Source organism: Camelina sativa, chromosome 4 (genome assembly GCF_030686135.1).
Source record: "Camelina sativa cultivar CO46 ecotype springtype chromosome 4, ASM3068613v1".
Lineage (NCBI taxonomy): Eukaryota > Viridiplantae > Streptophyta > Magnoliopsida > Brassicales > Brassicaceae > Camelina > Camelina sativa.
The window spans coordinates 7,226,050-7,471,021 of NC_141883.1; the positions used below are offsets into that span (position 1 = coordinate 7,226,050).

General features: G+C 37.3%; 14 protein-coding genes, 2 long non-coding RNA genes, 4 other non-coding genes and 11 pseudogenes across 28 annotated transcripts; 21 read left to right on the top strand and 10 right to left on the bottom strand.

Moving 5' to 3' along the window:
* Positions 1 to 7,139: 7,139 nt before the first annotated feature.
* LOC147945539 (uncharacterized) lies at positions 7,140 to 7,932 on the bottom strand. The gene is made up of 2 exons (XM_087509290.1): positions 7,740 to 7,932; positions 7,140 to 7,672 (listed from the first exon to the last, which is right to left on the bottom strand). Exons 1-2 carry the CDS (start codon positions 7,930 to 7,932, stop codon positions 7,140 to 7,142), a joined length of 726 nt encoding a protein of 241 aa, XP_087365416.1.
* Positions 7,933 to 12,975: 5,043 nt separating this feature from the next.
* Positions 12,976 to 15,328, top strand: LOC104780056 (WAT1-related protein At3g28100-like; annotated as a pseudogene). The gene is made up of 7 exons (XR_015596627.1): positions 12,976 to 13,263; positions 13,365 to 13,430; positions 13,558 to 13,671; positions 14,039 to 14,285; positions 14,502 to 14,663; positions 14,749 to 14,897; positions 14,979 to 15,328. The product of XR_015596627.1 is annotated as a WAT1-related protein At3g28100-like (transcript).
* Positions 15,329 to 24,555: 9,227 nt separating this feature from the next.
* On the bottom strand, positions 24,556 to 27,969 carry LOC147945540 (uncharacterized; annotated as a pseudogene).
* A 2,648-nt stretch (positions 27,970 to 30,617) lies between these two features.
* On the bottom strand, positions 30,618 to 32,437 carry LOC104780058 (xyloglucan O-acetyltransferase 2). Of its 3 annotated transcripts, none has more exons than XM_087510041.1 (3): positions 32,170 to 32,437; positions 31,537 to 31,817; positions 30,618 to 31,455 (listed from the first exon to the last, which is right to left on the bottom strand). In XM_087510041.1, exons 2-3 carry the CDS (start codon positions 31,618 to 31,620, stop codon positions 30,691 to 30,693), a joined length of 849 nt encoding a protein of 282 aa, XP_087366167.1. In that variant the 5' UTR covers positions 31,621 to 31,817; positions 32,170 to 32,437; the 3' UTR covers positions 30,618 to 30,690. The 3 variants fall into 3 exon arrangements, with proteins under 3 accessions (XP_087366167.1, XP_087366165.1, XP_087366166.1); XM_087510039.1 differs by having other exon boundaries at positions 32,175 to 32,435; XM_087510040.1 differs by having other exon boundaries at positions 31,537 to 31,794; positions 32,170 to 32,419.
* A 10,088-nt stretch (positions 32,438 to 42,525) lies between these two features.
* LOC147945541 (uncharacterized protein At4g02000-like) lies at positions 42,526 to 43,239 on the top strand. Its single transcript, XM_087509291.1, has one exon. The coding sequence runs from the start codon at positions 42,526 to 42,528 to the stop codon at positions 43,237 to 43,239; it is 714 nt and encodes a 237-aa protein (XP_087365417.1).
* An 11,451-nt stretch (positions 43,240 to 54,690) lies between these two features.
* Positions 54,691 to 54,797, top strand: LOC147945542 (small nucleolar RNA R71). The gene has a single exon (XR_015597831.1). It is a non-coding gene; the product is annotated as a small nucleolar RNA R71 (small nucleolar RNA).
* Positions 54,798 to 70,856: 16,059 nt separating this feature from the next.
* On the top strand, positions 70,857 to 71,597 carry LOC147945543 (uncharacterized protein At4g02000-like). The gene has a single exon (XM_087509292.1). The coding sequence runs from the start codon at positions 70,857 to 70,859 to the stop codon at positions 71,595 to 71,597; it is 741 nt and encodes a 246-aa protein (XP_087365418.1).
* A 996-nt stretch (positions 71,598 to 72,593) lies between these two features.
* LOC147945544 (uncharacterized) lies at positions 72,594 to 73,400 on the top strand. The gene has a single exon (XM_087509293.1). The coding sequence runs from the start codon at positions 72,594 to 72,596 to the stop codon at positions 73,398 to 73,400; it is 807 nt and encodes a 268-aa protein (XP_087365419.1).
* A 23,931-nt stretch (positions 73,401 to 97,331) lies between these two features.
* On the top strand, positions 97,332 to 98,319 carry LOC147945545 (uncharacterized; annotated as a pseudogene).
* Positions 98,320 to 103,908: 5,589 nt separating this feature from the next.
* LOC104780060 (xyloglucan glycosyltransferase 4) lies at positions 103,909 to 107,515 on the top strand. Its single transcript, XM_010504517.3, has 4 exons — positions 103,909 to 105,009; positions 105,098 to 105,406; positions 106,184 to 106,588; positions 106,675 to 107,515. The coding sequence occupies exons 1-4, from the start codon at positions 104,374 to 104,376 to the stop codon at positions 107,344 to 107,346; spliced, it is 2,022 nt and encodes a 673-aa protein (XP_010502819.1). The 5' UTR covers positions 103,909 to 104,373; the 3' UTR covers positions 107,347 to 107,515.
* A 655-nt stretch (positions 107,516 to 108,170) lies between these two features.
* Positions 108,171 to 109,002, top strand: LOC104783654 (uncharacterized). The gene is made up of 6 exons (XM_010508784.1): positions 108,171 to 108,234; positions 108,347 to 108,378; positions 108,467 to 108,499; positions 108,596 to 108,628; positions 108,716 to 108,811; positions 108,907 to 109,002. Exons 1-6 carry the CDS (start codon positions 108,171 to 108,173, stop codon positions 109,000 to 109,002), a joined length of 354 nt encoding a protein of 117 aa, XP_010507086.1.
* A 5,899-nt stretch (positions 109,003 to 114,901) lies between these two features.
* Positions 114,902 to 116,327, top strand: LOC104780061 (peroxidase 31). The gene has a single exon (XM_010504518.3). The coding sequence runs from the start codon at positions 115,200 to 115,202 to the stop codon at positions 116,157 to 116,159; it is 960 nt and encodes a 319-aa protein (XP_010502820.1). The 5' UTR covers positions 114,902 to 115,199; the 3' UTR covers positions 116,160 to 116,327.
* A 7,745-nt stretch (positions 116,328 to 124,072) lies between these two features.
* On the top strand, positions 124,073 to 124,573 carry LOC147945546 (uncharacterized). The gene has a single exon (XM_087509294.1). It carries the CDS (start codon positions 124,073 to 124,075, stop codon positions 124,571 to 124,573), a length of 501 nt encoding a protein of 166 aa, XP_087365420.1.
* Positions 124,574 to 124,576: 3 nt separating this feature from the next.
* LOC147945547 (uncharacterized) lies at positions 124,577 to 125,110 on the top strand. Its single transcript, XM_087509295.1, has one exon. The coding sequence runs from the start codon at positions 124,577 to 124,579 to the stop codon at positions 125,108 to 125,110; it is 534 nt and encodes a 177-aa protein (XP_087365421.1).
* Positions 125,111 to 129,621: 4,511 nt separating this feature from the next.
* On the bottom strand, positions 129,622 to 131,195 carry LOC104783655 (putative F-box protein At3g28280 pseudogene; annotated as a pseudogene). The gene has a single exon (XR_015596122.1). The product of XR_015596122.1 is annotated as a putative F-box protein At3g28280 pseudogene (transcript).
* An 8,986-nt stretch (positions 131,196 to 140,181) lies between these two features.
* On the top strand, positions 140,182 to 141,149 carry LOC104780062 (zinc finger AN1 domain-containing stress-associated protein 12). The gene is made up of 2 exons (XM_010504520.3): positions 140,182 to 140,429; positions 140,509 to 141,149. Exons 1-2 carry the CDS (start codon positions 140,322 to 140,324, stop codon positions 140,959 to 140,961), a joined length of 561 nt encoding a protein of 186 aa, XP_010502822.1. The 5' UTR covers positions 140,182 to 140,321; the 3' UTR covers positions 140,962 to 141,149.
* A 2,368-nt stretch (positions 141,150 to 143,517) lies between these two features.
* On the bottom strand, positions 143,518 to 144,647 carry LOC104783657 (cytosolic sulfotransferase 7 pseudogene; annotated as a pseudogene).
* Positions 144,648 to 151,568: 6,921 nt separating this feature from the next.
* LOC104783658 (zinc finger AN1 domain-containing stress-associated protein 12 pseudogene) lies at positions 151,569 to 152,305 on the top strand (annotated as a pseudogene).
* A 1,932-nt stretch (positions 152,306 to 154,237) lies between these two features.
* On the top strand, positions 154,238 to 157,788 carry LOC104780064 (uncharacterized). 4 transcript variants are annotated; one of them, XR_015596629.1, is made up of 7 exons: positions 154,338 to 154,796; positions 154,895 to 155,067; positions 155,284 to 155,566; positions 155,663 to 155,820; positions 155,919 to 156,184; positions 157,351 to 157,422; positions 157,518 to 157,788. XR_015596629.1 is itself a non-coding variant. In XM_010504521.3 (5 exons), the coding sequence occupies exons 1-5, from the start codon at positions 154,447 to 154,449 to the stop codon at positions 156,098 to 156,100; spliced, it is 1,146 nt and encodes a 381-aa protein (XP_010502823.1). In that variant the 5' UTR covers positions 154,238 to 154,446; the 3' UTR covers positions 156,101 to 156,364. The 4 variants fall into 4 exon arrangements, 1 of the variants encoding a protein (XP_010502823.1); XR_015596630.1 differs by having other exon boundaries at positions 154,388 to 154,796; positions 155,674 to 155,820; XR_015596628.1 differs by lacking the exon at positions 157,518 to 157,788 and having other exon boundaries at positions 157,351 to 157,509.
* On the top strand, positions 157,238 to 159,154 carry LOC104780063 (uncharacterized; annotated as a pseudogene). The gene is made up of 5 exons (XR_015596631.1): positions 157,238 to 157,703; positions 157,776 to 157,948; positions 158,184 to 158,467; positions 158,550 to 158,707; positions 158,810 to 159,154. The product of XR_015596631.1 is annotated as an uncharacterized LOC104780063 (transcript).
* Positions 159,155 to 163,422: 4,268 nt separating this feature from the next.
* Positions 163,423 to 164,313, top strand: LOC147945548 (uncharacterized). Its single transcript, XM_087509296.1, has one exon. The coding sequence runs from the start codon at positions 163,423 to 163,425 to the stop codon at positions 164,311 to 164,313; it is 891 nt and encodes a 296-aa protein (XP_087365422.1).
* Positions 164,314 to 170,602: 6,289 nt separating this feature from the next.
* Positions 170,603 to 179,082, top strand: LOC104783660 (uncharacterized; annotated as a pseudogene).
* Positions 179,083 to 180,326: 1,244 nt separating this feature from the next.
* On the bottom strand, positions 180,327 to 201,825 carry LOC109132461 (F-box protein At3g28330-like; annotated as a pseudogene).
* On the bottom strand, positions 191,145 to 191,251 carry LOC147945549 (small nucleolar RNA R71). Its single transcript, XR_015597886.1, has one exon. It is a non-coding gene; the product is annotated as a small nucleolar RNA R71 (small nucleolar RNA).
* A 2,992-nt stretch (positions 201,826 to 204,817) lies between the features above and the next one.
* LOC147945550 (uncharacterized) lies at positions 204,818 to 205,274 on the top strand. Its single transcript, XR_015596123.1, has 2 exons — positions 204,818 to 204,898; positions 205,003 to 205,274. It is a non-coding gene; the product is annotated as an uncharacterized LOC147945550 (long non-coding RNA).
* A 168-nt stretch (positions 205,275 to 205,442) lies between these two features.
* Positions 205,443 to 206,478, bottom strand: LOC104783661 (putative F-box protein At3g28280 pseudogene; annotated as a pseudogene).
* A 16,182-nt stretch (positions 206,479 to 222,660) lies between these two features.
* On the top strand, positions 222,661 to 222,767 carry LOC147945551 (small nucleolar RNA R71). The gene has a single exon (XR_015597859.1). It is a non-coding gene; the product is annotated as a small nucleolar RNA R71 (small nucleolar RNA).
* A 2,034-nt stretch (positions 222,768 to 224,801) lies between these two features.
* On the top strand, positions 224,802 to 224,908 carry LOC147945552 (small nucleolar RNA R71). Its single transcript, XR_015597884.1, has one exon. It is a non-coding gene; the product is annotated as a small nucleolar RNA R71 (small nucleolar RNA).
* A 6,033-nt stretch (positions 224,909 to 230,941) lies between these two features.
* Positions 230,942 to 231,948, bottom strand: LOC104783663 (putative F-box protein At3g28280 pseudogene; annotated as a pseudogene).
* Positions 231,949 to 233,232: 1,284 nt separating this feature from the next.
* LOC147945553 (uncharacterized) lies at positions 233,233 to 234,368 on the top strand. The gene is made up of 4 exons (XM_087509057.1): positions 233,233 to 233,416; positions 233,521 to 233,570; positions 233,899 to 233,967; positions 234,042 to 234,368. Exons 1-4 carry the CDS (start codon positions 233,359 to 233,361, stop codon positions 234,192 to 234,194), a joined length of 330 nt encoding a protein of 109 aa, XP_087365183.1. The 5' UTR covers positions 233,233 to 233,358; the 3' UTR covers positions 234,195 to 234,368.
* A 1,138-nt stretch (positions 234,369 to 235,506) lies between these two features.
* On the bottom strand, positions 235,507 to 236,153 carry LOC147945554 (uncharacterized). Its single transcript, XR_015596227.1, has 3 exons — positions 236,020 to 236,153; positions 235,890 to 235,946; positions 235,507 to 235,693 (listed from the first exon to the last, which is right to left on the bottom strand). It is a non-coding gene; the product is annotated as an uncharacterized LOC147945554 (long non-coding RNA).
* Between the last annotated feature and the right edge of the window lie 8,819 nt (positions 236,154 to 244,972).

Genomic DNA, 244,972 nt, shown 5'->3' on the forward strand with positions numbered 1-244,972 from the left:
CTATTCACAACCTCACATTAAAAATTCAAAATTAAATTATCACAAAAATCATTATTTATAGGGGATTGACTTTTAGATACCATTAGTATAATATTTTACGGGTGACATAATCTTACATAAAATGAACTTGAATTAATAAAATAAAGAAATTTTAGTTATATATTTTGTTTTTACATAAATGAATTTTAGATCTCGGAAAATAATTTTATTCATAGCTTTAGTTTATTTGCATAGATTTATCCCGCACTATTTACGGGTTGTTACCTAGTTTTATATTAAAGCCAAGTGCTTCCACAAGTTAATCATGAATCTCTGAGACCTATTTTTTTTGCTTGTCGTTGACAACAATGACATCGACCAGCGATAGCATTTGTTGTTTGTTTGCTTGTCGATGCAAGTTGACATGTTGATATATTGTTGTTAGTGATTATTCTTTATTTTTTTGTTAAAAATTTGAATCCTTTAAAGTCTTTAAAGTTTCTGTTTATAAATTTTGAAATTTATAATATCAACATATCAATTAAAAAATATATTTAAAATATATAAAGAATCTACTATGAAATATCTAATTAAAAAAAATACAATTAATTAAATGTAAAATTTTTTTAAATCTGAGTTGATGGTCGCTACTTTTAGTTGCCCAATTAGCAACACTTAAATGAGCATGGTTTACTCGCTATTTCTGATCATTGTCGCCTGCGACACCCAAACAAACATGGCCTGAATCTAAACCGTGGAAGCTAAGAAGTGCAACGCACGTGAACCGAGTCTGGTTTTAGAGGTTGGTGTCGAACGGTGGGTTTATGAAATGAACAGTTAGTTTATGATTTAATCAAGTGTTTGTATTGTGGTTTGACATAAACGGTTAATGGTAAGGTTGGAGTGTCGAGCGATACAAAGGTGGTGTCGGTAGACACCAACATGTTGTTATGTGTTTGGGCCGTAAGAGAACGGCTCGAATTAGGTTTGTACGAGGAAAGTTTGACGTAGGTGATGCCAATATAAGAAGTACATTTTTTGTGTTGTTAACATTTTTATATTTAAAAGATGGGATCGAATGAACCAATCCGAGAAAAACAATACTCCTTTCCGATTGACTCTTTGAGCTGATTAATATATTTGTTGACAAAAATAATTTTAACCAATTTGAGGAAAAACCCTTTAACAAAAAGGGCTAATTTGCCTACTAACCAAATTCTGGTATATAATTAAGAATATAGCATAATAATTCAAAAAATTAAGTAAATAACATAAGGGATAGAAATAATTATCAAGTGGGGTTTTGATGGTGGTGGAGGAAGGTGGCCAGAAGTGGTGGAGGTAGGTGGCCGAGAGGTGGTGGAGGAAGGTGACCGGAGGTGGCTAGAGGTGGTGGAGGTAGGTGGCCGGCCGGTGACCAGAGGTGGTGGCCGGTGGTGGTCGGAGGTGGCTAGAGGTGGTGGAGGTAGGTGGCCGGCGGGTGACCGGAGGTGGTGGCCGGCCGGTGACCGGTGGTGGTGGCCGGCCGGTGACCGGAGGTGGTGGATGGCGGGTGACCGGAGGTGGTGGCCGGCAGGTGATCGGAGGTGGTGGCCGGCCGGTGGCCGGAGTTGGTGGTGCGCGGTGGCCGGAGGTGGTGGTGCACGGTGGCCGGAAATAGTGAACGGTGGTCGAAGGTGGTGGTGGTAGGAGATGGTGATAAATGGTGGTGATGGTAGGGGTAATTTTGTGATTAATATAGAAAATATAGAGTATATAACAGTTTTATGGTTAGAATAGTTATCAAATGAATTAAAGATTTTTTTGTTGGTTATACAGTCAAATTTCTCTTACAAAAATTAATAAAATATTAACCAATCCGAGGAAATACCAAATTGTAGTGTGTTGTATTTGATAATTTAGCTGAGGATTGTTAGTAGTTAGGTAAATGCATTTTAATTATTCTTATGGCATTCTAACAATACATACATTTTATTCACGTTCAATTGATATGAAACAAGCTTGTTACCATCGCACAGTATCTTGTGGTCCAAATCTAACAAGGACGTTTGCATGAATATAATAAACGTGTAGTAATTGGTGTTTCTCTAGTCATATCTTATGGAATGAAACGTAAACACATTAGATGTCAATTTGTGAATAAAGGATGGAAAAGGTATCATTCAAAGAAAGGAGTAGTGTAGCCAAAGTGATGGGGACGATACTATCATTAACAGGCGCACTTGTAGTGATCTTCTACCACGGTCCACATGTTTTTGTCGCATCTTCTCTGCCGTATGTAAACTTCCGTATTTCTCCATCATTGTCATCTTCAAACTCTGATTGGCTCATCCGAGGAGCCCTTTTTACAATACAAGGCATCTTCGTTTCTGTTTCCTTCATTCTACAGGTACCATTTTTGTTGTTCAGTCGTTAATTAATATCTTAATATATTAAACTCATTCCAATGTTTATTTATAATTAAATTGATTTTCGGACAGGCGCATATAATGAGTCAATATCCAGCAGCATTCACAGTCTCCTTTCTGTACACTCTATGTGTTTCATTCGTGACTACGACGATTGGACTAGTAGTCGAAAAGAACAATCCAAGCGTTTGGATCATTCATTTCGATATTACTTTGATAACAATTGTAACTATGGTATGTTATATACATTTTAGAATTTTTTCTTACATCAAAATACACCTTTATTTCTTTTCTTTTAACATAGTTTCCTTTATAAAATATTTCAGGCAATAATAACATCAGTATACTATGTGATTCATTCATGGACAGTGCGACACGAAGGACCAGTGTACTTAGCAATATTTAAGCCTTTGTCTATTTTAATAGCAGTGGTTATGGGCTCCATCTTTCTCAACGATTCTCTCTATCTTGGATGGTACATGAATCAATATAGTTTTCATACGTACATGTACATATCTATAAACAAAAAAAAAAAAAACTACTCATCTTCGATTTTGTGCTTCATTTTGCAGTTTGATTGGAGGGATTTTGATTACGTTAGGTTTTTACGCTGTGATGTGGGGCAAAGCAAACGAAGAAAAGAATCAGTTGTTATCATTTTCAGAGAAAACCCCTCTTCTATTGAACCGCAAGAACGACCAATTTTATAAATAAAATAAAAAATAGACTACTATTAGTTAACAAAGATTCGATTAAGGAATAAGATCTGGGTAGATTTTCGGTATACATGGACAACAGGAACAATAAAGAACAAGTAAACTGGACTTTTTATTGATATTCTTTTTTTATGCTCCTTTTAATTACCTTCTTTTTCTTTACAAAAGCCGAATATTTAAACTCAATCATGAATCCGACTCCTCCTAAATCTCCTCCTGTAATCTCGCTTGCGATCTTGACCTCGACCTCCCGACCTCATCTCCGGGTTGACTTCGCCCTTCGGCTCGAGCTTTCTTCCTGGGCCCATGCGGGCCCATTTGCTGGGTTGACGTTTACTTCTTAGTGGGCTATTCCATTGGGCCTCTAACCAGCGAAACCCAACACCAACAATTGCCCTCCAGCCTTTTAACCTAATCTCGAAAAGTTGAAAGACGAATATCCAAATAATCTCTTTCGTCGTTTTGGTTTCGCGATCCTCCTCGGGGAAGACACAACGAATCTCTTCTTCCGAGATCTCCGTGATGATTACCTCCTCTCTCCTAAAATCCAACGGTGGAGGCGAAAGGTTTGAACGGCTCAGATTAAGGGAGTGAGATTCGTGGGATTACGAAAACCAACGCCATTATGACTTATAAGTCATGAATCACACATCTCGTCATAATCGCGCACTCGTCCACTACTTCATGGTAATTTTCTTTTTTTCCTCTTCTCTTCTTCGCTTAATAATTTATGAGATCTACTCTCTGCTCGTTAGTTCCCTTATCTCATCCTTCTTGCTAAGTTTATCTTTTTCCGCCTTGTCTAGTTGATTTTGCCTTTTGTTTGCGTTATTATGGCTCCTCCTGAACTCTGGGGAAATCACATCCCGCCGATTACGTCAGTCAAACACTTAACCGACCTCCGCCAAATACATGAAGTACCCCCGAACGTGTAGATGATACTACGTTCCAGGGATCCGTTCACCCCGGAGACTGTCCCCCCGGACTATTGCTGCGCATACACCACGTACTTCAAACGATGCAGGCTCGTGTTCCCCATCCCGAAGATTATTTTACAGATCCTTCAACGCCTTCGGATGGCGTTTTCCCAGATGTGTCCAAACTTCGTGCGACACGTCATGGGAATATACGTTAGAGGCTGTGAAATCGGACTCGAGGTCGGGGTGGACGACGTCCTCCGGTTATACCAGATCAAGCACAATTCTGGCTTTCCCGGGACGTTCTATACATGTCGCCGCCGTGGCTCGGAGATAATCCAGGCGCTTCCCAGAAAAGACGGGCGATGGAGAGAGAAGTATTTCTACTTCCGCGTCACTCCAGCGTCGGTGGGAGACTTCAATTTTGCTCATCTTCCAACCCAATGGGCCGTTTGCGTTGGTCAGAATGACCTCTTGGCCACTTGTAGTCCTCCGTCGTTGCTGTGACTGTAATATTCATGCTATCGCACTAATATTTCTTCTATTTTCCGCATGACAGATTCCGGAGAGCCCCCAAACACTTCGGCGACCCGAGTACTAACAGAGAGGTTGCGAGGAGGAGAAGTTAGGTGGAGTTCGTTTACGCGAACCCGCATCATAGCAGCTCTCAATGCCCCGCTGGTTCGAGCCGTTCCTGCTCCGGTCCCAACTGTTCCCGTTGTACATCCGAACCCGCCGCCCCTTGCTGAACAAGCTAGGAGTGAATGTGCGGATAATTCTCCCGTTCGTAGAGGTAACGATCCTTCCTTTACTAGTTACGATTCCCCATAGCCATAAGATTCCAAAAGAAGAGAATAGCTTAACCCCCCCCCCCCCCCCTTGTTTTTTTACGTGATCAGATATTTTGAGTTTGTCTTCGACTTCCACCCCCAACGCGCCATGGTCAGGAAGCCGTCACTTCGCGAGCTTAGAGAGCAGTCGCAGCCATCTCGGAGGGTCCACGCCGGTGATGTCGTTGCAGCGTTAGCCTCTGCCCTTCGCGCCGTTCAGCCTACCCCATCTCGGGTAGGTAGTGAGGACGTCAATCAAACCCCCGCGACCCTGGCTGGTCCTTCTGTGCCGACCAAGGAGATAATGCTTGTCAGCTTGCAGTCAACTCATGGTGAGCCGTCCCTGCTGTCGAAAAGGGCTCGCACAGACAACCCCCGGGTCCCTGAGGTGAGGAGCCGTGAAAGCCGAGGAAGTCACCCCACAGGAGGTAACCCCGAAGCCCCCGCTGGAGATCCAGTTGCCTCCGGGAACGGCTCATCATCCAGCCGCCCTTTCCATTGGAGGTTTGCCCACTCTCGAGATTCCCCCGTGGTGGAAGACCATCTTGGGATGGCCACCCTCTTCCGGCACTTGAAGACCGCCAACTGTCAAGTCCTGCTGGTGAAGGACCTCACCGAGAGGGAGGCTTACATCGAAGCGATGGCGGCTCACGCAAAAGTAAGCTAAATTGAGGAACCGCTGTTCAGGCCTAGTTCTGCTTTCTTTTATCCATCTTTCCTTTTGACACAAGTACCATGTTTATTTTTTTTGTTTTCTTTTGGTTTGCTTGCAGTCTGTGGCCGCTGACAACAAGCTGGTGGCGCTCTATGAGCGGAGGCTGAAGGACACCCCGCAGGCTGCTGAGCTAGAGAATACGACGAGGGTGGTTCACGAGCTTACGACGGCACTCAACGCTGGCAAGAAAGGGAGGTAGCTGCAAACAACAAGGTCGCGTCCCTGGAGAGTGAGATAATTTCCTTGAGGAGCGTTCGAGACAAGCTGCTCACCGCTGAAGCCGACCTCTCCTCCGCCAGGGATGCTCAAGCCAAAGCGACAAGAGACCGGGACCTCCTGCTAAAAGAGAACTGATGGCTGAAGGAAAAGGTGGCACGGGCTGATCAGTGGCACGCGGAGGCAACCCGTTAGGCGGTTCGTGATGCCAAGGAAATGATGTCCCAAGACTATCGGGCAGTTTTGGACTCGGTGAAGAGCAAATGGCAAAGGAAGAAAGAGCAGACCGCGGTTGAGAGCGACCTTGCAGAGATCGAGTCCAACCTTCTCATGATCAAATAGATCGACGAGGGGAGGACGTCGATCGCGGAGGAATTGCAGGTCATCGAAACTCAGCGGGCGGTCCTTGCGGTTAGGTCCGATTCCTTGGTGGTTTTGGACTTATCGGTGAGCAAGCTTGATCTTCCACAGATTTCAAGCTCGATGCTAGAAAGGGGGTCCCGCTTGGTCTGAACGAGCATGGGAGAAATGCAAGCGCCGCAGTGGATCCGGAGGTTGGAACGGGGGGGGGGAAGACGTCTGATTGCTGTTCTCAATAACTTTGTTTCGTTTTATCTTTAAACTCTGATTTGTTTGCCCGCAGTGGATCCCTTTTTTTTTGTTTAATTTTGTCTTTCATGTTTACTTAGAATGCGTAAGTTTTATCATCACTTTTTATTTTCTTCGTTCGCCTGATCAACATGAGTTTATCGCGGGCTATCGCAGGCGGACGTGCGAGTGGTAGGTTCCGGGGAACCTTTACCGGGGATCCGTTGTGTCAGCTTTGAAAAGCTCACAATCGAGCGCGTCGCTCGAGCATGGAGACGTTTGTTGAATTCTGAGGTTTTTCGAGTTGGGTAGCGGGATAGTCTTTATTTCCGCGTGAGGTTGTGGAACAGCTGGGCGCTGTTTGTTTTAGTGAAGTTCCGTTAGATCCGTTACTATCGAAGAGGTGTTCGGGGGATTCGAAGTGACCTAAGTTGGGTAGCGAGGTTATTTGAAACTCGCATGTGATGCCCAAGGGCGTTCTTGTTGTTTGTCTGTTTTGGTTTTGAACTGTCTTACTTAATCTTGTGATTGGCAAGAGTTATTGGACATTGAAGTAATGTAATGCTTATGAGCGAATCTGGTCGCGGCGAAAAGCTTGCATTCTATTTGGGTGGAGTGGTTATAAACATGGAGAGAGTTATATTGGAGAGGTGGCTGCGCTCGAGGGATCGAGCTGCCTACGTACCCCGTAAAGGGATCAAGCCAAATCGTAGTTCAGTTATTATCAATACTTACTAGAAGTACGTCTTGAGATTCATGACGTTCCAAGGCTAGAGCTCGGCTTTTCTGCTGCTCTCGTCCTCGAGGCGATATACGCCATTGCGAACGACTTCGGTGATACGGAAGGGTCCTTCCCACTTGATCCCCATTATCCTAGCGTTCTTCTCCTTTCTGTGATCGAACACTTTACGGAGCACTTGATCTCCGACGACAAAACTTTGAGGCCGGATCTTTGAGTTGTAGAAGCGGGCTATGGCGATTTGGTAGTTTTGAACTCGCACGTAGGCTCGCTCTCTTTTCTCTTTAATGATGGTGAGGTTATCACGTAGTGCTTCGTTGTTCGCCTCCTCGTTCTCGGGGGAAACAACTGGGCGGATACTGCCCACGGAGATTTCTGCCGGTATTACAGCTTCGATCCTGTAGGATAGGGAGAAAGCGGTTTCACCCGTGCTACCACGTGGCGTTGTCCGGGTGGCCCAAAGGACCCCGGGGAGCTGAGCATCCCAACAGGACTTTGCAAAGGTCAAACGGCGCTTGAGACTGTGCAAGATCAGTTTATTGGCGGCCTCGGCCTGTCCATTTCCTTGGGGATACCGGGAAGTATGTGGGGTTACAAAACTTTTGAACCGCGGAGGACACCAGGTTCGTACCGTTATCGGTTACGATTTCGTAGGGGATTCCGTGCCGGCATAACACGTTTTTCCAAAGGAAATCCTTCACGTGTTCCCCCTTAATAGACTGGTAGGACTCGGCCTCGATCCATTTAGTAAAGTAATGGGTTACAACCAACAGGTTAGTCACACGTCGTTTTCCCGACTGCTCGAGAGGTCCAATGGCATCCATTGACCATCACATGAAGGGTAAGGAGCGGAGACCGAGCTCATCATCTCAGCGGGCTGGTTAATCATGGGTGCATGACGTTGGCAAGGGTCGCATTTTTTGGCGTGTTCGTTGTAGTCCGCGAGCATGGTTGGCCAGAAATATTCCTGCCGTTTTATTGTGAGGGCCAGCGAGCATCCTCTAGAATGATTTCCGCAGGGACCCTCATGAGCCTCTTTCATGATGATTCGGGTTTCATTCCCGTATACGCATTTAAGGTAAGGTCCGGAGATGCATCGCTTGTACAGCTCTTCGCCGATAATGCAGAACCTCGCGCTTTATGCCTTGAGCTTCCGCGCTTGCCATCAATCTTTGGGTGTAGTTCCGTTTTCGATATAATCGCGAATTAGGACCTGCCAATCTGTTTCCAATTCTATTTCGTGCTCGTTTCCGGAGATACAATCATCCAGGAGCTCGTCATCCTGGTCGGGCGTCCACTCGGGTTCCTCCCCATCGAGGCCGGTGGCGGCCTCGACCTGGTGGACGCTTTGGGCTTTGACAGGGATGGAGATACTAGGCTCATTTATGCCTTCGACGGGTTTGACTCATTTGACTGAGGGATCGGAGGTGGAAGCCAGCGCGGCGAGGGCATCAGCGGCTGAGTTCTCTCCCTGGGGAATTTTGGTGAGTTCGAACGACGCAAACTGCTCTGCCAGTGACCGGACTACTCGGAGGTAAGCATCCATCCTTTCACAGTTCGTGTCATAGTTTCCGTGGTACTAGCTGGTGACGAGTTGTGAGTCGCTGAAAGCGGTGAGCTCCTTAGCTCCTACACCTAATGCTTGCCGGAGTTCGGCTATCAAGGCTTCGTACTCGGCTTCGTTATTTGAGATCGCGAACCCGAGCCTGAAGGACTGTTTCATGATTTCGTTGGTCGGGGATACGAGTCGAATTCCGATCCCGCATCCCTACCTAGATGATGCTCCATCAGCGTATAACAATAACCCCTTAGAGTGGTTCTCGGTGTCCTTTTTGGCCGCTGCGAGTTCGATTACGAAATCAGCGAGGACTTGTGCTTTGGCGCAAGTCCTTGGTCGGTACTCGATATTGTACTCGCTAAGTTCTATAGCCTATTTGGCTAGTCTGCCGGATTGGCTTGGACTATGAATAATAATCTGGATAGCTTGGTAATGTAGAGGAAGAGGTGTTCCCCATCCGCTGGCTTCGAAAGGACGGGAGGCTCCGTGAGATACTTTTTCAATTCTTGGAATGCTTCCTCACACTTGTCATCCCACTCAAATTTTCGGTTACCTTTCAACAACTGATAAAATGGGAGGCAACGATCCGTAGATCACACGATGAATCGGGCAAGGTTGCTATCTATTTTGGATTCGCTTCGATTCCGCGTTCCATGACCAGATATCCTAGGAATTTGCCGGATGCGACGCCGAACGTGCATTTGGTCGGGTTGAGTTTCACCCCGTACTGGTTCAGTATTTTGAAACATTCTTTGAGCTGGTAGACGTGATCTTGCTCGCGCATTGACTTGACGAGCATGTCGTCGATATAAACCTCCATGGTTTTTCCAAGGTGTTTGGCGAACATCTTGTTGACTAGCCTCTGGTAGGTTGCTCCAGCATTTTTAAGTCCGAAAGGTATTACTTTGTAGCAGTAAGTGCCTCGATCGATAATGAAAGCTGTTTTTTCTTGATCGGCGGGGTCCATCTGAATCTGATTATACTCCGAGAAAGTGTCCATGAAGGACAAAATCTCGTGACCGACGGTTGCTTCGACCAATCGGTCGATATGGGGAAGAGGATCCGCCATTTCCCATATTTCTTTTTGACCACTACAGGGTTGGCCAACCATTCGGCGTACTGGACTTCGCGGATAGATCCTATTTTCAGCAGCCGGTCCACCTCGTCATTCACTGCTTTCGCCCTTTCGGAACCGAGCTTGCGACGCTTTTGTTTTATCGGTTTGTAGGTTGGGTCAATGTTAAGCTGATGAGACGTAACGCTAATGTCGATTCCGTTCATGTTCGACGGGGACCAAGTGAATGTATTGCAGTTCTGACCCAAGAATTGGATCAGGTCGTTTCTGGTATTGGCGTTCAGGTCGGTCCCGATCCCAAAACATCGCTCTAGATGTCCTTCCACAATTGGAACTTGGTCGACCTTGGTCATTATGGGTCCGCGCGCAATGGGGTCTTTGCGGCTAGCGAGCTGACGAGCTTCGAGTTTGTCAGCGATCATTAATTGCTATTTAGCGGAATTCTTCATTAAGTCGTAGCCGCCTCTATAACACTGTCTTGAGGTGCGTTGACTACCATAGATGGTTGTGATCCCGCCCCGAGATGGGAACTTAACGCACTAGTGGTACGTTGATGGAACCGCTTTCATCTCGTACAACCATGGTTTGCCGAGGATGGCATTGAAGGGCATAGGACGATCGACGACCACAAAGTCGACCAGACGCTGTACCCCCCTGGCTTCTACTATGAGCTGAACGGTGCCCTTGGCCAAGGTTGTATCACCGGCGAACCCGGTGAGTGGGGTTTTGGCCCCTTTTAGTTCGGAGTCGGGGTAGCCCATTCTTTTAAAAGCGTCGTAAAACAAGAGATCGACTAAGCTCCCCGTATCAATTATTATTCGAGAAAGCTCGCATCCTCCGACATCTAATCTCACGATTAGAGCGTAGTCGTGTGGTTTATCCAGGTCAGCGGTCTCGCTTTCCCAGAAGGTGATCTCGTAATCTGGATCAGAGCGGGGTTTCCTCTCTCGGTGATAACTCTCGACCCTGCGTTGATACGCTTTGATCGAGTTAACTGAGTTGCGGCATAAAGAATATCCTCCCGTGATGTAGTTGACCCTATGGATCGGGGCAGGGTCTACGAAACATCAGGAGATGTTTGGGAGGAAACTTGCGAGCTTCCGAGGAGCCGGAGGTGGGGTAAAGACCGACATGGGAGAGGTGCGAAAAAGGGTGAGCCCTTTGAAAACTAGGTCAATACGTTTCTTCGGGGTTGGAGGGGGTGAAGACCCCTCTACCTCATCGACTCTTTCGCGTTTCGCGACGGTTTCCTTGGTTTTCACATTGGCTTCCCTTGCCTTCCCTCCCTCTTTTTTGAGGTCGATTTCGCCGAACTCTCCTGTTTCGTGCTTTCGCGCGAGGATGCGCCCCACAGTTCTGCGCTCTCGGAATCAACCATGAAGACGTGAGGACCAAACTCGAATAGTTCTTTCCTGAAAGTCTTTTTGGAAGGGTTGAATGATGCCTTTGCCGACTTATGGAGCTCGGCCATAGCGGCTCGCTCCTCTTCGGCTCTGCCAAAGTTAATTGACCTGTAGAGCGCGTCGTCGAGCGACGGTGGCTGTCGGACAGTGAGCTCTTCTCGGAATTTTGAACTATACCATAGGCCATGCCGGAGGGCCGCTAGGGCGACCTCGTCGTTCAAGTATTCGATCTTCTTCCAAGCTAAGGTGACCGAATCAGATCTTTGGCTTCTAGTCCAGGGAAAAGACGAGCCACTCCGCCGGATTCGTTCTTGTCGAGGAGTTCTCAGGAGCACCGGGGGTACCGATGATATGCTCGGCTGATCCGACGTATCCGATCAAGGGGTGCTCGTCAGGTCGTGAGCTCGTGTTGCCCTTTAGGGCTGACGAGCTCGGAGCTCCGTTGTTTTCCGAGGGCATGAATATGGGTAGCGTTCTGATCCCGGGTGGAGTGACGTGGACCGCCTCGAAGTCAAGACGTGTCCGAAGCAGCGCTCTTTCCATGGGATCAGTTGAAACTATCCCCGAAGGGTACGTGGCGCCCCGATTGAGGTCGAGATTTGCGTGAGACGCGAGTTCTTGCTCGTGTCGTTCGATCCTGCTCATGAGGGCCCGATTTGTCGCGTCATGGCTTTGAGTCTTGTCGATCAAGACGGCAAGCATTCCTCGTATCTCAGAAAGATCGTTTCGGCCGGGAATCCCTGAGGAGGACAACGACGTTAGGTGCTTCACGGGTCGGTTCGATCTGTTATTCTCAGAACGAGTCCACACCCGGGACTAGTTTTTGTTTCCCATTAGGGTCATAGGGACCGTGGGAATAATCCTGACAGAGCCTCCTGGGATTGAGCTATCGGGATCTCGGGATGGGACGGATCCATGACGGGTGAGATCCGCGCCCCTGAGGAACCCGTCACAGGTCTGATTGGATTCGAGATGTCATGATCAGACTGGGCTGGTATTTTTGCACCCTGAGAAGGGGCATTGTTGGGGATGAATCCATGGTGTGCTACTGGTGACACAGTTTCCGGGATGGTTGTGTTTGCTGCGCATGGATCCATTTCGCCTAGATTTCTTCAGAATAATCGATTTTTGAGAATAGAAAGACCTAAGTCCCCACAGGCGGCGCCATATTGTTGGATACCAAATACAACAACTAGAAAGATTTGATTAAGGAATAAGATCAGGGCAGACTTTCGGTATAAATCGACATGAACAATGAAGAACAAGCGAACTGGACTTTTTATTGATTTCTTTTTGTGTGCTCATTTTAATTACCTTCTTTTTCTTTACAAAAGACGAATATTTAAACTCAACCATGAACCCGACTCCTCCTGTAATCTCGCTCGCGATCTTAACCTCGACCTCCCGACCTCATCTTCAGTTTGACTTCGCCCTTCGGCTCGAGCTTTCTTCCTGGGCCTGACATGAACCAATTTGCTGGGTTGACGTTTAGTTTTTAGTGGGCTTTTCCATTAGGCCTCTAACCAGCGAAACCCAACACCAACAAATACCATATTTATAAAATGGTTTTAAGTCTCTATGAACCTAGTAGTTGGAAAAACAAATACTATGTATCTTTTAGATTATTTTTTTCCGTGTACTCCAACATTCAAAAATAAGTTATTAGATTAAACGAGTTAACATATTTTACTTAAGTTTGGCTCCTTTTCTGTAATTGTTTTTTGTCAACTTTGAGACAAGTCTCAAATATATGATATGAATTTGCATATTGCAAATAGTCTCTAGTGGTCCAAGAAACGTATAATAATTATTAAACCCAACATCACTTCGTTATATAATTATTTGTAACATCAAGAAAGCAACAAGAGGGATAACAAATTGAAGACTCACAAACCACACCAAACTTTCTATTATTTCCAATAATGGCAGAAACAGTAAGTCTCTGGCAGAGAGAGGCCGTGTTCTTGACGGCAATGATGGCAGTCGAAACTGGCGTGGTCGGAATAAGTACTCTGTTCAAAGTAGCAACTTCAAAGGGACTTAACCTTTATGCTTTCCTCGGCTATTCTTATCTTCTAGCTTCTCTCCTTCTTCTGCCTTCTTTTATCTTCTCCAACAGGTTTCTAATAACTTTATTCTTTAAAACCGTTTCACACCCAATTTTTTTTCTATTGACTTCATTGAAGTTGTTTGTTTCTGTTTTTTTTTTTTTTAAAACAGATTAAGATCACTTCCTCCACTAAGTTTCTCAATACTTTGTAAAATAGGACTTCTTGGATTACTAGGGTAATATTCAAATAACACTATCTTTTTTTCAAATTTTAAAATTATGGAATTATTTTCCTTCAAGTGTTGCTAATATTCGATTTTTTGGGGGCAATATAATTTATGATTTGTGGCATGTAAAAAACAGATCTATGTATGTGATCACAGGATACATAGGCATCAAATACAGCAACCCAACCTTAGCCTCCGCCATTAGCAATATCACTCCTGCTCTTACCTTTATCCTTGCCATTATCTTCAGGTTTGATTTTATTAACTTTTTCCTAATATTTGCATATTTTATATTAGATTTAGAACGGAGTCACAGACTATAGTTACATTTCTTTACTATAGTCTATAAAATGTTTACGTGTCGATATGTAGTAACTATCAAAAAAAAACTTGGATCATATTAGGTTTTACTTCACCATATTCAATAATATATTTTCCTAACCAAAACTTTTTACTAACAGAAATATTCTAAAATAGCATTAAAATAAGTTTTATGCACAATTAGCATAAACTCCATTATTTTTCAAAAACAGCACCATATTCAACTTCCTTTGATTCTTTCACATGGCTTTCTTTTTCTTTTGGATTAATGTAACACAATTTTTTAAAAATAAAAGGATGGAAAAAGTATCATTCAAAGAAAGGAGCAGTTTAGCGAAAGTGATGGGGACTATATTGTCACTAATAGGCGCACTTGTGGTGGTTCTTTACCATGGTCCACGTGTCTTTGTCGCATCTTCTCTGCCGTATCTAAACTTCCGTCAGTTTTATCCATCGTTGTCATCTTCAAAATCTGATTGGCTCATCGGTGGTGCTCTTCTAACCATAAGAGACATCTTCGTTTCAGTTTCTTTCATTCTCCAGGTACCACTTTTTCTTGACTCTTATTTAATAATCTCAAAACCTGATGTTTAAGTGGAGAACAACTTACAAGTACATATGAACCTTGGTTTACATGGTTGGAGACTTTAATAATATTAAATCAAATTCTCTTAGATTGTTCTATTTCAATAAAAGCTGGAATTAGATATAGTTGCAGTTTTCTTCCAATAATTAATTCTACATAATGATGTTGGACAGGCACAAATAATGAGTAAATATCCAGCTGCATTGACAGTCTCCTTCCTCTACACTGTATGTGTTTCAATCGTGACCACGGCAATTGGATTAGTAGTTGAAAAGAACAATTCAAGCGTTTGGATCATTCATTTCAATATTACTTTGATAACAATTGTAACTATGGTAGGTTATATATTAAAAAAAAAAAAAAAATTTACCAAAATTCTTTCGTTGTGATCTTAATATAATCTTTTATAAATTATTTCAGGCTATAATTACTTCAGTATACTATGTGATTCATTCGTGGACAGTACGTCACAAAGGACCGTTGTACTTGGCGATATTTAAGCCATTGTCAATCTTAATAGCAGTGGTTATGAGCGCGGTTTTTCTCAACGATTCTCTCTATCTCGGATGGTATGTGAATCAATAGTCTTCAATATTCATCGACAAATTTACAAACAAAACCATTTTTCGATTTCTTGCTTCATTTTGCAGTTTGATCGGAGGAATTTTGATAACGTTGGGGTTTTACGCTGTAATGTGGGCAAAGCAAACGAAGAGAAGGATCGGTTGTTGTTACTTTCGGAAAAAGAGAAAACCCCTCTTCTAGTAAACGGCTACAATGACCCAATTTAAATTAAAAATAAATTAGAACCGAAGAGGAATTTACATACTCGTAGTTGCACTTTTGGGTAATTTGTACATATATATACATACAGTGCCGGTCCGTTAATTACAAGTGCCCTACGCAAAACTTAAAGCATGGGCTTTTATATATTACCAAAAAAATATAACCAATTGTAAATAAGACTTTATGTTAATGTTTTGAATTTTATTAACACAAACCAAAGCTAACGCATTAGATTTGATGAAAGAATTTATCTTATAGTTTAATAAAGCAAACAACTAAACTCAAAAGGAAAAAAAAAAATCAAAATCAAAACCAAAACTAACAATTAACCTCAAAAACTATGATTTTCACTTATATTAAAGCCTACATATTTGTAAAAGCCTTTAGGCATATATAAAAGTTTTATAAATATTTTTAAAAAATGTCCCTAAATTTTTTGATGTCCTAATCAATTGCTTCAGTTGATTGCTCTATGGGCCGGACCTGTATACACGAATACTATTACTGTATTACATTACATATTGCTTTGTATATAAATCTGAAAACTTAGTATCTAATTGTTTGAATCATGGACTAAGACTCTCTTGATTTATCGGTGGTTAGTAAATATTTATAAATATGACCTCCTAAATTTTTATATAGAATTTGATGCCGTAGGCGAACATTTTTTTTTTCTTGCATAGGCACAACATGTATATATGTACCGATGTACGCAATAACTGCATGTGTTGGTCAGTTTAAAGTAGTATTCAAAAGATTTGTACATTAGGTGATAAATTTTAGTAGTATATACTATTCAAACAGATTCATATAATTACATCAGAACAATATTGCGTGTTCGACAACTTGGCCATTTGGATTTTGATCCGGGTGCTTTATCCATGGTGTATTTCCAAGCGTTACAAAAAAAAAAAAATTATGGTTTAATTATGGAAAGCAAAAGTGATAAAGTCTTCGTAGTTAACTGCATAGCTTCCTCCTTGAAGACATAGCGCGGTCGGATTTAGTTTGAGAAGGTCCGATCCATGAGCATAGGAAAATTTAAATAATCCAAATTATCGTAACTCTTATTTATTATCACTTGTAACATCTTTTCATCATAGTTTTTGTATAACGCATCTTCACTTATATATAACCATATAGTATTAGGCTATTAGCATTTATAAGTATCTACCAGATGGACCATTGTATAAGATTGAAATTACGAACTTCTGAACGGAACGTCACCACCACATGAACTCGTCGGACTTTAGTTATTAATTTTTTTTTTTTACCAAACGTTGATAGCTCAATTGATAAACTTTCTCGCAAAGTTTAGAAGTCGTTGGTCGAAGGACGGTATTTGAGAGAGGAACCTAGGCCCGGAACTTCTTAGTAATTCAACAAAAAAAATATTTCTCAAAGTTGGGATATCTAAAATATTTTTACCTTACTTGACTGGACATTTGCTTGTAGAAATCGGGTTAAAGTAAGAATACGCGCGATCACGTACGTTAGGGAAAAAAAAGAAATGCTTGCAAAACAAACGCCATTAACAAAGAAATAATCTCTGATCTTTCACGAGCAAACTCTTCAAAGCCGACACAACTTAAGAAGAAGATCCATGTTATTGTACTAAGGACATGATTCTCAGAAAAGAACAGCCTTTTAGTTCAGCTGTTCGAGTATCTTGTAACTTGTAATATATTAACCGAGTTTAGCTGCTATATAGTAACCGAGTTTTACTTTTAACATCTAAACAAAAACAAAAGTAAATTAAAAAAAAAAAAACGGAGTTGCATTGTATCACAAGTTTTAAAAAAACAGCAAAGAGGAGCTTTGGAGAAGCCAAGTGTCATATCCCTCACCCCTAACAACGCCACTGCAATAATTTGATTGCACAAGGGATAATATATCATAAAAATAATAACGAAATCTCTCCCCTTTAGCACATAAGATCAAATCAAAAATTCTAAACACAAAAAAAAATATTAAAAGAAAAAACAATTTGCGGGCGGATTTGAGTTTGTGCATCACTATCGTCCATCGATGTCATGTGTCGAGAAGAGCGTCTGCTAGAGTGTTTTTTTTTTAATACTCTTGTTTGGTGAACAAAATTGGGCCTTAATTTTACTTGAGGCCTGCTCGTAGCCTATGTAGTCATAACCTTCGCGATACTTGTTAAATTATGGTTATATGATTTTAATTTAAATATTTAGGTTCATGATATTGTTACTCAATTTATTAGGTTTCGGTTGTTATGATTAAAAAAAGGTATTTTTTAAAACGCTCTTATTAATTCTAATTCTAGAATAATGAGTTAGGGATCGGATTTGTTCGATCCAGGATTTTGCAGGGCTTAGGGGGAAAAAGTACCATGCTTGGGAAGGCCCAATAAGCATGGGCAGATATAAATGATTCAAATTATCATTTCACGTACAAGTACAACATGGAGAGACCAAATGATAGGAGGAAGGTCCACCAAAATTTTACACGAGAGATCTCTCCAAGCCTGTGATACGGATGAAGCAAAGTGTCATATCCCTCAACCCTAACAACTATGTCTAGGACTTCAGTTATTTCGGTGAATTTGGTTCGGTTATTTCAGTTTTTCGGTTTTTTTGAGTTTTGAAAATTTTACCGAATTGAACCGAAATATATTTCGATTCGGTTATTTCGGTTTCTCGGTTAATTCGGTTTTAAAATTTTAAAACCGAAATTAACCGAAATTTGATTAAAAACATGAAAAAATTGGATTTTTCGGTTATTTAGAGATAATTTCGGGTTTTTCTGTTTTATTTCAAATATTTTGGTTTTTTCGGTTTCGGTTATTTTGGTTATTTAGGGTAAATATCGGTTTTATTAGTTTTTTTCCTAAAAAAATTAAAAAAAAAAAAATAACAAAATTAAAAAAAAAAAAAAAAATCGGTTAACAGAAATATTTCGGTTTTTTCAAAAAAAAATTGTACCAATCGGTTCAGCCGCCATAACTGAAACCGAACCGAACACCAAAAATATCGGTTCGGTTCGGTTCGGTTATTTCGGTTTGGTTTAAAATCCCAGGGCTACTAACAACGCCAGCGCAATAATTTAATTGCACGAGAGATTATATATATCATAAACATAATAACGAAATCTCTCTCTCCCCCGGCCAACTAAACACCGGAATTGAATGTTTGTGTTGTTGTACATATGACCTCTGTTTGTTTATAGATGTCATTATGTGATGACAATAGTTCACATAGTTAACAGGACTTTTATATTGTTTGTGTGTGTGGTCATGTATTGGCATATACTTCAAGTAGCTGACAATCATTTTTCCCTTTTTTAAAATACAAACATTTTTTAATATATAAATTCTACTTTTTACGATAGGTTTAGAGCTTTTCTATTTTTTATTTAAAAATATTTAGAAAATTAAAAATTGACACATGACAATATCTTATCAATATAATTGACAAGTCTCACGATCTTGTTGATGACTAATTTTGAAAACCAACTTTTATATAATAAGATCTACTTTTGGACAAATGTTATGAAAAAATGTTTTTAAATAATATGAACATGTAAAAAAGTTACTAAAAATATTTCAGAGCTATAAACTTATATCTATTAAAAAAAATTGCATGTAAATGTTATTGCTTATATTACTTTTATAGATCCTCCTCATATTCAAAACTAAATGGACATATGAATATTGATATATATGAAAATAAAAACTTATTTACCTTGTAATCAAAGTCCAAAATTACCTGAAAAAACTATCCAAAACTTCACAAAAGTATTTGAATTATTCGAAAAATTTATGCAAAATAAAAAGACCCAAATTACCTAAAAGTATCTGAATTGACAAAAAAATATTGAAAAGAAAACTAATCAAACTCTTTAAAATACTCAAAAATCCACGAAATACCACGAAACTAAAAATCGTTCTGGCTTCTTCGGATGACCAAAATTTCAACCTCTAAAAATTGTCAAAAAATTTTAAAATCTAGATTCGAGTTCAGATCTCTAAACTTATACTATCTATTAAAAAAATTTGCATTAAATTTTATTGCTTATAATACTTTTACAGATCCTCTTCATATTCAAAACTAAATGAACATATGATTATTGATATATATATATATATATATATATATATATATATATATATATATATATATGAAAATAAAACTAATTACCTTGTAATCAAAGGTCCAAAATTACCCGAAAAAGGAACTATCCAAAAGTTCATAAAAGTATTCAAATTATTGAAAAATTTCTGTAAAAAAAAAAAAAGACCCAAACTACCCAAAATATCAGAATTGACAAGAAATATCGAAAATAGAACTACTCAACCTATTTAACATATTCAAAAATCAACTAAGAGGGGGTATTGAATTTGACATTCTAAAGGATTTTAGAGTTTTCTTAAAATCCTTTGTTATTCAATTGAAGATTTTTAAAATCTTATGAAATCCTATATTATTCAACTTAAAATTTATGTAAAATCCTTTAAAATAATTCAGAATCTCTTGTTATTCAATCAATAATTTTTAAAACTTACTTGAAATCTCTTGTTATTCAATATAGGGAGGTTTACTAAACTAAATCGTTGTTTATTACTAGAATGGGGGTAGGTAGGTTTGCTTATAAATGCCAGAACAGCCCTTGGCGGAATGTGTTCGGAAAAAGGAAATTACGTTACATGCCATCGTTGAGAGTGTTAAAAGAGAGCTGTTTTTGGAGGAAAAAGATCTCGCCAAACCATAAGTCTACTGTAGAAGTGACGGTAGATTTAGTTAAAATGGGTAGAGTTATATAATAGTTTAATCGGTTTACTTAGATTTATTCGGTAGATTGAAGTATAATGGCGGGAGAGATATAGTTAAGCGATAGAGTTACATTTGTAGTAGAGTTATGCGACAGAGATATAAATAGTTATGGTAGACTTAGTAAATTCAATAGAGTTATTTAGTAGATTAAGTCAAAGCCGTAGATTTATAATTAGTGGTGGTAGAGTAAGTTATAAAAAGATTGTTAGAGTTATGCGTGAAATAGAGATTGATGAAAGACTTACACGAAGTGATGGTAGAGTAATAATATGGAATTGAGTTATGTGGCAGACTAATAAGAAGTGATAGTAGAGTTAGTGGTGTTGATTGAGTTAAAGCTGATAATAGAGTTTATAAAGGATGTTATGATAGAGTTACTGCTGACTAAATTAGCATAAGAACCATAGACTTTGTGTTTGGTGTGGTGGTAGAGATATTGAATTGTAACAATTTTTTGTAGGTTAAAAGGGAGTTCCCTACTAAATGAAAAGACAATTTTGCCCTGAAGATGTGTTCCTTAGCCGAACACATCCCGAACCCATCCATTCCATTACTTTAAGAAATTTGCTCGAAAAATGGTGGAGATCCCTTTGTTATGTGGGAAGTGGATATTTTCAAGCAACCGTTGGGTGTTTAGGGTGGATGCAAGAAGAGGTTTTAGAGTGATAGGACTGACAAGACGAATTGGTTATGAGGAGTTTGTTGAAATGGTGTATGAGGATTTCGGGTTAGATAGAAGAGTTTGTGAGGTGAAGTTATCATACAAATTAGGAACGAAGACTTCGTCGTTTTCATTACCAGAGGACACCCCGCCAGTGTTTGTTTGTAATGGGAGACAGTTTCAAGGACTCATCCGACAAAGTCAAACAGAAGGAGTGAGTCGGCTTTGTGTTGAAATCGTCCATTCAAGGGAGGAGGAGGAGATCTCTAAAGCCGGAAATACGATAAATTGGAGAGGGCTACCAGTCACGATTACTATGAAGTGAAGGTGGCAGGGAAAAGACAAGTGGGAGAAGACGAGGAAGAAGGGGAAGAAAACGATGAAGACAACGAATTGAGGTTTGATTGTTTTGATGACCCAGATGGAGCACGTTCAGGGGATGAAGAGTATAGTGTGCTTAATGATAATGAAGTTGAGCAAATTAAGGATGACGAAGAGGCAATTATGGAAACAACAAAAGCAAAAACATGTTTTTCGTTTCCTAAAAGTAATTGTAGTTTTTGCAGTCTGTTTGAGGAATTAGATATCATGAAATTGATATAGCAGTTGGGGAAACATATGAGTCAAGAAAAGCTTTGTGTGTTAGATTGAAGATATTAAGTGTCGTCCAAAAGTTTGACTTCTATGTGCCTCAATCAAGGCCTACTTTGTATGTTGTGAAATGTTGGGTTTGTGGCTGTCGGTGGAGGGTGAGAGCTTCAACGATTGGTGATTCTCCAATTTTCCATATTTGGATTTATGAAAGGCAACACAGTTGTTCCGTGACCGAACGGAATAGGCGTGCAAGAAAAGCAACACCAGATATTTTGGCAGAACACTACAAGGAATTCGTTGGGGGTTTAGGGTCTGGTGTTGTGCCAAACCATGTTGCAGCTGGTCTTAATCTACGGTATGGAATAAAGGTAAGTGTATGGAACATTACACTTGATTGTTATATGGCATTAAGTTCATGTTTGATCTTATACATTTTCTTATTCCTAATTTGTTGTAGATGGGTATTGGAAAGGTCATCGTATTCTCAAGTGTGCTCGTGAATTAGTTAGGGGTAGTTATGAAAGTGGATATTCAGAACTACCTTCGTACTTATATATGATTAGAAGAGCAAATCCCGGAACTCTGACTAGGTTAGAAGTGGATGGGGAAGATAGATTCAAATCCGTTTTCATAGCATTTGGGGCTAGCATAGATGGATTTCCATTCATGAGGAAATTCATAGTGGTTGATGGTACCTTTTTGAAAGGCAAATATCTAGGAACGTTGCTATTGGCGACGACACAAGATGGGAACTATAACATATTCCCTCTAGCTTTTGCTGTGGTCGATACTGAAAATGATGAGTCATGGGAATGGTTTTTTAGACAACTCAGTCGTGTTATTGAAGATGATGAAGGGCTTGCCATTATATCGGATAGACATAAGTCCATCGGGAAAGCAATAGGAAAAGTTTATCCTCTTGCTAGTCGTGGGATTTGTACTTACCATCTACACAAAAATATTCTGGTTAGATTTAAAGGCTCTGAGACGTTTGGTTTGGTGAAGAAGGCTGCAACTGCATATAGGCTCCAAGAGTTCAATGAATTGTTTCAGCAACTGCAACAGGTGAACCCAGACCTACACGCCTATTTGGTGCGGGCTGATGTAAGTAAGTGGAGTCGGGTCCATTTTCCAGGTGATAGGTATAATTTTACCACCACCAACATAGCGGAGTCTCTCAACAATGTCTTAAAAGCAGCTAGACAGTATCCCATAGTTAGTCTGCTAGAGGAGATACGGATGATGTTGACTAGATGGTTTGCTGCGAGACGGAAACAGGCTGCTCTTATGACAACTGTTCTGACTACTCAAGTTGAGACGCTTCTCCAGGTAAGATAACATATGTTTATTTGTCAAGCAGATGAGCTTCTTCACGTTTTACATCTACTAAATATGTAGTGCCCTCTGCTTTACAGGCCAGAGTTGCTCGAGCAAGTTTGCTAACTGTCCAAGAGATTGATCCAAACCAATATGAAGTTAGAAGTGGGGCATCCATGAATGTGGTCAACCTATTACAAAAGAAGTGTTCTTGCCGTGTGTTTGATGTTGACAAACTACCGTGTATCCACGCAATTGCTGCCTTGGAGACCGCAAATATTTCAAGAATTTCTATGTGCCATCCCTACTTTTGAACAGATTATCTAAGACATGGTTATGCTAAATCAGTTATGCCGAAGGATGAAACCTGCCCATTACCAGACAATGTCATTGAGAAGAAAGTTAAAAAACCACATGTGAGGACTCAATATAGAAGACCGAGGCTGAGTAGAGCTAAAGGCCCAGTCGAGATTGCCATGGATATGCAAAAGACCCAGGAAATCCCATTGTTGTGGAAACTGTGGACATGTCGGCCACAATCGTCAAACATGCAATGTTTAATATATTAAGTGACAATATCTGTTTGTTTTTTGAAACTGTGGTAAATGACTTGGTTGTGGCCAAAATTTAACTCTGGAACAACACCCTTCTATTATGTGACCTCTTTCCTTTAAAACTCTCACTTTAAACCTCTATCACATCACCAAGTTAGGTGTGTGTTAAATGGAACATTTAACCCACATTAATGATTCTTCCCAACCGTGAATTGTAAAATTACTTTACGTCCATTATAGAGTAAAAATATGATTTTTTCCAAATGTCATTATAAAAGATGCATATAAATGTGTTGGCCTAACACGCTTAACCCTAACACAAAGAGAAACTCAACATGGCTTACATTCCAACGCCCGTGGTCACTGATATAATCCGTCGTGTGGGGAAGCAAAGGTTTAGGCACCTTGGTCCATTTATCGCTGCGGGACTGGAGTACAGAGAGCTTGTATACTCCAACGAAGTCTTGTGTGAGGTAGATTTGGATGAATTTATATTCAATGGGCAACTTGCTAATGTTTCTTCCTCCTATAGGCCCTTCTTGATGAAATGTTTTGAGATAGGACATCCCACAGCAAAATACGTTGAATCTCTCAGGATATTGACTCAAGTTAGTCCTTCACAAGCGGTGTTGGATACGCTTGGTGAATCCGCAACTGATAGCATATATGCACACTTCGCATTTGCTATCATGCTCATCTGCTGTGGAGCTTTGGAAGACGGTATACTTTTGTCGAAAGCTTTTTTCAGAAAGGTCCCACACATACACGACGCTATCATGAATGCTGATCAAGTTGAGACACAAATCAGGGAAATGGGTCTTTTTGGATATTGTATTTTCGACGGGTATTATCATTTCGAAATTGCTCCTCTGTGTTAGTTAGAGCATCACGGCGGACTTGACAAATGTGAACATTGTTTCGCATTCACCTACGCTTGTAAGTTTTGAGAAATGTGTTGAAAGGTATGTGTTGCAAGGTAAAATCTACTATGTTTCATATTATTGTATCGTTTTGCTAATGTCGGGATGTATTAGCCAGTTCGTTTATGGTTTTTTCCGATTGTGTAATATTGTAAGTTGTATTAGGTGTGTGTAATATTGTAAGTTATATTAGGTGGGTATTATCCATGTTTTAATTAGGGTAAGGAATATGTAATATGATTGTGTAATATGATTGTGTAATATGAATGTCGATTACTAGGACAATCCTTCCATAGACTTTATAGTTGTTTTGTATATACAAAATAACCAACAACATTATTGATGTAGACTAACCATTCATTACATGCAACTTTCAACTTTTACACCGCCATATGTGTCCCAAAATACATACCCCATGTTTACAAAATACGACCCCAAGATCATAACAAAATTGCATGTTCTATACTTTGTATCTAAGAACATGCAACGTTGTAATGTATATAAAATGAATCTTGGACATCACAGTCGAAGTTCAAAAGATATTGGTTAGCAACTTAGAGTACATAAAATAAAAGAGTTCCAATCGAGAAACTCGCTGATTATATGAAGGCTGCTCGCTGTGACACAAACTCAACGCCACCATTATCGGAACCACGAGGATTTGGGTCAGTCATTTGGATGAAGAAATCAGTGTCTGGAACCTCATCAAATATCTCAGCAGCAAGTTTTAGTCGGATGGCGGGCATTGCAGCATCAGATAAACCTTCGTATGAAATGTCAATAGCTAAACACTCGATGTATTTAACTGCAAAAATTCCACAATCCCCTTGCTGAAAGTTTTGGGGACACGTTTTAGACCTATAAAACGTGAAAGCCCTTGCACTCATCTTTTTTTTGTTCTCAGGAGTGGAGACAGTATGCATCAACGCTGGAGCCATACGCATATATGGCTTGCAAGACTTCATAACCTCATCCTCTGTGTACAAGCTGCATATACTGTCATAAACTTTAACTCTTCTGCCCACTAAGTCCACTTCTACAGATACCCAATGGTCATTGTTGATGTTGTGTGCAAAGTACAGAACATCAACATCATCAACCCACCTCATCTTCGTGACTCTGTAATTAGGGTAGAGACCATTGTATACTTTGAAATAAATATCAGTGAACAACCAATTCTTCTGACTGTCAAACTGCTTGTAGTCTTGCATCCATTGATTGACAAACCATGGATCCAAGAAGGCAATCCTATCGGTTAAGAAGGGGGACACCGCCTGCATAGATGTTTTCCTAAGCATATGCATCACTGGACACAAGTGCTGCAAGGTTCGAAATAAAACATTAGTATCTGATTGTTTCTATAATATTCATTCATATAAACTATAAATGTGTCATAAACGAACCGCATCCTGCAACCAATCGTAAGTCGGATCTTTCTTAGGCCACAACTCCTTTGGTGTCATTATCCTTAAGTAAAAATTAGCTGATGAGTCGCAGGTGTCGAGACCATTTTCCCTGCAACACAAAATTAAACAATTATTCACACAATAATTACAAAGTATACAATAAATTGACATCATGAAATTTGGGAGACTAACAGTTCATTGTCTATGAACCCCATTAACTTGTCAACCTTACCTGCAGACACTTTCTCGAAAGGATCATAATGCCCTGGTGAAAGTACCTTCCCCTTAAGAATGTGCCTAACCACTGAACTCCCAATGTATGAGTCAAGCTGTGTTGCTGCAAGGGTTCTATCCCTTTTATGTAGACTACTCTCTCCATCATACTTACACAACAAATACAACTTGTCTAGCGCCAATTCAATATTTTTCCTAGCCGCATTTTCAATAGGGTCTGAAAAACCTGAATCTGAATCTGGCGATGCGGGTTGCTTTTCCTGTGTACAACCAACCTCTCCAGCTTTTTGTTGGTCACATATAGTCCCACCTAAAGCCAATGGTGTTACACATTGTTTCTTGGGTGTTGTAAATTCCTGACTTGTATCTCGAAGGGAAACAACAACAGGTTGCTTTGTAATAGGTGTCGAAGAGCTTCTCCTTCCATGTAAGGCCTTCCTTTCTTACATTTTTAGCATTCTTCGCTTGCAACCTGGTTTTCTTAGTAGGGTTTCTCACCGCACATGAAAATGGAAAATCTTCCTGCGATGTTTGCTTCATCTTTATTGCCCATGACTAAAACGGGAGACATTAATAGAAACACATAACATGGATGCATAAATTTATTAAGAAACTAAAATACTAATTTTAAATCAACAATTCAAGTCTTGTGTGAGTACACAACCAATTAAACGTTAAAAAGGAGAATCGGAAAATGGAAAAGAAGATTATACAGGGCTAAGAAAGAAACTAAAGCTTCAAAACGTTTCAATGCCCACCAACTATTCTATTGTCTGCACAGACAAACCACTGCTCTTTGTAAAACATTTCACATTGTAATTTTTAAAAAATATTTTATTTAAAACCCATCATACCTCATCTTTCTCGGCAGAACTACCAGCCTCCCCTGTTTTTGATTCTTCATCGTGGGCAGCAAGAACTTCTTCTCCAACTCTATTCTCTTCCAAAGCTGCCTTATCAGGTAATCCAGAATTTCCTTTCTTCAACTCGACCACATCATTCTCAAGGACTGAAACCTTTTTTTCTATCTCTTTCACTTGTTCACCAATACTTTTCAACTTCCCTCCCAAGTTTTCATTCATTTCATCCATTTTCCAATCAAGAGTACTCAAAACCTTTAGTACTCTTTCTAGTGCCCCTTTATCCCTGCCCTCCAGCTCAACATCATCGACACCTTCATCATTTAAATCTTTAAGCTTCACCGGACCTTTTACTCTCTTGTGCGCGGAGGAGCAGGAAGACGGCTTAAACTTCTTTAGAGGAGCTGGGTCCTCGAAGACACCCTCCTCTCCATCATCAGGCCACTATTTTTCATCTACACATCCGAGGAAAAAATCATGTAGCAGATTATCCAACAACTTATTTCCACCAACTCCTTCTCCAAATATTGCATTTTACCCTGGCCACATTGGATATATAGCCTCTTCACGTCTGAAAACCAAATGCTTAACGTCAACCTACACGTCAAAGACACACAAATAAAAATAGAAACATCAATAGGGTTTGTCAACATATAAAATTTCACAGGTTTACTAAGTTTATTCTGGATATTTACCCTACCTTTTTCTTTAACTTCTTCTCTGCAGCTAAGGTTGCTTCAACTGAAATCCTTGGTCGGCTTCCACCCCAGGAAAGAAGCGGCACAACAACTTCGACATCATCATCATCAATGATCCGTTTCCTACCTTATTTTTTCCCAAAGTTAACCAAACTTTCCAATGCCCATACCATTAGAACATGTACACATCCATGTATAGCATATGTGTCGTTCTCAAAGGACACAACTTTAATTGACTGAATCAACTCCTTAAATCCAACACGACCCCAAGGAAATTTCTCAAACGCCTCAATATCCAGCACTCATTTCGCATACTCTAATGGAATCCTGCTGGACCGAGATAGTCCCAATATACCAACATGAAGGACAAACAACAGTCCAATCCTCTTTCTAATTTGAGGAAGCGAGGTCCGATGATTCTTCATCGCTTCATCCAACTCAAACCAGTTTGGACCAACCCCTACATCAACCTTTAACTCAGCCCATAATTGAGTGTGATCAACATCCACTTTATCCTCATTATCTATCATATCACACTTCAGGCCTGTTATGTCTTCATACTCATAAAGAGAAAACCTGATAGGACTCCCTTCAATCAATGCCCAAATCTCATAGCTCCTCTCTATTGCCAGCTGTCGAGTTAATACGTGGTGCACCAACTTTTCCCACCATACATAGTCACTATCCACAAGTTCTAAGATAACTCCTACTTGCGATTTCTCTTTGATTTTCGTGTACACATGTTCCCCAATGCACCCATTCATAAATCCAAAACTGCTTAATGTGCAATTATTATGCATGCTCCGTCTCTGCAAAGGCTATTTCCCTTCAGTATACAACCTTGGAGGGTACCTCTTCTCTGCACTTGATCCTTTAACTGCAAAAGGCAACACAATACTATATTAGATTCTATTTCCTGATTTGCGGAAACTACAAATCTTCTTAATTCTAGGTTTTTCTACACTCTAAACACCACACTCTCAAACTCTATCACAACACTCACTAAAACTCTATCACAACACTCACGAAAACTCTATCAAAACCCTCACACAACTCTTTCACAACCATCTATCATACTCTATCACAACACTCACTAAACTATCTATCACACAACACTCACGAAAACTCTATCCCAACACTCACTAAAACTCTATCACAACCCTCACTAAAACTCTATCACAACACTCACGAAAACTCTATCACAACACTCACACACATCTTTCACAACTATCTATCAAACTCTATCACAACACTCACTAAAACTCTATCACAGCACTCACTACAACTCTATCACAACACTCTACATCCAACGCTAAATACACCACGAAACAACAATACAAAACATCTCCTAACCGTTTCCTCGTATACCCTCCCATATCCCTCCTTAACTCCTTTATCAAACCCAATCCCAAACACCCAATTTCAAAATTATACATCTCTCTCAAATCACACACTTACCTTTGGATTTTTTCATCACTAACCCAGATTCTTTCGACTCAACCTTCTTCGTTAGCGCCCCGCCGCTCACCGGTTTCTTCTCACCGAATCTAACCGAACCACACCCTCCATTAGATATTTCAACAAGATTTAACAAACTGCGTTAATCATATATACTCGCCCCTTACTCAATTTCGTCACAACGCGGCTGATTTCCCCTTCAAGATAATCTCCCAACGAAACCCAACCCAAATTTGTAGTGAAATCTATTATGTATTTAACCACCCACCGAGATCTCCCTCCGAATCCCCGGCGATATCGCCTCCGCAATCGCTTCGCCAAGTCGACACCACACAATAGAACACAATTAAACTCTCCCTAGGGTTTCACGATTACATAAGGGTTTCACGATTTCAATTTTTTTGATAGAATCTGATTTTTTTAATCAAAATGGCATACCCGCAATTAAACAGATAACCAAATGGTTAAGTGACTTTTACCAACTAATTAGTACTACTTTAGTAAGAAGAAAAAAACTGACCTAATCTAGTAATAAACCACGATTTATGTACTAGTCTAGTAATTCATACTTCAATATATTACAACTTTTTTAAAACTTGCTACTTTGAATGATTTTAGGAGACTTTCTTTTGTTTTTAAGTTGAAAAGTATGACAATCAAAATCATACCTATGTAGATGGAATTTTAAAAAATTTCAGAGAAAAAGAAAGACCGAAGATCTTGAAGCCAACCCCCCGCCCCCAATCACCAGCCACCTTCTCCATTGGTCTCAGCCTGAGCCGTCGAGTTTTCTGGGTTTGCCGCAGCATCACCAGAGGCAGAGTAAAAAGATAATGAATTCTATTGGTTTGGCTGGGTATAAGTAATCATCACCACACTAAACTACTTGAATCCAATCTTCTCCAGCAAAGCAGCTCCCCAGCCGATGAGCAATTGTGACTGTGAAGACAATTGCTGCAATTGTGACTGTTTTTTTTTACGGTGGAGGCGGCCATTGCCGAGGAGGTTCAGCAGCGAAAGGTGAAACAGAGCAACATGAAGCATAACCTCTGGTAGATGACAACGGTTCACGTTAGGAACTATGAGTTCGTTAGCCTTTTTCGGTTGTACTTTAACTTTTCTGGTTGAGGCTCTCTCTCTCCCTTGAGCTCATGGAGAGTTTGATCAGATTATTATTGGACGCAAAAAAAAAACATCACCATCATGAACTGAGGATATAATTCCAACTATTGATCTGATTTTCTTTTGGTATTGTGTTGTAAAATATTTTAAAATCACCCAAAGTATAATAGTCAAATCTCATAGAATCACATTTCATTTAAAAAAAAAAATAGAAAAACTCTAAAACCAATCAAATCTCTTAAAACTTACTAAAAACTTTCAAAATTCTAAAATATTAAAATCATACCAAATCGTTAAACTTGGATACTAAATGAGTGTTTTGAATCGGGTTCAGTTAGAATATTCTGAACCGGGTATTTTGCCCAAGTAAAAAGGAATTACAGTACTTTGAAAATTTTGCCCATTCCCCCTTCGTCTTCTTCTTTCCCCACAAATCTCTCTTCCTAGGTTTCTGTCTTTCTAAATCTCTCTCTTCCTAGCAAATATTTTTGTAATAGATTTGATCTTGATGATCTAGGTGTTGATGGAAAAGGAGTAGAAGCAGCGTACATTAGCTACTAGGTTTGTTTTGAATTGTTCTGCAATAACTTCTCCATATGTTAGGTTGTTGTTTATGTTAATGCAGTTTGCGGCATACTTCTCGCTACCCAAATCCTTAAATATTCTGCAGTGTAGAGTTAAGATCGACCAGATTTATGTTATTGATTGGGAATTCTTCATTTGTGTTACATGTTGTTGTTTGCTCGAAGCCATTTTTATATGTTTCTGTACGAAGTACTCGGTGAATACATGGAACCAGTCTGTCTGAAGACTGGGAGCAACCATATGAGGTAAATGAAAGTTTTGTGTAATTTTGAATATTGTGTATCTCTCTCTATGTATCTTTGATAAAAATCATATTAGTATTATGCTTATTGAGAATAAAGGTAAAAGAATGTTTATATATTCACAAATCATCATCTTAACTGTCTAATGATCGCCATCAGAAACTCGCTCCACGCATCGATTGGACCAGGCAAACACCAATGGACACAATCATTATAACCTTTCATCCATTTATTTCCCCAGTAACCATTCGGATGCCCATCGGGTCTCATCAGCATAACCCTCGTCACATCCAAAACCGAAAACTTCTTGGCTTTGTTGTCTCGTTTTGTTATACCTTCAAGCTGTTCAATTTGAGATTTCCTGATCTTCATCTCATTGCTCTGCACGTCAATTTGGTTTTCTCCGAAAGGACTCCTCCTGCTGCAAGCTCCTCCGGTATCCCAAGTCCCATTCTCGAAATGGGCTGGTGAAATAGTCCTCAGTATTGTCACCAAATCATCCTTACACTTCTCACACTCGTCGATGTGCTTAAGGACAGCTGAGTATACAAGCTTAAACCCTTCTTCCGGGCTAATCTGAGTCATGTTTGGTAAGTTACAGTAAATGCAACCAAGTGTCTCATCTCCTCTGTGTATAAATATCGGTCTGAAAAACCAGTGAGCAGCGGAAACAATAGCAATGTCTGTATTTGGCAAACCCTTAAACCACCCTTCATCGATCTCGCCAATATCAAGATCAAACAATCCAGTTCCCGTATTGTTACCATCTCTCCTCTCCCGTTCTGCCACAAGAAACTTAGTCCAAGAGGTGGAAAGAGTGAAATCGTGATTTGGAAAGTACCAAATCCTGTTTCTGTCGTCTCCATCCTTGTAGATGTCCTTAGGAGTTTCTTCCTGTACAATCAATCAAACACACAAAAAGCTTAAGCAATAGCAATTTATTCTTCCTTGTAAACAAAGCAACACGTAAATTACCATTGACAACAAGCAAAGAAGTGATTCCATATGGTTCCTAGCTACAGAATCACCAACAAAACTCATCTTCTTCCCTCGAACCATACTGAGAAACGCCTTCGGATTAAACCTCGGAAGATCGCAACCATCGGGTTTCCATCTCCAGAACAAAAACTCTCTGTCTGGTCTCCCTTGTTTTATGCAGTTCTTTGAGTCAGGAATCGTAGAACAAGTTGAGTTCGTGTACAAAGCTCCTCTTTTGTCAGGAATCCAATGTCCCTTGAACAAATCACATTCAGGATCTAATCAACCAAAACCACAACAACAACAACAACAACAACAAAAGACAAACAAATCAATACAATTTTCAGACAATCTCTCACGAACACACAAAAAAGAAGGGAATAGTTAAACATAATAATGTAAGTTTTCTAAGTTTACATAATTAATACATAAAACCCCAACATGAAATTTTTGGAGAAAAAGAAATTGTCAATCATATTGTGATGATTACATTTTACAAAATCTCAAGAACAGAAAAATAAAATTAAAATTACACAAAAAAAAGTATAGTTTGTAAACATAGTAATCCCACAAAATCACGAAAATGCAAGATTTTGAAGATTATAGAATTATGTTATCTTTGGTTTTTACCTTACCGATTTGAGGTAGAAGAGAAAGAACATTTTGATCGGAGATGGGTTGAAAAGGATTCTGATAAACGAAAAAACCGGTGAAGAAGAGAGTTATACAAAACGAAGACAAGAACAATGGTGTTAATCGACCAATGTTCATCATCATCCATCTGTCTGATTTCATCGTTGCATGTCGTTCATCCCTAGAAACATACCCACGAATAAGCTTTTATATACCCAAAACACATACGCGTAGAGACTTTATTTTTTATTTTTATTCCGTTTCCTAGAACTTTAAATTTGGATAGTTATAATTAATGGCGATTTTTTTTTTTGTATATTTTGTTTGTTTTGCCAATGATGATGTAACGGTAGCCGTCAGATGAATATACGTGGCGTGAGAAGAGATGGTGTGAGTTTGCATGTGAATTCTGGAATGGTAAGTCTATTTTATGTTTTTGGTAAATCGAAACCACACTTCACGGCGTAATCTCTTTATTTCCTCTTTGTGGAAATTTTGTTGCCACTTTTTGTGTATTTTCTTAATTCAATGTGTAACGCGTCGTTTACCATAATCTTTCTTAATTCTTCTTTTTCACAGAATGATTTTATCGGTTTTCTAAGCTTGAATAGTAAAAAAATTCCAAAAAACAAAAAGGAAAGAAAATAAAAAAAGGCTTTTAATTTAGGGATGTCAATCGGATTGGTCCAGTCTGGCCCGGTCCAAAACCCATTAAACTTGCATATGTTCGAGTCCGATTCGGCTCGGTCCAAAATATTTCCGAATCTATATTTCAAAGCCTGAACTCGGTCCTAACAAGATTACAAGGTTTTTCGGGCTTTTTCGGGCCTATCTTACAGATCAATAATTCAAACTTATAAGTCTTGAAAAAACGGTGTTTAAAGATGCATTGTAAAACAAATTAATCAAAATTTTAATAACGCATTTATATTCACTCCAACCAATTTATTTTTTTTTTAAAAAAGTTTAAAACTAAATAAAATTTTATACTTTAAATAAAATAATATATAATTCATATAAAATATCATAGATAAAAAGTATGAAGCAATGTTATTAAGTAGATATAAAAACTAGGATTAGATAAATAATTCATTAATGAAATATTGCAATCAACTAAAAATGTTAACAAAAAGTACAAATATATTTGTAAAGGCTTTTCGGGCTGGCCCGAATCCGGTCGGGCTAAGTCCGAAAAACCCTGCAGTCTAAATGAACTGAGACCAAAAAACCCGATTTTTTGTAAATCTGAGTCCGGTATTTTTCAAAGTTAGATCGGGTCAGTCTGCGGGCTTTGATCCTAATTGACATGCCTACCTTTAATAGTCTATTTAAATTTGAAAATGAGTACATAATTCCAAGAGCATTTTTATAACAATAGCCAAATTGTATAAGGTAATTTTCAGAACAGCCTTACCTTCTTTTTTTTTGCAAAATGATATTTAATGGATTTTTATTCTTTACTGGTATGGATATTGAATAGATTGTACTATAGAACAAAATTTTAACAAATTTATTTGTTTTATCTGATAAATACATTTTTAAAAGGATTTTTTTTGTTACAACAAATTTTTTTAAATTTTAGTTCCACATACCACAACAGCTGTTTATCTAATTAAATTTAGTATTAAGCCCTTAAATATCATGATGAAACAAAATCAATTGTTGATAATTGTCTTCTACTCCGTCTGTTTTTTATTAGTTATCGTTTAAGGTTGTTCTACACAGATAAAGAAAACCATTAATTTTATTGTTTTATTATTTTTAAATATATTTTCTAATTTTTTGATCGGTTAAAAAATTAAAACAGTTGGATAAAATTGGAATATTTATCAAACATTTGTATTGGAAATCTAAAATGACAAGTATTATGACACAAAATTTTAACTAGAGAACAACAATTAATAAAAAACGGAGGGAGTATTTCATTGTGATATCTTGGTATATAACCGTTTTTCAATTGCTTAATCCTTCGTTAGTCATCCAGTAATCATTTCATAATTGTTTACAACGATCGTCACATGCTTTACAGATACATATTATTTATTTGTTACAATTTCAATTTATTGGTTTAAGTTAATTCCATTAATCGATTTATAAAGTATCTACCACATGCTTAAGTGTCTGGCACGTTTTAATTACTATGTGGTCAAACGTTTGTTTAACGGTGTTATTGCTCTTTGTTTATTGGTAAGATTTAAGCATGCGTATTATATTTTTTATTGTTACGTTTTCAATGTTTTAGCAAAATGCCGAAAGTTTTTTATGAGTCTTTTAGGTTCGGATTGAAAGATACTTTAAAGATTTTAAAATTAATTTAAAGTTTTAAAAACTAAAATTTTACCAATCACATTTTCATTATTTTATTATTTTTAAAAGCTTTAAAAGTCTAATGCTTTCACAAAATAATTATTCACTGAGAGGTGAGGACGATGATAATGACGATTGGATCTAGGTTTTGAATGAAAGACTCCGGCGAGGATGGGAGACGGAGAGAGGGTCTCTTGCGGTCTCCGTTGGGTGAGAATTTTCGGGTTCAGACCGGAAGTCTGTCTCTGAATTACATAAGGCTATTTCCTTTGGTAATAGATCCCGACCTTAACAGAGGGATTCTGTTGCAATCGGATCTTTATGATTTGATCTGGCTTGATATGAGGTTTCATATAGAGGTAACGACTCAGAACTCCCTAAAATAATTTGACAAATCTCCTATCTCCCTCTCTATTCTTCATACCCTCACCTTTTCTAATAAGAGGTGGTGAGACGATTTTAGCCTTACAATTTAATTGATTTAGATTAAATTTTTTAAATAAAAAAACGAACCCAGCTCTCTTTCGACCTGAGAGAAACCCGACCTGTAAGTTCCTCTCATCCCAGCCGCCGGCGATTCTTCCGACGTCGGAGCTCCTACTGCTGTCGTTATTAACCAACTCGAGTTGAATCAAGTTGTTCGTCGGAGCTCTCTTTCAGCCCGAGAAACCCGACCTGGTTACTCACCTCTCAACCCAGCCGCCAGCGATTCTTCCGTCGTCGGAGCTCCTACTGCTGTCGTTCTTCACCAACTCGACTTGAATCAAGTTGTTCTTCAAAATGCAGGTGCGTTACTTCTCATTAGAGTAGCTTTTTGTTAAATTTGTTTTTGATTTGTAAATTCAGAAATTCAATTGGATTTAGATCGAAAAAAGCTTAGCACATTGGGTGTTTTACAAAGGTTTATAGGTCGATTGAGCTATCTATTAGATAAGAAATGGATTTGGCTTTCGATTTCAGTGAATTAAGGAGATTAGAACTCGTTTACCATTCGAGTCGATTTTGATAGGAGAGAGAGAATGTGGTGAATTTGGTAATACTGGTATATTTAGTAAAACTAGTAAAACTAGTAGTAGTACTAATTATGATTTTTTTATATTGGTTGGTTTGGCAGGATACAATATGCGAGAACGTCAGCCTACATTTTTAATTTGAAGAACGCATGTATAGTATAATGTTCAAGAGGAATATAATATTGTTGATGTTAAACGCAAGGATACAAAGGAAGATTGGGTTTGTTGAAAGTAACGTTCAGTTGCAGCTAAGCTACAAGCCACTACTGGTAGAAACAGTTGAGCATTGTGAGCTTAATGATGATGAGGATGTTAATGTTTATCTAGACTCTGTTAATTATGAGAAGCGAAGATGTATGTTGTTTGTGAATGTCATCCCTTCTGAGCCTCAGCCTGAGCAAGTTCCCATAGCGCCCACAGTGCCCACAATGCCCATAGTGGACCAAAGTTCTGTCGGTATGAACTTTGTAAACCAACATGCGAAGGATGGTGAAATCAGACCTAACGCCATTGTTGTCTACGTAGGCAAAGAAAAGGCAATAGAGGGTGATTCTAATAAAGAGGGTGAAGCTGAATCACGTGATGAAGGTGATGAATATACTGAGCCACGCTCTGTTGTAGAACCGTGTAAGTATATTGAACCATGGGATGACGGTTTGGATCTGACTAAACTTCAAGAATTTCCAAACAAGAAGGCATTGCAAGATGTGGTGGATAGAGCTTCATTCGCTAACTGTTTTAGTTTTGAAATAGTAAAGTCGGACAAGGTGCGTTATGTGGTCAAATGTCCTAAAGAAGGATGTAACTGGGGTTTACGAGGTGGTAGGATTCGAGATACAGATATTTTCTCGATTAGAAGGCACAACAAGATGCATACATGCTCTCGGGCTAGTCAAAGTTCAAGCAACAGTAAGAGACAAGGCACTCCAAAATTAGTTGCTTCTCTTTTACATGGTGATTATCAAGGGCAAATGGAAACTCCACCTCCGAAAATTATCATGGATCTTGTCAAGACAAAATTAGGTGTTGATATATCATATTCCACGGAGTTGAGAGGGAAAAATCAAGCTGTTACTGATTTGAAAGGTAGCCCAGAAGAAAGCTACAAGATGCTGCGATGTTATCTGCACATGTTAGAGAAGGTTAATCATGGTACAAGATCATATGTGCATTGCAATGAGAATAATAAATTCATGTACTTGTTCATAGCTTTGGGAGCTAGCATTGAAGGATTTAAAGTCATGAGGAAAGTTATAACTATGGATGCAACTTTTCTAAAGAACGGATATAAGGGTGTTCTTGTTTTTGCGTCGGCTTAAGATCCTAACCGTCACCATTATCCCTTGGCGTTTGGTGTTCTTGATGGTGAGAATGATGCAAGTTGGAATTGGTTTTTGGAGATGTTGAAAACCGTTGTTGGGGATTCTTCTGAAATCGTATTTATGACTGACAGAAATATAAGTCTCATTACAGCCATAGCTAATGTGTATCCTCTAGCTCATCATGGTTTTTGTATATGGCATTTATCCCAAAATGTGAAAGGTTATGCTCGAAACATCAACAAAGACGTTGTTGCATGGAGATTCATGGAGTGTAGTAGGTTTTACACAGTGGCTGAGTTCAACATTGCTTACGCTTCTTTTACGACAAGATATCCTTCTGCTGCCAAGTATCTTGAAGAATCTACCCAGAAAGAAAGATGGGCAAGATGTGTTTTTCCAGGAAATAGATACAACCTAGACACAAGCAACTGTGTTGAATCGTTGAACAGCGTATTTAAAGATGCAAGGAGGTACTCCTTGATACCCATGCTTGATGCAATACTTAAATTGCAGGACAATTTATTTAGTACCTGATAAGTCTCGATGGGATGTCCTAGATGAAGTCCAAGATATGCAGATCATGCCTCCGAATCGGAAAATAAAAGGGGGAAGAAAGAAAACAAAAAGGTACGCATCTGCTGGGGAAAAACGACCAAAGACTCGACCTAGGACGCAGAATAAAAGGCGCCGGAGACAAGGACTCCAATGGTTGTTATTTGGAGATAATGTTCATGTTTGATTCACCTCTTCATGTATCAATTGTGTTTTGTTTGAAACTTAATGTAAAAATTGGATTGAAACTTAATTTGAAACTTAATTTGAAGTCTATTAATGTTTTCTTCTTTCAAAATGTGTATATAAGAGAGTAGAATTGGCACAACTAAGATAAAACTGGTAAAAATAATAAAATTGGTACTACCTAAAACCAATACATATTGTATAATACATGTGTTTCGAAAATCTTCATTTTTAATTTATTCTACTATAGGTGAATAATTTTCGAAAATCTACTAATTTTAAATTATTTATGAAAGAATCTCAACAAATGTTTCGAAACACTTTTAATGTCACTTTGTAAATAATTACCATGTAAGCATGAAAAAGTTATAGAATTAAAAGTTTTAACTTATGAAGTTGCAAAAAGCTTGTAATTGTATGTTAGTTAAGTTTAATCAACTGTAAAACTAAAAAAAGTAATGCTAAGGTTTAGTATAACTAATTAAACTGAGAAACCTCTAAAGTACAACTATTTGCAAGTTTAGTGCAACTGCATTAATCGGTAAAACTGTGTGTGAACACGCAGTGTGAACGTACACATCTTTTACACGTGGCCAGAATTTCGTTTTTTCTTTCTTTCTTCACCACACACCACAGCCTCGAAGATTTATCTTCCTCATATCCATTCATTCATTTTCTTCGAAACCTAAAGTACACCTTCTCTCCTTATCTCATCTTCAAAGTCGAATTCTAGATCTATTTCTCTCCTTCTCAAACTATGGAACAATTTGAGGCCGACCCATACTATGCTGATCAGAAGAGGGCGAGGTAGTTAGAAGCATGGCGACAAGCCATAGCCGATGGAGATTTGGGCATGCCTCGAATTTGCCCATGTGGCGAACGAATCGTCAATGAGATCTCTCCAACAGAAAAAGAGATGGTTTAGTTGCGTTAAGTATAAGGTAAATTAAATTAAATCAAATACAATTGAGAGACCTGAGTATGATGTCTGTTCGTTGATATATTTTGCAGGATGATGGATTGAACAGGTGGAAAAATTGGGCTGATGCAATTGAAGAAGAAACCCAAACCTTAAGGAAGGATGTTGATAACCATTGGGAGAGATTGAAGGAATTTGAACCCCATCATACTCAGATCTATAATTTGCAGATGCAGCTTAAGGAGAAGAGTGACGAGATTGCCAAACTAAGGGAGGAGGTGGCGTTGCTTACCACTCGAGTCAATCTCCTGGATAGGTTGTGTTTCGATTGATATTATATGAGTTGATCTCATTCTACGTTGGTTTAAAACTTGTTTAATCAGTTTCTGTTTCTTATCTTTTCCTTGAATTCTCTTGTTGAATCAGTTTCTTATCTTTCATGTGACTTCTCTTGTTGAATCATGATGTTCTATCTCTCTTTTATGTGACTTCTAGGATTATGCCTCCTTCTTGAATTGAATCATGTTCTATATTTTTCTTATATGAATTATCTAGTTTTGTTTAGTTTTACGTAGTTTTACCAAAAATACGAACGGCAAATCCAAGAAAATAACGTAGTTTTACATAGTTTTACTAGTAATACCAGTACCAATCGCAAAACCAAGAAAATAATTAAGTTTTACATAGAAAATAACATAGTTTTACTACTTCTTAGACCTTTTTCTCTTCGTCCCTCTCCCTCCTTCTTGCGAAGTACTCAGTTGCTCATCATCTACATGCGACTGACATGAAACCAAATTTTGTTAACACCTTCTAGTATTACCAAGTATTACTATAGTATTACCAAGTATTACTATAGTATTACGAAGTATTACCTTTGATTTCTCTTGCTCTTTCACATATACTTCCAACGGTTCGATCCTTTTTTCAAGACCATCAATCTTCGCCGAAATGTTATCGAACTGAGTTTTCATATCCTGCTTCATGGTCCTTAGAAGATCCACTAACTCAATAGTATCTTCTCTCGGTTGTTCATTGGCGTCTATTTCCTCATTGGCATCATTTTGTCCTGAACGAGTAGCCACATCGGCTGTGTACATCTCCTCCAAAAGTACAGGTAGTCCTCTACGAAGGCGCCACATCCAACTGGCAACTACGACATCATGGGTATCGTCTTCCTCAGCTTCTTCCATGATTAAATCGAGAAGAGGAATTTCTTCATCAATATGAGGGATCACACTAGCAATTGCCTGTGTAAACGACCTACTTTAGATACATTACAAACCAATTTATTCAAATGATTAATAATTTCAATTGTTAGGATGACTAACCTTTGTTGTACCAAGTGTATCACCTATATTCTTTAGAGGAAAACCTTTCTGACCGGTACTCTTAAATTTCTTCTTGCACATCCTAGGACAACTTGCATCCGCCTCAGAAATTTGGTCAATGTAAGTGTTCGCCAAAATTGGAACTGCCTCAAATAGTAAAAACTACACAACACAAAAAAAAAAAAAAAAAAAAAAATCAGCTTCACTTATAAGAAATATCAACAATGAGAAAAATTCAAATGTTAAACTAACTAACCTCCAATGGAATACAGAAACCTGGAACAGGCCATATCACATTCTCTTTATGCACGACCCCATTAAAATGCCTCATTGTATGGGAAATCTCTTCTAGCATATTCTCGAATGATAATCTACCCCAAGGAAAAGACACACAAAAACCTAGATCATTCACTGCTCTTACAACAAAATCATCGATACCCGCAGCATCTTTCCCCTAGTCTTTTGTATAGCCTACAATGATGCTTCCTAAAAAGTAGGGAACCGCCATCTTCAACCTATCACGAGTACGATCTGGTTGCATTACCATTCGCTTTCCCCTCACATCTTGAAGTGTAATCTTTTTTTTTCGTAAAAAAATACTTCCTTCGAAACTCGATACCGCCGGCTTCCTTGTAATTAAGTGGATAGCACCGACAATCTAATCCAGACATCAACGCAAGTTCTCTAAGACCATACCGGATTGGAACACCATTCACAACAAACCATGCTTCCTCCTTTTTTTCGATTTTAGCCATTCGAAGTAAGAGCAACCACATTCCCATAAGCTTGTGGTTTGGTTCCCTTGGCATGTGGAAAATGTGCTTGAATTGTGGATGTTTCTCAAACCAATCCCTCTCAGAACTAGTCAGTGGATGCTCTAATTTATCCAGCGTTTCCACAATTTCAAAAATATGACACCTTGTCGATAGCTTAATTTTCTTGTTGTACTGACTAGGCTCAAAGTGCATTCCTAAAGGTTGCATCGCTTCTATTTCATCCTCTGATTCCTGCAACAATATCAGTTTTACATGAGTTATACCAGTTATACAACAACTAGTTGTACCAGTTCTACTAGTTCTACACCAACTAGTTGTACCAGTTCTACTAGTTCTACACCCATTAGTTGCACTAGTTCTACCAGTTCTACTATATCGATTTCAAATTCCAATTCAATTCTGAAAGAATGACACAGACTTGTTGTACTTACACTTGCATCGTTGTGCTCCCCGTGCTCCCTCTCACTTTCGCTTGTACTCCTTCTCGAGTTACCTGCCGAGTTCGAACTTCCCTCCTTATCTTCTTCTTCTTCTTCTCCTTCATCGTCTTTTTCTTCTAATTTTTCTCCTTCATCATTTTCTTCTTCCCCTTCATCGTCTTTTTCTTCCCCATCTTCACCTTCTTCTCCTTCATCGTTTTCTTCTTCCACTTCATCGTTTTCTTCTTCCCCTTCATCGTTTCCTTCTTCTCCTTCATCGTCTTTTTCTTCCGATTCTTCTCCTTCATCGTTTTCTTCTTCCCCTTCATCGTCTTTTTCTTCCCCTTCTTCACCTTCTTCTCCTTCATCGTTTTCTTCTTCCACTTCATCGTTTTCTTCTTCTTCTCCATCGCTTGATTCCACAGAAGTAGATCTCTCGTTATCTCCTCCTTCTTCATCATCTTCTACTTGATTACTTGATTCCAGAGTACCGGATTTTGCTTTCTCTCCTTCGTTCGAATTTTCTCTTCCGACCACCGGATTGGGTTCCTCCGAAACTCGACTTTCACTTTCTTTTGCCACCATACTCAAAGCTCTCTCTCCTCCTACTGTCGCCAGACTCAAACCCGACACACCTACTTCCGGCGAATCGAATTTTGCTTTAAAACCACCATCTCCTTGTGAGATCTTCTTCTCTTTCAAACGCTCACTCCTCCTCACACGACCCCCCCTTGTTTTCACCATCTTCTTACTCGATTTTTGGTTGATTGAAAGAAAACGAGAAAACCCTAGTTCTACAGTTTCACCCAAATCGATTCGAGTTTCCCGAAGAAAGACGAGAGAGAGCGGTTTTAAACATAAATTTTACAGTTTTTTTAAAAGATACCGATTCAGTTTTTCGGGTCTTAGATACGATTTCTTTTGGTTGGGTAGATACTACCCAGGTATTCTATGTAATTATCTTAGTTTTCTTTGGACAATAATGTAAAAGACTCATTTCTTGATTTAAAAAAAAAATCAAAAAATAGACCAAAAAAGAGAGGGATTTTTGAGATTGTCAGAAATGTTTTAGGGAGTTCTGAGACAAGAACTCGTTTCGTATATGGGGTAATGATTGGTTCGATTCGATCTCAGGTCTGCGAGATTGATTTTGGGATCTGATTGGGATTTGATGGTATTTATGTTGGTGATTTTGATTGTGGCGAGTATTAAGGCATTGATTCGAAGCTTCTCTCGCTACGGAAGATGCTGCTTCCATATCTCGTGGTTCACGAGATTTGGGTTTGATAGGGAATTGAATTTTGGGTGTATTTTTGGAATCCTGGTGATTGACATATCTCACCTGTTGCGTCGAAGCAGTACGAGGGGTATCAGGGTATTTAGTTGGAGTCTTGGTTTCATTTGGTTCATTCACCCTTCATTCGTTTCATTCGTTGTATTCCTCCGTTTTCTGTTTTGCTCTGGTTGTTGCGGTTTGTGGCGTATTGTCGTGGAACGAGATCGGTTGTTGTGTTTTGTGATTTCCTTCATGGCTCAGTCTGCGTTTCTTAAGGGTAAGGCTCCTCTGGTGCATACGGAAACTGTGAAAATTTCCAACTCAGTTTTGGCTCAGAGGATTCAGCAGTTTTCTCTCACCCTTATAGGGAGGCTGATGAATCCTTCGATTCAACGGATGGAGTCTTTGGTAACCACTTTGCCTAAGATTTGGAAGCTTGAAGACAAAGTGGTGGGAGCTGAATTAGGTCAAGGTACTTTCCAGTTCAACTTCGCAGAAGAGATCGACCGGCAAGGAGTATTACAAAATGGTCCTTACCATTTTGATGGTTGGATGATCTCTCTGGTTAAGTGGGAGCCAATTATATCTTCAACCTATCCTTCAGCCATAAATTTCTGGGTGAAAGTTGCTGGTATCACGATGCATCTTTGGGAGATTGCTACTTTGGAGGCTATTGGTAAAAAGCTTGGCACCATTCGAGAAATTGATGAGGAGACAGGTAGTGTTTGTGTTACTATCAACGGTTTCAATCCCCTTTTCTTCAAGATGGCGGTGCTATTTGATTCTGGCGATGAAGTGGTAGTTACTCTTGAGTATGAGAAACAAAATGGTTATTGTGATAACTGCTATCGGCTCACCCATGAGGAGAGAGAATGTCCAGAACTCAACAAGGCTATTGGGAGTCAGGGTGTTGGGTTTCAGGCAGATAAACGAGGGGTTCAGCGACATCAAGGTATGGTAAAATAGGGGGTGTTCCACAATGATGGTGGCTGGGAGAAGCCTAGAAAATTTGTTAATAGAGCCTTGGATTTTCAAGCTCATGAGCCTTGTACTAGGGTGGGTAGCTCCGGTTCCTATCATCAGGAGAGACACCATGGTTCAGTCTGGGGACAAAAACGATCGTATGGTGCGGTTGCGATGGGTTTGGGAGCTAAACGCGGGTCTCAGTCTATTCTTTGGGAGCATATGGGGCAGACTCCTTCCTTTCCACGTTCTGGGTCAGTTTGGCCTAAGCCGTTATAAAAGGCTAAATCTGGTCAGAAGGATAAGCGGATGCCAGAAGGTTCTGGTGATGGATCTGTCACTATAGCATTGGATGTTTCTCAACGAGATACAGTGATGGAGAGTTCTCCTCAACACGGGGCTGACAAGGCTTTGGTGGGATCAGATTTTGATGAAGCAACTGATGATCTATTATTTGAGGGTGATGCTTCGGATGGTAATCTCCACGAGGAGGGTGAGGTTGCGTTAGGGCAGGGATTTGAGTTTGAGGAGGGTATGGGATCAGGTTGTATTTCTTCAACCGAGGATGATCTGAAAGGTATTCCTACAGACTCTCTTCCGATTGTTTTGGATGTGAGTGTTGTAAGTTCTGCTCTGCGAGATGTTACTTTAGGTCGAAAATCGGACTATGCTTTACGGTTATCTAGTTCTCAGGCTAAGAAATTAGTTAAAAAACCTGTTTTGTCTTTAGCATCTCCCGGCAAATGTTTGCTTGCTAAAGCTCTATCTAAACCTGCAGGTGATGGTTATAGGCTGAAAGTGTTGGGGAAACAAGGCATTGGATGGCAAACCTGCTGGTGGTGGTCGACCAGTTAAGAAGGGGATGGTGGCTCTCCCAAAACCACCGGTTTGAACGTGAAAATCATGAGTTGGAACTGTCAGGGCACTGGGGCAGACCTGACAGAGGAATACTTGGGAGACTTGTGGAAGATGCATCATCGAGATATTTTATTTTTATCACAAACAAAAAATGTTATTCTTAGTTACAACAGTTTTAAATTAAGTTTGGTTATGAAAAGTTGTAAATTGTTGACCCCTGCGGTTCCTGTGGTGGTTTGGCGGTTTTTTATTTGGATGAAATAAATCTTTCTATTATATATGATAGTAATCGTTTAATTGATGCTCAAGCCTATTTTGGACAACAATTGGTTTTTCTATCCTTTGTTTATGGGGATCTCGTTCCTCAACTTAGACATGAGTTCTGGGATAAGTTAATTGATATTGGTTCATTCTGAATTAATCCATGGTTTATGATCGGTGATTTTAATGACCTTGTTGGGAACCATGAGAAATCAGGTGGGGTTATGAGACCATTCTCTTCTTTTGTACCCTTTACTTCTATGATCCGACATTGAGGTATGTTAGAATTTCCTTGATATGGTGAGCAACTCTCGTGGCGAGGTAATAGACGAAATAATCATGTGGTTCGATGTCGTTTAGATCGAGCTTTAGGCAATGAGGATTGGCATTGTCTCTTTCCACATTCAAAGGTTGACTATTTAGAAATGATTGGTTCTGATCATTACCCCATTTTGGCAACTTGCTTTAAATCGTACTTAAGGAGGCAACGACAGTTTCTTTTTGATAAGCGGTGGTTAGGGAGAGACGGTTTGTCTGGAGCGGTGGAGTCTGGGTGGAATCGCACTAAGAACTTTCGAATACCAATTTTTGTGGATAAATTAAAGAATTGTCGAAATTCAATTTCATGGTGGTGGAAAAAAAATGTTTTTACTGGGCCTACGGTTATTTCCTCCTTAAAGGCGGCTTTGCAGGAGGCAAAGATGGATGACTTGATTTCGCAGGAGGAGATTTGTAGTATAGAGCGTAAACTGAAGGAAGCTTATCGGGATGAGGAAGTATATTGGCAGCAGAAAAGTAGGAAGTTTTGGTTACGGGTTGGCGACAAAAATACAAAGTTCTTTCATGCTTCCACGAAACAGCGGAGGGTACGAAATAGTATTACTGGTTTATATGGACCCGATGACATCTGGACCGAGTCGGAGTCGGGTATGAAGGATATTGCATCACACTATTTTGCAGATCTTTTTAAATGGTCTGAAGTTCGGGGTGTCTCACAGATGCTTCAGGAATTTCCTTCTGTAATCACAAACAACATGAATAGGAATCTAACCAGGGAGATCACAGAATCAGAGGTTCGCAAAGCTCTGTTTTTTATGCATCCCGAGAAGACACCAGGACCTGATGGGATGACGGCAATGTTTTTCCAGAGGTTATGGTTCAACCTTAAAGGAGACTTGGTGGCTTTGGTGGAGGAGTTTTTCTGCACTGACCGGTTTGATCCCCAGTTAATCGAAACGAATATATATCTCATTCCTAAAAAGGAAAGGGCTCAACGGATGTCGGAATTTAGGCCAATTAGCCTTTGTAATGTGTGTTATAAGATTATCTCTAAAGTCATGTGTTTCCAGCTTAAGCGGTTTCGCCCATCCCTTGTTTCAGAAACCCAATCGGCTTTTGTTTTTGGACGTTTAATTACAGATAATATTCTGGTGGCTCAGGAGATGTTTCATGGCTTAAATACAAATCCACGCTGTAAATCCGAGTTTTTGGCTTTCAAGACGGATATGAGCAAGGCATATGACCGTGTTGAATGGGAGTTTTTGGAAGCGGTTATGGTTAAACTGGGTTTTGATAGAAAATGGATTTCATGGATTATGTGGTGTGTTTCTTCCGTCTTGTATCAAGTCCTTCTAAATGGTCAACCTAGAGGTTATATCAAGCCACAAAGGGGTCTACGTCAGGGGATTCTTTATCTCCTTATTTGTTTATTTTATGTACAGAGGTCTTAATTGCCAATATTAAGAGGGCTGAAAGAGAGCACAGGATATCGGGTATCAAGCTAGCTCGGAATTGTCTCACCGTTTCTCATTTGTTGTTCGATGATGATAGTTTGTTTTTCTGTAAGGTAGAGGCTGCTGAATGTATTACGGTAATGGATATTATAGGAGATTACAGGAAAGCGTCATGGGACAGGAGGTTAATTTGGAGAAATCATCCATCATGTTTGGCAAAAAGGTTTCCTCTGAAGTAAGGACTCAATTAAAATCTGTAATAGGTATCTCCAAATAAGGTGGTATGGGCTCGTATTTGGGTATTCTGGAGAATCTCCAGGGTTCACGAACTAAGGTTTTTTGATACGTTAAGGACCGTTTGGATGATCATGTGAACGGTTGGTCTGCAAAGTATTTATCGAAAGGTGGAAAGGAAGTTATGATTAAATCGGTAGCGCTGGCTCTCCCAACCCATGTTATGTCTTGTTACAATCTGCCAATGGAGTTAACGTCTAACTTAACGAGTGCTATCTCAAAATTTTGGTGGAAGTCTAATGATAAGGCACGAGGCTTGGACTGGGTCGCTTGGGATAGTGAAACGAGTTCCTTTCTTGTGTGTGTGTGAAATGGAATGTGAATGAATGATGTGATGATGATGATGAACAATGGTGAAAGAAGGGTGTTTCAATTCCCCTTATGCAATTGTTGTATAAGAGGTATTAATCCTAAATGAGTGAATGCAAGCAATCAAGGTGTGCAATACTTGTCTAAGTTAAGCCAATTATAGAGGGTGTTTGTCACTAACAACCTATTGCAGAATGTAAAATGCAGAATTTAAAAGCTGAATGGACAAGATACTAAATGTAATGGAACAAAATGATTATGGCAATAATGAAACTAGAACAGAGATCAAACTATAGTAATGCAGGTAATGAACTAATGCAAGGAAAGTAATGAACATGAAACAAAATAAATGCAACAAAAATGCAACTAGAATGAAATAAGAAACAAGACAGGACAAACACAATTCATAAACAAGAGTTCTAGGAATGAACTCGAGCAAGCACTCGATCGAGTGTAGATCGAGTGCAGGGTCGAGCTGGACAAAAACGTAAAACAGAGCAATGCATACAAAATAGAGCAAGACAAAACTAAATCAAACAACGATCAAACAACATGATTTAGACTAGGAAATCAATAGACAAGGAAGGTCTTAGGGATGGATTCATGGGCTGAACTTAGATTGTGGTTATCTTACTTGATCAACAAACCTCAATCAACATGAGCTAATCTCTAGACAATAATCTCTAAGAACATGTTAATCCACTCTCATGGCAAAAACAATCAAGCTAATATATTTCTAGACTTGTTCTCACAAAGTAAAGAATCTATACAATCAAGCATTAATCAATATGTCAAGAATCAAACAAGACTTCTAATCTCTTAGCAAGCCTAATGACAATCTCTAGATCTAGCCTTATCTATGCACCTTAGACATTAGTGTGATGCTAAGAAGCTTGAGATCAAACCCTACCCTCTCAGTTATAGGATCAGCATTAAGAACATCTAGCCTAGAAGAGATCTACAACAATCAAGCTTGACCAAATCAAATAACCACAACATCCATCCAGCCTAAACCATCCCTAAGAGCTATGGAAACTACTCACAATCACACATGATGAACAGCAAAGTCATAAACCCAGAAAAACACGAAACTTGCATGATTAGAAAGATAAAACAGAGATCTACAATATTGGATAAGGAATCAAACTCGAATTCTTGATACTTTGAAAGTTATGAAATAAACAAGTATGAAGAATCTTGTGTATTTCCTTCAAAAGAGGTACAAGATCTAATAAAATAAAAGTGCAAAAAGCATAAATTCCCAAAAGGGTAAAATACTAGGTTTGAGAATATCTAAAAAGCTGCTCTATTGTGGCTGCAGGGTACAAGGTCCTTAAATAGGAAAAAGGAGGGGAAGCCCTAAAAATGCTAAAAGACAAAATAGCCAGGCGGCTCGACCAACTCGACCCGGTGCTCGGTCGAGTGACCGTTCGAGTTGGGTTTTCTTGTGCTCCTTCCACTCGGTCGAGTCTCTCTCAGCACACGGTCGAGTGTCTGGTCGAGTGGGCAGTCGAGTGGGACTCCGGACCTTGGTTCTCTAGCCTTAACTCCTTTGCTTTCTCCTCACATAAGAAGGTAGGTGAGGGTTGAAAGTGGGATCTCAGCTCCTAAAGCTTGCAAATAAACCAGCTAGAATCAATGTCCAAGTTACTAGTACTATGATGCAAGTTGAATGAGCTGTACTTAAAGATTTTAGACAAACCTATCACAACCTTTACTGATTTGAGCCTTAGATGTCCACATGCATTCAAATCAACCATTTCCTTTAACATTCATTAATCAAGAATATGAATCAATCTTATGCAATGCTTAAACTCATTTGGCTTGGTAATAAAGGTTGAGAGACAATGATGATCTCTTTTTAGAGTGGGGCTTATCAATATCAAGGTTCTCTCATAAAAATTGGATTGAGCTTTAGAAGAATGCTAAAAGTAAAATCATTTAGACACATACAAGAATAAAACCTTGTCTACCCAAAGGTACCCAAAGTGTTTATCCTATCAATCTAATCCCAAATGATCCTAGTTCTACCCTTTATCTTCTTCTCTTCTCAAATACCCTTTTCTCTTTTGTTTTCAAGCCTTAGGAGAGGTTTCTTATTTGAATCAACTAGTGGAATGGGGCTTTTCTTTCTTATTGCTATGGTTCCCTTTTCTTCTTATTTCTTAAGACATAAAAGTATTTTGCTATACTCCTCTTTTCTTTCTTTCTTTTCTTTGACTAGAACCATTTTTTTCACAAATCTTATACTTCCCATTCTTTCACTAGAACTTTACCTAAACACATTCCCTCCTAAAGACTTTAACTTTTTCTTTCTTTCTTTCCTTTTTTTTTTCTCTTCTTTTCTTTTTCACAACAGCCAAGTCCCAAACCCAACAATTAAACCACCTAGTCCTATCTAGTTTGAAAATTGCAAACTAGAACTACACAAGGCAATATTCTTGTCAGTTCCAACCTAACACTTTCTACCAAGCTCAATCCCAAAATAGGCCTTACACACTCAAGAATAAACATGGCTTGAAAGAAGGGTTGGTTAAGGGTATTGGAAACTGATTTTAATAATTCAATCAGCTACTTGGATCAACAAGAGTGGTAAAAAGGAGAAAGATGATCCAAATATGTATATGGTATCTATGAGTTTAAAGCAATGCACAAACTGATAATTACAAGTCAATATTAGGTTCATATAAATAGGAAATGGCATCAAATCACAACATGCTTCAATTTAGACCAAATGCAATGCAGGAATTCAAGGCTTGGCTCAATCTTATGCTTCTAACTACTCAACTAGCATCAAAGTACTATTAACTTGGGCATTGATCCTAGTTTAGTGAATTAAACAAGCTAACAAGCAAAACTCATCATAGATCCCTAATGCAAATAATTAACAGTACTACATGAAACATGCTAAACAAGATGCTATTATGCAATGCAAACTACATGAACACTCTTTTTATAAAGATTTTTGCAAAAATTTTCAAATTTTTAAGGTTTTTCTATGCCTTAGATGCTATGCAAATACTAACATGATAATGCTAAAAATTTGAAATAAGAAAACAAAACACAACATCAAATGCTATCTCAAACCCTCCCCCAAACTTAAATCACACAGTCCTCTGTGTGAAAGAAATTTGTTAGAGGATTCAGGACTTAAAACAAAACACAACATCAAATGCAATGGTATTTACAAGGAAGGTGATAGTGGTACCTCATGGATTCTGGAAGAAGCTGTCCACATCCTCATTCATGCTCTCATAAGTGTAGTTGAGGTCTGGTTGGTGACTTTGAGGGGGAGATGAAGGCAACTCGACGATGGCAATCGACTGGCACTCGGTCGAGTGCATGGTCGAGTGGGGGGGTCGAGTTGGACTGCGAGTCCCAAAATGTTGACCTTGCTGCTGGTAGAACTGCTGCAGGAGTGCTGGATCCATGAAGTACTGAGGTGGGATGGGTGGGTAACTTGGATAGCCTGGAAATGCTACTGGAACTGGGAAGCCATGAGAAGTTCTAGGTTGGGACTCGGTCGAGTGCATCTGGGGTGCTCGGTCGAGTGGGTGCTCGAGTGAACCGGTCGAGTGCCTCGCAAATGGTTGTTCTCGGCTACTTGCACTTCTCTTCCTCTGAATTGGCTCGTACATTGAAGCTCTAGCTGGTTCCACAGGGTTCTCAGCTCTCGAAAGTGCTCTAGTTGAGCTACGCCTCCTCAAAGGGCTAGATGGTGTTGGTGAAGAATTCCCACTCTTCAACTCAGCAATCTCCTTCTTTAAACCCTTGATTGACTTGGCCATATTGCCCACCTTCTTCTTTAGCTTCTCAAATTTCTTCCCATGCCATTTGTTCCACTTTTGTAGGAGTGTCAACCTCTTGCTAGTTTCTCTCACTCCTCTATTATCTCTTGGGTTAGGTTCATAATCCTCAAAGTAAAACTGCTCCTCCCCATCAGTCATTTGTACATCTCCAGCTTCATCAACTCTAACTTGAGCTGTCCCATCAAAGAAGTGCTCCTCAGCTGGCCAAAAGTCAATGTTTGCTCCTTCTTGTATGGTGGTGAGCTGTTGATTGGGTAGGACAAGTTGTCTTTTCCCAATTGTTGGAAGCTCAAAGTTGAAAATTTGATTTCCTTGATGCATCTCCTTAGCTAGTATGAGAGTGGAGGTGAGGTAGTTTGTATCTATCCATCTTGGCAAGACCTTCTCTCCTCTAAGTGGGAACTTAGCAGCTTGTAGTATTGGAGTAATGATGCCTCCAATGGTTAGGGCCCCTCTTGAACCTTTTTTTTGTAGCTTGCCTACCCAACTTCTCAAGTAGATCATGTGATCAATGAGCACCATTGCAAGATCAGTGCCTTCTTTGCTCCCAAGGATGATGCTTCCATCCCTTACTTTAAGAATGATGCTATTAAGTGCCACATCAATCATCTTCAGCTCACCTTAATTCAAGTTTCCAGTTTCCTTCCTATCAAAGAAGGTGTTTGCTAAGGCCTTGTGGAAGTACCTTAGGATTGGGCTCCTTATCTTGGAACTCTTGGTCTTTGAAGATGATTAAGTGACATTGTCACCAATGGTTTCCCAAATGGCATAGAGCTCTTCTCTTAGTATCTCCATGCTCCTCTCACTACCAACTTCAAAGCCCAAGATGTTAGCTATCTTCTTCAATGAAAGCTCATACTTCTTCCCCTTGATAGTGAAAGCAACATGACCAGGTCCAAACTCATTGTCCTTCCTTGAATAGCAATGCATCTTGACTGTGTCTAGAAACTCACAACTTTCTTCTTTATACCCCTCCATGCAAAGCCCCATAAACTTGGTTAGGCTGCACTTCTCAAAGAGATATTCTACATCTTCATTAATGCCTAGCTTTTCCATGGTTTCCTTGTGAGGGTATCTAGTCCCCAAGAACTGCATCCTCAAGAAGGCTTCATAAAGCTGCCTCTTAGTCAAACCACAAGATTCTGCTTCACCATCATCTTCTCCCTCTTCTTCTTCATCTTCTTCTTCACTCTCACTTTCAACCTCCTCTTGTTCAACTGCTGGCCTCTTCCCCTTCGCCTTGTGTCACCTTATGTGCTCCCTAAGAGGTAAATCCATCTCTTCTTCACTCTCAGTTCGCTCAGGGTCCTCCTCAGCTGACTGGTTTCTGACATTCGGTGCTTCACTCGACCGCCTACTCGGACCACCACTCGGTCGAGTGCATGCTCGAGTGGTTGGTCGAGTGGTTCTTCCAGCTTCTCCTCTTGAAACAAGGCGAGCATCACAACGATCCAGGGAGCTTTCAGCCGCTTGTTGAGACTTCCTAGTAATTTTTGAAGATATTTTCGAATAGAACTGAAAGGAATAGACTCAAAGCTTAAAGTTAATAGGTTAGTGACCCAAAAACTAAAAGAGCTAATCTTGAGCAAAAAGATGAACTTTGAGAGAGATTTTAAACTTGATTTTAACTTGTTTTAAGCAATGAGAGAGTGTGAGAGATACATGATCAAATCAAGCTCTATTTAAAGAAGCTAAGGGGACAATGAGACAAGGGTGGGGCGTCCATACCATTCAAATTTGAAATGGGAATCTTTAACCTGCTTTTTGCTGCCACTCGACCCCACACTCGACTGCAAGTGGTCGAACTCTTTGACTAAATTTTGAAATTTCAAAAATTTTCTTCTTTTTCTCCCTCCACTCGATCATTAAAGAGAAATGAGAACTGAGTGGGCCATGGTTGCTTGTCAGCTCGGTCAAGTACCTCTCGTGGGCTGGTCGAGTGGGCTTGCAAGCCTACTTCCCCAAGTCCAAATCTCTCCATACCCATCTACACTTTCTTTGAAAAGCCTGCCCAACACAAACATAAAAGAAAACAAATCAAAATTACAAGGAAAATAAAGCATATGTACAATGATACCTTAGGGACTTCCTCCCTAGTGAGCTTGTTTAGAGTCACTAAGCTTGACTTTTGATGCCTTTTCAGGCTTGATTTAGATACCAAGGAGGTGATGAAATCCTCCCTGGCACCTCTTGATCACTGAGAAGTTGATTTTTGATCACTTCACCCTTAACACACAAACCATATTTCTTCTTAATTTTGAGCCTTGGTCTTGCCTTCCTCAAAGACCTCTTGTTTAGCTTGACTTGGAGATCCTTCACCAATTCAGTCAGCTTTTGAACTGAACCCTTAAGCTTTTCCATTGATTCCTCTTGTAAAGAGAGCTTAGCCCTTGGGGTTGCCACTTCACTTAAAACTTCATGACCTTCTTTGTCCTTGATAGTGAAAGGTTGATCATCAATGGTGGGTAGGTTGGTTGGGTTATAGATGTTAAACTTCATGGTTATCCCCTCAACAATGTTCAAGGTCACAAGAACTTCCTTAACATCTATAACAGCTCCAACAGTGGCTAAGAATGGCCTCCCTAGAATGATAGGATCTTCAAGCTCCTTATCCATCTCTAGAACCACAAAATCTGTATGAATTCTTGCCTTTCCTATCTTGACTGGAATGTTTTCCAGCTTACCAACTACATCCTTGTTTGACCCATCAGCTAGGCATATGTGAAGGTTGGTGGACTTGAAGTCAGTGTGCCCAAGCTTTTGTGCTATAGAGTAGGGCATCACACTGATAGATGCTCCCAAGTCATATAAACACTGGTTGTAGTGAAGATAGCTAAGTGAGCAAGGAAGATAGAATAGACCTGGATCCTCAAGTTTAATTGGGATGATAACCCCTCCAAGGTCCTCAAGATCCTTCTCATCCTGAGCATGAGCCTTCTTCTTTGACAATTCAAGCAAAAAATCCTTATAGAGAGGATATGGATCATATTGTTCCAAGGCAGGTCCTCTCTCTTCTTCTTGGTAAGCAATGATAACCTCTTTTATGGCCATCACTTCCTTTTTCTCAATCACAACTTCTTCCTTCAAAGCTTTCACTTCCTCTTGTTGCAAAGCCATCATTTCTTTTTTCTCAATGATCTCCCTTAGTTCCTTAAGCTTCTGTGCCTTGAAACGCCCTGGAAATGGTAGTGGAGGCTTGTAAAGAGGAGGAATGAACTTAATGGGCTTATCAGCTTCAAAGACTTCAGCTCGATCAGTCACTCGATCGTGTGTGTGTTCGAGTGGTGGGTCAAGTTCACTGCCGGAGTTTGCTTTACAAAAAACTTCACTCTGGGCTTCAACAAATGATGAATCCTCCCCAGCTTGGACTTCACTGTCCTCAGTGACAGTTTCCTCATAAACTTGAATGGCTTTGGCTGTGAACTCCCTTGGATTTTGAACAGCTTTTCCAGGGAGTTGTTGGGTTTTGGACCTGAAGTAGATGCTATATTGCTCTCCATATACTTCACTCTTGAGTTCAGACCTTCAAACTTCATATTGAGATCATTATACTGTGATGTTAACCTTTGATTCAACTCAGAAAATTGTTTAGCCTCCTCAAGCTTTCCATTGGCTTGCCCAACCAACAATTGTTGCATCATAGCTCTTAAGTCTTGTTTCTGGCCTTGGTTAGTCTGAAACCCTGGTGTGGGACACAATTGGGGCTGGAACACCTGTTGTTGCTGCTTGGATATATAGTTTTGTTGCTGTTGAGGCTGTTGAGGAGGGTAGAATTGATCTTGTGGGTTAGCCACATTGTTATTCCTATAAGAGAGATTTTTATTCTTGAATCCTCCTTGGTTGTAACCTTTGAATCCTCCCTGGTTTTGCATGTAGCACAACTCAGCAAACTCCCTATCTCCTTCTTGGACTGGAGCGTCTTCTTCACCAATGAAGTGAATGGTCTTTGATTGGCTTAAGAGAATCTTGTCAAGCTTCTCATTGACCATCTTTAAATCCTTCTGGTATTTGTCCTCTTGATCAGTGGAGGTGATCCTTATGGTTCTATCGATAGAGCAAGATTCTCTACCAACTCCCAGCCTTCTTCCACATTCTTGTGGAGAAAGTTTCCATTGGAGGCTGTATCAAGTAGCATTATAATCTTGGGTAGAACTCCTCTGTACAAAGTGCTGAGCAAAGACTCCTTGTTGAATCCATGGTGGGGACACTGAGTTTGGAATCCTTTAAATCTCTCCCATGCCTCACAAAAGCTTTCATTATTTCTCTGTGCAAAACTTGAGATTTCATTCCTCAACCTAGCAGTCCTTGCATTGGAGAAGAACTTGGGCAGAAAAGCTTTTTTGCAAGCATCCCATGTGGTTATTGCTCCAGTAGGAAGAGTCTTCTCCCAGAGATGAGCTTTGTCTCCAAGGAAAAATGGGAATAGCCTTAACTTGAAGCAATCTTCACTCACTCCATTGATTTTTGTGAGTCCACGTATCCTGTCAAACTCATCAAAGTGATCTAGAGGATCCTCCATTGGCAACCCATGAAATTTGTTGGCTTGTATCATAGAGATCAATCCACTCTTGATTTCATAATTATTATCGGCCACAGCAGGAGGCACAATACCAGCTCTTTGGTTGTGTGTGTTAGGTGCATCCCCAGCACCAATGTGTCTAGGTCTTTGATCATGGTTATCTTGTTGCTCCATGATTACTTGATCCTCTTGTTCTTGTACTACTCTTCTTCTCTGATGTCTCAAACCCCTTGGTGGCCTGTTGATGTTGTCAAGAAGTCCTTGGAGATTGTGATTACCCTTTGACCTTGTTTGCATCAACAACCAGATTGGCAACTCGGACAGGCACTCGGTCGAGCACAGGCTCGATTGGACGTTCGAGCTGACTGAAAGGAGACGTGCAAATATACTCGGGACGTGGCTCGATCACTCACTCGATCAGCACTCGGTCGGGTGTGAGCTCGAGTTGATGGTCGAGTGGTACCTGAAATGCAACACATACAAGCAGAGGAAAAATTCGAGATTAGTAATGAACAAGTGATTCAAAGAACTTAATCTTAGTCTAATATTGATCCTAATGGTCACAAATAAACATTCCAATGGGCAACGGCGCCAAATTGAAACGAGTCCCTTTCTTGTGTGTGTGCGAAATGGAATGTGAATGAATGATGTGATGATGATGATGAACAATGGTGAAAGCAGGGTGTTTCAATTCCCCTTATGCAATTGTAGTATAAGAGGTATCAATCTTAAATGAGTGAATGCAAGCAATCAAGGTGTGCAATACTTGTCTAAGTTAAGCCAATTATAGAGGGTGTTTGTCACTAACAACCTATTGCAGAATGTAAAATGCAGAATGTAAAAGCTGAATGGACAAGATACTAAATGTAATGGAATAGAATGATTATGGCAATAATGAAACTAGAACAGAGATCAAACTATAGTAATGCAGGTAATGAACTAGTGCAAGGAAAGTAATGAACATGAAACTAAATGAATGCAATAGAAATGCAACTAGAATGAGATAAGAAACAAGACAGGACAGACACAAATCATAAACAAGAGTTCTGGGAATGAACTCGAGCAATCACTCGATCGAGTGTAGATCGAGTGCAGGGTCGAGCTAGACAAAAACGTAAAACAAAGCAATGCATACAAAACAGAGCAAGACAAAAGTAAATCAAACAACGATCAAACAACAGGATTTAGACTAGGAAATCAATAGACAAGGAAGATCTTAGGGATAGATTCATGGGCTGAACTTAGATTGTGGTTATCTAACTTGATCAACAAACCTCAATCAACATGAGCTAATCTCTAGACAATAATCTCTAAGAACATGTTAATCCACTTTCATGGCAAAAACAATCAAGCTAATATATTTCTAGACTTGTTCTCACAAAGTAAAGAATCTATACAAGCAAGCATTAAGCAATATGTCAAGAATCAAACAAGACTTCTAATCTCTTAGCAAGCCTAATGATAATCTCTAGATCTAGCCTTATCTATGCACCTTAAACATTGGTGTGATGCTAAGAAGCTTGAGATCAAACCCTACCCTCTCAGTTATAGGATCAACATTAAGAACATCTAGCCTAGAAGAGATCTACAACAATCAAGCTTGACCAAATCAAATAACCACAACATCCATCCAGCCTAAACCATCCCTAAGAGCTAAGGAAACTACTCACAATCACACATGATGAACAGCAAAGTCATAAACCCAGAAAAACACGAAACTTGCATGATTAGAAAGATAAAACAGAGATCTACAATATTGGAGAAGGAATCAAACTCGAATTCTTGATACTTTGAAAGTTATGAAACAAACAAGTATGAAGAATCTTGTGTTTTTTCCTTCAAAAGAGGTACAAGATCTAAGAAAATAAAAGTGCAAAAAGCATAAATTCCCAAAAGGGTAAAATACTAGGTTTGAGAATATCTAAAAAGCTGCTCTATTGTGGCTGCAGGGTACAAGGTCCTTAAATAGGAAAAAGGAGGGGAAGCCCTAAAAATGCTAAAAGACAAAATAGCCAAGCGGCTCGGCCAACTCGACCCGGTGCTCGGTCGAGTGACCGGTCGAGTTGGGTTTTCTTGTGCTCCTTCCACTCGGTCGAGTCTCTCTCAGCACGCGGTCGAGTGTCTGGTCGAGTGGGCAGTCGACTGGGACTCTGGACCTTGGTTCTCCAGCTTTAACTCCTTTGCTTTCTCCTCATGATTGCTTCACTTCTCCTTAGCATTACTTCCATGCTCCTTAGGCTCCAAAATCACCTGTTTATGCAAGAAAAGATGCAAATGCAATGCAACTACACTATAATGCAAGAACAATCCTAAAACTATGCAATAATGGTCAAAAAGGATAGCAAAGGATGAAAAAGATGTGAATATATTAAGGGAAAACAGGGTAAAATATATGAACATCAGATAGGTTGTGTAAGGACAAATGTGAAGGTGGTTTGGGCTTTCGCGCTTTGGAACAGTTCAATGATGCAATGTTGGCCAAGCTGTATTGGCGGTTAATTCACTATCCAACGTCTCTGATGGCTCGAGTCTTGCGAGGTAGATATTTTCCGAATAAACATCCTCTATAGGCTAAGAAGCCTTATTCCCCTTCGTTTGCTTGGCAGAGTATGTTCTCAACTAAAGGCTTGGTGGAACATTGATCTCGGTGGGCGATAGGTTCAGGCTGTAACGTTTCGGTATAGCGAGATATGTGGATTCCAGATATCAAGCCGAGACCAGCATTTGGTCGATGTCGGCAATTACATCCAAATATAATGGTCAACCATTTGATTAATCCTAATACGAAGGAGTGGCATATGCCAATCCTAAAGGAGTTTATGGATCCAGCAGATATACAAATCATTTTATCTATGGAGATTAGTAAATCCTTTAAACCAAATAGATTGATCTGGCATTTTACTAAATCACGTAAGTATTCGGTTAAATCTGGTTACCGACTAGCGCGTGAATTAATAAAAGAGGTCGAATATGGACCGACATGACGACTCTTAAGGCTCAGGCTTGAAAACTTAAGGTACCCCTAAAGATCCAGCATTTTCCTGGCAGATTGCCTCAGGTTCCCTCCATATGTTGGAACGCTTAGCTCAACGAGGTGTCCGGTGTGACCCTCTATGTACACGTTGTGGCTCGGCGGTGGAGACTATCAATCATGCACTTTATGAGTGTCCCCGATCGCATCGGATTTGGGATTTGTCCCCGCTGGATATATACCTTGATGGCTTCCCCTATGGTTCTATTTTTTCAAATCTAGATTTCATATATTGGCGGGCATCGTCCCAGTCAGACGCCTCGGATATAAGTTTTCGTCTACCATGGCTTGTTTGGTCTATCTGGAAAGATAGGAATAAAAAAAGTGTTTCAGGGTATTGAGGCAGAACCAGGTGATGTTCTTAAACAGGCGGCTACTGATAAGTTGTTATGGGAGGAGGCCAGGTTCTTCATTTCGGTCCCTTTCGATCCTTTACCTTTGGAGTCTCGGATCCCTGCTTCGCGGTGCCAGGTCGGTGGAGCTTGGAAAGCATCTAATCCCTTGGAAGGGTTAGGCTGGTAGCTGTGCAATAGTGAGGATGTGACGATATTATTGGGAGCACAAAGTCAGCGATGCGGTCCTTCACCTCTTCACTCGGAGCTTCAGGCGTTGATTTGGGTGATGCAATCCATTTTAGCATCTGGTGTGGACTGTCAGAGTTTTGAAACGGATTATGTTGAACGATTGGCGATGGTGCAGTCCTCTGAAGATTGGCCCGTTTTCTCCAATCTGTTGGATGAGTTCAGTTTACTTCGCTCATCTTTTCCATCATTCTTGCTTTCGAGGATCCTTCGAGTGTCCAATGTACGGGCTGATTGTCTGGCTCGTTCTTCGAGATTGTTAATTTCTGCAACTACTTTGGTAAACTCTTTTCCTTCGGTTTGGGCAACCAATCTTGAAGTTATTTTTTAAATTAATGTTTGGTTGACAAAAAAAAAAAAAAAAGTCTAACTACCCATTTTTTTAGTTTGTACGTACAAATTTTTAAAACTACAAATTTAAGACTTTTTTGGCTGTTAAAAAATAAATAAAAAAAAACTGTAGTTATTTTATCTCTTTCTTATTTTCCATAATAATTATAATAGTAAAACTCTCCAAAAGTTTATATATATATATATATATTTTACATATTTTATTTTTATAAAATAATTATTCTTATTTTTTCATCTTTTTTTTAAAATCCATTTCAATAATAATTATTTTTATTTTTATTATTATCATTAATATCATCATTTCAATATTTTTAATAATAAAACTCCTGTCATATCTAGAAAAAGTTAGTTGGGCGTAAATGCTGAAATGCACAAAATTTATAATAAAAACTTGGTGATGCAAGTATAGAGACCTAGAGGGAAGTCCAACAAGCAGAAAAACCGAAGTTAAAATATTCCTTACCAAACAACAGCAGACCAAAATAGTTTAACATAATAACCCCACAAAATCACGAATATGCAAAATTTTGATGATCATAAAAATTATTTTATCTTTTGTTTGAACTTACCGATTTGAGGGTGGAGAGAAACACTACAAAGAAATAGTGATATTGCACTTTAGGAAAGGTTAGTTTCCTCCTATTTTTAAACTGAAAATACCTAAATCCAAATTATGGAAAATAATTTACAAGTGAAAATTTTCAGAAAGCTCTTTTCTTTTTTTACACGACGGATTTACAAAAAAACATGTATTTGTTACAGATGGCTTACCCTCATCACTCGGTGAAACGTAGTTGGCCGTTGAGGAGTTCTCGCATATCTCAAGGTTGCATATAAACACTAGTAAGTCTGATTTATTTGTGGGGGGACTAGATCAACAGCCGCTAACAGCTTCAGCCACATACATGGAGCTTCAAGTTGATCACCTCCCATCAATTACCTTGGAATTTCCAATTACAACAAAGGCTATGACTATGGTCCCCTATCGACAAGGTACATACATACTAGATTAGTAGCATGGTCATTCGTAGTTAATCTCATCTGTAATCACTAGTAATTCCAGCTTTTGGTGCTCTGTCCTCGTTGTTTTGATGAGATTGAAAGACTATGTGGTGTTTTTCTATGGTCAAGTAATCGAAATACTACTACAGCTGCAAACGTCTCGTGGGTGGACGTTTGTACATCATATTCTGATCCTTTAGAAAATCTAACAAGTTTTGTGCTGGTTGACTTGATTGTAGAAGACAGCTATTCAAATTTAGCAGGCCCACGTGTTTACCACTTGCGTTTCTATTAACCTTAATTTTATTCGCTTTTGACATTCTGGTAAATGATGCTTTTGTGATTAGGAGTGTATCATATAATACTTCCTATATTGACCGGTTTTAAAATAGCGGCTGATCTTAAACGTGTATCATATAATACTTCCTATGTTTCAAATTACATGATATTTTATACTAAGTGGACGCAAATTAAGAAGAATTTAATTTTTAAATTAATCAATTATGAAAATGAAATTGACTACAAATTACAAATAATCATAACATACAAAAATATATATTGTATTTTCAAATATTACAGTATTTATATCACTTTCTATATGTTTTGGTGTAATCAATTAATCATATGCCTATATGTTATTATGAAAATATACTTAATGTAAATCTAGAAAATCTTGAGTACTTTCTCTTATTAATTTTACTATGAAATATTATTTATTTATATTCTGATAGTAGTTGCGTTTATATAATAAAAATAATAATCACTATACAGTTTTTACAAAACAAATCCAAAATATTTCCTTTCAAAGTTCAAAATTGTAGATATAATGATATAAATTAATTTGAAAAGGATCAATTTAATTTATTTTCATTCCAAAATATTTTTCAACATAATTTTCGTTAAACTCTGAATATTATTACCAATAAAATACTTCATAGCCTAATATATATTATTTTCAATATTCATTTATGTTATGTCATTTTAGTTTATATTATATTAAATTAATATGTGTCAATTGAAATTTTTATAAATAGATTTTAATGTAAAAAAGGTTTGCTTTTTTTTTCACTGAAGGATTATATTAATTGATAGGAAGATAGGGTTTTACAAAAAGAATCAAGGGCAATCAGCCCAGCTAACAAGCTAAATCTAAACTAAGATTCTAGCCATATCATCTACAAAAATCTTTTGACGCCAACACGATACCCAGTTGCTACATAAGATTGATGGCGATCTTCTCTTGTTACACTCTTTGCTATAAGATGAGCACCAAGATTTGAGTTCTTGTCTTTCAAAAAATTTTTACAATCCAGAACAATACCCAAGGCTGCTTCCAAGGATCTGGAATACAACAAAAAAGAAGGCCAAGCTTTTGGCCGCCGAAGAGTTCCAACTAACTTTATGTCTTCTGAGGCAAATATGATCTTCCTAAGATTGCGACTAATCATACTCTCAATAGACCAAAACCAGCTTTGAAGGCAAGCATCCATTTTAGAATTTATCATAGCAAAGGACTTTCTGCTATGCAATAAAACTTCACCGGTTTCATTTCTCTAAACCCATGCTACTCCACTAACATTGAACTCTTTATCCCAAGATGATGCAAAGTTACATTTTAGCCATCCAAGGGCGAGAGGAGACCCGTGCTTTTTAACATGGGTGAGGTTTTGGCTTCCAGCTTCTGTCTCTCGTTCCTTCAAGGATTGAGCATGAAACCATTCCTGGACATGCTCTAAATATTTTGCCTTCAATACAGAACAAGTTTCTGTTTTTCCATATTTTCCATAAAATCCAAGGGAAAGCTTTCCTTATCTCAACCTGCAGTTTGCTATCTTTGTTCACAAAGATCAAGTAATACAAATTCTGATACAAAGATTCAGAATCAAACCCATTAAGCGGAGTCGGATAGTCATATAGTGCCCAGATTTGTCTAGCAACCGAACATGTAAATAGGAAATGGTTTGCTGATTCACCTTCCATCCCACAGCTTTGACATCTTGAATCGGTTTTCAAACCTCAGGCAATCATTATATCAGCTACACGAATACCTAACTTGGGTGTCAAGTGTGGTCAAGTGGTCTTGATGCACTTATAGCCTTTTTCCACCTTGGCAGCGACTGCAAGGTGAAGTGGCGTGGAGGCCAATATATAGTCAAGGTCTAGACGAGTCGGGTCTTGTTTGTCCTTGCTTGATTGATTGTGTGTGTTGTTTGCTTGCTAAGCTTCCGCATTGCATGCTTTGATTGTGGGAGAGTTGGATGTGTTGAGATAGCATGTTACAGGGGGATAGCATAATAGAGGGTTGCCCAACTCACTGAGTGATCTTAGATTGCTCACCCCCCTCCTCAATTGTTTTTCTTGCAGGGAAATGTTTTAAGGGGGTTGTACCGAGTTTAATGGATCAGATAGGATGTTTCCGTGCTGTGTTGCAAAGTCCTTGCTTCTTTTTGTTATTTTTGATTCTTGTTTTCTTTGTTAAGTTGGATCCAACGCTTTTATTTTGTGTTGTTATTGATTTTGTAAACTCTATTTTATATATAATTCGGACAAGTGGAGCTGGTACGGATTAGTCCGGGCCAGCATAACGCCGCGTATGTACCGAGAGTTGCAAAGCCTAAGGAATGTACGTAGCGGATAAATAGCTGTCGGTGAACTGGCCGAGGAACCTAATTCGTTGGTGGAATCTTGGTCGGATTGCTAGCAGTTGTCTGATTGTGACGACCTTCGGGACGGCCTGCGGTTAGTCCGGCCGTGTGGACGGAACGGGGGCGTAACAGGCCCACTGAGAGGTCGACGATCGAAGCGTTACACTAATAGTGGCTATTATCAATTTAGCGACTAATTTGGTTTATTAGCACCTGGAAGAAAAATGGCTATCACTAGTTTCTTGTAGTGTGCAACACATATTTTCCCTCTCTGTTTTTGTGTCCCACCAAAATCGAGTCAGTGCAGATTATATTTGCTTACACAAGTTATTGGGGATCATGAAGCAGGACATTGTGTAGTTGGGCATGGCTGCTAAAACCGACCTGAACATAGTGAGTTTACCAGCCGAGGACAGGAAGCATAAAGACCAGTTAAGAGCTCTTTGCTTGATTCTGTCGACAATCATGTTAAAAAAAACTTTCTTTTTCCTTCCAAATAGTTCTGGTAAGCCTAGATATTTGCCATTTCCACCCTCCTTTTGAATTCCCATTATACTCTTTGCTTGCTCTTTTTGTTCTTCTAAGGTTTTTGCTCAAAAGGTACTAGAGGATTTGGCTTGGTTTATCTGTTGGTCTGATGCTTGCTAATACTGCTGTAGGATACTCTTTAACTTGAAGCGGATTTTAGGGTCCGAATGGCAAAAGAACATGGTGTCATTTGCGAACAAAAGATGGTTTATATGTTGGCTTCCCTTGGAGACTCTGAGACCTAGAAGACTGTTTTGGATTTAAGCTTTTGAACAGAGTCCTGAGAGGACTTCAATGCATATGATGAAATTGTATTGGGACAGGGAGTCGCCTTGTCCTATTCCTCTTTCATGTAAGATTGAGCCTCTAGCTTGCCTATTGAGTAAATTTGAATATAAGACTGTACTAACACACTGCATAATCCATTGGACCCATTGGTGGTGGAAACTCATTCTCTCAAAAGCTGCTTTTATAAAATCTCATTCAAGTCTATCATAAGCTTTACTCATGTAAGTTTTCACAGCCATAAAAAAAATTTACTCCAGAATTCTTAAGATAGTGGAGAGACTCATGAGTGATCAACACATTATTGGAGATTTCTCGTTGGGGAACAAAAGCTGATTGGTTCTCTGAAATGCAGGTTTGTAAAACCGGTTGTAGCGTCTTTGATAGAATCTTTGAATTATCTTGTAATAGACAAAGCATGGGGCGATTGGTCTCTAGTCAGAGACTTTTTGCAGGTTTGGGATTTTTGGAAAGACTTCAGCGATTATTTTGGCCCCCACCATTTCCCAATTAGATTAAAAGAAACTTGCTGAGAAGTCGTCTGGTCCTGGGGCCTTGTCAGCATGGATTGAGAAGCAAACACTTTTGATTTTGATGGTTGAAGGCAGCTTGATGAGTTTCTCATTCATTTTCTTGGTGATACATGGTAAAATTCCGGGTTCTACAATAGCTAATCTATTACTAGGTTGGGATGTGAATATATGTTGGAAATACTCGAAGTGGAACCAACAATTTCTTTGTCTTCATAAACTGGATTGCCACCTTTAGATTCAATAATAGGAATGGTATTGATGGTCCTTCTCCCTTTTGTTATAGTACGGAAGAAGCCAGTATTTTTATCCCCCAAAGCTAGCAATAGATTGCGACTCTATTGTTTCCAGAAAGCCTCTTCCCTTTGGTAAGCCAAAATCAGGCTTTTATTTAAGTGATCAATAAATTCTTGGGTGGCTGTATCATTAGTTATTGTTTTTTCCAATTGGTCTTTTAAAGTGAGAATTTCAGCTTGACTATTCTACTCTTGATCTTTGTTCCCTAAAATTATGGTGTCTCTGCACGCCTTTGTTCTTTGATCAACAATTGCCTCCAGGTTTGAATTCAAAATATCAAACAATAGTGTTTATCTCTTGATTATCTTTGAGTCTCCTATCATATCTGAAAATTCTCTGCCTTCTTTTCTTTATTGGATCAAAGGAGGTGACCAGGGGCGACGATTAGAACCTTCAAATGTTAAATACTTACTACACCCTGAGGGGTACGTAATAATCCATTCATTGTTAGCCATCACATGATCAAGTCTGCATCGGACTAGGTGAGTATGTCTTTTACCTCTATAGGATAGGCAATTATCGGTATGTTTTAAATCATAGAGATCACAAGTAGATATAAACGTTCTCAAATCCGAGAATTCTGGTCTTGGAGGACTTCCCACTTTCTCAGAATTGTGAGTAATAACGTTGAAATCACCAGTTATCCATGGAGCTGATATGGAGTTGTATTGATTTTGAGGGTGGTCCATGCTTCCAGGCGCTTTGATCTGTCATGTTCACCATATAGGAAGGTAGGAAAGAAAGATTTACCTTTTAACTTAATTTTTGTGTCAATGTAATGGTTACATCAACTAATAATCTTCACCTCTATATTTTTTTCCAGAAAATGGCTAAGCCACGCCCCTGGAGAAGAGGGGGGGGGGAACCAAGTGGTGAGAAGGGTAGTCAAGCCATTGGAGTGTTTGGAAGACACATTACAATAAAAAAGGTAGCTTGCATCGATTCATTTGTGTCAAAAAAATAAGTGATTTAAATTTGAGTTACTTATTATAATTGATGTTAAATTTTAGTTTTTGTATCAGTTACTGAAAATTGATGCAGTTAGTAATTGATTTACATCAATTAAGTAAAATTGATACAAATCTATATTAATTTACATCACTTCTAGGATATTGATACAAAATATAAATTTACATTACTTAAACAATTGATGTAGTTAGTAATTTATACTAACATCACTTAAGAAATTGATACAAGTTTACCTCGACAAAAAAGTGATGTAAATTATGTGATTTTACATCAATTTTTATAATTGACATAATTGTTAACTCAATTTTTAGGAGTTACGTTATAACTTGCAAAGAAACACATTAATATTATTAAAAGAATTTCTATATGAAGAAAAAAAGGTGAATTGATGAGGTGGAAAAACAATTTAATAATCTATATTATGAATTGGGGAGTACAAAAACAGAAAAAAAAAAAAAAAAAAAAACTAAAAAATTCCATTAAATGCCACCCACAACAAAAAAAAAAGAAAACAAAGAAAAAAAATTAAAGGACAAAAAGGTAATTAAGAGTCTGAAAAGACGTGGACCCTATCTGTTTGGCTACAATCTTATTCGGATCTCAACTATCCTATATGTGTATCCAAACACTGTCGTCCTCTTCCCAAAGTCAAAAATCAGTTATGATCATATGCCTAATAATCGTATAATCATCAGCGAATATTAAATACCTACCATATAAATTTATGGTGATAAAACATCAGCGACCTTAAAACTAACATCATATTCAATACCTACCATATAATTTCATTCCGTAATTTAAATAGCTAAAATCAGCGAATATAAACAAAACCGTTATAGAAAACTTACCCTTCGTAATAAGAGGTACCATATTGGATAATTGCCATTTCTGTTGCTCATTTATTCTGATAAAGATCAGAGAAAATCAGTATGGAAGGTCCTATCAAATCGTAAAAAAAAAAAAAAAAAAAAAAATCGAATGATGACTCAAATCTATTATTAAATAGCATAAGAAATTAGAATACTCGAATTTATGACAGAACTAGCATTATGTCTCATGCTATGCACGGACGGAATACTTGCTAACTTGTTTTTGATAGAAACGAAAATATTTGCATAGAAGATGGGAATGGGAAAGTGGTGTATTCAAGCTAGGTAATAGGGGTGGCATCTTGTATAGTATATGCAAAACAAAGAGAGAGACTGAGACCCAGTATAGTATATGCAAAACAAACCTTAAATTGGATACCTTAAATATATATGTGGCGCTAGTGTTTGATTTTAAAAACCAGAACCACTCTTGTTCATTGCTGTCTACAATCCTCCCTATCCTCGTATTTTCAGAATCACTTTGTTCTGTTTCTCTTCTTCACCCGTAACCAATGAGTAAACTTTGTTGTCGACAAAAAAATCAGATCGCAGTAAGAATTCCTAAACTAATAAATTTCATCTTCTATGCAAACTAATTCGCAACTGCAGTCATGGAGATCGTGGGGGAAGGCACTGAGTAAGCGAGAAATATTTTAGGGCTGCAATATTAAAATTTAATATTGTGTGAAAATAATTATTTGTACAGCTGTTAAATAAAGTTTTAAAAAATGTGAGTTTGCCACATTCTTTTGCTATAAGTTTTTAATAGTTTTTTTTTCTTTTTTTGTTCCACAATCTTTTTTATATATATTTTAAATTAATTTAATTTGGCTGACATGTCAAGTTTTTATTGGTACATTGACTTGTGCTTTATAGAATAAAAATATTTCTAAAACAGAAACTAAATATCTGTTACTTGAAAGATTGTATATCGATTTATACTTATTTAACCTAAATTACGCTGGCTTTTGTATATAAATATAGCATCCGAATTCTACCATTTTAAATAACCTAAAGTTCTAATCTCTTTCTTTCAAAAACATCGATCGCCACAAAAAATATATATATATGTAGTAGATAGATTGATGGATTCACATACCTCACATTAACCCCTTGAAAACAAGTTAGCAAATCCAAGCCATCCAGACCAAAATCCTCCTCCAATCATGGAAGCAAACCATAAAGCATTTTGGATAAACTGTACGTCTCTGTAAGTATAGTATATTATAGATGAGCTTCTAATATTTGTTTTTCATGTGTTTTATGTCAATAAGTTTTCTAATTTGCAGTCCTAACAATTTTGCAGCTGAAAATCAAAATACAAAACCATTCTGAGCAATTGATAAGTTTGTGAATCAGAATTCTCAACTCCAGGATCTTCAAACAATCAACAAGTGGTAACTATTTATTTATATCTTCGTATAGGTCACTCTAATTTTGTTTAAAATAAATAATGTTAAGAAAGATTTAATTATTTTCAAAATTTTAGGACATGTATAGGACATGTCAATGTAAGAAACAATCTATACCAGATTTTTCTTTTGTTCAATGTTGTTTTTTTTTGTATGGTTCAAACTGATTTATGAATAAGCCAAGGTAAACGTAGATAACTAACTTCGTATCCTGGTTTTTGCAGCTTATGGTGAAATAACAGTTCGCCTAAATAAGCAACCATAAGGCACTCGAAACACTAAACACTTGAAAAACTCACCTTGTGGTACGACATCATCCACCCCCATACTTGATAGACTCAATGTACTGATGAGCTACTGCAATTAGAAGTCAAAACTAATTAATTGCAGAAAATATTTTCCTTTTTATGTTATTAAATGTTTTATCTAACTCTAATTATCTGTATTACCATTTCTTCATACTTTTGTAGCTAATCAAAGTGGAATTGACTTATGACTATGGAAAAGAAAATGGACTGTTAGATTCAGAAAAGTGTGACTACACAGACTCCTATTCTCTTCAGATGCATATAAGCTTAATTCAAGCTATAGTGCTATACAATTATTTGTTGTGCTTATATTTTAACAAAATAGTTGGCAAATCCTACTATCGTTATCCGTTTTCCCTTATATGAAATTATGTACTAAGAGTTGTTGCCTTTTTCTAAATAACTAGATTTTAACCAGCGGTATACCGTGGGATAATTTTTTAACTAAAATAAAATAAAATTTAGTTGTATTATTTTGTTAATATGGTTCATTTTGTTTAGCATTTAAAATTGTACAATTGTACTTTGATTGTCTAAGATTTAAGTTACAGATACTGCAGAACAATATGTTTTTTACATAATCGTAATTTAATCAACTTTTAGATATATCAAATATTCTAATGTTGATTGTGTTAACAAAATAATGAAATGATTATTTATTCGTGTTGTAACATTAAGTTAATAATATTTTAAATTATGTAAATATCGATTCAAACCCGTCCCGCTATATGACTAAGAATCAAATAAAAAATTATATATATATAAAAGCTAGGTTTAGAAAAATATAACAAAGTTGTAACAAAATTGTTGTGTTATGGAGGAGATATATATAGGTACTGCCAAGTTTCATATGTGTGTAAATAAGCTACTATGGTAGGTATATTCATATTTCTATTAACAGCATATAAATTAGAAAATAAACTACAAATCTTGATAGTAGCCTACATATTATAAAATAATAGTGCAAAATTAATATATATATATTTGTTTTTTTTCATTTTTGAGGTCAATAACTATATCTATTTTTCCAGAAGATCTTAAATTAATTTATAAATTATTTCCAGTAATAGTTTACTTGTCAAGAAGTTAAGAAAGAAAGTCTATTAACCTACATCTTCTTATACCAGTATTAAGGTTAATTGTTTAACTTGCTCAAAAATTAACTACTTTGAGGAACGGCTTGTTAGAAGCCTACTTCACCATAGTTCAAGTGTTATTTTAGAGATTAAATAGTAAGTTATATTTGATTTCTGCATTACACATGGTGAATAATATAAAACTTAAAGTCCTAAGATTGATCGAGACCCCAACGGTGACTTAGAAGGTTAGTTTATATAATCATATTCTAAATTTAGGATGTTAATAATGACATTGAATTAAATTCATTAGCATAAAGGCGACAAATATTCTGAAATTATTTTATTGAATTATTTGAAAAACCAAATAGAGTTACAACAAAACCATACGTCTTACTTTTATTTTAATCCAAATAACTATTAAATGATAAACTTGGAAAGTTTGAGAAATGAAATAAAACAAATGCAAAAAATAATCAAACTTCATTCTTCTTAATCTTGAAGATAAGGTCTTAAGTTCATGTAGTATTCACATCATCCTTCTCCTCACCATCTTTGATTTAGGAGCTTCAAAAGTTTAAAATAGCAGTCGTCAATCATATTTCTTCTTCAGTTTTCTTCAAGTCCATTATTTGAATACACATTAGTTAAACATCACACAAGAAAATAAAAGCCATGTTGATAAATAGATAGACGTAGTATATTAACTTACCTTTCACACTTCATTTAGGGGGCTTGTTGTTTGCTTCAAGAATCTCCATCTCCAAAAAGAGACACTTGACCAAGCACATCTAGAAAAACAAAACAATTTAGCCGATAGTATAATTTGCTTGTAATATATATTAACAGCCATATGGTTTCTTAAAAAAGTACTTACCAATCAAATATATGTAGAGATTTAGATCACCACTCAGAAATTTTTGAAATTAAATTTAACCAATGGGGTCATTAAATTTACCACATTTTAGTTTAGAAAACCCAACTTGTAGACACTTGCATCACCAACAGGGAGGTGAATGACGCACCAAAATCCTTTTTCGATCTTAAAACCCTAAAGTAAAAAAGAATAACCAAACAATATTAGAAACAACAAAATGTAAAAAGAAGAAATAATAATAACAATGAAATGAGGAAAAAAAGTAGCAAATAATATTTTCATCGGCCAAAACTAATTTTTGTAATTAAAACTTTTTTTTTGCTTGTGGTATATATAGAGGGAGAGTTTATCGTGTTTGATGAGATGCAAATGAGAAGTATTTATACTATTTTGGCAAGAAAGTAGGGTTTTGGGTGAATATATACAAAATATCTTGCTGGGCAAGTGTACATTATCTTGAGCATATCACAATTCCGAAAATCTTGACTAAAATTTAGAAATTAGTTATGCAATAAAAAATTCTTCAAATAAGCTGCCTACACGCGGGTTTTCTCTCAGGCACTTTTCCCGAGGGAGCAAAAAGAAGTAAACAAAGTTCAAAAAAACAGATCTCACCCACTTTTTACTTCCTTTTCTAGTAATTTCTCCAATTTTCAGACACCTTTCGCCGGATTTTGGTTGCGACCGGTGCCCTTCCGGAGTGAGTCTGGCGCAGGAGACGCCCCTCACGTCTGGCCGTCTGCTTTTGTAACCAAGGAACCAACTCTCCCATCACCTATACTCAAGCATTAACCCTCGCCTGCCATGGTTGGTAAGAAATCTGAACAGAGTACTCCAAACCCCACTATGGTAACCTCTCGACTCTCTATCATTTAAGACTTCCCTTAAATATCTTGAACTCCCTCACCTCAGTGTGAAGAACTGTATTTCCACCTGCATTTATTACTACTCGCAAGTTAACTCTCAGCTTTTAAAGCAAGAAACCTCAGCTTTAACGGCAAGAAAACTCTCACCTTAGTGTGAAGAACCCTAACTCCAAACAAGGAGACCACGAGCTTCTTTCGACTCTCTTCAATATGGAGAAAAGAATCCCCTACCACCTAAAAGGCAAAGAAAAGCAAGATGAGTTTGCTCCACCTGTCCGCAGAAGAGTCAGAGCACCAGATCTTGACAACATGGACCTTATAGAGGAAAACGCTCTCACACTGATAGGACGACTCACCAATCCTGCTCAACAGAGACTATGGTCACTCATACCTTTCCTATCTAACAGATGGAATCTCCGGGTTAAAGCTACTAGATCTGACTTAGGAAATGGCTGTTTCCAGTTTCTCTTCGAATATGAAGAAGATATGCTCAAGGTCCTAGTCAACAGACCTTACCATTTCGATAGATGGATGGTCATACTCCAGAAGTGGGAGCCTATCATCTCCCCATCCTTTCCATCCAAAATTCCATTTTGGATTGACATCAAAGGGCTACCAAAACATTACTGGAAACCCGAAATGATTGAATCCATTGGGGAGGGAGTTGGCGAGCTTCTAGACCAGGAAATCACCTCCACCATGATTAAAATGCGCATTCTGATAGATTGTCTCCAACCTCTCATTAAGGAGACAATAGTGGAGTTCCATGATGCCAGCGAAGCCCTCATCTCCCTGGAATACAAGGGACTGAAAAATCACTGCTCTCAATACAGTAGACTGTCGCATGAAAAGAAAGATTGCCCAGGACTAGTTAAAACAACCAGAGAAAGATCGAGGGAAATTACAACAAACCAGCCCCCATCTCAAAGAATAAGCTCACCCTCCTCATGACACAATGCCTCCTCTCATCATCCCGTCCAAAACCACTACCCCTGCCAAACGGGTTCATCAGGACCACCCCAATCTTAAGGAAGATACCCGGAGGATAGACTTCTAAGTCTCAGAGCTTACTCAGCGCCAAGAGCGAGACACCAACCCCCAGTACTCCCTGCAAGATTGGATAGACAACCACAAAGTTACTCTAGAGAGAATCCCTCCAGACATCACCCGAGACAGCTGTTCCCTGAACGTCGGCCTCAGTACTGGAAATGGAGGGAAAAAACACAGTGTAAAGAAAGAAGTACAAACATGCCTATGGACTTCTCTGAAACCTCACGCCCCTGACGCCCCCCTCTTGAACGAGATACTGAACCAGAGGTCACACCTCCCCGGAATACACTTCCCCCTCCCCCCCCCTGTGGTACCTTCACGAGAAGAAGTAATGGGAGAGCTCTGTGATGTTACCATCCAATATGTAAGTGTTCCTGACCCTACGGAACAAGCCGCCAGAAAACAAAGAGTCATCCAAGGGGAGGCTCGAAATCTAATGGCGGAGACAGCCTCCCAAATTATTACAAATGCTACAATCGCAAACAGAGAGTTTGAAGAGAGTCAACCTGATATGAGCCATGATCTCCCGCGACATCCGGCTCTAAATGTTGAGGGTAGAGAGGGGACAGAAAAGACAAAACGAGGCCGCCCTCCAATCAATAAAGCTGCAAGCAAAGGACCAACACATTTGTTAGGTGCCAAATCTAGCAAGAGAACCAAGGTGCTCATTCAAAATTCACCAAAGCGAAGAACCAATCCTGAGAACCATACATCCTATGGCGGAGAGAACACTGTGAACAACGGCACTGGGGGACAGAATAGACAAAGTCACCAAAATTTGTCAAGACAAGCTACCATCACACCAGCCATTGTAAAGACCAAGGAGGGTTTTCGTGATCCTCCACAACCTCTTCCTTAAGAACTCTGAGCTGGAACTGTTGTGGTTTGGGGAATCCCATGACAGTTCGCAGACTTCAGGAGATACACAAACGTTTCTCCCCAGAAATAATCTTCCTCATGGAGACAAAGAATGCTGATGACTTTGTTCTCACTAAACTCCAATGTCTAAATTATTCAGAAATTAAACTCGTCTCACCTCATGGCCAGGGAGGTGGGGGTCTTGCTCTACTCTGGAAAAATCATATCAAACTCGAGGTACTGCAGGAAAGCTCAAACTTCATAGATACATCCATGAAAGCAGAGGGAAAAAGCTTCTTCGCAACCTTCATCTATGGCGAACCTGAGAAGGCAAAGAGAAAATTAGTGTGGGATCAGATAACTGATATAGGCAAAATGCAAAGTGATCTATGGATATTAACAGGTGATTTCAATGACATGATAGACTTATCTGAGAAACAAGAGGGCCCAGCCAGACCAGAGGGATCTTTCATTGACTTGCGCACAATGATGTCAGAACTTGATCTTTTCGATCTGCAACACTCCGGGAACTTCTTATCCTGGCGAGGTCAACGTTATAATCACTTAGTGCAGTGCAGATTAGACAGGACAATGTCGAATACCTGTTGGGCTGAGGCCTATCCTTCAGGTTGTTCCCAGTATCTCGAATTTGAAGGCTCTGATCACCGACCTCTCATGACTTTCTTTGATCTACACCACAAAAAGAAAAAGGGAATGTTTAGATATGACAAAAGACTAAAACGCAACAAGGAAATCACGCATCTCATTAAGGCAAACTGGAGGCCAGAGGAAGAAGAGCAAGTTGAACAGAAAATTAACAGATGCAGAACTGCCCTTATCCGGTAGACAAAGCAACATCATTTCAATAGTCAAAAGAGAATAGAGGAGGCTCGCCAAAAACTAGACATCGCAATGTCAACTTCTTCAGCTAACACCCTGCTGATAGCGGCAATAAATGATGAGTTAAAACAAGCTTACAGTGATGAAGAGGCATTCTGGAAGCAGAGAAGTCGACAACTGTGGCTGACTCTAGGGGACAAAAATACTGGGTATTTTCATGCTATCACCAAGGGAAGGAAAATAATCAATAAACTTTCTGTGTTAGAAGACGATAATGGACAAGCTTGGTACAAAGAGAACAAGATCCTGGAAGTCATAACAGACTACTACAATAACCTTTTTCAATCCGTAGGTTTGTATGACTCCACAACGGTGCAGGAGGCTCTGTCTTCATGCATTTCCGAGGATACAAACCGAAAGCTGATCTCTCTACCATCACAAGAAGAAATCAAAGCGGCTTGCTTCTCCATTCATGCTGACAAAGCCCCGGGGCCAGATGGTTTCTCAGCCTGTTTCTTTCAATCGAACTGGCAAACTGTGGGAACTCAGATCATCACTAAAGTCCAGAGCTTCTTCTCCACCGGTATCCTACCAAATAATATCAACAAGACCTATGTCCGTTTGATCCCTAAAATCACAAATCCAAAGAAAATGTCAGACTATAGGCCCATTGCCCTGTGCACCGTGTATTATAAAATCATTTCAAAAATCCTTACCAGAAGGCTGCAACCCATCCTACACATGATTGTGTCAGAGAACCAATCCGCATTTGTACGGGAGAGAGCCATCTCAGATAATGTGCTCATAACGCATGAAGTTCTCCATTACCTGCATGCCTCCACAGCAAAACAAAGATGTTATATGGCAGTTAAAACTGACATGAGCAAGGCATATGACAGGATTGAATGGGATTTTTTATTCAAGGTACTGGAACGACTAGGATTTCACCTTACCTGGACAAGCTGGATCATGCAATGTGTGACCACCGTGAGCTACACCAATCTCCTAAATGAATCAGCACAAGGACTGGTAACCCCCAAGCGCGGTATCAGACAGGGAGACCCGCTCTCCCCCTATCTATTTATCCTGTGCAGTGAAGTGCTGACAGGCCTATGCAAGAAAGCTCAGGATGAGAAAAAGCTTACAGGAATCAATGTTGGAAAACATAGTCCAAGACTCAACCACTTACTCTTCGCAGACGACACCATGTTCTTTTGCAAGACGGATCAACAAAACTGCAACACACTGCAACAAATCCTTCACGAGTATGGAAGAGCCTCAGGACAAATGATAAACGCAGCCAAGTCTGCAATCACATTCTCTGCTAAAACGCCCCCTGGAACAAAAGACAGAATCAAATCTCATCTGGGGATCCAAAAGGAGGGGGGACTTGGTAAATATTTGGGGCTTCCTGAGCTGTTTGGCAGGAAAAAGAAGGACCTCTTTACAACAATAGTGGATAGAATCCACCAGAGAGCTTGCAGTTGGTCCTCTCGACACCTCACTGTTGCGGGGAAAATGACAATGCTAAAATCGGTAATAGCTGCAATGCCAACTTACTCCATGTCCTGCTTTAAGCTCCCTGCTCCCTGTACAAGCGTATACAATCAGTTCTAACTCGTTTCTGGTGGGACTCGAGTATGGAGAAAAAGAAAATGTGTTGGTTGCCTAGGAGAAACTAACAAGAGCAAAATGGGAAGGAGGCCTAGGTTTCCGCGACTTACAATGCTTCAATGATGCACTCCTGGCCAAAATAAGCTGGAGAATCTTGACAAAACCCAACTGCTTGTTAGCTAGAGTCCTCCTCGGTAAATACTGCTACAAAACCCCTTTTCTAGAAAGCAAGCCCCCGACCTCGACCTCCCATGTCTGGAGAGGCATCCTTATTGGTAAAGAGCTCCTGAAAACAGAGTTGGGAAGGATAATTATGCTTGGCTATCCACAACCTCGGGAACCTACTCCACAAAGTCTGGCTACTATGAGAGCATTGTTCAACACCCAACACCTACCCTGTTGCAGGATACGGTCAAAGACTTCAAGTGTAAAGAGCATATTTGGAATATAAAAACATCCCCGAAGATCAAATTCTTTTTATGGAAATTAATGCGGGAAGCTTTACCTGTGGGAGAGAACCTCAAGGCACGAAAGGTCAATTTGACGGTTTGCTGCCCTTTCTGTGCCGACGAAGAAATCTAAACCCACCTATTCTTCACCTGCCCCAACACAAAACAGGTTTGGGAACAGACCCCAGTACAACATCAAATCAAATCAAACCTCTTCACCACAAATATAGAGTTGTTTGAAGCTCTCTAAAAGAGTATATGCTTACTGCCAACCGGGTTTGGACAAGGCCCCCTCTACCCCTAGATCCTTTGGAAAATCTGGACTGCCCGCAATCATCAGATTTTTGAGAAAAGCCATGACCCTCCAATCGAGACAGTACGAGTGGCAGTCACCTTAGCTCGGGAATGGCAAGAGGCTCAATTACCAGAGGAAGATCGGAAAGTCAAGCAAAGAAACCAGAGACAACCACCTCCACCACCAGATGTAACACTTGGTTTCTCCGACGCTGCCTGGGATCGAACATCGAGATCTACGGGACTGGCATGGCACTTCTCGAATCGAGCCACGAACTCTCAACGCTATGACGCCCTCAGGATGACTCATGTTGGTTCACCGCTTCTGGCAGAAGGACTTGCCTTACTCAAAGCCTTGACACAGGCATCGGATCTAGGTTGTTCAAAACTCTCTTTAGCTTCGGAGTCGACTCAATTGATCGAAGCCATCAAATCAGAGACTCCTCACAAAGAGCTCCATGGGATTCTACATGATATCCGCACTATCTCTTCTACTTTTCTAGAGCTTTCTTTTCGATACATTCCCAGAGAGCAAAATAAGAAAGCTGATGCTTTAGCAAAAGCGATCTTAAACGACCCTCTATTTGTACGAGACCCCTTTAATTAATTAATGAAAATGAATCGGTTTTGCCAAAAAAAAAAGTTATGCAATATATTAGTTATGGAATATGCTAGTAATTATGAGTGTGAATGTATATTATGTACAATTTCCATTTGTGTACATCGAAGAAAATTTGCTTGACTCCATATTATTAGCACTGCAGATTTTTACGAACAATCTTTAATATTGTTTGCCTTTTTTGCATGATTTACTGGGCAACAAATATTTTTTATCTGATATGATTCGATTTGCAATTTTATTACTATATTTTAATTCTTATTACTTTGTAACAAATTTAGGGCCCAAACTAAATATTATGTTGTCTAAACATAATATTGCCTTGAATCCGGAAAATCTAGTTTTTATACATGTTTTGGTCTTTACACCAACTATAGCGCATATGTTATCTTCGTCATAATTGTAATTGAGAATGTAATCTTTTGTTTCTTAAAGTCTCTCGATTTACATTCAACTATCATAAAGATGTAGTATTAAAATAAGTTTTGAGCATTTAATTTCAATCTCTTAAATGATGGTGTCCTGTTGTGTATGGCAATAAGCATAATTAAATTTGATCGATTAATATAGTTCAATTAATTAGAATGTTATTTTAGGAAAATCTGTAGGGGTTAATTAAGTAGAAATATTATTTTAGAAAAATCTGTAGAGATTAATGTTACAAAAAACAAATTAAATAAGATAAACTTCAAGGGCATAAACCAAAATGTACTTCAAAAATATTAATATAGATTAATTTACAAAATATTAAAGTTAATCGAATATTGAACAGCTAGAAAATGCCCCATTCCAAAGTCAATTACAATTGACAGCTAGAAAATGTAAGTGGTAATTTCAAGAGTCAAGACTATTAACGTGAATAATCAAAGATTAGAGAGTATTACAGGGGCAAAAAATGCAGAATAGTAAAATAAGCAAAACTACAATAACTTTCAATTCTGTCAAAACTACAATAATAGTCAGAATAGTCTTTTAAAGAACAGTCCAACTCTGATAATGATAAAGTAAGCGAAGCAGGATGAGATAATCAGTTAATCAAAGATTCGACTAAGCAATTGAACTCTTACAATTCAATTCAAAGTGAGAGCAACGACGAAGATAAGAGGTGAAAGAAGCATAATCTGGAAAAAAAACTTACCTTCTCCAAATGGAAACTCTCTCTTAAAATTTTACTGAAATCAATGACGAGGATGAAAGTTGAAAGAAGCATAAACTGAGTTACTGAAATCACTTACCCTTCACCAAATTTAGGAAAAATTGAATTCTACCTCGACAACAGTAACTACAATAACTTTTTAAAAATTGAATTTGGGGAAAATAATTGTAAGGGCCCCCTACAATAGTGGGGTTAACATGTATGTCATTTCCCTTTCTCAAATGGCATAACAACCTTTTTTGTATATTTGAAACAACAAGGCGTTATATTCGTTTTAGTAAAACATTTTACATTTTTAATTAAAATTGAAATATTATAAAGCATTAGGATATTCTTTTTAGACGGGTGGTTACATTATCTTAAATATATTCCACTAATCAAAATTGTAACTGAATAAACTAAAATATACTTTTAGAACGTATTCTAAATAATTATTATATATAGCCATATTATTCTATTTTGAGCTAATTTATCTATTTATTTTGAGAATAAGGATTAAAGATAGAAAAAAAAATGACTATACGATGTTTTTATATATAACATGTTTTTTAAAAAGACATTAAAGTGTGTTTTACAATATTAAAATTTTTAAAACAAAAAAACGTAATGTAATATAGATGAACCATACATAAAATAATAAGAATAAATAAGTTAATTAATTTTGTAATATTATTTTATTATATGAATATACGATGAACTATATTTGTGTTTGTTCCAAATAGTATTTTGTTAATTTTGTATTCGTTCCATCCCATTTCCAATCGGGAATACATTTATTTTTGTCTAATATTGGAAATGTCATATATGGAGAATGCATTCTCTACACAACTAGAATTCAGGTACAATACGAAACGTGAATTACATCCACTCTGAAATATTTGTATCAAATATTTTTTAATTATTTCTGTATTTTTTACATGCACTCTTTTGTCTTTATCTTTTTATAACAAAAGTTATAGTATATATGCTATATGAAGTTATTATTTTTTGGGTACTCGATAGTTTGTGTACTAATCGGGTTTTCAAATTTCTAATCTAAAACGATCTGAAATCGATAGTACTCAAACTAAACCGAACCCATATATCGAAAAATATCTAATAGGTTCTATTTTTCTAAACCTGTTTAGCCAAATCTGATCGGGTAATACCCCAACCCAAACGGGTTACCCGAAAGTCCAATCCTACTTAAAAATAGGTTTGCAAAACTAATTCGTATATTTATTATATATTGCAAATCTGATTACAAATTTATTTTTTGAAATTAACTCCGCACGTATGTGCGGGTTCTAACCTAGTAAAAAATAATAGAACCTCTTTGTTTCTTCTTCCTCTACTCTCTCCTGCTCTTCGTATCTTCCTCCAGTTTTTCCTCTCTTTCTAATTAGAAACTTAAACTACTAATCAAAAACCAGATCGATCTAGCTAGTATAAAGTTTGGAACAAGAAATTGTTGAATTGGAAGGTTGGAGAATTAAATCACTCTTTTTTCTCCAAGTATGGTTCGGTAAAAGATAGCTTAGGTACGACATCGATGGTGAGACAAGTGTGTACAAAGGTCCAAGGAGCGAAGTTCGTATATCCACGAGAAGAAATGGAGACTGAAAAATCGGAGCTCGTAAAAAATGCTTAGCAGAGATGTTGATACAAGGGAAGGCTTCATGTCGTCCAAAAGGTGTTCGACAATATGTCACATAGAAAAAAGTTTTTTTTTCTTCTCTTCTGGTGTCATCGAATAATTTTCTGAAGAGGATGAGCACAAAGCATGAACAATATTGACGGATAAAGCATATATAAAGAAGAATATTGAAGGTCATGATTTTTCTACTCTAATTTTTTCTGTTTCTTGCTTCAATCTCAATATCTTAAAATCTTTTTTCTTAAAATCTTATTTCTGAATTAATTCCTTTTGTAATATTTAACAAAAATATAAAGGAAACTTTTATTAAAATAAGAATTAAAATTTTCTCAATAAATCTTTTGCTAATCCCGCTAATTTTATAGTTTCAGCGGGAATTAGATTTTTTTTTTAGAAACAGAATATTTCATATAAGTTAACACAACTTTATTCTTTGGAATTATTTCCTGAGTGTAAACGGAGAGCTTCTCAGAAAATCAGATTCAGAAATCCTCGACGTGTAAGGTAACCTGATTTCAATCCCTTGTTTATGTGGGGTGTTATTTGACAATCGCTTGCTTTGACTTTGTGTGATGTGAATCAAATTGAGATCAATTAGTTAGTTTATCCCTGGTTTGTATAGGTTGTTAAAACTTGAACGACTAATCACTTGTTTCTATTGTTCTGTTTTGAGGTTTAATATTTGCTTTGTGTCTCTTTTCTCTTATATTTCATTCAAAATATTAAAATGTTGGCGTTGTGAAGCTTTTGATTCAACCAAATTTTCTGTTAGATCTGTGTAAAGTCAATTTGATTAAACTCTTATGTGGAACAAAATTTAGTGGACTTGAAAACATTTGCTTTCTTGATTTTTTGAAAACTATACACTACTTCAATGTAGTGTATATTGTTTTCACTCAATCGTTGTTGTACGTCAATTACTATTCAAATATGTGTACTTATGTTTTAGGTTATTATGGATAAGTCATGGATAAACAAACCATGTTTACCTATGGATTACCAAATAGGCGTGAAAAGATTTCTCTATTTTGCATTTGGTAAATCAAATGCAGATATGATGAAATGTCCTTGTAACCGTTGTTCACTAGCCAAAACCAAGTCTAGGGAAGATATTGAAGGTGATTTGATGTTTTCTGGCTTTTTAAGTTCTTACACTAATTGGGTTCTACACAGAGAGAATATTAGTGTAACTAGTAATACAATAGAAAGACCTTCTGAGAGTAACATTGCTCAAGTAGAAAGAGATCCAAAAATGAATCTCTTGGATGATCTTTTCCCCAATATGGATACATATGAAGGATCTGGATCGTCACAACAACCTATGAACATTGAAATACCATCAACTTCAAGTGGAAATTATGAAAAAGGAGAAGGTTTTAATGAATTGCTAGATGATTTTGATCAAGAGTTTTATACAGGGTGTACGGGGTTCACGAAGCTATCATTTATGTTGAAGTTGTATCATATCAAATGTATGTGTCGGATCAGCGACAAAGGGATTTCCATGGTTCTTGATTTGCTTAAAGAAGCATTCACACATGCTAAGTTGCCAGATTCATTCAATGAGATGAAGAAAGTTATTCGTAAGCTAGGTTTAAGCTATGAATCGATTCATGCATGTCCAAATGATTGTATGCTATACTGGGAAGCAGATGAAGATAGAGAAACTTGCAAAATTTGTGAAGCTTCTCGATGGAAATCGATACTACGGTAGAGAGTACGACGTTGGAAAAAACGAAAAAATAAAAACAAGTTCCTGCAAAGGTTCTTCGTTATTTTCCTTTGAAGCCATGTTTGCAGCGTCTACATATGTCATCGAAAATGGCTAAAGACATGAGATGGCATGCAAGTGCAGATAATAGTGATGGTAAACTTCGACATCCAAGAGACGGAGCAGTTTGGAAGGCATTTGATCAAAAATATCCTGACTTCGCATCTGATCCAAGAAATGTTAGACTAGGCTTAGCTACAAATACTTTTAATCCATTTGGTACATTGAGTACGAGTTATAGCATCTGGCCGGTGATCTTATTTCCTTATAATTTACCTCCATGGATGTCAATGATCCTTTCTATGGTTATTCCAGGGAAGCAAATGCCTGGTAATGATATTGATGTGTATTTACAGCCACTTATCAAAGAATTGAAGGGGTTATGGTATGATGAGATCACGATAGTTGATGTACATTGTCAGAACAATTTTTTGTTTCTATGAGGAACAACAGGGCAGGAAAAATATTCTTTCTCAATTCTTTGATTCTTTGGAATGTCATGGGGTTCCACAACCTACAACGATTCCAACTCACCATTCTTAAAGAAGAAGGGTTCGCGGATTCCGAAAATTTTCTTTCATCCTTTTGCTTGGAGGAATTAGAGAAATTCTTGGTGGTCCAAACGGAGCTAGATAGTGTCAGGAGTTTCTATATTGACTTTGTCCTCGTGGTTGTTCCAGGTTTTGAGTTTCAGCACTGGAAGTTTGATTACTAGCCGCTACTGGAATCTTGGAAGCTTTTTTTATGGTTTGTCGTGGAGGATCCAGGTTTGTCACTTACAAGAGTGGCAATGGGTTTCCTTGGGGAACCTTGCGCAAAATTGCTCTTTTTGATTTGGCCTCTAATAATTTGTGCGCTTGTTTATGGGCTTGTTTACGTGTAGGAGGTCTTCCCCTTCCTATTTTACTGGGTCCCCCCAAATCTTTTACGAGCAGTGAGACATCATCAGATGGGGAAGGAATCAATTGTCCTTCTTCTCGGTTCTCTTTTACTGGAGGGTTGAGAATGGAGATTGCCGCTAAGTTAGCTGCCAGGATGCGGTTTGCTGTGTTTTCCATCAGGTTTTCAGATTCACTTTGCATGACTCTCATACGTCTTGCAACACTCTTAGCGGGACCAGGGCAAAAGATATATTGGATAGTAACCTCTCTCAGGTCTTCCATAATCTAATCTCTTTCTAGTATTGGTAGAGGTTGGGGGATCAGGGCTTAGCATGTTTCTTTCCAGAGGTGGGTGTCGTGCTCTTGAGGAAATTGAGGATTTATCCTTTATACTTGCTGAAATTTGTGGTTTCTCTATCCATTGAAGGTTACGGGCAGGGGGAGCATGAGAACGAGGATCCTTGGTTCTTCCCCACTGGTGGGATGAGCTCATATAACGGTTATAGGATGCTCTTCATGGCTTATGGAGTCTATCCCTGAGATATCTCTGGTTTCGGGGGAGAAATCTTGACTCAGAGTAAGAACTGATCTAACCTCCATGTTATTCGAGTTTCTCTGCCTTGGAGTAGTTTATTTCGGAAGCTTGAGATTGATTTCTTGGCGGTAGAAAATTATCTTAGGGGTTCTAGTAATTCCTCGAGACTGACTTTTGAGCATGCAATGGTGGAGGTTGGTTTAAAGGAGGCAAGGATACCTCTTCAGGGGCTTTTAAACCTGGGCAGTTGGTTTTCTCGTGAAAGAGTTTTAAGCAATGTAAGAAATGATTCTTCCCATTAAGAAGCACTTTCATTTGGATAGAGGAGGATGAGATTTCCCAGTCCAAAATCTCTCCTAAAGATTCACCTATGGATTGCAACATTTCTAGCTTCCAAAACTCATCTGGCCGAATGTACCAAAAAAATAAATCCATCCGGCCATTTCTAGAACTCATCCGGCCGAATGTACCAAAATAATAAATCAAGTGATTAAATTTAACAATTTCATATGAAGAATTCTGGAACCCGTACGCTTTTATTGCACACAATAGATTTGGGGTTAGCAAATGTCAAACTCTTGATGGTACGAATTGCGAAACTATTTTAAAACTAGCTTTCTTTTGCATTTTGTGTTTTTTTCCCTAAAAAACTATAAACCGCTTTAGAACCATAAAAAATGTATAACACTTGAAGTCTTATTAAAAAAAACTTATAAAAACACATTAAAAATAAAATATGATGGTATCATCGTATCGTGTTTTTGTTTTGCGTTTACTAAGTATTCAATGTTTACTAGCTGTTTGCTTATTATATATAAAGTATATAATCTACTCAATGCATATCATATAACATGGAGAATTTATATTTTAAATCCAAAAGACAAGAAAAGCAACATGAAATCTTGAACTTCAAAAATTGGATCACTAGCTCAGATGATATGACATCTAAGTGAATGTTATGAATTATGAACGTGGATAGTCAAAAAAATTCCATCGCCTCTAAAATATGAATTTGGATGGATTGATGGGGGATAGAAAAAAAATTTATAGTTTTTCCTGCAAATCCGTACTTATTATCCGGATTTTGTTTAAAATAAACATAATATTATATATATTAGGTTCTATAGATGACCACTTCCAAACACGTAAATTGTAAGTACTACATCGTCAAATCTCAATTTCTGTTGACCTTTTTTTGTTCTGATCTACGGTAATACTCATTTGAAGTTAGTGAACTAGTTTATTTTGGTCAGAAAAATAGTTTTGCACCCTTGACGTCTATATACAATTTGTTTGTCTTGAGATACGTGAGGAGACGATATGAAAATTCAATAATTTCTAATTACAATTTATCAGAAAAATACGAAAGATAAGTGTATGCTTTTTATTAATTATGTAGGCTCTATATAAATTGGACCAAATTTTATTAATCGTAACCGTGTCAAATCCTGTTTCCTTTTTGGGATTAATAAGTATTCAATGTATGCTAACTAGAATACTGTTTGCTTATCTAATATAATATAGTAAGCTTATACTTTTTAAATAAACTTTATTTATCTGCCACATAGCACTTTTAAATCGTTTGTTTTTCTTCATTTAACTCATGTCTAAACCAATTGTTAATGATCTGAAAATGGTTAATGGACCACAGAAATATCTCGACTTCCCAAAAAGAAACTGACGAAATCTCAGAGTTCTGTCTTCTATTCTCCCTCGCCTATCTCTCTTCCCCACCCCTCTCACCTTATCCTTTCAACTCTGCTAGATTTCGAATGAGCCGAGCTGAAGTGAATCTCGCCATCTCAATTCCACAGCATACAATTTTGTCTTCTCCTCTTCCTAGCCTCTCTCTCTTCACCACCCCTCCCCCTTATTAGTTCAACTCCGCGAGATTTCGAATCAGCCGAGTCGAAGTGACTCTCGGCGTCTCCATTCCATAGGATAGAGAAAATTGAGGTAAAATTCTCTGATCTTGGGTCGACGAGAGCGATATTTTCATAGGAATAAGTACCAAGTGTTAACTTAAAGGACCCATTTTATTACCTGGAAACGAAGATCTCCTAGACCGAGAATGCTGATAACATCATTATTTTACCCAGTTTAGCTATAGTTTTAGTATGCATTTAGAAAGAGTTTAGTATGATTTCAAGGCTTTAATGTCTATTATCAAGTATTTTAGGTTTCAAGAAGGTTTTACAGGTTTTATAGCAAAAAGGACCAAAAGTCAAGGAAAATACGTTTTAGGAAAGATTCAGAGCTTTACAGTACGGGCAACTTTTGAAGAACTTCCAGAACTCATATTTCAACGTACTTGGTGCCTATGGAAAGCTGAGAGAGTTATCTTTTCCTCGAAGTGGATTCAAGTCAATCCATTCACTTTGCAGGAAGTTATGTCCGATTTACCAGGACGTGTTATATACCGACATAAGGAGAACCATCAAGCCAATGGGCTTTTATGGAAGGCCTGACCAGCGACCACCACGGCGGCCCAGTCCAAGTCTTCACCACGTTCTAGAACATTCCTACATCGCCCCTTTTCCTGCACTCAAGAAGAAAAGACGTTTCTACCCTTACAAAACCCTAAACCTAGACAACTCCCTATAAATACTCTTCTAAGCCCTAGGATTTAGGGTGTGCATTCATTGGAGCAGCCTAGAGACACGACCAGAGGAGCAGCCGACGACCTGAAGCCCTCTCTTGTCCCTCTCCTTGAAGCTTTGAGATCCACCAACTCTTTTCTATTCTATTTGTGTTTCTAAAGGAAGAAGATCCTACAACATTGTTTGAAAACCATTGAAGTAATATCTAAATCTCTTTTCTCTATTTATTCTTTTATGTTTATGAGTTTATTAAACCTTGCTTTGATGATTCCCTTAAACATACTAGAGTAGTTTTCTAGTTGGGTTTAAAGGGATAATCAAAGGGGGGAGATGATCTTAGTTTAGGTGGCAATTTTTAGAGTTTGTTAGATTTATATCTTGTTTATTCTATACTTTAATTCTAAGTCTTTGCTTAATGCTTAAAGTTAGCCTCATGAACTAACTATGATCTAAAGTGTGTTTGTTTTGCCAAAAGCTTGCATGTGTGCTTGACCTAGCTTAGATGTGTGAGGAGTCATAGGAAGCACATACCCATGAACTATGAAATTTCATGGATTAGAATCGAACCTATTTTAAATGCGTTGATCTATGCGTCGTTGCATGCGACAGTTGAGTAACGGAGTGTAGAGATCTTAGACAGCTAGCTTGTGAACTATAAGTTAACGGTTCATTCGTGTTTTGTAGTCCGAATTTTAGATAAACAAAATAATCCTAAACTTTCCTAGATAGATAGATCACTGAACCCCTGCGATTCCCCTTGATGCCCAACGCTTGTTTTATTATTTTTACTTGCTTTTATTTTTGTTTATTTGCTTACTACAATCGTGACACTAAAACTCCCATTTTTATTGAGTCCTAGCCTTACATCTCTTCCGACGGATTCTCTAAACAATAACTCTCTCTATGTGGGATCGATCCTTAAATACTACTACCGATTAAGTGTGCACTTTCAGCTGTCGTGTGGTCTTTTAACGTAAAAAATTTTGGATTGAAAAACCACCACATCAAAGCTTTTTGGCGTCGTCGCCGGGGAGAGATTGTTGTTTACAAGAGCCTAGGAACTAGAGTAACGTCTAGGACACCTTGCTTTTAAATTTTTCTTTTTGTTTTTCATTGTTTCAGGAGACCTTGAGGATGAACCTCGACGCTCTCCCAGGAGATTTTGAGAATCTCACAATCGTACAGCTCATGTCACAATACCAAGCCACGGACGGAGACCCATCCGGTCCGCAAGGCCACTCGCTGCACGGTTAACGCATTGGTCACTCTCGACCAACCGTTGTACCATCACTTAGGCGACCTTGTTGCAGTTCTTTCACTCGACCACCTCAAGGCCGAGCACTCACGGGACCAGCTTACTGCCCAGCTGACCACTCTTACACGCCGTACCACACGGACGTACCATGCTTTGCAATGGACCAACACCTTGATCCGCAAGAAGTCATGAATGTCGATGTCAATGAAAACTTTTTCTATGACACTCGAAAACCAATCATTTCAAGGAGCTCTTACACTGAAGAAAAGCTTATGAAGATGATGGATGAACTTATATCAAGTCAAGAGGAGGCTGATAAAGTTCTAAATGCTAAATTGGATAAGATGAGCATTGAGTTTGGAGCTAAACTCGAGATTATCACCAAGGACGTTACACGCTTGGAGGAACAAATAAATGCTGTCAAAAATCAAGTCTTAAACAACATGGAGTATATTGATGATGATAGGACGAAGATAATCAACTTAGGCTACATCATTGACACCATTGAGAGCCGCCTAGAGTGGAAAGTAGAAGCCATGTTCAACAACCCGGATGAACGCAACAATTGGAGCTATGATCAAATATTTCAACCTACTGATGCTGAAGAAGAATATGGAGCCTCACTTGAGTATCCAACCGATCCTAACAAGTCCAAGGAGTGTACTAGAGAAAAAGATTACCCAACCGATGAGGAAGAAGCTTATTTTGAGGAAAGAGCTATAGAATATGAAGATTTGCCAAGAGAGAATGATGAGTCTTATGATCTATCACCTACTAAAGAAGATGGAGAAGAAGAACTCAAAGACTTCTACTGTTGCATGACATATCAGATCCATAATGAAGAAGGTACCAAAAATCATAATTTTCGATAATTTCAAGACCAAGAGGAAGCTTTCTACCGAGGTAATCCAAGAACCCGACCATCTCCATCACCATATAATTTTTATGAAGATTGGGAACCTGTCCCAAGTCACCGCCCAAGCCGTTTTCAAAGGCCTTACCCAAGAAGGGCCGACACCAACTTAAACCGCCCCTATCCACGCCGAGAGCCTGATTGTATTCGATTCCCTCACCAAGTCTTTGAAGACAATTTTCGTGAGTCTACACAACAAAGAGCTGAAGAAGAGAAGATGCTGAACCTAATAAGTCAGTTAGCTGATCTTCAAGATGAGACTATGAAGATGTTACATGAGAAGCTTGATAAAATCGATTTTGATCTTTCAAGGAAGATGGACGACATTGCTGTTAGAGTTAAAAGCATAGAAGAGCAAAGGTCTAAAGATGTTGAAGCCATGGAGAGAAGGTTCCATAAGCTTGAAGAAGAACAAGAGAGACATCTCAAGAGTGCTCAAGACAATGCAATCAACATTAGAGACTTGGGCAATGAAGTTTCCGATTTAACAAAAGACCATGAGTACAAGTATGGAGTTTTAATCAACAAGTATTTAGACACAAGGAGACGTGTGGGGAATCTTGAAAACCGAGCATATGAAGCTGAGAGGAAGATGTTTGGTCTTGATTTTGAACAAAAACAATTTGGAGAAGTATTATCCGAAAAGTTTGCATTCACAAAGGAGAGCCACAAGCTGCCTAAGGAGATTGAAGCTGAAATAAAAGAGAAGAACCAAGATCTTGCTGCTAAGATTGAGAATCTTACCTCACGTTTTGCTGGACAGAAGGAAGAAGAAGCTCAACCCGACGAGGGAGAAGAAGAGGAAAAGGAAATCCTACTCGACAAAGGAAAAAATTCTAGTTTCCTTTTAGAAAAAAGAGATTTTTCTTTTACAAGACCACAAGGTAACCCTACTCATCCTCCATCAAATCTCAACAAAGGAGAAGCAATCTTAGAAGCCAAAGAACTCGAAGAAGAAGACGTGGGAGACAAGCTACATGTTTCCATGGAAACCGAAAGTTTCAACCCCAACTCACTCAAGCACTCTCGAGAAGAAGAAGGAGTAAACCTTACAAAGGATTGTTCTGCTATTACCTCACTCTATGCTCCACCACCACGAGACCTAGAAGGTCTAGGAAAGGGAGAAGTGGAGCTGCCAACCGCAAACTGTATTACCGAACCAAGAGGAGAAGATTATGCAAGAGAGCCACCTGATGCCTACAATGGAGAAAGATTCAAGAGAGCTTGTCTAAGGACAACCGACTCTCCTCATCCTGCTTGAGAAAGAAAGTTTACATCGAGCCAACGACGTTAAACAAGAGCGCTTCTTGGGAGGCAACCCATGTCTAGTAAGTTTTTATTTTTAGGATTTATTTTCTTTTACTTTTAATACTTTGCATTTTAGTTTTAGGTTTATAAAAAAAACAAAAAAAAATAGAAAATATAAAAGCCAAAAAGAAGGAAGAAGAAGGACCATGGATTGGCAATGCACACTATGTCTAGTGGCAAGCACCACCTACTGAGCGGCCATGTTCACCGTGACCAAAGCCAGCCATACCAACCGTAGCCAATACCATGTACGACGTACCATGTACCATGTACGACGTACCACGTACCAAGTACCATGTCCTATGTCCCGCGTACCATGTACCATGTCCTGCGTACTACGTACCACGCCCCACCGTACCTGCTGCTGTCGTGACCGTTCATCCGTGTACAGCGAGACAAATCTGAACCACCATCATCCCACCACCTACCATCACCATTCTTTTACTTAGGTATGTTTTTATTATTTTTATTTTATCATTATTATTGATGGTTTTAGGTTTTTGTCTCAAGGAGGATGGATTTAGAGATATATCAAACACAATTTGATTGGACTTAGCCTAGTTCAAACTCGATGTCAAGCAACCAAAGGAAGTATAAACGGTTAGTCACCACAATTTCATTACCACAACCGAATTCTAGACAATTTTAGAATCGACACAACATCGTTCCATCAAGGTGACATTGTTCTTAAACCCTACACTTTTCCTTATGATTTTTAATCCTCAACTCTTTCTTTTTTCCCACCAAGGACGGTGTGATTTAAGTCTGGGGGGAAGGATGTTCCATCCTATGCTAATGCTACTTTCTATTTTGTTGACTTGAGACATTTTTCCACTTTTTACATCAATAATTTTGACTTTTTTATCGAGTCACATTTTCTTTATTGAGTCAAAACTAGTAGGGGATTATGATCTTATTCTAACGGTTTATTTGATTTGGATTAACACTCTTATGACTCTTGATTATGCTTGACAACAGAACCAAAGTTTGGAAAGACTGTGAGCCGACTCAACAATCCCCCAAGTCCCTATTCGATGGATATTCAGATGATCTATCGTTGTCTCTAAATTTTATAGGACCTAAACCAGACTTATTATCAAGCCGAGGGAATTGGTATACATTGGAATAGATCTCTACATTAAAGCAACACAAGACATTGCACTTTTTCAAAAGTATGTTCCCCTCTCTCTTCCCCTAAAAAAAAAAGAAGAAAAAAGAAAAAAAAATAAAAATAAAAAAAGAGAGAATAAAAGATGAGATGATTTTGAACAGTTTAGAGGGGTAGGTAAATTACTTGTGACCTCATTATTCTACTCTTGAGTCAAATGATCACACAAAGCTTGGAAGCGAGGGTAGGTAAATTACCGATGACCCCAGTATTCGCCTACACCTTTGATTTGAAAAAAAAACAAAAAAGGGAAGAAGTGAGAAAAGGGAGAGGAAAGGGATTATATGAAGAAAGTCTTGGCTTGAAGAGAGTCTGCAAGCCATTGATCGATTTTCCCTTGATAAGATTTCACTTTTTATTATTGCTTTAATTAATGTAAAGAGATGACAATGGAAATTCTGGAGACTCTAAAGAATTGTGGGATCAAGGACCGTTGATGATTCTCATGGTGGATTACAAATGTAAGTTCCTAATGTCAAGGCGAAGAAGAGTGCAAAGAAAATATCCCCAAAGATAAGTGAATTCCCAATATTTTCAAAACCTCTTTTCCATGATTTATTCTGATTATTTGCTTGAGGACAAGCAAAGTCTAAGTCTGGGGGAGTTGATAACATCATTATTTTACCCATCTTAGCTATAGTTTTAGTATACATTTAGGAAGAGTTTAGTATGATTTCAAGGCTTTAATGTCTATTATCAAGTATTTTAGGTTTCAAGAAGGTTTTACAGGTTTTATAGCAAAAAGGACCAAAAGACAAGGAAAATACGTTTTAGGAAAGATTCAGAGCTTTACAGTACGGACAACTTTTGAAGAACTTCCATAACTCACATTTCGACGTACTTGCTGTTTATGGAAATATGAGAGAGTCATCTTTCTCCTCGAAGTGGAATCATGTCAATCCATTCACTTTGCAGGAAGTTATGCCCGATTTACCGAGATGTGATAAACCGACGTAAGGAGAACCATCAAACCAATGGGCTTTTACTGAAGGCCTGACCAGTGACCACCAGGGCGGCCCAGTCCAAGTATTCACCACGTTCTAGAACATTCCTACGCCGCTCCTTGTCCTGCACTCAAGAAAAAAAGATGTTTCTACCCTTTACAAAACCCTAAACCTAGACAAAACCCTATAAATATTCTTCTAAGCCCTAGGGTTTAGGGTGTGCATTCATTGGAGCAGCCTAGAGACACGACCAGAGGAGCAGCCGACGACCTGAAGCCCTCTCTCGTCCCTCTCCTTGAAGCTTTGAGATCCACCATCTCTTTTCTATTCTATTTGCTTTGTTCTTTGTTTCTAAAGGAAGAAGATCCTTACAACTTTGTTTGACAACCATTGAAATAATATCTAAATATCTTGTCTCTATTTCTTTTTTTATGTTTATGAGTTTATTAAACCTTGCTTTGATGATTCCCTTAAACATGCTAGAGTAGTTTTCTAGTTGGGTTTTAAGGGATAATCAAAGGGGGGAGATGATCTTAGTTTAAGTGGCAATTTTTAGGGTTTGTTAGATTTATATCTTGTTTATTCTATATTTTAATTCTAATTCTTTGCTTAATGCTTTAAGTTAGCCTCATGAACTAACTATGATCTAAAGTATGTGTGCTTTTCCAAAAGCTTGCATGTGTGCTTGACCTAGCTTAGATGTGTGAGGAGTCATAGGAAGCACATACCCCTTACCTATGAAATTTCATGGATTAGAATCGAACCTATTTTAAATGCTTTGATCTATGCGTCGTTGCCTGCGACAGTTGAGTAACGGAGTGTAGAGATCTTAGATGGTTAGCTTGTGAACTATAAGTTAACGGTTCATTCGTGTTTCACAGCCCGAGTTTTAGATAAACAAACTAATCCTAAACTTTCCTTGATGCCCAACGCTTGTTTTATTATTTTTACTTCTTTTACTTTCGTTTATTTGCTTACTACAACCGTGACACTAAAAATCCCATTTTGATTGAGTCCTAGCCTTACATCTCTACCGACGGATTTTCTAAACAACAACTCTCTCTCTCTGTGGGATCGATCTTTAAGTATTACTACCGATTAGCTGTGTACTTTCAGTCGTCGTGTGGTCTTTTAAGGTAAAAGATTTTGGAGTGAAAAACCACATACATCAAATCGATCACCATCAATAACAAGGATAACTTGGATGTTTCTCTGGGGTCATATTTAACTCACACTTTAATATTAAAACTGAAATAAATAAAAATTTGCATTAAATATATTTTTACACTCAATTTTATTCAACACACAAATAAATTATAATTAACTCCCACATTTTTTAGTTTATAAACTGTAACTCTCGGCACTTCTAATCCTATAAATACTCATACTTACAGGTCCTTTGTCCATATTTCAAAATCCACATATTACCACTTAATGAACCCATATTATAAATAACTCGTGTATATATATCTAGCCTAGATTTTAAAATTTAATTTTTTTCTCTAACAACATTTATTGCTTAACTGAAGCTTTATCTTTCTCCTATCTTCAAACTAAATTACCAAAGATTTCCATAAAAAAATAGTAAGATTTAAACTCTCCTACAACATGAGCAACACATCCAGTTCTAAATCTCAATAGTTCAAGAATTGACGCTCTAGGTGATTAGTCACATATTTAACATAAATATATTTTTATATATGTAAGTTATATCTTTTATATTATATTATAATCAGCACTTCCATCAGCTAATCTCTATTTTTGGTTCTAAAATATCACAAGAAAATTAAACAAACCAAAAAATCGAAGAAAATGATACAAAGTTTGGTGAGTAGCCTGATCGTGCCCTGGAAGATGATGTACCTAGCACTCTCGTTGAAAATTGAAACGAGCCGATCCGCTGTTTTTTTTAATAAATAAATGTCTAGAGCGTCAAAGTAGAAGAACTCATCAATGGTTGTTTCAGTTTAGATGATTATTACTTGGCTTGTGTTGTAAGCCAAGTGACTGCATTGTGACAGTTACTTACTCGTAGGAGTTGACATGTGGCATCTCTCTTTTTGATATGTCTTCTAAATAATAAATAAGTGTTATTTTTTAACTGAATTTATTTATATCACCATACTTAAGAAAATAAATCAAATTGCATAATAGTTAAAAAAATCAGTAAGATTTAAAGTTTTGGTTATTTATTCATTATTTAAAATTTAATACAATTTAAAATTCAATTAAAAAACATCAATAATATAATAATATTATACTATTGAAAGAGTTTTTTTAATTGTTCATAATTTAGAAAAGGATAAGTTGATCATTTAAAATTAACTATATAGTTAATGAATACAAATAGAACAATTCCAAAACTGTCATGATTTTTAATAAAAATAAACAAAGTCTCTCGAAAAAATACTTTGTTGGTATGGTCTTCAGATTGTAATGAAAAAAATTGAAAAAAAAAATAACCAAATTTTAATAACTTTTAACCAAAAAACTAAATTAATATAACAATCTCTTGCAAGGACGACGAGACTCAACCTAGTTATATATACAATAATTTACTCGATGCATATCATATGAGTATGACACATGGCAAAACAATATTTTAAATCCGGTTCGCAATAAAAAGAAAACAAAAATCTTGAACGTCAAAAATTTATCACTAGCTCAAATTGTTTTCCCTGACAAATGTTGCGAATTATAAATGTGGAGAGTCAAAAGCTTCCATCGTCTCTCAGAGAGTATTACATGACTAGTTTTAGGTTATGAAGTCCTGTTTGTAAACTAGTTTTAAGAAAATCTTTTCTTTATCAGAACTTTGTATTGCAAGTAGCATGGCTCTAAATTTGGATGGATTGACATTTATACGTTTTTCTGCGAATTCAAAATCTTTCCGAACCTATTATAATCTTATAAAAAAATAGAATGATTTAAGTTATTTAACTATTGGTATCAATCCAGTAATTCATCCAACATATCTTTTCGGAGTTTTATACCAATAAAATTAAATAAAAATCATAAATATGTCACTATCATCTTCTTCACATTCATTTGTTTCTGTAGCTGAAAAATTGGATTTTTTAGATTTTTTTTTCCAGTTTGGACCAAATAACTTTGGAGGTCCTGTATTTTGATTACGACGTGGTTTATTAATTTCATTACAAACAAAATAACAATTTAAGGTGTGATTTTCGTGGTTGCAATTGCAAATAGTCTGTCGGTTCTCAATTTGCGTATTTTTTGTGATATAGTTTCGAAGTACCATATTGAAATCTACTGTCACCTTTCGTCAATGGTTATACAATAAGAGTTACCTAATAAGACTTGAGTTTGATCAAAGATAACAAGATTTTTATTTTTCATTTGTTACTGTTGACCGTTTACTAATAAACCCTCTTTGATTTAGCAAGAAATTTACTCAATATCAAACATTGATTAAGTAGATAATTATATTGCAAATCTGACCATAAATGCAGATCCAGTTATTATGATATATATGGTATAATAGCTAGATTATGAGAACCCTGGGGATTTTATTATGAAATCTATAGGCCCAATTATCAGAATCATATAAGGAGAAGAAAAAAAAACTCTACTAGATGATTCGAAATCTATTTTTTTTAATGTATGTACACATTATAATTATACAATCATGGCCAGAGAGGCCATACCACATGTGTATAGTACAATCTCACATGTGTCAGTGCCCAAAAAAATCCACAAAAACTAAAAACATTGGCTTAAGAGTTGAAGACATGTCCCATGTTCACTTTGGCTTATCTCTTCAATATCTCCTAAAAATTGCATTTGCTTGGTTGCTAGGACACACTCACATACAGCTACGTGAATTCCCAATGACCCATATGTTTTTTTTGCTCCAAAATTACTAGTCACTTCTGTTATTTTGCCAGTTTTTTATTTTCCATTTACGGAATCGTGACAGATAAATATAATAAAAACCGATTTTGATATTCATATATAAGAGACTATTTTTATTAACGTCGATCGAAATTGATATAAATGTTGTCTAAATATAGAACCCAAAACGTGAGTTATTACATAATAAGTTCACCTATTTATCTGGCGTGGTATCATATGATTCATATATACAACTCTCAAGTCCCAATTAAAAGGGACATACTGGCTCTTAAGTCTCTTGTTTTTGGATGCCACTACCTTTTTTAAAAACTTTATCACATTACGAATTTTCGAAGATAACTTACTCAAAGATAAATATGTCCATAGGGTTCATAGAGATGTTCAAGACTTTCCATGTGTGTGTACTTTTGTGTATATAAATGGCAGTAATAATTATATAAAAAAAAAAGATAAAAGACTATCATTTGACTTCTAAGCAGTTAAAATATTAATGTCATATGACTCATATTGATTGATATTGACCAATCAAGCATAAACAAAATTGTTTTTACGATGAAGAATAATGAATTCAATGAGTTAAATACAAAACCTCACCGATTGCATCTGAAAAATCTTAGTAGAGTCACTGTATATTGTTTATTGAATTATTGACAAATATATTTATTATATAAGCGATATATTTATTTAAAATCAATATACGACTGTGAGCAAAAAGATACAAACTTGGCCGTCTCATGTGGTAGACCTTACTTCAGTGAGACTGTGCTGATGAAAAAGCATGTGCCTCTATTAATGACATACATATAAAATATGCATATGGTTTTGCTAACTATATACTATAACATAACACAGATACAATTCAAAATTTTGTTTGTTGGCCACGCAATTAAGAAATTAAAACCTAACAAATGCTAAGTGGAAGGATTCCCGATCAGCAAGAAAACTCATAATCATTGTCAAGAAAAAAAAAAAAAAAAAGAGACTCTTCATAAAATTTGTTTGCTAAAACCATATACAATTGAGTAGCTTTAGTAATGCTATAAATGGGTAACTCTTAATCTTGTAATGTTATAAATGGTGCCTTCCAAAGTACAAATATGAAACTAACCTTAAAATATGTAAAAAATTACATTCAATTGTCATTAGAAAATTTTAATTAAGCTTATTTAACTAATTTTAAATAAATATAATTAATTAAAAAATAAAAAAACACTCACAGATCAAATATTAAAAAATCTAAAATAATAAAAATAATAATATTTTTTCTCTCTAATAAATTATGGACGAATTAGTAAATATTTTTTTAAAAAAAATATAAACCAATTAGAATTTTAAAAACTAAGATTTTATATCCAAGTATACAATAATTATTTTTAATAACTAAATTCTAAGATTTTGTTAAGATTTCAAATTATGATTCTCCTATCATCTTTATTTTATTTTATAATATGTCAAAAATAAAATACTATAATATTCTAAAATAGTTAGTATTCAAATAGACTAATAGATTTACAGAATAATTAAAAATAAATATTATCCCAAACAAAATATTTTTAAAAAAATATAAACAATAAATTTTATTATTATATTATAATTTTTTTTTTAAAGTTGACCCGTGCTTAAAGCACGGGATATCTCCTAATTCGTATTAAATATTCAAAATCACAATTTTAATCGGTAACCTCATATCACTTTGCTACGGGGTGTACCACGTTGATAATTATCAATCACAAAACAATATAAAAAAAGTTACTAAATGTTATAAATCACTTAGGATGGATCTCCATAACCGGCCCATCAACGTCTAAGACCAAGAGGCCCATGGATTTGTCTATTTCATATTCCTAGTCGGTTTTGTACTAAGGGTTTATCTACCCCTATATATATGTATTATTTCGATTGAATGATTAATAACATAAGAGAATACTACCTTCGAGTTTCTCTACTTTCACAACACGTTATCAGCACGAGTTTGCCCTAAACTCCAACTGAGAAAGTCCCTAAAACCCTAAAGCCGTCGCACATCACCTTTTGTTCGTCCAAGCTCTCAACCGGATCAAGTTCGTGATTACTCAAGCTCGGTGATCGGTTCTAGTTCGTGATCAATCCGTGTTCGTGGTCAGCTTCTGTTCGTGATCAACTTTTGTTCGTGACTAGTCCGAGGTTCGTGATCAAACTCAAGGTATATCCGAGGTCTTTAGCTCCCGGGTCAATTCCAGTCAACCCCCAAACGGTGTTAAGGTATATAACTTGAACCCATTGGACAATGATACGTATCGAACCTAATATTAACCTATTAGAACCCTAAAAATATGTGATTACACAATCAACAAATCAAAAACCCTAAGTTTTGAAACCCTAAACCCTAAAACTTTAAAATCCAATTCCTTGAGGTTAAGGATTGCTTAGGTTAGATTGTTTGCAATTAAACTGATTGTGCTATGTTTAAAATTCGGTTGTTATTGATTGCTTGTTTGAAAATCGATTGCATGAAACCTTAAAACTAAAAGGACCTAAAATCGAAAAGAGAAAAATATTAAATTGTTTGTTCTATGTTTGAAATCTGATTGTTATTGTTTGTTTGTTTATCAAAACCCTAAAATCAAACCTTAAAATCGGAACTCTAAGAGAAAAACATATTTGCCTATTTCCTAAATCCTAAATCCTATTCAGGAAAGGAAAACTTAATAAAAGGGAAAAACCCCTAAAATAGAAAATTGCTTGCATGTTTCTCTTGTTCATACTAGATCATAAATTTATCTAGGATTGTTTTCATGCATAGAATTAACCACGAAATTATGTATAAGGACACGGCATGTTTCAGTCTCAAATACCGCATGGCCTAAGACTAAAACAATTACATGGTTCGGTCAAATACTGCATGATAATAATCGGGTGCTTGTTTTTCTATTTTATAGATGGCAAAGATCAACAATCTCCAATATGCTGCACTTAATGTTTCTGGAGACAACTATTTTCAATGGGCATTGGACACCAAGATTAACCTGAAATCAAAGGACCTATGTGAATGCATTGAGGATGATATTGATTGCACTGAAAAGAGTAGGTATAAGGCGATCTTGCTAATACGCCACCACTTTGCTGAGAGTCTCAAGATCCAGTACCTTACCATAGAGAATCCTCTTGACCACAGAGTTGAAAAACAGATATGGACACCAAAAGGCGGTGCTCCTACCAAAGGCTCAATTCGATTGGAAAAACCTAAGGATCCAGGATTTTAAATCTGTGGATGAGTATAATTCAGAGCTATTTAAGATAGTATCGATCTTGAAACTATGTGGTAAGGAGGTTATTGAGGAAGACTTGCTAGAGAAAACATTCTCAACCTTTCACACCAATAACATACTGCTTCAGCAACATTATCGTGAAAAGGGTTTTAAGACATATGTAAGTCTCATCTCTTGTTTGCTACTAGCTGAGGAAAACAATGAGCTATTAATGATGAGCAGTGCAATGAGACCTCCTGGTTCTACCCCATTACCAGAAGCCCACAAAACTGAAGTGAACCAAAAAGAGCCTAAAGAGACTAAAGAGTCTAACTACGTCTAGAGAGGCAAGTATCACGGTCGTGGCCGTGGTGGTAGAGGACGTGGTAGACGTGGCAATTACCAAGGAAACCACTATGATGGTTATGGTCGTGGGAACCGATCCGACTTCGGTTGTGGTCGAGGTAGAGGCCGCGGAATTTTCAAACCGCAACACAAGACTAAGTCGGTTTGCCACCGATGTGGTATGGGGAATCATTGGGCTAAGACGTGCAGGACACCCAATCATCTTATTGATATCTATCAAGAGAGTTTGAAAAAGAATCCAGAAGCTAACTTGGTTCATCTCGATGATGAAGGAGATTTCGACCATGAGAATGATGACCAATTGGATTATTAGACTTTAGATTGTTTAAGAGAGGATAATTAAACTCAAATATTGTCTTGATTTAATTTCTATGTTTTATGCTTTGAATTTTATTGGATTATAATTTTGATTATAATTCTGGTTTAAATTCAATTATTTTATTTTCTTCAATATATATTTGTTTGTTTTATTACTTTATGATTAAAACATAAATTCTTGTCTATTTTAGAAATGGCTGAGGACAAGAACATACTTGTGATCAAGCCACACAATTTTGAAGGACAAGAGATTTGTAAATCTCATTTTGAAAAATGCCAATATTAGCACAATAGCGGGTATAGCAAGCCTAATTGAAGGCTACGTCCAGGCCCATATTCTTTTACCTAATGGCACACATCTTGAAATAAGTGATGTTTTATATTCACCCAGCTCAAAGAGGAGCTTATTGAGTTTCAAAGATATTCGTTTGAATGGTTTCCATGTTGAAACTTAGGGTGAAGGAAACCAAGAGTTCCTACATATTACTGAAATCACCCAAGGCCATAAGAAAGTCCTAGAGACTATAGCCGCATTATCTACTGGTCTTTACCATGCTAAAACTGATATGATAGAAGCTAATATGCAAATGAATAACATGTTCAATGAACAATTCACTTTATGGCATGACCGGCTTGGCCACCCCGGTTCTAACATGATGCGTAAGCTAATTTTGAATTCAAATGGACACACTCTTAAAGAGAGACGAGTTATCCCTAAAAATCTCACGTGTGTAGCATGTGCACAAGGGAACCTCATTATAAGGCCATCACCAGTAAAAGTCACTAAAGAGACTTTAAATTTTCTGGAAAGGATACAAGGAGATATATGTGGACCAATACACCCACCTTGTGGGACGTTTAGATATTTTATGGTCCTTATTGATGCATCGACCAGATGGTCGCATGTTTTCCTATTATCCACCAAAAATCTAGCATTTTCTAGATTGTTAGCCCACATAAGACTGAGAGCTAACTTTCCAGATTTTCCACTTAAGACTATACGTCTAGACAATAATGGTGAATTTACATCCCAAGCGTTTAATGATTATTGTATGTCCATGGGGTAAGTGTGGAACATCCCGTGGCACATGTACATACACAGAATGGATTAGCTGAATCCTTCACTAAACGAATTCAATTGATTGCTCGACCATTAATCATGAGGTCGAAGCTTCCTGTGTCGGCTTGAGGACACGCAGTATTACATGCATCAGAACTTATACGCATCAGGCCATCTAGTGAGCATAAATATTTGCCATCCCAATTACTAACGGGTCATGAGCCAGACATATCCCATCTAAAAATATTCGGGTGTGCCGTTTATGTACCTATTGCTCCACCACAGAGAACAAAGATGGGACCTCAAAAGAGGATGGGAATATATGTTGGATATGATTCTCCCACCATTATTAAGTATCTAGAGCCAATCACAGGTGATTTTTTTAAGGCTAGATACGCGGATTGTCAGTTTGCTGAATCCAATTTTCCTACATTAGGTGGAGAGATAAACAAGTTGGTCAAAGAATTATCATGGAATCAAACATCCTTAAATTGGCAAGATCCTCGGACTCTAGCATGTGAGGCAGAGGTCCAAAAGATTATACATTTACAAAAGCAAGCTAATCAATTGCCAGATTCCTTTGCTGACCCAAAGAAAGTTATGAAATCGTACATACCAGCTTGTAATGCACCAGTACGTATTGATGTTCAAAAGGAACACAATCAAGTTGCTACATAGTCTAAGGCACGTTTAAAACGTGGTAGACCAATAGGTTCCAAAGATAAGAACCCTCGGAAATCTAAGAAATGTTAAAATCAAACCAAGGTTAAGGAAACCATAGACATGGCCGCGGCAGACCCTAAGGAACCAATTAATGAGGTTAGGGACGCTGAACCTCAAAGTCCTGAAGGTATTGATAATAATGAGATCTCAATAAATTATATCATGTTTGGAATTCAATGGAACCAAAATGATGTCGACATTGATGAAATATTTGCATACAAGATAGCACTTGAAATAAATGAGGATCATGAACCCACATCCATATTAGAGTGCACTCAAAGACGAGATTGGTTAAAATGGAAAGAAGCCATTGACGTGGAGTTGAATTTATTAAAAAAAAGGAATGTGTTTGATCCGATCTTAATGACACAATTTGATAAAAAGCCAGTGGGACACAAATGGGTCTTTGTAAGGAAGAGAACTGAGAATAATGAAATCGTGAGATATAAGGCACGACTTGTAGCACAAGGATTCTCACAAAGACCAGGAATAGTTATGAGGAGACATACTCCCCTGTGATGGATGCAACGACTTTTAGAATTTTAATAAGTCTGGCTATAAGAGAAAAACTTGACTTGCGGCTAATGGATGTAGTGACCGCATGTTTATATGGTCCACTGGATAATGAGATTTATATGAGATTACCAGAGGGTATTGAGCTCAAAGATAAGAGTGGTTCTCGAGAACAATACTGCATAAGGCTAAACAAATCCCTTTATGGACTGAAACAAAGTGGACATATGTGGTACAATAGATTGAGTGAGTACCTAGCCAAAGAGGGCTATAAGAATGATCCCATCAGTCCATGTATTTTTATAAAGAAGTTTGCAAACAAAGGTTTTGTAATCATAGCAGTATATGTGGATGATTTGAATATCCTAGGAACCTCTAAGGAAATCGCCCAAACAGTTGAATATCTTAAGAAAGAGTTTGAAATGAAAGATCTAGATAAAACTAAGTTCTGTTTGAGATTGCAACTTGAGTACATAAATGATGGAATCCTTGTGCATCAAATGGCATATACTGAAAAGGTACTCAAGAGATTTAATATGGACCAGGCTCACCCATTGCCTAGCCCAATGGTTGTGAGAAGCCTAAATTTGGACAGTGATCCATTCAGTCCAAAGAAGGACGATGAAGTAATTCTCGGTCCGGAAGTGGCATACCTCAGTGCTATAGGAGCTTTAATGTTCTTGGCTAGCCACACTAGACCAGACATTTGTTTTGTCGTGAACCTCCTAGAAAGATTTAGTTCTTTTCCGACTCAAAGGCACTGGAACGGTATCAAACACATATTGCGTTACCTACAAGGAACGTTGGATTTGGGTTTATTTTATACTAACTATAACAAAGAATGTTTATTTGGTTTTGCTGATGCAGGTTATTTATCGGATCCGCATAATGCAAGGTCTTAAACCGGCTATGTGTTTACACATGGTGGTACATCAATTTCATGGCGTTCAATGAAACAGACCATTGCAGCCACTTCATCTAATCATGCAGAAATCTTAGCTATGCAGGAAGCCAGCCGAGAGTCTGTGTGGTTGAGGTCGATGACTCAACATATCAGGTCAGACTGTGGCATGGCCGATGACAAGGAACCAACCGCTATATATAAGGACAACACCGCCTGCATCGCACAGCTCAAGGAAGGATATATCAAGGGAGATCGAACGAAGCACAGTTTACCTAAGTTCTTCTTCACACATGAACTACAAAAGGCCGGAGAAGTTCAAGTGGTGCAAGTTCCATCTTGCGACAATTCAGCCGATCTCTTCACCAAGTCATTACTGACATCAACATTCAAGAAGCTCACGCACCATATTGGAATGCAGAGACTCAAGAACTTCTAGTGATGCTTAGAACAGGGAGAGTAATATGTGTTGTACTCTTTTTCATTCACCATGATTTTGTCCCACTGGGTTTTCCTAATAAGGTTTTAATAAGGCAGCATCCCCAAGCGTATTATGGTGATCTCTTAGCATCTGCACGGTTATGTCATCCAAGGAGGAATGTTATAAATCACTTAGGATGGATCTCCATAACCGGCTCATACACGTCCAAGACCACGAGGCCCATGAAATTGTCTATTTCATATTCATAATCAGTTTTGTACTAAGAGTTTATCTATCCCTATATATGTACTGTTTCGATTAAATGATTAATAAAATAAGAGAATACTACCTTCGAATTTCTCTACTTTCACGACACTAAAAACATTATTCTCAGATTGTTTATATAACTTTCGTGTCTCTTCTTTTTATAATGTTGTATTTTTTGTAACAGATTTAGCATTTTAGTTTACAGCTAAAAACCAAAAAAAAAAATCTAGTCTATGAATTACCCATTCATCAGCTCAAACACGTTTTCGATGATCAACTGCTAATTAAAACTGGTCAAATATAACACCTAATTACAAAAGCATCATAAAGTTATGTCAAAAGCGAATAAAAACGCAAGTGGTAAAAAACACTTGGGCCTGATCATTTGTATAGCTGTCCTGTACAGTGTAATCATATGTTATGTATATTCTCTTCTTAAGTCAAACCAGTTAAATTCAACATTAATCCACCGTTTTATTTCAAATTATTAATAGCTGCCTTCAAAAAACAAAAATTAAAGTATAATATAAATAATCTTGTAATATAAGATATTATAGAATATGTAAAGAAAATATAATAATATTTACATTCGTAAAACAGAAACTTCCCATGTGTTTCTCTTCTCTCACCGCCGGTTACGGTTACTGTCTTTTTCTTAGTGTTCTACTTTCAAATGATTTTGGTTGTTTTAGAATTTTAATACACAGCTTGTGTTCATATGTTTTGGGTTTCAATAGTTAATCGTATACTTAATACATAGATCGGGTTCATAGTTGACTTACCCCTTTTACACGTTGTTACACAGTCGACGAATTATATATATATATATATATATATATATATATATTTATCTTGAAATCATGTTTTCACTATTTTAGGTTAAAAAAAATAATATCTTCTCATATACATATGTGAACTGTCCCGGTCAATGGGTTACAGTAAGTGGATAATACATGTAACACTTTGAATTAGAAAACAAGATGCAATGCGTTACAGTAAGTGGATAATACTTGTAACACTTTGAAATTAGGAAACAAGATGAAATAAAAAGTTGTTTAGACAGTGAAGCGACAACATAGTCCATTACTTTGAGTTAAAGTAATACTATAATTTAGGAAAAAGTTGATCTCTAATTACATTTTAAATAAGTTTATTTTGGTCTTCGCTGGACCAAGTTGTCATCCTCCCAATTCCTTTACCAATCATTCAAATTGATTCTTGGCCTTTTCTTGGAATCATCTTTTTATTTTTTTTCTTTAATTCACACACATGCATGTATATACACAGTTTTATGACTGGACATATTAAGATCATTTTTTTCTTTAACTTTTTTTAGTAAAGTATTTCGATTTTTATGAAAAAGTTAGGATTTATGGTCAAAACAATCGGTTACTATTTTTTAAAATTTATTTTGGAGGCTGGTTCATAATTTGTTGCCCAAAAAAAAAAGTAAATAAAATTAATTAATATTTTGTAGTTGGTGGAGAAACATTTTTATCAAATTTTTCTACTTTCCCCAATTCAATTCGAAATCCTTCTAAATTAACTATATTTTAATCATAATAAATTAGTCATTTGTAAAAGTTAATCCCGGAGCAAAATACATACAAGACGTATTCATTGATTTTATTGTAGGTTTGCAAATTAGTTATTTACTCGAATCATTTGTTATATAACAATCTTAAATAAATATTGTATTGATCCGCGAATATTATATTTCCAAGTAAAATCATGTAATTAGTAAAGTAAGAAATAAATATTTTCTTTATTTGGTTATACACGCTGGCAAATAGATCCACTAATAAAAATTAGACTTTTCAAACAAGAAACTAAATTTTTTTAAAATCCAACCTTTTCCATTTTTAAAAAGCCAAAATATAGGAAAATTCAAAGAAACGAGGACTCTCTTCTTCTTCTTCTTCTCCTCTTTATTTACTAGTTGTTCACTTCTGCACATGATCCTCGTCTCTCTCCCTCTCTCTCAATCACAAGTTTCAGTTACACAGCTAAACTAACGTATCTGATTTGATCAGATCACTGTTTTGTCTGTGTAACAAAACACAAACGATCCAGTTTTTATGGAAAATTTAATGAAACAGTGACGACTCTGTTTTTTATTCTTCTCCCTCCCTTCTCTCTCTCTCTGTTCTTCTCTTCTTCATTCATGGCTCCAAATTCAGTAGCAGTGACAATGGAGAAGCCAGACAACTTCTCTTTACTAGAGATCAACGGCTCAGATCCATCCTCATTCCCGGACAAGCGTAAATCAATCAGCCCTAAGCAATTCTCATGGTTCCTCCTCCTCAAAGCTCACAGAGTCATCTCGTGTCTCTCGTGGCTCGTCGCTTCCGTCAAGAAACGTATCGCCTTTTCAGCCAAGAACGTAAACGAAGAAGAAGATCCAAAAAGCAGAGGGAAACAGATGTACAGATTCATCAAAGCTTGCCTTGTTATCTCCATAGTTGCCTTGTCCATAGAAATCGTCGCTCACTACAAGAAATGGAATCTTGATCTCATTAACCGACCGTCTTGGGAGGTTTACGGACTCGTCGAATGGTCTTACATGGCTTGGCTCTCGTTTCGATCCGATTACATCGCTCCCCTTGTCATCACTCTATCAAGATTCTGCACTGTCCTCTTCTTGATCCAGTCTCTTGATCGGTTAGTCCTCTGTCTCGGTTGCTTCTGGATCAAATTTAAAAAGATCGAACCTATGCTCAAAGACGAAGCTATCGATTTAGAAGACCCATCCAGTTTCCCAATGGTTCTTATTCAGATCCCAATGTGCAACGAACGAGAGGTAAACTACAAATACTCTGTTTTTGCTCTGTTTTTGTCACTCTGTTTTGAGTTTTGTTAAGTGATTATTCTTGTGTTGTTATTGTTAGGTGTATGAACAATCAATAGGAGCAGCTTCACAACTTGACTGGCCAAAGGATAGGATCTTAATTCAAGTTCTAGACGATTCGGATGACCCGAATTTACAGCTTTTGATCAAGGAGGAAGTAGCGGTATGGGCCGAGAAAGGCGTAAACATAATTTACAGGCATAGGTTGATCAGAACTGGTTACAAAGCTGGGAATTTGAAATCAGCCATGACTTGTGACTACGTTAAAGATTACGAGTTTGTGACAATCTTTGACGCAGATTTCACACCTAATCCTGATTTCCTCAAGAGGACTGTTCCTCATTTCCAGGTAACAAAACACAATGTATCTAAAAAAGGAAACTTTTTTCTTCATGTTTCGTAATTTACGATGATGTTTTAGAGAAAATTCAGTGAAAAAGATTTGTTCTTTTAAACACTTTATTTTTTAGTTAGAAAATATTTTTTCAATATACTCATCACCGACAGTTGTCTTTTTTTTTCTTTTCCTTTTTTCATCAAGTGGGTCATGTTCTAAGTAACCGACAAATTTCTATATTGTTTAGGTAAATCTTTTTTTTTTTTTTTTGGTTTTATGTTATAAACATCCAAGTTGTTACATATATCATGTATGAAATCAAAGTAACCGACAAATATAAAATTACAAAATCATGACTTTCTCTAGTTGATTTCTTTTTCCAGCACAGCAAAGTCTTCAGAGTAAATCTAGTTATATAGCTAACCTTGAATTAGGTTTGATAGTGTTTTGATTGTTCCTCTGTATAAATAATTGCATATCTTAATTTTTTTAATGAGTTATTTCTATTGTGAAAAATCACAAAATTTAAATTATTTTTGTTTATTTTCCATACCCTACCTAAATAGCATATCGTATTTTTTCATGTGGGTTGTTGGAGTGGATTTCCAAGTGATAGAGACGCCGATTTTGAGTAGTCATTAGCTCTTGAAATTTTATTTTATTTTATATTGTTATCTTTTATGCGAAACGTTTTTGAAATAATCAAGATTCTGTTTTTGTCTGAAAATTCAATATTTGATTAGAAGAAGAGGATTTCTAAAAGAGAATGTTGTGTTGTTTGTTTTGCAGGGTAATCCAGAGCTAGGACTAGTCCAAGCAAGGTGGTCATTTGTAAACAAAGACGAGAATCTCCTCACAAGGCTGCAAAACATAAACTTATGTTTCCACTTTGAAGTAGAACAGCAAGTGAACGGTGTGTTTCTCAACTTCTTCGGTTTCAACGGAACCGCAGGAGTTTGGAGAATCAAGGCATTGGAAGAATCTGGTGGATGGCTCGAGAGAACGACCGTGGAAGATATGGATATCGCGGTTAGAGCGCATCTTAACGGATGGAAGTTCATTTACCTCAATGACGTTGAAGTCACTTGCGAGTTGCCTGAGTCTTATGAAGCTTACAAGAAGCAACAACATCGTTGGCATTCTGGTCCTATGCAGCTGTTCCGGTTATGCCTTCCTTCAATTATCAAATCAAAGGTAAAATTTGATTTCTACAACTAGTGATTAGTAGTTTATAAGCAGTCAAAACATCAGTACATATACTCAATTGTTTGTTTTTGCAGATATCGGTTTGGAAGAAGGCGAATTTGATCTTCCTTTTCTTTCTCCTAAGGAAGCTGATTCTACCGTTTTACTCATTCACTCTCTTTTGCATCATCCTTCCATTGACCATGTTCATCCCTGAAGCCGAGCTTCCCTTGTGGATCATCTGTTACGTTCCTATCTTCATTTCACTTCTCAACATTCTCCCGTCGCCTAAATCTTTCCCTTTCTTAGTCCCTTACCTCCTTTTCGAAAACACAATGTCTATAACCAAGTTCAACGCCATGATCTCTGGGCTGTTCCAGTTCGGATCGGCTTACGAGTGGGTTGTGACAAAGAAAACCGGGAGATCATCAGAATCCGACTTGCTAGCGTTTGCTGAAAAGGAAGAGAAGTTGCATAGGAGAAACTCAGAGTCCGGTTTGGAGCTTCTGAGCAAACTTAAGGAACAAGAGACCAATCTTGCAGGGCAAGGAACCGCAAAGAAGGGTCTTGGAGGGCTAATGAGGCCGAAGAACAAGAGGAAGACGAACATGGTGTTCAAGAAAGAGCTGGGGCTTGCGTTCTTGCTGCTAACCGCAGCTGCAAGGAGTTTTCTATCGGCACACGGTCTTCACTTCTACTTCTTGCTGTTTCAGGGTCTGTCTTTCTTGGTTGTAGGGTTGGATTTGATCGGAGAACAGATCAGCTAGACTCACACTAAATCAAGACAGAGAAGAAGGAAACAAATACCGTTTATATTGGCTATTTTTTGTTTGTTTTTTTATTCTTTTCCCTTTCTTATATGTGGGTTTTTTATACATAATTTTCAAGAACTTATAATGTCCAGTTTCAGATAAATGAATTGAAACGAATTTGTTATATGATTTTGGCATAACTGTTGTGAAAATCATAGCTCTTAGATGATATTATTGTATTAAGAGTCGTTTGGATTCTTCTAATTTCAAAAAGAAGAGTCAGCCAGATTTAGTAAACTTTTTTTAGATTGTGTTCAAAAGGTTTCAAGGTTTTGTTCTGCTCCTACGTTAATTGTAGAGTATGGGATTACATGTTTTTGTTTTACCGTCTGTTTCTACACAGCGCCAAGTTAATGCGATCCCCTTTTTTTTTTTTTTTGGCAATATCTTAAAAATTTGGGAATTTAATTTATTAATCAGAGAGCTTGATACTCTTTTGCTAATTTTTAAAGTTTGCTAATTTTTTATTTTGCCATTTCCCCCCCCCCCCCCCCCCCCCCCCTTTGTTGTCTTATTTTTTGCTTGCTCTGGAAGGCAAAAACCCTAGTATTGTATGTGTAATATATTAAGCCGTTTTCCCATGGAAAACAAGATTAGAAACATTATTGCTTGTGTTCTCAAAATCGAAACCGAAGAAAAATCATTAATCTCGCACAGGGATTTCTAGGTCTGCTCAGTTTTTGTCTACACTGTCAATGCAGTTACTCTGTTTGTTTTAGATCTCTCTGTCCAAGGCTTTATGTTCGATTTTGTTTTTAGGTCAGTGTATCACGAACATCATGGGAATCTGGAACTGTATGGGGAAAACATCACTATTCATATTTGGTCTTGGATTCTACACACGTAAGTCGCTGTAAAGGTTCTTGAGGATCATCGTTTAGTTTATAATTGTAGGCTGATTTTGCTTGTTGAGAAAGTAAGCCTGATGTATGTGTTATTTTTGTCTTTCCTTCAGATGCTGCTTTATTCTCTAAGTCAGATCATCAGGTAAGCGCATCTATCCCAAATCCCAATAAAGCTCTTTAGCTTTTGTAAAGACGCGATAATTATTGATTGAATTTCTCATGTATTTCAGACGCTTAAGACTCAGTTGGAATCCTTGAAAGAGGTAAAAGGCAATAAACGTTTTTATGATTTTGAAAGGATTCAATGTATATTTGATTTTCTCTTTTTAATGTGTCTACTTGAATATCTCATGTTTCAGACAGTTAAGGTTCAGATGGAGTCCTTTAAAGAGGTAAAAGCAAGAAATGCCTTATGATGATTAGTTTTGAAAAGACATCAAATAGTTATGATGTTTCTGTAATGTCTTGTCATGTTTCAGCCTTCTAATGCTCAAATGGCTAAGTATCGAGAAATCGAACAAAAATTGGAGGCTAAGTATAGAGAGATGGAAAAGAAGTTGGACCATCTTGTGAAGGTAAAATCAAGTAACTAGTGCATCTAACATTTGTTTGTTTGATTTTGAAAGGACAATAGATTTGGTTTGATCCACAATGTCTTCTTATGTTTCAGTTGTCTACAACTCAAATCTTCGAGTTGAAAGTAACTAAAGAGAAGTGTTGCAGTGATTTGTGGAAAGCAAGGACACAATCAGAAGAAACCATCTGACTAAATTATTAGGCCTTTGATGAGTTTTTTAGAGTTGTTATGAATGATCAATGAATTGAGTGATTTCCTATTCCCCAAGATGAGTATAAAGGGATTTGATACATAAATGGGACAATGGTATTACATGCATGTTTCTTCATCAAGTAACATCTATCATATTGTACTCAAATACAAATCATTGAGAAGTCCGACATTTTGTATATATGCTACCACAATATATTTTTTTTAATGCGCAAGAGATCCTAAATTATTTTGTTTATGAGAAATTTAATGAGTGAGTGGGTGTCAGATAAACAAAATAATTTAGAGGATTTAATTAATGGTTACTATATATGTATCATTGCGTAAAACCGTAAAAGTTTTTTAAAAGACAATTATCCAAAAAAAAAAACTTGAAGCAAAACATTACTTTTGTTTCAGAATCTCTAAAAGGTTGTCAAATTTCTAGAACGAAACCAAATTTGCGTCCAACCCTTGAACTTGGAGGTTTATTGTTTTGTTGTGTACGGACTAGCCGATCAATGAGCTTTAACAAGCTTCTGCGGAGGCATCGAGGTGTCACCATGCCTTCAACAGTTCAGTTCATGGCAAATAGAATAAGCTGAAGCATAAAAAGGTATACCTAAGCATGAATCTGGTAAAAAGTTTGTAAGTTGACCTGGAGATCAGCAAGAGGAGATCATAATATGAAGTTATTAACCATTAAATCGTTAAAATAGGGGAATTTTGCATATACACCAACTTTTCTACAAAGTAATATAACTTACATCCACTTCCAGTTATTGTTATACTTTTTATATGTCTATTGACTACACTACCTTCTAACTTAAACTTTATTAACAACAATACATTTAAACTACTATCTTACGATTTTTATATCTTTCTCTATTATCTCCATCTCTCTAATATTTTCTCTCTCTTTCGCTCACTATCAAAACACCAATAGCTAGATTCACACTTTCCTCTCTCTAAAATGTAACTTCTTCTCCTTCCATGGCTTCTCTGATTGTCTCTATCTATTTCTCTCCAAACTCAACCCTTTCTTCTCGATCCTATTGTCTCTCTTTTATCTCACACACTTTCATTTTTCTATTTTCTTATCATCCTCTCTTTATCTCTCATCTTCAAACTATAATTAGATTGATGTTTGATTTGAACAATAAGTGAATGATGCTTTTCAGATGTAGAAAGGTTTAATTTGGGATTTTAGGTTGTTGATTCAGTTATGATTTGTGAAATTATTCTTTTAAAAGGGGAATACTTTCCTCAGGTTAGACTATCAAACTTTGCTCAATTGCTTCTCATAACTATCCGACACTTGGGTCTAGTCTTCTCCAAGAGTTTCCTTTTGTGTTTTGTCATGTATAAAATCAATGCAAACAGATTGTGATGTCATTCAATTCAGTAAATCAAAAATTAACAAGGGATTTGTTAAAACAATGAAAATTCTTGGGAAAATTGAAATATCATCTATATTACTAGCAAGAATGACCTGCTCATGGCCATAAAATCATAATAAAAATTTTAGAGCAAAAAGCAGTACCATAATCATTCTAACTAATTCTTACGGCTTCTCAGGTGTTCATTTTCAGAAGAATGGCAAGGTTCTTCAATGTGGAAAGCACAACAAAACCACCTACGCATCTTTTCCAAAATTTTCTTGCACAAACACATATTTGGTGTCCACGCAGTAATGACCATATGGATAGATTCTTGTGGCATCAACATATTTGGTATCCACGCAGTAATGACCACACCATGAACACACCAACATATTTGGTATCCACGCAGTAATGACCATATGTCAGATTCTTGTGGCATCAACACAATGTCTTGAACACTAGAACACAAACACAAACACAAACACAAGTTAATGTGTCCACAAAACTCTATCCATTAAACTACGAGAAGAATCTAAAGAATGTTTCTATGCGAGAAGAAGTTGAACACACCAACATAATAACAATCGAACTGGTTTCACAACACGAAGACTATCATTTTTTTGTATCCATAAAAGTTTGTCCAAGATAAACTATCCATTTAGATGTCTTTTAGCCAAAACGTTTTTGTCTTATGTTTCCAACTAGAATCGGAAATGTTAGAAGTGTCACAAGCCTACAGCGAAATTAACAAAACAAAAATAACAAAATCAAACTAGTGGTGACCTCTGATTTTATTCATCATGATTCACAAAATCATTCACATTATGGTATATTTCCAAAAATTACAAATGAATTTTGTAAAGGTAGATAATTTTGTAATTGAACAAAGAAAGTGTAATGGAATCGACACAACCTCCTAGTAAGAAAGTGTATCGAACAAGGAAAGTGGAACTAATTCGATCGTAGAGATGACCGCATCTGGTGGAGGCCTTTCAACAGTAGATGATGATTGTTGTTGACTCCCCATCAGAGTTTGATGATACGATTTGAGATTAGTAAAATGACGACGGAGAATAAAAAAGTAAACATAATTGAGATGACAGTGGGGAAGAATTAGGAATCTTGTGGTTCAATAATAGATGATATGGGCTTCTTGCGGTGGGTGAATGACGGTGGTGGAGAATTAGGGAACTCGTAGTCAATAACGGTGGGGAAAAATTAACACTTAAATGTCGTACAAGTCCATAGATCTAAAAAAAAAGGCAATGAACTCGTAGCCACCCCATAAAAAGCAAATGAGTCGTATTGCTTATTGACACAAACACACAAACTCCCACAACCGTAGGATTATAATTATCTACCTTAAATCCAACGGTCAAGCAACAATACAATTTCATATGTTTAGTGCATACATGGCAAGAGTATATATAATTGTCTGAAAATGAGTTTCTGCGTACAAAAATCTTCAGAAAAGTGAACCTTACACCCAAAGTAGGTCTATTTGCAAACTTAAACTCCCAATAAACTCCCAAAGTAGGTGTAAGTGCTATTCGATCTCCCTTAAAATATTCATGAAGCTGGATCGTTGAAAACTCTGTTTGAAAATTGATAAAACCAATCTCCGTAGGCTTTAACTATACTACACAACATAATGAAACAGCGGACTTGTAGTCATCAGTGATTGATTAATACTAAACGTAAACGATGATATAGAATTTTATGTTAACACTTAACACTCATTAAAACTCGACCAATATGAAAGTAGGTTTTAATGATTTATACTTTAAAAGAAAATATTTATCTTCTTTTAAATGGGGTTTGTAGTCAACTCTTTTTTCAATTTTGACGGCATAGTTCAATACGATGTACTACACAATGCGGGTCCACTAAATCACATGCTTCACAAGAATCACAACTGTGTCTACCTATTATCACAAATTGTTCTTATCTATCCTTCAATTTATTTTTCTTCTAAATAACGTGTTTTCTTATAATCAAACAAACTACAAGTCTACAACCAACGGATTAAGTCTGCAACAGCTTAGAATGTATCTAGCATCGTTTCATCATTAATTCATTATATCATCTCCATACATTCATAACCATGATGATTTCACACGATCTCATCATCTAACACCATATTCGTATATCTTCATCACATCACTTATATATAATATATCAATCCATCATCATCACCACATTACCATAATTATCAAGTTAACAACATAACCATTTTTTTAAATGACAATGAATGCTATACTAATATATATCTGAAGAAATAAATGTAGTATCAGAGATAATATTAATCCAAATATCTAATTTCTTATAACTAGTACCAGAGATAATATTAATCCAAATATCTAATTTCTTATCACTAATAAAGTACCTGGGTTTTGTACGTATAAATGTTTTTAGCAACAGTATGTATAAATTATATTGCCAATAATCAGAATCATTTTGTATTTTTAATATGAATTTTATAGTTTCAAACTAATATTCTTTTATGCTTTCAATTATGACACCCAAAAAATAGAGTTAAAATAACATATGTATGTGAAAAAGAGGAATATATAATCACATATTTCTAAAATATATTTTTTGGTGAGGAACTGTTGGGTCAGAACTCAGTTGTACTCCACCTTAGTTGTTGCCGTCTCTGCAAACCTAGGTTCGAATCTTGTGTTGTGTCTCTCTCTTTAAGGAGAAGTAGATGGCCACTGGACCAATAAAGAAACTATTTTGAAATATACTCAAATTTATATATTCATACAACAAAGTAAAAGTAGATATTTCATTTCATATTCCAAATTTATATGTTATACAACAAATAAACAAAACGTGGTTGGTATAACTTTATCAACACAATAATATCTTCAATATTTAGCTTAAACAAATTATTTCGTTATTTTCAAAGTGTATTTTCTCATTTTTATATATATATTTGTATAAATTAGATGGACAAAAGAAAAGACACAAACATATTTGGATTTTCTTGACTGTCGATATCATAGGATATTTTGGACCATTCCAGTTGTATTTTGCTGTTATCTCTTCTTCCGTTTGGGCATTACAGACACAAAATAACAATTGTTAACCAAACCCCAAGACACCTATTTATTATCATTCAGCACCGACATTAAAACAAAATTATAGAATCACAAATACATTTAAAAAATGTTAATGCGGTGATTATTATATAAAATCATCACATAGATATTTGGACTACCATTACACAACCCAAACAAGGTTTCTTGAACTCAGTGCTGTTTAAGTATGATTTAGGGGACCATTCCGTTATCATAATTTTTGCATTGGTAAAGTAATCATATTCTTTATTTCAACTAACGGTACAAATTACATAATCAAGCAAAATACTTTAAGTAAAACGTCTTTTTTTGGTTTACAACACAAATTGTCCCGAATGATTTAAAACTCGAAAGTAATACTATCTTAATTGAGTATTATTATTATGTACCAAAACTTATAATAGTTCTGAATTTTCTGTGAACATTAAACACGTAATGCGTGTCCCACTATTATTTTTGACAACATAGTATGCCACTTGATTATTACTATTAGATTTTGTTTTTTTTTGTTTTTTGTTAAAGGGTTGTTTTATTAGATTATAACTAAGTGAGACCTTCCTCTTTGGTTTTGAATATTTTGATGATGGAAAAGGGTTTTGAAAGAGGTTTTCCAAAGTGTCATACATACTTGTAAACTTAAATTTAAACCATAAAAGAATAAACCCATCCATATCATATATGCTGTATTACCGAATCGCCACGTAAAAATTAAGTAATCGAATAAAATCCATGAGAGACTTTGTAGATATTGCTGCTTCACTGTCTTTTCCGCGTGGATGAGAGAGCAGATAACACATACAAGAAAATAGTTTAGCTGCATGTGAACTACGTAATGTCCGTCAATTTCTCTGTTTCGCCAATTTTTCTCTAATAATTTAATTTATCAACACGAATAATTGAACAAAACACATGCATCATCAATTCATAAATGTAACTGTCTTACACATTAGCAATTTCTGTTTTTCGTAACTTCTTTTCCGAACCTATTATTATGTTATCTTTTACCTCAATCATGTGAAATCTCCACCTTTCATTACTCATAAATAATGACATTGACCTCTCTCTCCTTTTTAGTTTTTTCTTAAGTATACAACATGTTAGATGATCATCATCAACTCATACTAACATATTCAAAATAACATAGCATTTTACGTGATATTACGATATGTTAAACAATTTTTATAAATGCCCCTTCAATTTTTTATTTTTTAGCATTTCGCATCATTGTCATAATTTCTCTTTAATTAAAGAGAATGTGACTAAAATTTTTGTTCTCCACCTTACCAAAAAAAAAGAGAGAATTTGTTAAACATATACCTCTTTTGGAATTTATAAACAATGGTAATTTCTGCTAAATCAAATCTAACATAGACTGGATATAGAAAATAATCAATTTGAGTTTTTCATTTTCTAGTTATTCAACCATTTTGAAAATCCTTTTGTAAAATAAATTAAAATAAAACTATAAAAATTATTTACTGGAAATCAAAAGCTCTTCCAGCTTTCCAAACCACAACAAATAAACAAACCAACACTGTTTTATTGCCAAGTTAAAAGTTACGCAAGTTAAACCAAATCCTCCACACACCTTCACCCCAAGTTTTGACTTTACACACATCCCCGTGATTGGTGTGGACCGTACATCGGCGCGTCACCTCCACCCTCCCTCCCATTCTCTCCATTATAACCTCATCTTCCTCTCTCTCTCTCTCTCTCTTCTGCTACAACAATGGCTTCAACACTCAAATCACTCTTCCTCCTCCTCCTCTTCCTCTTCTTCTTCACAGCTCAATCTCGCTTAACCGCAAACTTCTACTCGAAAACATGCCCAAGATTCCTCGACATAGTCCGAGACACAATCACAAACAAACAGATCACAACACCAACCACCGCAGCCGCCGTGATCCGCCTCTTCTTCCACGACTGTTTCCCTAACGGCTGCGACGCCTCAGTCCTAATCTCCTCAACGCCATTCAACACAGCTGAACGTGACTCATCCATCAACCTCTCGCTCCCCGGAGACGGCTTCGACGTCATTGTCCGAGCCAAAACAGCTCTCGAACTCGCTTGTCCCAACACTGTTTCTTGTTCCGACATCATCTCCGTCGCGACACGTGACCTTTTAATAACCGTCGGTGGTCCTTACTACGACGTTTACCTTGGCCGTCGTGATTCAAGAACCTCTAAATCTTCTCTTTTAAACGATCTTCTTCCTCTTCCTTCTTCGCCAATCTCTAAACTCATTCACCAGTTTGAATCCAAAGGCTTCAGTGTTCAAGAAATGGTTGCTCTGAGTGGTGCTCATTCAATTGGGTTTTCACATTGTAAAGAGTTTGCGGGTCGGGTGGGTCTTAATAACACCGGGTATAACCCGAGATTCGCGGTGGCTTTGAAGAAAGCTTGTGCTAATTACCCTAAAGATCCGACTATTTCAGTGTTTAATGATATTATGACTCCTAATAAGTTTGATAATATGTATTATCAGAATATACCAAAGGGTCTTGGGTTACTTGAATCGGATCATGGGTTATATTCTGACCCGAGAACCCGACCTTTTGTTGATCTTTATGCTAAGGATCAAGATCGGTTTTTCAAAGATTTTGCTAGAGCTATGCAGAAGTTGAGTCTTTTTGGTGTCAAGACTGGTCGAAGAGGAGAGATCCGAAGAAGGTGCGATGCCATTAATTGAGTTTATGTTTATTTTTGTATTTTTATTTTTTTCGGATTATATTTGGGACCAAAAAAAAATGTGAGACTTGAGGGATTGTGAATCTTCTGAGTAATTTGCTCACATGTTTTTTTTTTCTTCCTGTAATGTAAACACATATAATCTTTATGAATGATTGTTCTAATCAAAGATGGCTCTTGGTACAAAAACTAATAACCTTTGTGAAGATCACGCGGTTCAGTGAGAGTAAACAAAGCAGATGTAGTAGTTAGTTTGAGTTTGGTAATGATTCATTAGTGGCTGATTGATAATTAATATGTTAGTTGAGATCGGTGTTGTTATTTAATGGTCACCCAAAAGAGAAGTGTTTTAAGTTGATCAACTCTATTCTTACTCTAGTATGAGATCATGTCCATTGGGGGTTTCTCACCCAAATTCTGGTTAATATTAAAAACAAAAATAATAAAAAGTTGAGAGATGACGGAGAAGAGATTTTCATATGAGAAGCCATGAGAAACTTGGTGAAAGACTTATGTCATACACATCATTTTATTGGTTTTGATTTATCTTTTATTTTTATTTTTAATTTAAAACAAAAATTAATTTATATGAAATAGATTAAAATAATATATTTGAGAAACTTTTACTTTTTTTTGTCAACAACTTTTATTAATTAATTTAAAACAGCCAATGTGAAGGAACATCGTTTACAAATAAACTTAAGAGCGGTTTGACCCGTATCTTACGAGCCAAATTATCTGCTTTAGTATTAGCTTGACGAGAAACTAAAATTAAAAAAAAAATAAGAAAACTCCTCTTATCATTCTGGATCTCTTCTAGGTAGGTTGAAAAGGCGGGCCACTCTCGTGGAAAAGACACCATCTTCACCAAGGCCATGATTGGCATAAGACTTTTAAGATTTTTAAAAAATAAAAGACTTAACAGTCAATAATTTGCCAATCAGACTTTTATGACTTTTATTTTTAAAGTTAAAGTCTTTACAGCCATAAATTACAGCCGTTACCAATCAGGGCCTACGTCTGAGAAACTTTTACTTGTTCTACCAATGCACATGCTCTGAAAAGGTTTTTGCCAGAAACTTCTTCGTAATATAAAAAAAAAGAAATGTGTTCAAGACTGAGGAGTATACATTTTTCTTTTTTGTTATGTCTGAATTTATTATCTTATTATATAAAGTATGGTTTCAAAAGTTACTAACTCATAAGATACACATGTCAATTAAAAAAATTACTAACTCATAACATCGTAACAAATGTCAATTTTATATAAATTTTTATTTTTAAAAAAGGAATCTTTAAAAATATCAAGATAGAAAAAAAATTACTAATCATAAAATAAATTATAAAAATAATCTTACAATAAAGATACATGTAGTTCCTAAAGAAAATACTTGTACAATAATTATATTTATACAAAACAATCCTATGTTATATTGAATTCTTGGCTTGATTCTAAAAGAAAAACAAATCTTATTATATAAAGAGAAATAGTCTCTAATATATTTGTCATATATACAGAGGGAAGAAGAGGTCATTCTAATATATCCAACTCAATTAGAATTTTCAAACATGAACTCTAGAGATGGAAACCAAAACTGTAAAAACAAAGAAAAGTCAGCCAACAAAAAGAATAAAACTGTTATGAACTAATGATCATATTGTTATGACGGATAAGACGCTTAGAGATTAACCTCATATGTGACTGAAACTAGCTACATTAGAGACATGGGTCAACAAACTAAATTAATGCGTAAGTATAAAACTCATATTCAGCTTCACATACATATTTTCCATCATTGACTAATATTACTTTACAAAAATATAGAAATCCCAACTTACAACTATGCGGCTAAGAAAATGGTAACAAATTCAATATATATATATATATATATATATATATTTAAATTTTCCAAAAGAAGTTATAACTAGCAAACATTCAAACCCATCAAATTTAACCACATATATTTTTGAAGGAAATCTTACAGGAAAAAAAAGAAAAATTGACGATAGTTTTTTATGCCAATCCATCTACTAGAGGATGTATTGATAACAATCAAGATAATAATACTCTAAACCAAAAATGAAGATATCTCCGAAATAAAATGTCAAACAAGTGTGGTAATAATTATATCCTATGAAATTCAATATTCTTTACTATAATAATTATACAATTAAATAAAATTGCATAAAATAATATGCAATAATATTGTTTTATAAAAGTGTATTGTTCTTTATTCAGGAAACAATAAAAGAGAAGACAATGACTAAGTAACATGTAACTATTGTGAAGCTTTGGTGTGGAAATCTGAAAGTCTTAAACAAAGTGGAAAAGAGTTGAAATTTTTGCTTTATTGTCAACAAGGACGAGTTGTGCTGCAACCATCTCGACAACCTCCAATTTATTTAGATGACTTATTATCACAGTCAACATCGTTTCAGAACAATATACAAGCATATAATTCCATGTTTGCTTTTACATCATTGGGTGGAAAAATTAATTACAATTTAAATTCAGGAAATGGTCCTTTCAATGTTCGTATGCATGGCTAGAATTACCACAAAATTGGATCTCTACTACCAGTCGAAGGAGATCTACCGTGTTTTGTGCAGCTATACGTATATGATACCGCTCATGAACTACAAAATCGTCTTAATGCAGTTGCCAAAAGAAAAAAAATAATGAGCTGAATGAAAGTATTCTCAGCGGATTGATTGAAATGCTTGACGAATACAACAAGTTAGCTAAAGTGTTCAGAATTTCTAGAGATAGAAACGAATCCGAAACAATTGAATAATACTTAATCAGATTAATCAAAAATTAAGAACGTGGTAGACAATTTGACCTTCCAGAAGGAGGCGAGATAGCTGGACTTATTGTCTATTCCAAATTGTGAGAGAGTTATAATATTGCATCAAAAAATGGACAAACCACAAAAAATCAGCTTTTTATGGATATAAAAAGTTGGTGAACAAGGTTATATTGTTTCCATAAATAAGTTTATATGGAAAGAACATTTCCATTTAGAGAAGAATATACTACGAAGAGAAGAGATCATGTGTTACAATGCGAGAGTATTATGCATACCAAATACATTCAAGATTGACATCTCCAGGAACAATAATTTGTTCAGGCCATCTTTTCCATCAATATGTGGTTGATGCATAAAATGCTATTGAGCAAGAACGTATGAACTTTTATTTGTATAACCATAAAAAAAAACTTAGAGTAGATTTGTACAATAATGTATGTGATGCAGTTGAACAAGGGGATTGAGATTCAAAAAAACTAGGCCAATAAATAATTTTACCATCTTCGTTCACAGGCGGACCGCGATACATGATAGAGAATTATCGAGATGTAATGGTAATATGTAGACAGTATGGAAATCCGGACCTTTTCACTACTAGAACAACAAATCCAAAATGGGAAGAAATAAATGAACATGTAAAAAAGGCGGAAAATGAGAATGCAAATGACAAACCTGATATTGAATGTCGTGTATTTAAAATGAAATTGGAAGAGCTCCTTAAAGACCTACAAGATGAAGTCTTTTTTGGCCCTATTGCATTAGATACAAATATAATTTATTACAAGATATTTGTTATATTTGATAAAGATGCAGAAAAATCACCGGAACAACTGCAGAAATCGTAAGAGCTACAAATTATAAAAAATTGTTTTATTGTATGAATTAATATATTTAGACTTGAAATTCAATTAACTGTTATTATGTTGTTCATATAGATACAAAGTAATTTGGACGGAAAAGAATTAGAAAACGTTTTCACATGTGTGCATTCAATTGTTGGAAATACTTATTTGTTAGAGATTCAAATTAAAAAGCTTGATTTTGATGCATCATATCAAACTTTTACGTTCTCAGAGATTATAAACCAAATAAAGGTAAATATCATATATATTACAATGTGTTATGTGTGTTAAATACAAAATATTATATCACTTAACATATTAAAGGTTTGTCTTTATGTGTTTAGACAGGTTCCGACGATGTCAATTATGGAACCAAACGCGAAATCCGTAACGAACGTCAAGAACCAATTGATGATCAATGGAAGAAACCAAGAATTGAGAAATGAATTTAGTTTTTTTTTTATAAGTGTATGCATAAAGTTAGGTTTCTATATAGTTATTTTAATTTGGTTTTAACTCGTCCTTAAGATGTTTTATTTTTATAATACAAAATAAAATAAGTGATACAAAAGTTTGGATTTCATGAATGTTAGGTTAATAATAATTTTAGAAATATATTATTCAATAATTATGATAAAAATTAACTGATAATATATTAATAGTAATAGTAACGAATATGTATTTTAAAAATAAGCATACATAAACAGTGCACATATTACTAAAAATATGAAAATGGATGACCTCTAATAAACATATACATATATATCTATACTAGATAAGGGCCTGCACGATGTGCGGGTATTGAAATTGTTGAAGAGAATAAATCTTAAATCCTAAACAATTTTTTTTAAATATAAAAGAAATTTTTATTTTCTGAAGTAAATATATAAATAATTTTAGTTAGAGAAAAAATCATATTTGTACTTACTTTCATACACTTATTTATATATTATAACAATTATTACAATAATCTAAAGCTAAAGTATACCCCACCAAAATCAGATTTGTATTTACCTTCATATACTTATTTATATTTTTAATATATTATAACAATTATTACAATAATCTAAAGTTAAATTATATCCCCACCAAAACTTTTGCCAAATACTCATCATTAAAAATATTATTACTGTCAAATTTCAAAAACGTTTCACAACTTATTACAAAATATTTTACATGCAAAAGAATCATCAAAGCAACATATAATGTAGTAGCCACATACAATTTTATTGTATGTTTCACCATTAAAAATATACTCTTAAATCCTAAAATATTTTATTGTTAAAATATGTTCTTTATCACCACCTATAAAATGTCTTTTAAACAAATTAAACAAATTTTATATTGCTTGGCATAATTATAGTTCTTATAATTACTAAAACTGTATTGCAACATAATTTCTTTAACCATTAATTTTTTTTTACTCCAAAGATATTTTGGATAAACAACTGTTGAAAATTATCTACTATATTACAATGATTTTATGACCAATCCAATTAAAGTTGAAAAATTGAAAGAAAGTTAATATCAAAAAATAAAAATAAAAATTTGAATATTATAATCATGATGGTATATAAAGCTTTAGATAATTCAAACATGCAAAATAGAAACTTTATAAACAATCCAAAACATGATATATGTCATAATCACATTAAGGATCGATGTCTTATTTACTCCTCAGAAGTATTGCATTGTACCAAAACTACTTAGAACTATGACCTCATCTCAAATATTCACGAATCGAAAGTTCTCAAACTATTTCTATCCAAATCAAAAGTTCTCATATATTTCTCTATATACCTGGATTTAAACGGTTTACGAACCAAATTTGATAGAAACCCACATAAATCAGGTTTGAAACCAATTTTAAAACGGTTTATCGTTCCAAATTCCCAAATTACAAAATCGCTACCAAATACATCAACCACCGACTAATCTTTAAAACTTATAACACTACTAACTGTAGAATTACTTTTGGAACCTCCATCAGTGGCTCTATCCTCGATTAATTTAGCGGGCTTTATATACTTTGATTTCATTTCATTGCATCTGATAGCTTCCATTGAAGAACCCGCACGAATCAAAGACCCAAAATAGATCGGCAAAATTATATCAGAAAAAGTGTCAAATTTTAAAGCATTTGATATAAACATGTAAATTTTATGTAGATATAATGTTATTTTCTTAATTAGTTGTTCCTATTATATTTCAAAAATAATTATTCTTTTGACATAACTGATGTTATTTTTTAAAGATTTTATTATTCACTATATCTTGATTAATAATAATATACATGCTTAATGGATTTTTTTTTTGTTTATACATGTCAAAATATAATTGAGAAAACACATATAATGTAATGAGCGTAAGATATCTGTTAGATTCGCTTGCAAGATATATGTGGTTAAATTTGATGGGTTTCAGTCGCATATGAGGTTCATAGGTAAGAGTCTTCTCCCTCATAACAATCTTATCATCAATCTGATCATTATTCATAATGGTTCTATTCTTTTTCTTGGCTGACTTTTCGTTATTTCCACAGTTTTGGTTTCCATCTGTAGTGCTCATGTTTGAAAATTCTAATCGAGTTTGATACATTGGAAAGACGTCTTCCTCTCTATATATATGACAAAGATCTGAGAGAATACATATCTTTATACTTAAATTTTTTTCTTTTAAGATTAGGCCAAGGAATTAAATATAACATAGGATTGTTTTGTATAAGTTTAATTATTGTAAAATTTTTAGGACGATTGATTTTTCTTTAAAATTACAAAATTTTATAATTAATACAATTTATAATTATTATTTTAATAATCTACAAAATAATAAGATTTTGACACATGTCGCGATCTTATGAATTAGTAACTATTGAAACCATATTTTATATAATAAGATATAGAGGGGTGTATTAAAAATTATTTTCTTTTTAGGATGAACAATTTTTTTTTAATATAATAAGATTACAATTATCGTATTTTTCGTTTTACCTAGCTTGAAAATTGTGATTTCTGACCGTTAAAATTGACATATGTCACGATCTGATGAGTTACTAACTTTAATATTTAATCTTTAAAATTGATATGTGTCACGATCTGGTGAGTTTTTAACTTTGATCTCTGATCGTTAAAACTAACACGTGTCACGATCTGAATTGATATTTAATAGTTAAAATTGACATGTGTCACGATCTGGTGACTTTTTAACTTAAATTGACACGTGTCACGATCTGGTGAGTTACTAACTTTGAGAATTAAGGTTTATATAATAAGATTGTACAATTATATATAATATACTGTTTAAAAATTAAACAAAACCCGTGCGTAAGTTTATTATAAATTTCAAAAATTAGATGACTTAGGAATTCAGTCTACACTAAGTAGTAGTCACAAAAACAAGTCCAGCTATGCCTTCTACATCTCGGCCCAAATACAAGTCCAAGATTTTTGCACCAGATGCAAAATCAAAACTAAAATAAAAAACTAAATCACTATTATGAAATATAATTGTGATTAATCCATCACAAGACACATGTCATGACACTTGTTCATGTAGTATTACACTAACTCAACACTTGTCATTACCAAGTATATAAGTGTGTGACTCATGTCTTTTGTTTCTCACTATAAATAAGGAGTTGTTGTAAGAAGAGTAATATATAGAAGTTGTCTTTGATCAAAGAAAGTGTTTCCACTCTCTCTCTCGTGGCTGCTTCTCTCTCTCTCTCATTTCTTGTTCTCTTTACAAAGTATTACAAAACACATATAAGTATATTCTAGTTATAATTCACAACACGTTATCAGCACGAACGACTCTCGATCCGTTACAAGTTTAAGCATAAGCAATTTGCGATCCGTCATAAGTTTGAGATAAGATTTAAGTTATGTTAAATTTGTTTAAATTTAATTTAATTTAATTAGTTTGTATGCACATTACTATATGTATTACTTATAGAGTAAAAGATTATATATATATATATATATACTTCTTGATCATAATGGTAGACTCTGCCTCCTTGATCATTTAGATCTACATTCTTGATCATTATGGTAGGCTCTGCCTCCTTGATCATATGTTCAGATCTATATATTTTAAATCATATGGAAGGCTATGCCTCCTAAAATGATTGTTTTTATTTATGAATATATTATATAGCTTATCATTTTTTTCATAGTTTATATTTATTGCTAAAACAAGATTTTATATAATTATTTCATAAAATTTTATATTTAACAAATTGTTATACTATTTTTATAGTAATCATGTCAAACTTGGCAAAGCTTAAATTCGCCGCCCTTGATGTCTCTAGGAAAAATTATATGACATGGGGATTAGATGTAAAATTCTATCTGAAAGGGAATGGGCTTCTCAAAACCCTTGATCCGTCAGAAATGGGGTTAGAAGAAGAAAAAGCAAGAACCATGATGTTCTTGCGTCACCATCTCCACGATGGTTTAAAAAATGAATACATCACGAGAGAAAATCCTGCAGATCTCTGGATCGCGCTCAAGGATAGGTTTTATCACCAAAAGTATGTGATCTTACCAAAAGCCAAACATGAATGGCTAAACCTAAGGTTTCAGGATTACAAAAGTGTAAGTGAGTACAATTCCGCTTTGTTCGGAATCACTTCAAGGATGGCTCTCTTCGGAGTAGAAGTTTCCGATTATGATATGATCGAGAAAACATTCCAAACTTTCCATCCTTCAAATGTACTTCTGCAGCAACAATATCGAGAAAGAGGGTATACTCGATATTCTTAATTAATGCAAGTTCTCCATGTTGCTAAACAAACTAATGAGCTCGTGATGATAAATCATCAAACCCGTCCAACTGGATCAGCTCCACTTTCAGAAGTGAATGTTGCTACATCCAGCTATAATAATTGGCAAGGACGAGGATGTGGACGCGGATGCGGTCGAGGCCGTGGTCATGGTCGTGGAGGAGGTCGTGGAGAAGGTCGTGGACGAGGAAAAGGAAGAGGTTTCTCTCCTAATGACTTCAACGCAAGAAAAACCAACAAGCATCTTCAAATCAATAATGTTGGTCACGTTATAAAGAAACAAGGTGAAAGTACTTGTTACAGATGCGGCGTGAAAGGAAATTGGTATCAGACCTGTCGTATTCCAAAACATTTGGCCAATCTGTACCAAGCATCCCAAAAGGCAAAAGAAAGGGATGTTAAGACCAACCTCATCTATGATAAAGTTGGACCTTCTTTCCATGGCCTAAACGATGAACCCCATCTTAATATAGCAGATTTTCTCGTTGATAATGAAAACCGAAAATCATGCGAATAAGGCCGATATGCCATAATATGCTTTGTCATAGTTTGATATGTACTTTATGTTTATAAAATGTCTTTTTGGATAATAGTTTTATTGTAATATATAATAAGTTTTTTTTTGTAAGCCTTTTTGTTATTTCATTAATGTTTATTTTATTAATATTTTATCTCAGAAAAATGTCAAGTTTTGAGATTGAGGATGGAGATATGTGTCTAGCAGACAGTGCTACAACACACTCAATACTTAAAGAGAAAAAATATTTCTCCTCTCTCAAAATAGAAGACTCCGCTAGAAGCGTGAGCACTTTATGTGGTAATGCAAAGATTATTATAGGCTCTGGAAAAGCCAATTTTTCAATGTCAAAGGGAACAAAATTTGAAATTGATGCATTATATTGCCCTAAGTCTCATAGAAAATTGATTAGTTTCAGAGATATCCGAAGAAATGGATATCATATAGAGACTCTAAATAAGAATGGCATTATCTTTGCATAACATCTGAGGGGAAACATATATTGGAAGAATTGCCAATGTTATCCTCTGGATTGTATTGCACAAGAATAAATAATTTTGCATCTTATGTTACAGTAAACTCTAAGTTTACTAGTACATTTAAGATATGACATGAAAGACTTGGACATCCTGGTTCAGTCATGATGCGAAAAATTGTGCAAAATTCTAATGGCCATCCATTAAAGAACCAAAAGATTTTTAGATCTGATGAGTTTTCATGTGATGCATGTTCTCAAGGAAAACTCATAATTCGGCCATCGCCAACCAAAATTGGGAATGAATCACCATTTTTCTTAGAGAGAATACATGGTGATATATGTGGACCTATCCACCCTTCATGTGGGCCGTTTCGTTATTTTATGGTAATGATTGACGCATCTAGTAGATGGTCAAATGTGTGTCTATTGACAACACGAAACACGGCCTTCACAAAATTCATTGCCCAAATAATCAGGTTGAAAGTTCAATTCCCTGATTATGCCATAAAGAAAGTCAGGCTTGATAACGCTGGTGAATTCACTTCACAAGCTTTCAATGACTATTGTATGTCAATAGGAATCGATGTGGAGCATCCGGTTCCTCATGTTCATACACAAAATGGCATGGCTGAATCTTTGATTAAACGGCTACAACTCATTGCCAGACCGTTAATATTGAGAACAAAGCTCCCAATTTCTATATGGGTCATGCTATATTGCATGCTGCGGCATTGGTCCAAATACGACCAAGCGCATACAATAACTATTCCCTTTTACAATTAGCATCTGGCCAAGAGCCAAACATATCCTATCTCCGTATTTTTGGATGTGCGGTTTATGTTCCTATAGCCCCACCGCAAAGACCAAAAATGGGACCACAAAGGAGATTGGGTATATATGTCGGTTATGCATCACCGAGTATAATTCGATATCTTGAACCGCAAACTGGTGATATGTTTACGGTACGTTTTGCCGATTGCCATTTTAATGAAGATGAATTTCCAGCGTTAGGGGAAGGAATTAAACAAGTACCAAAATATATTACATGGTATACACCATCTTTGATATATCTTGATCCCCCTACAAATCAGCGTGAACTGGAAGTTCAGAAAATTGTATATTTACAAAATTTGGCAAATCAATTACCAAATGCGTTCATAGATCCAAAAAGGGTGACAAAGTCATATATCCCCGCTGCAAATGCACCATTAAGAGTTGAAATTCCTAGAGAGGAACTTGATGGAAGCAAAGCTAATGAACCTAAGGTTCAACTGAAATGGGGGAGGCCAATGGGCTCTAAAGATAAAAATCCCCGAAAGAAAAAGAAAATGGGAGATGAAGAGGTTCAAGAAGAACCAAATAAAGAGAAAAGTCCTTAGGATGATACAGAAAAATATGATGATTCTATTAATTATGCCCAAAATGGAATGTTATGGTATAGAGATGAAATTCATGATGATAATGGAATATTCTCTTTTTATGTATCTAAAGAGATTGATCATGAAAAAGACGATCCAGATCCAAGGTCCGTATCAGAATGCCAACATAGGCCTGATTGGAAGAAATGGAAAAAGGCTATGCAACTTGAGTTTCTCTCCCTCAATAAAAGAAATGTCTTTAGACCTCTTGTCACTGCATCTAAAGATGTAAAACCTGTTGGTTGCAAGTGGGTATTTGTGCGAAAAAGAAATGAGAAAGATGAAATCACATGATATAAAGCCCAACTTGTTGCACAAGGTTTTTCTCAAAGACCTGGAGTTGATTATGAAGAAACATATTCTCCAGTCATGGATGCAATTACATTCAGGTACTTAATGAGTCTAACAACTTCTAAGAATTTAGAAATGTACTTTATGGATGTAGTGACAGCATATTTATATGGATCATTGGATAATGATATATACATGAAAATCCCAGAAGGATTTAAGAATCCTGAGGCATTAGACTCTAAGTCTAATGAAATTTGTGCGATCAAATTACAACGATCACTTTACGGATTAAAACAATCCGGGTGTATGTGGTATAATCGCTTAAGCGAATACTTATTGAAGAAAGGATATGTTAATAATGAAATATGCCATGCGTCTTTATAAAGAAATCTCCATCGGGATTTGTGATCATTTCTGTATATGTTGATGATCTAAATATAATTGGAACTCAAAAGAAGATTGATGATGCAAGAACTCATATGAAAGAAGATTTCGAAATGAAAGATCTTGGAAAGACTAAATTTTGTCTTGGGCTCCAAATAGAACATTTCCAAGATGGAATATTTGTGCATCAATCAGATTATACGAAAAAGATTTTAAAGCGCTTTAATATGGACAAAGCGACTCTTTTGAGTACTCCAATGGTCTGTAGATCTCTGAATGTCAATAGTGATCCATTCAGACCTTGTGAAAATAACGAGAAAATACTTGGTCCCGAAGTACCTTATATGAGTGCTATTGGTGGACTCATGTATCTTGCAAATTGCACTAGACCAGATAGTGCATTCGCTACAAATATACTTGCAAGATACAACTCATCCCCTACCCTCAAGCATTGTAATGGGATAAAACATATTCTTTGTTATCTTCAAGGTACGATTGACTTGGGATTATTCTATCCTAGAAACTCTTCGGTTGGTCTTGTTGGTTTTGCAGATGTAGGATATTTATCAGATCCACATAAATCCCGATCCCAAACTGGATATGTTTTCACAATTGGAGGAACTGCAATCTCATGGCGCTCACAGAGACAGACTTTGGTCGCCACTTCTTCAAATCATGCAGAAATAATTTCTCTTCATGAAGCATCGAGGGAATGTGTATGGCTCAGATCAATGACTAACCATATACAAGAATCGAGTGGAATATTCATCAGCAAAGAGCCAACAACATTATTTGAAGACAATGCTGCTTGTGTCGCCCTAATCAAATAAGGTTACATCAAAAGCGACAGAATAAAGCATATACCTCCAAGATTTTTCTCCTACACTCAAGAACTTGAGCAAAAGAAAGAAGTTGATATTCAACATATCCGCTCAAGTGACAATGCAGCAGATCTATTCACAAAGGCGTTTCCGACTACCACATTCAGAAAGCATATTTACAGTATTGGAATGCGTCGTCTACGAGATTTGTGAAGAAAGATTATACATATCTTTTCGAGGGGGAGATTACGTTACTATGCTCTTTTTCCCTTGTCATGGTTTTTATATCAATGGGTTTTTCCGTGACAAAGTTTTTAATGAGGTAGTACGTAACTCGTCAATGGTGATGGATAATAAAGGAGGAGTATTATGAAATATAATTGTGATTAATCCATCACAAGACACATGTCATGACACTTGTTCATGTAGTATTACACTAACTCAACACTTGTCATTACCAAGTGTATAAGTGTGTGACTCATGTTTTTTAGTTCTCACTATAAATAAGGAGTTGTTGTAAGAAGATTAATATATAGAAGTTGTCTTTGATCAAAGAAAGTGTTTCCACTCTCTCTCGTGGCTGCTTCTCTCTTTCATTTCTTGTTCTCTTTACAAAGTATTACAAAACACATAAGTGTATTCTAGTTATAATTCACAACAATTACAATATTGGTAGAGATTTTTTTTTTTCTTCCTAGTTCGTAAAACGTTGATGCATGTTTTTTTGTTTTTTTGTTTTTTTGTTTTTTTTTCTGAAAAGTTGGAGGTTTAGAAATTTCAAAAACTCTTGTTATCTTAAATCAAACTATCTTATATTGATTATTGATAAGAGTAATATTTTAATCATCCGGACACTTTTTCTGTCTTTGTATTTTACCGCTACTTTGAATCATGTGTACATGGAAGCCTCATTGCTAAACTATCAGGATGGTTGAAACTAAAAGAACAGCTGATAAGAACATTAGTGATATATATGATTTCTTGCAGCTGAACTTGGTATTGAGATTAATGTTGAAGCAATCTTAATCTTGAACTCGCTACCTGTTAGATATGACGTCCAGCTGAAACACACACTCAAGTCTGGCATGTAAGATGTGGTGTCTTATATAGGCAAAGTCATTAGAGAGAGAATTAGCTGAACGAGAGGAGTCTGAGAAAAATTTATTTATACAAGAGAGAGGTAGACCACCTTAGAGAACTCAACAAAAAGCAGGAAAAGGTAGAAGCAGATATATATGAAATTCATGATATCAATTAACATAAAACTAAAGCAGAGTTTTCAAGTGGTGGACTACCTCGTCATCCATTCATTCATCTTTGTTTAAATTTTGACATCTTTTTTTCAGTTCTCACTCTTAAACTTGTAACTTTTTTTGGAGCTGCCCAGTGAGTTTTGCGGTTGAGATTGTTCTGGAGCTGTTTGAAGTTTGAAGGAAAGAGACTGGTGGTGATGCTTTCTTTGAGAACACTTCTCACTGGAATCCGATGCAGCCATCGTGGCAAAAAGTACAAGGGAAAGTGTGATCCTTCGATGGTGTGTGGCAAAGCTCTCTTGCATTCAACGGAACTCAGAGTGCAACCATCTCCGCTATGTTCCAACTCACTGTGGATCACAAACCTCCCATTGCATAAGTTAATAGATAACAACCTGTTTTTGTCCTTGTTGCTCCAAAAGTATACTTTCTTATCATCAAAAGGATTTATTCCCAACGGGAAATACTCGAAACCGGTCTCAATAAAAGTAGGGGTGATTTCAGATACTAGTTGCCATTCTCCGCTCGTTAGCCTCCATACACATAGCTTATCCTCTACTACACTTCCATCAACTTTGGAAACAGAGACTATGTTCATATACATGAGAGATCCTTGACAAGTTGAGAGAGATCTAATGAATCTTGGATGTTTTCCTGAATCAGGGAAAGGCGTAACACGGCATTGAATTGAACCTGTGGCGTAAAGATCCATGGTTACAACACCTTCTTCCTGGTCACTGATGCCAGCGAGCCAGTGAATGTTTTCATGCAAGCTGATGGCCGTATTATAGCGCCAAGGGAAATGTTCATGGACCGTTTTGTGACTCCACAAGCCTGTCTCAGACGAAAATATCGACAAACTATAAGGTTTAGCTGGGAAGTCGACCACAACAATTTTGTAACCCAAGAAGATGCCGTTCTTAGTTTGTGTGGCCATCCCCAAGGGCCGTGAATATTCGTTGAGATGAGCATGAGAAGGGATTCGTACGCATTCCTGTGAAATAGGATTAGCTACGTACAAGGATCGGTTCTTGGCGCAGAAATAGTTTTCACTGATCAAAATCAACCCAACGTCGTCCGTGTAAACCCATGCTTTGTACCTGCCGTTTTGAGTCTTGAACTTGTTAGTTAGGAAAGAAGAGATGTAGAAGCCTAGAGAACGTGGAAGACCCCAAGTATCACATCCGTAATGAGCCACGATTTCTCTCGTTGAACAACTAAACATGAGCGACCATGAAGAACAATGCGAGTTTTTGTGAAGAGACAAGAACAGGTCACGGAAATATGGAGACTCCACGATCGATTTCCATTGCTTGCAAACCAATTTTGAAGATTTGATCACCTTTATTGGTAATCGTGCTAGTATTATTTCCCATAGATCTTCTGTCAAGGGATTCATTTTTGTTAGGGTTAGGCTTTTTTTTTCTTTTTTTTTTTCGTATGTGCGTGTGTTCGGATTAGGGTTCTACTCTTTTATAGAAGAACGAATCAGGTTCTTGGGTCAAGATAAGTTAATTAGTTTTTAGATTGGGCTAAAACAAATATAGCCCAAGAAGTCTCTTAATTCATTCTTTTTTTTTTTTCCCTCCACGAGTCTCTTCGATAGTTATCGAAGTCGTAGATTTTGTTAGATTTGGTTTAGTTTAATGATGATGGTTGTAGAAAATATGAAATTACATGTCTCATAGGTGAAGTGAAGCAAACCTAGGTTCAGTGCCGGTGTAGAAATTGTTGTAGTTCCTGTTCAATTTTCAAAAAATAGGCTTTAATTACATAGAAAAAAAATTTGTAAATTTTTTTGGGCCTTAGAATATATTATTTTTTATACTAATTAAACATGGTCCAGTGAAAAATGCACATCTTGCACCATGCTATCGTCGGTCCTGTCTAGGTTGCATGGAAACAGAAACGAATACACAGAAACGAAATATTTTGGAAACGAGAAACAATTTTTTCTAAAATTAATAAATAGAAACGTTTTAGAAACATATGTTTATATACATACTGTAACATACATATATGTATACACATAATAAACACCAAACATAAAAACTATATCAAAAGAATATTTGAAACTTGCTGAGAGATACCATCGCCACTTATGTGAATCACTGGTATGTGAGATTTGCAAAGGAGGGGAGGAAACGATCATTTATATCTTACGTGACTGTCCAAAAATGTCTGGTCTGTGGAAGTGTCTTGTGCCAGCTAAGAAGCAACAAAGTTTTTTCTCGGCAACTTTGTTAGCATGGTTTTTTACTAATTTAGTTGCGGCGAAAAAATTCAGGGAACATAAGTTGGTCTACATTGTTCAGTGTTGCGGCTTGGTGGGATTGGAAGTGGAGGTGTGGTAATGTGTTTGGAGAAAGGGGTAAGTGTCAGGATCAAGTGAAATTTCTCAAGGATCTGGTTATGGAGATAGGGTCAGCTCACCATGCCAAGCAGAAATTATTACGGGTTCCAGAGAGGGAGGAGCGGTTAATAAGTTGGTCTTGTCCTAGGAGGGGGTGGTGGAAGATGAACACGGATGGCGCTTCGAAAGGTAATCCGGGGATGGCGGCTGCGGGTGGTGTGCTGCAGGATGAGTTAGGAGGATGGCAAGTGGGTTTCTCTTTACAAATCTGTGTTTGTTCAACTCCAATGGCAGAATTGTGGGGTGTTTACTATGGCATGTGTGTTTCATGGGATAGAAGAGTTGCACATTTGGAATTGGAGGTTCATAGTGAGATGGTGGTAGGTTTTTTACGGACAGGAGATTAGGGAGACTCATCTATTGTCGTTCCTGGTGCAGTTGTGCCATGACTTCAAATCAAGAGACTGGATAGTCCGTATTTCGCATGTGCATAGGGAGCCTAATCGGCTTGTTAACGGTTTTGTAAAGTATATATGAATGGATGATTCTTATTGAGTATTACGATTAGTATTTATACAGGGTATACTCGTGCTAGAGTAAATGTACAGCAATAAATACAATATAGTAGTTAACATAACTGGAGATACGTATCTTATATTCCTAGGAGGTAATTGATCTAATGGAGATACTGATTGATCTAATCATGAATATGATTGATCTTCTATACGCCTCCTCAAGATGGAGGGTCTTGGGGAGACTCCAATCTTGAAAGTCAAGTCCTTGAATGCAGTAGGAGAGAGAGGTTTGGTAAGTAAGTCCGCCAATTGATCACGAGTAAAAACATGAACAACACGCAAAGCTCGATCTTGAACCATAGTCCGAATGAAATGGTAATCAATTGCAATATGCTTCATCCTAAAATGGAAAACAAGGTTAGCACACAAATAAGTAGCTCCCATGTTATCAAAATAGACCGTTGGCATTGATGGTAATGAGAGACCAAGCTCCGTAAGGAGTGAACAGATCACCGGAGTTCTGAAGCCGTATTAGCCACTGACCGATATTCAGCCTCCGTTGATGACCGTAAACCCCCTTTCTGCTTCTTGGAGGACCAGGAGACAGGATTATGACCAAGATAAGTCACATATGCATTAGTAGAGACGTAATCATCGACATCGCCTGCCCAATCCGCATCAGAATAAGCGTGTAAAGACAGAGGATTATGCCGTTTTAACAAAATACCATGAGTAGCCATGCCCTTGAGGTACCGAAGAACACGATTCGCAGATTGCCAATGTTGATCCGTTGGTGAATGCATGTACTGAGACAATCTATTGACTACATAAGAAATATCTGGTCTTGTAAAGGTTAGATATTAAAAACTGCCCACAATATTTCGATATTCACTTGGATTCGCAAGCTTGTTGCCCGATTTTCGTGACAACTTCGGAATAGTGGCCATCGGAGTAAGAGCTGGTTTTGCAAGTAACATGTTTGTTCGAGCCAGTAAATCAAGTATGTACTTATGTTGATTAAGATGAAGACCAATAGGATTGCGAGTAGCTTCAACCCAGAAAGTAATGCAAATTTTCATGGTTCTTGACGGAGAACCTTGTAGCCAGTCCATCAAGCGTCGCATTGAGAAGAGTCTGATCGTTTCCTGTAACTAAGATATCATCGACATAAACCAACATATAGACAATAGCAGGACCAACTCTCAGGATAAATAACGAGGTGACAACAACCGAGTTAACAAATCCAGTAGCAACAAGATAATTCCGGAGTTCCATATACCAGGCGCGTGGAGCTTGCTTCAGACCGTATATAACTTTACGTAACCTGCACACGTGATGTGGTCGATCAGCATCAACAAATCCCGGAGGCTGAGACATGTATACCTCCTCTGTAAGAGTTCCTTGAAGAAAGGCATTGTTGACGTCAAGTTGAAGGATTGGCCAATCGAGATCAACGATAACGCCAAGAACGATGCAAATGGTTGTGGTCTTGATTACCGGACTGAAGGTTTCCGCATAATCCAAGCCTTGTTGTTAATTGTAACCAAAGGAGATAGAGGTGGTACCAGATCACATGTATGCATTCAAATTTGAGCATTGATTTCAGCAGTCACCGCTGGACGCCACCGTTCATCTTGGAGATCTTGGTGAGCAGTACGCGGTTGATAGTCGTGTGAGGAAGCAACCATGGCAGAGAGAACATACCGTGGGTTTGGTTTAACAATTCCCTGTTTGGCTCGAGTTTGCATTGGATGGTTGTTTTCAAGATGTGCAGGAGTGGGTGGAGAGTGAATAGAGGCTGTGGAATTGGAGGATGGCGAGGTCTGGGGTTGATTTGAAGCAAGAGAATTGTGGCGAGCGGAGGACGATGAAGAATGATTGGTATTGGTGGTCGGAGTTTCGGGTTGGGAAGGAGACGAAGACGATGGAGAGGAGTTAATGGGCGTTGATCGACTCGTATTTGGTAATGGGCTTTGTGGCTAAGAGTGATGCTGGACCATGGGTTGCGGCCCATTTTCTGAAGGAGCAGTGGGCTCAGTAAGAAAAGAGGAGGAAGAAGATGAAGTCGAGTTTCGAGAACTTACCTGAGAGGAGGAAGAACCAGAAGTGGATGACGGCAGAAAGTGAAGGTCCAAGCACGGGGGAGATATCATAGGCGCATAAGGCAAAACCGAAGTTGATAATGGAGTTATGAGTGGCGAAGAGGAAGTAGAAGTCGAATCAGACGTCATCGAGACCACCGGTGGAGGAGAGGCACAGGGGAACCGAGATTCATCAAAAACTACATGTTGTGAGACATATAAACGATTTGATGGTAGGTGAAGACAGTAATACACACTTTGGGATAGTGAGTAGCCGAGAAAAACACAGGATAAAGATCGATTGTCCAACTTGTGAGAAGCATACGGACGTAACCATGGGTAACATTGGCAGCCAAAAAGTCGCAGCTTCTCATAATGTGGTCGAGTTCCAAAAATCTTCTCAAATGGCGATGACATAGCAAGGACTGGTGTAGGAAGACGATTAATCAAGTACACTGCTGTAGCAAAAGCATATGGCCAAAAGCTTTCAGGAACCGAGGCTTGAGACAGTAGGGTGAGACCAGTTTCCACAATATGTCTTTGTTTCCTTTCTGATAGACCATTATGTTCACGAGTGTGGGGAGGAGTTATAAGGTGAGAAATGACATGAGCAGCCAAAAAAGGACGAAGTGCGATAAACTCACAACCATTGTTTGAATAAAGTGTGCCAATGCGGGTTTGAAAATTATTTTCGACAAGGGTTTTAAAAGCTATGAAAGTGTTTCTGACCTGGGATTTGAGTTGAAGAGAATATAGCCAGGTGTATCTGGTAAAGTGATCCACAAGAACAAGATAATATTTGTAGTTATCATGAGAAGTGATTGGAGAGGTCCAAACTTCAGTAAATATGTATTCGAGTGGTTTAGTTGAAACGATGGTAGAGTGAGTAAAGGGAATCTTATGAGATTTATTCAATAAGCAGTCAGAACATGGCTGTGAAAAAGACATTGAAGAAGAAAGAGGAAGAGAAAATTGAGACACAACTTTGTTCAAAACAGAGGATGACGGATGTCCCAACCGTGAGTGCTAGGAGGAAAGAGGAGCTTCAGAGGTAGTAAACACAGACATTGCAGTGGCTTGTGAAGCAGGGACCGGTCACTCATATAACTCATTCTTGGTTTTGCCTTGGAGCAATAGGACCACCGTGTTGAGATCCTTCACCTGAAAAAGGGCAGGAAACAGGTGCACAGAGACTTGAACATATAAAAATAAGATTACAGAGACGATAGGCAGAAATAAGATTTTTCAGTATGTGAGGAATATATAAAACTTTATGAATCTCTAAAGCACGATGAGAAGATGGAAGGGAAGTGGAACCCGTATGAGTTACCGGAAGAGTAGACCCATCAACAATCATAACATCATCACCACCGTTGTAAGCTTGATGGGAGGAGAGGTTGTGAAGATCCGACGTGATGTGATGCGTTGCACCACTATCTAGAATCAAATTACTTGCCGTGTAAGGAGCACCTACGGCCATGTTTGCACGAGGTTGCCATGGGGTGTTGGAAGTGTGAGAAGAAATAGCCTGAAAGGTGGACAGCTGAGGACAGCGGAGCAAACTAAGCTTTCTCTTTTTCCTTAGGTTTTCATTTCTGTGAGTCTTGTCTGTTTTGTGTTGTGGAGCTTGTGTCGCAAGATGTCGGTGGGTATGCAATACCACAGCGTATTTGTATTTAGGTTCAGTTTCTATTACTAAAACAGGGGAGTAGACTACAGGGAGTGTCTACTCCCTCTGTTCTACAAAAAAAAATATTATTTGAAAGAACACAAATTCAAAACATAAATACTAAATAGTTAAATAAAAACACTAATAATATTATATATTTGTATGTATCATGAATATATATTTCTAAATTATTTATTTATTAATTTTCTAAACTAGAAAAAGTTTCCAGTGTATTTCTAAAAAGGAAACAGAGTTTCCATTGTGTTTTTAAACAAAGATTTAGAGAAATCGTGTTTCCGTGTCTTGTTTCCGTGTTTCCAGAAGTTTCCGTTTTGGAAACAGAAGACAGACATTAAAAAGAAACCGTTGGAGAGCTTCCAAATAGATCAACCTAACAACAGAATTTGAGCGTAAGAGTTAAGCGCCTTGACAAATATCAAAAAACAAGGTTTCGTTTACGATATTAGGAAAAACCCTTTGAGAGGCAAACTCTCTCACCTCTCTCCTAAAACAGAAAACCCTAGCCGCCTAAGTAGATCTGAGGGGGTTGAATTCTCCGTTTGCCGTACGGCGACGTGATTGTTCTTCTCCCTCCGCCAAGCAGTTTAGTTCCTATGGTCTTCACGTAAAGCGGCCAAGATAGATCCATCGGAGTTTCAGGAGTGAGCAGGATTTGTTTTGCCATCAGCGGTGGTGGGTTCTCCCTCATTGGACATAGTCGTGGATCCGGATCTGGCGGAGGAGAAGCTCCGTAGTCGAGACCTGATTTGAAGACGCGGGAGAGTAGCATCGGAGTTTCTCGTGGTTCACTCGTCAAGAAGGACTGTGTGGCTATGGCGGAAGTCGTTGAAGGAGAGGTGATGGTAGCGTTGTTCGTCTTGTCGGTTAATGGTAGGTTTTCTTGATCTTAGATGGTTGTTGCGGGTTATGGTTGCAGAGGGTTGAAGTGAGCCGTCGGCCTCTGTAACTGCTGTGATTTGTGTCTATCGGACCGGTTTGAACAGATCCTGCTCATGGGAGTTCGGAGGCGCCAGATCTGAGAGAAAGGGGATAGATCCTATGTTTTCAGATTGCTAAGTTAGGATCTGTCAACGCAGAGCCGGGCTGTCGGAGAGTTGGGCATTCCAGGAGGTTGTAGTGGGTTGGTGGCTCGTCGGAGAGGGACCTTTGACGGAAACCGGAATCTTCTGTCTTTGGTTTCTGATCCTTCGATGTCGCCGCAAAACTGTGAACCTTGATTCCACCGGAACTAGTGCTCTGACTCTTTGCCTCCCGATCACATCTTTAGATTTTGAGCTTCATAGTTTCAGCAGGTTCTGAGCTTTTTTCACTTTTCCGGCATGTTTTCCGTTCTCCTCGTTTTGTAACTGGATCTTCGATGTATTGTTTCTTGGCTAGTCCACTATGGGATGAATAAAAAATTTATTTTTTTTAAAAAAAGAAAAAAATATCAAAAAACAAACCCGCAATAGCTCCAGATGACCAGATGAGAAGTTACCTCAATTATCTTCTTCATATTAGTTGAGAAGTGTTTTTGGTAAATTATGCTAATGTGTAGTGTTCACAATAATTTCACAAACTAATTGGTCCCCACTGACTATATAGACCCTTTTCCTTATTCTTTTGGGAATCTCCCATTAGCTAACCATATATGTATAAAACAATGATAAGAAAAATATTCATAATCACTAGATTATCTCACTCAATTAAAGAAACAAAGAATCAAACACCCAAAACACAAAAATATATAATCCCATATATAATAAAACGGATTTACACAACCTTTTTTTTTTTATCAACCATTGGGCCATAACTGGCCGGCCCATTAGCCAAATTCCTACATTCGTAGGAGCCGAGGCTTGATCCCGAGTGTAATGGTGCCTTCTACAAATGGACTTACCTCCTGCCACTACACAACCTTCTTTTGTAGACTATCTAATTTTTATAAGTTGGTTACAAAATGTGTTATAGATTAAATATAGGTTGATTACAAAAAAAAAATTATAGATTAATTGGTCAATCTGTAGACTATGTGAATACAGTTAAGGAAAAAATCATCTTAAAGAGAATATTCCAATGATTTATATAATTTCAAAAATAAAATCTTTAGTATTCCATGTATTGTTACAAAATATATACTGTTAGACATAAAAATATACTGTTAGGCGTAAAAAGAAATAAATTCTTGGCAATTTATCACACTTAATCGTGATTTCCGAAATATTATTGTGCTGTTGAAAATAAAATCTTACCTAAGCACGAGTCATATCATAAAACTTTCACCAAACATGTTCAAAAATTAAAATAAAAATAAACAACAAAAAACATAATCATTTTTCATAAATGAAATTACAAAATTAACAATATAAAACTTACAAAATATGTGTTTTTTTCAAGCCATCATATTTAACATATGATTTTATTGCAAGATGTTTTATCTAAAACAAACTTTTAAAAACAATCATATAAATTATATTTTATTTTAAAATTATAATATAAATAAAAATAATTTCAACCCGTGTTATAGTACGGTCTTAATCTAGTAATATATGAATACAAAAACCAACGATTGCAATATGTTACCAATTATTCAACGAAAGATATAATAATTTAGTGCATCAGAAAGAAGATGAGAAAGCCTAGCTATACCTGTAACTTTGGAGATCGAGTATGTTTTGTTTGATAAAGCCAAAACCAACGATTTTGTCAAAAAGCGTTGACTAAAATATATGACTTTGACAAAGATGATTTTATAGAAGGTGAGATAAGCGTTGAATAAACGAAAGAAGATTATGCAATATTTTTTTAGAAAGTTTAAAAGAATTTATGAGAGATCTTACAAGATAAGAAAAAACAAATCAGCAAAATTTTAAAAAATTTTCTAAATAATATCTTAGAATCCTTTATTCTATACTTTCTATGATTTTATTTAAAGTCATTAAAATTCTGTTTAAATTCCAAACCAATACCCCTAATACAACTTTATCTCAATAACATATTTGGTTAGAACATTATTAAAAGTATTCTTATTTTTTCGTAAATACATAGTCTTTTTTTTTTTTTGACAACATACATAGTCAAACTAACACTTTATTATATATATATATATACACATTTAATTGAAGTATCATTTTAATTTAATAAAAAAATTTAAACTAAAAGATATGATTTTCTATGACGATTTTTATTACAAATTTTCCAAACCAATATGATGTGAAGCAAGATAGTTTTTTTTTTCTACAATCCAACCATAGCTTTATATATTTTAATGGAATGGATTCATATTTCGTATATCCAGTAATAATCCAGATTTGAACATAAAAATAAATATTTCTACAATCCAACCACAGCTTCATAAAATTTATTTTAAAATAAAATATATATTTAACTGAAACTCTAATTCCATAGAATTAACCACACAACACCATCCATATTATAAAATATGTTTTACTTAAGTGCTATAGTTTATGTACCAAATATAAATTTATCTCAAAACTCACGAAATATTTGTTTTCTCCATTTTTAAATGGTATCAATTTAGCACCATTGGCATGGAAATGAATGTCCGTTTTTTTATATTTTATAAAAAAATTATTTCAAAAAATAATAACTGGAAACAAAAGAAAATTCCTGATCGAATACTATTGGCCTAGAAACCGGTTTTAGAACTACAATATGCTGTTATTTTATTTGTAAAGGATTCAAGAAAAAGTTTCAAAATGCGTCTAGAAAGTTCTAAAACCGCGTTTCGTGTAAACAAATTATTTTTTTCCACTCCAAATATAAAAAACGGAAAATCCAAATAAAGAAAACTTAAAATTGACAACCGAAGGAAGAATCCAACTTGGACGCTGGCTTCGTCTTCAAGTCAGACCTCTCTCTCTCTATTTATACATAATCAAGAACACAAGCAATTGAAGAACAAGAAAAAGAACATACGAAGAAGCTATGGCAGGAGGAGGAACAGAAGCGTTTCCTGATCTTGGAGAGCATTGCCAAAACCCTGATTGCAAATTACTCGATTTCCTCCCTTTTACTTGCGACGGCTGCAAATTGGTAAACATTTTTTTCTCAGAATCTTTCAATCTTTTCTCACAGTTGAATGTTTTTTGATTCAAAATCTTTGTGTGTGAAGGTGTTTTGTTTGGACCATAGATCATACAAGTCACATAACTGTCCTAAATCCGATCACGGGAGCAGAACAGTTTCCATCTGTGAAACGTGTTCTATCGCTATTGAAACAACTGGTTTTGACGAAGAAGGGATCAAATCTTTGCTTGAGAAACACGAAAGATCCGGAGATTGTGATCCGAACAAGAAAAAGAAACAAACGTGTCCTGTAAAACGTTGCAGAGAGGTTCTGACTTTCGCGAACAACCTTACTTGTAAAGATTGTGGAGTCAAGTTCTGTTTGAAACACCGGTTTCCGACAGATCATGTTTGTAACAAGAAGACCATTACTAATTCAGGGAAAAGCTCGAGATGGAACGAGAGGTTTATGGAAGCTTTGAGTTTGAGAAACGAGAAAGGTTGTGGAAGAGGAAGTTCTGTTTCATCGAGATCTCCACCATCAGTTAGATCCTTTTAGTTTCTTCTATTATAACAATTTGCTCCAACTAGTCCAAATCTTTCTATATGTTCTCATGTATCTCTTCGCAATGAACAAGGACGTCTTTTGTTTCCAACTTCTTCATCATTGATATGAAATTTGTATCTCAGAAAGGACGTCTTTTGTTTCCAACTTCTTCGCAATGAACAAGGACGTCTTTTGTCTTACACACGGGCAGCAATTTTAATCTCCAGAGCAAAACACTTATACGATCTGGGCCTTAATCACATAATAGGCCCATTCACCTCACGACCACCTCGTCTTCTCAACCACGTCTTCTTATTCCTTGTACACTCTGCTTCTTCTTCTTCTTCTCATCTTTCCATTTGGTTTCTGTAGGTTTCAATTTAGGAATTCAACCTTCAACAACTTAATTTATTCATACTAATTTAGATATTGATAATAACGTCTAATTAGAAACTCTCATAATGTTCACGAAGAAAATGGAGATGTTGTGAGTATGAGTAATAATTGCGCTTATTTAAAGCGCATTAATATATAAATTGCCAATATATATATATATATATATATATATATATATATATATATCTTATTATATAAACTTTAGTTTTTAAAGTTAGTAATTCACCGTATCGTGACACGTGTTAGTTTTAACGATCAGAGATCAAAATTAAAAATTCACCAGATCGTGACACGGGTCAATTTTAACGATTAAATATCAAAGTTAGTAACTCATCAGATCGTGACACGTGTCAATTTTAACGATCAGAAATTACAGTTTTCAAATTTGGTAAAACAAAGCATAAGATAATTGTAATCTTATTATATTTAGAAAAACAACTAAGATAAATATATTATATGCCATCCATATCAAAATTACACTGTAGACGACAAAAAAATTAAAGTTTCATTGTTACAAAGATTTTCAACCACTGCATGGTAAAATAAATATACTATGTGCCATCCATATTTGGTCGTATAATTATACTATATACATTATAGTATATAACCTAACACATTAAATTTTATGTCTTTGTTTGCACAAAAAAGAATTTTTTTTTTTTATATATCTATGGTTAGCCAATTTCAGACACTAAATACTGCAACAAGATTTGTGAAGGCACATGCAAACGGAGATCATGAATAACCGATTGGCAGTCTTAGGAAAAAACGTGAATTGAAGTCTAATCTTTTGTATGTGGTTACTTATTAGATGTTGCTTTGATGAATTTGTTGCATATAAAATATTTTGTGAATAAGTTGTGAAACGTTTTTGAAATTTGAAAATAATAATATTTGTAATGATGAGTATATTTGGCAAAAAACTTAGTGTGATATAATTTAGCTTTAGAATATTGTAATAATTGTTATAAATATATTAAAAATATATAAATATAAATAAATGTATGAAGTTAAATACAAATATTCTTTAACTTAAAATTATTTATATAATTACTTTAGGAAATATATTTTTTTATATATTTTTTACAATTATTTAAGGTTTAGAATTTATTTTCTTCAACAATTTTTAAACCCTCTAGTATATATATACAGGGCCGGCACAGTAGGTTCTCATGCCTAAAGCAATTTTTTTTTTGAACCCTCTAAAACCAAAAGTAAAATGAAAACACAAAAATGAATCAACTGTGGTTCGAACTCAAAACACTTAAAACTTCCAAACAGGTGTTAACCACTACACCACAGCAGAATTTTGAAAATAGATGCCCTTAAACTTATATATTTTCGTGATGTTTAAAGCACCAGTTTCACGAACTTTAGCCACAGGCCGAACCTGTATATATATATAAATATATTGACCTGGGAGCGAAAATCTTTAACTTTTCATTATTACAGAACAAACTGAAAATTTTATTATAAATATATAACTATACATAATTATTTATCTAAAACTCATAAGAAATTGTATGTTTGGAAACTACAACGATGGTCAATAAGAAAATGAGGACGTATCTATGAAGATTATTGTTAGAATGTGACAACCAGATTTGTGTATAATATAGTGTATTCATATGAAAATTGAACAGAACTTGTATGAGAAATGACAGTCCAAAAAGTTGACTGCTGGCGACTGAAAAAGTCTTGGAAATGACCAAACCAAACCAAACTAATCTTAAAATTCTTCTTTTACCAACCGAAGTAAACCCAATTTTAATTAGAAATAAAACCAACGTTCTTTTAAAGCCAACTAAACCGAGATATATTCTGTATCTTGATAGTTGATTCTTGAGGCGGTAATCTTAATATTAACAAGACGTTAAACACATTTTTTGCTACTAGTAGACTCGAACAGTTTACATCAACCAAATCCTTCTCTACGTTCTCATCAGTCATCATGAGAATCTCATGTATTTGGCTTCTGCAAGTAAGTCAGCCACTATGATCCCAACATAAATTTCTAGATCAAACCGAACCAGTTTTTGGTTATTTCTGTACCGGTTTTTATCATATGATTTAATTAATAAAACGCCCTAGAAATGCACACAATATCCAAAAGGCCGTATGTTCAACTGCAAACGGCGGCCGTATGTCATAATGATTCATAAATCATAAATATTGTAGTAGGAAACATAATTATCTTAGTCAATGAAACAAATAGTAGACATCATGAATCATAAAGAAGGACACATACATAACAACAAACATCAAAGAAAGCACAATCCACACATACCCAGAATGAATCATAAATCAAGGATACATAACAACGAACATCACAGAAAGCACAAACAACATATATAAAACTCAGAATATAAAATCCAAACCTCGATTAATTGCGGTGATCATGTCCATTCTCTTCTCCATTTCAGGAGTAAGATAATTCTTGTAGTCACCGACTTCTCCTTTACGGAAAAAGTTCTTGTGATCGATTCCTCCAAATTCTTCAAGTTAAGAAGTGAGCAAATGTCTAAGATATCTTCGACAGATCCGCCCTCTTCTTCTTCCGCCGTAAAAGGGCAATCCAAGAACTCGGCAATAATCTTAAGCTGCACACGAGGTTCTGTTTTCAAATCCTCGTACCTCAAGAAAAGCACATTCTTCGAGTCCTCCAAGCTTCCTTTCCAATAGGCCAAGACATGTTCCCAGAATGGTCCATAAAATCTAACTCTGGTGCAAAACGATTCGAACATCGACTCCAACGTGCTTCTCTTTGCTTCTATCTTTAGGTTTGCAGACTTGAAATACCAATAAGACACCAGCACGTCTTTCACGTTCCTCCACACGTACAAGATCTTACAAGGAGAGTTCTTGAGGCCCTCACGCAGCGTATGGAGCGGCACATGAGTCGAGAATAGCCTCGGAGATGATGAAAATTTTGCCATATCTGGTTTCGAGCTCTTGGTGTACAGATCGCGCTCGAAGAATGGTACTAAAGGATGAGGATTATCATGTAGAAGAGGATGATCACCAGAAGAGTGTTTGGATCTCTCGAGAAGAGCTACTGTGAGTGCTTTGAGCCATGTAGTGCCAGAATTGGGGTATGAAGCAATCATTATATCTGTATCTTGTGGCTCGAAACCCCGTTGGAAATTGAGGATTGCTTGCACCATTTTGCTGTCGTACCACCATCCTTGGTACTTGAACAGCTCTTCGCCATGACAATCTATCTCTGAAGGAAGTGAAGGGATCAGACATACGTCGTCTCTCTGGAGGTTCTCTGGTATCTCCTTCTCATCCATTTTCTTATCTTTTTTTTTTTTTCTTTTTCTTAGGCTTACGTTGATATGCATCACAAAGATCATTATTTATTCTTTGGGAATTTTGCACCCACACCCACTTTCTCCAAAACTATTCACCACTACACCTACTTTCTACTATTCATATACTTTTTTCAAGTTTAATTACATATTACCCCTCACTCCTTCTAACCCTTTCTATATACTTTTCTCTCTCATTACTTTTTCGATCCTCCACCTCTTTTGTGTATATTTTTATATTTGATTTTTTTAAAAAATCAAACAAACATATTTTCTTCTTTATTGTTTCTCTCTGTCCCTCTTTCTCCTCATTCAATTTATCTGATTTTGGCAAGAGAAGATATTAAAAGTTAATATTTAGATTCAAAGAAAAAGGTAAAATAAAAAATAATTCAAACCTTAGATCTCCAATTCTTCAATCATCAAATTCTCAATTCTTCCATCCGTCGTCGAAGTCGTAGATCCCCAATTATGTTTCCTTGTTTCTTCTCCTTCATCGTTGTTCATCAAATCCGATGAAAACTCGAATCTCTCATTACAAATCCAAAATTTGTATTTTTCTCTCAATTTGGCATATTCATACAAATCCAAAAAATTTGTATTTTTCTCTCAATTGGGCAAATTCATACAAATTCAAAATCATTGAGAGATCAAAAGAAGAAACTTTAGAACAAAACATTACTATACAAATAGAATATGTATGAACAATTGGTATCCATGCTACCTTTTACATATGGTTATAATTTGTAGCAACCAAACTAAACTAAATAATATCAAAGCGGAATAAAGCATGTGCTCGTTCTAAATGTATGAAAGCAGAAGAAAGCAATTGTAACTGCTGAGAAAAAACGTATTAGGTTGCTTGAATTGTTTGTAACTGACGAGAAGAAAGCATGTGCTTTTATCCAACAAGCATATGTCGACAGATTAGGGTTAATTACGATGTGGTCAAAGGTTAGTAGATGGGCTTGGATGGAAATCATGAATCTTAATGTATGAATATGTTTTGTATTCAAACGCAGTGAGTATGGGTTTCTATTGGTATCCACATGACCATGAATATATGGATTTGATGTTGTTGAACCCTAAACCTTAAATCTCTAGAACCCGCAAATTCGGTTTGTATCCACATGACTACATATATATGGATTTGATGTGTTGCTAGTACTATATTTATGGTCATTTGTTATGGATTTGATAACAAAGTTTGATGTGTTACTAATACCCACATTTATGGTAATGTGTTACTAGTACCCACAAATTCTATTGGTATCCACATGCCCATGAATATATGGATTTGATGTTGTAGTTGTATCCTAAACCCTAAATCTCTAGAATCCACAAATTTTATGGGGTATCCACATGACCATGAATATATGGATTTGATATTGTCGTTGTATCTTAAACCATAAATCTCTAGAACCCAAAAATTCTATTGGTATCCACATGACCACGAATATATGGATTTGATATTGTCGTCGTATCTTAACCCTGAATCTCTAGAACTCACAAATTCTATCGGTATCCACATAACCATGAACATATGGATTTGATGTTGTCGTTGTATCCTAAACCCTAAATCAACATAAGTCATAAATCCTAAACTCTAAAACCTAAAACATCACCATGTTTAGGGTTTACTTTAAAGTCCATCCACCCTCTCTAACACTAAAATTTGGTTAGGTATATCCCTAGCTCGTAACCATAACACTACGTAGACATTGAATCCATATAAGCCCAAAAACCTAAACCCTATACCCTAAACCTTAAATCCTAAACCCTAAACCCTAAATCCTAAACCATGAGCTAAAAATATAGACACATCATCCATATACCTAAACCCTAAACTTTTAACCTTAACCCCTAAATCATACACCTTGAACTTTAGACCACACAACCTGAACTGAAAACATAGATAATGAATCTATATAACCTCTAAAGTCTAAACCCTAAACTATGGTGATGTTTGAACATGCAATAAACTTGTCAATAAATTTCATCATTGATCTTCAATAATTATATTATTTTTTGAAATTTAGTTATTCATAACTAATTTACTAAGCCACAAACTTTTTAATTAATTAGGTTTTCATATGTTTTTTAAATGTTCAAACATAAGTAAGTATCAATAAACAACACCATAATTTACCATCCACTTATGAACAAATGTTCAGCTCAAAATGGATAATATATAATTTATTCACCTAAAATATAACAAAATGCATCTTAAAATATAGAAAAAATGTAATCATAATCTATTGTACAAAAAGATTTATATAATTTATTGATAATAACTACACAAATGACAAGAAAGAAAGAAAGAGAGAAAAAAAAGAGAAAGAGAGAGAAAGGGGGGGGGAGGAGACGATCGACCAAAATCTAGTACTTTCTCCAACAAATCTAACTTACTCAACATTAGTTAGAGGGCAGTTTGGTCATAAAAAAGACACATAAGCAAAAAAAGACGAGAAAGTATAGTAAGTATTAAAAGTAGATGTAAATGAAAGAAGTTTGATATAAAGTAGGTTTAAGTGAAATTCACCCTTATTTTTTTGTTGCTTTTGTCAAAACGTTTTACGGAAACCAAAAAAAAATAATAATAATAATCTATGAGCTGATTGGTTATGGCCATAACTTTCAGTTTGTGGTTGTACATGTTTTGGTTATTACTGTTGGATTTTATTTTGAATTATTTTTTTAAAACATAATTGATAAATATTAGTTGTATTTATAAGAATTGTCCTGTATATATTGTAGCTTTGTCTATTTACTAGCTAAGACTCCGTGTCATGCACATATAATTTTATTGTATTTTTATTTATATATAATTTGTAAATTTTATATTATTTAATTTTGTCGATAACTAATTATAATATTTTTTATATGAGGTTTTGTAGGCGAGAATCGACCACGTAGTTTTTAGGTCATGACATACGGCCTCTTCAAGCATTTAATTACATGGAAAATTAAATGTTCTCCTAAGTTAAGTCATTTTATTTGGCAAGTTGGTACATGCAGTGTTGTATATGTTTGTTTCATATAAGCATATTTGGTAACCACAAACTGGGTTTATATTAGTGTGTAGTTTATATAGGATTTGAGTTGTGTAGTATGCAAGGTAAACCGATAGCTATAAGGTTTCACTATATAAGGGAAACTAGGGTTGAAAAAGGGACACAACAAACTGAAGAGCATGCACAAAAGATTGTTTAAGCAAAAGTAATCGATTCGTTTAGAAACTACCGAAAACAAGAAAGAGATGTTGAATCATCGTATTGATCAAAGTATCGAGTTCAAAACAAGAATTCAATGCACAACGAATCAATTTAGAACCCTAGCTGTATTTTTGAATTGAGTCGTGTCGCTTTTGCTTTAGGTATCTTGTTTTCCTCTTGATTTTGTCTCGTATTCTGTAGAGGTAGCTCTTTTTTATAGAGATATATCTTAAACCCTAATCCTCATTGGAATTGGATTCGAATAACCGCTTTTTCATGAGATAATGTCGTTCCGAATAATCTCTTCGCGAGATTGAGTCAAATATATTCTTGATAATGTCGTAACAAATCAGAGTTGGTCCCAAAGCCTCGTTACGGCCCGTTTTGGCTTGATATTTGTCGTTACGGTCCTTATTGGCTCAATATTTGTCATTACAGTCCGTATTGGGTTGACATTTATTGGTACAGCCCGTATTAGCTATACACTTGTCGTTACAACCAAGATCGATGTAATCTTCTAAAAAATATATAATTACTCATATATAGAATTATCATATTTACATTGGAAGTTATCTATTATAATTTATATGATTAAAATTATGTCCAATAGTTTTCTCCCCACTCTCCATTTTCTTAGTAATAATTTAGAGAGTAGTATAGACAAATGGTATCATTTTAATAAATCATAAATAGAAAAGCTAAATATTTGTATAAGCACTCAATTCCTATAGCTGCAGTATTTGTCAACGTATTAAATAGACTTCAATTTTCCATAGGTGCGTATCGAGGTTTGTAATGTTTTGAAATGACATCATAGTTACTTGAAGTAATTCTTGAAGCCAATTCTTTGAGAAGGCTATGTAAATGCTCCTTATTGGCTTTGCTATGACAATGTAGCCATAACCAATTCACTGAATGGAATATGCATTGGTTCCGCATTGGTTCTTCATTGACGGTTCAATGCTATGCTGCATCACTTAGCCAATTTGGTAATTGGCTTCACATCGGCTCTAAAACAATAAATCTGTCATAACTAAATTATTAAATTGGCTACAACTTGACTTCACGTTGGTTCCAATTTCTTTCAAACAGATACATGTTTGACTCCGTGTTGGTCTATGTCGACATTTGGCCATATCCAATTTATTGAATTGGCCACACAGTTACCCTGCATTGGCTCTAAAACGACAATGTCGCTCTAACCAATTTCTTGAATTGGCTACACATCGACTCTGTATTGGATCTAAAAAGACAAGGTGCCAATATCCAATTTCTTGAATTTGCTACACATAACTCTAAAATGACAATGCAGCCATAACCAATTTATTGAATTGGCTACACACTGACTCTGCCTTGGCTCTAAAACGACAATGTGGCCATAACAAATTTCTTGAATTGGCTACACATTGACGATTGTCACAACCAAATTATTGATGCCATGCTCTTGACATGATTCAGGTTCGTTACCCAATTATCGTGTCATTCTAACGAGTTCAATTTTCAAGCTTTTCACAACAAATTTCTTGTTAGCAAGTGTTTTGCTGTCAAGTTCATATATCTTTTACCCAACCAACAGGTGGATGCAAATTCGTTAAATTGACTTAGCGACGTCTCGCTAATAAGCAAGTGCAGCGAGTGTTTCACCTTTAGGTGATTACCCAATTTTTGTAGCGAGCTTGTCGTTCACGTATTTGTGTATCAATGGCCTCACTACTATATACGATGAACAACTTCAGGACCATGTCCTGCGTTGTAAGACATGTTTATCTTGTATCGTGACAAAATGACCAACTTCACGAACATTCCTCATCATTACTTATGCTCCTAGTGTTTTCACTTCGATGTCTTTTGTAAGCTTTATCATCTCTAGTCGATCTTTCAATTCTCACTACGCGAGAGTCAAAATGTGATGAATGTCGATGTCGGTACGGTGTAGTTTCTTCCCATTTTATTTGTGTCCATGCCAGCGAGAGCACATCTTCCATGGTTCTGCATTGATACTTGGTAAGTTCTTTGTACAAGTCACCATCATGAAGTAAACCTCTTTTGAATGCCGAGATGGTAGTTGACATGTGAAATTTTGGTATTGATACCTTCTCCTCGTTAAAGCGTCCCACATAGGCACGCAACAACTCACCTTTTTTTTGGTCGTATTTCGTAAAGATCATTTAGCAGTTTTCTTTAGATTCATGCTACTTGCGAGTTGCTCCACAGAAAGATCTGTCAATGATGCAAACGAATTTATTGAGCCGTTTGGCAAGTTGATAAACCATTGAAGTGCAGCCTTCGTAAGGCTTGAGCAGAATCCTTTGCACATGGTAGCTTGTCGTTATTCCCTTTGAATCGCCGTCGTGAACATTCGTTGTTTGTATTATGCTATGTGGTTATCCGGATCAGAGGTTCCATCATACATCTTCATGGTTGGAAACATTAATTTCCTTGGCATCTTAGTGAGGGAGATTTCTTCAAAGAAAGGAGTGTCAACATATGAGTGTAAGTTACTCGTTTGGATTGGTTGAGCTACACCAGGTAGTCGTTCGATCATTTTTTCCATCTCTTTAAAACGTTTGTTAAAAATTGCTTCCAAGTGAGCGAATTGTCCATGCTCGATTCCCCTTAAGTATGGTGTGTTGAAAACTCCTTGTAACCTTGTTCATCCAAATTTTCTTTGTCGATATGGTTTTCACGCGCCTGCATTGTGTTAGGGTTTCCTCTATTCTCTTCATGAAGACGAGTTTCCAGCCGTATGTCTTCCATCGTGGGTGTTCAGACATTGGTTCTAAGCGTCGACTTAAGATCTTGCATCCGATTCACTTGCACACCACGAAATCTAGACCTTGCTTTGGTAAAAACTCTCCCTGCTGAGACCAGGGAAGCATTTTCCTCTCGTAGCTTAGTGTTATCTGCTTCGATTTGTATAAGTTTCTGCACATCATCGTGCAGGTTAGTAGTCAAAGCTTCAAGCTGAGCAGCAACATTCACAACAACATATCAGCTTCGTTTCTCGCCATCTCACGTAGCTTACTCTAGGCCCCTCCTTCTAACGTCAATTGTTTGGAAAAAAGTAATCTTTTCGTTTAGAGACTACGAAAAACAAGAAATAGATATTGAATAGTCGTTTTTATTGATCAAAGTATCGAGCTCAAATACAAGAATTCAAGGCACAATGAATCAATTTAGAACCATAGCTATATTTTGAATTGAGTCGTGTGACTTTTTCTTTAGGTCTCTTAATTGCTCTAGATTTCGTCCCGTATTGTGTAGAGGTAGCTCTCTTTTTATAGAGATATCTCTTAAACCCTAATCCTCTTGGGATTTGGATTCAAACACCGCTTTTTTATGAGATAAGGTCGTTCCGAATATTCTCTTCAAGAGATTGAGTAAAATATATTCTTGATAATGTCAAAAGAAATCAGAGTCGGTCCCAAAACCCCGTTACGGACCGTTTTGGCTCGATATTTGTCGTTAAAGACCTTTGGCCCGTATTAGCTCGACACTTGTCGTTACGACCTATATTGGCTTGACACTTGTCGTTACAACCCATATTAGCTCGACACTTGTCGTTACGACCCAAATCGATGTAGTCTTCTAAAAAATATTTAGTTATTCATGTATATAGAATTATCATATTTGTAATATAATTTATTTGTTATAATTTATATGGTTAAATTTATGCCCAACAAAGAGACTTAGTTGTATGCTGGTGACAGCTGCAGGGCACAGCACGTCGGGCAACTTGGGTTCAAAAAACGGTCACCTCATAACTGTCCTAAATCACCTCATAACTGTCCTAAACGGTCAACTTGGATTTTGTTTGGACCCTACATCACCTCATAACTGTCCTAAATCCAATCACGGGAGCATAACAATTTCCATCTGTGAAACATGTTCAATCGCTATTGAAACACTGATTTGGACGTAAAAGCGATCAAATCTTTGCTTGAGAAACACAAAATATCCGAAGATTGTGATCCGAACAAGAAAAAGAAATAGACCTGTCATGTAAACGTTGAGGTTTTGAGTATTGCAGAAAACCTTACTTGTGAAGATTGTGGAGTCAAGTTTTGTTTGAAATACCGCCGGTTTCTGACAGATCATGTATGTAACAAGCAGGTCCGGCTCATTAATTTAATGGGATTTGTACAATTTTGTAAATAATCTTTGTAATGATATTAATATATGACAATATTTTTGAGAAAAACTTAAAATATAATTTTTTTTTTCTGAAAAAAACCCTTTAATTATAACAAAATTTTGCCAAGAAATAGTGGTCCTAGTGCAAATGCACATGTTTAACTTGTCTTACACCGGCCCTGGTGGTGGAACAAGAGGTTTATGTAAGCTTTGAGTTTGAGAAACGAGAAAGGTTGTGGAAGAGGACGCTCTGTTTCGTCAAAATCTCCACCATCGGTTAGATCTTTTTCGTTTCTTTAATTGTAACAATCTGCTTCAACCAAATCCTTCTATATGTTCTCATGTATCTCTACGCAATGAACTACGATTTCGAAGTCTTTTGTTTCCAACTTCTTCATCATTGACATGGCATTGGTATTTCAGAAAGTACATTTTATACAATGATTTTCCAATAAAAGAGACAAAGTGACACATTTGTCTTTCAATCGAGCATCTATTTAATCTTCACAGCAAAACAACCTCCTCTTCTGTTGGGATTTCCCAACACAAAAGCATTTATACGATCTGGGCCTAAATCATATTCTTCGTTGTGTAGGTTTCAATCAAGGACTTAGTGACACCCTGGTTTGCGAAGAGGTTTAAAAGAATTAATTTGGTCATCTATGTCACAAAAGTACACTTATCGTTTTGGTCAATTAAGTGTGCTTATGCTGGAGTAGTCTCAGAATGGGTGACGTTTCGTGAAGTGAAAGTCGGAACTGTGTGAGTGAGGACAAAACACCGGAAAAGATCTTGTGGTGATTATTAGGGATGGTAAAAAAGTCTTTAAAGCCTCCCGGACGTAGCAAATCAATTGTTGAATATGGATGGGCTCATGGTCCTAGTGAGAAGACATGAGGCCATTAAAGAACGTAGGCCCATGTAATGGGAGTGGACATGAGGCCCACTGAGAGGTGATGGTCGGGACGTTACAAGTTGTAGTAGAGCCGAACCCAGACGAGTATTGAGTCGAGTGGGCATACACCGTTGGGGATGACTGTCTTGGTGCGCAACGAGGACGTTGCGATTTGTTAGTGGGTGTGAATTATGATACGCCAATTTGCGGAGAGGTTTAAAATAATTAATTTGGCCACCTATGTCACCAAAGTGCACTTATCTTTTCAGTCAAAGGTCTTGAGAGAACTACACAGTTATGTGTGCTTATGCTGGAGTAGTCTCAGGATGGGTGACCTTCCGGGAAGTGAATGTCGGAACTGTGCGAGTGAAAAAAAATACAGGGAAAGATTATATGCTGTTTTGTTGAGATAATAAACAAGTATTTAAAGCCTCTCGGACATAGCAAACCGATTGTCAGATATAGATGGATCCACCTAGAGGTGGCGGTCGGGACGTTATATATATATATATATATAATTACATGTTGATGGGCTATTAAAGAGAATAATATATTAACTGTTAAAAAAAAATATATATATCTACGCGTGTCGAGTGAAAATCTTTAATTTTTCATCGGTGTTGAACAAATTATAATTTTCTCAACAAATATACAACTATAAATTATCATTTATCTAAACTCATTGCAGTGACATTTCGGGTAACATTTTTAACAAGTTATTTTGACAGAACAACCGGATTTACGAGAGCAATGAACTCATTGCAGTGAGCACTATAACATAGTGTATTCATATGTCAAAATTATACTACATTTGGATGAGAAATGATAGTCCAAAGTTGACAGCTGACAGGAAAAAAATGTCTCAATGGAAATGACCAAACCAAAGTAACCAAAAAAAACCTACTGAAGTAAACCGGATTTCAATTACAAATAAAGCCAATGTTCTTCTAAAGTCAACTAAAGCTAGATATATATTGTATCTTAATAGTTGATTCATGAGGCGGCAATCTAATCTTAACAATAAGTTAAACTTAAAACACATTTTTGCTATTTGTAGACTCGAACGTTTGCTCTCTTGCGAAAACTTGACTTACATTATGAATTGTATATGCTTAATTATGATTAATTAATTTTAAGGGTATGATCGACTTATTATAGTCTTCAGCGGTTGGGTCCATTTCTTGTTGTTTGGTAGCTAAAAGTTACGGTCCTTCTCGTTAATTCGTCTTCATGCTAAATTAGGTACTACTCCTATAGTTTATTTACATTTTGTTTAAACACGTGTTGAGAAATCTGGTCCAGAGTTCATAAAATCTTATCTAGTAGCAATCCAACTTATACCGACATGAAAGATCTCAAGACATGTTTATTGATAATTTTCGCAACTATCCAAATAAACCCATATCACAATTTGTACGTACATTTCTCCTCCACAACATTTCCTTTTTTGTATGTATAAAAAATATGTCGAACTAACGCCATTCCTTATTCCAATCGGTTGATTATAAATGACTACAGTCACACTTACACACTTACTTAACTAAAAATGTTTGAGAAGGGTTTGATAAAAAAAGAAGAAAACATGTTTCAAGAGGAGAAGAGAAAAACAAACTATGGAGCAATATTCTTGGTTTGCTTCTTTTGTTGTTTCTTTGCGTTCCAATTCATGAAAGTTGTAACAACAAAACCTTCAACAACAACAACAACAACATCATCCATTTCCGTTATCAATAATAGCCCAGTTACCTCCGGTAAACTCTATGACAGGAGAGAATTGTGGAGAGTTAGTCCACCGTCTACGTATTGTCTCAAAATCGAATCTTTCACAAAACTCGCCACTTCTCCAAATGCCGAGAAGTATGAATCTCGTCCTTTTCAATCCGGTGGATACAACTGGTAAGTCTTCTTTCCTTTTACCGCTTACCGCATTTGCTTGCATTCAAGTTGCAAAGACACATTTGATAGTAAGAGTATATATATTCATTTTCGAACAGGACATTTATTGTCTATCCTAAAGGAAACGTTAAGGATGGTGCTCCAGCTGGTTATGTTTCGATGTACGTCCAAATAGACAATTCAACACTCCTTAACTCTCCCAAAGAAGTTTACGCAGAAGTCAAATTCTTCATTTATAACCGAAAACAGGACAAGTACTTCACATATCAAGGTATATCACATATAACATTTGCGTATTAATCAAAATTTCAGTGCATCCTGTAGATTTAATACACAAACGGTCATTTTACTACTAAAATGAGTTTACATATTCTTTTTTACAAAATTTATAACTTCTAAAAATTAAAACAATCGTTGATGATTTTTACATAATTCCAAATGCCTTTCATTTAAAACACACAATCTCAAACTTATGTCTGGTACACAGAGACGGATGCAAAGCGCTTTTTTCTATTCAACCCATCTTGGGGATACGGTAATGTTAGACCCTACGTTGACGTGGCCAATCCCGCTGCTGGTTGGCTTTTTGACGGTGACAGTGTTGTATTCGGTGTCGACGTATTTGTCACTGAAGTTTTTGACAAATGGGAAGTGTTCTCCTTCACTAACAATTTGCATAACCGCCTTCTTGAATGGACGATACCTAACTTCTACTCACTAAGGAAATATCTCTATGTATCTGACTTTTTCATTATCGGAGAAAGAAGCTGGTGAGTTCGTCATAAGTTATAATTAAGTGATCTAAGTAAATATGATTTAGTAACAAATTTATAACTATTTAGTATGTTCCTATGTATAACTCTTAGGGCTTTGACAGTGTATCCAAGTGGCGATGGGGAAGGACAGGGTAACTCATTGTCGTTATATGTTTATGCGGTTGGTGTTAAGCGGTATGAAAAGATTTACCTAAAAGCTAAGCTACGAATTATAGATCAGAAAGATTCAAAAGATGTGGAGAAGAAAGGTAAATTAATTAGAGACAGTAGTGTGACTAATGCTACTTATTCTGTTAATATTGTCCATTAGAATTTAACCACCCATTTGTAACTATCTTATCGACAGTTGAAAGCTGGTCGGATCAAGAAAACAGTTGGGGATTCCAGAAGTTTGTACCGTTTGCTGATCTTAAGAATACTTCTAAAGGTCTTCTAGTGAATGATACATTGAAGATAGAGGTTGAATTTGAAGAGTTCTCTAACACCAACTACTTCCCAAGTTATGGTCTGCCTTGTGCAACCGATTAGCCGAGCCGGATAGCCTCAAACAAGACAAGATAACCGGATAGGCACACCCTTTGCGTTAATAATTGGAGGATTGGTCTTCCTAAGGTAGGAGCCTATCTACCACTTTCCCCTCATGCTCTTTGTGTACTTGTTTCCTATTTAAATAAATGAAAACCAAGAGTAAAAGCAGTATTTATCTACCTACGAAGCTAGTAAAAGCAATTCTTCATAAGTTTGCGTATAATAGTAATGTGAAATAATAAAAAGTTTCTCATCAAAGATAAACATCATGTTCTTATTTTTCATAAGTTCTTCTTTGTTATTTGCTCTCTTCTCTGTTTTTCACTCTATTATTTCCATGGTTATGTAGAGAGTATGTGATACATAGAGATCTACCAAGCTAGTTTTATACAGTTTATGTAAATTAAGTTACCTAACAAATTCATACTCTTCTTTCGGTGTATCTTTGAAAATTATTTTTACATCTTTAAAAATCTGTTTTTGCGTTTATGCTAATTTTTTTGAAAAAAAAAAACTTTGGTGATATTTTTTAAAATACATTAATTGTGATATTTTAGAATGTGCTATTTCAAAGAATTACTCCAAATATAATGCATGATATAATTATAGCCAACTTTTATATTTGTATTTTTTTCTTATAAATTTCGTAAACAATATTGATAGAATTATCTTTAGGGGGTATTCGATGTTTTTACGGCCCCGTGAAAAGAATATGACATAGTCTTCAGCTGTTGGATCCATCTTCTTGTTTTGAAGCTAAAAGCTACTGTCTAGTGTGTGGCGTATAGGGTCTATGGTGCTTCTCATTAATTCTTCTATATGCTAAATTAGGTACTACTACAGTACTACTTCTATAGTTTACTATTAATTCAAACACGTGTTGCGAATATCGTATCTGGTAGTTTTTTTTTTTCTTTTCTTTTTGGACAAATCTGGTAGATAATTTAGAAATCTTATCTAGGCGCAATCCAAGTTATTGCAATATGAAAAGTCTCAAGACACGTACGTACATATGTATGGTTGAAGTAACTTTTTGCGATTTAGGAAGTCTTTACACCAGATATAAAAAGCCAAAAACCAAAAGAAATGTGGCTACAATATATATGATCCATATATATCTAACTCACCCCTTTTGTGTTTATAATTAAAATATGTCTAACTAACGCCATTACTTATATCAATCTTTTGATTTAATTATAAATAACTACCGTCACACTTATCAACTCACTGGATTAAACATGTTTGAAAAGGGTCTGATAAAGAAAGAAGAAAACATGTTTCAAGAGGAGAAGAGAAAGACAAACTATGGAGCACTTTGCTTGGTTTGCTTCTTTTGTTGTTTCTTTGCATTCCAATTCATAAAACTTGTAACAACACAACCTTCAACATAAACATCTTCCATTTCCGTTGTTGATAGCCCAATCTCCGCCAATAAGCTCTCTGACAGGAGAGAATTGTGGAGAGTTAGTCAACCGTCTACGTATTGTCTCAAAATCGAATACTTCACAAAACTCGCCACTTCACCGAACGTCGAGAAGTACAAATCCCGTCCTTTTCAATCCGGTGGATACAACTGGAACATATTCTTTTACTTTACGGTTTTGTGCATTTCCTTGCATCTCAAGTTACAAAGACACATTTGATAGTGAGAGTATATATATTCATTTGCAAACAGGACATTTATTGTCTATCCTAAAGGAAACGTTAAGGATGGTGCTCCAGCTGATTGGGTTTCAATGTACGTCCAAACAGACAATTCAGCACTACTTAACTCTCCTAAAGAAGTTTACGCAGAAGTAAAATTCTTTATTTATAACCGGAAAGAGGACAAGTACTTCACATATCAAGGTACATCCTTACGCCCTTTTCGTACCTTTTTCTCCTATAATCTCTAGTGAATTTATCAAAATTTCATTGCAAGCTGTACACAAAATCACAAGGGCGGCCATCACAATCGCTTAAAATAGTTTATGGTAAAATTAATATGGTAAAATTAATATTGGCGATGATGGTTTTACCTAATTTCAAATGCCAAAATTTTCATTTTAAAATACACAACCTCAAACTTTTGTCTGGTACACAGAGACGGATGCAAAACGCTTTTTTCTGTCCAAACCATACTGGGGATACGGTAACGTTAGATCCTACGGCGATGTAGCCAATCCAGATGCTGGTTGGCTTTTCGATGGTGACAGTGTTTTATTCGGTGTCGACGTATTTGTCACTGAAGTTTTTAACAAAAATGGAAGTGTTCTCCTTCACTAAGAGTTTGCATAACCACCATCTCAAATGGACGATACCCAACTTCTCCTCACTAGAGCAAAAAGTCTATCTATCTAACATGTCCGTGATCGGAGGAAGAAGCTAGTGAGTTCCTTCATAAGTCATAACTGGTCTAAGTAATATGATTTAATAAAAATTTAACTATTTTCCTATGTATAACTCTTAGGGCTCTGAAAATGTATCCAAGAGGCGATGGAGAAGGACAGGGTAACTCGTTGTCAGTATATGTTATTGCGCCTGATATTAAGCCTTATGAAAGAGTTTACCTAAAAGCTAAAGTACGAATTATAAATCAGAAGGACTCTAAAGATATGGAGACGAAAGGTAAATATAATATAAAGCTACGAATTATAGTGTGACAAATGTTACTTTGATAATATTGTTTCTTCAGATTTAACCATTCTTTTGTCACTATCTTATCGACAGTCGAAAGCTGGTCGGATCAAGCAAGTAGTTGGGGATTCCAGAGGTTTGTATCGTTTGCTGATCTGCAGGATACTTCTAAAGGTCTTCTCGTGAATGATACATTGAAGTTAGAGGTCGAATTTGAAGACTTATCTAACACTAAATACTTCCAAGTTAAGTTTTTGCCTTATGCGAACTACCAGTCGAACTGGAGAGCTTTGAACACGACCAGAGAACCATACCGAAGCTTCTTGGATTAGTCAACCAAATTCACATATTTATGTTTTTAATTTAAGTGTGTTTTCTGTTAATAATTGGAGGATTGGTCTTCCTAAGGTATCAACCACTATTCCCAATCATCCATGCTTTTTGTGTGCTTGTTTCCTAATTAAATAAATGAAAACCAAGAATAAAGGCAGTCTTCATCTACTTACCATTGAAAAACTCTTGATCTTACTTAAACTAACATAAGATTCAACAATGACTGTAAAACAAAACTTCTAAAATCAACTTGGAAATAAGTTTGCCTATCATAGTAATTTGAAATACTAAAAAGTTTATCACCAAAATGAACTTCATGTTCCTAGAAGTACACAACCTATTTTTGTATACTATATAATTTTTATAGGTTGGTTACAAAATAGGTTGTAGATTAAATATAGGTTGGTTACAAAAAAAGTTATAGATTAACTGGTCAATCCGTCGGCTATATGAATACACTTAAAAATATCTCAACTCATTTTAAAGAAAATATTTTAATGATTTATACAATTTCCAAAATAAAATATTTAGTATTCCATTTATTGTTACAAAATGTATACTGTTAGACGTAAATAAAAATAAAATCTTGGCAATTTATCACACTTAATCGTGATTTCCGAAATCTTATCGTGTAGTTTAAAATAAATCTTACCTAAGTACGGCTCATATTAAAAAACTTTTGCCAAACATGTTCAAAAATTAAAATAAAAACAAATAACAAACATAACCATTTCTCATACATAAAATTGCAAAATTAACAATATAAAACTTACAAAATAAGTGTTTTTTCAAGTCATCATATTTAGCATATGAGATTTTATTGCATAATGTTTTATCCAAAAAACTTTTAAAAACAATTATATAAATTATATTTTATTCTAAAATTATAATATAAATAAAATGAATTTCAATCCGTGCTCTAGCACGTGCGTTAATCTAATTCTATTATTTATATGGTTATTTATTCTATGATACATAGAGATCTACCAAGCTAGTTGTACAGTTTATGTAATTAAGTTAGGTAACGAATCCATACTCTTCTTTCATTGCAGCGTTAACGATCATCAATAAGCAAATCAAATTACCAATATGGCAATATCTAATACAACAAGGAAATAAATAAGAAGTAAAAGGAAACGTCTCCCCAACTTTGCTCATGATGGTGAGAAAGGGATCCGATGCAGCCAACGCGGGAGAACAAACGGGATAAAGAATCTGTCATAGACGGCTTGAAATGGGTTCAAGTCTCCAGCGAAGCTCAAAATGTTACCATGGCTACTATGTTCCAAGTTGTTGTGAATCCAAAGCTTTCCTTCGTTGAAGTTAGCAGATACCAAACAGTTATGCATCCTGCTCCACAGGTATATAGTACTGACATCAAATGGGTTTGTAGCCACCGGGAAGTATTTGCTACCGTCCTTATTGCAATCCATGGAGATTTCAGATACTAGTTGCCATTCACCGCTCTCTAACCTCTACAGACATAAATTATTCGCTGGGGTTTTATAGACGATGTTCATATACATTAGAGATCCTTGAGAAGTTGTGCAAACTCGGTGTTCGTTCAAGCTAACGGTGTCACACAAACCAACACCGGGCTACGGATAATGAGGATGTTAGAGTGATGGAACTCCAAGAGCCCATCTCAGATGAATATATATGCAACTTTGGATCATCTACGTCACTTTTATCCATGTAAACAACTTTGTACCCCAAAAGGATACCGTTTTCGATTCTTGTGATCCAAAGTCTCTGAATAGTTCTTCTGTATGAGGATGAGAATGAGACTGAGGAGGGATCTCAACATATTTTCGTGAATTCGGGTCGGATTAGCCACATATAGTAGCTTACATTATGAAAATACCCTAAACTAGCACTAAATCAAGTTTTATCGACAACTATAGCATACATTCCATAAATTTCCAAAGTAACACTATTTAACATATTAAAATATTTAAAACTAATTTTTAGATTTTTTTTTTTTTTTTTTTTTTTTTTTTTTTTTTTTTATGTTGGGTTCTCAATTTCACATTTAGGTTATAGTTTGGAGGGGTAGAGTTTAGTATTTTGAATTTAATTCCAAATGCCTTACATTTAAAACACACAATCTTAAACTTATGTCTGGTACAAAGAGACGGATGCAAAGCGCTTTTTTCTGTTCAACCCATCTTGGGGATATGGTAATGTTAGACCCTACTGATATGCTCAAGTTTAACCCTGAGCTACTCTCTCAAATTAAGAGATCAATTGTAGTACTTAGGGATCAAATCCACAAAGATTTTAGATTCACACAATAGATTTAATAATTTTTTAATTATGCTAAACCAAAATATTGTAATTAAATTGCAAGATGAAACAGAAATAAAGAGTTGTAAAATTCAGAAAGAATAAACGCTAGACCTAGGGAAATTCTGAGGAAATCATGGAAAATCAGATCAATTAATTAAGCAAGCAGGATTCAACAATTAAGCACCGTTCTTTAACTCTAAACACAATTGTAAAATAAATCAGTTCTCACTACAAATATTATCTAAGTTTTAAAACCCGGAAATCCAAATCTCTTTGCAAAATTCAAGTTAAAAACCAGCAATAAAATCAAGTTTAGATAAGTTCACAAAATTACTAAATCAAATTTCTTTGCAAGAAGTAATTTTGCTCACCAAAGGTTTTTGTCAGAAAAATCAATTATATTCTCATATCAATCAATAATCCTAAGATCTAAATCCAGATGACTAATCAAAGATCTAGCATTAAGAACAACCTATGGTGAAGAACAAGAAAGATAATGAATCCAAACAATTAATCAATCTAACAATCCATGAAATCTCTAATGAGAAACCCTAAACCTAACAAGCACATCTACTCAAACATAATTGTAAAAACACAAATCATGAATAAAATAGATTGCATTAAGAGATTAAAGGAAAAAGAAAAGGAGTTCTGAATCTTCTCCGAAGGATTCTTGATTCTTCAGGATTCTTGATTCTTCTCTCCAAAAGCTCTCTAAAATTCTCTCCTGGTTTTCTCTCAAAAAGTTTGCAGGAAAAATAAAGCTTAGGTCTAAACAATGACTATAAAAATCCTATTTATATTCATAAAACACGTCCATAGACTAATGATGCAAATATGAAAAACTTTGGGGCATTTCTGTAAATCTTCAAAACTTGTGAGAAAACTTCCAATTTCGTCTTTGGCTCTGTGTCGATCGATGCCGTCAGTTGCATCGATCGATGCTTACTTCTGAATTCGTCTCTCAACTTCATAGCTCAGCCTCAATGCTTAATTAAGCTCCAAATCTTCCTATTTAGCTCCATTATGCTCTCATCCATGCTAAATCTTATAAAGATTCAAAAGACTCTAAAAATACCAAAAAGACTCTATAAATAAGACTTATATCATAGCTAAAAAAAACTAAAAACCATGATATGTCACCTACTATTACGATAGATGGTTCAAACCGGTTATCCCAGTAAACCAAGATTAATTCTGGTTTATTGTTTAGTATAAATACTTGAGGATCAACATTAATTGGTTTTAACGTCTTGTAACAAACTTTCTAATCAGATTAATTGGTTTACCGTTTCTTCTTGTTATCACGATTTGTGATTTGTGTTTTCGGATCTTGTTTCTGATTCTGATTCTTTTGATTTCTCTTTGATTGACCTTTGGGTGAACGGATCTTGTTCCAGTTTTAGCTCCGATTTCTTTTTTTTTCATTGAAATTTCTTTAATCATCTCATATAATGAGTTCATCAGCTCCTACGCCGCTTTCTCCAAACAATCGACCACCACCGCCGCCTATTACGACTAAGCAATCACGTTGTGCAACATATCAATATGCTAATATCTATTCTTTGCAGATTACTGATCATGCCGGCTTGGTTCTTGTTTCAGATCGTTCATCTACGGCTTCGGATTTTCATTCTTGGCGTCGCTCGATGTGGATGAGTTTAAATATTAGGAACAAGCTGGGTTTTATCAACGGTACGATTACTAGACCTCCGGAAAATCAGAGAGATTATGATGCTTGGACTAAATGCAATGATTTAGTGTCCACTTGATTGATGAATTCGGTTGATAAGAAGATAGGTCAGAGCTTGCTTTTTATACCTACTGCTGAAGGTATTTGGAATAATTTGGTCTCTCGTTTCAAGCAAGATGATGCACCATGGGTATTTGCTATTGAACAGAGACTTAGCAAGATTGAGCAGGGTTCAAATGATGTTTCCACCTACTATACTGATTTACTTACGTTGTGGGAATAACACAAAAATTATATTGATCTGCCAGTCTGCACTTGTGGAAGATGTGAGTGTGATGCTGCAGTTAAATGGGAGCGTTTACAGCAGCGTAGTAAAGTGACAAAGTTTCTTATGGGTCTAAATGAGAGTTATGATCAGACCAGGCGTCACATATTGATGTTAAAACCTATACCTACGATTGAGGAAGCTTTTAACATGGTAACTCAGGATGAGCGCCATAATCATGTCAAGGCTCTTACTAGGGTGGATAATGTTGCTTTTCAGACTGTTTCTCAAGCAGATGGTGATATGGAAAGTGCGTATGTTGCAGCTTATAATACGATGAAGTCTTATCCGAAGCCTGTTTGCACACATTGTGGAAAGACAAGACATACCATACATAAGTGTTTCAAGCTACATGGCTTTCCTCCAGGATATAAAGCTAATTCTATGGGTTACAACTATAAGGGAAATGGTCAGAATCAGTTTCAACCGCATATGCCAGTCTCTCAATTTCAACCTCGCATGATGCAGACAAAGCCTCAGATGCCAATGGCTCCCTATGATGCAATACAGAAGGCTAATGCTATTGCTAATGTCTATTCAGAGAATATTGGTTACTCGGATTATGGTTTACCTTCCAATGATGCTACTGCTAATGCAGCTTATATGCCTTCACAAGGAGTTTCTTATGGAGTGAGTGATGGTAATACTCTGAAGGTTCAAGATTTCACACCACAACAGATACAACAGCTTATATCTCACCTTAAGAGTCATGCACAACTTTCAAAGACTGTGACTACGTCTAGTATGCCTCATACTGCGGCTGCAACTATCTCTGAATTTGGTTTAATGACTCAGAATTCGTGTTCTGGTACCGTTTCTTTTCCTTCTACTAGTCTTAAATATAGAGATAATACTCTAATCTTTCAAGAACACACCCTTTCATCTCTTCAGAAAGTTCTTCCTCATGATGCTTGGATAATGGATAGTGGGGTTCTAGTCATGTTTGTTCGGACCTAGCAATGTTTAGTGAGTTAACTCCTGTGTCTAATACTATGGTTACACTACCGAATGGTGCTAGGGTTGCTATCACTCATATAGGTAGAATATGCATTACATCAACATTGATATTGCACAATGTCTTACATGTTCCTGATTTTAAGTTCAATTTAATTAGTGTTAGTTGTTTAGTGCAAACATTGTTGTGTTATGCTCATTTCTTTCCTGCCTGTTGTTTCATTCAGGAACTTTCTCAGAGCTTGATGATTGGGAGGGGTAAATTGTTTAACAACTTATACATTCTGGAAACAGAGCAACTATCCCTCTCACCATCTTCTCCTGCGGTTTGTTCTTTTGATGGTTCTGTCTTGGAAGATGGAGTTCTTTGGCACCAACATTTGGGGCATCCATCTCTATCTGCTTTACATAAATTTGTTAGTCATATTCCTTCTTTGAAATAAAAAATCATTAGATGTTCTGCAATGTAAAATCCGTCCTTTAGCAAAACAAAAGAGATTAGCGTTTATTTCACATAATAATCTAGCTGAAAAACCTTTTGATCTTGTTCATCTTGACATTTGGGGTTTTTTTAGTGTTGAGTCTGTTGAAGGTTTTAGATATTTTTTAACCTTGGTTGATTATTGTACTAGAGTCACTTGGGTTTATATTGCCAGAAATAAGAATGATGTTTCTACTATTTTCCAGCTTTTATTAAACTCATTTCTACTCAATATGATTCAAATATTAAATTTATACGTTCTGACAATGCCCTGAGTTAGCTTTCAATGACATCGTTAAAGAAAATGGAATAGTGCATTATTTCTCGTGTGACTACACACCACAACAGAATTCAGTAGTTGAACGTAAACATCAACACTTGTTAAATGTAGCTCGCTCTTTACTTTTTCAGTCTAATATTCCATTACAACATTGGAGTGATTGTGTTTTAACAGCTGTGTTCTGAATCAATAGGATACCATATCCTTTACTTGATAATAAATCTCTTTTTGAGCTTCTTCTTAAGAAATTACCTGATTATAGTCTATTAAAGTCTTTTGGTTGTTTGTGTTATGTATCAACTTACTCAAAGGATAGACATAAGTTTTCTCCTAGAGCTAAGCCATGTGTTTTCTCTTGGTTATCTTGCTGGTTTCAAAGGGTATAAAGTCCTTGATTTAGAGTCCAATTCCATTTCCATTTCCAGAAATGTTGTTTTTCAAGAAAACCAATTTCCTTTTAAAACAAGTGAACATCTTTCCTCCTCTGTTGATATGTTTCCTAATTATATTTTGTCTTTACCACCACCTCTACATTTTATTGATTCTGAGTGTGCTAGTGATTTTGAAAGCTCTTTGATTGATCATTCATCTGCATCAACATCTACTACATCTAATACGCATTTGAATTCGGGCACCATCGATACTGCAACTGAGCATAACACTGGGAGTGGTTCTCTGATAGTTACTAGGCCTAAACGAACTACTAAGCCCCCTAGTTATCTGTCTGAGTATCACTGTTCTTTAGTACCTTTTCCAAAGTCGTTTACTGAGGCTATGAAATTGAAGAAATGGAATGATGCAGCTAATAACGAGTTACATGCTCTTGAACTGAATAAGACTTTTGAGGTTCAAACACTACCTGCGGGTAAGAATGTTGTCGGTTGCAAATGGATCTTTACCATAAAATACAATTCTAATGGCAGTGTGGAGAGATACAAGGCTCGCTTGGTGGCACAAGGTTTTACTCAACAGGTGGGTGTAGATTACTTGGATACCTTCTCACCTGTGGCTAAGTTGACTAGTGTGAAGTTTATACATGGTCTTGCTGCTAGACAGGGTTGGAGTCTCACGCAAATGGATGTTTCGAATGCCTTCCTCCATGGAGGTCATGAAGAGGAGATTTACATGCATTTGCCTCCTGGTTATACACCTCCACTGAACACTACATTGCCTCCAAATCCAATTTGCCGTCTCCGTAAGTCCTTATATGGCCTTAAACAAGCCTCTCGCCAATGGTACAAACGACTCTCCTCTGTCTTACTTGGTGCGAATTATCTCCAGTCCCCAGCTGATAATACACTGTTTGTCAAAGAGGGAACTGGTGTTTTTGTTGTTGTGCTTGTCTATGTAGATAACATCATGATAGCAAGTGATAATAATAAGGCAGTGGAGAACTTAAAGGATCTATTAAAGTCTGAATTCAAGATTAAATACTTAGGTCTTGCTAGGTTCTTTTTAGGCTTGGAGATAGCTCGATTTGATACGGGAATCTCTATTTATCAGAGAAAGTATGCCCAAAATTTGTTGTCTGATGCTGGATTCCTCGATTGCAAGCCAAGCTCGGTTCTTATGGATCCTAATGTGCATCTCACTAAAGACATGGGTACACTTCTTCCAAGTCCGAAAGCTTACAGAGAACTAATAGGTCGATTGTTAGTTAACAATCACAAGACCTAATATTACCTTTGCAGTAAACCAATTAAGTCAGTTCATATCAGCTCCTTCCGATGTCCATTTGCAGGCTGCACATAAGGTTATACGCTATATCAAGGCTAATCTTGGACAGGGTTTGATGTATTATGCAGATACAGAGTTGTGCTTAAATGGTTTTGCAGATGCTGACTGGGGTACTTGCAAGGACACTAGACGATCAATTACAGGCTATTGCATTTATCTTGGTACTTCTCTTATATCTTCGAAGTCGAAGAAACAAGCCGTCACAAGTCGGAGCAGTACAGAGTCAGAATATCGAGCTATGGCACATGCGACTTGCGCAATCATCTGGTTACAACAACTTCTCAAAGACCTCCACGTCAAAGTTACATGTCCTTCGAAGTTGTTCTGCGATAACAAGTCTGCCCTTCATATTGCTATGAACCCGGTGTTCCATGAACGCACCAAACATATAGAGATTGATTGCCACACTGTTCGTGACCAGGTCAAAGCAGGTACATTGCGGACATTACATGTTCCAACCGAGAACCAAGATGCTGATATACTAACGAAGCCTCTCCAACCCGGTCCTTTCCATCATCTACTCAAGCTCATGTCACTATCAAGTCTTTATCTTCCAAACCAGACAGTTCGAAGCTAAACACTTGGGGGGGGAGATGTATTAGGATAGATGGTTCAAACTGGTTATCTCAATAAACCAAGATTAATTCTGGTTTACTGTTTAGTATAAATACTTGAGGATCAACATTAATTGGTTTTAACTTCTTGTAACAAACTTTCTAATCAGATTAATGAAACGGTGTTTCTCTCCTCCGATCGTTCTTCATCTTTTCCGGTTAATCGGAATTTAATACCTACGTTGACGTGGCCAATCCCGCTACTGGTTGGCTTTTTGACGGTGACAGTGTTATATTCGGTGTCGACGTATTTGTCACTGAAGTTTTTAACAAATGGGAAGTGTTCTCCTTCACTAACAATTTGCATAACCGCCTTCTTGAATGGACGATACCCAACTTCTCCTCTATGTATCTGACGTGTTCATGATCGGACGAAGAAGCTGGTGAGTTCCTCATAAGTTATAATTAAGTGATCTAAGTAAATATGATTTAATGAAAAATTTATAACTATTTACTATGTTCCTATGTATAACTCTTAGGGCTTTGACAGTGTATCCAAGTGGCGATGGGGAAGGACAGGGTAACTCATTGTCGTTATATGTTTATGCGGTTGGTGTTAAGCCGTATGAAAAGATTTACCTAAAAGCTAAGCTACGAATTATAGATCAGAAAGATTCAAAAGACGTGGAGAAGAAAGGTATATTATATGAGAAGGTTTTTTCTCAACTTTTTTTAATAACATGACATCTCTGACCTCATTCTTACTTTAATTCAAAACTATGGGTTAAAAAACTTAAATAGATTCATCTCAATTCCCTAGCAAACACCACATAAATTCATTTCAATTTTAATTCAAAACTATGGAGCAAAAAAGCCAAAAAAAATAGGCCGTTTTCTAGCCAACATGACTAATTAAAAAAGTTAAATATATTTTCTTTTCCATGTCTCTCTGCTTCTACGAATTTAGCATCATTTCGAAGCATCAACTACATAATCTGAGAAGGTATTAAAGTTTTACCTATGGTTGGTTGTCCCTCATTTCTTACATCATCACCAATTTTGTCACCGGCTTTATTCCTCTTTGATGACCTAAATGGTTAAAAACCACATTATTTATTATATAGAAGTACTCAGATTTATCTTCTTCTACCAAATCTTTAATTATTTTTGGTTTTTTAATTTAGTATTATTTCATAGCAAAAATCTTTATAGTTTACTTTTGTTAAAGAAAAAGTAATCTATTTTACAAAAATAGATTTAATCTATTTTGTTTTTACGATTTATAAAATTTTCACTTATTTTTTATCGCAACTGGAACTTTATTACTTAACTATTTTTTCGGTTTCACATGTCAATATTTACTATATATTAAAATATAATAAAGTAGAGTTGTGAGAAATTGTCATTTGGCACCCTCTATTTTTAAAACATGTGTCATTTTTTTCAATTTTAATGAAATAAAAAGACACATTATTGCTAATCTAAAACTAAATTTTCTACACACATTTTTTAAATTTGGGACATTTTATTTATTCAGTTTATCTAGATTTACATTTACTTCTTTCAACCAATTACCTTTATGACTTTATGTGTGGACATTTTCTTTTGTTCAAACTGTTCATGTTGCAATAATGCATATGACCAAATTAATTACAATTAATATGCTTTATAACTGTATTTATTGCCATGAATGTGATTACTCAGAATAATGTGTCAATGAAATTTCTTACAAACTTCAAACAATGTTTAGCTATATGTCTCTCTTTTCCCATCATTTCCCATGGTATTTTTTCTTAATATTATTTCTTATGAAGTTTTTTTTAAAAAACATGATGTCTTGCATTATGATGATTAACAGATTAATTTCTCTAGGACTATTTGATGAAATCGTTTACAAAGCCATGTTAATGTTTTTTTTTTTGGGTATCAGAGTCTTGTCAATATTTATTAGCCTCTTTCAAAGGATTATGTTTTATGATAGTGATTTAAAGTTTTTGCATTGTTTTGTAATATGATTTTTGTAACTTTCAAACTATAGTTGGAAGTCTTAAGTGATGAAGATGAGCCTAATGCTTGACTCCTAAAGCACAATCTCTTTGGCTTTGAACATTCACTCATAATATTATAGTTGTAAGTCCCTTAGATTTCTCCTCTTAAGTCCTCTGATCTTCAACTACAATATATTCCCAAGTTTATGTTTTCTAAATTTGCTTTGTTTTTCATTTTTAAAAGTTCTTTATTCCCATTACAAAAAAAATATTTTACTTTGCATATTGATAAAAAGATTGAGCCTAATTTAACCGTGTAATGCATATATAAATGGTCAAAAGATCACATATTTCTTTATGCCTCTTTGGAATAACTTCCCAAACTTTACAACATCCTTTTGCATTACACGGAAAAATATTACAGAGACCTATTGTAATATATACACATATTGTAACCTCGATACTTTCATCAAAGACATATGTCAATTAAAAGTAGTCTAAATTATAGTAGATTAACATGTACAAAAACAAAACTACTTTTCTATCGCATTGGTATTGTTTGAGTTGCCAAACATAACTCATGTCTATTTTCCTGTAACCCTTACTCCATCCGTCATTATGCCAAAAAAATCTTATACAATTTCCTATGGTTATCTATATTTTTATATTTTACATTTAGGATATAATTTTGAAGAGATATGGTTTAGTATTTAGATTATAAGATTAAAAGCATGATGCTATTTTAGTATTTTTAGAATTTAGAAATGATTTACTAAATTTAAAACCAAAACTTATTTTTAACACACTTCATAGTTATAAACTTATAAATGTATGTTTTTAAATTCTTTTCAAGGCATATATAAATAATATTATGAACATTTCATATATAATTTACAATGAAATTTTATTTTACATATAAAATATTTGATTTTATAACCCACACATCGCGTGGGTAACTTTCTAGTAGATATATATAGTTGTGTGACTAACAGTTGAAAGCTGGTCGGATCAACCAAACAGTTGGGGATTCCAGAAGTTTGTACCGTTTGCTGATCTTAAGAATACTTCTAAAGGTCTTCTCGTGAATGATACATTGAAGATAGAGGTTGAATTTAAAGAGTTCTCTAACGTCGAGAAGTACAACTGGTACAAATTCTTTTATTTGACCGTTTTGTGCATTTCCTTGCATCTCAAGTTACAAAGACACATTTGATAGTAAGAGTATATATATTCATTTGCAAACAGGACATTTATTGTCTATCCAAAAGGAAACGTTAGGGATGGTGCTCCAGCTGATTGGGTTTCAATGTACGTCCAAATAGACACTTCAGCACTACTTAACTCTCCTAAAGAAGTTTACGCAGAAGTCAAATTCTTCATTTATAACCCGAAAGAGGACAAGTATTTTACATATCAAGGTACATCCTTATGCCCTTTTCCTACCTCTTTCTCCTGTAACATCTGCTTTCTTATATCTCTAGTGAATTTATCAAAATTTTATTGCAAGTTGTAGACAAAAAACACAAGGGCCATTGCCTAAAATAGTTAATGGTGAAATGAAAATTGGTTTTACTATATTGCTTTAAACAAAACAAAACAAAAAGCTATTAAAAATTTTAAAACTAAAACAACTGAGACGATGATGGTTTTACATAATTTCAAATGCCAAAATTTTCAATTAAAATACATAATCTCCAACTTATGTCTGGTACACAGAGACGGATGCAAAACGCTTTTTTCTGTCCAACCCATACTGGTGATACGGTAACGTTAGATCCTACGGCGAAGTAGCCAATCCAAATGCTGGTTGGCTTTTCGACGGTGACAGTGTTTTATTCGGTGTTGACATATTTGTCACTGAAGTTTTTAACAAAATGGAAGTGTTCTCCTTCACAAAGAGTTTGCATAACCGCCTTCTCAAATGGACGATACCCAACTTCTCCTCACTAGAACAAAAAGTCTATCTATGATCTAACATGTCCTATGTATAACGTCTCCTCACTAGAAGCTGGTGAGTTCCTCATAAGTCATAACTTTTCTAATTAGTATGATTTAATAAATATTTTAACTATTTTCCTATCTATAACTCTTAGGGCTCTAAAAGTGTATCCAAGAGGCGATGGGGAAGGACAGGGTAACTCATTGTCGTTAAATGTTATTGCGCCTGATATTAAGCCTTATGAAAAAGTTTACCTAAAAGCTAAAGTACGAATTATAAATCAGAAGGACTCTAAAGATATGGAGACGAAAGGTAAATCTTATATAAAGCTACGAATAATAGTGTGACTAATGTTACTTTGATAATATTGTTCTTTCAGATTTAACCATTCTTTTGTCACTCTCTTATCGACAGTCGAAAGCTTGTCGGATCAATCAAGCAGTTGGGGATTCCAGAGATTTGTATCGTTTGCTGATCTTAAGGACACTTCTAAAGGTCTTCTCGTGAATGATACATTGAAGTTAGAGGTCGAATTTGAAGACTTATCTAACACTAAATACTTTCCAAGTTAAGTTTTGCCTTGTGCGATCGACCAGTCGAACCAGGGAGCTTTGAACAAAACCAGAGAGCTTTGAACAAAACCAGAGAACCATACCGAAGCTACTTGGATTAGTCAACCAAATTCACATATTTTTTCTGTTTTTTTATTAAAGTGTGTATGTGTTAATAATTGGAGGATTGGTCTTCCTAAGGTAGGAGCCTATCTACCACTATTCCCAATTCTCCATGCTTTTTTGTGTGCTTATTTCCTAATTAAATAAATGAAAACCAAGAATAAAGGCAGTCTTCATCTTACTTAACATAAGATCCAACAATGACTGTAAAACAAAACTTCTAAAATCAACTTGGAAATAAGTTTGCGTATTATAGTAATTTGAAATACTAAAAATTTTCTCACCAAAATGAACTTCATGTTCCTAGGTTTCATGAGTTACCGTCCTTATTGCATTCCATAGAAAATTTCAGATACTAGTTTCCATTCACCGCTCTCTAACCTCCATATATATACTGTACATAGCTTATTCGCGGGGGGTTTTATAGACGATGTTCATATACATAAGAGATCCTTAAGAAGTGGTGCAAACTCTTCTAAATAATATATATCCACCTACGTCAGGGAATAATATAACAACTGCTTTCTTTGTTTAAGTTGTAGACGACCCAGTAAAGGTGTTCGTTCAAGCTAACGGTGACACACAAACCAACACCGGGCAACGTAAAATGAGGATGTTAGCCGGTCACAGATGAATAAATATGCAACTTTGTACCCCAAAATGACACCGTTTTCGATTCGTGTGACTAGTGCAAAGTCTCTGAATAGTTCTTCTGTAGGAGGATGCGATTGAGGATGAGGAGGGATCTTAACATAGTTTCGTGAATTCGGATTAGCCACCTATAGTAGGTTATATTATTAGAGATCGTATTAGCCAAACTCTGATGAGAATAAATCCTACATCGGTGTAAGCCTCGAACGTTTCTGTTATGAGAGAAGACATGTAAGAACCTGGAGATCGTGGAAGTCCCCAAATCTTGCATCCAAGTAAGCCATTACTTATTTCGGAGAGTCCCTGCACGATGAATGCTAGTTTTTGTGATGGTATGACAGGAAATGCTCTCGGAAATATTAACTTAGTTAGACCAAAATACTCAAAAGTAAAAACAAAACTAAGCCAAAAAGGTAAAACCATCCTACACCTCATTCCTCTTAGGAAATAAAAATAGATAGAAAAATTAATAAGAAGCAAGGAAACTCCTCTCACAATTCTCTTGTAGGGATAGGGTGCAGCGAACGTGGGAGAACAAACTTGGAAGAGAATGAGTCAAAAAGGTCTTCAAACGGATTCCAGTCTCTAGCAAATCTCAAAACGTGACCATCGCTGCTACATTCCAAGTTCTTGTGACGCCCAAGCTTGTCTTTGAACAAGTTGAAGAAACAGAGTATCTATAGGAGTTACACACTGTCACGGGATGTACCTGAAGGACTTCAAACGAAGCGGGAAGACAGTGCGATACATCGATCGTGGAGTTGTTGACCATGGGCGAAAAAGGTGTCAGGCTAAAAAGGTGTTCGTTGGAAGCTACAAGCAAGTGGAGTGTTGAAGTCAACATAATGATGGGGTTTCTCCTATGACTCATTGGACAAAGAGAGGTTCTTGAAAGACATGGTGCATAAGAGGATTTGCTGGATAAAGAAGAGTATGTGAAGATTGTTGCTGCATATAAAAGAGAAGCAGCTCACATCCTTATTCGGTTACCACTTTTATAGAGAGAAAAGTGTGTGCTTGTCTATGTAGATAACATCATGATAGCAAGTGATAATAATAAGGCAGTGGAGAACTTAAAGGATCTATTAAAGTCTGAATTCAAGATTAAATACTTAGGTCCTGCTAGGTTCTTTTTAGGCTTGGAGATAGCTCGATTTGATACGGGAATCTCTATTTATCAGAGAAAGTATGCCCAAAATTTGTTGTCTGATGCTGGATTCCTCGATTGCAAGCCAAGCTCGGTTCTTATGGATCCTAATGTGCATCTCACTAAAGACATGGGTACACTTCTTCCAAGTCCGAAAGCTTACAGAGAACTAATAGGTCGATTGTTAGTTAACAATCACAAGACCTAATATTACCTTTGCAGTAAACCAATTAAGTCAGTTCATATCAGCTCCTTCCGATGTCCATTTGCAGGCTGCACATAAGGTTATACGCTATATCAAGGCTAATCTTGGACAGGGTTTGATGTATTATGCAGATACAGAGTTGTGCTTAAATGGTTTTGCAGATGCTGACTGGGGTACTTGCAAGGACACTAGACGATCAATTACAGGCTATTGCATTTATCTTGGTACTTCTCTTATATCTTCGAAGTCGAAGAAACAAGCCGTCACAAGTCGGAGCAGTACAGAGTCAGAATATCGAGCTATGGCACATGCGACTTGCGCAATCATCTGGTTACAACAACTTCTCAAAGACCTCCACGTCAAAGTTACATGTCCTTCGAAGTTGTTCTGCGATAACAAGTCTGCCCTTCATATTGCTATGAACCCGGTGTTCCATGAACGCACCAAACATATAGAGATTGATTGCCACACTGTTCGTGACCAGGTCAAAGCAGGTACATTGCGGACATTACATGTTCCAACCGAGAACCAAGATGCTGATATACTAACGAAGCCTCTCCAACCCGGTCCTTTCCATCATCTACTCAAGCTCATGTCACTATCAAGTCTTTATCTTCCAAACCAGACAGTTCGAAGCTAAACACTTGGGGGGGGAGATGTATTAGGATAGATGGTTCAAACTGGTTATCTCAATAAACCAAGATTAATTCTGGTTTACTGTTTAGTATAAATACTTGAGGATCAACATTAATTGGTTTTAACTTCTTGTAACAAACTTTCTAATCAGATTAATGAAACGGTGTTTCTCTCCTCCGATCGTTCTTCATCTTTTCCGGTTAATCGGAATTTAATACCTACGTTGACGTGGCCAATCCCGCTACTGGTTGGCTTTTTGACGGTGACAGTGTTATATTCGGTGTCGACGTATTTGTCACTGAAGTTTTTAACAAATGGGAAGTGTTCTCCTTCACTAACAATTTGCATAACCGCCTTCTTGAATGGACGATACCCAACTTCTCCTCTATGTATCTGACGTGTTCATGATCGGACGAAGAAGCTGGTGAGTTCCTCATAAGTTATAATTAAGTGATCTAAGTAAATATGATTTAATGAAAAATTTATAACTATTTACTATGTTCCTATGTATAACTCTTAGGGCTTTGACAGTGTATCCAAGTGGCGATGGGGAAGGACAGGGTAACTCATTGTCGTTATATGTTTATGCGGTTGGTGTTAAGCCGTATGAAAAGATTTACCTAAAAGCTAAGCTACGAATTATAGATCAGAAAGATTCAAAAGACGTGGAGAAGAAAGGTATATTATATGAGAAGGTTTTTTCTCAACTTTTTTTAATAACATGACATCTCTGACCTCATTCTTACTTTAATTCAAAACTATGGGTTAAAAAACTTAAATAGATTCATCTCAATTCCCTAGCAAACACCACATAAATTCATTTCAATTTTAATTCAAAACTATGGAGCAAAAAAGCCAAAAAAAATAGGCCGTTTTCTAGCCAACATGACTAATTAAAAAAGTTAAATATATTTTCTTTTCCATGTCTCTCTGCTTCTACGAATTTAGCATCATTTCGAAGCATCAACTACATAATCTGAGAAGGTATTAAAGTTTTACCTATGGTTGGTTGTCCCTCATTTCTTACATCATCACCAATTTTGTCACCGGCTTTATTCCTCTTTGATGACCTAAATGGTTAAAAACCACATTATTTATTATATAGAAGTACTCAGATTTATCTTCTTCTACCAAATCTTTAATTATTTTTGGTTTTTTAATTTAGTATTATTTCATAGCAAAAATCTTTATAGTTTACTTTTGTTAAAGAAAAAGTAATCTATTTTACAAAAATAGATTTAATCTATTTTGTTTTTACGATTTATAAAATTTTCACTTATTTTTTATCGCAACTGGAACTTTATTACTTAACTATTTTTTCGGTTTCACATGTCAATATTTACTATATATTAAAATATAATAAAGTAGAGTTGTGAGAAATTGTCATTTGGCACCCTCTATTTTTAAAACATGTGTCATTTTTTTCAATTTTAATGAAATAAAAAGACACATTATTGCTAATCTAAAACTAAATTTTCTACACACATTTTTTAAATTTGGGACATTTTATTTATTCAGTTTATCTAGATTTACATTTACTTCTTTCAACCAATTACCTTTATGACTTTATGTGTGGACATTTTCTTTTGTTCAAACTGTTCATGTTGCAATAATGCATATGACCAAATTAATTACAATTAATATGCTTTATAACTGTATTTATTGCCATGAATGTGATTACTCAGAATAATGTGTCAATGAAATTTCTTACAAACTTCAAACAATGTTTAGCTATATGTCTCTCTTTTCCCATCATTTCCCATGGTATTTTTTCTTAATATTATTTCTTATGAAGTTTTTTTTAAAAAACATGATGTCTTGCATTATGATGATTAACAGATTAATTTCTCTAGGACTATTTGATGAAATCGTTTACAAAGCCATGTTAATGTTTTTTTTTTTGGGTATCAGAGTCTTGTCAATATTTATTAGCCTCTTTCAAAGGATTATGTTTTATGATAGTGATTTAAAGTTTTTGCATTGTTTTGTAATATGATTTTTGTAACTTTCAAACTATAGTTGGAAGTCTTAAGTGATGAAGATGAGCCTAATGCTTGACTCCTAAAGCACAATCTCTTTGGCTTTGAACATTCACTCATAATATTATAGTTGTAAGTCCCTTAGATTTCTCCTCTTAAGTCCTCTGATCTTCAACTACAATATATTCCCAAGTTTATGTTTTCTAAATTTGCTTTGTTTTTCATTTTTAAAAGTTCTTTATTCCCATTACAAAAAAAATATTTTACTTTGCATATTGATAAAAAGATTGAGCCTAATTTAACCGTGTAATGCATATATAAATGGTCAAAAGATCACATATTTCTTTATGCCTCTTTGGAATAACTTCCCAAACTTTACAACATCCTTTTGCATTACACGGAAAAATATTACAGAGACCTATTGTAATATATACACATATTGTAACCTCGATACTTTCATCAAAGACATATGTCAATTAAAAGTAGTCTAAATTATAGTAGATTAACATGTACAAAAACAAAACTACTTTTCTATCGCATTGGTATTGTTTGAGTTGCCAAACATAACTCATGTCTATTTTCCTGTAACCCTTACTCCATCCGTCATTATGCCAAAAAAATCTTATACAATTTCCTATGGTTATCTATATTTTTATATTTTACATTTAGGATATAATTTTGAAGAGATATGGTTTAGTATTTAGATTATAAGATTAAAAGCATGATGCTATTTTAGTATTTTTAGAATTTAGAAATGATTTACTAAATTTAAAACCAAAACTTATTTTTAACACACTTCATAGTTATAAACTTATAAATGTATGTTTTTAAATTCTTTTCAAGGCATATATAAATAATATTATGAACATTTCATATATAATTTACAATGAAATTTTATTTTACATATAAAATATTTGATTTTATAACCCACACATCGCGTGGGTAACTTTCTAGTAGATATATATAGTTGTGTGACTAACAGTTGAAAGCTGGTCGGATCAACCAAACAGTTGGGGATTCCAGAAGTTTGTACCGTTTGCTGATCTTAAGAATACTTCTAAAGGTCTTCTCGTGAATGATACATTGAAGATAGAGGTTGAATTTAAAGAGTTCTCTAACGTCGAGAAGTACAACTGGTACAAATTCTTTTATTTGACCGTTTTGTGCATTTCCTTGCATCTCAAGTTACAAAGACACATTTGATAGTAAGAGTATATATATTCATTTGCAAACAGGACATTTATTGTCTATCCAAAAGGAAACGTTAGGGATGGTGCTCCAGCTGATTGGGTTTCAATGTACGTCCAAATAGACACTTCAGCACTACTTAACTCTCCTAAAGAAGTTTACGCAGAAGTCAAATTCTTCATTTATAACCCGAAAGAGGACAAGTATTTTACATATCAAGGTACATCCTTATGCCCTTTTCCTACCTCTTTCTCCTGTAACATCTGCTTTCTTATATCTCTAGTGAATTTATCAAAATTTTATTGCAAGTTGTAGACAAAAAACACAAGGGCCATTGCCTAAAATAGTTAATGGTGAAATGAAAATTGGTTTTACTATATTGCTTTAAACAAAACAAAACAAAAAGCTATTAAAAATTTTAAAACTAAAACAACTGAGACGATGATGGTTTTACATAATTTCAAATGCCAAAATTTTCAATTAAAATACATAATCTCCAACTTATGTCTGGTACACAGAGACGGATGCAAAACGCTTTTTTCTGTCCAACCCATACTGGTGATACGGTAACGTTAGATCCTACGGCGAAGTAGCCAATCCAAATGCTGGTTGGCTTTTCGACGGTGACAGTGTTTTATTCGGTGTTGACATATTTGTCACTGAAGTTTTTAACAAAATGGAAGTGTTCTCCTTCACAAAGAGTTTGCATAACCGCCTTCTCAAATGGACGATACCCAACTTCTCCTCACTAGAACAAAAAGTCTATCTATGATCTAACATGTCCTATGTATAACGTCTCCTCACTAGAAGCTGGTGAGTTCCTCATAAGTCATAACTTTTCTAATTAGTATGATTTAATAAATATTTTAACTATTTTCCTATCTATAACTCTTAGGGCTCTAAAAGTGTATCCAAGAGGCGATGGGGAAGGACAGGGTAACTCATTGTCGTTAAATGTTATTGCGCCTGATATTAAGCCTTATGAAAAAGTTTACCTAAAAGCTAAAGTACGAATTATAAATCAGAAGGACTCTAAAGATATGGAGACGAAAGGTAAATCTTATATAAAGCTACGAATAATAGTGTGACTAATGTTACTTTGATAATATTGTTCTTTCAGATTTAACCATTCTTTTGTCACTCTCTTATCGACAGTCGAAAGCTTGTCGGATCAATCAAGCAGTTGGGGATTCCAGAGATTTGTATCGTTTGCTGATCTTAAGGACACTTCTAAAGGTCTTCTCGTGAATGATACATTGAAGTTAGAGGTCGAATTTGAAGACTTATCTAACACTAAATACTTTCCAAGTTAAGTTTTGCCTTGTGCGATCGACCAGTCGAACCAGGGAGCTTTGAACAAAACCAGAGAGCTTTGAACAAAACCAGAGAACCATACCGAAGCTACTTGGATTAGTCAACCAAATTCACATATTTTTTCTGTTTTTTTATTAAAGTGTGTATGTGTTAATAATTGGAGGATTGGTCTTCCTAAGGTAGGAGCCTATCTACCACTATTCCCAATTCTCCATGCTTTTTTGTGTGCTTATTTCCTAATTAAATAAATGAAAACCAAGAATAAAGGCAGTCTTCATCTTACTTAACATAAGATCCAACAATGACTGTAAAACAAAACTTCTAAAATCAACTTGGAAATAAGTTTGCGTATTATAGTAATTTGAAATACTAAAAATTTTCTCACCAAAATGAACTTCATGTTCCTAGGTTTCATGAGTTACCGTCCTTATTGCATTCCATAGAAAATTTCAGATACTAGTTTCCATTCACCGCTCTCTAACCTCCATATATATACTGTACATAGCTTATTCGCGGGGGGTTTTATAGACGATGTTCATATACATAAGAGATCCTTAAGAAGTGGTGCAAACTCTTCTAAATAATATATATCCACCTACGTCAGGGAATAATATAACAACTGCTTTCTTTGTTTAAGTTGTAGACGACCCAGTAAAGGTGTTCGTTCAAGCTAACGGTGACACACAAACCAACACCGGGCAACGTAAAATGAGGATGTTAGCCGGTCACAGATGAATAAATATGCAACTTTGTACCCCAAAATGACACCGTTTTCGATTCGTGTGACTAGTGCAAAGTCTCTGAATAGTTCTTCTGTAGGAGGATGCGATTGAGGATGAGGAGGGATCTTAACATAGTTTCGTGAATTCGGATTAGCCACCTATAGTAGGTTATATTATTAGAGATCGTATTAGCCAAACTCTGATGAGAATAAATCCTACATCGGTGTAAGCCTCGAACGTTTCTGTTATGAGAGAAGACATGTAAGAACCTGGAGATCGTGGAAGTCCCCAAATCTTGCATCCAAGTAAGCCATTACTTATTTCGGAGAGTCCCTGCACGATGAATGCTAGTTTTTGTGATGGTATGACAGGAAATGCTCTCGGAAATATTAACTTAGTTAGACCAAAATACTCAAAAGTAAAAACAAAACTAAGCCAAAAAGGTAAAACCATCCTACACCTCATTCCTCTTAGGAAATAAAAATAGATAGAAAAATTAATAAGAAGCAAGGAAACTCCTCTCACAATTCTCTTGTAGGGATAGGGTGCAGCGAACGTGGGAGAACAAACTTGGAAGAGAATGAGTCAAAAAGGTCTTCAAACGGATTCCAGTCTCTAGCAAATCTCAAAACGTGACCATCGCTGCTACATTCCAAGTTCTTGTGACGCCCAAGCTTGTCTTTGAACAAGTTGAAGAAACAGAGTATCTATAGGAGTTACACACTGTCACGGGATGTACCTGAAGGACTTCAAACGAAGCGGGAAGACAGTGCGATACATCGATCGTGGAGTTGTTGACCATGGGCGAAAAAGGTGTCAGGCTAAAAAGGTGTTCGTTGGAAGCTACAAGCAAGTGGAGTGTTGAAGTCAACATAATGATGGGGTTTCTCCTATGACTCATTGGACAAAGAGAGGTTCTTGAAAGACATGGTGCATAAGAGGATTTGCTGGATAAAGAAGAGTATGTGAAGATTGTTGCTGCATATAAAAGAGAAGCAGCTCACATCCTTATTCGGTTACCACTTTTATAGAGAGAAAAGTGTGTGTGTTTAGATCTTAGCAAGAAGAACAATATTGCTTGAGGGTTTCATTGGTGAGTGAATAAAGAGAGAGCATAGCTGTTGCTGTGCAGGTAAGGTTGGGTAGATTAGGATTGTTTCAGTGGCAATCCAGCTGTTTTGGTGTTGCATAAAACTGATCAAACAAGCTTGTAAGAAAGTTGTTTGAGAAATTCTTAATAAAGCTCAATTTACTGGTATCTTGGTGTTCTTGTAGTAGTATTCAAGGTTCTAGTTATTTCAATTGGTATCAGAGCGGGAAACCGATCTGAGACTGTCGTCTCTACACAGGTTAGATCCTAAGTTATGGAACCAAATACTGATGGTACGGGTACAAGTAAGAACATCATGCTGGATACTAAGAGATATGGGTATTGGAAAGTTCGAATGACACAACTCATCAGAGGCCAAGGAGAAGATGCATGGACAGCCGTAGAAGAAGGATGGGAACCTCCGTTTGATACAACAAAAGAGGGAGTTAAAGCCAGATGGACAATTGATGAGAAGAATCTGTCAAAATTCAATGCAAGAGCCATGAATGCCATTTTCTCTGGTGTGGATGAAGATGAGTTCAAACTCATTCAAGGATGCAAGTCTGCAAAACAAGCCTAGGATATTCTCCAACAATCTCATGAAGGAACGTCAAGTGTTAAGAGAACGAGACTTGATATGTTAGCTACTTAGTTTGAGTGTCTGAAGATGGCTCCAGATGAAACAATAGTGAAGTTTAGCTCAAAGCTCAGTGCCATAGCGAATGAAGCTGAAGTTCTTGGAAAGATCTACAAGGATCAAAAACTGGTGAAAAAACTGTTGAGATGTCTTCCAGCCAAATTTGCTGCTCACAAGGCTGTAATGAGGGTAGCTGGGAACACTGAGTCAATGACTTTTCCTGAATTGGTCGAGTTACTAAAATCTGAAGAAATGGAAGGTGATGAAGACAAAGTCAAACCATCTAAAAGCGTTGCGTTTCAGGCCGATGAAAAACCTGATCAGTTTCAAGAAATCAAAGATAACATGTCCTTGTTGGCCATAAATTTTGGTAAAGCTTTAAAAAGGGTTGAGAGAAACAACAACAGAGACACACGACGTTGGAGTAATACAAAAGGAGACAAACCAGGTGGTAGATCATCAAAACCAGATGCTGACTACTCTGGTAAGAGAAAGGAGATTCAGTGCTATGAATGTGGAGGGTATGGTCATATCAAACCTGAATGTCCCGTAACCAAACAGAATGAGTTAAAGTGTCTTGAGTGCAAAGGCATGGGACACACAAAGTTTGAATGTCCTAACAAAACCAAGTCAAAAGAGAAATCCCTGTTGAGCTTCAGTGACTCTGAGTCTGATGAGGAAGGGGAAGAACTGCTCAACTTTGTTGTTTTTACAGTCAGTGGAGATAATGTTCAGATAGGTGCTGAGTCTAATTCAGAGAGTGACGAAGAAATCAATCCTAAGGAGGAATACAGAATTCTGTATGACAGTTGGGTACAACTAAGCAAGGATAAGCTTAAGCTTATTCAAGAAAAGCTTACTTTGGAATCTAAACTTGAAACAGCCTATGAAGATGCAACGGAAAAGGTTAAACATACTCCACTCAAGGCTAATGATCAAACAACTGAAGGACTTCTTCAGAAGCTAAGCAACCTTCAAGAAGAGTATTACAAAGAAAAGGGAAGAGCCACAGTACTTGAAAAGGAGTTGAATGAGAAACACAAGCAGATCAAGATGCTGAACAGTGGGACTAAGGATCTAGACAAGATTTTGTCCATGGGAAGAATATATGCCACACACAGAGGTCTAGGGTATCAAGGAAATACTGGAACCTCAAGTGATATGACAGTTCAACCTGTGAATTTCGTGAGTGCCAATCACTTAGAAAAGGAAGAAGGTATATCTACTAACTTGAAGAAAGAAATTTCGGTGATAAAGAAATCAGAGGAAAGGCATAACCATCCGTTGAAGGACCATCATAGGAGGGTCATAAGGAGAAGAACCTATGGGTGTGATCACTGTGGTGGCAATCATCAAAGAAAACACTGTTACAGTTTCAGGAAGAAGATCAATCTGTTGTGGAATCTCAAAGAAAGATTTGTATAGTGATCTGCTTATACAAAGATCAAACTTCAACCTAATGAAAATGTATGAAGAAGATGATGAGATCTACATAAGTTGCAATCTAAAGGCTTTCACTGCTGTTTCTGGAGAAGACACAACCGAGAATATCAGCTTAAGATGTAATCTAAGCTTGATACAACTTGGAGAGGATGACGAAGAAGCCAATGTAGCCTACACATCTACAGGCTCATCGGAAGTCAACTCTTGGTACTTTGATAGTGGATGCTCAAGACATATAACAGGAGATCAATCAGCATTAGACGAATTTACACCCTAGGTGGAAAAGTCACTTTTGGTGATGGAAGAAAAGGTCAAATCAAAGGAAAAGGGGTGATTGACAGATCTAACCAACCTCAACTGGCCAGTTGATGGACTTCGTGTAAATCTAATTAGCATAAGCCAGTTATGTGATGATGGACTTAAAGTCACATTCACAAAAACGGAATGCGGTGCATATGATGAAAACGGAAACAAAGTTCTAGCTGGAGTTCGTTCAGGAAACAACTGTTATATGTGGAAAGAGTCAGAGATGTGTCTATCCGCTACAGTCTCTAAACTTGATCGATGGCATCGACGGCTTGGTCACATCAACACTCAGAGTTTAGTCAAGATAGTAAAGGCTAACATTGTCAGAGGAATACCAAAGCTTGATGGAAAATCTGATGCAGTCTGCGATGCCTGCAGTAAAGGAAAACAAATCAAGGTACAACACAAGAAAGTCGCTGATATTGGTTCAAAACGAATTCTGGAGTTGATACACATGGATCTTATGGGGCCAGTACAAACCGAGAGCTTGAATGGAAAAAGGTACACCTTTGTACTTGTTGATGATTTTTCTAGATTCACTTGGGTCAGATTTTTTTAAGAGAAAAATTAGAAGCTGTTGAGAGCTTCAAGATACTGGCTCTACAACTTCAGACTGAAAATGGACCCATAGTTCAAATCAGAAGTGACCACGGTGGTGAGTTCCAGAATGAAGAATTTGAGCAATTCTTCAACTCTCAAGGGATACGACATAATACTCTGCACCAAGGACACCACAACAAAATGGGATTGTTGAAAGGAAAAACAAAACTCTTCAAGAAATGGCAAGAGCCATGATTCACGGCAACAATGTGTCACCAAGGTTTTGGGCTGAAGCAATAAACACTGCTTGTTACATCATCAATCATGTCTATGTGAAACCAAACACCAACACCACTCCTTACGAAATTTGGAAAGGGAAAACTCCGAATCTGTGCTACTTCCACACGTTTGGGTGTATCTGTTACATTTTGAATGATAAAGATCACTTGGGTAAGTTTGACTCAAGGAGTGATGAAGGTATTTTTCTGGGATATGCTACAAATAGTATGGCTTACAGGGTATACAACAAACGTCTCAAGAGAGTTGAAGAATCTGTTAATGTTGTATTTGATGATATATCACCTACTCAAGAATTCCCTGTAGCTCAGGATGATGAAGATCTGCCAACTCTTGATCTAGAGAAAGTTGAAAAGGATCAGGAAGAAGAAACAAGGGTTACTCAAAGACAAGTTGTGGACTCAAGGTTAACATCTTTGCAAGTTCCTAAGAATCACTTAGAATCATATGTGATTGGCAACCTCGAAGGTCACAGACAAACAAGAGGAGTTCAGATTAACTTTCGAGAAATGTTACAACATTCTTGTTTTGTCTCAACACTGGAACCATCTGACATCTTTGCAGCCTTAGAAGATGAGATTTGGTTTGCTGCGTGTCATGAAGAGATTAATCAGTTCGTTAGGCATGATGTGTGGGATCTTGTTCCAAGACCTCCGCAAGTAAATGTTGTTGGTACTAAGTGGATCTTCAAGAACAAGATTGATGAGGATGAAAATATTACACAAAATCAAGCCAGACTAGTTGCTCAAGGTTACTCTCAAGTTGAAGGAGTTGACTTTGATGAAACCTTTGCTCCTGTAGTACGTCTTGAATCCATTCGTTTATTTCTGGGGATGGCCTGTCTTCTGAACATTAAGATGTTTCAAATGGATGTGAAGAGTGCATTTCTATATGGGATTATCCAAGAAGAAGTTTATGTCACTCAGCCAAAGGGGTTTGAAGACCCAAAATTTCCGAATCATGTGTACAAACTCAAGAAGGCTCTGTATAGATTGAAGCAAGCACCACGAGCATGGTATGAGTGTCTCACTGTGTTCCTTCTTGAAAATGGGTTTAAAAGAGGCAGTGTAGACAAGACTTTGTTTATCTATGAAGAAGGTTCAAATATCCTCATTGTTCAGATCTGTGGGGATGATATTGTGTTTGGAAGCACTAATCCAAAACTTGTGAAGACCTTTGTCAAAGGAATGACTAAGGAATTTGAGATGAGCATGGTTGGTGAGATGAACTACTTTCTGGGATTACAAATCAAACAAAGTGATAGTTGGATTCACATCTCTCAATCAACATATGCAAAGAGCTTAATTCAAAGATTCGGAATGCAAACGAGCAAGTCAGCCAGGACCCCTATGAGCTCAACAACAAAGCTGTCGAAGGACTCAACTGGTCAAAAGGTTGATGAAAAGCTCTACAGAGCTATGATTGGCAGTCTTCTCTATCTCACTGCTACTCGGCCCGATTTGTGCTTCAGTGTTGGTGTATGTGCTCGGTATCAGGCTGATCCAAAGATGTCTCATCTGAATGTTGTCAAAAGGATCATCAAATATGTCAAGGGAACAACTGATCGAGGTCTGTTTTACTCTAAGCAAACTAACTCGAATCTTGTAGGTTTCTGTGATTCTGATTGGGCAGGAAGTCTTGATGATCGACGAAGCAGATCTGGAGGTTGTTTCTTCCTTGGGAATAATCTCATCGCCTGGCACAACAAGAAGCAAAGTTGTGTGACTATGTCTACAACAGAGGCTGAATACATTGCCATGGGGAGTTGTTGTACTCAGCTCATGTAGATGAAACAAATGCTGTTTGATTATGGTATTGTATCCTCAACCTTCTTAGTTTACTGTGATAATGAAAGTGAAATCAATATCTCTAAGAACCCTGTTCAAAACTCTCGCACTAAGCACATAGACATTAGGCATCACTTTATCCGTGAAATGGTTGAAAACAAGGTAATTGAGATCTCTCATGTGTCCTCAGATAAAGACTTGCTGATATCTTTACCAAACCTTTGGATTTGAACACCTTCGCACATCTTCAAACTTCAATTGGGTTGTGTGATCACTAATGTGTTTATATGTCTGAGCCTCATGCTGTAGGTTCCCGGTACAGGATTGCACAGCTCTTTGTTTTGCTTTTTATCTATGTATAATGAAAACCTCTGTTTTGGCAAGTCTTTTCAGAAAAACAGCTGCACATCTCCTTTTCTCGCTCCTAAAACCTTCCTCACATTCAGATCTCTTCACTCGTTGATCATGGACCATGACAACCCACCTTCTTCAAATTTTGGTGTTGAGAACTCCACTCCTGCTGCTAAATAATCTTCCGCTGCTCCTGTTCTTTTTTCAGCAGACCCTCCACTTGTCCTAAAGACCAAACCTGGAGTCTCTCAACCTAAGAAGACCAAGCGTAAGCCTCCTCCTCTTCCTCCTAGCAAACGTTCTTATGTTCGTGCATCTGGATCCAAAGGAAAGTCTAAGCCATCGCCCGCTCCAACTCGTCGCATGCCTCGTCGTAGCTCTACTCGCTCGTCCACTCACGATGACCTTGGAGATGTCACTGACACTTCACTTCCAAAGCCCGATCTCACTGCAGAGGATGTTGCAGAAGTTCCTCCACCGACGTACCTCTCTCGCTATGTTGCAAATCGCTGTCTCACAGCTGCTCGTGATTTGAACTACCCTGAACTGAAGCTTCCGTCCTCCGATCCCTACTCACCTCAGTTATTCGCCAAACTCACCATGCGTCGTTTTCAGACTATCTCAGATCGCCCCTTCAATGAGATGGGCTTCCTTGCTCCTGATAACCCTCACGGTGGTGATGCATACAAAATCCTGTCGGATTTTGGTCTTCTGCCTACAGTTACTGAAGTTGATTCGTTTGTTGGGGCTGTTGTCAAAGAGTTCTATGCCAACCTGGCTGAAGCTGAAACAGATGGGATCGACACACTCAAAGTTTATGTTCGTGGATCCATGTATGAGTTCTCTCCATCTCTCATCAAGGCCATGTATCAGCTTCCCAATGAGCTGTACCCTTTGAATGCGACTCAGATCCAAATTCTTGACAGTCTTGATGAGATTGTCACTCTCCTCACTGATGGTCGGATTCGTACTTGGGAGCTTCGCAACAAAAAGGAGATGGGCGATACGGTGGCGATGCTTCAGAAGATCTGTTGTCAGAACTGGATGCCCACAATGAACCCCAGCTCTATGTCTGCTGAGCGGTCTATACTCCTCTTTATGATTCTCAAAGGTCATCGCTTTAATTTTGAGAAATTGGTCTTTAATGAATCTGTGCCTGCAGCTCTGTGGTCGCGAATGCTTCCTCCAATGTTCGTCTCATTCTTCCCAATCTCATTGATCAGCTCCTACGTTTCCAACGCATTGTTCCTGCTCTCTCCGGTGATGTTACCTCTGCTGCACCTGTTAAGTTCAAGATTGAGCCGAAGGAGCTTCTGTCCTCTCAGACTCCACACACTCTTCTGTCGGATATTTGCCACTTGCATGAATTCACCAAACTCATGACGGAACGTCTTGCAGGTAAGTCTCTCTCCTGTTCCACTTTCTCTGATCATTTCTCTCTAGTTTTTATATGAGTCTGTGCACTCAAGCAGGGGGAGATTACCTTGATATCGTTTATTCTGAGGGTGAGGGTGATCCTGAAGATGAGAAAGACGGTGATGAAACCAAGAGTGGCTGAACAAATTCGTATATGCTCGCATGTAGTGGTTGTTTTTAGTCAGAAACTCTCTAACGGTTATGTACTGCATTTACAATTGCAGAACTCTGATTTTTTTTAGTTCTACTCGGCTATATGTTGAACCTTTGAACTTTATGCTGCTCTGAAGTATTTCAGTTATCTTAATGCCTTGTGGTTCAGTTTTGGGTTTTCTGTTCGGTTTGCATCACTAACTTGTTACAGGAAGGCTTGAGGCACACACTTAGATAAAAAGGGGGAGATTGAAGAAACAGAGTATCTGTAGGAGTTATACACTGTCACGGGATGTACCTGAAGGACTTCAGACAAAGCGGGAAGTGTCAAGTTGATCTGCCAGCACAACACCTTGAAGACAGTGCGATACATCGAGCGTGGAGTTGTTGAGCATGGGCGAAAAAGGTGTCAGGCTAAAAAGGTGTTCGTTGGAAGCTACAAGCAAGTGGAGTGTTGAAGTCAACATAATGATGGGGTTTCTCCTATGACTCATTGGACAAAAAGAGGTTCTTGAAAGACATGGTGCATAGGAGGATTTGCTGGATAAAGAAGAGTATGTGAAGATTGTTGCTGCATATAAAAGAGAAGCAGCTCACATCCTTGTTCGGTTACCACTTTTATAGAGAGAAAAGTGTGTGTGTTTAGATCTTAGCAAGAAGAACAATATTGCTTGAGGGTTTCATTGGTGAGTGAATAAAGAGAGAGCATAGTTGTTGCTGTGCAGGTAAGGTTGGGTAGATTAGGATTGTTTCAGTGGCAAACCAGCTGTTTTGGTGTTGCATAAAACTGATCAAACAAGCTTGTAAGAAAGTTGTTTGAGAAATTCTTAATAAAGCTCAGTTTACTGGTATCTTGGTGTTCTTGTATTAGTATTCAAGGTTCTAGTTGTTTCACAAGTTAGTGGTAGATACAAAACACTTGTGCATCTCACTCCACAAATACATTTAATTAGCATCAAAAGGGTTTATTGCCAACGGATGGTAATTTAAACCCCTCTTCATATAAGCCGGAGATATTTCAGATACTATTTGCCATTCCTCTCTATGTAATCTCCACACACATAACTTATTCACTACACTTCCATCATCTTTTTCTTCTTTGATGATGTTCATATACATTAAAGATCCTTGAGATTTTGTTCAAGCTCTTATGAAACTCACATTGTTTTTTGCATTGATAATAATCCAAACCAGTAGCATATAAATTATGGGATAAAATAACGTTATGATCAACTCTCCCGTAATTGCAGCCAAGCCAGTAAAGGTTTCCGTTCAAGCTAACAGGATTGAACCAAGTAACACACCTAAAAGCATTAGGAGTATGGAGAGTGTTGAAACGCCATAAACTTGTCTTAGATGAATATGTGAGTAAGCTTATTGTGCCTGTATCTTCGCTTTTTTTGTCCATCATAACAATTTTGTAATCTAAAACGACACCGTTTTCAGTTCGTGTGGTGAGTGCAGATGGTCTGAATACTTCAACGTTTCGAGGAGAAGAAAGAGGAGGTAATTTAATTTCAACACATTGTAGTGTAATTGGATTAGCCACATAGTAGTTAGGTTTCAAACTAACCAGAATCAACCCGACATCAGTGTATGCATCAACAGTAACTTTTTCCTCCTGGAATTTAAATTTGTGAGTTAGGAAAGAGGAGATGTAGGAGCCTAGAGAACGTGGAAGTCCCCAAGTCTCACATCTGTAGTGAGCCATGTAAGGGTATAGAGAAGCAAAACACACTGATTCACACTTGGAACGCGCCAAGCCAAAGCTTTAATATTTATTCTTATCAAACTCTTAACCGGTTACGAGAATAAATCTAAGCACTCTTCTCTTCTCTATCTAACATAACACCCTGTGTAGATCTAAGAGAGTAGAACCAACTTTCTCTCTTTTTATCTACAAGCGAAGAAAACCAACCCTCTCTCTTTTCTATCTAAAATCTCACCAGTATAGATCTAAGAGAAAGAAAAACTATTCTCTGCGCACTTAATCACAACCCTGATTAACGTCACAGAGAACTGGGAACACCCCTTCTAAGACTTATCTTTGTGGCTTCGAAGTTTACAACTGTATCAATATTCTAGGGTGCTCAAATTGGCTCGTGGCGTACTCGTAGAATATATATACACGACTTGAGAATCCCTAGAAGGTGAATCTCCAAGTATCACGGGAAAAGGAAACTGTTTGCTCTCCAACTTATCTTTTCCTTATTTGCTGTAGAGAATATTTATTTGCATTTCTTTCACTTACTCGACTACTTACCCGATCAGGTACACAATAACCTGTATCGAGTAATACCTCGAGCTGTTCATATCTCACTTGCATACTCGATCACCCCACACGATCATGTACTCGATTGCTTTCATCGAGTGCTTAGGTCGTGTGGTTTACTTGTTTATGTTCTTTTACTTTGTTTATTTTAGGAATCGTTAGAACCAAAACCCTAATTGCTTGGCTTGACTTGCATTGTTCTGATCATATCCTTCCTACTAGCAATACACAACCATTTGGATTGATAACCCTTTGTACTACAAGTGCATAGGGGATTGATACCTTGGGTGAAAACTTGTCTATCAATTTGGTGCTGTTGCCATTTGGTTGTTTTACTTTTGCTACGTTTCGGATTTCAGCGCTTGCTAGATCAAGTTCGTTTGTTTATATTTGGTTTGGATACTGACTTGTTTGCATTCACATTGTTTGTTTTGCATCTCAGGTATAACCTGAGCACCCACCCGACCCTTTACTCGATCACCTGGATCGAGTTGATCCTCTTGTACACACTCAGACACATACCTGTGCATGCAAACACGATCCAGAGGTAGCCAGAACCTGAGTCCTTTCATCGACAGCATCGACAGACCTCGGCTACTCAGACAACAACAAGTTCAACAAGAACCATCAATCATTGAGGAGACGATGAATAATCAGAACGGTCCACCAGCTCCTCAAGCAAGGACCGATATAGGAGCAGGAGATGCTCCATCTACTCACACTCAATGGAATGGCATTGTGCCACCAGCTGTGCAGAACAATAATTTTTAGATCAAGAGTAGTCTCATCCAGATGATACAGAGCAACAAGTTTCATGGATTGCCAATGGAGGACCCATTGGATCATTTGGATGAATTTGATAGGCTCTGTAGCCTCACTAAGATCAATGGAGTCAGTGAAGATGGATTCAAGCTCCGGCTTTTCCCATTCTCTTTGGGAGACAAAGCACGAATCTGGGAGAAATCGCTCCCTAAGGAGTCCAACACCACTTGGGAAGCGTGCAAGAAGGCATTCCTGGACAAATTCTTCTCCAACTCCAGAACCGCAAGGCTGCGAAATGACATTTTCGGCTTTGTTCAGAGGAACAACGAAACGATCAGTGAAGCTTGGGAACGTTTCAAGGGATACACTACTCGATGTCCACATCACGGCTTCAGTAATGCTTCATTGCTGAGCACACTTTACCGAGGCGTGGTCCCCAAGATACGGATGTTGCTGGACACCGCAAGCCATGGTAACTTCCTCAACACATATGTTGATGAAGGTTGGGACCTAGTTGAGAACTTGGCTCAATCTGATGGCAACTACAATGAGGAATATGATCGCTTTGTGCGATCTACATGAGAGGAAGATGCCAAGTACAAGAGGGACATGAAAGCCCTCAATGACAAGCTCGATCAGCTCTTCAACCAGCAGAAGCATGTTCATGCTATATCAGAGGAAGAGCAGTTTCAACAACAAGATGGGGAGACTATGCAACTAGAGGATGTTAACTACATCAACAACCAAGGAGGGTACAACAGAGGGTACAACAACTTCAAGCCGAATCCGAATCTGTCTTATCGGAACCCGAATGTTGCGAATCCTCAGGACCAAACTTACCCATCTGCAGTTCAAGGGAACCAGATCCAACAGAAGCCTTTTGTCCAATACAACCAAGGTTATGCACCTAAGCAGCAGTATTTAGGAACCTACAACCAACCACCTGGATTCCAACAACACCAAGGTCCACCAAACCAATCACAAGAAGCTGAGTTACGCGGTCTCATTCAGAAAATGATTCAGAATCAGGTTATCGCTTCTATGGACATCGCGAAACGGTTCGTAGAGATGAGCAACAAGATCGACTCAGGGTACAATGATCTCAATGCCAAGTACGAATCACTTAACACAAAGGTTCGATACCTGGAAGACCATCACAACAACCAACCAGCCCCAAAGATCAACCAACACCCAGGTAAAGCTGTTCAAAACCCCAAGGATTATGCAACTGCTCAAGCCATCTTCCTTGATGATGACTATGAGGACTACCTCACTGGGGACAGTGATGATCAAGATGGGGAGGAGGTGGAACACCCAATGCGAAATGAGGCCAAATACTACATATCCGAGTATGAACCCGAGTCTTCACCCGAAGAGACTAATCGAGTTGATGATCGAGCACTGGTTCGAGAATCGCAAAACAAAGAACAACCGAAGTGGAACCCGATGACCTACACGATGGTGTTGATCAGATGATGCATCGAGTAGATGTTGAAAAGATAGATCAGCCTCAACCACCTGCACTAGTAGAAGGGGAGTTAGAAGAAAGGTTCAATTCTGCACTTGACATCCAGCTGGAGGCGCTTGCATAGCGAATGGCTAAGCGTAAAGCTCCACCACCTAAGTTTTTGCTCCCACACGAGCTTCATCAGGAAGCTGCCAAGGAAGCAGCTCGATTGGAGGATGAGGTCAAGGAAGCTGTCAAGGAGATTGGTTTTGAAATTCTAAGAAGTGGAGTTTGCTTGGATCCTGAGCTGCGAATTGAGGAAAAACTTGAAGATCCTGGCTCTTTCACCTTGCCGTGTTCGATAGGACTTCGGATCTTCAAGAACTGTTTGTGCGACCTTGGAGCTTCAGTTAGCATTATGCCGCTTTCAGTTGCCAACAAGCTAGGATTCACTGATTTTAAACCAAGTAAATTGTATTTGATTCTGGCCGACAGAACAGTGAGGCATCCGATTGGTATCTTGGAGAACCTGCCTCTCACGATTGGAGGATTGGAAGTGCCTGCCGACTTCATGATCCTCGATATGGACAAGGAACCAGATGATCCGCTGATTCTAGGAAGACTATTCTTGGCAACAGTTGGTGCTGTGATCGAGGTGAAGCAAGGCAAGATCAGAATAGAACATGGTGAGCATTGCAAGATGGAGTTTGATGTGAAGAAGGGGATTAAGAGGTCAACCATTGATGGTCAAGCTTTCTTTACAAAGACCAAGCAAAGGAAGGTGCAACATCTTGAAGAGGTCAACACCACATTTGCCTTAGAACCTGGACAAAACCTGGAAAATCTGTTGAACCAGCCTACTACAGTGGAGAGGATTCTAGAACCTTTTCCACATGGACCCCATGCTTAAGGAGCATGAAGAGTCAAGCTTAGTGACTTTAAACAAGCTCACTTGGGAGGAAGTCCCAAAGGTATCTTTTAATTTTAGCTTATTTGTTTTACTTACTTTTATTTACTTTTTCTCTTTTTGCAATTTTATAAAAAATAAAAAAATGGAAAATTAAGAAGAGGAAAATTGAGAAACCCGAGGGTCAACCCGACACCGTACTCGACGCGCCTGATCGTGTCCCTGCTCGGGTGGCGAGTGGAGTCTGAATCCCACAAGGAAGTCCACTCTCAGTGAACCCCACCAACCAAAACCTAGCCTATTTAAGGGGTTTCGACATTCTCTCCCCTTCCATCACCGATAAGTATCTCTCAACCCTAGAGTTTTTGCTTTCCAAAGTTTCTATTATATTCTCTCTCAAACTCGAGCTTTATTCGATTTCTTTGGGACTAACCCTATTAACCTCGAGACTTAGCCTTTTTCTTCTCAAGGAATCAAACATGGAGCCAATCACTAAAATCTACCAAAGGAAGGGAAGAAGATCAACCTCCGCTGCTGCTACAACCGGAGGTGATGCCGTCGAAGTTCGAGAGTCTCAAGGAAGAGGAAACGTTCCACATTCCCAACCGTTGGGTGGACGTTTAGCCTCCCCAACCCGATGCACAACCCGATCCACCACCCGACCTGATTCTCGAGTAACCAATCGAGTAGACCCCCGAGTTCGCTCACCGAGTCCAATGGCGAGTGCTGTCCGCCGTTCTCCTCGACGTAGGGACCTGTCTACGTCCGAAAAGACCCTTACCGACCTTATGGAGGTCGATTCTGATGCCGGAGGAGAAGAGCAAGGGGAGATCTACACCTCTCGATCAAGGAGAAGAGCTGCGGTTGCAAGGGGGAAGAGAACGGCTTCGGAGAAGGCTGAGAAGGTGGTTGAGAGAGCAGTTGAGGAAGAGGATCAACACGCTGAAGAGGAGGACCGAGAGAGAGAACAGGAGCAGAGAGAGAGGACCCGCCAAGCCTCTCGGAGGCTAAAGCAGAAGGAGGTGGATACTCCGGCAAGACTCTTCAAGTTTTTCCGGAAGATGAGCTTTGTTGGTACCCGCTACCCTCACCGAGAAACAATGAAGCAATTGGGCATCGCTAGAGACGTCGAGTACCTGTTCGATATGTGCCACCTGGGCCAATTGATGCGAGCCCACCTTGAAGCATATGAGGAGGAGACGGTCCACTTCCTTTCAACCTTGAAGCTGCACTATTTCGAGGACCACCCGACCCTACTACCTGATGGGGGGGATCAGGTTCATCACCTTCTCCGTGAGGAACAAGGACTACCGACTCAGTTTCAAAGAGATGGAGAAGCTTTATAGCTTCAAATCTGGTAGTGGGGAACGTATGGAGGTAGGCAAAGAAGAAATGAGGTCCCTATGGCTGACAATAGGAGACAAGAACCCCTACAAGTCCACAAGCTCCAAATCCGCTCAAATAAGGAGCTGCTCAAATGGTTCTACCTAATGTCATATGCACCAAGGTTCGGCTGGGCGACAACATTGACTTCGCACCACCGTTGGAGGATCTGTATAACCCGGAGGAGGAGTCCGAAGCTGAGAAGAGAGAGGAGACCGGGCATAGACAGAGAGATAGCTCGGAGGAGTTCGATTTTGAGGAGTATGTATGCTCTCAAAAGCAACCGGTTGGAGTGAGGGAAGCTCACAAGAGGATCGGCTGGCTGAAGAGGATGAACAAGTTCTTGGCGAAGAAAGTTAAAGATCTTACCGGTTCGGTGAAGACAATGGGAGGTCAAATCAAGGAGTTGCAAGATAAGGCAAGCTGTGCCTCAGCTCCTACCTCGGCACAAACACCAACTTGGATGGGGAGAAGCGGACCGCTAAGAGGAACTCGAGGACTGCCACCTCCAGAACCTTACAGAGCATCATCATACGAGCCCCAAGCCGAGGAGAACATCACCCGACCTGAGCCATTGCGGAGAAGCCATTCTGATGCTTACCCGACGCCCAACCCGATGGGATACACGATGAACTATTCGATGCACCCATCGAGCACCCAATCGGGTGAGTACACAAGTATCTTCCCTCCACTTTACCAGATGCCATTCACGACGCCATACACGATGCACCCTGCGAGTGGAAACACGGGTGATCATTCTGGACCTTTTCCGCCATTTCCGTCGTACTACCCGATGCCTTACCCAATGAACTACGCGATCCCACCCTCGATCAACACCTCGGATGCTGGTCCGAGTAAGTCGTCCGTGCACATTTCTGAGCTCTCTGACGAGCAAACACCGGTACCTGCTGAAGCCGGAGATGACCCAGGCTACACGTTGGCGAGTATGGAGGCTGTTGCAACCTCCTTCTTCACCAACCCATGAGGTACCACTTTCATCCGATCTTTGTATATAACATTGCATTTAGTTTAATTCATTTTGTGTGATTCTTGGATTCTTTTTCAAACTTTTATTTACACAGGGACTGTGTAATTTAAGTTTGGGAGAGGGTCCTAGAATGTATTTAACATTGTGTTTTATTTTCTTATTTTTATTATTTCAAATTTTTGCATGCTAGTTTTATTCATTTGAGTCTGCATTGCATCTATGTGCATTAAAAACCCAAAAAAAAAAAAAATTTGAAAAATTTTAAGAAAAAGAAAATAAAAGAGTGTTCATGTAGTTGCATTTGCATATTAGGATTGAGCTAGTTTGTTTCATATAGGATTGTCGCATATGCATCTTAGAGGACAATGATTAAAACCACCTTGTTTAAAATCAAACCTTAGGATTGAAGCTATAGCCCTTAGTCACAGTTCATTGTTGCTAGATCAGTCTTTGGAAAAAAATGAAAAATCTTTGCTTAGTCCCTTTCTGTCGATTGAATGCTTCCTCCACTTGCTTGAACATTAGAACATCTCTATATTATTGGATTTAATTTGAACTTTAATTGTCTTGCTTATGGAATTTGAATACTTGCTCATGGTAACTCCAAACTCGGGTTAGCACTCCACTTTTTACCAATCTTTTCGTTTAACCCGATTTGTTTGTCCTACCCATGAACCCAAACCTTCCTTTCAAACCTTGTTGTGAATTGTTGAGTGAGGCCTCTTTCATTGTGCTATAGGTTGTGAAACCTTGAGAGTATTGAGAACGACAAAGAACTGCCTCTTGATTTAGCTAAGTTAGAATTGGAACTAGCTAATAGATTCGGTTTTGAAGGTTAGGTGGTTAGAATGTTTATTTGGGGTTGGGTTGTGGAATAAAAAAAAAAGGAAGAAGAAAAAGTCCCTAAGGTTAGAATCAATTAGCTCTAAGTCTCTAAGTAAACAAAAAAAAAGAGAAGGAAGAATTCTTGCTATAGTCTCCTAGAAAGAAAGAGAAGAATATATCTACATTAGGAGTTTAGCAAAGAAAAGAAAAAAAAAAGAGAGAGAGCTAGAAGTTTAAAGTTTAAAAGTCTAAACCTTAGGGAGTAAAAAAAAAAAGAGTTAAAATCAAGGATGTGGGTAGTTTAAATTCTAGGGGGTTTAAATAAATAAAAAAATGAAAATGAGAGTGAATGAGAAAAGGGTAGATCATCTAGAGTTAAGCTTTGTATGCCCAAATTGTTCTCAGTCTTAGATAGTTTTCACAACTGTCTAGCATTCCATCTTTCGAGAGAAAACCACCCAAAGAATTTGTTTGAAACCACCTTACTAAAAAGCCTTACCCTTGAAACCGATTGAGCTTGATTCACCTTCCATTTGCAAGAATTCGCCAAACACTTAATTGAATGTGAAAGAGATGTTCCTTATCTTTAGTTGGAGGTTGAGCTAGATCGATACATGGTAATAAGCATAGAAGAATATTTGTAAGTATGTTGATTGATCTTAGCACCATTAAACTATCTTTAAGGACTATAGCTTGAATCTTTCGGTTAGCATCTTAAGGTTATGAGTCCCCACTTTCAAACCGTACCCTCTTACTTCCTTGCTAGAGGACTAGCAAGATTTAAGTTTGAAGATCTGATAACTCTCTAATTTACATGTTTTTAGCATCCTTTTTTGTCCATATTTTGCGTTGTTCATACCTCTAACTTAGCATTTTTAGGTCATTTACTGTAGGAATTCACTTTTAGAGCATTTAGGGTGTTGCATTTCTGCATTTGCATATTTTGGATGAAAACATGTGCTAAAGAACAAAAATGGGGAAAAACAACGACAACTCGAGCATGTACCCGAAGGAGCCATCGAGCTGCAAGAACAAGTCCGAACCCCAACCCGATCGAGGAGGATCCAAGAGAATGAAGAGCAACCCGAAGATCCACCCGAGGAGTAATCCGACTTCACCCTCTTGTACCCCATCGAGTAGATCATCGGGCAGGTCTGGGAAGCTAGGTCAAATGGGTTTCCATATATAAACCCCCTCTTCCCCTAGCTTACAAAGGAGCACGCCGCAGACCCTCAAACCAGAGAGCAAGAGCTTCTATGAGAGAACTGAGCGACTCAACATTTTTCTTCTTGTTTTGCATTTTTATTTTGTAGTTTTCATAGATTTCTATCCTTTACTTTCTCTACTCTACTCTATCTTTTAATACAATGTCATTTTCATTCATTTTGATTGCTTTGTTATTCGCTTCTATGTCCGAGTAGTGTAGTAAAGTTTCTAGGGATGGGATAGATGATTTTGTGTTCTTGATCGGTTAGGATGCTTTAGTTGATTGTAAATGATTGATAGATTTCCTTCTAGATTGGTGCTCTTAATGCTGTCAACAGACCGAAAGGTTGAGATTAGATCTAGGGCATTTACAAATGCTACAGGCCGAAAGGAGTAGATAAAATGCTTGATTTAGCCAATGCTAGAGGTTTACTTAACTCTGAGTAACAAAATTAGATGAGTTTAAGTCTACTGACAATAATGAATCGTTCTTAATGCATGCTTGTTCATATTGCTAGTGGGACAGTGTGGTAATGTGTTCAAGGTTGATTGGTGCTAGTGCGAAAGTGTGGTGACAAGGTCTTAGAGGTTCATTGTCTAGGAAATAATTGCTTGAGACATGTAAGACATACGTACTGGTCTAGAACACTTAGAATTCGATTACCCCCATCCTTAGGAACTTTCGTATTTTATTTATTTGCATTTCTTTCACTTACTCGACTACTTACCCGATCAGGTACACGATAACCTGTATCGAGTAATACCTCGAGCTGTTCATATCTCACTTGCATACTCGATCACCCCACTCGATCCTGTACTCGATTGCTTGCATCGAGTGCTTAGGTCGTGTGGTTTACTTGTTTATATTATTTTACTTTGTTTATTTTAGGAATCGTTAGAACCAAAACCCTAATTACTTGGCTTGACGTGCATTGTTCTGATCATATCCTTCCTGCTATCAATACACAACCATTTGGATTGACAACCCTTTGTACTACAACTGCATAGGGGATTGATACCCTGGGTGAAAACTTGTCTATCACTGGTCTCAAATGTTTGATCCTCATCAGGTGATTGAAAAAGGTTTCCAAGGCATTAACCTCAGATTCAACAATTGAACGAGGTACCTTAACAAGCTTCTGAGCGCAGCAGATGATCAGCTTTGTTCCCAGAAGACAATAGCCACCAGATCCTTCACGGTGATTCAGAGAGCGATATCTCTTCAAGTTTCTGCTAGCTCCTTTCATCAATATTAACCCTATGTTGCATGTGCCTTTGAAATTTGCAAATCCTTTCAGCAGCTTGCATGTGTGATACTTTACAATTGTCACTAAGACACTCACATCTTGCAAGTACATAACAAATGTCTGATTTGTTGGTACAACACATCTTCAGACGAGTGGTCAGCCCACCGTACCAGTTACCATTCAAAGATGTCTGATTTGTTGGTACAACACATCTTCAGACGAGTGGTCAGCCCACCATACCAGTTACCATTCAAACATTTCCAACTCTCATAGGTGTGGCTTCATCTTCACTTCTTTGTTACTCACATGCACTGAGCAAACATTTGGCATACTCACATTGGTATATGAAAACCTCAAAACCTTACTGTTGCTGCAAGTAAACAGTATTCTGAAAGAAGCCATTCCTAGCAATCCCGCTAACATCCATCTGATACAACATGAAAATATGCACACAGACAATCCGTATCAGGTTACCAATCGTGCCTTGTTCTCCACAATTTGTCCAACTTGTCCAACTTTTGTTTTCCACAATCGTGACACATACATGCAACACCACTAACTGCATCCGAAAAACTCTGTGTAATAGCATCACAAACAACAACTTTACCCTCCTGGATCCTTCCAGCAGCTTCTTGATGGAAGTGATTCCCACAGTTTCCTGAGTGCTACAGCTTACACTTGATAACAGCTAGTTAATACACTCCTTCTCAGATTGTTCACAACAATCATCTGTTTAGTCTTCTGCAGGTTGAACTCAGACCCTCGTTTGACAGCACCACCTGTGTTGCAGCACTATTGACCCATTCACTGCACTTGTGTCACCACTTGAGTTTCCTCCATGGTTCTTCATACCACAGTTTGCAATCATAGTACCCTTGACCAGTCGCTTGTCCAGATCTTTTGCTCCTTTACTCAGCCTCTTGTTAATCTTTAGTTATCCCTCAAGACGCTGTCTCAACAGAGACGTAATAACTTTATTCTCAGACAACAATTTCTCAAGAGTGAATACTCTATCAAGCAGCTCTTCCTTCTCAGACAGAGCGATGACTTGTTTCTCAACAGTTAAGCCAGCCACATCAGTCTTAGGCTTCAAAATAGACTTATGATTCTCATTATCTTCTTTAGCTGAATCAATATCACTCCATGTCAGACAAGATTTCGTATGAACACAGCCTTGATGGTTGTAACACTTCAGCATGCTTCTTCTTTCAAGTGTAGAACATTCTGAACCCTTCAGCCTTCTGAACTGTTTCTTGATCAGTACTTCCTCATTACCTTGAACAGATGTCTGAGTTTCTACAGTCTTCAAAGTGAATGATTCCTCAGCCTTCTGATTGTTCTTTCTCATCTGCAGTTCATCTGTTCGAAGGTTCATCAGAACTTTCATGTGAGAAAGATATCCATGTGATAAGCTTCTGAGAGATTCCTTAACAAACCTCTTATCCTTTTATACCTTCTTCAGCACTACAACTTCCTGAAAAGGGGAGCTTAGTTGACTGTTGAAATGACAGGATGGTGATACATCAGATTTTTCCTTCTTCACCCTTCTGGTTTCCTCAAAGAAGGCTTCCAAAATATCCCAAGCTTCTTTCGCCGACATACACTCTTGTACCATCGCGAACAGATCCATCGACAAGCAGCTGAAAATAGTAGATAACGCTTCGGTGTTCTGTTTTCCCTTTAACTTTCATCAGTCGTCCACAACTTACATGACTTTATTACACAGTTTCTCCTCTCATGTTTGTACTTATTGGAAGTGACCATCCATCTTCAACAGCGAACCAGGCTTCCATATCACAACTCTGAATCATCTTAATGCTCAACATCAATCATAAGAGGATTGTTCTCATCCATACCTCGTCTCAAGATCTTACCTGTTGAAAGAATAAACAATTCTTTTATCAGGTGTTTGCTCTGATACCAATTGTAAGGGTATAGAGAAGCACAACACACTGATTCACAGTTGGAACGCGTCAAGCCAACGCATTAATATTTATTTTTATCAAACTCTTAACCGGTTACAAGAATAAATCTAAGCACTCTTCTCTTCTCTATCTAACACAACACCCGGTGTAGATCTAAGAGAGTAAAACCAACCTTCTTTCTTTTTATCTAAGAGAAGAAAAACAAGCCTCTCTCTTTTCTATCTAAACTCTCACCAGTGTAGATCTAAGAGAAAGAAAAACTATTCTCTGCGCACTTAATCACAACCCTGATTAACGTCACAGAGAACTGGGAACACCCCTTCTAAGCCTTATCTTTGTGGCTTCGAAGTTTACAACTGTATCAATATTCTAGAGTGCTCAAATTGGCTTGTGGCCTACTCCTAGAATATATATACTCGACTTGAGAACCCCTAGAAGGTGAATCTCCAAGTATTACGGGATAAGGAAACTGTTTGCTCTCAACCTTATCTTTTCCTTATTTGCTGTAGAGAATATTCTTCATATCTCAAAGGATAAGGAAACTGCTTACTGCTCAAGTTTATCCTTTCCTTAATTTGCTGTGGAGAATATTCTCCATATCTCCAAGAACAATCATGTCTCTATATTCAATGCCAAGTCATCACCTTTCCTCGACACATCATCACATCCACTCACGTCTTGCCACGTCAGCTCACACATCTATGTCAGCAACTCGAGCGTCTGTGATCTAATGCAACTTCCTGATTGATACAACGCTCTGTTCGGCACAACGAATTGTTTCTCACAGCGAATTGTTTTAGAACCTGCATTTACAAGCCACGACTTCTTTATGAGTGTCGCTGCACATGAGTGACCACGACGTATGCGAGTTTTGATGATGTGACATGAAAAGGTCGTGTAGATATTGGGATTCGAAATCCATTCCTTGCAAACCACTGCGAAAGATGTGATGCACTTAAGTGGTAATCTGGACAATATATTTAACATGAGATCTTCTGTGTAGTAAGCCATCTTATTCTTCGTCGTTCCTGACTCCATTGATTTAGTTTTGATATCGGTTTAGGGTTTACTCTGTTTCAAAGACTAACCCTAAAAATTAGATATTATTTATTATATATAAGGTATAAATAACCACTAGTATATTGGGCTTCTGGACCTAATTAATGAATCTGATCATGTGTTACATATGAGCCACGTTTGTGTTTCAAGTCGGCAAAGGTTTCTTGTTACACAAGGAAAACGGCACAGACGAACAATAACCTAATCTAGGATACCTCAGAGGCTCATTTACTGAGGCTCAAACCTTACACATAATGTAGAAGTATTAATCAACTTTTGGTCAACCACTTGTGTAAAAGTAATCGTTATTTTAATGATATTATTTATAAAATGTTTTTAAATTAACATAGGGAAATAATCCTAACCAAAAAAAATTTAGGCCAACAAATTAATGGAAAAACAAAAAATTGCAATAACAGCTGATGGTGAAACTCTCACTACCTACACCCTTTAACCAACTGAGCTGAAGAAAACTTTTTAAGAATTTAGGACCAAAGTAGTACTTATCCCACAAACGGCCGCAAGCACATGCTTGGCTTACTTGGGCCTCAAGGCCGGCTCTGGCCTTATATATCCAATTATAATAGAGAAACCTTAAAGAAAAAATGGATACAAAACAAGCTAAATATAAATTTGAGATTAGTAATCGTGAGAAGTGTTTTAGTGGACATTTGAATGACTATAGTGGTTTCGGAGGAAATTTTGAGATAAATGGCACAATGGATTAACGTAAAGACTTAGACAAGTCAAACGTACTGAATCGACGACTTGACGCAAGACTTGCTATAAGTCACAGCTCCACTAAGGGTTTTCTACTTTCTCTTCTTCTTTTTAAAGAGAACTAGTGAAGCACAGATTTACTCATTAATTACACTAGTGAACTAGTGAAGCACACTCTAGCTTCTCCTTCGCTCCATTTTTGCCGCCAAGACCAGAGGGACGATCGTTTGAAATTCAGAGACGAGTTTCCAATTTACGAGTCTAAACCAAATTCGTGGAATAAGAGCAACGATTGTTGTTTTTGGAAGGGTGTCACATGCGACAATAAATCGGCCAGGTGATATCACTCAACCTTCGTACCACCTTTCTAAACAGCTCTTTAAAAACTAACATGCAGTACCCTTTTTAGACTCCAAAATCTTCGTATCCTAGACCTTTCAGGTTGTAATCTCCAAGGAGAGATTCCTTCTTCACTAGGAAACCTTTCTCGAGTCACATATCTTGAACTTTCTTCTAATAGATTGGTAGGTAAGATTCAGACTTCAATAGGCAATCTAAAGCATCTAAGAAACCTTAGCCTTAGGTATAACGATCTCACAGGAGAGATCCCTTCTTCACTAGGAAACCTTTCTAATCTTGTAGATCTTGGACTTTTTCATAATCATTTGGTAGGTGAAGTTCCAGGTTGGTTGTGGAGACTGTCGTCGGTGATGCTTTCTCACAATTCTTTCAGCAGTTTTGAAGTATCTTCAAAAGAAACAATGATCCAAGTGTTTGGATCTGAGTTCGAATTTATTCCGAGGACCATTTCCCTTTTGGATATGCAAGCTTGAATTGTTAAACTTTCTAGACTTGTCCAACAATCTCTTCACTAGCTCGATTCCTTCATGTTTAAGGCATTTCGATCTTACTGAGTTAAGTCTGAGGAACAACAACTTCAATGGAACTCTCCGGACATATTTGCCAATACTACCAACTTACAATCACTAGACATAAGTGGCAACCAGCTGGAGGGGAAGTTTCCGAAGTCTTTGATCAATTGCAAAGCTTGACGTTTTGTTAATGTTGAAAGCAACAAAATCAAAGATACATTTCCGTCTTGGTTGGGATCTTTACCATCTTTACATGTACTTATCCACAGATCGAATGAGTTTTATGGGCTCTTGTGTCATCATAACTAACATGTCCTTTGGATTTCAGAGTTTAAGAATCAAATGGCTTCACTGGACACTCACCTCACTTTTTTTCCAATTGGCGTCAAATGATAAATCATGTTGTAGAAGATGATGAATACGTGGAAGATATTCAGAATTTTTCTCTTGTCTATAGGTCAATGAGTTTTGAGCGGATCCGACAAGACTTTAGAGCCATTAATTTTTCTGCACACAAAATATTTGGCAAAATACCATTGGCTCTTTGGTGGAACTGCAGTCTGCATCTTCTAAACTTGTCAGGTAACACATTCACAGGCGACATCCCACGATTCCTGGCAAACTTGACTAATCTCGAGGCATTAGACCTATCATGCATGTAACAAGTTTTCAGGTCAAATGATAGTTGTTTACGATTAGGGGTAAACCCAACAAATTTTCGGACTGGAATAAGAATATGATAATCATAAAAAACAATTATAAAAAGGAGAGAAACCCTTGGAAGCAATGCAATCTGAGGAAATGTTGAAACTTCAAGCAGCTCCAAATGGGAAAACTTGGAAGCAATGAAGTCATTGGTTCTACTGTTTCAAAGTCTGATAAAGTTCAAAAACTATCTAATAATTTTTTTTTTTTTTTTTTTTTTTTTAAAATTTTTTTTTTTCATCATCGATCCTTTTTGAAGATTGTGATGTATCAATAATTTTTCTATATCGGATCTAACTAACCAGGAAGCTAAAGGCATTCGATGATTTTACGGAAGAAGTGAAACAGAAACAAGAAGCTAAACGAGCTGCCAAAGCAGGTAGTAATAATAATAACAATACATTACATTAACATTTTCTAATTCACAAATATTGAATATACAGTTTCTCTCAATGGCACGTTTTGTGTTGCTTCAGGAAACCACATTTGATCCCATCATGGCCAGAACGCGTGGATGGAAAACGACTGATTCCAAATCAGGTTAGAATGTTCAAAAGCACACAACAAACGTAATTTTTTTTTTTTTTTTTTTTTTTTTTTTTTTGATAATTTGTTACTCTACCTTGCACCATATAGTTTAACGTTCCTTACCATTTGTTTTTTTTTAAATCTCCACCAAAACCTAGATCCCTAGCAGCAGAGGATTAACCCGGCAACGCAACAAGTACCTTAAAACCCCCAGAACGAAGTACCGGGTAAACAATCTTGGATTGCCAGTTTCTGCAACATTTGTTTCTTTATGACCTATTTCTTTGCCTCAAACTCAGATGTTTTGGGATCTTGAATTTTTATTTTGCAGAACAAGCACATGAACAAATTCATTAGACATAGAGGACTGGTCAGAGGTATCAGGACACAAATGGGTCCATATGCAGGAGAAACTCGCGGTATCAATCCCAACACAAGCCGGAGCATCCGAGTCAAGAACTAACCTCGTACTTTTCATTTGTCTTGCAATATTTGATGGTGTTTGTATCACTCGAAATTAAACAGAAATCAGATTCCAATTAGTATCCCAAACATTTCTTATTTCTCGCTATAGTCTCTTAATATATTTTACTTGTTTGCCAAGGAAGCATCTCGTTTCACAAAGTATTGTTAATTGCTCTGTATATTCTTCGTAACTCAACATGCAAATTTAGATTTGCTGATGAGCTTGCATATAAGTTAGACACAAAGATTCAATACTTTATATAACCTTCAAAATGCCATAACATTTTTTTTTTTTCTGTTCTTCTCTCTTATTAAAGACCAAACACGATACTACACACCTCATTCCTCTTGCGTAAGGGAACTAAGAGTATTACAAAAAAAAAATTAAAAAACTATTCTCTCACCGTCTTGGGAATTTTATGCAGCCATTGTGGGAGGACGAACGAGGAAAAGTATGATCCTGTTAGGTCGTGTCTATGTTTCAACTTTCTCTCGATCACAAACTTTTCATTGCGTACGTTAGAAGATAGCAAACTTCGGTCCTCCTTTCTCCAAAAGTATATTGTATTAGCATCATCTTCATTACGCTTGATGGCGATCCAGTGAATACTCCCGTGCAAGCTAATGGGCGTTTGGTTATGACCAAACAGAGACAAATGGACAGTGTCGAAAGTCCACAAACCTGTCTCAGATGAATATATCAGCAAGCTCCACAGATTAGAGAAATCAAACAGAACAACTTTGTAATCCAAAAGAACGCCATTCTCAATTCGTGTGGCTATTCCGAAAGGACACGAATCTCCCTTATGATGAGGAGGGATCTTTACGCATTCCTGTGAAACTGGATTAGCAACGTACAAGGTTCGGTTATTCACATGCTTAGGGACTTCACTGATCAATATTAAACCAGCATCAGTATTGTAAGCCCAGACTCTGTAGTTGTTTCTCCGACTCTCAAACTTCTTGGTTAGGAATGACGAGATGTAAGAGCCTAGAGACCGTTCGAGTCCCCAAGTGTTTAATCTGTACTGAGCTATGACTTCTTTCTTTTTCATTACCATAATGCATGAGCGACCATGATAAAGAATCTGAGTTTTGGTCCATAGACCGAAACAAGTCACGGAAATATGGAGACTCCACGATCGATTTCCATTGCTTGCAAACAAATTTCAAAGCTGTGAAAATCTTTATTGGTAATTTCGAGAGTGTAATTGCCAATAGATCCTCTCGAAATGAATTCATATCTTCCTATCTCTCTCTGTCAATTAGATTAGGCTTTTTTGTTGAAGCGTGTGTGTGTGCTGGGATTAGGGTTTATACGAGAATGTATCTAGTGCTCGGGTGCCACACACAAAATTAGCAATAAAATTTCTCTGATATTTTATCATATAAGGTTTGAATTTTAGTTCTATAATATATACAAATATTTTATTAAGAAAATCTTATTATATAAAGCTTGGTTTCAACTTTCAAAATTATTCATTAACAAGATCATGACACGTTTCAATTCTATTGATAAGATGTAGATAAGTTTATTCTAAATTTATTAAAATATTAAATATAATTTTTTTTAAAGTTCTAAATCTGAAAGGAAATCTATACATAAGTAGTATATAAAAGCTTGGTTTCAAAGTTATTCATTAACAAGATAGTGACATGTTTCAATTATATTGATAAGATTTGGACAAGTTTTAATTCTAAATTAATTAAAAAATGAAATATAATTTTTTTCTAAAAGTTCTAAATCTATTATTAAAAAGAAATCTATACATAAGTAATATATAAAAGCTTGGTTTCAAAGTTACTCATTAACAAGATCGTGACACGTTTTGAAACGATCCGACCCGTTTTTTATTTTTTAATAATATATAGTAAATATAATAATAATAAATACTTTATACTAGTGGTCCCATACCCACTAGCCACCTATCGACAATCAAACCAAACAACGGAAAATATTCAATACCAATGAACCATCAAATAACCAATATTCCATAACCAGTATTAATCCATAACATTTAAACCAATAAACCAAAAGACATAGAACAAGGAACCAGCAACCTAGCAATGTTCTATTAACCCAACTCTAGCAACCTAACATAAGCCCGACAACAACCAATAGAGCCACTAGAACATCCTCCTCTTCATTGCCTTGATTCCACGATCACACTTTTCTTTTACCTGCACCACAAACACAAATTGAGAGGCATGAGTATTTTATAAACACTCAGTGAAACAATCCTCCCATCAATTAGGCTATACACACAAGCAAGAAGATCTCTACATGCCACAAAAAACAATCAATAAGACAAACCATGCATTATACGAAACATTGCTTCATCCGTCGCAACTGAAGAAGGGTGTCGACCGACACCAGATTCCACATGATGTCGATCGGCACTCCCCAAAGTTATCGAATAGTCCTCGCGTTGGTGTCGACCGACACCGATGCCGAGCATCGATTTCCTTCTATCAGGAGCAACAAGCCTTAAACGTTAATAAATGATATGCTCAAATTTAAACCCTAGAGCTACTCTCTCAAATTAGGAGATCACTGCAGTAATTAGGGGTCGAATTCCACAAGGACTTAAGTCTACACAATAAATTATAGAGTTTTATAATTAAGGGACTTCAGGGACTTGTCTTGCAATTATGGAAAATTTTGGGGCAGATTTGTAAAACTTCCAAAACTTGGGTCTTCTTGCGGCTAACTGGGGTGTCGACCGACACCATCTCACTGAATCGATTCCAAGTTGATTTCCTCCGGATTAATTCTCCAAAACGATCCAAATTGCTCCATTTTGCTCCATCCATGCCAAAATCCTAGAAAACCTGTCAAGACTCAGAAACATCCTAGAAAACAAATGAAAAGACTCAAAAAGCACACTTATATGATGGTTAAAAACCGTAAAAACCATGTTAAATCAACTCCCTCAGACTTTGCCTTTGCTTGCCCTCAAGCAAAACAAAAACTTAGACCTGTGAAAGAGGTTTGAAAACGGAGAAACTCATATTCTCTCTAAGGTAATGCCATGATCATTCAAACCATAATCCATATGCTTAGCAAATAAATTCAAATTGAACCACCATGTACTTCTCCGTTGACATTCATAGCATCCCAAATTCAAACCAAATTCCATTACTTCCTCCATTAAGCCTTCATCGGTGGGGCTCATCAATTTGATCAATGTCAAGAGCCTTATAGACTCATTCCCGTACTATACCATAACAAGCAAGATATAATTTTTACAACTTGTGGTACACTTTCTCTCCCCCAGACTTATTCTATTCTTATCTTCCTTTGAGCTTTGCTGATTTATTTTTCTTTGATTCAAAGGTGTAGGCGAATAATGGGATCATCAATAATTTACCTACCCCTCGCTTCGAGACTTTGTGTGATCATTTGACTCAAGAATAGAATAATGAGGTCACAGGTAATTTATCTCCCTCTCTAAACTGATCAAAATCATCTCATCTTTTTTTTTTTTTAAACTAAGCTCTCAGGAGTAATCTTTTCAACTTAAATAAGGGAGAGGAGTAACATTTTCTTTTGAAATTTTACTTGTTAGGTATGAACAAGGAGTCAAGCTCTATGAACATCAATCTCCTTGATGAGGTAAAAGAAAAATGCATAAATTACCTCTTTTACCTTAGACTTTTATGGATTATGTTGGGAATTTGGATGTCTCTGATTTACTGGTCAGCCATTGGATTTTTCATTAGTCAGATTAGTGGATTCAATCTGCAGCATTAATCAATCAAGGCATTCCACTAAAAAGAAAAATCATAGTTCCCAACAAAATTTTTGAAAATTTTGACTCAATAAAAACAAAAATATGGTTTTAACACACTTAAAACAAAAACTACGTTAGTAGTTAGTACTAACCTCCCCCACACTTAAACGACACTGTCCCCAGTGTTTTCAAGCAAGAGGAAAGCAAAAAGAAACAAAAATGTATGGAAATTGTAACAAAAAGATGAACTGATTCTTGGCTTACCCAGGGGTGTCGAACGATGCTGTTGTGGTGTCGGTCGATGCTGTTCACATGATCAGACTCCTTGTTAGTTGCAGTTAGTTGTGTTGATGAGTTGTTTGATCAATCCTTGGATGTTAATGCTGTTAAGAATCACTCAAACACAAGAAAAATGTCAAACAAAATTCAAAGAAAAAGTGACTCAATGCAAAAAGAAAAATGACTCAAAAGGAAAAGAAAAACCTAGAAGTGGGTTGCCTCCCACTAAGCGCTTGTTTTCAGTCATTAGCTTGACTGTGTTGAAGCTCAGGCATCGGGTGGATTGGAAATTGGCAAGGAATGCTGCCGAGAGGAATGTCTCATCATCCAAGGTGGTGTATAAGCAGTAGAAGAGTGAGGTCTACCAAGGACATGAGGAACAGGACTTGGGCGATAAACTCGTGGTTTGGTTAACTGCAAAACAGTTTTTGTATCTTTGAAGGTCTTATTGATGATAAGAGGAGATTTGGGTGAAGAAGATGCATACCTTGACCTTACCTGAGGACTATGAAGTGCGGAATGGGGAGGTTTTTGTTTGGGAACAGTTTTCTGATTTGAAGCATAGAGGATGTCCTGGGAGCTCTCAGTTCTGGTCAAGTGTGGGCTCGGTCGTGGAGGGATGTCGACCGACACTGATGGTGTGTCGATCAACACTGAGTCTGATGCTCGTGTTGTAGAAACCTTCTCAACAGAAAAATCTGTCCATCAATAGTAGGAGCTCTCCTTAGCTTATCCATCTCAAAGTTCATACTTAAACCCTCCACATTCAGTGCTATGTTTCCCTTCTGCACATCTATAATGGCACCAACTGAAGCTAAGAAAGATCTTCCTAAGATGAGAGGGTATTTAGGCTCTTTATCATACTTTAACACCACAAAGTCAGTGGGAATCATGAAATATCCAATTTTAATTGGAATATCCTCTAAAACACCTTCAGGAATCCTCTGTGGTCTATCAGCTAAGATAAGAGATATCTTATTTGGCTTGAATTCTGTCATCCTAAGTCTCATAGCAACAGAATGTGGCATCAAATTAATACTATAACCTAGATCACAAAGTGAGTGAGGAAACCTTCCTGCTGAGATAGAACAATCTAACACAAAACTTCCAAGATCAGGTAGCTTTTATGGAATTCTACTTTGGATCACTGCACTCACATTCTCAGAAACAGCCACCTTCTCTTTCCTCTCTTTCTTTCTTTGAACAGGTTGGTTCAATAGAATTGCACTGACATCTTTTGTATGTAGTGCTCCTTCCTCAGGGCTCAAACCATTTGATACCATTCTCTACACATACCGCTTAAGTCTAAGAGAAAACTTGAATGCATCAACCAAAGGCATCTCTATCATCACCTTATCCATCATTACCTTGCATCTAGCTTCCTCGACTCCTGTTTGGACCTTCTTGGCTTAGGAAAAGAAATTGTTGGTTAGTACACCCTCTCAGAACATGGAATCGGAGATTTTGTAGTGTCGGGTTCTGTCTGAGATGAGTGTCGAGCGACACCCAGGTGGTGTCGATCGACACCATCATCTGAAACCTAGAAACAGCTCGATTTCTCTCCCTGTTCTGCAGAAGCAGGCTTGGGGTTTGACTGAGTTCTTCCAGGAAGAAAACCCTCTTGTCGTTTGACAGACCCATCAGTCTGTGCAACTTGACTCTCCAGCTTTTTAACATGTATATTCAATGCATCAATCCTTCTAGTAAGCTCATTATAGACATTATAAATCTTCCCATTGAAAGTCACAGTTAACTGCTCCTGACCCTGAAGAATCTGCTCAAGCATGGCCTCCATTCTACTCTCTGACCCTGATTTCTGAATCTCTTACCCTGATTTCCTTAGAAAAAGTTGACATCTGCTTCTTCATTCCTTGTCTCAGGTCATGGCTCAAATGTCTCAACTTCAGCAGCAAAGTGAACCGATTTCTTACCCACAAGAAGATTGTGCATCGAATCCAGCTTGGCATTAACAGAAGCTAGCTGGTTTGCATCAAATCCTCCATGTAATCTCTTCCTCTCAGCATCTGCTCTCTTAGTGCTATTGATGGAGGCTAGATTCTCAATCAAATCCTCAGTTTTATCTGGATATCTGATAACAGGATTTTCACCCAGGGTATCAATTCCCTATGATGTTGTAGTACAAAGGGTTATCAATCCAAATGGTTTTATGCTAGCAGATGAGATATGATCAGAACTATGCAAATCAAGCCAAGCAATAAAAGGGTTTGATCTAACAATCCTAAAATAAAATAAAGTAAATAAATAAGAACCACACGACCTAAGCACTCGATGCAAGCATTCAAGTACAAGATCGGGTGGGGTGATCGAGTAAACAAAGAAAGTAAGAAAAACTCGAGGGGGTACACGAAGCTGGTGATCGAGTACAAGTTCGGGTATGGGATCGAGTGATGAATAAAAATGTAAACAATCAAGACGTGAAAGCTCCTAAGTATGGGGTAATCGACTACTAAGTGTTCCTGACCAGTATGGAAGTCCTACATGCCTCAAGCAAATATTCCTTAGACAATGAATCTCTAAAATCTTGTTAAAACACTCTCGTGATAGAAACAATCAACATTGATCACTTCCCTATCCAACTCTCGTTGGAGAAACATGACCAATCAGGCAATACAAAACGATTCAATATTGTCAATAAACTCCTTACACATCTAATCTCTTAGGCTAAGTGAGTAAATCACTAGCATTGATTGATTCAAGCATTTCATCTAAACCTCTCGGTGGTAAAACACCTTAGATTTAATTTCAACCTCTCGGTCTGTTGATAGAATTAAGAACACCAATCTAGAAAGGAATTTATAAAACTTAAACAACCAAGCTAAGACATCCTAACCGATCAAGAACACATAATTGTCTATCCCATCCCTAGAAACTTTGTTTCACTACTCAGATCTCATTGCAGAAAACATAAAATCATAGATAAACGAAAATTGCATTGTATATAAATATAAAAATAGAAGTGAAGAGTACAGAGTAGAAATCTAAAAGGATAGCAAGAAGAAGTAAAATAAATCCTAAAAACATGGAAAAAGAGTTTGAGTCGCTCAGGATCTCTCTCAGAAGCTCTCGCTCTCTGGTTTGAGGGTCTGCGGCATGCTAGGGCGACAGGAAGAAGAGGGGGGGTTTATATATGGAAACCCATTAACCCTAGCTTCTCAGTCCTGCCCGAGGGTCTGCTCGATGAGGTGCTTGAGATTGAGCTCGGGTTTCTCTTCGGATTGGTATTCGGATTGTTCTTCCTGCTCTTGGACCCTCTTCGATTGGGTTGGTGTTCGGACTGTTCTTCCTGCTCAATAGCTCCTTTGGGTACGTGCTCGGATTTCACCTTGTTTCTCCCCATTTCAGGTTCTAAAGCACCTGTTTCCATCCAAAATTTGCAAATGCAAGAATGCAACACCCTAAATTGACCTAAAAATGCTAAGGTTAAGATATGAATAATGCAGAATATGGACAAAAAAAAATGCTTAAAACATGTAAATTAGAGAGTTATTAGACCCCCAAACTTAAATCTTGCTAGTCCTCTAACAAGGAAGTAGGAGGAAGAGGTTAAAAATGGGACACATATTTGTAAGTAGCTTGAAGCAAAGGTTTCAAGCTATAGTCCTTAAAGATAGTTTAATGATGCTAGGATCAATCAACATACTTACAAATATTTTTCTATGGTTATCATCATGCATCGATTTAGTTCAACCTCCAACTAACTGCAAGGACTTGCAATTCCAAAAAATATCCCTTTCACATTCATTAATGTGTTTGGCGAATTCTTGCAAATGAAAGATGAATCAAGCTCAATTTGTTTCAAGGGTAAGGCTTTTTGGTAGGGTGGTTTCAAACAATAACTTTGGGTGGTTTCCTCTCAAAAGAAGGAATGCTAGACAGTTGTGAAAACTATTTAAGATTGAGAACAATTAGGGCATACAAAGCTTAACTCTTGATAATCTACCCTTTTCTCACTCACTCTTTTTTTATCAAACCCCCTAGAGTAGAACTACCCACATCTTTGATTTTAACTCCCCCTTTTTTTATAATCCCTAAGGTCTAAACTTTAAACATCTAGCTCTTCTATTTTTTTTTCCTTGCTAGACTCCTAATAATATTCCTACATGTTTTTTTTTTCTTTTCTAGGAGACTATAGCAAGATATATATATATTTTTTTTTTTACTTAGAGACTTAGAGCTAATTGAATCGAACCTTAGGGACTTTCTTCTTTAATTTCTCTTTTATTCCTCAACCCAACCTGATATGATCATGCTAACCACCTATCTTTCAAAACCGATCCTAATAGCTAGTTAAAATGATTCTAACTTAGCTAAATCAAGAGCCAGTTCTTTGTCGTTCTCAATACTCTCAAGGTTTCACAACCTATATCACAATGAAAATGCCGCACACAAAAATTCAATACAGGGTACGAAAGAAAGGTTTGGGTTCAAGGGTAGGGAAAAACGAATTGGGTTAAACGAAAAGATTGGTAAAAATGGAGTGTTAACCCGATTTTAGAGTTATCATGAGCATGTATTCAAATTCCATATGCAAGACAATTTAAGTTCAGGTTAAGTCCAATAATATAGAGATGATTCAATATTCAAGCAAGTGGAGGAAGCTTTCAAAAGACACAAGGTTTTAGACAAAGATTTTCATTTTTTTCCAAAGATTGATCTAGCAACAATGAACTGTGATTAATAGTTATAGCTTCAATCCTAAGGTTTGGCTTTAAACAAGGTAGTTTTAATCATTGTCCCCTAAAATGCATATGCAACAATCCTATATGAAGCAATATAGACTCAATCCTAATATGGAAATGCAACTACATGAACACTCTTGTTTTTTTTTTAGTTTAAATTTTTCAAATTTTTTTGGGTGTTTTTAATTGCAAATAGATGCAGACTCAAATGAATAAAACTTAGCATGCAAAAATTTGAAATAAGAAAATAAAACACAATGTTATATACATTCTCAGACACTCCCCCAAACTTAAATTACACAGTCCCTTGTGTAAATAAAAGTATGAAAAAGAAATCTAAGAATCACACAAAATGAAATAAAACAAAATAGAATGCAATGGTATAAACAATGGTTTGGATGAAAGTGATACCTCATGGGTTGGTGAAGAAGGAGGTTGTGGCAGCCTCCATGCTCGCCAAGGTGTAGCCAGGGTCGTCACCGGCTTCAGCAGGCACCAGGATTTGCTCATCAGAGAGCTCGGTTATTCGCACAGACGATCTGCTCGGACCATCATCTGAGGGATTGATCGGGTAAGCGTCGCGTAGGTCATCGGGTAGGGCATTGGGTAATACGACGAGTATGGTTGGTGAGGTCCGGAATGATCACCTGTATAACCGCTTGCAGGGTGCATCGAGTAGGGCATCTGATATGGCATCTGGTAAGGCATAGGGAAGGTACCTGAGTGGTCACCCGATTGGGTGTTCGGCTGCGGCATCGGATAAGGCATCGTGTATTCCATCGGGTTAGGTGTCGGATAGGCATCCGAGTGGCTTCTTCGCGATCTATCGGGTCTGGTGACATCCCCCTCTGCTTGGGGCTTGTAGGAGGATGCCTTGTGGGGCTCCGGAGGTGCTAATCCTCGGATTCCTCCCAATGGTCCGCTCCTCCCCATCCATTTGGGTGCATAAGCCAGAGTGGGAGCTGAGGCACAACTTGCCTTGTCTTGCAGCTCCTTGATCTGTCCTCCCATCACCTTCACTGAGCCAGTGAGGTCTTTTACCTTCCTTGCTAAAAACTTGTTCATCCTCTTCAACCACCCGATTCTTTTGTGGGCTTCCCTCCCCCCAAAGGGTTGCTTTTGAGAACATACATACTCCTGAAAATCATAGTCTTCCAAGTTATCTCCCTGTCCTTGCTCTCCCTTAGATTCAGATTCTTCTTCAGGGTTGTACAGGTCCTCCAGTGGTGGTGTGAAGTCTATGTTGTCTCTGAGCCAGATTTTGGTGCACACGACGTTGGGCAGGATCATCTGAATGGCTCCGACTTCCAAATGAATAAACTTGAAGAGAAACATGTCGTTTGGCCTCTCATAGGCCAGGAATTTTGCCAAAGTGAGGTAGTCGATGTCCAGCCATCTCGGCTCATGAACCACTCCCTTTAGGGGCACATCGCAAGCCACCAAAATTGGTGTGACTACAACCTCCTATGGAGATCTCTCCAGCTCTCTCTCTCCTCTCGGTTTTTATTTCCCAAGACTTTAGGTAAAAGGAACTGATCGAACAGCACAAAGATCATGCTAGTATCCGCAACATCCCCTATCAGCGGTTTGCAATCCCTAGCATTATCTAATATGCCACACAAGGCAATGTCTAGCAGCTATAGGTCATGATCGTTCACATTCCCAGTCTCCTTCCTAGCGAATAAGGTATAAGCTAGAGACTTGTGAAAATACCTCAAAACAGGGCTCCTTATTTGAGCAGATTTGGATCTTGTAGACTTGTAGGGAAGATTTTCTCCTATTGTCAGCCATAGGGGCTTCATCTCCTACTTGCTCACCTCCATGTTCTCTCCACTCGCAGCCTTAAAACCATACAGCTTCTCCATCTCCTTGTAGGTGAGTCGGTATTCCTTGTTGCGCATGGAGAAGGTCATGAACCTGATCCCCCCCATCGGGTAGGAGGGTCGGGTGGTCTTCAAAATACTGTAACCGCAATGTGGAAAGGAAGTGAATCGTCTCCTCCTCATAAGCTTCGAGGTTAGTTTGCATCATCTTGCTGATACTAGGATTTTTGTGCGTCCTAGCAGGTTCAATTAACCTTATGCAATTGTAATACTTAAGGTGTCAATCTAGTTGGGAAACTTTACTAACAATTAAGATGCAACCAAGAAATCACAAGTCAAGCCGATTCAAAGAGGGTGTTTGTCTAACAGTCCTAGAATGATGACAATACAAAACGAAAGTGAGTCATAGAATTAGAAACGAGAATGCATGACAAGAAGCGAAAATGAATAAAAACATAAACGAGTCTAAGCATGAACTAAAAAGGCAAGTAATGAAACAGTCTCAGGAATGCAATAAAATTCAGAAAGAAAGAAGTCCTAAGGATGGGAGTAAATGATGTAGGTGGAGTATCCAAGTCTATAGAGTATTTAACATGCCACAAGCAAACCATCCCTAAACAATGAACATCACTTCTTAGCTAATCCAATATCTTGACAGAAGGTACTCAAACTCAACCACTTCCTAACCTAGCCCTCGCTAGAGAAACATGATCAAGCATGGCATGAAAAACAAGTTCATTCACATCAACAAACATCCTAGACAACTAATCTCTTAGGCTAGGAACGTAAGTCTCTGGCACTAGTTGATCAGACATTTCATCGAACATCTTTTGGATGCGGAAATGTCTAAAACCCAGTTCCAATTGATCAGAGAGAAACTAGTATTTCTAACTCTATTCCAGAAGGGAATCATACAATCAAAGCTTAAACACTATACATCCTAAGATCCTCCACCTAATCTATCCCATCCTCAAGAACAACCACACTACTCAGATCCGAAAATCATTATCAAGGATGCAAACACAAAAAACATTGAAACAAACATTCTTAGATAGGTAAAAATGAGATGAACAAGTTTGTAGAAGAAATAAAATGCAAATACTCAATGTATTAAAAGATATCTGGATACAAAGTCTGAGAACAGTTTTAGAGGCTAGGTAAACCTTCAGAACAAAATGCGATAAAAGATAAGATGTCTGAGTAAAAACTTAACAAAACTTATTTATAGTAAAACATGGGAATCTCTAAAACATAAAATGACAATATAGAACGTCGGTTCGGGAACCCTTCTCGGACGTGTCTTCAGGACAAAACCAGGACGTTGGTTTAAGAGCATCGATCGAGTAACATCGTGAGAGAGTCGATCGAGTCGCATCGTGAGAGTGTCGATCGATTCGGATACTAGGAAGTTAGATCGAATGGTGGCTTGAGAACGTCGATCGAGTGGAAGCTTGAGAACGTCGATCGAGTGGCAGCTTGAGAACGTCGATCGAGTGGCAGCTTGAAAGGTGTCGTCTGAGAGCGGCTGATCGAGTCGCGTTTTCAGGGTGCTCAGGAGAGCTGCTGATCGAGTCGCGTCTTGAGGCTGCTCAGGAGCCCTCCTCAGACGTCTTGGTCGAGTCTCTGCTAACATCCGTTCGAGTGGGAGCTCTCCTTTGCGTGCAGGTCGAGTCGGAATTCCGAACGTACATGCATCCACTAAAACGGTGATAACTCATGAACCACGACTCCGATTGGCTTGAAATAAATGGCATTGGAAATATGACCAAATTACCTACAACTTTGATGAAGACATAGAAAGCTGAATCCCAATTTAATATCTTCAGTCGACTCGATCAAAAACGTGGAAGGTTGGGTCGCTGGGTAGTGTTGGTCGAGTCGCTGGACTGCTTTCCTTCTCCCTGTTTGCTTTTGATTGTTTGGACATCCCCTAAAACACCTGAAACAACTCCAATATGCGAGATGCATGCAAGACCAATGCAAAGACTACCTAGATATGCATGTTATGCAAAAGAGACCTAAAACAATGCAAAACAATGAATTAAGATAACAAAATGAATGACAAATGCATGATGAAAGAGTGTAAAATATATGCATATCAACTCTCCCAAACTTATTCTTTGCTTGCCCTCAAGCAAACAGCCAAGAACAAAGTATGGAAGAGAGGTTTGAAGATGGGGTCTCAGAACCTAAAACATGCTATGATGCATGGTGAAGGAACTCTATTTAAAAACTTTAGACAAGCTCATCACAACCTGAAACGATTCCGAACCTTAGTCTACACATGCCATCATTTCTATCATTCCCTTTAACATTCATTAACAAAGAACCATGAATCAAGCTATGCAATGTCATCAAACTCATTTGGCTGGGGTGAAGGGGTAGAGACAAAAATGGTCTCCTTTGCAAGTGGTTTTAACAATATAGAACAGGGATCTCTCGGGAAAATGAGTTGAGCTTAAGAGAAGGCTAAAGGTTGACACCAACTGATACATACAAGAGCAGTGCCCCGTCTACCCAAAGGTCCCAAGGAAACTTAGCTCTAACTTACTAACCGAGAAGTTGGTCCTATCTCTACCCTTCATCAATATATATTTTTTTTTAAAACCCATTCTCTTATTCTTTTCACTTAGCCTTAGGAGGAGGTTACTTCATATCAATCTAGCGGATGGAAAACGTTTTTTTATCACTATGGTTCTCTTTCATTTCTTCTTAGAACTCTAGACTTCTTAAGTGTTTTGCTTTCTCTTCCTTGTCTAAGTTTTTCTTTATATGCCCAGAACCAATAACTCTTTTACATTGCACAACCCACATCCTTTACTAGACTTGTAAACCTTGAAAACACATTCCCCCTCCTAAAGACTCTTAAACCCTTTTTTTCTTTCTCTTTTCAGTACAAATCCAATCCCAAAACCTAAAATCGAGTCTCACCTAGTCCTACTAGTCCGGATAGCGCAAACTAGAACTACACAGGATCCTACTCTTGTCGGCTAGAACCTAACACTTTCTAACAAGCTCAACTCGGAAAAGGCCTCACACTCAAGAATACAATTGGCTTGAAAGAACGTTTGGTTAAGGGTGCGGGAAACTGTTCCAAAGATGGGGAAAAAGGATAAAGATAATCCAAGTATTTGTGCTATCCATGAGTTCAACTTTAATGCATAACATGATAATTGCATGTCAGGATTATGTTCACATAGATAGGGAATGATGTCAATTCAAAGCATGCTTCAATCAAGACTAGAATGCAATTTTGAGAATTCAAAACCTGGTTCAGTTTTACATTTCAAGTTCAATCAACATGCATCAAAGAACTAATAACGAGGGTCTTGATCCTATCCTATTTAATTCAACATGTTAACAAAGTTACAATCATCATCAACCCTTATGCTAAATGCAACATTTCTAAATGAACAACACTAGACTCAATCCTTATATGCAAATGCAAATTACATGAACACTCTGTTTTTGTGGAAATTTTCAAAATTTTTCATTTTTTTTTTGTTTGTTTTTTTTTTTTGGTCTTTCTATGCAAATAGATGGATGCAAACTCAAACATGATATGATGCAAGAATTTAAAATAAGAATCACAAGACACAACATCAAATACATCATCTCAAACCCTCCCCCAAACTTAAATTACACAGTCTCCTGTGTAAGAAAAATTTGAAGTAGGATTTGAAAATCATAAGAGAAACAAATGCAAGGATGAGATGGTATATACAAAGGGAAACTTGGAGTACCTCAATAGTAGAAGAAGGAGTCGGTGCTCGGGACGGTGGATCGAGTCAGGTGAGAAATTCAGTTTTCGCGAAGGTGAGCTACCCCGTCCCACTAAGACGTTGGGTCGAGTCGGAGCTTCGTCGGGATGAGGATGCTCCAGGTAGCAGCTCCGTGAGATGTCGATCAAGTGGAGTGATGGTTGGTTCCGGGAGCTGCTCTGGTTCGTCGTCGATCGAGTGGAGTGATGGTTGGTTCCGGGAGCAGCTCCGGTTCGTCGTCGATCGAGAGGGAGTCTTCAACACCGGATCGAGTAAGAACTTCGTCGAGTCGCAGCTTGGTCGAGTCGTCGGCAAGAGCTTCACGAGAGCTCCTCTTCCATTGCTTCATTCTATGTCTGCAAAACCCAACACTCTGCTATTTGTATTTTTTTATTTTTTCACTTTAGTTGGCCATACTCCCTTCTGTGGATTCCTGAACAGCAAAAAAACAAAAAACAAAAATTAAAAACACAAGATCCTAAATTGTATTTACAGAGATACCTTTGGGACTTCCTCCCAAGTGAGCTTGTTTAAAGTCTTTGAGCTTGACTTTGCATACTCCTTATGCTTTGGGAGGTTCATAGAGAGGTGATGAGCTCCCCTCTGGTATGTCTTGTCTAGCCAAATACTCTTTAATATTCTGTCCAGGTTCAACAACAAATGAACTGCTATTCTTCATTATCTCAAACCTCTGCCTTAATTTCCTTGGAGGAGAACTTCTCATTCTACCTTGGAGCTTCTTGATTTGCCCACTCATCTCCTTCACCATAGCTGCTAACTCTCTCACTGAATCCCCTAGAATCTTGGTAGTTTGGAGTTCAAACAAACTGTCAAGCGCATGAGGACTTGTCTCTTGCGGTTGATGAAGTTTAGGAAGCAGGTCATGATGCCTAGGGAGAGCAACAACTGCACTCGAGTTGGAACACAGTCGAGTTCCCCTTCGAGTTTTTTCTTTAGTTACCCAAACTTCTGTTTCTGCCTCATTCACACCCTCAAAGATGTCAAACCCAGCTTTCTGATCTTTCTCTTCAATCACGAAGGTCTGCCCATCAATAGCTGGCTTCTTCTTATCAGTCTTGATATCAAACTTCATCTTGAAGTTCTTACCCAGATTGAGATCAATCATCCCCTTCTTGACATCAATGACTGCTCCAGCTGTAGCTAAAAAAGGTCTTCCCAGAATTAGTGGATCCTTAGGCTCTTGATCCATTTCCATTACCACAAAGTCAGTAGGAATCTCAGCTTGTCCAATTTTGATGGAAAGGTTCTCTAGTAGACAATGAGGCAATCTAGTAGTCCTATCAGCTAGTATCAAGCAGAGGTTGCTTGACTTGTATTTGTTGAATCCTAGCTTCTGAGCTACAGAGAGTGGCATGAGGCTGACCGAAGCATCAAGGTCACATAGGCTGTTACTGAAATCCAATAGACCTATAGTACAATGTAGAGTAAAAGACCCAGGGTCTTCAAGCTTTTTAGGGACAATCATCTCCACTTCATTACGTTGGTGACTCAACATGATTGTCTCATCATCGTCTCTAGCCTTTTCATGAGCTGCCTTAGCTGCTTCCTCCTTTTCCTTGATTCTTTGGATAATGGATTCCCTAAGGGACTTAGGGGATAAAGGTATATGACCTGAGACTGTAGGTAGTGGCATATGGAGTTCAAGTTCTTCTAATTGTTGATCAAACTCAACTTTGTACTTCTCTACTAACTCCCTTTTGTATGTTCCAGGGATTGGCAAAGAGGATAAACAAGGTGGTGCACTGGATAGAGTTGTTCTTCTCCTGGTTACAACTTGTTCTTCAGCATGTCCAGATGTTATACAAGTGTCTACACTAGAAGTTACACAATCCAGGTGATTGTGTGTCTCATCTGGTGACACATCAAGCTGTTTGCTGTCTGGTACAGAGTCTTCGTTTTGGGTTAAATCCTCCCTTTGAATGATGGCATTGCACTCATGGCTTAGTACCACCATGCCTTGAACTTCCTTTGATCTCTCCATCACCAAGTCTTTGAGGAATTTCTGGTAAGGAGGAACTAGTGCAAATGCATCCAGCAACGGCATCCTCAACTCAATCTCCTTGACTTGTTTTTCGAATAGAGCTTTATACTTCTCAGTAAGCTGCTTCTTAAACCTCACTGGAAATGGTATAGGTGGCTTGTATGGTGGAGGAATGAATCTCACAGGTTTATCCGTGGGAGCAGCGGGTTCTTTAGTAGCTTGAGGATCAGATTTCTTGGCTGACTCAATTGGATCCTTGAACACCTCGACGGGATCCTCTATCTGAACTTCATCTTGAAGAAAATCCTCCCCATCTAAACTCTCATTGTCCTCAGTGAGCCGTACATCTACATCTTGGGTGGTGATGGCATGGATAGTAGCATAGTCCTTGGGGTTTTGAACTGCTTTTCGAGGTAGTTGGCCAGGTGTTGGGGTAGAAGTAGAAACAGTCTTGCCTTCCATATACTTCATCTTGGAGTTAAGAGCTTCAAACTTGACATTAAGATCATTGTATGAACACTCCATTCGCTAACTTAGTTCAGCAAACTTCTTGGCGGTATCCAAAGAACCACTAGCTTGACCTTGAAGAAGTTGTTGCATCATGTGTTTCATTTCTTGATCAGGAGCTGGAGTAGGCGGAACCGGTTGAGGGCGAAATCCTGGTGGTGGTCCTGAGGGAGCTTGGTAACCTTGCTGGAACTGTTGTTTAGGGATGAATCCCTGATTGTAAGGCACAAAAGATTTTTGTTGACCTTGTTGTTGCTGCTGAGCAGGGTACACCTGATCCTGTGGATTTGCAATGTTGGTGCTTTGTTAAGACAAATTGGGGTTCGTCTGATAGGGGTTGTAACCCTTGTTGTATCCACCTTGATTATGGACGTAGCTGATCTCCTCAGACTGCTCACCCTCCCCATCTTGGACGTGAAAATGTTCACCCTCAGATACGAAGTGGACGCTCTTCTGTTGATTGAGCAAGAGGCGGTCAAGCTTCTCATTGACGTTCTGGAGGTCCCTCTTGTACTTCTCCTCAGAACAAGCGTCGCCTCTAACTGTGTGGTCGTAGTCTTCATTGTAGTTGCCATCAGTCTGAGCGAGATTTTCAACGAGATATCAACCTTCATCGACGTCTTTGTTCAGGAAGTTGTCGTTTGAAGCAGTGTCAAGCAGCATACGTATCTTTGGTAGCACACCACGGTAGAGAGTGCTCAGCAATGACTCGTTGCTGAATCCGTGATGGGGACATTGGCTATGGTAACTCTTGAAACGCTCCTAGGCTTCGCAGAATGATTCTGAGTTCTTCTGAGTGAAACTGGAGATGTCATTCCTGAGACATGCTGTTCTAGAGTTGGAGAAGAACTTGGCCAAGAAGGCTTTCTTGCAGGCGTCCCAAGTGGTGATTGATCCCTTGGGAAGGTTTTTCTCCCATTGATGAGCTTTGTCTCCCAGGGAGAATGGGAAGAGGCGCAACTTGTAACCATCCTCACTCATGCCGTTGATCTTGGTGAGACTGCACAGACGGTCGAACTCGTCCAAATGGTCCAGTGGATCCTCCATTGGCAACCCGTGAATCTTGTTTCCCTGGATCATGGAGATCAGACTTCCTTTGATTTCGAAGTTGATGCCAAATTCCATTTTGAAATGCTCCCCATGCTCAACTCTGATCTTTCCTTATTTAACGTCAATCACTGCTCCTACTGTTGCTAAGAATGGTCTTCCTAGGATCAGTGGATCAGATGGTTCCTTATCCATATCAAGGATCATGAAATCTGTAGGAACTTCTACTCTTCCAATCGTGAGGGGTAAGTCTTCCAGAATACCAATGGGATGTCTGATTGTTCTATTAGCTAAAACCAAATACAGACTACTTGGTTTAAATCTGTTGAAACCCATCTTGTTGGCAACTGATAGTGGCATGATGCTGACTAAAGCTCCCAAATCGCACAAGCAATTCTTGAAAATCCGAAGTCCTATTGAACACGACAAAGTAAAAGAGCCAGGATCCTCCAGTTTTTCCTCAATTCGTAGTTCAGGATCAAAACACATTCCACTACTCAGAATTTCATTCCCAATCTCCTTGACAGCTTCCTTAACCTCGATCTCCAGCTGAGATGTCTCCTTGATGATTGCCTCTCGAAGTTCGTGTGGTGGCAAAAGCTTAGGAAGTGGAGCTTTTCGCTTGGCCATACGCTCTGCAAGCGCCTCAAATTGGATGTCAAGAGCAGCTTTGAACCTTTCATCTAGTTCTCCTTCCTCTGCTACATGCAATTGAGGTTGATCCGTCATCTGAACGTCTACCTGATGAATCATCTGATCACCATCATCGGGTGTGTCTTTGGGTGCAGTCTTCGGTGGTTCTTCGGTTTGTGATTCTCGAACCATTGTTCAATCATCAACTCGATTAGTCTCCTCAGGTGAGGGGTCGGGTTCATATTCAGATATGTAGTACTGATACTCATTCATCCCATAGTGATCCATATCCTCCCCATCTTGAACATCACTATCCCCAGTGATGTAGTCCTCAAAGTCATCATCAAAAAAGATGGCTTGGGCAGTTGCATAGTCTTTTGGGTTCTGAACAGCTTTACCTGGAAGCTGGTTGATCTTTGGAGGTGGTTGGTTGTTGTGGTGGCCTTGTATGTATCTCTGCTTAGTGTTGAGAGAGTCATACTTGGCAATGAGGTCATTATACGCAGAATCGATCTTGTTGCTCATCTTCGCGAATTGTTTGGCATTGTCCATTGCAGCCGAGGCTTGACTCTGTATCATCTGCTGAATCAGTCCGCGTAAATCAGCTTCTTGAGAAAGGTTTTGCTGACCTTGCTGTTGTTGGAAACCTGGTGGTGCAATTGGTTGATTGTAATTACAAGAGTATTGCTGCTTAGGAGCATAGCCGTGATTGTATTGAACAAAAGATTTCTGCTGGCCCTGATTCCCTTGGACTGCTGATGGGTAAATTTGGTCTTGAGAATTTGCAACATTTGGGTTACGGTAGGACAGGTTTGGGTTTGGTTTGTAGTTGTTGTACCCATTGTTGTAATCTCCTTGGTTGTTGATGTAGTTCATATCCTCTAGCTGAGCATTCTCCCCATCTTGTTGCAGAAACTGCTCTTCCTCTGAGATTGCATGGACATGCTGCTGCTGGCTTTCATGTCTCGCTTGTACTTGGCATCGTCCTCGCCACTAGATCGCACAATGCGATTATATTCCTCATTGTAATGGCCATCAGATTGAGCCAAGTTCTCCACTAGATCCCAACCTTCATCGACATCCTTGTTGAGGAAGTTACCATTGCTTGCGGAATCCAGCAACATCCGGATCTTAGGGACCACACATCGGTATAGTGTAATTAGCAATGAAGCATTGCTGAATCCATGGTAAGGGCATCTGGTTGTGTATCCCTTGAAACGTTCCCAAGCTTCACTGAACGTCTCATTGCTCTTCTGAACAAAGCTGGAGATATCATTTCAACGCCTTGCAGTTCTGGAGTTGGAGAAGAATTTGGCTAGAAACGCCTTCTTGCATGCTTCCCAGGTGGTGATGGACTCCTTGGGGAGTGATTTCTACTCTTCGCAAACTTGATGTTCTGGAAAGTAGGTGGCACAATGCCATTTCTTTGAGTGTGAGTAGATGGAGCATCTCCTACTCCTATGTTGGTCCTCACTGGAGGAGCTGGTGAACCATTTTGATTATTCATTGTCTCCTCAATTGTGTTTGGTTGCGGTTGTTGAACTTGTTGTTGATGGAGTAGCCTTGGTCTGTCGGTGTTGTCGATGAATGGACTTAAGTGTTGACTACCCTTGTATCGTGTTTGCATGCACAATCAGGTGATCGAGTGAAGGGTCGGGTGGGTACGCTGGTTGTACCTGAAATGAAAAACAAACAAACGCGAATGTAAACAAGTTAGTTCCGAACCAATTTATAAAATAGAAGTTGATCTAGCAAGTGCTGAAATCTTAAACGTAGCAAATTAAATTCAACCAAATGGCAACAACGCCAAATTGATAACAAGATTTTCACCCAGGGTATCAATTCCCTTTGCAGTTGTAGTACAAAGGGTTATCAATCCAAATGGTTGTTATGCTAGCAGATGAGATATGATCAGAACTATGCAAGTCAAGCCAAGCAATATAAGGGTTTCATCTAATAATCCTAAAATAAAATAAAAGAAAGTAAATAAATAAGAACCACACGACCTAAGCACTCGATGCAAGCATTAGAGTACATGATCGGGTGGGGTGATCGAGTAAACAAAGAAAGTAAGAACAACTCGAGGGGGTACATGAAGCTACTGATCGAGTACCAGTTCGGGTATGGGATCGAGTGATGAATAAAAATGTAAACAATCAAGATGCGAAATCTCCTAAGGATGGGGTAATCGACTCCTAAGTGTTCCTAACCAGTATGGAAATCCTACATGCCTCAAGCAAATATTTCTTATACAATGAATCTCTAAAATCTTTTTAAAACACTCTCATGATAGAAACAATCAACCTTGATCACTTCTCTACCCAACTCTCGTTGGAGAAACATGACCAAGCAGGCAATACAAACCGACTCATTAATGTCAATAAACTCCTTACACATCTAATCTCTTAGGGTAAGTGAGTAAATCTCTAGCATTGATTGATTCAAGCATTTCATCTACACCTCTCGGTGGTAAAATACCCTAGATCTAATTTCAACCTCTCGGTTTGTTGATAGAATTAAGAACACCAATCTAGAAAGGAATTTATAAAACATAAACAACCAAGCTAAGACATCCTAACCGATCAAGAACACATAATTGTCTATCCCATCCCTAGAAACTTTGTTTCACTACTCAGATCTCATTGCAGAAAACGTAAAAGCATAGATAAACGAAAATTGCATTGTATTGAAATATAAAAATAGAAGTGAAGAGTACATAGTAGAAATCTAAAAGGATAGCAAGAAGAAGTAAATAAATTCTAACAAAATGGAAAAAGAGTTTGAGTAGCTCAAGATCTCTCTTAGAAGCTCCCGCTCTCTGGTTTGAGGGTCTGCGACATGCTAAGGCGAGAGGAAGAAGAGGGGGGTATATATGGAAACCCATTCACCGTAGCTTCTCAGTCCTGCCCGAGGGTCTGCTCGATGAGGTGCTCGAGGATGAGCTCGGGTTGCTCTTCGGATTGTTCTTCCTGCTATTGGATCCTCTTCGATCGGGTTGGTGTTTAACTTAAACTCTAGGGTAACTTAAACGAGTTGAGAGTAGCTCTAGGGTTTAATTTGAGCATATCACTCTACAGAAACGCCTCCAATCTCCCAAAATCTCACCAAGAACACTTAGAACTCTTTTCCTCTCTTCTTTTCTCTCAGAAACGGCTAAACTCGTCGAGTGAGATAAAAAACGACTTAAGGGTTTTTCCCTAACCCAAAACGCAACGTTTAACTTAAACTCGTCCGTACTAAACTAGCTATGCATCAACCGATGCACGTAGTGCATCGGCTGATGCAAACCCTAAGGGATTTCGGTTCGCGGATGTTACAACTTGAACGAGGACAGCTTCACTCTCAACTCATCAAACATAGCATCGTCATAAAAATAATTAAGGAAAACCACCTTAATGTCTTGCCAAGATGTTAAAGATCCAGCTGGTAACTGTTTCAACCATTGAGATGCCTCTCCTGCAAGTGAGTATTGAAAGAGCTTGCAGTAGATGTAGTCTTCAGTCGCTCCATTGGCCTTAATGTTGGTCACCAGATCCTCAAAATGCTCAATATGATCCAGAGGCTTCTCATTGGGCAGGTTTGTGAAAGGTCTTTGCCCAACCAGTTGGAAGTAAGCAGGCTTCTGCTCAAAGTCATTCCTTGGAAATGGAGGTGGAACAATTGTAGAGCTGTTTTCGTACATCAAATCAGCTCTATTGAAGTCTGCAAAAGTCCTGATCAGATCTTGGTTGTGCTCCTGTCTTCGAACTGGGTTGTTAGCGTGGTTTGCATCTCCAAGTCCATCTGCTGGAAGGGGGTGTCGATCGACACCCAGTTGGCATCGGTCGACACCAAGGTTTGGCTCCTCAGCGGCAACGACTTCATCAATTATGTTGCCTTCCGCATCAAGCTTTTGGCCCTGCTCATTGCGCAAGTGGCCCTCTTGATCTCTCAAAACACCAGCTTCATCATATCTTAAAATGACCGGATTGACCATCTTTGCTGATTTAGCAGCTTTTCGGTTTTCACGCTCAAGTGTTCCTAACTCTTGGTTCGAAAGCTTCACAGTAGGACAAGTCTTTTTGTTCCTTGGGTTAGGCTTATTAGACATGTACCTGAAATACACAAGAGAAAAGAAGCAAAAGCGTGTAAGTTTCAAATAAAAAGAAAAATTTAGACGAAATAAAAAAAATCAAATCTAATGGTATCTCAAAGAGTCCCCGACAACGGTGCCAAAATTTGATATGCTAAAATTTAAACCCTATAGCTACTCTCTCAAATTAAGAGATCATTGTAGTACTTAGGGGTCGAATTCCACAAGGACTCAAGTCTACACAATAAATTATAGAGTTTTATAATTAACCTAAAAAGATTAATTTGAGTTGAAATAACAATGCAAAACATTAAATAAAACTGTTGTAAATTCAATAGATCAAAAAACTGGGTCTAGGGAATTTCTCAGGAAATTACAAATTATTAAATCAACAAATAAATAGGATTCAAACAATTAAGATCAGATTTAGAACTCTAAACACTTTTGTAAAATAAATCAGTTCTCACTGCAAATATTATCTAAATTTAAAACGAGAACATCCAAATCTCTTTGTGAAATTCAAGGTTAAAAATCAGCTATAAAAACAAGTTTAGATTGTTCACAAAATTACTAAATCAAATATCTTTGCAAGAAGTAATTTTGCTCATCAAAAGGTTTTATCAAGAAAATCAATTTTATTTTCATACCAATTTGTTTTCCTAGGTTATTAATTCTAGATGGTCAATCAAAGATTAATATGAAGAACAACCTATGATGAAGATCTAGAAAGATTATGAATCCTAAATAAACTGATCTAATAAATCATAAAAACCCTGTGAAAAACGCTGAATCTAACAAGCAAACTAGCCAGATATATTCAATGAAACACAAATCATCATTCTGAATAATAAGCAATTGAAATTAAAAGTGTAAAGAGGGAGTTTATGAATTCTTCTTTACAAAACAGTTCAGATCTCTCTCTCTCCCAAAGCTCTCAAAGTTTGTCAGAGTTGCAGAAAATAAAACTTGCTAGAATAAAACTTAAGAGTTTCTAAAAACCAAAAACAATACATATATGTCCTAAAACACGTCAGGGACTTGTCTTACAATTATGGAAAACTTTATGGCAGATTTGTAAAACTTCCAAAGCGTGGGTCTTCTTGCGGCTAATATCTCACTGAATCGATTCCAAGTTGATTTCCTCCGGATTAATGCTCCAACACGATCCAAGTTGCTCCACTTTGCTCCATCCATGCCAAAATCCTAGAAAACCTGTCTAACACTCGAAAACATCCTAGAAAACAAATAAAAAGACTCAAAAACACACTTATATCATGGTTAAAAACCGTAAAAACTATTATATATCAATAAACATCTCTCGACCATAAGTACCCCGTGGTCTGACTATAACATTGCAATGTTACACCTGCCCACTCAACTTCTAATTTCCAACTGGATTACCTACCAAACATAGATATATCTGCTCCAACAGCATATATTCCCTTATTTGCCTCTCTAGACTCGATACCTCTCGAGAAGAATCTCGTACCGGTCGCTCTGCAACTGCTCCATCCTCCTAATCAAATGATGAAGACTCCTCAACATGTGCAGCCCTCGGCTGCACCCTGCCACATGCGGCACAACTAGAGCTTGCACTGGTAACCCTCTAGGTTACCGCTCTAACAGCATGCCAATAGATCCGCCAAGCGATCATCTCGAACCTGGGCTCCACCTGCTGCAACCCCACACTTGGGTTCCAAGCACGTCCGGCACGCTCACCGGCTAACCCACTCTAGTCCCGCTTGATACGCTTGTGACCCTCTGACATACCTCCTCGTGGAACTCTGGACCCCACACTTGCTGGCCGGGGAACCTGCCCGACCACTACCACGATAACGCCCTTGTCCACGACCACGACAACGTCCACGTTCACGACCAACAACTCAACCACCTTCAACCACTAGTCTTCCTAGAACAGAGGCTAACAAGCATAGAAACAAACCAAAACCACACAAAGAAACATAACATACCATAACGGGATAGACTTCATACCTGTATTCATAATCCGTAAACCGGGTCCATTTAGTCGCTATCATGGGAATCCCTACATTATTCCACATACCTGTATTCATAATCCGATCCCTCATTGATGCATTACGAATCCAGAACTTCACTGATGTGTCATTAACCACAAAAACGTCTATAAAAGAGGACTTGTCACCCAAACGCCAAATCTTATTCACAATCATGTGCATTTTCCCCACAAGAGTTGAAGATGCATTTAAAAACATGCCAAATAGGAAGTCCTCCCATAGCGGCTTCACATCAACAAAAACCTCCTTAGGGACCACAACTCGATCCTTACCATTCACTTGAGAGACTACAAAATCCTGTTTTGTGAAAGTTTGCTGCTGAACCGCCGTTACCCATAGCTTTTGATCTAGCATCACTGTGTGCTCCGATTGCGACTTTCTCAAAATCGGGAAATCCTGCTCTGAAAGCCGGTTCTCCGACGGCAAAACACTATCACTGCTCCCCACAATCACTGCATCTACCTGATTAGCATTCTCCTGACTTACAGAGACCACCAGAGATCCCGGCGGCGGCGGCAGATCAGCCGATAGCATCGAACTTGGCGAACAAGAAATAAAACCCTAATCGCCAAACAATCGCCCTCCACGTCATCAAAAAAAAAACTTAACTTCCACCATATATAGTTTAACGTTCCTTACCATTTTATTTTTTTAAATCCCCACCAAAACCTAGATCCCTAGCAGCAGATGATTAATCCGGAAACACAACAAGTACCTTAAAACCCCCAGAACGAAGTACCGGGTAAACAATCTTGGACTGCCAGTTTCTGCAACATTCGTTTCTTTATGACCTATTTCTTTGCCTCAAACTCAGATGTTTTGTGATCTTGAATTTTTATTTTGCATAAAAAGCACATGAACAAAGTCATTAGACATAGAGGACAGGTCAGAGGTATCAGGAGACAAATGGGTCCATATGCAGGAGAAACTCGCGGTATCAATCCCAACACAAGCCGGAGCATCCGAGTCAAGAACTAACCTCGTACTTTTCATTTGTCTTGCAATATTTGATGGTGTTTGTATCACTCGAAATTAAACAGAAATCAGATTCCAATTAGTATCCCAAACATTTCTTATTTCTCGCTATAGTCTCTTAATATATTTTACTTGTTTGCCAAGGAAGCATCTCGTTTCACAAAGTATTGTTAATTGCTCTGTATATTCTTCGTAACTCAACATGCAAATTTAGATTTGCTGATGAGCTTGCATATAAGTTAGACACAAAGATTCAATACTTTATATAACCTTCAAAATGCCATAACATTTTTTTTTTTTCTGTTCTTCTCTCTTATTAAAGACCAAACACGATACTACACACCTCATTCCTCTTGCGTAAGGGAACTAAGAGTATTACAAAAAAAAAATTAAAAAACTATTCTCTCACCGTCTTGGGAATTTTATGCAGCCATTGTGGGAGGACGAACGAGGAAAAGTATGATCCTGTTAGGTCGTGTCTATGTTTCAACTTTCTCTCGATCACAAACTTTTCATTGCGTACGTTAGAAGATAGCAAACTTCGGTCCTCCTTTCTCCAAAAGTATATTGTATTAGCATCATCTTCATTACGCTTGATGGCGATCCAGTGAATACTCCCGTGCAAGCTAATGGGCGTTTGGTTATGACCAAACAGAGACAAATGGACAGTGTCGAAAGTCCACAAACCTGTCTCAGATGAATATATCAGCAAGCTCCACAGATTAGAGAAATCAAACAAAACAACTTTGTAATCCAAAAGAACACTCCTTTCTCAATTCGTGTGGCAATTCCCAAAGGACACGAATATCCCTTATGATGAGGAGGGATCTTTACGCATTCCTGTGAAACTGGATTAGCCACGTACAAGGATCGGTTATTCACATGGATAGGGACGTCACTGATCAATATCAAACCAGCATCGGTACTGTAAGCCCAGACACTGTAGTTGTTTCTCTAACTCTCAAACTTCTTGGTTAGGAATGACGAGATGTAAGAGCCTAGAGACCGTTCGAGTCCCCAAGTGTTGAATCTGTACTGAGCTATGACTTCTTTTTCATTACCATAATGCATGAGCGACCATGATGAAGAATCTGAGTTTTGGTCCATAGACCGAAACAAGTCACGGAAATATGGAGACTCCACCATCGATTTCCATTGCTTGCAAACAAGTTTCAAAGCTGTGAAAATCTTTATTGGTAATTTCGAGAGTATAATTGCCAATAGATCCTCTGGAAACGAATTCATATCTTCCTATCTCTCTCTGTCAATGAGATTAGGGTTTTTTGTTGAAGCGTGTGTGTGTGCGCGCTAGGGTTTATACCAGAATGTATCTAGTTCCCGGGTGCCATACACAAAAATAAAGGTTAAAAAGTTTTAAATTTGGTTTAATATATTTTGATTTTTTGTTATTTTTCTCAAATATTATCTTCTTCTCTTATTAGCAATAAAATTTCTCTGATATTTTAAAATAGGGTTTGAATTTTAGTTCTTTAATATATAAAAATATTTTATCAAGAAAATCTTATTATATAAAGCAAAGTTACTGATTAAGAAGATTGTGACAGTTTTCAATTCTCTTGATGTGGACAAGTTTTAATTTTAAATTTATTAAAATATTAAATATAATTTTTTAAAAAAGTTTTAAATCTATCATTAAAAGTTAATCTATACATAAGTAATATATAAAACTTGTTTTCAAAGTTACTCTTTAACAAGATCTTGACACGTTTGAGTTCTATTGATAAGATGTAGACAAGTTTTAATTCTAAATTTATTAAAATATTAAATATATATTTTTAAAAAAATTCTAAATCTATCATTAAAATTAAATCTATACATAAGTAATATGTAAAAACTTGGTTTCAAAGATACTCATTAAAAAGATCGCGACACGTTTCATCTATTGATAAGATGTGGACAAGTTTTAATTCTAAATTTATTAAAATATTAAATATATTTTTTTCAAAAATTTCTCAATCTATCATTAAAAGGAAATCTATACACAAGTCATATATAAAAAATTAAACTAATTTCCAATTATTTAATTCTGCTGTTTTTTTTTTGTAATTGTATAATAAGTAAGACATATATAAAGGTTAATTTCAAAGTTAGTCATTAACAGAATCGAGATAAGTGTCAAGTCTATCGATAAGATTTTGACAAATGCAAAAAATTTAGAAAAAGAAACCTAACAATTTTATTATGTAAATTATATATTTTAGTTTTTAAATTTAGTTGTGATCATCACATATATCAAGTTACCGATTTAAGATATTTACACATATAAATATATGTCGTTAACGTGATCAGGATACAAGTCATTATACAAAAATTTGTTTTAAAGTTCTCATGTACATGACTGGAACTGTATTATATTTTTATATTATATATTCTTTAATTGTTGGGCAACTGACAAAAATAACACCATTTTAAGTTTTTTTTTCCACAATTAGCCCATTTCTTTAAATGTTTCAAAACTAGCACACATTTATATATTCTTTAAATGATTCATCCCCCAGATTTCATACATGAAAAAAAAAAATGCAAAATTACAAATTTAAGGCTTTTATTATTACTAGGAGCTTCTTCATCGGTCTTTGTTAATTTTGGTACCCAATCGTCTTCGTACTGCTGAAATCTTTGCTTCTCATCGGAAATGACGTTTTCTACTCAACAACACTTTGATTTCATCTCATCTCCAATCTTCTTCCCAGGTTTTGTTTTTAAGAATTGAATCGAATCTGATTAACAGATATGGTGTTCAATTCTTTTGATTTACGACGAGATCGTTATACTCCTCTTTGATCTTTTTTTGCAGAAAATGGATGGTGCTTTGGCTCAATCCCGTCGTGGGTTCCATGTGGAGCTGTAAGTATCTTTTACATTTGTCTCTGTTCTAAGGTAGAGATCATGAAATCGATTCTAATCAGATTGTTAAGAATTGGGAAGTGATTCTTTTTTGAAGTTTGGTTTTGGAAGGATCTTTGTATGTCAAATTGGTCATTGAAGTAGGTAGTGTAATTTTTCTGTAAGTCTCGGTGTGCCAAGCCTGAAACCTAAAGTAGTGAGGCAAAGAGGGATAGGGCTTTGATATGAATTGTTTGTTTTCAAACCTAAAGTAGTAACATTTGTTTTCTTAATTGTTTCGGTGAGATTCCTGTTTTTTTGTTTTGTTTCATGGTTGTATTTGTTGCAGCTCTTCGCTGAGGATGCATCTTTGAGGAGATTCAAGTCGCATAAGAAAGGAGTGCACATATTGAAGAGGGTTAGAGATGTGCTCACTGTTGTCGTTATTGCCCTTATGGAATGCTATTTTCATGAAGAGATTAACTCTTACAGGGAGATTCATTAGGAGGATCATCAACTGTTGCAGCAAGAAAATGTATGATGTCACTTGGTCGTGATACTGGTGAAATTCAGGAAGGATTACACGAAATTCAGGAAGGATTCTTAGAACTTCATGATGACCTTCATAACAAGTTTAGATTTTAGGATGACTTTCATAAAAATTCTGGATATTGGTAAACACTAGGGTAACATAGAAATGATACCATTACCATTTACTAATGGAGTTTTCTTTCTATGTTTTACATTTTTTTTTAGTAATGCTGAGTTTTTATGTTGAACTTTTCTTCGTTTTATGAATTCAAATATATTTTCATAAAATCACTATTTATAGATGGTTCCTTGATAGCTTGTATAATACCTTCTCCTGTTCTTGTAACTTGGAAAACCAACAACATCTATCATTACTACAGAACGTTTAAACTTTTGTTGATAACTCAATTATATTTCACTACAAAACCTATTTTTATGCACAATAAAATATTTAAGAAGGTTATCTCGTATTTTAGTAAGACCTTCATAAAAATAAAATAAAACATCATGCTAGATATTCCTATTTTCTACCTTTGTTGTAAAACACCAATATGTGCACCAAATCAAATTATTATACATCATTAATGGAATAATATGTGAATGTGATACAATAACAAAAAAACATATAAAGAAATTTAAAAACACATTTTAAAAAAATTTATGAAGGATTCAATAACTTTTAGGAAGGCATTCTTGAATTTTAGGAAGGCATTCCATAATGACCTTGACTTTTATGAAGGTCTTCCTAATTGTCTGAAACCAACATCTATTTGAATGTTTTCTTCATCATGTGTGGGTTCACCACTGTAAAATATCAAAATGTTCAATTTTCTTGTTGTCGAGTGTATTAAAGTACCTGCACTCACACAACAAATGACAAGCATATCAAGACATACTGACAAGCATATGAGAAAATCAAATATAGGTACTGTAATACCCCTCCCCAGGGCTTAAAATTCCCGCGAGATGGCTGAAGGACGGCTATCGAAGTAGAATAGATCAAGACGAAGGGGAAGTAATTTTTGGAGTTGAGCCAAAGCCTTTTTTAGAAAATTTAGAAGCTTTTGGTCGAAGAAAAATTGAAGACGAATGGAGAAATCAGATTTTGGTATGGTGGTATAGTCTTTCGCCGATGGCCGTACGCGTCCACCAGCGTACTGTACTGTCCGTGTACGTTAGCTGCCAAACAGGCTGCTGAAATGGACGGTCAGGATTGATCGGAGGTGATGCTTAACCGATAGGAGAAGATAGGGTTGTGGATAAGCTCAACCAACCCTATCCGCCGCTCGGAGGGAGATTAGTGTCCACCCATGTGTCGTGATGCCGTGATCCCTATCCACTTCCAGCTGCTTCCACCACCGACCTTGGGCACCTATATAACCCCCCCCCTTCATTTGTTTCCTCACACCAAAAACAAACCAAATCATAAGTTTGTCTTGGTCATTCCCAGCTGAGCTCACGCAAGATCTGATTTACCATGAAGGGTGTGCAATCTGTCTTCCCAAGAACAATTTTCTCACGATATGTGTACATTGGATTCTTACCACTAGGACAGCTGAATACACAGTTTCTTATTCACAATACCCGTAAGACCATTCATCATTACCATCTACCTGTCCAAAATTATAAGGAGATGTCATAAAATCCGTTTAGGAAGGTCTTCTTAATATTTACGGATCCCTTCCTAAATGTTCAACTATGCTTCCTAAATTTTTGACAAAAGCTTAATTCAATCAATATTTTTGTGAGAAACTCTATGATATTAACCTATGAATGAAATTCTAAAGCAATAAGCAAACTGATCTCTACCAGGAACACTAGCTTGTCTCTCTCTTTTCTTGACAACTTTTAATGGAGTGTCATCACCTGAAAATCTGATAAAAGCACACAGTATTAACCATCCATGTTAGTAGATCGACACAAGATTTCACTAAAATACCTCAAATGTTTTGTGTTGTGCCTGCCAATAAATCCGTAGATAAATTGGGTCTGCCTGTTATAAAACACCTAGATAAATCCAAACATTTTGGTCATCATCTTGAAGAGACATCATAAATGTCTTCGTAGAACTCTCAAGCTGCACATAATTCAGCTTGGAGAGAATCAAGCTGAGATTGCAACTCCACAATTTATTTATCTTTCTTCGTGACAAGTTCTCGGAGATCTGATGACTCTGATTCGAGAGCAGAGACATACGTAGAGAAATCGAAAATCTTAGTTCTCTGCTTACAAATCTGAGCTTGATTTACCAATTTTATAGCTTCTCCAGATCTGATTTATTTATCGTTAATCCCAAATTCGATTGGTGAAGAAGAAGGTCGTGAAAATGGTGCTATTTTAGGGTATTTTTCTTAAATGTTTGCGACTGTGTCATGATTTAATTTACAATATTATATTATTTATTTTTAATTCATTATCAATAATAAATCCGTATTAATTTTTTCTTTTTATGTTTTTATTCGAATTTCATTTTCAGTTAAGGATGTGAACGATCAGTATTTTCCTTCTTAATATTTTTAATTTTCTTATTGTAGTATTTTTAGATTTTCATTATTTACTTCAATTTGATTTTCAAATTAGAAATCTGTGATGATTTGAAATAATATTTTATATATTTTTTTTTAATTTCTTTTTTACTAAGTGGGATATGTAATATCAATTTTTTTTTTGAAAAGAAATATTATGTTAGAGTAAATTTTAGTTTTTTTTTTTTTTCTATTTCATATCTCAGAATTATGTAATGCTCATATGTCATTGTGCTTATAATTTTCAATTTATTTTTCTTTTTATTATGTGTTATAAAAATTTGTTTTCATAAACTTTTTTATTGCGTTGCTTGTAAACTTTTTGCAATGGTGTAGGAATCGAACAGAGGACACGAATCAGAGTAATCAAACAGAACAACTGTGAAACTGGATTAGCCACGTACAAGGATCGGTTATTCACATGGATAGGGACTTCACTGAGCAATATTAAACGAGCATCAGTACTGTAAGTTTAGACTTCTTGGTTAGGAATGACGAGATGTAAGAGCCTAGAGACCGTTCGAGTCCCCAAGTGTTGAATCTGTAGTGAGCTATGACTTCTTTGTCATTACCACAATCTATGAGCGACCATGATGAAGAATCTGAATTTTGGTCCATAGACCGAAACAAGTCACGGAAATATGGAGACTCCACGATCGATTTCCATTGCTTGCAAATAAGTTTCAAAGCTGTGAAAATATTTATTGGTATTTTGGAGAGAGTAATTGCCATTAGATCCTCTGAAAACGAATTCATATCTTCCTATCTCTCTCTGTCAATGGGATTAGGGTTTTTTGCTAAAGCATGTGTGTGTTAGGATTAGGGTTCTCGGGTGCATATAAGTGCTATGATTAATAAAATCTATACTAAATAAAAGTAGAAGCTATAGGCTCCAAAGGTTGTCCACCTAGAATATAAAACATCCAATTGGGATTCGACATGTCACTAATTAACATTTTTTAAATTTCCAGAATTTTCTATATTAAGATTTTTTTTAAAACGACCAATCGCGATTAGACAACTCAATATTTAACATTTATGAAATTATGTTAAATTTCTATATTAAAATATTTAGAAATAAGTGTATTTACAACGTCCCACATCGGCTAGAAAAATTTAGATAATGACTAAGAACCATTATTAATAAGACTAATATGCTTCCAACTAGGAATGAGAAGAAAACTTGATTTATCATGCGTCCAAATTTAAAAATTAAAAAAGTTTAACATAATATAATTATTAAAAATTTAAAAAAGTTCAAATATTATAAATTTTTAATCTTTATAGGGTGTTTAAAAATATTATAATTACCTCCATAGAAAGTTTAAAATATTATAAGTATTTAAACTCTACAAGAAGTTTAAGTATTATTAATATTTAACTCTCAAAAATTTAAAACATGTTTTTATGTATGACTTTATAGATGATTTATTATAGTTTATGTAAAATTATTTTTGGGTCAAAGGAAGAAGGAATGACTTCGCAAGATCTTAATTTGATGTTGTTTGAGTTAATTTTTGAGGTTTAAAGAGGAAGGATGGATGACAAGCACACATGTTTTATTAGCTATACATGTGTTCATATTACATTCTCTACAAGTAATTTGCAATTTCGTACTATTAAAGATTTTGGTTTGAAAAGTTTCAATATGTGTGGATCTAAATATATAGGTGAAAGTATCAATAATTGGGTTCATGTAGTGACTAATCTGGTCCGTCGATTGCAAAAATTTTATGAGACAAGAGGCAATGATTTTGGTCTTAGAGTTTGATGAGTTAACAAGTTGTGTGGTAGTCTAAAATAAGGGCTTTAAATGATTATTCAGTAGAAGAATGTGAGGAAGCTGATGAGGAAGAGGAAGAAGAAGAGTATCACAACTAACCAGACGGTAAAAGTAACGATGACATTTATCATGAAAATTTGACAATGAAAATGATGAGAAAGAATATGAAGAGTAAGAAAACAGTGAAAAACAAATCATGAATACATAGATGGTGGTGATCAATTAAATATGAGAAAACAAGATTAATTCATGATTATAAGAATGTTTTGTTTGTCTTATGAAAGAAACGGTTTAGGATATGCTAGGTCACCAGTTCGATCTGCCTCGCCTTGACGTTCAATTAATATCATGATTCTTTTGATCAAATTTGAATTTTAACACAATTGACTTTTATATTGTAAAAAAATTTTGTATCTGAAATAAAAGTTTAAAATTTTCACCAATCAATTGTAATTGAAAATTTTATATAACCGAATATTTCATAACTATCATCAATCATATATAATGTTTACCTAACTATATCAATGAAGAGGAGAAATAATTTAGAAAAAATAATTAATAAATAGTTTTTTTTTCTGGTAGGGGACCGGGCGACTAAAGTCACCCATGATTTATTAAAATTAATAGAAAAAATTACAAATGAATGTCTCGAGACCGTGCGTGGCCAAGAAGATCAGCCCTGAAGAGGGGCTCTACTACATTTGGAACAGAATCAAAAGTGTGAAAATCTAAAGACAATGAAAACGTATAGGTCGCTAATCTATCTGCCACACAGTTAGCTTCCCTATACACATGAGAAATACGGACTATCCAGTCTCTTGAGAGGAAGTCATGGCACAAACGTACCAGGAAAGACAGCGGATGATACCCACTTATTCCTGTCTTCAAAAAACCCACCACCAGCTCAAAATCAATCTCTAAATCTACCTGAGCTACCTGCTGATCCCAAGCCATACAGAGACCACATTATACTCCCCACAGATCGTCCAGAGGAGCAGAACAACGCCCAATATTCAGTGCAAACCCACCTTGCCATTCCCCTGTCTCACTCCACAACACTCCTCCCGCGGTAGCTAAACCTGGGTTGCCATGAGAGGCACCATCAATATTCACTTTCAACCAACCCGATTCTGGCCTCTTCCATGCTATCATTCTCTCTACCCTTACTGGTCGTTGTTGCCCCGCTTTCGATAAATGATTCGCCATAGCCACTTCCTGCGCAAGATCGCTGAGGAATTTTACTCGATCCCGACATTTCCCCTATTCCCCAAAGACGTTCCCACACCTCCACTTCCAACCCCACCAGACTGTCATTGCGAATTAATAGCCCAAGGAAAAACTTCTTGAGGTCCATGTTCACCCAGATTATCATACACCCATTCAAACAAATTCTGAGTAAAAAACACGGACTTTTTCTGCAGCGGAACCAAGCGTAACCACACTCCAGACATAGCCAGGAAATTTCGCACAATATGGAGAATTGTCTCAAATCCACCCTTACAAACCGTGCAAATATTTGAGTCACTCAAATGTCGATGGTGTCTTTCCGCATTTACCATCAATGCCTGATTCCCAACAAGCCAAAGAAAAGTGCACACCCTTTCTGGTACATGTACGCTCCATATTCGACTGAAGAATGCAGACATATTCAGTCTAGGAGCATCATTCTGTATTAGTATTTAGTATGCAGATCGCACCGTGAATTTACCGTCTGGTGTAAGTCCCAATGACAGTCTATCTTTTGCTCCTGTAAAAGTGTCCAAAACAACATACAATAGCTCCAATCTCTTATCTCCAGAAATATACATAGCAATCCGAGACATATCCCAGCCTCCTCCCTCAATCCATTAGTCTCTTGCCAATATGAACTCATTCCCAGGTAAAACAGTAGCTAACTTACTCCCTAAAAGCGTATCAGACAACAACCATCTATCAACCCAGAATCAGATAGTTCTATAACATCCGCGAACCAAATAGTGATATTTGGGGATGGGTGTCGATCGACACCTAGGTGTATGTCGATCGACACCAGCTTTTCTGCTTCGACCAAATTGAGTTTTAATTGACGTTTTGGGTTGGTTTGGTTTGGTTGGTTCCCAAACCGACGTATTTAAAGAGGAGTCGAGGGTTTTTGTGTTTCTCTTTGCCGTTTAGTGAGAAAAGAGAGAAAAAGGAGAGAAAAAGTTTGTGAGTGTTCTTGAGAGATTTTGGCTTGTTCTTGGTGGTTTTTGGTGAGATCTGCTGCTGTGGAAGGGGGTGTGGTTGCTGGGAACGAAAGAGAAGCTTCTAGTGGTGGTTTTTCCACCGTTTCTCAATCAAATCTTCCTGCAGAAGAGGTGAGTGCATGACCATGGCTGATCTAAGCCTGAGATCTCTTATGTTTTTGTTTTGATTGTTTGGTGTTGTTTTGGTGTTTTTCTTGTTGGTTGTGATTGCTTTAGGGTCTCTAATGGTTCTTGTGACTTTTGGGTGAGTTCTGGATGGATTGGAGAGGGATTGGAATGGAGATTCGACGATCGGCTTCGAGCAGAGCGCGTCTGCAGAGTCGGTGTCGATCGACACCACTCTGGGCCTAGTGTTGATCGACACCAACTTGTGTGTTGCGGTTTTTCCTAGTTTGTTGTTTGTTAAACATTGGAATCTCAGTTGCTTATGTGTATATCCCAGTAGATGGGAGGATTGCCTCACTAAGTATTTGTGATAATAGTTACGCATCTCAATTGTTGTTTGTGGTGTGCAGGTATGTGGCGTGGAATCATGGCGATAAGGAGGAGGATGATCTAGGGTCTCGTTTGTGTGATATATATTGGTTATGTATGGTTATGTTATTGGAACCTTGGTTAGAGTTATGCTATGTTGTTGGATAGAATGGTTAGGAATGTTATTTTAATGATGATATAATGGTTTTTTTTTGCCGGTATGTTTACGCTGTGTATATTGGTTGTTGCTGGTTTAATGAGGTATTGTGGTTTGGTTGGTTTAATTAGGTAGTATGAAATACTTAATTAAATATTATTATTATTTAAAAAAAAAACGGGTCGGGTTGTTTTATTTTGGTATCAGAGCCCTTACGGTTCTAGGATGGGTTAATGTATGGTTTAGAGTGGCTTAAGGAAATTTAATTGGTGGAATTATTTTCCTGTTGTTTGATGAATGATGTTGTGTGATGAAATTGATTAGGAAAAGTTAGTCAATTTGTTGTGGTATGGAGTCCTAGTATCATCCTCTTCGAGCCTTCAATGAGATTCCACGGTAAGATGTGTGTTTTGTGTGCGGTTTTGAATTTTGAGCTTAGCCTTCTGTTCTGGGTAGTGCAGATGGTTAGAGGTGGGGATGCTGTTGGTCGCGGGCATGATCGTGGTCGTGGACGTGGTCGTGGTCGTGGTCGGGTATGGGGTCAGGTTCCCGAGGCCAGAGAGAGTGTGACCCAGAGCATGGCCAATGAGGAGGTAGCGGAGTCACAGGATCATCCTAGTGTGTTTGGAGACCAGGCTGGTTTGAGTGATGGTAGGGCGGATGGGCCCGGTGTCGGTCACGGTGTTGCCCCAGGTGTGAGGGTTTGAGCGGAGGGTGCTCCAGGCAGGGAGGATGTCTTGATGGGCTTCCTAGCTCAGGTTTTGGCGCGGCTTCCAGCAGAAGTGCCGCTAGTGGCTGGTGGGCAGGTTCCAGTAGTGCTGCCAGGGGTTGGTGGGCAGGTTCCAGTGGTGCCGCCAGTGGTTGGTGGGCAGGTCCCAGTGGTGCAGCCTGTGGCGGGTTTGCAAGCAGGTGTGCAGCCGTGGGCTGAGATAGTGGACGCTCAGTATGTGCAGATGATGGTGCATTTGCAGCGAGTGGGAACGGGGTCCTTCTCGGGAGGTATGGATCGAGTGTAGCGGATGAGTGGAGAGAGTAGATGGAGGATCTTTTCCGGTCGCTTTGGTGTCCCAACCAGTTTAGAGTGGATTTGGCACTGCACTACTTGTCAGGTGATGCACGCGTGTGGTGGAGGACGATGACATCACGGAGAGTGCAGCGGGATATGATTTGGGTGGATTTTGTGAGGGAGTTTAACTCCAAGTATTTTCCACAAGAGGCTCTTGATTGCATGGAGGCACGGTTCTTGGGGTTGACTCAGGGGGACCGTACAGTGCGGGAGCTGGATGCAGAGTTCAGTCGGCTTGTGGGGTATACAGGTCGGGCTTTGGAGGCAGATTCGGCTCAAGTGCGGAGGTTCTTGTTGGCTCTGCGGGATGATCTGAGGACTCGGTGCAGAGTGATGAGTTATGCTACGAGAGCGGAGCTGGTTGAGGTTGCAGCTGGGCTAGAGGAAGACTTGAGGTCCATGCAGTAGTCCATGGCTGGAGCGGGTACGAAGTATTCTAGTCCATCTATCTTGATACTTGGTCGCTTAGGGGTGGTTGGTTGTGCGATTAAGTACCAAGATGAGGTGGTGCTCGGGATGCGGGTTGATGGCCTGGATTGTTGTACCTTATTTTTTCTTATGTATTTTCGTTGAGGTTGTAACGTTTATGACATTTTGAGATTAATAAGATGAGTATTTTTCTTTATATTTGACTGTTGTTGTCATGGGAAAAGGAGAAATAGCTAGGGTTTCTATTTTTGGAAAGTTTCCACAAAAAGGAAGTTTCCAGAGTTAGAAAGTTTCTAAAAAGGGAAATTTTTATGGAAAGTGTTGAGATAGATCTAGTCGGGATATACTCGATGGCATCAGACTTGTTTGCTCAAGGCCGTGAGGGCCCAACTCGTGTGATACCGATAGCTCGATTGACTTTGTGGCCAGAGAGTGGGAGTGGTATGTTGCTTCAGATGATGATCCGAGAGCGTGCTTTAGGGTGATGACCCAAGAGCGGGATATTTGAGACTCCGTGGATACCGTAACTGTGAGCCGCGGCTCGGCAGTGAGCCGGTATGTCTCGAGGATTGCGACCCGAGAGCGGGGGGAGTGTGTGTGACTGACTTCCTCGATACCATAGCTTAAGGCGGTTGGCATGATAGCGAGCCGGCATGATTCATTGGTTGCGACCACGGACGGGTAAAGCACTGAGTTGTGAGCAAATAGCGTCTTGGATGTGAGTATATTTGCTAGAGGGAGACCTCGGGGTTCAGTCGGAGGTGTGCGGGCTGTTGCGACAGTCGCACGGGAAACATTGGCTGATGGTGTTTAGTCCAGTCGGGGGACGTGCGGGCCGTGTTGACGGTGGCACGGAGGTCCTTGACGTATGGACGATGTTGCGGGATTCGAGGACAAATCCTTGTTGGTGGGGGAGAATTGTAACATCCGCGAACCAAATAGTGATATTTGGGGATGGGTGTCGATCGACACCAAGGTGTATGTCGATCGACACCAGCTTTTCTGGTCCGACCAGATTGAGTTTTAATTGATGTTTTGGGTTGGTTTGGTTTGATTGGTTCCCAAACCGACGTATTTAAAGAGGAGTCGAGGGTTTTTGTGTTTCTCTTCGCCGTTTAGTGAGAAAAGAGAGAAAAAGGAGAGAAAACGTTTGTGAGTGTTCTTGAGAGATTTTGGCTTATTCTTGGTGGTTTTTGATGAGATCTGTTGTTGTTGAAGGGGGTGTGGTTGCTGGGAACGAAAGAGAAGCTTCTAGTGGTGTTGTTTCTACCGTTTCTCAATCAAATTTTCCTGCAGAAGAGGTGAGTGCATGACCATGGCTGATCTAAGCCTGAGATCTCTTATGTTTTGCTTGTTTGGTGTTGTTTTGGTGTTTTTCTTGTTGGTTGTGATTGCTTTAGGGTCTCTAATGGTTCCTGTGACTTTTGGGTGAGTTCTGGATGGATTGGAGAGGGATTGGAATGGAGATTCGACGATCGGCTTTGAGCAGAGCGCGTCTGCGAAGTCGGTGTCGATCGACAGCAAGTGGGCGTCGGTCGACACCACTTTGGTGTCGGTCGACACCAACTTGTGTGTTGCGGTTTTTCCTGGTTTGTTGTGTTGTTTGTTGTTTGTTAAACATTGGAATCTCAATTGCTTGTGTGTATAGCCCAGTAGATGGGAGGATTGCCTCACTAAGTATTTGTGATAATACTTACGCATCTCAATTGTTGTTTGTGGTGTGCAGGTATGTTGCGTGGAATCATGGCGATGAGGAGGAGGATGATCTAGGGTCTCGTTTGTGTGATATATATTGGTGATGTATGATTATGTTATTGGAACCTTGGTTAGAGCTATGCTAGGTTGTTGGATAGAATGGTTAGAAATGTTATTTTAATGATGATATGATGGTTTTGTTTTGCTGGTATGTTTCCGCTGTGTATAATTGTTGTTGCTGGTTTAATGAGGTATTGTGGTTTGGTTGGTTTAATTAGGTAGTATGGGATATTTAATTATATATTATTATTATTTAAAAAAAAAACGGGTCTGGTTGTTTCAAGTTCTGCCATCACCAATGATCCAGCTGTGACCAGGACCAATCACCTCACGTAACCCATTCCCCACACTCCTCCATGTTGAAGACCAGTTACTCTTGACTCTAGTCCACATTATGTTATGAATATGACCAACCTTATACTTGATCCTAACCACTCTTGCCCAGAGTTTATCCGTGTCATTTATTAATCACCACCCC

Bases quoted from the DNA above. Each gene is read 5' to 3' on its own strand.
- LOC147945539 (XM_087509290.1), bottom strand. From the start codon at position 7,932: ATGGATGCCATTGGACCTCTCGAGCAGTCGGGAAAACGACGTGTGACT. The intron at 7,673-7,739 runs GTACGAACCTGG...GGTATCCCCAAG, and splicing joins CGAAATCGTAACCGATAACG to GAAATGGACAGGCCGAGGCC.
- LOC104780058 (XM_087510039.1), bottom strand. From the start codon at position 32,334: ATGAAATCAGACAGATGGATGATGATGAACATTGGTCGATTAACACCA. The intron at 31,818-32,174 runs GTAAGGTAAAAA...TTGGTTGATTAG, and splicing joins TTCTCTTCTACCTCAAATCG to ATCCTGAATGTGATTTGTTC. The intron at 31,456-31,536 runs GTAATTTACGTG...TTGATTGTACAG, and splicing joins TTCTTTGCTTGTTGTCAATG to GAAGAAACTCCTAAGGACAT.
- LOC147945541 (XM_087509291.1), top strand. From the start codon at position 42,526: ATGGCTCAGTCTGCGTTTCTTAAGGGTAAGGCTCCTCTGGTGCATACG.
- LOC147945543 (XM_087509292.1), top strand. From the start codon at position 70,857: ATGGAGAAAAGAATCCCCTACCACCTAAAAGGCAAAGAAAAGCAAGAT.
- LOC147945544 (XM_087509293.1), top strand. From the start codon at position 72,594: ATGACAGTTCGCAGACTTCAGGAGATACACAAACGTTTCTCCCCAGAA.
- LOC104780060 (XM_010504517.3), top strand. From the start codon at position 104,374: ATGGCTCCAAATTCAGTAGCAGTGACAATGGAGAAGCCAGACAACTTC. The intron at 105,010-105,097 runs GTAAACTACAAA...TGTTATTGTTAG, and splicing joins CAATGTGCAACGAACGAGAG to GTGTATGAACAATCAATAGG. The intron at 106,589-106,674 runs GTAAAATTTGAT...TTGTTTTTGCAG, and splicing joins CTTCAATTATCAAATCAAAG to ATATCGGTTTGGAAGAAGGC.
- LOC104783654 (XM_010508784.1), top strand. From the start codon at position 108,171: ATGGGAATCTGGAACTGTATGGGGAAAACATCACTATTCATATTTGGT. The intron at 108,629-108,715 runs GTAAAAGCAAGA...GTCATGTTTCAG, and splicing joins AGATGGAGTCCTTTAAAGAG to CCTTCTAATGCTCAAATGGC. The intron at 108,812-108,906 runs GTAAAATCAAGT...CTTATGTTTCAG, and splicing joins AGTTGGACCATCTTGTGAAG to TTGTCTACAACTCAAATCTT.
- LOC104780061 (XM_010504518.3), top strand. From the start codon at position 115,200: ATGGCTTCAACACTCAAATCACTCTTCCTCCTCCTCCTCTTCCTCTTC.
- LOC147945546 (XM_087509294.1), top strand. From the start codon at position 124,073: ATGTCAAACTTGGCAAAGCTTAAATTCGCCGCCCTTGATGTCTCTAGG.
- LOC147945547 (XM_087509295.1), top strand. From the start codon at position 124,577: ATGCAAGTTCTCCATGTTGCTAAACAAACTAATGAGCTCGTGATGATA.
- LOC104780062 (XM_010504520.3), top strand. From the start codon at position 140,322: ATGGCAGGAGGAGGAACAGAAGCGTTTCCTGATCTTGGAGAGCATTGC. The intron at 140,430-140,508 runs GTAAACATTTTT...TTGTGTGTGAAG, and splicing joins CTTGCGACGGCTGCAAATTG to GTGTTTTGTTTGGACCATAG.
- LOC104780064 (XM_010504521.3), top strand. From the start codon at position 154,447: ATGTTTGAGAAGGGTTTGATAAAAAAAGAAGAAAACATGTTTCAAGAG. The intron at 155,567-155,662 runs GTGAGTTCGTCA...TATAACTCTTAG, and splicing joins ATTATCGGAGAAAGAAGCTG to GGCTTTGACAGTGTATCCAA. The intron at 155,821-155,918 runs GTAAATTAATTA...TCTTATCGACAG, and splicing joins AAAAGATGTGGAGAAGAAAG to TTGAAAGCTGGTCGGATCAA.
- LOC147945548 (XM_087509296.1), top strand. From the start codon at position 163,423: ATGGGTCTAAATGAGAGTTATGATCAGACCAGGCGTCACATATTGATG.
- LOC147945553 (XM_087509057.1), top strand. From the start codon at position 233,359: ATGACGTTTTCTACTCAACAACACTTTGATTTCATCTCATCTCCAATC. The intron at 233,571-233,898 runs GTAAGTATCTTT...TATTTGTTGCAG, and splicing joins CGTGGGTTCCATGTGGAGCT to CTCTTCGCTGAGGATGCATC. The intron at 233,968-234,041 runs GTTAGAGATGTG...TAACTCTTACAG, and splicing joins GAGTGCACATATTGAAGAGG to GGAGATTCATTAGGAGGATC.